Source organism: Mobula hypostoma, chromosome 2 (genome assembly GCF_963921235.1).
Source record: "Mobula hypostoma chromosome 2, sMobHyp1.1, whole genome shotgun sequence".
Lineage (NCBI taxonomy): Eukaryota > Metazoa > Chordata > Chondrichthyes > Myliobatiformes > Myliobatidae > Mobula > Mobula hypostoma.
Window position 1 is genome coordinate 160,855,911 of NC_086098.1, and position 288,358 is coordinate 161,144,268.

A 288,358-nucleotide genomic window follows, 5' to 3' on the forward strand; every position below is an offset into this window, starting at 1 on the left:
ATAAGCCTACAAGAGGAGAGGCTGTACTTGATCTGGTATTGGAAATGAACCTGGTCGGGTGTCAGGTCTCTCAGTGGGAGAGCATTTTGGAGATAGTGATCTCAATTCTATCTCCTTTTCCATAGCTTTGGAGAGGGATAGGAACAGACAAGTTAGGAAAGCATTTAATTGGAGTAAGGGGAAATATGAGGCTATCAGGCAGGAACTTGGAAGCATAAATTGGAAACAGATGTTCTCAGGGAAATGTATGGCAGAAATGCGGCAAATGTTCAGGGGATATTTGAGTGGCGTTCTTCATTGTTATGTTCCAATGAGACAGGAAAAGGATGGTAGGGTACAAGAGCCATGGTGTACAAAGAATGTTGTAAATCTAGTCAAGAAGAAAACCATATAATACAATTACATCACGGAAACAGGCCATCTCGGCCCTTCTAGTCCATGCTGAACTCTTACTCTCACCAGAAGAAGAGCTTACGAAAGGTTCAAAACACTAGGTAATGATAGAGATCCAGAAGATCATAAGGTTAGCAGGAAGGAGCTTAAGAATGAAATTAGGAGAGCCAGAAAGGGTCATGCAAAGGGCTTGGCGAGCAGGATTAAGGAAAATTACAAGGCATTCTATAAGTATGTGACAAGCAAGAGGATAAGACGTCAGAGAATAGGACCAATCAAGTGTGACAGTGGAAAAGTGTGTATGGAACCGGAGGAGATAGCAGAGGTACTTAGTGAATACTTTACTTCAGTATTCACTATGGAAAAGGATCTTGGCAATTGTAGGGATGAATTACAGCAGACCGAAAAGCTTGAGCATGTAGATATTAAGGAAGATGATGTGATAGAGCTTTTGGAAAGCATCAAGCTGTCGTGGTCTGGTCCGTGGAGTCAGGACTCTGGGTCTTCCAGCTGTCCCTCGTTTGATTGAGTTAAGCATAGGCACCTGATTCCCACCTTGGAGCTTGGAATATAAGTAGCCTTGGGGTTGAGTGTGGGCTGCTGGTTTGTCTCGTCAGTTCCCCTGGGAGCAACCTGCTGGTGGAAGGCTAAAGTGGCTACTTGTCATCATTAGGCTGTGTTGGAGAACCATCGCTTCATGGAGCCTGGCTGTCGGTAGTTGGAGCTGCCTTTGTGGTATGGATTTGGCTGTTTCCTGGGCCAGCTGAGTGGCTGCCAGCCATTCTGAGCAAGGTAGGGATACGGCTGTTTCTGAAGCCAGCTGAGGTTCCTGGCCAAACTGAGACTCGGAACTTCCCCGGTGCAGAGATGGAACTGTCTGTTGTTCTTTGGTGTTTGTCTCTTCTTCTCCTTGCCTCCATGGGGTAAGTCAGGCCATCTTGTCATTGCCCTGCAGAGGGATCTGTCTTGTCTTGTCCTCGCCGCTGTTGGGTAAGTCTGGCCATTCTGCCGTTACCTGCAGAGGGACCTGTCCCATTTTGGTGTGGAGATGAAGTTGAGTCCCGGCCTGTCTTAGGATAAGTCCCGGCTCTGTGTCTGTGTTCTGTCCTGTCTCATGTTAGTGTCATGTTAAAGATGAGTCCCGGCTTGTCGAAGGATAAGTCCCGGCTCTATGTTAATGTTCAGTTCCCAGTCTGTCTCTGAGCTCCAAGAACCCCAGCCTCGAGGATCCCGCAGCCAAGCTCCAAGAACCCCAGCCTCGAGGATCCCGCAGCCAAGCTCCAAGAACCCCAGCCTCGAGGATCCCGCAGCCAAGCTCCAAGAACCCCAGCCTCGAGGATCCCGCAGCCAAGCTCCAAGAACCCCAGCCTCGAGGATCCCGCAGCCAAGCTCCAAGAACCCCAGCCTCGAGGATCCCAAGCCAAGATGAAGTCCCAAGACCCCAGCCTGCAGCCAAGCTCAAGACCCAAGACCACAGCCTTCAGCCAAGACCCCAGCCAGCCTCAAACCTCAAGAGCAAAGACCCCAGCCTGTCTCCAAGCTCAGGCCTCTAGACCCTAGCCACGATCTGTCTTGAAGCCATGTCATGTCCTTACCTGGTTCTGGGGTCCAAGCCCGAGGCAAGACCCAGATTCTGGGTCCTTGTCCAGTCTCGGGCTCAGAGTCCAAGCCTTGTCTCCTAGTTCATGGTTCCTAGTCCAGGGCCTGCTTTCCCTAGCCCAAGTCTGCGTTCTTGTCCCTGCTCCTTTCCTGTATCCTGTCACGTCCCTTCTCCAGTCAAGTCCTGTTCCTTGTACTTCAGTGTGTGTATCTCGCATTTGGATCCGTTCCCAGCACCCCATTGTGACACAAGCTGGATAAGTCTCCGGGACCAGATGAGATGTACCCTAGGCTACTGTGGGAGGCGAGGGAGGAAATTGCTGAACCTCTGGCAATGATCTTGGCATCATCAATGGGGACAAGAGAGGTTCCGGAAGATTGGAGGGTTGCAGATGTTGTTCCCTTATTTAAGAAAGGGAGTAGAGATAACCCAGGAAATTATAGACCAGTGAGTCTGACTTTAGTGGTTGGTATGTTGATGGAGAAGATCCTAAGAGGCAGGATTTGTGAACATTTGGAGAGGGATAATATGATTAGGAATAGTCAGCAAGGCTTTGTCAAAGGCAGGTCGTGCTTTATGAACCTGATTGAATTTTTTGAGGATGTGACTAAACACATTGATGAAGGTAGAGCAGTAGATGTAGTACACTACATTTGGATTTCAGCAAGGCATTTGATAACATACCCATGCCAGGCTTATTGAGAAAGTAAAGAGGCTTGGGATCCAAGGGGACATTGCTTTGTGAATCCAGAACTGGCTTGCCCACAGAAGGCAAAGAGTGGTTGTAGATGGACCATATTTTGCATGGAGGTTGGTGATCAGTGGTGTGCCTCAGGGATCTGTTCTGGGACCCCCTTCTCTCCGTGATTTTTATAAATGACCTGGATGAGGAAGTGGAGGGATTTGTTAGTGAATTTGCCGATGACACAAAGGTTGGGGGTGTTGTGGATAGTGTGGACGGCTGTCAGAGGTTACTGCGAGACATTGATAGGATGCAAAACTGGGCTGAGAAGTGGCAGATGGAGTTCAACCCAGATAAGTGTGAGGTGTTCATTTTGGTAGGTCAAATATGATGGCAGAATGTAGCATAAATGGTAAGACTCTTGGCAGTGTGGAGGATCAGGAGGATCAGCGGGATCTTGGGGTCCAAGTCCATAGGACACTCAAAGCTGCTACGCTGGTCGACTCTGTGGTTAAGAAGGCATATAGTGCATTGGCTTTCATTAACCATGGGATTGAGTTTAAGAGCTGAGAGGTAATGTTATAGCTTTATAGGACCCTGGTTGGACTCCACTTGGAGTACTGTGCTCAGTTCTGGTCACCTCACTACAGGAAGGATGTGGAAACTATAGAAAGGGTGCAGAGGAGATTTACAAGGATGTTGCCTGGATTGGAGAGCATGCTTTATGAGAATAGGTTGAGTGAACTTGGCCTTTTCTCCTTGGAGTGGTGAAGGATGAGAGGTGACCCGACAGAGCTGTACAAGATGATGAGAGGCATTGATCATGTGGATAGTCAGAGGCTGAAATGGCTAACATGAGTGGGGACAGTTTTAAGGTGCTCGGAAGTAGCTACAGAGGAGACGTCAGGGGTAAGTTTTTTTAAACGCAGAGAATTGTGAGTGCATGGAATGGGCTGCCTCCAACTGTGGTGGAGGCGGATACAATAGGGTCTTTTAAGAAGCTCCTCGATAGGTACATGGAGCTTAGGAAAATAGAGGGCTATGGATAACCCTAGGTAATTTCTAAAGTAAGTACGTGTTCAGCACAGCATTGTGGGCCAAAGGACCTCTATTGTGCTGTAGGTTTTCTATGTTACTCTATTCTAGTCCTCTCGAAATGTTGCATGTTAACATCGCATTTGCCTTTCTCACCACAGACTCAACCTGCAAATTAACCTTTAGGAAATCCTGCACAGTGACCTAAACCCCTTTGCACCACAGATTTTAAAATTTTCTCTCCATTTAATAAAATAGTCTACACTTTTATTTCCTCTACCAAAGTGCATGACCATACAGTTCCTTTCACTGTATTCCATCTGCCATTTCTTTGCCCATTCTTTTCTATCCTTCTGCGGCCTCCCTATTCCTCAAAGCTATCTGCCCCTCCATCTATCTTCGCACCGTCTGCAAACTTTGCAACAAAGTCATCAATTCCATCATCCAAATCATTGACAGAAAACATAAAACGAATCAGTCCCAACACGGATACCTGTGGAAATGTACTAGTCACCAGCAGTCACCCACAAAAGGCTTCCTTTATTTCCACTCTTTGCCTCCAGCCTATTAGCCACTACTTATCCATGCGTTTATCTTTCCTGTAATACCATGGGCTCTTAATTAACCTTGTCAAAGGCCTTCTGAAAATTAAAGTACAGTACACGACATCAACAAATTCTCCTTGGTCTATCCTGCTTGTTATTTCTTCAAAGATTTCTAACAGCTTTTTCAGGCAAGATTTTCCTTTGAGGAAGCCATGCCTCAAAATAAATATGGCCTATTTTATAATGTGCCTCCAAGTACCCTGAGACCTCATCCTTGATAATTGACTCCAACATCTTCCCAACCACTGAGGTCAGGCTAACTGGCCTATAGTTTCCTTTCTTCTGCCTCTCTCCCTCCTTGAAGAGTAGTGTGATATTTGCTATTTTCCAGACCTCTGGAACCATTCCAGAATCTAGTGATTCTTGAAAGGTCATTACTAATGCCTCCACAATCTCTTCAGCCACCTCTTTCAGAACCCTAGGGAGTAGATAATCTGGTACAGGTGACTTATCTACCTTCAGACCTTTCAGTTTTCCGAGAACCTTCTCCCTAGAAATAGCAACTCCACACACTTCCACCCCCTGACATTCTCGGACTTCCACCATACTGCTAGTGTTGTCTATAGTGAAGACTGATGCAAACCTATCAAATGTTGAAAGGACTAGATAGGGTGGATGTGAAGAGGATGTTTCCTCTGGTGAGGGTATCCAGAACTAGAAGGCACAGTCTCAAAATTGAGGGGTGATCTTTTACAACGCAGTTAAGGAGGATTTTTTTAGCCAGAGAGTCGTGAATCTACTCTCTGCCACAGACTGCAGTGGAGGCCAAGTCCGTGGGTATACTTAATGCAGAAGCTGATAGTTTCCTGATCGGTCAGGGCATCAAAGGTTAGGCCAAGAAGGCAGGCGTATGGAGTTGAGTGGGATCAAGATCAACCATTATGGAATGACGGAGCAGACTCGATGGGCTGAATAGCCTAATTCAGTTCCTATGTCTTATGGTCTAAAATACTTGTTGAGTTTGTCTGCCATTTCCTTGCACCCTATTACTACATCTCCGGCATCTACTCTCACCTCTCTTTTATACTTTATGTACCTGAAGAAACTTCTGGTGTCCTCTTTAATATTATTGGCTAGCTTATTGAGGCACGACTGCACAAGGATTGGGGCACGACTGTGCAAGTGCGTGGACGTAAGCCAGGTAGAACAACCAGAAGAGTTTAAAAGGAGACAGCTTTTTAGAGTGGGCGTTATAGTAGAGCGAGGCATAGTAGGAAGGCTTTGGCTCAATGGGGCTTCAGTGATAAAGGGTCGAGGCGAAGTACATTACATATGTAGAATACAGACAGAAAATATGTATATGAGGCTGGTGTTTTGTTCTCGGTGTCAGACGTGGGAAGTCCTGGAGACTCCCGAACAGCCACATCTGTGCCAGGTGCATCGAGCAGCAGCTCCTTACGGACTGCGTTAGGGAACTGGAGATGCAGCTTGATGACCTTCATCTGGTCAGGAAATTACAGACCAGTGAGTCTTACTTCAGCGGTTGGTAAGTTGATGGAGAAGATCCTGAGAGGCAGGATTTATGAACATTTGGAGAGGCATAATATGATTAGGAATAGTCAGCATGGCTTTGTCAAAGGCAGGTCGTGCCTTATGAGCCTGATTGAATTTTTTGAAGATGTGACTAAACACATTGATGAAGGTAGAGCAGTAGATGTAGTGTATATGGATTTCAGCAAGGCATTTGATAAGGTACCCCATGCAAGGCTTATTGAGAAAGTAAGGAGGCATGGGATCCAAGAGGACATTGCTTTGTGGATCCAGAACTGGCTTGCCCACAGAGGCAAAGAGTGGTTGTAGACAGGTCATATTCTGCATGGAGGTCTGTGACCAGTGGTGTGCCTCAGGGATCTGTTCTGGGACCCTTATTCTTCGTGAATTTTATAAATGACCTGGATGAGGAAGTGGGGGTGGGGGTGGAATAGGTTAGTAAGTTTGCTGATGACACAAAGGTTGGGGGTGTTGTGGATAGTGTGGAGGGCTGTCAGAGGTTACAACGGAACAATGATAGGATGCAAATGGGGCTGTGAAGTGGCAGATGGATGTTCATTTTGGTAGGTCAAATATGATGGCAGAATATAGCATTAATAGTAAGACTCTTGGCAGTGTGGAGGATCAGAGGAATCTTGGGGTCCAAGTCCATAGGACACTCAAGGCTGCTGCACAGGTTGACTCTGTGGTTAAGAAGGCATACGGTGCATTGGCCTTCATCAATTGTGGAATTGAGTTTAGGAGCCAAGAGGTAATGTTGCAGCTATATAGGACCCCGGTCAGACCCCATTTGGAGTACTGTGCTCAGTTCTGGTCGCCTCACTACTGGAAGGATGTGGAAACCATAGAAAGGGTGCAGAGGAGATTTACAAGGACGTTGCCTGGATTGGGGAGCATGCCTTATGAGAATAGGTTGAGTGAACTCGGCCTTTTCTCCTTGGAGTGACAGAGGATGAGAGGTGACCTGATAGAGGTGTACAAGATGATGAGAGGCATTGATCGTGCAGATTGTAAGAGGCTTTTTCCCAAGGCTGAAATGGCTAGCATGAGAAGGCACAGTTTTAAGGTGCTTGGAAGTAGGTACAGAGGAGATGTCAGGGGTAAGTATTTTTACACAGGGAGTGGTGACTGCGTGGAATGGGATGCCGGCAACGGTAGTGGAGGTGAATACGATAGAGTCTTTCAAGAGACTTAAAAAAGAATCTTAGAAAAATAGAGGGCTATGGGTAACCCTAGGTAATTTCTAATTTAAGGACATGTTCAGCACAGTTTTGGGGCCGAAGGGCCTGTTTTCTATGTTTCTACCTTCATATCCATCTTTTCCTTCTTTATGACTTTTTCAGCTGCCTTCTGTTAGTTTTTAAAAGCTTCCCAATCCTCTAACTTCTAACTAATATTTGCACTATTATTTAACCTCCCTTTGGCTTTTATGTTGGCTTTGACTTCTTGTCAGCCACAGTTGTGTCATTTTGCCTGTAGAATACTTCATCCTCTTTGTGAAGTACAAGTCCTGTGCCTTCAGAATTGCTCCCAGAAATTCCAGCCATTGCTGCTGTGCTGTCATCCCTGCCAGTGTTCTCGTCCAATCAGTTTTGGCCAACTCCTCTTTCATGTTTCTGTAATTCCCTTTACTCCACTGTAATACTAATGCTTCTGACTTTAGCTTCTTCTCAAATTACAGGGTGAATTCTACCATATTGTGATCACTGGCCCTTAAGCTCTAAAGAGTTCCAGTTCATTGCACAATACCCAATCCAGAATAGCTGATCTCCCAGAGGGCTCAAACACAAGCTCCTCTTTAAAAAAAACCCGTCATATCAGCATTCTAGAAGTTCCTGCTCATGGGATCCAGCACCAACATGATTTTCCCAATCTACCTGCATATTGAAATCCTCCATGACTATTGTAGCCTGCCCTTTTGACATGCATTTTCTATCTCCCTTTGTTACATGTAGACTAATCTTTACTGCTGTTTGGGAGTCTCTAAATAATTCCCACCAGGGTCATTTTCCCTGTGCATTTCCTTAACTCTACCCACAATGATTCTACACTTACTGACCCTGTGTCATCTCTTTGTGATGATTTGATTTCATTTTTATGAACACATAAAAATGTGTGGCCACCCCTCTGCCCACCTGCCTGTCCTTGGAAGTTAAGCTCCCAGCTATAATCTTCTATCAGCCATGATTCAGTAATGCCTACAACATCATACATGCCAATCTGTAACTGTGCATCAACCTTGTTGAATTGAATTGATTTTATTTCTTACATCCTTCACACACATGGAATAAAAATCTTTATGTTACTGTATGTACAATGTACAATTTATAGTAAATTGTAATAAATAATATGTACAGTAAGATGTACAACAGAACAATCAATATAACTTAGAAATACAATTGTGTCAGCGTGAATTAATGAGGAATATAATCAGGATGGCCTGGTGGAAGAAGCTGTCCCGGAGTCTGTTGGTCCTGGCTTTTATGCTGCAGTACCATTTCCCAGGTGGTAGCAACTGGAACAGTTTGTAGTTAGGGTGACTCGGGACCCAGTGATCCTTTGGGCCCTTTTTACACACCTGTCTTTGTAAACGTCCTGAATCATGGGAAGTTCACATCTACAGATGAGCTGGGCTGTCCGCACGACTCTCTGCAGAGTCCTGTGATTAAGGGACGTACAGTTTCCACACCATGCAGTGATGCAGCCAGTCAGGATGCTCTCAATTGTACCTCTATAGAAAGTTCTTCAGATCTGGGGGCCCACACCAAACTTCTTCAACCGTCTGAGATGAAAGAGGCACTGTTGTGCCTTTTTCACCACACAGCCAGTATGTGCAGACCAAGTGAGGTCCTCGGTGATGTGTATGCAAAGGAACTTAAAGCTGTTCATCCTCTCAACCCCAGATCCATTGATGTCAATAAGGGTGAGCCTGTCTCCATTCCTCCTGTAGTCCACAACCAGCTCCTTTGTTTTTGCGACATTGAGGGAGAGGTTGTTTTCTTGACACCACTGTATCAGGGTGATGACTTCTTCTCTGTTGGCTGTCTCATTATTATTTGAGATGAGGCCCATCTGCAAATTATAATTGTAGTATATCTGCAAATTTAATTAGCAGATTGGAGTTGTGGATGGCAACAGTCAGGGGTATACAGAGAGTAAAGGAGGGGGCATAGGGCACAGCCTGGAGGGGCACCTGTGATGAGGGCCAGAGGGGCGGAGGTGAGGGAGCCCACTCTTACCACCTCCAGCAATCTGACAGGAAGTCCAGGATCCAGCTACACAAGGCAGGGTGAAGGCTAAGGTCTCTGAGCTTCTCGTCGATCCTGGAGGGAATTATGGTGTTGAATGCTGTACTGTAGTCCAAGAACAGCATTCTCACATAAGCATACCCCCTCTCCAGGTGTGTAGAGCTGTGGCTATTGCGCCATCTGTTGATTGGTTGTGTTGGCAGGTGAATTGTAGGGGGTCCTTATTCATATATTGCGCGCATTCAAAAATAATATCTTCAGTCCTCTATTCACCCTTTTTGATTTTGTCTGCCTTTTACATTGCAACTCATCCTGTTGACTGCAATTTTGCCCAATCATCAGCCTCTCCTTACTAGGAGCCTTACTGCACATTGCCTCTGTTTGTAATCCAAATGCCACTCCGGTTCTCATCTCCCTGCCAAATTAGTACAAATCCTCCCGAGCAGCCCTTATCTCTCTTTGTATCTATGATTTTAGTACCAATGTGCACTACTCTAGCAATTCCCTCACCCCCTCTCCTTTCAAAATGTTCCATTCCTAATCTGAGTCATCCCTGAGCCTTCTACCTGTAGGCCAAGACCAGTCTGGGATTTTGTTTTGACAGAAGTGCCTCTCAGTTTCTCTCAAAGAATCCCCCTGCATTACTACTCCCCTTGCCACCTTCAGCTGTGTCATCCAGATACTGATTAGACGTGCGAGCAAATGACAAACTACCTTGATGTTGCTTAAAATGTCCATTCCATTGGTCAATGTGAAGGGGCTTTGAAACTTGCTGAGTACATGTTTCTGTGACCTCTGCCATAATCCGTCTGTACAGTGGCTTCAGAGGATCAGTGGTAAGCCCAGGTGTATTTGTTTGTGGACAGTGAAAGGGGACGAGATGACCGCTCCTGCCAGTAAGTCACTGACAGATGGGATCTGTGCATTTTATGTATAATCATTGCCTCAGTGATCAGTCTGTGAGGGGTGAGTTTTGGGGGCTGCTTTAGATTTAGTCCTTTTTCCCAGTCCCAAGTCCTGCACACTGAAAGGGCATCACCCCTCTCCCAGTCAGAAGGAATAATTCTGGATCTCATTCCCTTCAGCCCAGATCAGTGTTGCTTCACTCGGAGACTTCTGAAGGAAGGCAGGACATGGATTTTGCCGCCTCAGTTCATGTTGTGCATAGAATTGTATCGCATGGAGATGGGCCCTCAGCCCAACTGACCACCTTTCAGTAATAATCTTCTCACCCGGCACGCAGTCCTTTCGTTCTAAATGATTCAAGTGCTCAATCTAGAAATTAAATACTGTCAGTGAGCTAGCTTCAACCACTCTCTCTGGCAGTACATACCAAATACTTCACTCTCTCTCAGCTAAAGTCCATCTCATATCCCCTTTAAATGTCTTCTTATTACCTTAATTTATGTCCTCTCATTTTATCTACGTCTATGGGGAAAATTTCCTCCAGTCTACCCATCTGATCCCCTCATCACTTTATGTCTCTCAATCATGTTCTCTCTTAAAAACCTCCACTCCAGGAGATTGAGAGAACTCTTAAAAGTTTCTACTTATTACTGATGTCAAGGCAAACCTCTCCATCATGATCACACCCTTCCTATTATTTCGGTGACCAGAACTGCATACAGTATTCCAGCTGATATCTGACTGATGTTTTCTAAAGCTGGAACAAGACCTCAACTCTGTGGTCATTGTCCTGATCAAGGAAAGTGTGGATCCCATTTACCTTCCTAAACGTGCTTTCCACCTGTGCTACCTCCTTCCACAATCTATGCACCTGTTTTCCAATGCTCCTTTGCTCCTCCGTACTCCCCAAATCATTTCTGGTCTATGTCCAAGTCTCTCGTGCTCCCAAAATGCAACATCTCATGTTGATCTGAATTAAATTCCATCTGTTTTTTTCAGCCCATCTCAGCAACATATCAATACCTCTCTGCACCTTCAGACTACTTTCTACACTGTCCACAACTCTGCCAACCAGTGAATTTACTGATCATGTTTCTTACACCCACATACAGTATATGGTAAACAGCTGGCGATGAGGAGCATCTGTCAGAAGAAACAAACTGTTGAAGTTTCTGATTCAGAAACGTCAAAGATTCCTTTCCTCCTGTAGATTGTCTGATAATGCTCAGCCTTTCCAAGTGATTATTAATCCTCTTCCTCAGAATAATTCTCCAGCATCTTGTGCTCAAAGGTCCATAGTTGCCAGGCTTCTCTCTTAAAGGAGTGCCATGTTTGCGATCATCCCGTCATCTGATTTCTACCATCTGCAAAATCTCTTATGATACCTCATCTGTTTCCAGTGAAGATTTAAGATTCTCAGCCAGAGCCCCAGCAATCTCTCCCTTGCCTTCCTTGGCAGCCTGGGATATATCCCATCTGTCAAAGAATTTATCCACCTTAAAATCCACCAAGGCATTAATTACCTCTGTTATTAATGGAGATAGTCTCCAGCCTCTTCACCTCTTTACCAGCTTGCTGTCCTGGTATTTCAGTTTTGACCTGAAGGTTAGTACTTAAATCTAACCATTTGAGATATGTACCACAGTTTGTATACAAAAGCCTACCATTCAAAAAGATCAGTCCCAAGATAGAGCTGTATCATTATTTGCTTTATTCACACAGGATTTGCTGCACTAAAACTACACAGAAACAGAAAGCAGAAGGGCGCTGTGTCAGATAATTCTTGCAGTCTGAACTTCATTCTTCATGCTGAATGGGGCAGGGGTGGATGAAGAGAGAAGAAAATACATTAGAGAACACTAAATCTGATAGGATCAGTGGCCTCTCTTCAGAGCTGTGAGGGTCAGACAGGTGTGCTGATGGTGTTGTAGCAGTTCCTACAATGCATGTCGGCTGACTTCAGAACAATAGAGTTCTAACGCTCTATTTTTCTGACCTCTGGACTTTAAATCAAGGCACCTAGTAGGTGACAACTAGAAGTTTGTATATGGAGTTATTTTTTAATGTCTGTGGGGCTTTGAGCCTTTACCATACTATACTTTGAGTACAGCCAGTGCTCAGGAAAGGAGTAGTGACACAATACAACTATTGTCCACATATGCAGTATTGCATTCATAGTTATCCTCCTGCTGTTGATGTATGTATAGATTTTCTTTAATTGGACTTGTGAAGGATGTTTCCTGGCCCCTCCTGTCTCTCCTAATTCATTCCCTTTCTCCTGTTCCCTTTCCACCATCCAGGGACTGGAGTTTGGCAAAAGTCTTCCCCCTTTTCAAGCAAGGCAGCAGAGAAAATCCTGATAACTACAGACCTGTGAACCTAACAACAGTGGTAGGGAAGAGGATGTATGATCATTGGAAGGGCAGGAACTAACCAAAGACACTAAATAGTTTGTCAAGAACAGATCCTGTCCGACCAAATTGTCTGAATTCTTTGACGAGAACCAAAATGTAACAATGAGAGCTGGGTGGTAGATGTGATTTATGTGATTTTAGTAAAGGTTTAGTCAAGATCCACACAAGAGACTGGGTCATTAGGGCAAAGGGATACAGGACAAGGCCATAAACTGGATCAAAGATTGGCTTGGCACAATAACAGACAGTGGGTGATGGTAGAAGACTATTTTTATGATTGGAAGTCTGTGATTAGTGTTGTCCCATGTGCATTGGTGCTGGAACCGTTGTTCTTTGTAATATTTATGAGTGATTTGGAAGAGAAGATCTGTAAGTTTGTGATAAAATCATAAGACACAGGAGTAGAATTAGGCCATTTGACTCACCGTGTCTTCTCCACCATCGTGACTGATTTATTTTCCTTCGCAACTCCATTTTCCTGCCTTCTCCCCTTAACCTTTCATGCCCTGACTAACTGGATCTTTAGCGTAATTGGGGTAAAGCTGCCTGTTTCCTTTCATACCTTGATGTCCCTGGATTTAACTCTGAGCTTGTTGACCTGGGTCTCTGCTATCTCAGCACGTTCCTCAGCATCATCCAGTTCACGCTGCAGTGTTCTGAACTTGGCGAAGTTGGTGCTGGCATTTCCCTCCTGTAATAAGATCACAGTGCTGTTATCTAGCTGATCGAACAGTGCATGAATGTGGAAAACTTGCAATGTACAGGCCAACTCACAGCTTCTTCAGCCTGACGCTTGTAGCTCTTCACTTTCAGCTGCAGTTTGTCAATGAGATCTTGCATACAAATAATGTTCTTCTTATCCTCTTCACCCTGGGCAAAAATTGTCAGGTTAAAACCAAATCTCAAATTTCATGGATGAATGTTTAAAACTTTCCATCCAATGCTGAAAATAGCATGGACGATAGACTAAAGCGTGACTGCTGACAAACTGTATAACCTGCAGTAACTGATGGAGTGATTCTGTTTTCCTGAATAGAGCTGTTACAAGTTGTAGGTTTCAGAGGCCAGAAAAACGTGACAGTATAAAACTGTGCAGATGCTAGAATTCCAAAATAAAAAATGGAAAATGTTGGAAACCTTCATAAAGTCAACAATGACTGTGGAGGGTAAGTTCAGGTTCCAGATAAACAGCCTTTGACCCTGACTTCTAACACTCAGATAACTGATAACCTGAAAAATGTCAAACTGCTAAATGCCAGAGCAGTGATGAGATTTCTGATCTTCAAACCAGAACTATTATTCCTTTTGGTCTATCAAACACTACCAGAACTCAACCTTGGGTTACTAAGGAATAATTATATTAACCAGAGTTGAGGTAATTATGGAAGGGGAATATATTTCCCCTAGAAGGACATCATGGCAGACTTTTTACCAGCCGATGTTAGAGGTTCCAGGAGGACTAAGTGTGTTCATGTCTGTGAAGTGAACACTGGAAAACCTATTCCAAAAGATGTATTCCAACCACCCGACCCCCGTCTCTATACGCATTCTAATCACACTCTCTCTATATGCAGTCAGGAGCGGACAGGTCAAAAACCTGTAAAGGAAGGGGAGTAAGCTTCACCGTCAACAATGTTTGCTGTGACCCTCGGAATGTGCATGCCCTCAAATCCTTTTGTTCCCCAGACCTGGAATACCTGGTGCTGCTGTGCAGACCCTAATGGCTGCCTATGGAGTTCATGGCTGTTATCATCACAGCGGTGTACATTCCACCACAGGCTGATACTGACCTGACTCTCAAGAAATTGTACAAGACCATCCAGGTGAGCACTCATGAAGCTAACACACTCGAACACTGCTATACTCCCTTGTGCAACGCTTGCAAAGCTCTCCTTCACTCAGCTTTTGGAAAATCAGACCACTCATTGATCCTGCTTTTGCCGAAGCTGAAACAAGAGGCAACCATAGTTAAAACCGTCCACTGTTGGTCCAACCAATTGGTCTCCACGCTGCAGGACTGCTTCGATGACATCGATGGGAATGTCTCCCATGATGAGGATGTCTCCAAGTTCACTGATGGAGTCACGTGCTTCATTCAGAAGTGCATCAATGATGTTGTCCCCCAGAAGTCGGTCAGAGCCTTCCCGAACCAGAAACCCTAGTTCCGTGCGAGCAGCACTTCCCATGTGACACAGAGCTTACGCTGCTGGCTACCAGCAGGAGCTCAAGAAAATCAGTTACCATCTGCGCAAAGCTATCAAGGCTGTGAAACAACAATACAGGGACAATATTGAGTCGAGATTCACAACGAATAGCACACGTGGCTTGTGGCGAGGGCTGTATACCATCACAGGCTTCAAAGCCAAACGTTGTGGTGCTGCCAATATCGCGGCCTCTCTCCCAGGTGAGCTCAATCACTTTTACACTCGGTTCGATGTCGCTAACTCTGAGCCTCCGAGGAAAGCCACCACTACAACCTGCAACCTGGTCATCTCTGAGGCTGAGGTACGCAGATGTTTCCAACGAGTGGACAGTCGCAAGGCTGTAGGACCGGACGGTATCCCAGGGCGAGTACTCAGGATGTGCACAGCACAACTGACAAGTGTGTTTACAGATATTTTCAATCTCTCCCTCTCCCAGTGTGGAGTGCCCTCCTGCTTTAAATTATCCACCATTGTCCCTGTACCAAAAAAGACCAAGGTAATGTACCTGAACAACTGGTGTCCTGTCGCACTCACCTCAATGATAAACAAATGCTTTGAGAGGCTGGTCAAGGATTACATGTGCAGCACGCTACCACCCAAACTGGACCCCCTACAATTCACCCACCAACACAACCGATCGACAGACGATGCAATAGCCACTGCTCTACATACCGTCCTTACACATCTGGAGAAGAAAGATGGTTATGTGAGAATGCTGTTCTTGGACTACAGTTCAGCATTCAACACCATAAATCCCTCCAGGCTCGACAAGAAGCTCAGAGACCTCGGCCTTCACCCTGCCTTGTGCAGCTGGATCCTGGACTTCCTGTCAGATTGCTGACAGGTTGTAAGAGTGAGCTCCCTCACCTCCAACCCTCTGACTTTCAATACAGGAGCCCTTCAGAGCTGTGTACTGAGTCCCCTCCTTTACTCCCTGTATATCCATGACTGTATCACCACCCACATCTCCAATCTGCTAATTAAATTTGACGATGACACTAAATTGATTGACCTTATCTCAAACAATAACGAGGTGGCCTGCAGGGAAGAAGTCATCTCTCTGACATAGTGGTGTCAAGAAAACAACCTCTCCCTCAATGTCGCAAAAACAAAGGAGCTGGATGTGGACTACAGGAGGAATGGAGAATGGCTATCCCCTATTGACATCAATGGATCTGGGGTTGTGAGGTCCCCCAGCTTTAAGTCCCCCGGCATCCACATCACTGAGGACCTCACGTGGTCTGTACACACCAGCTGGGTGGTGAAAAAGGCACAACAGTGCGTCTTTCTCCACAGACGGTTGAAGAAGTTTGGTACGGCCCCCCAAATCCTAAGAGCTTTCTACAGGGGCACAACTGAGAGTATCCTGACTGGCTGCATCAATGCCTGGTATGGGAACTGTACCTCCCTCAATCGTCAGACTCTGCAGAGAGTGGTGTGGACAGCCCAGCGCATCTGTAGTTGTGAACTTCCCATGATTGAGGACATTTTCAAAGACAGGTGTGAAAAAAGGGCCCGAAGGGACATTGGGGACCCAAATCACCCCAACCACAAACTGTTCCAGCTGCTACCATCTGGGAAATGGTACTGCAGCATAAAAGCCAGGACCAACAGGCTCCAGGACAGCTTCTTCCACCAGGCCATCAGGCTGATGAACTCACGCTGATTTGAGTGTACTCTATATTACATTGACTGTTCTATTCATTATCAATTACTATGATTGCACATTGGGACATTTAGATGGAGATGTACCATAAAGATTTTTTACTCCTCATGTATGCGAAAGATGTAAGAAATAAAGTCAATTCAATTCAATTCTAACCACCCACTCTCTATATACATGTACAGCCAGGAAGCATTCTAATCACACTCAGTGTGAAAGGCGGAAGAAGCTTGTGCTAATTAGCCAGTCTAGTTCTTCTGTGAGGCAGGAACTATGGCAAAAGATGGGATAGGTTGGTGAATGTTTTGCATTATACAGCAGCATGTCACCAGCTCCTCTCCTACTGTACCTGGTAGGTCAGTTCTTTGATCCTTCTCTCGTACTTTCGCAGGCCTTTCAATGACTCTGCATTTTTCCTCTGCTCGGACTCCAGCTCAGATTCCAGCTCCCTCACCTGGGAAATAAAGAAAATGAGTAATATGTCACTGAAATGGCTGTACTCACATTAGCAGTTTTAATCATCTTTCCAGCGAGTTTAGACATCAGCGGAACCAGCTTCTGTCTACATTTGTTGCCTCAGCAAAGCAGCCAGCATCATCAAAGGCCCCCACCCACCCCAGACACTCTCTCCTCTCCCCTCTCCCATCAGGCGCAGATACAAAAGCTCGAAAGCCTGTCCCATCAGGCTCATGGACAGCTTCTATCCCGCTGTTAGCGACTGACTGGTCCACTAGTATGATAAGATGGACTCCTAGCCTCCCATTCTACCTCGTTACAGTTTTGCACCCTTATTCTCTGCTTGCACTGCACTTTCCCATGACTGCAACATTTTATTTTGCATTCTGTTACTGTTTTACCTTGCACTATCTCAGTGCACTGTTGTAATGAAATGATGTGTACAGATGCATATAAAGCAGTTTTCACTGTACCTCAGTACATGTGACAGTAATAAACACATTAATCAACTTAACATTTATCGAAACAAGCTGTATTCTTCTTTTTTAATATAAAAGGCACCAAGATGAGGAATGAGTAATTAAAATTTTCTTCAATTTGGACAAGTATGTGGATGGGAGTACGGAGGGCTGTGGTCCAGGTGCAGGTTGGTGGGACTAGGCAGAGAGACAGTTCAGCACAGACTTGATGGGCTGAAGGGCCTGTTTCTGTGCTGTAGTGTCCTACGACTCTACGAAAAAATGGAACAACCAATTTTGTGCAAGTAATTGGAAAATAATTGTTTACATTTGTGTTCAGAAAATGGGGAGCAATGAACAGACTTGGCCTTTATTATCTAGAGTCTAAAAGGATGAGGATCATTGGTTTACAGGACTCGGCAGTGTGGATGCAGCAGAAATCCTTCCTCTCATTCAGGAGTTTACGACCAGAACAAGTAGGAAAAAATTCTTCATGCAGAGGTGATGGAGCCTTAGTGACAGGAGAAAGTGAAAGGATTGGAGGATTGTTCCGCAGTTTAAGCAAGGCTCTAAACATAAACCAGGAAATTGTAGCTGGTGAGTTTGATATCAGTTGTGGGAAAGTTATTGGGTAGATTTGGATAGACATGGACTGATTAGGGATAGTCAGCATAGCTTTGTGTGTGTTAGGTTGTGTCTAACCAATTTTATAGTTTTTCGAGGAAGTTACCAGGAAAGTGGATGAAGACATGGCAATGGATGTTGTCTAAATGGACTTTAGCAAGGAACTTGATAAGGTCCCACATGAAAGGTTAGTTAAGAAGGTTTAGTTGCTCAGCTTTCAAGGTGCGGTAGTAAATTGGATTAGACATTGGCTTTCTGGGAGAAGTGAGAGAGTTATAGTAGATGGTTGCCTCTCTGATGGGAGGCCTGTGACTAGTGGAGTGCCGCAGGTATCGGTGTTCGTCTTCTATGTCAATGATCTGGATGATAATGTGGTTAACCAGATGAGCAAATTTGTGGATGACACCAAGATTAGGGGTGTAGTCGACAGTGAGGAAGACTATTATGGCTTGCTCAAGGATTTGGACCAGCTGGAAAGATGGGCTGCAAAATAGCAGATGGAATTTACTGCAGGCAAGTGTGGGCTGTTGCAATTTGCTAAGACCAACCAGAGTAGGTCTAACAGAGTGAACAGTAGGGCACTGAGGAGTGCGGTGTTACAAGGGGATCTGGAAATACAGGTCCACAGTTCATTGAAAGTGGCATCACAGGATAAGGTCATAAAGAAAGCTGTTGGCACATTGGCCTTCATAAATCAGAGCATTGAGTACGGGAAATAGGATGTTATGTTGAAGTTGTATAGATATTGGTGAGGTGTAATTTTGAGTACTGTGTGCAGTTTTGGTTATCTACCCACAGGAAAGATGTAAATAAAACCATAAGACAATAAGATATAGCAGCAGAATTAGGCCATCTGGCCCATTGCGACTGCTCCGGCTTTTCTCTCAGCCCCAATATCCTGCCTTCACCCCATTTCCCTTCATGCACTGACCAATCAAGAATTGAGCAGCCTCTGCCTTAAATATACTGTACATATAGACATGGCCTCCACAGCTGCCTGTGGCAAAGAATTCCACATATTCACCACTCACAGGCTAAATAAATTCCTCCTCATCTTCATTCTAAAAGGACACCCCTCTATTCTGAGGCTGTGTTCTCTGGTCTTGGACTCTCCCACCATAGGAAGCATCCTCTCCACATCCACCCTATCGAGTCCTTTCACCATTCGATAAGTTTCAATGAGCTCACCTGCTTTCTTCTGAATTTCAGTGAATAAAGGCCCAGAGCCATCAAATTCTCTTCATATGACAAGCCATTCAATCCTGGAATCATTTTTATGAACCTCCTCTGAACCTTCTCCTGTTTCAGCATATCCTTTCTAAGATAAGGGGCCCAAATTTGTTCACAATACTCCAACTGGGGCTTCACCAGTGCTTTATAAAGTCTCAACATTACATCCTTGCTTTTATATTCTAGTCCTCTTGAAACGAATGCTAACATTGCATATGCTTCCTCACCACAAACTCAACTTGCAAATTAACCTTTAGGGAATTCTGCACAAGGACTCCCAAATTCCTTTGTACCTCAGTTTTTTGTATTTTCTCTCCATTCAGAAAATAGTCAACCCTTTAATTTCTTCCACCAAAGTGCATGACCAAACACTTCCCAATACTACATTTCATCTGTTATTTCTTTTCCCATACTCCTAATCTGTCTAAAGCCTTCTGTAGCCTCTCTACTTCCTCAAACCTGCCTACCACTCCACCTACCTTCATATCATCTGCAAACTTTGCAACAAAGCCATCAATTCCATCATCCAAATCATTAACATTTAACGTAAAAAGAATCGGTCCCAACACAGACCCCTGTGGAACACCACTAGTCACCGGCAGCCGGTCAGAAAAGGTTCCATTTATTCCCACTCTTTGTCTCCTGCCAATCAGCCACTGCTTAATCCATGCAAGAATCTTTCCTGTAATATCACGGGCTTGTAGCTTGTTAAGTAGTGGCACCTTGTCAAAAGCCTTCTAAAAATCCAAGTGCACAACATCAGCTGATTCTCCTTTGTCTATATTGCTTATTTCTTCAAAGAATTCCAACAGGTTTTTCAAGCAAGATTTTCCCTTGAGGAAACCATGCTGACTATGGTCTATCTTATCATATGCCTTCAACTACCCCGAGACCTCATCATTAATAATCGACTCCAACATCTTCCCAACCACTAAGTTCAGACTAACAAGACTGCTGAAGGGTATGAGCCCAAAGCATTGTACTCTTTTAAGTACTCAAAGTACTCAAAGTACTCTTTTCCATAGACTGCTGAGCTCCTCCAGCATTGTGTGTGTTCCTATGAAGAGCATATCTCCTTTGGACCACAATGGGAGGGATGTTACATCTGAACAAATCTAACTGAATCATCAACAGGGTATCTGCATTGGATAATAACAAGCTCTCAGATGTACTTCTGCTACTGCCTTTAAGGCAAATTTCTTCTGTGTTAGACTCAATGCTAGGTACCTTACTGGTAGGTGAATGGATACCAAGTAATTCACTGGTTTCAGAAAATCCCTAGCATTGTTCCATGTTAGACCATAAGACATAGGAGCCGAATTAGGCCATTCAGCCTTTGCCATTCCATCAAGTCTGCTCTGCTATTCCATCATGTCTGATCCTAGATCCCATATATTTAAAGTGGAAATTGATAGTTTCCTGATTGGTCAGGACATCAAAGGGTATTGCAAAAAGGCAGGTGTATGGGGTTTGTGGTATCTGGGATCAGCCATGAAGAAACAGTGAAGCATGCTCAATGGGCTAAATGGCCTAATTTTGCTCCTATATCTTATGTTATTATCAGGACATACATTCACCTAGATGACTCCTCTCAAAGGGCCCAAAGGATCATTGGGGATCCAAGTAACCCCAACCACAAACTGTTCCAGTTGCTGCCATCCGGGAAACGCTACCTCAGCAAAAAAGCCAGGACCAACAGGCTCTGGGACAGCTCTTCCACCAGGCCGTCAGACTGCTTAACTCATGCTGACACAACTGTATTTCTATGTTATATTGATTGTCCCGTTGTACATTCTGTTTATTATAAATTTACTATGAATTGCACATTGCACATTTAGACAGAGATGTAATGTAAAGGTTTTTACTCTTCATGTATGTGAAGGATGTAAGTAATAAAGTCAATTCAATTCAAAGTTGGGGGCATGGAACACACTGCCAGATGTAGTGGGAGAGGCAGAAACATTAGGGACATTTAAGAAATTATTAGATAGGATGAAATGGATGAAAGAAATATGGAGGGCTCTGTGGGAGGGGAAGGTCAGAGTGGGTTAAAAGTTGGCACAACATTGTGTACTGTGCTCTAATGTTTGATGTTCTAGTGCCACTTACCCTGGATTCAAGTTTTTGTATTTGTTTCTTGCCTCCTTTCAATGCAATCTGTTCAGCTTCATTCAGCCGTAGCTGCAAATCTTTGGTTGTCTGCTCCATGTTCTTCTTCATCCTTTCCAGATGTGCACTTGTGTCCTGCTCTTTCTTCAGTTCCTCGGCCATCATCGCAGCCTGCAAACCGTGACAACTCATCAATTGTAATCCTCAAACCTGCTGAAGTTCTGACACCCTGGTTGTTCTGGAGGTTGTGTCTGTACTGTGTGTACATGGCTGTTAATACCATGTGTATACATTAGTAAATAGAACCTTTGAAATGCAGATTTTGTAAGTCAGCTCACATAATCTAAGTTCTAATGAACAATTTGGTGACTTGAGCTGAACTGTAAATAGGCAGCTGGCTTTGCAGCTTTTGTCTCTGCTCTATGGATCCTGTTGTCAAAATTCAAATTGCACTCATCAGCATTTGAAAAACTGGGATAGTACCTGAACATCAGGAACGTTCTGGGATGGTTCTGGAACATCACTGCAGGAACATTTTGGGATAGTTCCAGAATATCACTCCAGGAGTGTCCTGGGATAGTACCGGAACATCACTCCAGGAGCATTCTGGGATAGTTCCTACATCGAACTGTCTTCAACTACTTACGACCTTCCTTTTTATCTAAGTGGAATAGTTACAGATGACTTCACAGAACCTGAATTAATTTCCCCTTTGGTGTGATTGGTAGCAAGAAATCCTAATGCCACAAGAGTGCCTGGCAGTTAACATCCCTAACCTCTGCTTGGTAATAAATGGTATCCTCATCTTCAAATCCTGGGGTCTACCACTGCCCGTAAATTCAACTGGACCAGCTACCAACATCATGCAATGTATTCCTGTAAATTGCAACTGCCATAGGCAATCTAGGATAAGGTGATCGAGGAATCAGAGCTAGTATTTATAGTTTTCATGCCACCTCTCATCTCTTTCTACTGGGACTTTGGCAGCATCTTCTTTTTTGGTAAAGATCAATACAATTGAGTGCATCTGCTTCTGTGCAGATTGCTGACTTTATGCCAAACTGGTGTTACCCCTCACACACAACCTGTATTCTAGTACGTGCTCACAGTATTTGAATCCTTTTAGGTAATTGCCATCTGCTTCTTATCCTCCCTCTGCCCATTTTAATTTCCCTCTAACATCTCCGGTCCATTTATTATACTCAGCCTGCTTCTCACTGCCATGCAATATGCACCCTATTTTCTTATATTTTCATTGGTCGTCCAAGGGCCTCTGGCTTTTTGAGTAGACGATCACTGATGTAAGTAGGCATAAGAACATATTTACTCCACCATTCGTGGCTGACTTTACTGGTGTTCACATTCCAAACAGATTGCCATATCTACTAAATCACTCGGTTCCAAAAGTCTTGCATCTAAGCTTTGAATATTCTCGATGACTGAGCATCAAGCACTGCCTAGGGCAGAGAAGTTTAGAGATTTACAGCCCAGAACATTAAAAAAGTTCTCCTCCTATCAGGGCAGATCAACCAACTCCTTTATCTTGAGACCATGGTCCTTCTCTGGGCCCTTCAGTTTAAGAAAGCCATCTTTCAGTTCAGCTTGTCAAATGTTTGAGTATATCTCAGTGAATTCAGCTCCTGATATGTTAATCTCCAATGAGTGATGGGCAGAGGATATCATTGTTATTACTATTCAAACATTCTAACATTATGGTACTGATCACTAAACAGCCTGAGCCACTGAGCCTCACTACTTACATCGGTTATTGCCTTCTTAGCTTTATCTTCTGCATTCCGGCATTCTTGTACTGCTTCTTCCACTTCAGTGCTCAGGTAGTTAATGTCACTCTCCAGCTTCTTCTTCTGGTTTATCAGACTTGTGTTCTGCATACACACACACACACAAAGGGAAAACTTGTTACCTATTCACTCTCTTGCAGCCCATTTACCATCCTCACTTTTTAAATGCACGACTGCACAAGACCATAAGAAAGACAGGAGCAGAATGAGGCCATTCGGCCCATCAAGTTTGGTCTGCCATTTCATAAGACTATAATATATAGGGCAAGAATTAGGCCATTTTGTCCATTTCACCATGGCTGATCCATTTCTCTTCAGCCCCAATCTCCAGCCTTCCCCCCGTATCCCTTCATGCCCTGACCAATCAACAATCTATCAACCTCTGCCTTAAATATACATAAAGGTTGGTCTCCAAAGCTGCCTGTGGCAATGAATTCCACAGATTCACCACACTCTGGCTAAAGAAATTTTTCCTCATCTCCATTCTAAAAGAACTCCCCTCTATTCTGAGGCTGTGTCCCCTGGTCTTAGACTCTCCCACCATAGGAAACACCCTCTCCACATCCACTCTATCAAGACCTTTCACCATTTAATAGGTTTCAATGAGGTTACCCCTCATTCTTCTGAATTCCAGTGAATACAGGCCCAGAGCCATCAGACGCTTTTCATATGACAAACCATTCAATTTTGGAATCATTTTCGTGAACCTTCTTTGAACTCTCTCCAGTCTTATCATATCCTTTCTAAGTTAAGGGGCCTAAAACTGCTCACAATGCTCCAAGTGAGGCCTCACCAGTGCTTCATAAAATCTCAACATTACATCTTTGTTTTTATATTCTAGTCCTCTTGAAATGAATGGTAACACTGCGCTTGCCTTCCTCAGCACAAACTCAACCCGGAAATTAACCTTTAGGGAATAGACCATAAGACCATAATATAGGAGCAGAATTAGGCTATCTGGCCCATTGAATCTGCTCTGCTATTTCATCATGGCTGATTTAATTTTCTTCTCAGCTCCAATCTTCTGCCTTCTCCTTGTATCCCTTCATGCCCTGTCCAGTCAAGAACCTAGCAACCTCTGCTTCAAATATACTCAATAACTTGGTCTCCAAAGCTGTCCGTGGCAAAGAATTTCACAGATTTACCACCCTCTGGCTAAAGAAATTCCTCTTCATCTTGGTTCTAAATGGACATCTTTCAATTCTGAGGCTGTACCCTCTGGTTCTAGACTCATCCACTATAGGAACATCCTCTCCACATCTACTCCATCTCAGCCTAGGTTTTAATGTGATGTCCTGTTATTTTTCAAAGCTCCAGCAGTACAGGCCCTGAGCCATCAAACACTCCTCAAAAGTTAACCCTTTCATTCATGGAATCATTCTCGTGAACCACCTCTGGACCCTGTCCAATGCCAGCACATCCTGATGTAAGGCACCCAAAACTGCATGTGCTGCTCCGAGTGCTCTATAAAGCCTCAGCATTAAGCCAGGCTTTTAAATTCTAGTCCTCTTGAAAGGAATGCTAATATTGAATTTGCTTTCCTTACCACTGGCTCATTCTGCAAATTATGGAATCCTGCACTAGACCTCTTAAGTCCCTTTGCATCCCTGATTTCTGAATTTGCTCCCTGCTTAGGAACGGTCTATGCTTTATTCCATCATAATGTACCTGTGAATGCAGCAGGTTCACGCGCTCCGTTGCCTCCAGTAACTCCTGCTCTGCTAGTTTCCTACTTCTGTCGGACTGTTCAAGAGCTGAACGCAGTTCGCCAACCTCTGACATCAGCAGGTTACTGTGACGTTCTGCTGCTGCAATCTGTTCTTTATAATCATCGTTCTGTCGAATTGTTTCATCCAGTTCCAGTTGCACATCCTGTAGGAATCATATATTTCATTTAACTTCCACTGATGACAGCTCTGCATCAAGCCTCTTCATTAACTGAACCAACTGGCAATAAATGAAACTTCCTCCTGACTGATGGCTAGCAAAACCTTCCCACCTTACGCTTTCTCCGTTGCCTTTATCTTACCTTGATCTGAGACTGAACACTTCGCAGCATTTTCAGGGATTCAGCTGCCTGCCTGTTGGCATGGCTCAGCTGGATTTCCATCTCATTCAGATCTCCTTCCATTTTCTTCTTCAGCCTAATTGCTTCATTTCTGGCCTTGGCCTCAGCATCTAAAGCTGACTGCATCGATTCCATGGCTCGCTGATGGTTACGTCTGAAATAAACATCACAGGTTCAAAATACACCCTAGTTATGTCATCCTTCACTTGTATTCTAAGAGGAAGGCAGAACCTGTGTGTATGCACAAGCAGAAATTCCTGACAAATGGGATCAACATTGGAAACTTGGTGGAGACACAGAACAAAATTACCACTGTTCTTTTTGAAACAGCCACCCTCACATCTTGGTTACAAGTATTTCTACTCACCTTCACGCTCTGAAACTGGGCCTCAGAATCAGATTTAATATCACCGGTATATGTCATGAAATGTGTTAACCTTCCTTGAAGAATCTAGTGATTTTTGAAAGATCATTACTAATGCCTCCACAATCTCTTGAGCCCCCTCTTTCAGAACTCTGGGTGTATACCATCTGGTCCAGGTGACTCATCTACCTTCAGATCTTTCAGTTTCCCAAGAACCTCCCTTTATGTAATTGTAACTTCACACACTTCATGCCCCCTGATACCTGGAGCTTTCACCATACCACTAGTGTCTTTCACAGTGAAGACTGATGTAAAATACTTATTCAGTCTGTTTGCCATTTCATTGTCCACCATTGCTACCTCTCCAGCATTGTTCTCCAGTGTTGCCTCTCTTTTACATTTTGTGTATCTGAAGAAACTTTTGATATCCTCTTTAATATTATTGGCTAGCTTACTTTCGTATTCCATCTTTACCTTCTTAATTACTTTTTTAGTTTTAGAATGTCTTATGAGGAAAGGTTGAATGAGCTAGGACTTTTCTCTTTGGACTGAAAGAGGATGAGATGTGATTTATAGAGATGTACAAGATGGTAAGATGCATAGATTGAGTGGACAGCCAGAGACTTTCTCCTGGAGTAGAAATTGCTAATGTGAGAGGGCATAATTTAAAGTGATTGGAGGAAAATATAGAGTGAATGTCCAAAGTAGGTTTTTTACACTGAGTGATGGGCGCGTGGAACGTGCTGCCAGGGCAATGTGTAGGTAAAGTCATTATTGGCATTTAAGAAACTCTTAGACCCTTTCTTCTGTTCAATTGATCGTTTCTTCCCAGACATAGTCTGGTATTCAGCATGCAAACGATGTAGTGTGGCTGATGTTGGCAACTGAGTGGAACGAAGTCAGCAAAATGATGAATGTGTCTGGGGGAGGAGACTGATACAGCTTTGCATGTCCTGGAGAATTTTTGCAGGATTTTGTGGATACTGTACAGTTGATGCTCATTAGAGACAGTCCAGGTCTCAAAGCCACAGAGGAAGACAGGCATCACTGCTATGTTTAAAACTGCGAGCTTTGTGATGGGTCAACAGTCCTGAACTCCAAATACCCTGTTCCTGTTGAATGGTTAATCGCAAAGACACAGGAGACTGCAGGCGCTGTAACTTGGGGCACAAAAATTAACCGCTGGAGGAAATGAGTTGAACTGGTAGCAAAGCAATAGATGATACTGCAGGTCCGGGCCATGCATCAGGACTGATAGTGTGGAAGAGAGAAAGCCAGTAGAAAGATGTGAGGGAATGGGGAGGTAATGTTGGCAGGTGATAGATGGGTGCAACCAGATGGGAAGGGCCATGATCAGCAGGTGATGCCAGGTACGGAGAGGGAGAGGTGTTTTGGGAGAAAAAGATAGTAAAGGAAAGAGTACAAAGTGACAGATTAAGTTGGTGAGGTAGGAAGGTGGAGGTGGAGACTGCAGGGTGGTAAACCAATATATGGAGAGTTGCAGATGGAGAAATTTGGTAAGTGAGGAAGGTGATTACAGAGAGCAGATAAGGGACTGTTAATAGGCAATGGAACAGTTTGGGGGAAATGTTAGGAGACCCAGTAGCTACAGTATGGGGATGACAGGGAGATGGAACCCATGAATGCTACCTTTTTTTGTCAATATTATCATGTATTGCATTGTACTGCAATGTTAACATCGGGTGCAAAGGGACTTGGGAGTCCTTGTGCAGGATTCCCTAAAGGTTAATCTCCAGGTTGAGTCTGTGGTGAGGAAAGGAAATGCAATGTTAGCATTCAATTCAAAAGGAATAGAATATAAAAGCAAGAATGTAATGTTGAACCGTTATAAAGTACTGTTGAGGCCCCACAGCGTATTCTGAGCAAGTTTGGGCCCTTTATCTTAGAAAGAATGTGCTAAAACTGGAGAGGGTTCAAAGGAGTTCACAAAAATGATTCCAGGATTCAATAGCTTGTCATATGAAGAGCCTTTGATGGGTCTGGGCCTGAATTTGCTGGAATTCAGAAGAATGAGGGAGGACCTCATTGAAACTGATAGTATGGTGAAAGGTCTTGATAGAGTGGATGTGGAGAGGATGTTAACTATGGTGGGAGAGTCTAACACCAAACAACACATCCTCAAAATAGAAGGGCGTCCTTTTAGAGTGGAGATGAGGAGAAATTTCTTTGGCCAGAGAGTGGTGAGTCTGTGGAATTTTTTGTCACAGCCAGATGTGGTGGCTAAGTCTTTATGTATACTTAAGGCAGAGGTTGATAGATTCTTGATTGGTCAGGGCATGAAGAGATACAGGGATAAGGCAGGAGGTTGAGGCTGAGAGGAAAATTGGATCACCCATGATGAAATGGCAGAGCAGACTTGATGGGCCAAATGGCCTAATTCTGCTCTGATATCTTATGGTCTTCATACATTAGGAAGGAGAATTTGGGGTGGTTGAGGGTGGGGCAGTTTTGAGAACATCAAGGTGATGCAGAAGCAGAAGAGCAACTCAAAATGTTTACCTGTAGAAGGGTCTAAGATCCCACACTGGCATTCTTAGATCCCTCACAACCCACAAAACTAAGACCAGAAGATACAGGAGCAGGATTCGGCCATTTTGACTATCGAGTCTGCTCCGCTATTTCATCATGACTGATCCAATTTTCCATCTGCCTTCTCCTTGTACATAAAGACACATAACGACTTGGCCTCTACAGCTGCCTGTGACAAAGAATTCCACAGATTCACCGCTCTCTGGTTAAAGAAATTCCTCCTCATCTCCGTTTGAAAAGGATGCCCCTCTATTCTGAGGCTGTGTCCTCCGGTCTTCGACTCTCCCACCAGAGGAAACATCCTCTCCACATCCACTCTATCAAGGCCTTTCACCATTTGATAGGTTTCAATGAGGTCACTTCTCATTCTTCTGAATTCCAGTGAATACAGGCCAGAGCCATCAAACACTCTTCATATGACAAACGGTTCAATCTTGGAATCATTTTTGTGAATCTACTTTGGACTCTGTCCAGTTTTAGCACATTCTTCCTAAGATAAGAGACCCAAAACTGCTCACAATACTCCATGTTGCCTCACCAATGCTTTATAAAGTCTCAGCATAACATCCTTGCTGTTATATTCTTGAATGCTAACATTGGGAAACACTCTGGTTCCATCGACAGCATAAATCTAGGGAAGACAGTCTCCGGCCCCGCCAAACATGGGAGATGAAGCGCAAGCCCCCCCAAGACCCCTGTTTGTATGGATGCTGCGTGATTCGTTACCCTGTTACAAATAAGTACCACGAAATAACAGGCAGTACACCGCATACAATTAAATGGTTTAGCTTTATAATTCTTAATTTGACAAAATGGTTACTAAAGAAAAAGGAAAAACAGAAAAGGGCTCATTTTACTGAAACAGCTTAAGTTGGAGCTCACGGCTTCCCCTTTGCTGATCCTCCTTCAATCTCCCTGGGCTTCGTCAGATCACGGCCCACCCCCCCAGGTCGGCTCTGCGACCTCTTCTCTCCAGCATCTTCTCTCTTCTCGTCTCACAAAAGCCCCAAGTCCAGCCCTATTGTCCCTCACCAGAGAAGCCTCCCCTAAATCCGGCCATCCTAATTGGATGCACACAATTCTCCTATCTCTTATCTTCAACAGTAACCCAAGCAAGCAGCTTGCACAAAACAGAACAGTATTACAGAGAAAAAGTATGAACTATATGAACCAGGGCATTATAATTGCATTTACCTTCCTCACCACAGACTTGACCTGCAAATTAACCTTTAGAGAATCCTGCACAAGGACTCCCAATACCCTTTGCACCTAGGTTTTTTGTATCTTCTCTCCAGTTAGAAAATAGTCAACCCTTTCATTACTTCTACCAAAGTGCATGACCATACACTTCCTGACACTATATTCCATCTGCCATTCCTTTGCCCATTCTCCTAATCTCTCTAAGTCCTTCTGTAGCCTCTCTACTTCCTCAAAACCACCTGCCCTTCCACCTATCTTCATATAGTCTGCAGCTTTGCAACAAAGCCATCAATTCATTCATCCAAATCATTGCTATATAATGTAAAAAGAAAAAACATAACGTAAAGAGGGGCCAAGGTAGAAGCGTTCACGTCGCGGCCCTGTTTCAGCCAATTCTACCACCACCACGTGCAACAAGTAGTGTATTCAATATTTTTGTACCATTGATTTGATCATGCCTGAAGACAAAGGTCGTCGATGTCAGGAACACGGGTCTTTTTCAAGACTGGCATTGACTGTTATATCTGCAGCTAAACAAAACATCCTCGCTACATTATGCAACGAGTTGCAGTGTGATGTCCTCTGCCTGCAGGAGACACACAGAGGAAGCGAAAACAACTGCCCAAAAGTACCAGGAACGTTCCTGGTTATTGAAAGACCTTATCAACAATATGGCAGTGCGGTATTTGTTAGAGCTGGTTCAGTCATAGAAGCCACTTCTGAAACAGAGGAGGACAACATTGAAATTCTAACTGTAGAGCTGAGCAAGGTAGTAGTGACCTCAGCGTACAAGCCACTGGGCACAGTTTTCAGCTTCTCTGACTCTGTATCCAACCTGCACAGTAAACCTCAGATCATCATTGGAGACTTTAATAGCCACAGTACCCAGTGGGGGTACAAGGAGTCTAACAACGATGGAGAAACAGTCGAAGAATGGATGGACGCTAAGCAGCTTAGTCTCATCCATGATCCTAAATTGCCAGCCTCCTTCCACAGTGCCCGCTGGAAGTGCGGTTATAACCCAGATCTTGCCATTGTCAGCAACGACATCACTGTCCTCTGCAAGAAGCCTGTCACAGGCCCAATACCACAGACACAGCACCGTCCTATTGGTATTCAGATAAACGCAGCAGTGTTACCAACTGTCGTACCATTCGAAAGGGGCGCTTCAAATTCAAGAAGGCTGACTGGAACGGGTTCACAGGAGCACTTGACTATAAGGTTAAATGTATTAAACCACTACCTGAGCACGACAACCTGTTTGCAAAAGCTGTCCAGAAAACAGCCAAAAGGAAGATCCCCCGAGGTTGCAGAGCACACTACATCTCTGGTCTCACCAAAGAGAATGCTGAACTATACAGGGAGCATGTCTCAACGTTTGAATTTGACCCCTTCTCAGAGGAAACAATAACTACTGGTGAGAGGGTGATGTTAAGTATCTCTCAAGAGTGTCGAAACACATGGAACACCTTGACAGAGACAACAGATCTTACAAAAAACAGCAAGAAGGTATGGATTCTCATATGCAAACTTGGAAGCGACCCCAAGAAAGCTGCCCAACATCCCATTGTGTCTGCTGACCAAGTTGCACACCAGTTGCTCCGAAATGGAAAAGCCAACAATATACAACCAAGAGCATAACTAGACAGGAAGAAGTACAGCGATGCCCCTGAGTTCACCATGGAAGAGCTGGAAATTGGTATACCTAGTCTAAAATACGGGAAAGCAATTGGTCTTGACAACACAGCATCGGAGCAGATAAAGCATTTTGGACCGTAAGCAAAGAAATGGCTCCTACAATTGTTCAACCGCTGTCTGGTAACACACAAGCTACCTAATATTTGGCAGAAGTCACATGTAATAGCACCATTAAAGCCCGGAAAAGATCCCTCAGATCCTAAGAGTTTTCGGCCCAACTCACTGCTTTGCCACACCATTAAGCTGTTTGAACGCCTGATACACAATAGGATAGCACCAACTGTAGATGAGAAGATCATTCCAGAGCAAACAAGTTTCCGCCCCGGCAAATCAACAACAAGCCAACTGCCCAACCTCACAAACACAAAATAATCTGCAGATGCTGGGGTCAAAGCAACACTCACAACACACTGGATGAACTACCCTAACCCTAACCTTCAACCTCACACAATATATCGAAGGTGGTTTTGAGCAAGGGATGGTAACAGGTTATGACACAGTGAGCCATAGATGTCTCCTCTGCAAGATCCTAGAGATGACAAAAGATATTCACTTAACAGAGCTGTTAGAAAGCGTGCTTCATAATCGCTGGTTCTATGTTGATCTAGGTGGGAAGTGCAGCGGGTGGCGTATTCAGAAGAATGGTTTTCCTCAGGGAAGTGTGCTTTCACCACAGCTGTACAACATCTCTACGAATGACCAGCCTATAGACGATGTCACATGCCGTGTTATATATGCTGATGACATATGCCTCACTGCCCAAAGCGCAGATTTTAACACCGTGGAGAAAACGCTTTCTGAGGCCTTGGAGGGACTAACATCCTACTATGAAGAAAACCACCTCCACGCAAACCCATCAAAGACGCAAGTTTGTGCATTCCACCTCAGGAACCGTGAAGCCAAATGACAGCTTAAAGTAACCTGGTGTGGAGCACCACTGACACATTGTAAGCACCCTATCTACTTAGGAGTCACCCTTGACAGATGCCTCACTTTCAAGAACCACATCAATAAAACAAAGGCAAAAGTGAGCGCACTTAACAACATCCTGAATAAGCTCACTGACACAAAATGGGGAGCAAGCTCGAAAACATTGCGAACCAGTGCACTTGCTCTTTGCTATTCCACTGCCGAATACACCTGCCCTACATGGAAAAGATCTACTCATGCTAAGAAGGTGGATGCCATTCTGAATGCAAGCTGCCGACTTATCACAGGTTGTTTAAAACCAACAGCCTATAAATCCTGGTGGGTATCGCTCCCCTGATATAAGAAGAATGGTAGCCAGCAAGAAAGAACGACTCTGTCAAACATCAGATGAGAGGCACCCTCTACATAGTCCTACACCTACACCGAGCCTGCCTAAAGTCAAGGAAGAGCTTCATGAACAGTGTTGTTCCATTACAATCAATCCCATCTGAAGCCCAGATCGCCTTGTGGAAAGACCAGCTCGCCAGTCTCAGACAACCCCCGAACAATGGGAATTCCACCCAATGAAAGCCTTCCCCAGGAGCTAGTTGCAACTGGGCATCCTGGAAGTGCCGTAACAGACTTAGGACTGGCATAGGTCGTTCAAAGGCGTCACTAAGCAAATGGGGATATGCAACCAGCCCGACAACTTGTGAATGTGGAACTGAGCCACAAACTATGCAACATCTCTTGCAATGTCCATCGCTAGAGGAAACCTGTACTGTTGCAGATCTTGCCAAATTCAACAAGGTGCAAAAGTGTGTCCAGTTCTGGCTAGGCCATGTATAGACTGTCCGTGGACACGAAAAGAAGAAGATAACGTAAAGAAAAAATGCCATCTGAAAATCCAAGTAAATAATTTCACTGTCTCTCCTTCATCTACTCTGCTTGTTACTTCCTCAAAGAACTCTAACAGAGTTTCCCTTTACAGGAACCATGCTGACTTTGACTTATTTTATCATTAGTCTCCAAGTACCCCAAAATCATCCTTAATAATAGGCTCCAACACTTTCCCAACCACTGAGGTTAGGCTAACTGGCCTATAATTTCCTTTCTTTTACCTTCCTCCCTTCTTAAAGAGTGGAGTGCCATTTGCAATCTTCCAGTCCTCCGGGACCATGCCAGAATCAAGTGATTCTTGAAAGATCATGAACAATGCATCCGTTATCTCTTCAGCAACTTCTCTCAGGACTCTGGGAGACTCAGGTGACTTAGCCATATTAAGACCTTTCAGTTTTTCTTGCTTTGTAATAGCAACGGCACTCATTCCTGCTCCCTAACACTCACGGACCTCTAGCACACTGCTAGTGTCTTCCACAGTGAAGACTAATGCAAAGTACCCATAAAGTTCTTCTGCCAGTTCTTTGTTCCCCATTACGACCTCACCAGCATTATTTTCCAGTGGTTCAATATCACCTCTCACCTCCCTTTCACTCTTTATATAACAGAAAAGACTTTCAGCATCCTGCCTTATATTATTGACTAGTCTGACTTCATATTTCATCGTTTCCCATCTTATAGCCTTTTTTAGTTGCCTTTTGTTGGATTTTAGAAACTTCAAATCATCCAATTTCCCTTTGCTACCTTATATGCCCTTCCTTGGCTTTTATGCAGTCCTTAACTTCCCTTGTCAGCCATGGTGCCTACACCTGCCATTCGAGGACTACTTCTTCTGTGGGACATGTCTAACCTGTGCCTTGTGAATTATTCCCAGAAACTTCTGCTACCTCTGCTCTGCCATCATCCCCACCAGTATCGTCCTCCAATCCACCTGGGCAAGCGGCTCTCTCCTGCCTCTGTAGTTCCTTTTATTCCATTGTGAGACTGATACATGTGTCTTATGCTTCTCCTTCTCAAATTGCAGTATGAATTCAATCACATTATGATCACTGTCTCCTAAGGGTTCCTTTACATTAAGCTCCCTAATAAGATCTGGGTTGTTACACAACACCCAATCTAAGATAGCCTTTCCCAAAGAAGGCTGAAGCACAAACTGCTCTAAAAAGCCATCTCGTAGGCATTCAACAAATTCCCTCTCTTGTACTCTGACATCAACCTGATTTCCCCAATCCACTTGCATTTTGATGTCCCCCCCCCGCCCCATTACAAATGTGTCGTTACCCTTACTACATGGCTTTTCCAGCTCCCTTGGAAATCTCGACCCCACATCCTGGCCACTATTTGGATGCCTATATATGACTTCCATAATGGTTTTTTTACCATTGCAGTTTCATATCTCCTCCCTCAAAGATGCAACATTCTCTGACCCTCTGTCACCTCTATCTAAAGATGTAATCTATCTCTTACCAATGTCAAAGGTTACAGGGAGATGGAAGGAGAATGGGGTTGCAAGATCATAAATAGAATGACGGAGCAGACTCGATGGGCTGAAAGGAGCAGAATCAGACCAATGCCTAGGAAGCAGTTGTGTAAAGCATGAAGGGTAATGAGTGGTACACCGTGAAGGAACTCATGCCCAGTAAAATTCGAGATTTTGGGAGCTTATCTGATTTGCTTTAACACACCAATTAATAACATGGCAATGAAAACATCCTGCTCACCGTAGATTTTCAAGTTCTTCATCCTTTTCTGACAGTTTTCGCTCAATTTCAGCTTTGGTCTGTGACAATTCAAGTTGGATCCTCAGAGTTTTACTTTCCTCATGTTCAAGGGCACCCTTGAAGCAAATAAAAACAGATATTTATGATTCATATTTACCGGTGGCTCCATAAGTTCCCATTCTCCTGGCATGTTTCAGTGTGGTACCAGGCCAGACCCAAAAAATGCAGTCACGATGTGGTGTCACTTTGATTACATATTTAAAAATGGTTTATTGAGTTTTTAATAAGTGACTGAATGCATATTAAATTTTGACCATTAAAGCATTTCTTGCCAGTTGAAGTTTGTGCTGTTTGGAATTTGGATCTGAAATTCCTCTAAACTTGCACACATTTCGGGAGAGGCCCACCCATTTCACTGTGATAAATTCACACCAGAGCAGGCAATGCCCATGTGTCCTCTCTCAACCACCATTCCTTCATCACTGCCAGCTCTCAGTCCTGCAGTTTCCAATCCGTGGGATACCTTTACTAGAATCGCAGTAGCAATTCTCAAAGGTAGCTCACCACCTTGTCAGAGGCAGCTCTGAATAAGCCTTGCTCAATGATACCAACATCCTGAAAACAGAAAAGTCTGTGACACAGATATCTGTTATCCTCAGTCTCCAGAAGAGCACTGCTTTAGGGAGGATCTTTCAAATTGTCTTCAGGCAATGTTGTACAGTATATGCTCAACTCTATCTAATTTCTTACAACTGGCCATGCATTTATCCTATACAGGGGTTCCCAACCTTTTTAATGCCATGGACCAACACCATTAAGCAAAGGCTCTGTGGACCCCAGTGTGGGAACCCCTGCTCTCTTCATTGCTCCTGGTATTGCCATGACAGGGAGCAAGAGTGAGACAAGATTGTCTCCAATCTTTGCCATCTACCTGCCCTTGCTTTAAGCTTTGCCACGTACCTCGGCCTCAGCCAGTGCTCCCTGGACCTCGCTTTTCTCCTGGTCCAGAGCCTTCTTCATCTTCTCCAGCTCGTGTATGGTCTTGCTGCCTTCACTTATCTGGTCTGTTAGATCTGAGATCTCATCTGTTATCACAAGAAGTAGAATCTGTTTTCCAGTAAACATCCATCTGAGCTCCAAGCGAGCAACAGTATCTTTGTAAGTTTGAGCCCTTCAACAATGTAATCAAAGCTGACAGGGGTGTGCTGCTCTGTTAGCTCTCAGGTAGAATATTAACAGGTTTGCATTTTTGTAAGACTTCTCAAAATTCTAAATAAACATTAGAAAAAATTGACAATGTTGAAATCTGGGAAACGTAACAGTCCATTTGCACTGTGATGGGGTCCTGAATTACCCCTATGAACTGTGCTTTTGAAAAGAGAGAGATAGAGTTATTTAACACCGACATCTTGTGTTTTAAGAGAGAGAGAGGCGAGGACTGCTCACAGTATGTTTACATTTCTACAAGGACGCTGTCTGCTTGGAAATTCTTACAGACAGAGAAGGGAGGAGCTGTTTGAGTGACAGTTAGTCTTCGGCATGGTGAGATAAATAGAAGGTCAGATGATAAACGGACAGACACATGGTTTTGGACACTGAATGAGCTTTGTTGTGCCCACAGAAAAAGTGGGTTTTGGTGGATCGATTAGGCAGATCAATCAGTGGCTCTCGCAGTGTGAAAAGGGAGTGACCGGTGGGGAGTTGTTTGTGTGTCCGACCCTCGCCTGGGTTGATAATTCCACCACAGAAGAACGGTCCACTTGTTGTGGTCACAGTCGGTGACTTTTAAAGGATTTCGGAGGACAACGGGAAGATCGACGGCATCAGCTCACCTGAAGACTCAAATCTCTCCCTCTCTCTCTCTCCATCGCTACTCAACTCAATACCACGAACTGAACTGAACTTTACTCATTATCGTAAGACTATCTATTTACCCCTAGACTTGAAGCAGCTTGGTTTTCATATATTTCCACACTTACTTATATATAGTCATTGCTAACCTGATTGATATATCTGCATTTATATTATTGTATTGCGTAGTTACTAATAAATTCCATTAGTTAATAACAATACTGGACTCCAAAGTGTTTGCCATCTCTGTTGGTTCTTTAACCCATCACGGGGTATATGATAGTACACAGCAAGTGTTCACAATCAGAAGCAGATAATTTGTTTTAATAGTGTCAGCTGAGAGATAAATTTTCCTGGATACCAGTGATAACTCCCTTATTCTTCTTCAAAATAGTACTTCTTGCATCCATCTGAGGACTACTTGGGCCTGAATTTAAAGTCTCTTGCCAATGACTGCTCTCCTGACACTGCAGCAGCCTGCTGGGTCTGCAATGAAGTGTAAACCTAGCTTCATTTGCAAAGACAGAAATGTGATGTTCCAGATTTTGTGACACTATTTTAGTGAGGAATTATTCCAAATTCTCACCTAAGTTTCCCTCTCAGCAACACCTTTAAACATCAATCATTGCTCTCTGTGTGATGTTGGTGCTTGCAAAACTGGGATTAGCGAAGAACGGTATCACGTTTGACATGAACAAGGTGAGCCATAAAGGCCTATTTCTGTACTGTACAATTCTGTGATCTCTGAGACTATGTCATACATAAATTATAGGAATGAGCTTACATTGATCCCTCTCAAATATTGTGGCCTATCATTCAGGCATTTAACAGCAGTAAATGTGAATTCAATTTATTTTTAAAAATTAGAAGCATTTCCCATTTTTCTTTTTAGATCATTACTTCTTTCACATTGTCACGTTTTGTGTAATTCACCCATTATAAATTTCTATATGTAACTCTCCCATTATAAATTCCTGTAGAAATTCTCCCGTTATAAATTTCTGTATATAACTCTCCCATTATAAATTTCTGTATATAACTCTTGCATTTTAAATTTCTGCATACAGTTCTCCCATGATAAATTTCTGTATATACACTGCCTATAAAAAGTATTCACCCCTCCTTCGAAGTTTTCATGTTTTATTCTTTTAAAACATTAAATCTCAGTGGATTTAATTTGACTTTTTTGACACTGATCAACAGAAATAGACTCTTGTGTCAAAGTGAAAAAAGATCACTACAAAGTGATCTAAATTAATTACAAATATTCAGCTTGTTTGGGAAAGTGAAGCAGTGACAGACAGGAGCTACAGGGAGGTAGTCACCCCGAGGCTACAGGAGACAGATAAATGGGTGAGTGTCAGGAGAGGGAAGGGAGAACGTCAGAGAGTGGAGAGCACCCCTGTGGCTGTCCCCCTCAACAATAAGTAATCCATTTTGAGTACTGTTGGTGGGGGGAATGATCTACCTGGGGAAGCAACAGTGACCGTGCCTCTGGCACTGAGTCCGGCTCTGTGGCTCAGAAGGGTAAGGAAATGAAGAGGATGGCAGCAGTGATAGGGGACTCATTAATCAGGGGGACAGACAGACGATTCCGTAGATGCAAAAAGGAAACACGGATGGTATTTGCCTCCCAGATTTCAGGGTCCGAGATGTTTCTGGATGTGGCCACAATACCCTGAAAAGGAAGGGTGAGCAGCTAGAAGTCACGGTACATATTGGTACCAATGACATTGGAAGAAAAAGGGATGAGGTGCTGAATAAAGAACATGGGGAGTTAGGAAGGAAGCTGAGAAGCAGGTCTTCAGTGGTAGTAATTTCGGGATTGCTGCCTGTTCCACGCGACATTGCGGATAGGAAAAGAATGAGGTGGCAGGTAAATGTGTGGCTGAAGAATTGGAACAGGGGGCAGGGATTCAGATTTGTGGATAATTGGGACCTCTTCTGGGGCAGGTGGGACCTGTACAAAAGGGACAAGTTGCACTTGAATCCGAGGGTGACCAATATTCTTGCAGGGAGATTTATTAGAGCTGTTGGGAGTGGTTTAAACTAATGTGGCAGAGGGGTGGGAGCAGGATGATAGAGCTGAGGATGACAAACCAATAATTGGGTACAAATGCAGACAGCAAAGAGTTAAATTGTACCACAGAGGCAAAATTCAAAAGGGCAAAGAATTCAGGGCTGAAGGTGCTGTATTTAAATTCACATAGCATTCGAAATAAGGTGGATGATCTTGATGTGCAATTAGAGATGGTCGGTATGACATTGTGGGCATCACAGAGTCATGGCTGAAAGAAGGCCAATGTTGGGAGCTTAACATCAAAGAATATATCTTGTATCGAAAGGACAGCCAGGAAGGCAAAGGCAGTGCTTGGCCCTGTTGATAAGAGATTAGAATTACATCTTTAGGAAGAGATGACATAAGGTCAGAGAATGTTGAATCTTTGTGAGTGGAGTTAAGAGATTGCAAGGGTAAAAAAACCATTATGGGAATCATATATTGCATAGGCCTCCAAATAGCAGCCAGGATGTGGGAATGAGATTGCAAAGAGAACTGGAAAAGGCATGTAATAAAGGTAATGTCACAATTGTAATGAGGGACTTCAATGCGCAAGGGGATTGGAAAAATTGGGTTGGTGTCAGATTGCAAGGGAGGGAACTTGTTGAATGCTACGAGATGGCTTTTTAGAGCAGCTTGTGCTTCAGCCTACTTGGGGAGAGGCTATCTTAGATTGGGTGTTGTGTAATAACCCAGATCTTATTAGGGAGCTTAATGTAAAGGAACCGTTAGGAGGCAGTGATCATAATATGATCGAATTCATACAGCAATTTGAGAGGGAGAAGCATGGCTCACATGTATCAATATCGCAATGGAATGAAGAGAATTACAGAGGTATGACAGAGGAGCTTGTCCAAGTGGATTGGAGGAGGATATAGGCAGGGATGATGGCAGAGCAGAGATAGCTGAAGTTTCTGGGATTAGTTCAGATATGTCCCACAGAGGAAGAAGTTCTCAAATGGCAGGGGTAGGCAACCTTGGCTAATAATGGAAATTAAGGACTGCATAAAAGCATACAAGGGCATACAAGTAACAAAAGTGAGTGGGAAGTTGGATGATTGTGAAGCTTTTAAAATTAAAAAAGGCGATTAAAAAAGCTGTAATGGAAAAGATGAAATATGAGGGGAGACTAGCCAATAATAAAAAGTGGGATATCAATGACCATCAGACTGAACTCTATGTTTAGCATAAGCCAAACACCACACAGCACCAAGAACACACCATCCCTACCATGAAGCATGGTGGTGACTGCATCATGCTATGTGGACGCTTCACTGCAGCAGGCCCTGGAAGTCTTGTGAAGGTGGAGGGTAAAATGAAATCCTGGAGGAAAACCCGAAGCAGTCTGCAAGAGTAACTTGGGAGAAGATTTGTTTCCAAGCATAAAGCCAAAGCTACACAGGAATGGTTTAAAAACAACAAAGTTAATATCCTGGAGTGGCCAAGTCAGAGTCCAGACCTCTATTCAACTGAGAATTTGTGGCTGGACTTGATAAAGGCTATTCACTAACATTCCCCATGCAATCTGACAGCTTGTGCAGTTTTATATAGAAGAATAGGGAAAAATTGCAGTGTCCAGATGTGCAAAGCTGATAGAGACCTATCCACATGGACTCAAGGCTGTAGTTGCTGCCAAAGGTGCATCTACTAAATACTGACTTAAAGGGGTGAATAATTATGTAATCAATTAATTTGTGTTTAATAATTGTAATAAATTTAGACCAATTTGTAGAAATTTGTTTTCACTGACATGAAACAGACTTTTCTGTTGATCAGTGTCAAAAAATCCTAATTAAATCCACTGTGATTCAAATTTGTAAAAACAACAAAACATGAAAACTTCCAAGGGGGCAGTGAATACTTTTTATAGACACTGTAACTCTCCCATTGTAAATTTCTGTATATAACTCTCCCATTATAACATTCTCTGCATTCAAACTGGAAATCCTTACCTACACTTACAATCTCATTCTCCTAGCTCAAACCAGCTTCTTCCCCTCCTCATCCAAAATGCCAGAGATCTGGAAATACAGTAATATTATTCACCCAAGACACAGAAGCTGCATCCCAGATTAGAACCTGTAGTTTTAAGATACCTTGAAGGTTCTTGTTCTCCCTTTTGAGGGTCTCCAAATGATCCAGGGATTCCTCGTAGGCATTCTTGAGTTTGAAGAGCTCAGTACTCAGACTACGAGACTCCTTTTGTGACATCTCTAGCTCCGCCTGTGCCTCCTCAAACTTCTGCTTCCAGTCAGCAATCATTTTATCAAAGTTGCGTTGCTTCTTGTCAAAAGCAATGGCTGCCGAATTTGCCCTCTCCAAATCAATTGTCAAGTCCTCCATTTCTGTCTGCAGACGATGCTTGGTCTTGTCTAGTGAGGAGCACTTGGCATTTGCTGCTTCCACTGCCTCCTCGGCTTCTTGTAGTCGGATGGCCAACTTCTTCCTGTGATCAGCAGGCAGAGGAAATCCCATCACAGAGAGTTATACAGCATGGAAATAGGCCATTTGGCCTGACTCATCTACACTGACTGTGGTGCCCATCTAACCCAATCCCATTTTTCTCATCTGACCCATATCCCTCTACTCTCTTCCTATCCATGTCTCAGTCCTAATGCTTTTTAAGTAGTGCCATTGTACCTGCCTTTACCGCTTCCTCCGGTACCTCACTCCATTTACCCACACCCCCCACCCACCCACCCACTGGTCTGCATTTCCATCTAACTGCAGTAAACCTTTGTTCTTTCTGATGTTTGACACACATCAAACACTGTGGAACTGGACAACATCCTGGCTGCAGTACTGAAGGCCTGTGCCCCAGAATTAACTGTGCATTTGGCCAAAGCCTGACCTAATACTTATCCAGTGGAAAATTGTGCGGGCATGTCCCATTCAAAAAGGTCTGACAGGTTACTTCCCAATCAGTCTACTCTCCACTGATGAGGTGACAGAAAGTGTCATCCAGACTGCCATCAAGTAGCACTTAACTCTTTCGGCTCACCAATCCCCAATTTAGCTTTCATCAAGCCTGGCCAACTCTGAACCAAGTATTGTGGAGTATCGTGAGCAGTTTTGGGCCCCTTTTCTAAGAAAAGAAATACTAGTATTGGAGAAGATTCAAAGGAGCTTCATGAGAATGATCCCATGAAAGAAAGGGTTAACATACGAAGAGCGTTTGATGACTCTAGGTATGTACTCGCCGGAGTTTAGAAGAATGAGGGGGGATCTCATTGAAACTTATCGAATGTTGAAAGGCCCAGATCGAGTGGATGTGGAGAGGATGCTTCCTATAGTGGGGGCACCTAGGACAAAAGAGCAGATCCTCAGAATACAAGGACGTCCCTTTAGAACAGAGATAAGGAGGGATTGCTTTAGTCAGAGGGGGTTGAATCTGTGTTATTCATTGCTACAGATGACACTGGAGGCCAAGTCACTGGGTATACTTAGAGTGGAGTTTGCTTGGTTCTTGATTTGTCAAAGGTTATGGGGATAAGGCAAGAGAATGGGGTTGAACAGGACAGGATAATAAATGAGCCATGAGGAAGTGATGGAGCAGACTCGGTGGGCCAATTGACCCATTGCTGCATCTATGTCTCATGGTCTCAAACAGCTGAATTCCGGAGCTGAGTTGAGAGCAACAGCTCTTGACATCAAAGCAACATTTAACTGAGTTTGGTATCAAGAAGCCCTAGTAAAACTGACAGAGGGAATACAATCCAATGACTAGAGTTACATGTTGCAAAATAAAGATGGGCATCATTGGCAAAGGTCAATCCTAGATTCATCCTATGATGAAAGACTGGATCGACTAGGCATATACTCATTGGAATTTAGAAGATTGAGGGGGGATCTGATTGAAACCTATAAAATCCTAAAGGGATTGGACAGGCTAGATGCAGGAAGATTGTTCCCGATGTTGGGGAAGTCCAGAACGAGGGGTCACAGTTTGAGGATAGAGGGGAAGCCTTTTAGGACCGAGATTAGGAAAAACTTCTTCACATAGAGAGTGGTGAATCTGTGGAATTCTCTGCCTCAGGAAACAGTTGAGGCCAGTTCATTGGCTATATTTAAGAGGGAGTTAGATATGGCCCTTGTGGCTAAAGGGATCGGGGGTATGGAGGGAAGGCTGGTGCAGGGTTCTGAGTTGGATGATCAGCCATGATCATACTGAATGGCGGTGCAGGCTTGAAGGGCCGAATGGCCTACTCCTGCACCTATTTTCTATGTTTCTATGCAATGGTTTCCAGCTTCCTCTGGGGCCAGTGAGTTTGTGGTTTTGTTTTCAGCTCAAACATTATGGCTCTAACAGTAATGGAATAAAATCACATGAAAAACTATATTATGAAGTGTAAAGTTGTCCTTAAGTATTTAATCTTACACCCTTAACCCATGACCTCTGGTTGTAGTCTCACCGAACCTCAGTGGAACAAGCTTGCTTGCATTTACCCTATCTATACCCCTCATAATTTTGTACATCTCTATCAAATCTCCCCTTGTTCTCCTAACTCTTCAGGGAATAAATTCCAAACTCACTCAACCTGTCCCTGTAACTTGGGCCCTTAAATCCTTCTCTTGAATATCACAGTCAAACCTGCAACCTTCACTTCTGCTGGCATTCCATACTTTTACCACCCTCTGAGTGAAGAGGCATCCCTTTAGGCTCCCTTTAAGTACTTCACCTTTCATCCTTAACCTAAGACCTCTAGTTGCAGTCTCACCCAGCCTGCTTTTATTTACCCTGTCTGTACCCTTCATAATTTTGTATACCCCTATCAAATTTCCCCTCATTCTCCTGCACTCTAGTGGAAAAGTCCTATCCTATAGAATCTCTGTCGATAATTCAGGACCTGAAGTCCCACTGACCCCCTTGTAAATTTTCTCTGGACTCTTTCAATCTTATTGATATCTTTCCTGTAGGTAGGTGATAAATCTTAAAATTAGGCCTCAATGCAACTTCAACATAACATCCCAACTCCTGCACTAAATACATTGAGTTATGAAAGCCAATGTGCTAAAAGTTCTCTTTATGACCCTAGCTACTTGTGACACATTTCAATTAATTATGGCTCTGTATTCCCAGATCCGTCGGTTCTACCACATTCCTCAGTGCCCTATCGTCCACTGTGTTTGTGGTTAAGATTGAACTGGATCACTAAAACTATATGGTGGCAGCACTAACTGTACCTGCCTTCAGAGACATGAAGATCAGAGAAATTACTCAGGGGAAACGAAGTACATTCCCACCAGTTTCTGGAGGAAATGTAAAGCCTGTACGTACTTTGCTTCCTCCAGTTCCTCTGTTCTCTGGATCGCATCAGTTTCATATTTGTTTCTCCACTGAGCCACCTCGGTATTGGCCTTGGACAATGCTCGCTGGAGCTCAGCCTTAGCTTCCTGCTCCTCCTCGTACTGTTCTCTCAGCAGGTCACAGTCATGTCTGGAAGCGTGCAGGGCGTGAGCCAGGGCGTTCTTGCTCTTTAATGAAAGCACAAAAAGAAATCTTGTGGGCCCTGCTGGCAATTACATTTATCCATTAAGTCATGACTATCCTACATTGAAGCCAAGTGAGGGGACGGTCAACAGCAATTAGCCTTCTAGACAGCTTGGGTCTAAAGACATTGCTCAATATTATACTGAATTGTACAGACTGGGTCCAGATACAATGCTATTGATGTTCAGCAGCTACATCAGCAGTGAACCACAAGGAGAGGAATAATTGACGGGAGCTCCTGATCCTACCACATCAGATTTCCCAGATGATGCGCGGTTGTGAGCTTGGCTGGTGACAGAATGGGCCTCAGACACTAGAAACTAATCATTTCTAATTCCAGATGAAGCATTGTCAGTGATGACCAGATTTCCAGTTGGTCTCTGAACTTCAGTTCAAAATTACCAATTGTTCACCTGCTCAGCAGGATATTCAGCTTCTTTCACATTTCCTCCCTCTAAAGCCCATATATTCTGACCATTCCTCGACATTTCCTAACCATTATTTTCTTAAATATATGTGCTGCAGGTTAGGTTTAACGCTAGATTATTAGGGTTATACAGCCGAGAAACAGGCCCGTTGGCTAACTCATCTATGCTGACCAAGGTACCGAACTTCCCCATTTGACTACATTTGGCTCATATCCTCTAAACCTTTCCAATCCATTAACCTGTCTTTTCAACGTCATAATTGTACCTACCTTTAACACTTCATCTGGCAGCTTTCTCCATAAACAAACTTTTTGTACAGCTGTTACATGACATCACAATTCTTGTACACAACACCCTGTCCAATGAAGACAAGCTTACCGAAGGCCTTCTTCACCACTGTGGCCACGGTCAGGGAACAATGTACATGCCCCTGGGTCTCTCCCCACATAACAACCACACAGAGTTTGACTGCGACAGTGCCTTGTCCTGGGATAACTTCCCAAAATGCATGACTTTGTACTTGTCTGCTTTTAGGGAGTTAAAACAACTGCCATTCCTGTGCCCGTATTCCCAGTTGATCCAGATATGGTCCTAACCTTCTTCGCTATCCATCAGTTGCCAGTGATTCTCCTCTGCAGTCCAATGGGTAGCAACCACAGCTGGACACATTATAAAACAATGGTCAAACCACAGCTGGAGTATAGTTGTACCATAACCTCCTTTGCTTCCTTACACACCAGCTATTGTTTCCAGCATTTCAGATCTGTAGTGTCTGTAGTACTTCATTCATTCCCTTCCCACTCCTACGATGTTATCTTAGGTGATCGCTAGAATTTATTCTTGGTATCTTCATCTCATCTAACTGCTGCCGTTCCCAACACCAGCTCAAAGTACTATACCCTCATCGCTGATACTGCAACACCAAATCTTCCAATCCCTTTCCTTTGCACAACATTCAATCCTAGACAAGCAATAAATTCTTCCCATTAAGCAATGAGAATACCAGCACTGGTTCCTATATCTCTCGCCACTAGATACATTCCCTAGCCATTCCCGTTCCTCTCCATAGTAACTGTCTGATGAGAAACCAGTACAGTCACCTGTGTTTCAGAATTAGACTCAGAACCAGGTTTATTATCACCAACATGTGTCATGAAATTTGATAACTTAGCAGCAGCAGTTCAATGAAATACATGATATAGAAGAATAAATAAACCATGGCTGATCATCCAACTCAGAACCCAGCCTTCCCTCCATACCCCCTGACCCCTGTAGCCACAAGGGCCATATCTAACTTCCTTTTAAACATAGCTAATGAACTGGCCTCAACAGTTTGCTGTGGCAGAGAATTCCACAGATTCACCACTCTCTGTGTGAAGAAGTTTTTCCTAACCTCGGTCCTAAAAGGCTTCCCCTCTATCCTCAAACTGTGACCCCTCGTTCTAGACCTCCCCAACATCGGGAACAATCTTCCCGCATCTAGCCTGTCCAATCCCTTTAGGATCTTATACGTTTCAATCAGATCCCCCCTCAATCTTCTAAATTCCAACGAGTACAAGCCCAGTTCATCCAGTCTTTCTTCATATGAAAGACCTGCCATCCCAGGAATCAATCTGGTGAACCTTCTTTGTACTCCCTCTATGGCAAAGATGTCTTTCCTCAGATTAGGGGACCAAAACTGCACACAATACTCCAGGTGTGGTCTCACCAAGGCCTTGTACAACTGCAGTAGTACCTCCCTGCTCCTGTACTCGAATCCTCTCGCTATAAATGCCAGCATACCGTTCGCCTTTTTCACCGCCTGCTGTACCTGCATGCCCACTTTCAATGACTGGTGTATAATGACACCCAGGTCTCGTTGCACCTCCCCTTTTCCTAATCGGCCACCATTCAGATAATAATCTGTTTTCCTATTTTTGCCACCAAAGTGGATAACTTCACATTTATCCACATTAAATTGCATCTGCCATGAGTTTGCCCACTCACCCAACCTATCCAAGTCACCCTGCATCCTCTTAGCATCCTCCTCAAATTTTTTTTTTTTCTCTATCCGGGACAGTATACATATATTGGAGTTTAAAAATTGTGCAAAAAACAGAACATAGAACATAGAACATAGAATAGTACAGTACAGTACAGGCCCTTCAGCCCACAATGTTGTGCCGACCCTCAAACCCTGCCTCCCATATAAGCCCCCACCTTACATTCCTCCATATACCTGCCTAGTTGTCTCTTAAACTTCATTAGTGTATCTGCCTCCACCACTGACTCAGGCAGTGCATTCCACACACCAGCCACTCTCTGAGTAAAAAACCTTCCTCTAATATCCCCCTTGAACTTCCCGCCCCTTACCTTAAAGCTATGTCCTCTTGTATTGAGCAGTGGTGCCCTGGGGAAGAGGCGCTGGCTATCCACTCTATCTATTCCTCTTATTATCTTGTACACCTCTATCATGTCTCCTCTCATCCTCCTTCTCGCCAAAGAGTAAAGCCATAGCTCCCTTAATCTCTGATCATACAGTATACTTTCTAAACCAGGCAGCATCGTGGTAGATCTCCTCTGTACCCTTTCCAATGCTTCCACATCCTTCCTATAGTGAGGTGACCAGAACTGGACACAGTACTCCAAGTGTGGCCTAACCAGAGTTTTATAGAGCTGCATCATTACATCGCGATTCTTAAACTCTATCCCTCGACTTATGAAAGCTAACACCCCATAAGCTTTCTTAACTACCCTATCCACCTGTGAGGCAACTTTCAGGGATCTGTGGACACGTACCCCGAGATCCCTCTGCTCCTCCACACTACCAAGTATCCTGCCATTTACTTTGTACTCTGCCTTGGAGTTTGTCCTTCCAATGTGTACCACCTCACACTTCTCCGGGTTGAACTCCATCTGCCACTTCTCAGCCCACTTCTGCATCCTATCAATGTCTCTCTGCAATCTTTGACAATCCTCTACACTATCTACAACACCACCAAGCTTTGTGTCATCTGCAAACTTGCCAACCCACCTTTCTACCCCCACATCCAGGTCGTTAATAAAAATCATGAAAAGTAGAGGTCCCAAAACAGATCTTGTGGGACACCACTAGTCACAATCCTCCAATCTGAATGTACTCCCTCCACCACCACCCTCTGCCTTCTACAGGCAAGCCAATTCTGAATCCCCCTGGCCAAACTTCCCTGGATCCCATGCCTTCTAACTTTCTGAATAAGCCTACCGTGTGGAACCTTGTCAAGAGCCTTACTAAAATCCATATAGATCACATCCACTGCACTACCCTCATCTATATGCCTGGTCACCTCCTCAAAGAACTCTATCAGGCTTGTTAGACACGATCTGCCCTTCACAAAGCCGTGCTGACTGTCCCTGATCAGACCATGATTCTCTAAATGCCTATAGATCCTATCTCTAAGAATCTTTTCCAACAGCTTTCCCACCACAGACGTAAGGCTCACTGGTCTATATATTGAAAAAGTGAGGTAGTGTTCATGGGTTCAATGTCCATTTAGGAATGGTATAGCAGAGGGGAAGAAGCTGTTCCTGAATCGCTGAGTGTGTGCCTTCAGGCTTCTGTACCTCCTACCTGATGGTAACAGTGAGGAAAGGGCATGCCCTGGGTGCTGGAGGTCCTTAATAATGGACGCTGCCTTTCTGAGACACCGCTCCGTAAAGGGGTCCTGGGTACTTTGTAGGCTAGTGCCCAGGATGGAGCTGACTAGATTTACAACCTTCTATAGCTTCCTTCTGTTCTGTGCGGTAGCCCCACCCCCCATACTAGACAGTGATGCAGCCTGTCAGAATGCTCTCCATGGTACACCTATAGAAGTTTCTGACTGTTTTTGTTGACATACCAAATCTCTTCAAACTCCTAATGAAGTATAGTCACTGTCTTGCCTTCTTTATGACTACATCGATATGTTGGGACCAGGTTAGGTACTCAGAGATCTTGGGATGAGCTTCAGAACTCATATCAGCACCATCACGTTGGATTCTCTGTGAGATAGTCTGATTCTATTCTGTCTCATCTCATCAGCAACGGCAATCCTAATGCCTGGCTTTGTTAACTTGTGAGTAAATCACTTCCAACACTTCATAACTGGTCTCTCTCGCACTGCAGGCTATAAAACTCCCACTGCAAATTGTCTCTGGATACTGTTCACCCTTCTGATTAGCATTTACTTCTGGTCTACAATCCATTTTTAAATACTCAAATGACAAAATAGTACAACCATGGCTGATAAGGGATGTCAAAGCTATTGTAAAAGCAAAGAGAGGGCAGACAACAAAGCAAAGTGGGAAGACAGAGGATTGGGAAGCTTTTAAAACCCTACAGAGAACAACTAGAAGAATCATTAGGAAGGAAAAGATGAAATATGAAAGCAAACAATATCAAAGTGGATAGTAAAAGCTTTTTCAAATACATTAAAAAATAAAAGAGAGCTGAGAATGGACAGAGGACCACTAGAAAATGAGGTTGGAGAAATAATATCAGGGACCAAGGAGATATCAGGGAGATGAACTAAATGAGTATTTTACATCAGTCTTCACTGTGGAAGACACTAGCAGTGTGCCAGATGTTGAAGATGTAAAGGAAGAGAAGTGAGTGCAGTTACTGTTAAAAGGGAGAAGATGTTCAGAAAGCTTAAGGGTACTTAAGTCACTTGGACCAGATGAATTGCATCTCAGGGTTTTGAAAGAGGTAGTGGTAGAAATTGTGAAGGCATTAGTAAAGATTTTTCAAAAATCATTGGACTCTGGCATGGTCCCGGGGGACTGGAAAATTGCAAATGTCACTCCACTCTTTAAGAAGGGAGGAAGGCAGCAGAAAGGAAATTATAGACAAGTTAGCCTGACCTCAGTGGTTGGGAAGATGTTGGTGCCAATTGTTAAGGATGAGATTATGGAGTACTTGGTGACACAGGACAAGATAGGACAAATTTAGCATGGTTTCCTGCAGACAGTTTTCTAAACGGAGAGAAAATCCAAAAATCTGATACACAAAGGGACTTGGGAGTCCTTGTGCAGAACACCCTGAAGGTTAACTTGTAGGTTGAACTGGTGGTGAGGAAGGCAAATGCAATGTTAGCATTCATTTCAAGAAGTCTAGAATACAAGAGCAGGGATGTGATACTGAGGCTTTATAAGGCACTGGTGAGGCCTGACCCTGAGTATTGGGCTCCACATCTTAGAAAAGATGTGCTGGCATTGGAGGGAGTCCAGAGGAGGTTCACAATGATGATTTCAGGAATGAAAGGGTTATCATACGAGGAATATTTAAATTAGTTCTGGGTCTGTACTCATTGGAATTTAAAAGGATGGGTGGGGGGGGGGGGAATCTCATTGAAACCTTTTGAACATTGAAAGGCCCAGACAGAGTAGATGTGGAAAGGATGTTTCCCGTGGTGGGTGAGTCTAGGACAGGAGGGCACAGTCTCAGGATAGAGGGGCATCCATTTAAAACAGATGCAGAGTCATTTCTTCAGCCAGAGGGTGGTGAATTTGTGGAATTTATTACCACAGGCAGCTGTGGAGGCCAGGTCATTGGGTGCATTTAAGGCAGAGATTGATAGTTTCTTGATTGGGCACGGTATCAATGGTTATGGGGAGAAAGCTGGAGAGTGGAGCTGAGGACAGGGAAAAGGATCAGCCATGACTGAATGGCAAATCAGACTTGATGGATCAGATGGCCTAATTCTGCTCCTATATCTTATGGTCTTTATACCCTTTTTCTTCGGTTCTACCCATTCCATGGTTCTTATCTTTTCTGTTTTAATGGCTCACAGAAACTGAACAGTTGTTCAGCCCCAGTCCTTTGACCATTAATTTGTCACCAGGATTTAAGCTATCGAATTCCTACTCTAAACCTCTCTTTCCTTCTTTAATCCCTTTAAATCTAAGTGTTTGACCAAACACTGGATCATGTGCCCTGATGTATGGCACAGTGTTTGATAACAGGGGTTTTGTTGAACCTACTTTGTTCTCTTCTTCCAGCTGCCTTTTCAACTCTTCGATACTTTGTGTGAATGACAATTTCCCCCGGCTTAGTTGGCTAATCAAAGCCTCCTTTTCTTCCATTTGTCTGCTGAATTCTCCTGTTGATAACAATCAAAGAACAAATTTACAAGTTCATGAATGATCATAAGTAGATTCCTCACCGTGCCTCCCCCTGAACCCGAACAATTCTTGATGCTTTGTCACGCTGCTACTCCAATTTCCAGTGTCACCAGTGTTTATCAAGTAGATATCCTTCATGTTCATTCATGTTGAATTACAGTGCTCATTTACATGGAATCACAGATCCCTGCCTAACCAATCCCACCCCAATATTGTAAGGCCGAGATAGAGTGGATGTGGAGAGAATGTTTCCTATAGTGGGTAAGTCCAGACCAGAGGGCACTGCCTCAAAGTACAGGGACACCAATTCGCAATAGAGATGAGAAGGAATTTCTTTGGCCAGGGGGTGAGAAATCTGGAATTCATTGCCACAGATGGCTGTGGAGGCCGTCATAAAGATGAGATTGATAGGGTCTTGATTAGAGTCTTGAAGGGTGTCAAAGTTAGGAAAATGGGGTTGAGAAGGACAATAAAACTGCCATGATGCACCAAGTAGCCTAATTTTGCTCCTATTTCTTGTGATCTTATGGTCACCCGTATGTATTGGCTCTTGGTGTGTCTGGATTAGGCATTTAGGCAGTTAAAACTGCTGACAGCGCTCTCTCCTTGGCTCACAAGCAAAAGGAACCACAAAGGGCACATCATCTTGATTATTGATCCCTGGTTCATTGTGGCCAGAACTGGCTGTCTGAATTAAAATCAGGACAGAAACACAAAATGATGGAAACGTTCAGCAAACTAAGGAACGGCTGTGGAAAGGGAAACAGTCGACATTTCAGGTAAATTGTTGTGGTCACCCATCCATCTGTGAAAACCAACATAACTACAGATGCAGAAAACTGAAATACAAAACAAAATGCTGGAAGTGTTCAGCAGATCAGACCTTATCTGCAGGAAGCGGAACAGTGCTAATATTTCAGAATGAAGACCCTTAACCAGATCTGGGAAGGAGACACAAATAAAAACTTGAAAGCTGGGGAAGGAGTGACAGGGTAAAACTAGGGGAGGTGTGAATAGCAGCATTTAGAGAGTGAGAATGGAGAGAAAAGAAAACCTACATATCAGAGAACAGACCAGCCAAGATTTTTATAAAGTCCCTGCACCCATCCCTGTGGAACACCAGTGATTTCATGTTTCCTCTATCTGCAGTTTTTGATTTTCATACAGTTATCTTTAAAGTTTGCTCCTCCTGCAACTTCCACAGCATCCTCATTGAGGGGAAGTATTTATGCAGGTATATCCAAGGGGAGGTAATGATCTCTTCCTCCAACCCTGTCCATCCCCCATACATTATTTTGCAGTTTCTTACCGTTTTGACTCTCTAGCTTGGCCTTGTGTGAAGCAAGATCAGACACCTGCCGCTGCAGTTCTCCCACTTTATTATTTGCTTCGCTCAGTTGATCCTCATACGTTCTGCACAGCTTCTCGGCATTGGCCTAAGATACCCAGAGTGAGGGAATATATTTGTTACACACCCATCAAAATACTGATGACACCCTTGTATTCCCCCACCCCCAGTTATGTCAGCAAGTGAAGAGTCAGCGAGGGGTCCAAATGGTATGCTGCTATGGAAAGTTTGATTGATTGAGATCCAGGAAGAGCTGGCTAATTGGAACACAACTGGCTTCAATGTATGAAGCAAAGGCTGATGATGGGAGGTTATTTCTTAAGCTGGAGCATGGGAGAATGAGGTTGTATAGAGCTGTGTAAAATCATACTGACATTGTACAGAGTCAATCCCAGGGTGCAATGGGGTGTGATTGGGTGGGGTGGGGTGGGGTGGAATAGGTTGGGATGGAGTGCAGTGTGCTGAAGAGGGGTTTAGTGGGGTGAGCTGAATGGGGTGGGGTGAGGTGAATTGGGATGGAGAAAGGTTCAGTGGGATGGCGTGAGTTGGGGTGGAAAGAGGTTCACTGGGATGGGGTGAGCTGGGGTGGAGAGAGGTTCAGTGAGATGGGGTGAGTTGGGGTGGAGAGAGGTTCAGTGGGATGGCGTGAGTTGGGGTGGAAAGAGGTTCACTGGGATGGGGTGAGTTGGGGTGGAGAGAGGTTCAGTGGGCTGGGGTGAGTTGGGGTGGAGAGAGGTTCAGTGGGATGGGGTGAGTTGTGGTGAATTGGGGTGGAGAGAGGTTCAGTGGGATGGGGTGAGTTGTGGTGAATTGGGGTGGAGAGAGATTGGTGGGATGGGGTGAGTTGGGGTGGAAAGAGGTTCAGTGGGATGGGGTGATTTGGGGTGGAGAGAGGTTCAGTGGGATGGGGTGAGTTGGGGTGGAGAGGGGTTCAGTGGGATGGGGTGAGTTGGGGTGGAGAGAAGTTCAGTGGGCTGGGGTGAGTTGGGGTGAATTGGGGTGAGTTGGGGTGGAGAGGGGTTCAGTGGGATGGGGTGAGTTGGGGTGGAGAGAGGTTCAGTGGGATGGGGTGAGTTGTGGTGAATTGGGGTGGAGAGAGGTTCAGTGGGATGGGGTGAGTTGTGGTGAATTGGGGTGGAGAGAGGTTCAGGGGGATGGGGTGAGTTGGGGTGGAGAGAGGTTCAGTGGGATGGGGTGAGTTGGGGTGGAGAGGGGTTCAGTGGGATGGGGTGAGTTGGGGTAGAGAGGGGTTCAGTGGGCTGGGGTGAGTTGGGGTGAATTGGAGTGGAGGGAGGTTCAGTGGGATGGTGTGAATTGGGGTGGAGAGAGGTTCAGTGGGATGGGCTGAGTTGGGGTGGAGAGAGGTTCAGTGGGATGGGGTGAGTTGGGGTGGAGAGAGGTGCAGTGGGATGGGGTGAGTTGGGGTGGAGAGGGGTTTAGTGGGATGGGGTGAGTTTGGGTGGAGAGAGGTTCAGTGGGATGGGGTGAGTTGTGGTGAATTGGGGCGGAGAGAGGTTAGGTGGGATGGGGTGAGTTGTGGTGAATTGGGGTGGAGAGAGGTTCAGTGGAATGGGGTGAGTTGGGGTGGAGAGAGGTTCAGTGGGATGGGGTGAGTTGGGGTGGAGAGGGGTTCAGTGGGATGGGGTGAGTTGGGGTGGAGAGGGGTTCAGTGGGATGGGGTGAGTTGTGGTGAATTGGGGCGGAGAGAGGTTAGGTGGGATGGGGTGAGTTGTGGTGAATTGGGGTGGAGAGAGGTTCAGTGGAATGGGCTGAGTTGGGGTGGAGAGAGGTTCAGTGGGATGGGGTGAGTTGGGGTGGAGAGGGGTTCAGTGGGATGGGGTGAGTTGGGGTGGAGAGGGGTTCAGTGGGATGGGGTGAGTTGTGGTGAATTGGGGTGGAGAGAGGTTAGGTGGGATGGGGTGAGTTGTGGTGATTGGGGTGGAGAGAGGTTCAGTGAGATGGGGTGAGTTGGGGTGGAGAGAGGTTCAGTGGGATGGGGTGAGTTGGGGTGGAGAGAGGTTCAGTGGAATGGGGTGAGTTGGGGTGGAGAGGGGTTCAGTGGGATGGGGTGAGTTGGGGTGGAGAGGGGTTCAGTGGGATGGGGTGAGTTGTGGTGAATTGGGGTGGAGAGAGGTTCAGTGAGATGGGGTGAGTTGGGGTGGAGAGGGGTTCAGTGGGATGGGGTGAGTTGGGGTGGAGAGGGGTTCAGTGGGATGTGGTGAGTTGGGGTGAATTGGAGTGGAGGGAGGTTCAGTGGGATGGTGTGAATTGGGGTGGAGAGAGGTTCAGTGGGATGTGGTGAGTTGGGGTGAATTGGGGTGGAGAGAGGTTCAGTGGGATGGGGTGAGTTGGGGTGGAGAGAGGTTCAGTGGGATGGGGTGAGTTGGGGTGGAGAGAGGTTCAGTGGGATGGGGTGAGTTGGGGTGGAGAGGGGTTCAGTGGGATGGGGTGAGTTGGGGTAGAGAGGGGGTCAGTGGGCTGGGGTGAGTTGGGGTGAATTGGAGTGGAGGGAGGTTCAGTGGGATGGTGTGAATTGGGGTGGAGAGAGGTTCAGTGGGATGGGGTGAGTTGGGGTGGAGAGAGATTCAGTGGGATGGGGTGATTTGGGGTGGAGAGAGGTTAGGTGGGATGGGGTGAGTTGGGGTGAGTTGGGGTGGAAAAAGGTTCAGTGGGATGGGGTGATTTGGGATGGAGAGAGGTTCAGTGGGATGGGGTGAGTTGGGGTGGAGAGGGGTTCAGTGGGATGGGGTGAGTTGGGGTGGAGAGGGGTTCAGTGGGATGGGGTGAGTTGGGGTGGTGAGAAGTTCAGTGGGCTGGGGTGAGTTGGGGTGAATTGGGGTGGAGGGAGGTTCAGTGGGATGGGGTGAGTTGGGGTGGAGAGAGATTCAGTGGGATGGGGTGGAGAGAGGTTCGGTGGGATGGTGTGAGTTGGGGTGAGTTGGGGTGGATAGAGGTTCAGAGGGATGGGGTGTGATGGGGTGGAGAGAGGTTCAGTGGAACGGGGTGAGTTGGGGTGAGTTGGGGTGAGTTGGGGTGGAGAGGGGTTCAGTGGGATGGTGTGAATTGGGGTGGAGGGAGGTTCAGTGGGATGGGGTGAGTTGGGGTGGAGAGGGGTTCAGTGGGATGGGGTGAGTTGGGGTGGAGAGGGGTTTAGTGGGATGGGGTGAGTTTGGGTGGAGAGAGGTTCAGTGGGATGGGGTGAGTTGTGGTGAATTGGGGTGGAGAGAGGTTCGGTGGGATGGGGTGAATTGGGGTGGAGAGAGGTTAGGTGGGATGGGGTGAGTTGTGGTGAATTGGGGTGGAGAGAGGTTCAGTGGAATGGGCTGAGTTGGGGTGGAGAGAGGTTGAGTTGGGGTGGAGAGAAGTTCAGTGGGATGGGGTGAGTTGGGGTGGAGAGGGGTTCAGTGGGATGGGGTGAGTTGGGGTGGAGAGGGGTTCAGTGGGATGGGGTGAGTTGTGGTGAATTGGGGTGGAGAGAGGTTCGGTGGGATGGGGTGAGTTGTGGTGAATTGGGGTGGAGAGAGGTTCAGTGGGATGGGGTGAGTTGGGGTGGAGAGAGGTTCAGTGGGATGGGGTGAGTTGGGGTGGAGAGGGGTTCAGTGGGATGGGGTGAGTTGGGGTAGAGAGGGGTTCAGTGGGCTGGGGTTAGTTGGGGTGAATTGGAGTGGAGGGAGGTTCAGTGGGATGGGGTGAGTTGGGGTGGAGAGAGGTTCAGTGGGATGGGGTGAGTTGGGGTGGAGAGAGGTTCAGTGGAATGGGGTGATTTGGGGTGGAGAGGGGTTCAGTGGGATGGGGTGAGTTGGGGTGGAGAGGGGTTCAGTGGGATGGGGTGAGTTGTGGTGAATTGGGGTGGAGAGAGGTTCAGTGAGATGGGGTGAGTTGGGGTGGAGAGGGGTTCAGTGGGATGGGGTGAGTTGGGGTGGAGAGGGGTTCAGTGGGATGTGGTGAGTTGGGGTGAATTGGAGTGGAGGGAGGTTCAGTGGGATGGTGTGAATTGGGGTGGAGAGAGGTTCAGTGGGATGTGGTGAGTTGGGGTGAATTGGGGTGGAGAGAGGTTCAGTGGGATGGGGTGAGTTGGGGTGGAGAGAGGTTCAGTGGGATGGGGTGAGTTGGGGTGGAGAGAGGTTCAGTGGGATGGGGTGAGTTGGGGTGGAGAGGGGTTCAGTGGGATGGGGTGAGTTGGGGTAGAGAGGGGGTCAGTGGGCTGGGGTGAGTTGGGGTGAATTGGAGTGGAGGGAGGTTCAGTGGGATGGTGTGAATTGGGGTGGAGAGAGGTTCAGTGGGATGGGCTGAGTTGGGGTGGAGAGAGATTCAGTGGGATGGGGTGAATTGGGGTGGAGAGAGGTTAGGTGGGATGGGGTGAGTTGGGGTGGAAAAAGGTTCAGTGGGATGGGGTGATTTGGGATGGAGAGAGGTTCAGTGGGATGGGGTGAGTTGGGGTGGAGAGGGGTTCAGTGGGATGGGGTGAGTTGGGGTGGAGAGGGGTTCAGTGGGTTGGGGTGAGTTGGGGTGGTGAGAAGTTCAGTGGGCTGGGGTGAGTTGGGGTGAATTGGGGTGGAGGGAGGTTCAGTGGGATGGGGTGAGTTGGGGTGGAGAGAGATTCAGTGGGATGGGGTGGAGAGAGGTTCGGTGGGATGGTGTGAGTTGGGGTGAGTTGGGGTGGATAGAGGTTCAGAGGGATGGGGTGTGATGGGGTGGAGAGAGGTTCAGTGGAACGGGGTGAGTTGGGGTGAGTTGGGGTGAGTTGGGGTGGAGAGGGGTTCAGTGGGATGGTGTGAATTGGGGTGGAGGGAGGTTCAGTGGGATGGGGTGAGTTGGGGTGGAGAGGGGTTCAGTGGGATGGGGTGAGTTGGGGTGGAGAGGGTTTTAGTGGGATGGGGTGAGTTTGGGTGGAGAGAGGTTCAGTGGGATGGGGTGAGTTGTGGTGAATTGGGGTGGAGAGAGGTTCGGTGGGATGGGGTGAATTGGGGTGGAGAGAGGTTCGGTGGGATGGGGTGAGTTGTGGTGAATTGGGGTGGAGAGAGGTTCAGTGGGATGGGGTGAGTTGTGGTGAATTGGGGTGGAGAGAGATTGGTGGGATGGGGGGAGTTGGGGTGATTTGGGGTGGAGAGAGGTTCAGTGGGATGGGGTGAGTTGGGGTGGAGAGGGGTTCAGTGGGGTGGGGTGAGTTGGGGTGGAGAGAAGTTCAGTGGGCTGGGGTGAGTTGGGGTGAATTGGGGTGGAGGGAGGTTCAGTGGGATGGTGTGAATTGGGGTGGAGGGAGGTTCAGTGGGATGGGGTGAGTTGGGGTGGAGTGGGGTTCAGTGGGATGGGGTGAGTTGGGGTGGAGAGAGGTTCAGTGGGATGGGGTGAGTTGTGGTGAATTGGGGTGGAGAGAGGTTCGGTGGGATGGGGTGAGTTGTGGTGAATTGGGGTGGAGAGAGGTTCAGTGGGATGGGGTGAGTTGGGGTGGAGAGAGGTTCAGTGGGATGGGGTGAGTTGGGGTGGAGAGGGGTTCAGTGGAATGGGGTGAGTTGGGGTAGAGAGGGGTTCAGTGGGCTGGGGTTAGTTGGGGTGAATTGGAGTGGAGGGAGGTTCAGTGGGATGGGGTGAGTTGGGGTGGAGAGAGGTTCAGTGGGATGGGGTGAGTTGGGGTGAATTGGGGTGGAGAGAGGTTCAGTGGGATGGGGTGAGTTGGGGTGAATTGGGGTGGAGAGAGGTTCAGTGGGATGGGGTGTGTTGGGGTGGAGAGACGTTCAGTGGGATGGGGTGAGTTGGGGTGAATTGGGGTGGAAAGAGGTTCAGTGGGATGGGATGAGTTGGGGTGGAGAGAAGTTCAGTGGGATGGGGTGAGTAGGGGTGGAGAGGGGTTCAGTGGGATGGGGTGTGTTGGGGTAGAGAGAGGTTCAGTGGGATGGGGTGAGTTGGGATGGAGAGGTGTTCAGTGGGGTGGGGTGAGTTGGGGTGGAGAGAGGTTCAGTGGGATGGGGTGGAGAGAGTTTCGGTGGGATGGTGTGAGTTGGGGTGAGTTGGGGTGGAGAGAGGTTCAGTGGGATGGGGTGTGATGGGGTGGAGAGAGGTTCAGTGGGACGGGGTGAGTTGGGGTGAGTTGGGGTGGAGAGGGTTTCAGTGGGATGGTGTGAATTGGGGTGGAGAGAGGTTCAGTGGGATGGGGTGAGTTGTGGTGAATTGGGGTGGAGAGAGGTTAGGTGGGATGGGGTGAGTTGTGGTGAATTGGGGTGGAGAGAGGTTCAGTGAGATGGGGTGAGTTGGGGTGGAGAGAGGTTCAGTGGGATGGGGTGAGTTGGGGTGGAGAGAGGTTCAGTGGAATGGGGTGAGTTGGGGTGGAGAGGGGTTCAGTGGGATGGGGTGAGTTGGGGTGGAGAGGGGTTCAGTGGGATGGGGTGAGTTGTGGTGAATTGGGGTGGAGAGAGGTTCAGTGGAATGGGGTGAGTTGGGGTGGAGAGAGGTTCAGTGGGATGGGGTGAGTTGGGGTGGAGAGGGGTTCAGTGGGATGGGGTGAGTTGGGGTGGAGAGGGGTTCAGTGGGATGGGGTGAGTTGTGGTGAATTGGGGTGGAGAGAGGTTAGGTGGGATGGGGTGAGTTGTGGTGAATTGGGGTGGAGAGAGGTTCAGTGAGATGGGGTGAGTTGGGGTGGAGAGAGGTTCAGTGGGATGGGGTGAGTTGGGGTGGAGAGAGGTTCAGTGGAATGGGGTGAGTTGGGGTGGAGAGGGGTTCAGTGGGATGGGGTGAGTTGGGGTGGAGAGGGGTTCAGTGGGATGGGGTGAGTTGTGGTGAATTGGGGTGGAGAGAGGTTAGGTGGGATGGGGTGAGTTGTGGTGAATTGGGGTGGAGAGAGGTTCAGTGAGATGGGGTGTGTTGGGGTGGAGAGGGGTTCAGTGGGATGTGGTGAGTTGGGGTGGAGAGGGGTTCAGTGGGCTGGGGTGAGTTGGGGTGAATTGGAGTGGAGGGAGGTTCAGTGGGATGGTGTGAATTGGGGTGGAGAGAGGTTCAGTGGGATGTGGTGAGTTGGGGTGAATTGGGGTGGAGAGAGGTTCAGTGGGATGGGGTGAGTTGGGGTGGAGAGAGGTTCAGTGGGATGGGGAGAGTTGGGGTGGAGAGAGGTTCAGTGGGATGGGGTGAGTTGGGGTGGAGAGGGGTTCAGTGGGATGGGGTGAGTTGGGGTGGAGAGGGGGTCAGTGGGCTGGGGTGAGTTGGGGTGAATTGGAGTGGAGGGAGGTTCAGTGGGATGGTGTGAATTGGGGTGGAGAGAGGTTCAGTGGGATGTGGTGAGTTGGGGTGAATTGGGGTGGAGAGAGGTTCAGTGGGATGGGCTGAGTTGGGGTGGAGAGAGATTCAGTGGGATGGGGTGAATTGGGGTGGAGAGAGGTTAGGTGGGATGGGGTGAGTTGGGGTGAGTTGGGGTGGAAAGAGTTTCAGTGGGATGGGGTGATTTGGGATGGAGAGAGGTTCAGTGGGATGGGGTGAGTTGGGGTGGAGAGGGGTTCAGTGGGATGGGGTGAGTTGGGGTGGAGAGGGGTTCAGTGGGATGGGGTGAGTTGGGGTGGTGAGAAGTTCAGTGGGCTGGGGTGAGTTGGGGTGAATTGGGGTGGAGGGAGGTTCAGTGGGATGGTGTGAATTGGGGTTGAGGGAGGTTCAGTGGGATGGGGTGAGTTGGGGTGGGGAGGGGTTCAGTGGGATGGGGTGAGTTGGGGTGGAGAGGGGTTTAGTGGGATGGGGTGAGTGTGGGTGGAGATAGGTTCAGTGGGATGGGGTGAGTTGTGGTGAATTGGGGTGGAGAGAGGTTCGGTGGGATGGGGTGAGTTGTGGTGAATTGGGGTGGAGAGAGGTTCGGTGGGATGGGGTGAGTTGTGGTGAATTGGGGTGGAGAGAGGTTCAGTGGGATGGGGTGAATTGTGGTGAATTGGGGTGGAGAGAGATTGGTGGGATGGGGTGAGTTGGGGTGATTTGGGGTGGAGAGAGGTTCAGTGGGATGGGGTGAGTTGGGGTGGAGAGGGGTTCAGTGGGGTGGGGTGAGTTGGGGTGGAGAGAAGTTCAGTGGGCTGGGGTGAGTTGGGGTGAATTGGGGTGGAGGGAGTTTCAGTGAGATGGGGTGAGTTGGGGTGGAGTGAGGTTCAGTGGGATGGGGTGAGTTGGGGTGGAGAGAGGTTCAGTGGAATGGGGTGAGTTGGGGTGGAGAGGGGTTCAGTGGGATGGGGTGAGTTGGGGTGGAGAGGGGTTCTGTGGGATGGGGTGATTTGTGGTGAATTGGGGTGGAGAGAGGTTCAGTGAGATGGGGTGAGTTGGGGTGGAGAGGGGTTCTGTGGGATGGGGTGAGTTGGGGTGGAGAGGGGTTCAGTGGGATGTGGTGAGTTGGGGTGAATTGGAGTGGAGGGAGGTTCAGTGGGATGGTGTGAATTGGGGTGGAGAGAGGTTCAGTGGGATGGGGTGAGTTGGGGTGGAGAGAGGTTCAGTGGGATGGGGTGAGTTGGGGTGGAGAGAGGTTCAGTGGGATGGGGTGAGTTGGGGTGGAGAGGGGTTCAGTGGGTGGGGGTGTGTTGGGGTGGATCGGGGGTCAGTGGGCTGGGGTGAGTTGGGGTGAATTAGAGTGGAGGGAGGTTCAGTGGGATGGTGTGAATTGGGGTGGAGAGAGGTTCAGTGGGATGGGCTGAGTTGGGGTGGAGAGAGATTCAGTGGGATGGGGTGAATTGGGGTGGAGAGAGGTTAGGTGGGATGGGGTGAGTTGGGGTGGAAAAAGGTTCAGTGGGATGGGGTGATTTGGGATGGAGAGAGGTTCAGTGGGATGGGGTGAGTTGGGGTGGAGAGGGGTACAGTGGGATGAGAGGGGTTCAGTGGGATGGGGTGAGTTGGGGTGGAGAGAAGTTCAGTGGGCTGGGGTGAGTTGGGGTGAATTGGGGTGGAGGGAGGTTCAGTGGGATGGGGTGAGTTGGGGTGGAGAGAGATTCAGTGGGATGGGGTGGATAGAGGTTCAGAGGGATGGGGTGTGATGGGGTGGAGAGAGGTTCAGTGGAACGGGGTGAGTTGGGGTGAGTTGGGGTGAGTTGGGGTGGAGAGGGGTTCAGTGGGATGGGGTGAATTGGGGTGGAGGGAGGTTCAGTGGGATGGGGTGAGTTGGGGTGGTGAGGGGTGCCGTGGGCTGGGGTGAGTTGGGGTGGAGAGGGGTTTAGTGGGATGGGGTGAGTTTGGGTGGAGAGAGGTTCAGTGGGATGGGGTGAGTTGTGGTGAATTGGGGTGGAGAGAGGTTCGGTGGGATGGGGTGAATTGGGGTGGAGAGAGATTGGTGGGATGGGGGGAGTTGGGGTGATTTGGGGTGGAGAGAGGTTCAGTGGGATGGGGTGAGTTGGGGTGGAGAGGGGTTCAGTGGGGTGGGGTGAGTTGGGGTGGAGAGAAGTTCAGTGGGCTGGGGTGAGTTGGGGTGAATTGGGGTGGAGGGAGGTTCAGTGGGATGGTGTGAATTGGGGTGGAGGGAGGTTCAGTGGGATGGGGTGAGTTGGGGTGGAGTGGGGTTCAGTGGGATGGGGTGAGTTGGGGTGGAGAGAGGTTCAGTGGGATGGGGTGAGTTGTGGTGAATTGGGGTGGAGAGAGGTTCGGTGGGATGGGGTGAGTTGTGCTGAATTGGGGTGGAGAGAGGTTCAGTGGGATGGGGTGAGTTGGGGTGGAGAGAGGTTCAGTGGGATGGGGTGAGTTGGGGTGGAGAGGGGTTCAGTGGGTTGGGGTGAGTTGGGGTAGAGAGGGGTTCAGTGGGCTGGGGTTAGTTGGGGTGAATTGGAGTGGAGGGAGGTTCAGTGGGATGGGGTGAGTTGGGGTGGAGAGAGGTTCAGTGGGATGGGTTGAGTTGGGGTGAATTGGGGTGGAGAGAGGTTCAGTGGGATGGGGTGAGTTGGGGTGAATTTGGGTGGAGAGAGGTTCAGTGGGATGGGGTGTGATGGGGTGGAGAGACGTTCAGTGGGATGGGGTGAGTTGGGGTGAATTGGGGTGGAAAGAGGTTCAGTGGGATGGGATGAGTTGGGGTGGAGAGAAGTTCAGTTGGATGGGGTGAGTAGGGGTGGAGAGGGGTTCAGTGGGATGGGGTGTGTTGGGGTAGAGAGAGGTTCAGTGGGATGGGGTGAGTTGGGATGGAGAGGTGTTCAGTGGGGTGGGGTGAGTTGGGGTGGAGAGAGGTTCAGTGGGATGGGGTGGAGAGAGTTTCGGTGGGATGGTGTGAGTTGGGGTGAGTTGGGGTGGAGAGAGGTTCAGTGGGATGGGGTGTGATGGGGTGGAGAGAGGTTCAGTGGGACGGGGTGAGTTGGGGTGAGTTGGGGTGGAGAGGGTTTCAGTGGGATGGTGTGATTTGGGGTGGAGAGAGGTTCAGTGGGATGGGGTGAGTTGTGGTGAATTGGGGTGGAGAGAGGTTAGGTGGGATGGGGTGAGTTGTCGTGAATTGGGGTGGAGAGAGGTTCAGTGAGATGGGGTGAGTTGGGGTGGAGAGAGGTTCAGTGGGATGGGGTGAGTTGGGGTGGAGAGAGGTTCAGTGGAATGGGGTGAGTTGGGGTGGAGAGGGGTTCAGTGGGATGGGGTGAGTTGGGGTGGAGAGGGGTTCAGTGGGATGGGGTGAGTTGTGGTGAATTGGGGTGGAGAGAGGTTCAGTGGAATGGGGTGAGTTGGGGTGGAGAGAGGTTCAGTGGGATGGGGTGAGTTGGGGTGGAGAGGGGTTCAGTGGGATGGGGTGAGTTGGGGTGGAGCGGGGTTCAGTGGGATGGGGTGAGTTGTGGTGAATTGGGGTGGAGAGAGGTTACGTGGGATGGGGTGAGTTGTGGTGAATTGGGGTGGAGAGAGGTTCAGTGAGATGGGGTGAGTTGGGGTGGAGAGAGGTTCAGTGGGATGGGGTGAGTTGGGGTGGAGAGAGGTTCAGTGGAATGGGGTGAGTTGGGGTGGAGAGGGGTTCAGTGGGATGGGGTGAGTTGGGGTGGAGAGGGGTTCAGTGGGATGGGGTGAGTTGTGGTGAATTGGGGTGGAGAGAGGTTAGGTGGGATGGGGTGAGTTGTGGTGAATTGGGGTGGAGAGAGGTTCAGTGAGATGGGGTGAGTTGGGGTGGAGAGGGGTTCAGTGGGATGTGGTGAGTTGGGGTGGAGAGGGGTTCAGTGGGCTGGGGTGAGTTGGGGTGAATTGGAGTGGAGGGAGGTTCAGTGGGATGGTGTGAATTGGGGTGGAGAGAGGTTCAGTGGGATGTGGTGAGTTGGGGTGAATTGGGGTGGAGAGAGGTTCAGTGGGATGGGGTGAGTTGGGGTGGAGAGAGGTTCAGTGGGATGGGGAGAGTTGGGGTGGAGAGAGGTTCAGTGGGATGGGGTGAGTTGGGGTGGAGAGGGGTTCAGTGGGATGGGGTGAGTTGGGGTGGAGAGGGGGTCAGTGGGCTGGGGTGAGTTGGGGTGAATTGGAGTGGAGGGAGGTTCAGTGGGATGGTGTGAATTGGGGTGGAGAGAGGTTCAGTGGGATGTGGTGAGTTGGGGTGAATTGGGGTGGAGAGAGGTTCAGTGGGATGGGCTGAGTTGGGGTGGAGAGAGATTCAGTGGGATGGGGTGAATTGGGGTGGAGAGAGGTTAGGTGGGATGGGGTGAGTTGGGGTGAGTTGGGGTGGAAAGAGTTTCAGTGGGATGGGGTGATTTGGGATGGAGAGAGGTTCAGTGGGATGGGGTGAGTTGGGGTGGAGAGGGGTTCAGTGGGATGGGGTGAGTTGGGGTGGAGAGGGGTTCAGTGGGATGGGGTGAGTTGGGGTGGTGAGAAGTTCAGTGGGCTGGGGTGAGTTGGGGTGAATTGGGGTGGAGGGAGGTTCAGTGGGATGGTGTGAATTGGGGTTGAGGGAGGTTCAGTGGGATGGGGTGAGTTGGGGTGGGGAGGGGTTCAGTGGGATGGGGTGAGTTGGGGTGGAGAGGGGTTTAGTGGGATGGGGTGAGTGTGGGTGGAGAGAGGTTCAGTGGGATGGGGTGAGTTGTGGTGAATTGGGGTGGAGAGAGGTTCTGTGGGATGGGGTGAGTTGTGGTGAATTGGGGTGGAGAGAGGTTCGGTGGGATGGGGTGAGTTGTGGTGAATTGGGGTGGAGAGAGGTTCAGTGGGATGGGGTGAATTGTGGTGAATTGGGGTGGAGAGAGATTGGTGGGATGGGGTGAGTTGGGGTGATTTGGGGTGGAGAGAGGTTCAGTGGGATGGGGTGAGTTGGGGTGGAGAGGGGTTCAGTGGGGTGGGGTGAGTTGGGGTGGAGAGAAGTTCAGTGGGCTGGGGTGAGTTGGGGTAAATTGGGGTGGAGGGAGTTTCAGTGGGATGGTGTGAATTGGGGTGGAGGGAGGTTCAGTGGGATGGGGTGAGTTGGGGTGGAGAGGGGTTCAGTGGGATGGGGTGAGTTGGGGTGGAGAGAGGTTCAGTGGGATGGGGTGAGTTGTGGTGAATTGGGGTGGAGAGAGGTTCGGTGGGATGGGGTGAGTTGTGGTGAATTGGGGTGGAGAGAGGTTCAGTGGGATGGGGTGAGTTGGGGTGGAGAGAGGTTCAGTGGGATGGGGTGAGTTGGGGTGGAGAGGGGTTCAGTGGGATGGGGTGAGTTGGGGTGGAGAGGGGTTCAGTGGGCTGGGGTTAGTTGGGGTGAATTGGAGTGGAGGGAGGTTCAGTGGGATGGTGTGAATTGGAGTGGAGGGAGGTTCAGTGGGATGGTGTGAATTGGGGTGGAGAGGGGTTCAGTGGGATGGGGTGAGTTGGGGTGGAGAGGGGTTCAGTGGGATGGGGTGAGTTGGGGTGGAGAGAGGTTCAGTGGGATGGGGTGAGTTGGGGTGGAGAGAGGTTCAGTGGAATGGGGTGAGTTGGGGTGGAGAGGGGTACAGTGGGATGGGGTGAGTTGGGGTGGAGTGGGGTTCAGTGGGTTGGGGTGAGTTGTGGTGAATTGGGGTGGAGAGAGGTTAGGTGGGATGGGGTGAGTTGTGGTGAATTGGGGTGGAGAGAGGTTCAGTGAGATGGGGTGAGTTGGGGTGGAGAGAGGTTCAGTGGGATGGGGTGAGTTGGGGTGGAGAGAGGTTCAGTGGAATGGGGTGAGTTGGGGTGGAGAGGGGTTCAGTGGGATGGGGTGAGTTGGGGTGGAGAGGGGTTCAGTGGGATGGGGTGAGTTGTGGTGAATTGGGGTGGAGAGAGGTTAGGTGGGATGGGGTGAGTTGTGGTGAATTGGGGTGGAGAGAGGTTCAGTGAGATGGGGTGAGTAGGGGTGGAGAGGGGTTCAGTGGGATGTGGTGAGTTGGGGTGGAGAGGGTTCAGTGGGCTGGGGTGAGTTGGGGTGAATTGGAGTGGAGGGAGGTTCAGTGGGATGGTGTGAATTGGGGTGGAGAGAGGTTCAGTGGGATGTGGTGAGTTGGGGTGAATTGGGGTGGAGAGAGGTTCAGTGGGATGGGGTGAGTTGGGGTGGAGAGAGGTTCAGTGGGATGGGGAGAGTTGGGGTGGAGAGAGGTTCAGTGGGATGGGGTGAGTTGGGGTGGAGAGGAGTTCAGTGGGATGGGGTGAGTTGGGGTGGAGAGGGGGTCAGTGGGCTGGGGTAAGTTGGGGTGAATTGGAGTGGAGGGAGGTTCAGTGGGATGGTGTGAATTGGGGTGGAGAGAGGTTCAGTGGGATGTGGTGAGTTGGGGTGAATTGGGGTGGAGAGAGGTTCAGTGGGATGGGCTGAGTTGGGGTGGAGAGAGATTCAGTGGGATGGGGTGAATTGGGGTGGAGAGAGGTTAGGTGGGATGGGGTGAGTTGGGGTGAGTTGGGGTGGAAAGAGTTTCAGTGGGATGGGGTGATTTGGGATGGAGAGAGGTTCAGTGGGATGGGGTGAGTTGGGGTGGAGAGGGGTTCAGTGGGATGGGGTGAGTTGGGGTGGAGAGGGGTTCAGTGGGATGGGGTGAGTTGGGGTGGTGAGAAGTTCAGTGGGCTGGGGTGAGTTGGGGTGAATTGGGGTGGAGGGAGGTTCAGTGGGATGGTGTGAATTGGGGTGGAGGGAGGTTCAGTGGGATGGGGTGAGTTGGGGTGGGGAGGGGTTCAGTGGGATGGGGTGAGTTGGGGTGGAGAGGGGTTTAGTGGGATTGGGTGAGTTTGGGTGGAGAGAGGTTCAGTGTGATGGGGTGAGTTGTGGTGAATTGGGGTGGAGAGAGGTTCGGTGGGATGGGGTGAGTTGTGGTGAATTGGGGTGGAGAGAGGTTCGGTGGGATGGGGTGAGTTGTGGTGAATTGGGGTGGAGAGAGGTTCAGTGGGATGGGGTGAATTGTGGTGAATTGGGGTGGAGAGAGATTGGTGGGATGGGGTGAGTTGGGGTGATTTGGGGTGGAGAGAGGTTCAGTGGGATGGGGTGAGTTGGGGTGGAGAGGGGTTCAGTGGGGTGGGGTGAGTTGGGGTGGAGAGAAGTTCAGTGGGCTGGGGTGAGTTGGGGTGAATTGGGGTGGAGGGAGTTTCAGTGGGATGGTGTGAATTGGGGTGGAGAGCGGTTAAGTGGGATGGGGTGAGTTGGGGTGGAGAGGGGTTCAGTGGGATGGGGTGAGTTGGGGTGGAGAGAGGTTCAGTGGGATGGGTTGAGTTGTGGTGAATTGGGGTGGAGAGAGGTTCGGTGGGATGGGGTGAGTTGTGGTGAATTGGGGTGGAGAGAGGTTCAGTGGGATGGGGTGAGTTGGGGTGGAGAGAGGTTCAGTGGGATGGGGTGAGTTGGGGTGGAGAGGGGTTCAGTGGGATGGGGTGAGTTGGGGTGGAGAGGGGTTCAGTGGGCTGGGGTTAGTTGGGGTGAATTGGAGTGGAGGGAGGTTCAGTGGGATGGTGTGAATTGGAGTGGAGGGAGGTTCAGTGGGATGGTGTGAATTGGGGTGGAGGGAGGTTCGGTGGGATGGGCTGAGTTGGAGTGGAGAGAGGTTCAGTGGGATGGGGGGAGTTGGGGTGGAGAGAGGTGCAGTGGGATGGTGTGAGTGGGGTGGAGAGGGGTTCAGTGGGATGGGGTGAGTTGGGGTGGAGAGGGGTTTAGTGGGATGGGGTGAGTTTGGGTGGAGAGAGGTTCAGTGGGATGGGGTGAGTTGTGGTGAATTGGGGTGGAGAGAGGTTAGGTGGGATGTGGTGAGTTGTGGTGAATTGGGGTGGAGAGAGGTTCAGTGGGATGGGCTGAGTTGGGGTGGAGCGAGGTTCAGTGGGATGGGGTGAGTTGGAGTGAAGAGAGGTTCAGTGGGATGGGGTGAGTTGGGGTGGAGAGGGGTTCAGTGGGATGGGGTGTGTTGGGGTAGAGAGAGGTTCAGTGGGATGGGGTGAGTTGGGATGGAGAGGTGTTCAGTGGGATGGGGTGAGTTTGGGTGGAGAGAGGTTCAGTGGGATGGGGTGAGATGGGGTGGAGAGAGATTCAGTGGGATGGGGTGGAGAGAGGTTCGGTGGGATGGTGTGAGTTGGGGTGAGTTGGGGTGGAGAGAGGTTCAGTGGGATGGGGTGTGATGGGGTGGAGAGAGGTTCAGCGGAACGGGGTGAGTTGGGGTGAGTTGGGGTGAGTTGGGGTGGAGAGGGGTTCAGTGGGATGGTGTGAATTGGGGTGGAGAGAGGTTGGGTGGGATGGGGTTAGTTGGGGTGGAGAGAGGTTCAGTGGGATGGGGTGAGTTGGGGTGAATTGGGGTGGAGAGAGGTTCAGTGGGATGGGGTGAGTTGAGGTGGAGAGAGGATCAGTGGGATGTGGTGAGCTGGGGTGAATTGGGGTGGAAAGAGGTTCAGTGGGATGGGGTGAGTTGGGGTGCAGAAAGGTTCAGTGAGATGGGGTGAGATGGGGTGAGTTAGGGTGGAGAGAGGTTCAGTGGGATGGGGTGAGTTGGGGTGGAGAGAGGTTCAGTGGGATGGGGTGAGTTGGGGTGAATTGGGGTGGAGAGAGGTTCAGTGGGATGGGGTGAGTTGGGGTGAATTTGAGTGGAGAGAGATTGGTGGGATGGGGTGAGTTGGGGTGAATTGGGGTGGAGAGAGGTTCAGTGGGATGGGCTGAGTTGGGGTGGAGAGAGGTTCAGTGGGATGGGGTGAGTTGGAGTGAAGAGAGGTTCAGTGGGATGGGGTGAGTTGGGGTGGAGAGGGGTTCAGTGGGATGGTGTGTGTTGGGGTAGTGAGAGGTTCAGTGGGATGGAGTGAGTTGGGATGGAGAGGTGTTCAGTGGGATGGGGTGAGTTTGGGTGGAGAGAGGTTCAGTGGGATGGGGTGAGTTGGGGTGGAGAGAGATTCAGTGGGATGGGGTGGAGAGAGGTTCGGTGGGATGGTGTGAGTTGGGGTGAGTTGGGGTGGAGAGAGGTTCAGTGGGATGGGGTGTGATGGGGTGGAGAGAGGTTCAGTGGAACGGGGTGAGTTGGGGTGAGTTGGGGTGAGTTGGGGTGGAGAGAGGTTCAGTGGGATGGGGTGAGTTGGGGTGGAGAGAGGTTCAGTGGGATGTGGTGAGCTGGGGTGAATTGGGGTGGAAAGAGGTTCAGTGGGATGGGGTGAGTTGGGGTGCAGAAAGGTTCAGTGAGATGGGGTGAGATGGGGTGAGTTAGGGTGGAGAGAGGTTCAGTGGGATGGGGTGAGTTGGGGTGGAGTGAGGTTCAGTGGGATGGGGTGTGTTGGGGTGAATTGGGGTGGAGAGAGGTTCAGTGGGATGGGGTGAGTTGGGGTGAATTTGAGTGGAGAGAGGTTCAGTGGGATGGGGTGTGATGGGGTGGAGAGACGTTCAGTGGGATGGGGTGAGTTGGGGTGAATTGGGGTGGAAAGAGGTTCAGTGGGATGGGATGAGTTGGGGTGGAGAGAAGTTCAGTGGGATGGGGTGAGTTGGGATGGAGAGGTGTTCAGTGGCATGGGGTGAGTTTGGGTGGAGAGAGGTTCAGTGGGGTGGGGTGAGTTGGGGTGGAGAGAGGTTCAGTGGGATGGGGTGTGATGGGGTGGAGAGAGGTTCAGTGGGACGGGGTGAGTTGGGGTGAGTTGGGTTGGAGAGGGTTTCAGTGGGATGGTGTTGATTGGGGTGGAGAGATGTTCAGTGGGATGGGGTGAGTTGGGGTGGAGAGAGGAACAGTGGGATGTGGTGAGTTGGGGTGAATTGGGATGGAGAGAGGTTCAGTGGGATGGGGTGAGTTGGGGTGAATTGGGGGGAGAGAGGTTCAGTGGGATAGGGTTAGTTGGGGTGGAGAGAGGTTCAGTGGGATGGGGTGAGTTGGGGTGAATTGGGGTGGAGAGAGGTTCAGTGTGATGGGGTGAGTTGGGGTGCAGAAAGGTTCAGTGGGATGTGGTGAGTTGGGGTGAATTCGGGTGGAGAGAGGTTCAGTGGGATGGGCTGAGTTGGGGTGGAGAGAGGTTCAGTGGGATGGGGTGAGTTGGGGTGGAGAGAGGTTCAGTGGGATGGGATGAGTTGGGGTGGAGAGGGGTTCAGTGGGATGGGGTGGTTTGGGGTAGAGAAGGTTCAGTGGGATGGAGTGGTTGGGATGGAGAGGGGTTCAGTGGGATGGGGTGAGTTTGGGTGGAGAGAGGTTCAGTGGGATGGGGTGAGTTGGGGTGGAGAGAGATTCAGTGGGATGGGGTGGATAGAGGTTCGGTGGGATGGTGTGAGTTGGGGTGAGTTGGGGTGGAGAGAGGTTCAGTGGGATGGGGTGTGATGGGGTGGAGAGAGGTTCAGTGGAACGGGGTGAGTTGGGGTGAGTTGGGGTGAGTTGGGGTGGAGAGGGGTTCAGTGGGATGGTGTGAATTGGGGTGGAGAGAGGTTCAGTGGGATGGGGTTAGTTGGGGTGGAGAGAGGTTCAGTGGGATGGGGTGAGTTGGGGTGAATTGGGGTGGAGAGAGGTTCAGTGAGATGGGGTGAGTTGAGGTGGAGAGAGGATCAGTGGGATGTGGTGAGTTGGGGTGAATTGGGGTGGAAAGAGGTTCAGTGGGATGGGGTGAGTTGGGGTGCAGAAAGGTTCAGTGAGATGGGGTGAGATGGGGTGAGTTAGGGTGGAGAGAGGTTCAGTGGGATGGGGTGAGTTGGGGAGGAGAGAGGTTCAGTGGGATGGGGTGAGTTGGGGTGAATTGGGGTGGAGAGAGGTTCAGTGGGATGGGGTGAGTTGGGGTGAATTTGGGTGGAGAGAGGTTCAGTGGGATGGGGTGTGATGGGGTGGAGAGACGTTCAGTGGGATGGGGTGAGTTGGGGTGAATTGGGGTGGAAAGAGGTTCAGTGGGATGGGATGAGTTGGGGTGAATTGGGGTGGAGAGGGGTTCAGTGGGATGGGGTGAGTTGGGGTGCAGAAAGGTTCAGTGAGATGGGGTGAGATGGGGTGAGTTAGGGTGGAGAGAGGTTCAGTGGGATGGGGTGAGTTGGGGAGGAGAGAGGTTCAGTGGGATGGGGTGAGTTGGGGTGAATTGGGGTGGAGAGAGGTTCAGTGGGATGGGGTGAGTTGGGGTGAATTTGGGTGGAGAGAGGTTCAGTGGGATGGGGTGTGATGGGGTGGAGAGACGTTCAGTGGGATGGGGTGAGTTCGGGTGAATTGGGGTGGAAAGAGGTTCAGTGGGATGGGATGAGTTGGGGTGAATTGGGGTGGAGAGGGGTTCAGTGGGATGGGGTGAGTTGGGGTGGAGAGAGGTTCAGTGGGTTGGGGTGAGTTGGGGTGAATTTGGGTGGAGAGAGGTTCAGTGAGATGGGGTGTGATGGGGTGGAGAGACGTTCAGTTGGATGGGGTGAGTTGGGGTGAATTGGGGTGGAAACAGGTTCAGTGGGATGGGATGAGTTGGGGTGGAGAGAGGTTCAGTGGGATGAGGTGAGTAGGGGTGGAGAGAGGTTCAGTGGGATGGGGTGATTTGGGGTGTATAAGGGTGGAGAGAGGTTCAGTGGGATGGTGTGAGTTGGGATGGAGAGGGGTTCAGTGGGATGGGGTGAATTGGGTGGAGAGAGGTTCAGTGGGATGGGGTGAGTTGGGGTGAATTGGGGTGGTGAGAGGTTCAGTGGGATGGGGTGTGATGGGCTGGAGAGAAACATTCCAAATGTTGAAAGGTCTGAACAGATTAGATATGGCAAAGTTATTTCCCATGGTAGGGGAGTCTAGGACAAGAGCGAATGACTTCAGGATTGAAGGCCATCCATTTAGAACAGATATGCAGAGAAATTACTTTAGTCAGAGGCTGGTAAATCTATGGAATTTGTTACCACGAGCAGCTGTGGAGGCCTAGTCATTGGGTGCATTTAAGGCAGAGATAGATAAGTTCTTGATTAGACAGAGCATCAAAGAATATGGGGAGAAGGCAAGGGAGTTGGGATGACTGGAAGAATTGGATCAGCTATGATTGAATGGTGAAGCAGACTCGATGGGCTGAGTGGCCTACTTCTGCTCCCATATCTTATGATCTTATCTCCTCTGTACCTACTTCCATCACCTTAAAACTGTGCCCTATTTAGCTAGCCATTTCAGTCCTGGGAAAAAGCCTCTGACTATCCACACAATCAATGCCTCTCTTCATCTTATACACCTCTATCAGGTCGCCTCTCATCCTCTGTTGCTCCAAGGAGAAAAGGCCAGTTCACTTAAGCTATTCTCATAAGGCATGCTCTCCAATCCAGGCAACATCATTGTAAATCTCCTCTGCATCCTTCCTATAGTTTCCACATCCTTCCCGTAGTGAGGTGACCAGAACTGATTACAGGACTCCAAGTGGGGTCTGACCAGGGTCCTACCTAACTGTAACATTACCTCTCTGCTCTTAAACTCAATCCCATGACTGATTAAGGCCAATATACCATATGCCATCTTAACCACTCAGTCAACCTGCGCAGCAGCTTTGAGCATCCTATGGACTCGGACCCCAAGATCCCTCTGATCCTCCACATTGCCAAGAGTCTTACCATTAATACTATATTCTGCCATTATATTTGACCTACCAAAATGAACCACCTCACACTTATCTGGGTTGAACTCCACCTGCCACTTCTCAGCCCAGTCAATGTCCAGCTGTAACATCTGACAGCTCTCCACACTATCCACAATAAACCTCCAACCTTTGTGTCAGCAGCAAATTTACTAGACCATCTCTCCACTTCCTCATCCAGTCATTTATAAAAATCAGGAAGAGAAGGGGTCCCAAAACAGGTCCCTGAGGCACACCACTAGTCACCGGCCTCCATGCAGAATATGACCCGTCTACAACCACTTCTGTGATCAAGCCAATTCTGGATCCACAAAGTAATGTCCCCTTGGATCCCATGCTTCCTTACTTTCTCAATAAGCCTTTCATGGGGCACCTTAACAAATGCCTTGTTGAAATCCATATGCACTACATCTACTGCTCTACCTTCATCACTGTGTTTAGTCACATCCCCAAAAAATTCAGTTAGGCTCGTAAGGCATGACCTGCCTTTGACAAAGCCATACTGATTATTCCTAATCATAGTGGGGTGGGGTGGAGAGGGGTTTGGTGGGGTGGGGTGAACTGGGGTGGAGAGGAGTTTGGTGGGGTGGGGTGAGTTGGGGTGGAGAGAGATTTGGTGGAGTGGGGTGGGATGAGTTGGGGTCTGTTGAGCTGGGGTGTGGTGAAGTTTATCCAGCTCTTGAAACCATGAAGAGACTTTAAGAAGCTCAGTGAAACAATCCCCAGGTTCATAACTTCAGCTGTGAGGTGAGAAGTACCAGTAAGAGCTGAGCTGCAGAATTGCCTTGGCCATCAATAAGATGAAGTTTTGGATCAAAGGAATGGCTGGAAAGGTCAGGAAAGTCACAGTGTCAAGGACTGTTTCACATGATGCGGAACCTGGTAGAGTATTTGATTGACTTGAATAAATACTTAAAAGAAACCCAATATTATCTTTAGCAAAATTAAATTTATTGCTATTCCACTATATTTTGAGTGCAAATAATAATATCTCGTGTAACTAGCCAATCATAGCCCAGGTTCATCCAAAGTGCTTACCTTAGCTTTTGTGACATGTTCAATGTTGGAAACTAGATCATCTGTCTCCATTTTCAGTTCACTCTTCTCTTTCTCCAACTTTTGTTTAACCCTTTGTAGATTATCTATCTGCTCAGTCAGTTCTGCCACTGTATCAGAGTGCTTCTTTCGAAGGGCAGAGCTAGTTGCCTCATGATGCAACGTTGCCTCCTCCAGGTCCCGCCGCAGTTTCATAAATGCAGCTTCACGTTTTTTGTTCATCTCCACCTGTGCTGCAGTCGCACCTCCTGCTTCTTCCAGCCTTTCACTCAACTCTTCCAGCTCCCGGGACACATCCGATCTCTGTTTCTCCACCTTGGCTCTTGCAGCTCGCTCTGCCTCCAACTCTTCCTCCAGTTCCTCAATTCGAGCCTAGTCGAAAAAGTAAGAAATTGAGAACTGGGCTGACGTACTGAGAATTTCTCAATAAGTTGTGTCTGGTTTATAGCTCATACAAAGGACCTGCTATTTACGAAAGAGATTCCGCAGATTGAACTGACTTTATTTGTTACATCCTTCAAATACATGAGGAGTAAAAATTTTTATGTTACGTCTCCATCTAAATGTGCAATTTATCGTAATTTATAATAAATAGTATATACAACAGGTCCGTCAATATAACATAGAAATACAATTGTTTCAGCATGAATTAATCAGTCTGATGGCCTGGTGGAAGAAGCTGCCCCAGAGCCTGTTGGTCCTGGCTCTTATGCTGAAGTACCGTTTCCCAGATGGCAGAGCTGGCAGTTTGTGGTTGGGGTGACTCGGGTCCCCGGTGATATATGGGCCCTTTTTACATGCTCGTCTTTGTAAATGTCCTGATAGTGGGAAGTTCACATCTACAGATGCGCTGGGCTGTCTGCACCACTCTCTGCAGAGTCCTGCGATTGACGGAAGTACAGATCCCATTCCAGGCAGTGATGCAGCCAGTCAGGGTGCTCTCAATTGTGCCTCTGTAGAAAGCTCTTAGGATTTGGGGGCCCACACCAAATTTCTTCAACCATCCAACCATGTGTGGTGAAAAAAGCACAACAGCACCTCTTTCACCACACAGCTGGTATGTACAGAGCACGTGAGATCCTCGGTGATGATTATGCCGAGAGACTTAAAGCTGTTCACCCTCTCATCCCATATCCATTGATGTCAATAGGGGTGAGCCTGTCTCCATTTCTCCTGTAGTCCACAACCAGCTACTTTGTTTTTGCGATATTGAATGAGAAGTTGTTTTCTTGACACCACTGTGTCAGGGTGATGACTTCTCTGTAGGCTGCCACTTTAATATTTGAGATTAGGCCAATCAATGTAGTGTCGTCAGCAGGTACTGGAAAACAGTTGACATTTCAGGCTAAGACCCTTCATTAGCCTGAAACGTCGACTATTTATTCCTTTCTACAGATGCTGTCTGACCTGCTGAGTTCCTCCACCAATTTGTACTGTATGTGTTACACTGTTAACAGTTCCATGTTAGGAATCAGTTTCATTCTCAACACTATCTGAGCTATAAAGGAAATCTCTCTTCACTCTAGTGCATGGGATAATGTTCACAAAGGTAGATAGAAAGAATTCAAACTATCTTTCACAGAAGTCTTGAAAAACTACAAGATGGAGGACTCAGTGCACAATAGGCAGGATGGCAATGGATGCACAGTGAGCCATGTGAGTTAAACTGAAAGGAACTGAACTGAAGAGACTGGGGAAGAGGAGGTTGGCTCACAAATAGAGAAAGCTTGTAGACAGTGCAAGAGGGAGGATAGGCAGGTGATAGGGAAGGGACGCACTCAGACGGAAGGTTTGAGATGTGTCTATTTTAACTCAAGGAGTGTTGTGAACAAAGCGGATGAGCTTAGAGCGTGGATCAGTACTTGGAGATATGATGTAGTGGCCATTTCAGAGACTTGGATGACTCAGGGACAGGAATGGTTACTTCAAGTGCTGTGTTTTAAGATGTTTCAGAAAGGACAGGGAGGGAGGCAAAAGAGCTGGGGGCATAGCACTGTTGATCAGAGATAGTGTCACGGCTGCAGAAAAGGTGGACGCTATGGAGGGATTGTCAACGGAGTCTCTGTGGGTGGAGGTTAGGGACAAGAAGGGGTCAATAACTTTACTGGGCGTTTTTTATAGGCCGCCCAGTAGTAACAGGGACATCGAGGAGCAGATAGGGAAACAGATCCTGGAAAGGTGTAATAATAACAGAGTTGTCATGATGGGAGATTTTAATTTCCAAAATATCGATTGTCATCTCCCTAGAGCAAGGGGTTTAGATGGGGTGGAGTTTGTTAGGTGTGTTCAGGAAGGTTTCTTGACACAATATGTAGATAAGCCTACAAAAGGAGAGGCTGCAGTTGATTTGGTATTGGGAAATGAACCTGGTCAGGTGTCAGATCTCTCAGTGGGAGAGCATTTTGGAGATAATGATCATAATTCTATCTCCTTTACAATAGCACTGGAGAGAGATAGGAACAGACAAGTTAGAAAAGCGTTTAATTGGAGTAAGGGGAATTATGAGGCTATCAGGCACGAAATTGGAGGCTTAAATTGGAAAAAGATGTTCTCAGGGAAAAGTATGGAAGAAATGTGGCACATATTCAGGAGATATTTGTGTGGAGTCCTGCATAGGTACATTCCAATGAGACAGGGAAGTTATTGGAGGGTACAGGAACCGTGGTGTACAAAGTGTATAAATCTAGTCAAGATGAAAAGAAAAGCTTACAAAAGGTTCAGAGAGCTAGGTAATGTTAGAGATCTAGAAGATTATAAGGCTAATAGGAAGGAGCTTAAGAAGGAAATTATGAGAGCCAGAAGGGGCCATGAGAAGGCCTTGGCAGGCAGGATTAAGGAAAACCCCAAGGCATTCTACAAGTATGTGAAGAGCAAGAAGATAAGATGTGAAAGAATAGGATCTATCAAGTGTGACAGTGGGAAAGTGTGTATGGAACTGGAGGAAATAGCAGAGGTACTTAATGAATACTTTACTTCAGTATTCACTATCGAAAAGGATCTTGGTGATTATAGTGCTGACTTGCAGCAGACTGAAAAGCTCGAGCATATAGATACTAAGAGGATGTGCTGGAGCTTTTGGAAAGCATAAAGTTGGAAAAGTTGCCGGGACCGGATGAGATGTACCCCAGGCTACTGTGGGAGGCGAGGGAGGAGATTGCTGAGCCTCTGGCGATGATCTTTGCATCATCAATGGGGACAGGAGAGGTTCCGGAGGATTGGAGAGTTGCGGATATTGTTCCTTTATTCAAGAAATGGAGTAGAGATAGTCCAGAAAATTATAGACCAGTGAGTCTTACCTCAGTGGTTGGTAAGTTGATGGAGAAGATCCTAAGAGGCATAATTTATGAACATTTAGAGAGGTATGATATGATTAGGAGTAGTCAGCATGGCTTTGTCAAGGGCAAGTCATGCCTTACGAGCCAGATTGAATTTTCTGAGGATGTGATTAAACACATTGATGAAGGAAGAGCAGTAGATGTAGTATATTTGGATTTCAGCAAGGCATTTGATAAGGTACCCCATGCAAGGCTTATTGAGAAAGTAAGGAGGCATGGGATCCAAGGGGAGATTGCTTTGTGGATCCAGAACTGGCTTGCCCACAGAAGACAAAGAGTGGTTGTAGATGGGTCATAATCTGCATGGAGGTCGGTCACCAGTGGTGTGCCTCAGGGAACTGTTCTGGGACCCTTACTCTTTGTGATTTTTATAAATGACCTGGATGAGGAAGTGGATGGATGGGTTAGTAAGTTTGCTGATGGCACAAAGGTTGGAGGTGTTGTGGATAGTTTGGAGGGCTGACAGAGGTTACAGCGAGACATTAATAGGATGCAAAACTGGGCTGAGAAGTGGCAGATGGAGTTCAACCCAGATAAGTGTGAAGTGGTTCATTTTGGTAGGTCAAATATGATGGCAGAATATAGTATTAATGGCAAGACTCTTGGCAGTGTGGAGGATCAGAGGGATCTTGGGGTCCGAGTCCATAGGGCGTTCAAAGCTGCTGAGCAGGTTGACTCTGTAGTTAAGAAGGCGTACGGCGTATTGGCCTTCATCAATCATGGAATTGAATTTGGGAGCTGAGAGGTAATGTTGCAGCTATATAGGACCCTGGTCAGACCACACTTGGAGTACTGTGCTCAGTTCTGGTCGCCTCACTAAAGGAAGGATGTGGAAACCATAGAAAGGGTGCAGAGGAGATTTACAAGGATGTTGCCTGGATTGGGGAGCATGCTTTATGAGAACAGGTTGAGTGAACTTGGCCTTTCCTCCTTGGAGCGACGGAGGATGAGAGGTGACCTGACAGAGGTGTATAAGATGATGAGAGACATAGACCGTGTGGATGGTCAGAGGCTTTTCCCCAGGATTGAAATGGTTGCCACAAGAGGACACAGGCTTAAGGTGCTTAGGAGTAGGTACAGAGGAGATGTCAGGGGTAAGTTTTTTATGCAGAGAGTGGTGAGTGCGTGGAATGGGCTGCTGTCAACGGTGGTGGAGGCGGATACAATAGGGTCTTTTAAGATAATTTTAGATAGGTACATGGATCTTAGTAAAATAGAGGGCTATAGGTAAGCCTAGTAATTTCTAAGGTAAGGACATGTTTGGCACAACTTTATGGGCCGAAGGGCCTGTATTGTGCTGTAGGTTTTCAATGTTTCTATGTAAAAGGGCAACTTCTGTCAACTGTGGACATGCACAGTGACTGGTTTAACATCACTATTCCATGTATATTCATTGTTTCTTGGGGCATCACCCAGCTTGATTCTGTTCATTTTAACTTCATCAATTTCCCATTTACCTGCAGTTCTTTAATTTTCTTTTGGAGTTGCACAACAAGAGCTCCTTCATCTTCAATCTTTGAGTTCAGCTGATTTATTTCAAAATCCTTCCTGTGAAGCACAAACAAACATGTTGCAATGATAATAAATCTATATCCAATATCACAAACAGTTGTGCTCCCCGATTGTGTGTAGGATCTGGCTAATTGTTACTGATTAGGGAACAAGAAACCCCCTGATAGTGGGTCGTCTTGCCCTTGTTAAAAGAATATCTGTGCCTAAAATGCGAGAGAGGCGGAAGTGCCACTGGGCTTCACTAGGAAGAACACAGTCACAGCATCACACTCACTTCTTCAGCCGTTCCTCAAGCTGCTGTTTATCGTTCTCCAGATCCATGACACACTCGTGTGTTAGTTTCAGGTCTCCCTCTAGCTTCCGTTTTGCTCTCTCAAGGTCCATCCTGACTTTTTTCTCTTGCTCTAATGATCCTTCAAGCTGGAGAGAAAATTAAATATTGTCAGAGGTTATAAACAGCCAACAACTGGATCATCGAGAGGGTAAACCAGCAGAGAATAGGATGTACAACCTACCAAATCCATCTCAAACATCAAGCATAACCAACAGTAACATTACCCTAAACTCGTCCATCCTTCTGCCCCACAGACGTTACTTGACCTGCTGAGTTCCTCCAGCATTTTGTTTTGGGTCTGTTTATATCCTGCCCACATTTCCCTCAATTCCATCTTGCTAAGAGTCTACCATTCACATTCTAATAATAATAAGTACTTTATTGATCTCGACTGGGAAATTATTTTGGTACAGCAGCAACATTTAAAAACACTCTTAGCAATAATAAATAATAGTATTAGCTAATAATGTTTCTATGTTTCTATTTCATTGGCTATATTTAAGAGGGAGTTAGATGTGGCCCCTGTGGCTAAAGGGATCAGGGGTATGGAGAGAAGGCAGGTACAGGGTTCTGAGTTGGATAATCAGCCATGATCATAATAAATGGCGGTGCAGGCTCAAAGGGCCGAATGGCCTACTCCTGCACCTATTTTCTATGTTTCTATGTTTCTAATACAGTACAGAATAGTAATATACACAATAATAATTTACCAGTGTGCATCACTGTGCAATAATAATGTATGAAATAATAAAATAGAGGCTATTGTCTCTGTGCATTCTCCTGTCACACAGAGATGAACTGTTGTATATGTGTATTGCATTTGGTAGGAAAGATCTTCTGTAACAAACGGTGACTAGTAGGGTACGCAGTGACTAGTGGGGTACCGCAAGGCTCAGTGCTGGGACCCCAGTTGTTTACAATATATATTAATGACTTGGATGAGGGAATTGAATGCAGCATCTCCAAGTTTGCGGATGACACGAAGCTGGGTGGCAGTGTTAGCTGTGAGGAGGATGCTAAGAGGATGCAGGGTGACTTGGATAGGTTGGGTGAGTGGGCAAATTCATGGCAGATGCAATTTAATGTGGATAAATGTGAAATTATCCACTTTGGTGGCAAAAATAGGAAAACAGATTATTATCTGAATGGTGGCCGATTAGGAAAAGGGGAGGTGCAACGAGACCTGGGTGTCATTATACACCAGTCATTGAAAGTGGGCATGCAGGTACAGCAGGCGGTGAAAAAGGCGAATGGTATGCTGGCATTTATAGCGAGAGGATTCGAGTACAGGAGCAGGGAGGTACTACTGCAGTTGTACAAGGCCTTGGTGAGACCACACCTGGAGTATTGTGTGCAGTTTTGGTCCCCTAATCTGAGGAAAGACATCCTTGCCATAGAGGGAGTACAAAGAAGGTTCACCAGATTGATTCCTGGGATGGCAGGACTTTCATATGAAGAAAGACTGGATGAACTGGGCTTGTACTCGTTGGAATTTAGAAGATTGAGGGGGGATCTGATTGAAACATATAAAATCCTAAAGGGATTGGACAGGCTAGATGCAGGAAGATTGTTCCCGATGTTGGGGAAGTCCAGAACGAGGGGTCACAGTTTGAGGATAGAGGGGAAGCCTTTTAGGACCGAGATTAGGAAAAACTTCTTCACACAGAGAGTGGTGAATCTGTGGAATTCTCTGCCACAGGAAACAGTTGAGGCCAGTTCATTGGCTATGTTTAAGAGGGAGTTAGATATGGCCCTTGTGGCTAAAGGGATCAGGGGGTATGGAGGGAAGGCTGGGGCAGGGTTCTGAGTTGGATGATCAGCCATGATCATAATAAATGGCGGTGCAGGCTCGAAGGGCCGAATGGCCTACTCCTGCACCTATTTTCTATGTTTCTATGTTTTCTAAACCTTGCAACAGCAGAGCTGAATGAGTCTGTTCGAAAGGGTGCCCCGCTGCTTTTTCAGTAATTCATGAGGGATAACAGTTTGTTTAGTTACCTCCTCTCCACCACTATTTCAAAAGAGCCTGGGTTGTAGCCATGGATGGATCCGGCCTTTTTGATGAGTTTATTTAGCCTTTTGCTTCACCAGCACCAATGCTGCTCCCCCAACATAAAAGCTCAACATTCAACAAGGGAGATGAGGAAGGTTCTAGAAACTATAGGCTGGTGAGGATCAAGTCAATGATAAGGAAGTTACTGGAGAGGATGCTTAGGGTTAGGACTTATGAGAAATTGGGAAAACCATGGCCTAATTAGAGACAGTCAGCATGGCTATGTGCCAGGCAATTCATGTTTTACAATTTGATTGAGTTTTTCAAGAAACTGACAAAGGGTGATAGATGTAGGTAGAGCTGTGGATATTGTCCACATCGATTTTAGTAAGGCATTTGGCAATGTCCCTCATGGTAGGCTTATCCAGAAGAATAAGATGCAAAAAATTCATGGTGAATTGGCCATTTGGATTCAGAATTGACTTGTCCATCCGTAGCGGACAGAGGGCAGTGGTCAATGGTAATTATTCTGGCTGGAGGTCTGTGACTACTGGTGTTCCACAGGGATCCATACCAGGACCTCTGCTGTGTTTGACATTCAGTACATAAATGATCAGAATGAAAACATAAATGGGAGGGTTCGTAAGCTAGAGCATAATACAAAAATTGGTAGCGTTGTATATAGCATTGAAGACTGGCAAAGGATTAACACTTCGTGGCCAAGTTTGTGTTCGATACAAAGATAGATGGAGAGGCTGTAGTGCTGAGGAAGCTGGGGGTCTGGAGAGGACTTAGACAGGTTAGGAGAAATATTAGGATAATTTATTAGACTGTGTAACACACAAAAATGTGAATTAAAAGTGTGTTGGTCTATTCATTGGAATAATATCTAATAGTCTAGAAAGTTTGCAAGACCACCAAAATCCCAAAGTAGTGCAAAAAGAAAGGGGGAAAAATACAGACAACATACATCAAAGTTGCTGGTGAATGCAGCAGGCCAGGCAGCATCTCTAGGAAGAGGTACAGTCGAAGTTTCAGGCCAAGACCCTTCGTCAGGACTGAGACAGAGATAGTTTTCATGGCTTTGTTCTTTGTCCATTCAGAAATCTGAAGGTGGAGGTCAGGAAGCTGTTCCTGAAATGTTGAGTGTGTGTCTTCAGGCTCCTGTACCTCCTTCCAGATGGTAGCAATGAGAAGAGGGCATGTCTTGGGTGATGGGAGTCCCTAATGATGGACGCTGCATTTTCTGGGAAGGCTGGTACCCATGATGGAGCCAGATTATTAGAGTTTTACTGTAACCAGTACTAAAATTTATAAAAATATAATTCCAATGTGGCATCATCAGACTGATGCTAAATCAAATCAGATTTTTATCTAGTTTTATTGCCATCTCTGAATTTTAAGCTGTGGTCCTTAATCATTCAGGAGAAACTTTAGGAAACTACATCTAACTATAATAGGGTGAAGGTTAATGAAACGAGTAGTGGGCTGTCATTTTAACTGCATTGTTTTGCAATACACGAAATGATCGTGGCAGAGGCAATTGGGATTACAGTTTTGCTCAGAAGTTGGGCTCCAGTGTTATTGTTTGCACCCAGATGCAAGTTTAACCCCAGGATGTTTAGCTAGTAGTGCCAAAATATCTCAATGATAACCAGCAGAATATAATTTAAATTTATTTTTTAACTATTTAGAATCTGGGGTTGGGGAGGGTCATTGGTTGCCACAGAGGATGGGTGCATACTAGGAGATTAAGCCTTCTTGTTTTTGTCTCTCAGACCACACAAGGGAATGGACAAAAATCGGAACAATCTGGGCTTCGAGCATTAGCAAGGAGCAAGGGGGATGAATGAACACAACTCAAGAAGCCCTCCTTCTGACTAAAAGTAATAGGAGTCTTGCAACTGACTATGGTCACAAAACATATTCCTGACCAGCCAATGCCACCACAATTCTGTGTAAAGTATGACAGACTTTCCAGGCTCTTTAGCCTTCCGACTGCACAACAACAATCAGCTATCCATTTCTAAAAGTTTTGTCCGAAGCTTCCAGTTTACATTAAGTGTTGGAGATTTTGCATAAAAGCTAGGAACACAAGTTGAAAAGGAGCAAGCAAAAGAAACCTTCTATTAGACGAAATTTGAAAGCTATCTCTGCACTCTCACTATTATCATCTTATGATCAAACTTAGTTTCTCTATTGTCCTAGGAAGTCTCTCAAAAAAGTAACAAAGTATTTCAGATTCACTCTAATTAATAGTGAGGGTGCAGAGATAGTGTCCAAAGGTCAAGTCTAATATGAGGTCTCTTCTGTAGCATCAGCTTTATCAACCAGTTTTGTGAATGGGTCAATATTCAACTAGATTTGTAAGAATGATTTGTAAGTACAGAGACCAAATTAAGAACCTGGTGGCACGGTGCGAAGACAATAACCTATCCCTCAACGTCAGCAAGACGAAGGAATTGGTTGTTGACTTCAGAAGGAGCAGCGGACCGCACAAACCAATCTACATTGGTGGTGCCCAAGTGGAACAGGTCAAAAGTTTCTCGGGGTCAATATCACAAATGACCTGACTTGGTCCAACCAAGCAGAGTCCACTGCCAAGAAGGCTCACCTGCACCTTTACTTCCTGAGAAAACTAAAGAAATTTGGCCTGTCCCCTAAAACCCTCACTAATTTTTATAGATACACTGTAGAAAGCATTCTTCTCGGGTGCATCACAACCTGGTATAGAAGTTGTCCTGTCCAAGACCGGAAGAAGCTGCAGAAGATCGTGAACACGGTGCAGCACATCACACAAACCACTCTTCCGTCCTTGGATTCACTTTACACCGCACGCTGTCGGAGCAGTGCTGCAAGGATAATCAAGGACACGACCCACCCAGCCAACACACTTTTCGTCCCTCTGCCCTCTGGGAGAAGGTTCAGGAGCTTGAAGATTCATATGGCCAGATTTGGGAACAGCTTCTTTCCAACTGTGATAAGACTGCTGAACGGATCCTGACCCGGATCTAGGCCGTACCCTCCAAATATCTGGACCTGCCTCTCGGTTTTTTTGCACTACATTACTTTCCATTTTTCTACTTTCTATTTCTGATTTATAATTTAAATTTTTAATAATTACTATTGATTTGTAATCCAGGGAGCGGGAAGCACAGAATCAAATATCACTATGATGATTATATGTTCTAGTATCAATTGTTTGGCGACAATAAAGTATAAAGTAAGTAAGTAAGTAAACAATTTGACTTACATCATCAACTTGTTGCTCAAGTTTCGACTTGAGTTTAGTCAGGGTGTTGACTTTATCCTCCTCGGCCTGCAGGTCCTCCAGGGTTTGCTGATGAGCCTCCTGAAGAGCCTTCTTCTCCTTCGTCAGTTTAACAATAGTTTCATCCAGATTGGCCATTTCTTCTGTAAGATTCTTAACCTATAAATTTTATCATGATGATGAGAATAATAAATTATCAATTATTTGGCCACTCAATGAATGGAAGGCATTATGTTATTATATCATTCAGATTTTTCCAAAACACATTCAAATTACATTAAAGACTTAAGTACTGACGGGGACAGGTCTATTCTTGGATTATACTGAAGTACAGTACTAGTGTGGACAAATCTGGTCCTGTATAACAATACTGGTTAGGACATGACTTTGCTGCATGTTAGTGGGGAACAATACTAGTGGATACAATACTGGCATTCGTTTGGACTGATCAGTCCCTGTACAATTGTGGTTTATTCATGCTCATCTAACAAATGTAATGCACCACTGGTGGGGAAAGGTCTGTCTCTGCATGGCACTGAGGTGCTATACCATTAGGGATATCTCTCCCTGTACAACACAAGAACAGTAATTGTGGAGACAGGTTTACAACGGTACCCTGTCACTATATAGCACTGGAATACATAATGCAAGTGTCTGTCCATCACATTGTGTATATACTGCATCATTACAGTATAATACAATGGTGATACATGACTAGCAGTTACAAGTCCGTCACTGTATGAATACACTAGTAGTGACAGTTGTGAAATATATAACACACAGATACAGGTCTGTGTAAAAACCTGGAGAATCAGTATTGATGGGTTGAGTTTGATGCTGGGTATTGTATTTCTAAGTTACAACAGCAAGGTAAGGTGGAGACAATGAAGTATCTGAAGGAAAATATGGAGTGGTGCGTGGGAGCAGGAAAGGTTAGAGGGAGGGAAGTGGAGGATAAGGAACTGAAAATTGAGAGCAGGGTAGCTGCGTTTGAGAACCAATGAATAGAAGTGGAAATTGGTACAGAATGAGAGAGCGGAGGTAGGGAGGATAGAAGAGGAGCCAGGTAGGGGTAGTGGAGTGGGAGAGAGGGATGTCAAGGTGTTGGGGAGGTGGCATGAATAGATGTAGAATACTTTCCCCCTAAGTAGTTGACAGGTGCACTATTTCACCTTCACTGGGCAGTCTCTAGAAACATCCTCAAACTGTTACAACTAAATGAGAGGAGAGAGTGCTGAGTGGTAATTTACTAAAACCATACCTTGTTTTCAGTTGCATGTTTCTCCTTCTCAACCTTGGCCAGGGTGATTTCGAGATCATCAATATCTTTCTTTAATTCTGCACATTCATCCTCTAATTTCCGTTTCTTTGCAGTAATCTCTGCATTCATCTCCTCTTCATCGTCCAGTCTTTCAGTCAGCTCCTTCACTTTAGCTTCCAACTGGATTTTTGCTTTGATCAGCAGATCACATCGTTCTGCTGCATCTGCAAGGGTATCTTGTTCCTGGAGAGATAAATCAAATACTTGTTCACACCTCTGCTCTCCAACTAACCACAACTGGAGAGAAGGTTCTTGGGAAACTGAAAGGTCTGAAGGTAGATAATCACCAGGACCAGATGGTATACACCCAGAGTTCTGAAAGAGGTGGCTGAAGAGATTGTGGAGACATCAGTAATGATCGTTCAAGAATCACTAGACTCTAGAATGGTTCTGGAAGACTGGAAAATTGCCAATGTCACTCCACTCTTCAAGAAGTGAGGGAGGCAGAAGAAAGGAAATTATAGGCCAGTTAGTCTGACCTCAGTGGTTGGGAAGATGTTGGAGTTAATTGTTAAGGATGTGGTTTCTTGGAGGGGTACTTGGAGGCATATGATAAATCAGGCTGTAGTCAACATGGTTTCAAAGGAAATCTTGCCTGATAAATCTGTTGGAATTCTTTGAAGAAATTACAAGAGGAGAGATAAAGGAGAATCAGTGGATGTTATGTACTAGGATTTTCAGAAGGCCTTTGACAAGGTGCCACCCATAAGACCATATGACATAGGAGCAGAATTAGGCATTCAGCCCATCAAGTCTGCTCCGGCATTTCATTATGCTTGATCCTGGATTCCAGTCCACCCCATATATGCCTTCTCGCCATATCTTTTGATGCCCTGAACGATCAAGAAATAATCAACATCTGCCTTAAATATACCCACAGACCAGACCTCCACCGTGCCCATGGTATTACAGGAAAGATTCTAGTATGGATAAAGCAGTGGCTGATTGGCAGGAGGCAAAGAGCGGAAATAAAGGGAGTCTTTTCTCATTGGCCACTGGTGACTACTGTTCACATGGGTCTGTGTTGGCATCACTACTCTTTACGTTGTATATCCATGATTTGGATGACGCAATTGCTGGTTTAGTTGCCAAGTTTGCCGAAGATACAAAGATAGGTGGAGGGACAGGTAGTGTTGAGGAAACAGGGAGGCTGTAGAAGGACTCGGACGGATTGGGAGAACGAGCAAAGAAGAGGCAGATGGAATACAGTGTCCGGAAGTTTATGGTCATGTACTTTGGTAGAAGGAATAAAAACAGACTATTTTCTATTTATTATCAAGGAATATAAAAGTAAGGATGTAATGTAGAGATTTTATAAAGGACAGTTGAGGCCTCATGGAATGTTGTGAGCAATTTGGGCCCCTTATCTTCGAAAGGATGTGCTGAAACTGGAGAGGGTTGAAAGGAGATTCACCAAAAAGATTCCAGGATTGAATGGCTTGTCATATGAAGAGTGTCTGATGGCTCTGGGTCAGTATTCGCTGGAAATCAGAAGAATGAGGGGTGACCTATGGTCTTGATAGAGTGGATGTGGAGAGGATGTTTCCTATGGTGGGACAGTCTAAGACCACAGGAGACAGCCTCAAAATAGAGGGCAGTCTTTTTAGGACAGAGATTAGGAGGAACTTCTTTAGCCAGAGAGTAGTGAATCTGTGGAATTCATTGCCACATGCAGCTGTGGGGGGCCAAGTCATTGGGTATATTTAAGGCAGAGATTGATAGATTCCTGGTTAGCCAGGGCATGAAGGGATACAGGGAGCAGATTGGGGCTGAGAGGAAATGGGGGAGTTATCTCAATGGGCCAAATGGCCTAATTCTGCTCCTATATCTTATGGTTTCCTGAAATGTGTGTGAACAAGACTCAACATGGAGTGTTTAGAGATGTCTACGTTACATAGATTGTTTACTGGGCTTCCTGCAGAAGGTGATCAAGAACATACTTAGGGCAAATCAAACAAGGTCTCTCAGACTGAGAAACCAGCAGCAACAGGCCTAAATCATCTGGTTAATCTTTTGCACATTGACCAACAGAAAGAATCCCTGTTAATCAATACTAATTGTAAATACACCAGTCTTGAAGAAGGACCAAGCTGTTGTCAATTTCATTATCTTGGATACTGGTACATAATGATAAATCAGCTGATGGCATTTTTTAATCAATGAAAACTGAGGGCCTTTGTAATTCACCATCAGTCTGTACCTTATGACTAAAGTTAAAATGGATTCTCTTTACATCAGTAAACCAGATCAAAGTGTCACCATTATCAAAGGGTCAAGTCTCCTGATGACGGGACCAAAGTCGAATCATTTCTGGTAATGGGAACTAGAAGCTCTGCTGTACAGGACGATGTACCATGTCTACAGGAACAATACTAAGCAATGACTCGATAGCAGAGCAAACCAGCTCTGAGGAAGACTCCAGGATAGCGTGTCGCCTCCTAGTGCCAGGGTCAAGGATGTCTTTAAGCTGGTGCAGAACATTCAGAAAAGGGACTGTGAACAATCAGAGATTATCCATATTGTACTAATGATGAAGAGAGGTCCTGTAAATAGAGTTTAATGAGTTAGGTAAAAAGGTAAAAGGCAGGACCTCCAGGATTGAAAATCAGGATTTCTCGCTGTGCCACATGCTAGTGAGTAGAGGAACAGGAGAATAGAATGTAAATGTCGCTGCAGGTGGGAGGTCTTTGGGTATTTGGATCATTGTGTTGCATCTAAATTGCATGGTTAATATCCTTGCAGGGAGCTTCACTCATTCTTTTCAGGTGAATTAAAGAGTGAGAGAGGGATGACTCAGAATAATACTACAGCAGGTAGGGAGACAAGAATCATACACATTAAGTAGAAGAGATAATTCCAGTGGGCAGAACATATGGAGAGAGGTGGGGAAAACCAAGATGAGTGAGCTGTGTCTGTTGCAGTGGGACAAGCGGTTGGGTGCATGGTAAGATGGGGCCAGGGGATAGGCACTCTCTTAGCCGTACCGCCTGCAGTTGAAGTGCCAGGTCATTCTTTTCCTGTATCAAGGTAACTTGTTTTTCTTCCAGCTCCTTGCGTTTAGCCTCCGACTTCATCAGAGCCTCCTTCAGTTTCAGGAATTCATCCTTTAATGTTGCCATTTCCTTCTCAGTCTCAGCACTCTTCAGCAGAGGTTTGATCTTGAAGAAGAGTTTCATCCAGGACCAATTCTTGACGGCATTGAAAGCACGGATGTTCCACTGGATGACCAGCAATGCATCCCTAGGGAAAGATGTTATTTTAGATACAATTTAATGTTGTGCGAGCTTGAGTTTACTCTATGGTCCTTTAATCCAGGACATGGCCATCTTTAAGATACTTGAATACAAGTACTCCTCGCAAAGCTGGTGGTTTGATACAACTGAGTACATGATCAGCATTGATGGTGAAGTTATAGGATAAAAGAGAGGTAGAGTCATGGACACAGAAACAGGCCCTTTGGCCCATCCAGTCCATTCCAAACTATTACTCTGCCTAGGTCACCAACCCACACCGGGGCCTTACCCTTCAGACCCCTCCCATCCATGGACTTACTGAACTCTTAAATATTGAAACCAAACCTGCATCCATCACTTCTGCTGGTAGCTCGTTCCACACTCTCACTACCCTCTGAGTGAAGATGTTTCCACTCATGTTCCCCTTAAACATTTCATCTTTCACCCTTCACCTGTGACCTCTACTTTTCGTTTCACCCAACCTCAATGGAAAAAGCCTATCCTTCATAAAAAGTCCATCTATACCCTTCATAATTTTATATCCCTCTTATTAAATCTCCCCTCATTCTCTTACGCTCTAGAGAATGAAGTTGTAACCTATTCAACCTTTCCCAGTAACTTGGGTCCTCAAGTCCCAGCAATATCCTTCTAAATTTCCTCTGCACACTTTCAACCCTACTTACATCTTCAACATAACATCCCATCTCCTGTACTCAGTACATTGATTTATAAAGGCCAAAGTACCAACAGCTTTCTTTACAACCCTATCTACCTGTGACACCACTCCAAATAATTATGGATCTATATTCCCACATCTCATTCTATAAGGTACATTGAAAAACCCAGTAGTTTTTCATGATAATCCAACAGCTTTCTGGTCATTTTGAAAAGAAAATTTATTCTCAAATGCTATGTGATGGAAATGAATATGGAATCCTAGCTTCAGGACTCTTAACACATTTACATAGTCACAACATGACCATATATCCCTAATAACTAAAGGGGCCAGTAAACAGCAATCAGTTAAGGTCTCAAGGATAAGGATAGAGGAACATGAAGGTTGCCAAAGAGAATCAGTTATCAGCTTTGGCAACAGGGTGAGGTGAAGATCCAGATATTCACTGCCATTTTTGTGATGTGGCCAATCTGCAGTTTCAACCAATTGCTCGAAGCTTGAGACTGTTAGAAAGTATCATGAATTAACAGTATGGTTGTTTCATTTTCATTGCAAGATGATATTTACCGCCTCTCAATGATCTTCTGATATTCAATCCTCATCAGTCTGCCGCGGCTCCGAGCCTGAATCATGGTCAGGATCTTTGCCAATCGTTCATCTCGCATTTCCTCCAAATGACCCAGCAAGCCAGCCTTGAAGAACACCTTGTGCATAAAAGAAGGATCACATTAACCAAACCACTAAATCACTGCTGCTCATTTCTCATTCTGGATTGTGATCAAAAACATTAATCCATTCATCATGCAGGCTTCTCCCACAGCTTGGCTTTGGGTTAATTTATATTGTTCTGCTATATTGTGAGAGATGAGCAGGGGTATGGATCAGGGGAAGGGAGAGATGAGCAGGAACATGGATCAGGGGAAGGGAGAGATGAGCAGGAACATGGATCAGGGGAAGGGAGAGATGAGCAGGAACATGGATCAGGGGAAGGGAGAGATGAGCAGGAACATGGATCAGGGGAAGGGAGAGATGAGCAGAGGAATGGATCAGGAGAAGGGAGAGATGAGCAGGAACATGGATCAGGGGAAGGGAGAGATGAGCAGGAACACGGATCAGGGGAAGGGAGAGATGAGCAGGAACATGGATCAGGAGAAGGGAGAGATGAGCAGGGGTATGGATCAGGGGAAGGGAGAGAATAGCTGGGGTATGGATCAGGGGAAGGGAGAGATGAGCAGGAACACGGATCAGGGGAAGGGAGAGATGAGCAGGGGTATGGATCAGGGGAAGGGAGAGATGAGCAGAGGAATGGATCAGGGGAAGGGAGAGATGAGCAGGAACATGGATCAGGGGAAGGGAGAGATGAGCAGAGGAATGGATCAGGGGAAGGGAGAGATGAGCAGGAACATGGATCAGGGGAAGGGAGAGATGAGCAGGAACATGGATCAGGGGAAGGGAGAGATGAGCAGGAACATGGATCAGGGGAAGGGAGAGATGAGCAGGGGTATGGATCAGGGGAAGGGAGAGATGAGCAGAGGAATGGATCAGGAGAAGGGAGAGATGAGCAGGGGCATGGATCAGGGGAAGGGAGAGATGAGCAGGAACATGGATCAGGGGAAGGGAGAGATGAGCAGGAACATGGATCAGGGGAAGGGAGAGATGAGCAGGGGTATGGATCAGGGGAAGGGAGAGATGAGCAGAGGAATGGATCAGGAGAAGGGAGAGATGAGCAGGAACATGGATCAGGGGAAGGGAGAGATGAGCAGAGGAATGGATCAGGGGAAGGGAGAGATGAGCAGGAACATGGATCAGGAGAAGGGAGAGATGAGCAGGAACATGGATCAGGGGAAGGGAGAGATGAGCAGGGGTATGGATCAGGGGAAGGGAGAGAATAGCTGGGGTATGGATCAGGGGAAGGGAGAGATGAGCAGAGGAATGGATCAGGAGAAGGGAGAGATGAGCAGGGGCATGGATCAGGGGAAGGGAGAGATGAGCAGGAACATGGATCAGGGGAAGGGAGAGATGAGCAGGAACATGGATCAGGGGAAGGGAGAGATGAGCAGGAACATGGATCAGGGGAAGGGAGAGATGAGCAGGGGTATGGATCAGGGGAAGGGAGAGAATAGCTGGGGTATGGATCAGGGGAAGGGAGAGATGAGCAGGGGCATGGATCAGGGGAAGGGAGAGAATAGCTGGGGTATGGATCAGGGGAAGGGAGAGATGAGCAGGGGTATGGATCAGGGGAAGGGAGAGAATAGCTGGGGTATGGATCAGGGGAAGGGAGAGATGAGCAGGGGCATGGATCAGGGGAAGGGAGAGAATAGCTGGGGTATGGATCAGGGGAAGGGAGAGATGAGCAGAGGAATGGATCAGGAGAAGGGAGAGATGAGCAGGGGTATGGATCAGGGGAAGGGAGAGAATAGCTGGGGTATGGATCAGGGGAAGGGAGAGATGAGCAGGGGCATGGATCAGGGGAAGGGAGAGATGAGCAGAGGAATGGATCAGGAGAAGGGAGAGATGAGCAGGAACATGGATCAGGGGAAGGGAGAGAATAGCTGGGGTATGGATCAGGGGAAGGGAGAGATGAGCAGAGGAATGGATCAGGAGAAGGGAGAGATGAGCAGGGGTATGGATCAGGGGAAGGGAGAGAATAGCTGGGGTATGGATCAGGGGAAGGGAGAGATGAGCAGGGGCATGGATCAGGGGAAGGGAGAGATGAGCAGAGGAATGGATCAGGAGAAGGGAGAGATGAGCAGGAACATGGATCAGGGGAAGGGAGAGATGAGCAGGGGTATGGATCAGGGGAAGGGAGAGAATAGCTGGGGTATGGATCAGGGGAAGGGAGAGATGAGCAGAGGAATGGATCAGGAGAAGGGAGAGATGAGCAGGGGCATGGATCAGGGGAAGGGAGAGATGAGCAGGAACATGGATCAGGGGAAGGGAGAGATGAGCAGGAACATGGATCAGGGGAAGGGAGAGATGAGCAGGAACATGGATCAGGGGAAGGGAGAGAATAGCTGGGGTATGGATCAGGGGAAGGGAGAGATGAGCAGGGGCATGGATCAGGGGAAGGGAGAGAATAGCTGGGGTATGGATCAGGGGAAGGGAGAGATGAGCAGGGGTATGGATCAGGGGAAGGGAGAGAATAGCTGGGGTATGGATCAGGGGAAGGGAGAGATGAGCAGGGGCATGGATCAGGGGAAGGGAGAGAATAGCTGGGGTATGGATCAGGGGAAGGGAGAGATGAGCAGAGGAATGGATCAGGAGAAGGGAGAGATGATCAGGGGTATGGATCAGGGGAAGGGAGAGATGAGCAGGGGCATGGATCAGGGGAAGGGAGAGGTGAGCAGAGGCATGGATCGGGGAAGGGAGAGATGAGCAGGGGAATGGATCAGGGGAAGGGAGAGATGAGTAGGGGCGTGGATCAGGGAAAGGAAGAGAATAGCAGGGGTATGGATCAGGGGAAGGGAGAGAATAGCTGGGGTATGGATCAGGGGAAGGGAGAGATGAGCAGAGGAATGGATCAGGGGAAGGGAGAGAATGCGGTAGGGTGAGGTGGATGAGAGAGGTGAAAGGGTGCTGGAACAGTCGATGAGAGCAAAGGGATTAGTGGTGAGAGGCGGTAGGGATGAGGAGGAAGGGAAAGAGATTTGGGGTAAGTAGATGAGAGAGGAGAACTGCATTCAAATGGAGTGGGGAAGTGGGTTTTAGTAACTCCTTGGATAGGCAACAAAGCAGCAAAGGGCAGAAGGCAGAGGAGGAAATCGGGGGAATTACTTCATTTGAAATAAACTAGAATAAAATTAAAATTAGAAAAATTTAAGAGAACACAAGAGGAGAGAGACCAATAATCATAAATAAATGATTAACTGAACTAGTTAAGAATTAATATTCCAGTATTGAAGCTGTATGTAATTCCTGAGCCAATAATTTGAGTGAATATTCTAAGCCAGTGCTAGGTCAGTCAACAGCAGTTCTTCAAGCCTCTGTCTTACCTTTGTGTGGCCAAACTTATACTGAGTGTGATCAATGTCAAGGGAGCCCAACAATTTCTCTGTTGCTTTTCTGCTGTCGACAAACTTGTCTTCAGGAACAGCACTTGGGTTGAGAATACGGTAGCTGCAATTCGACAAAAACAAAGTGATATTGTTGTTGATGGTGTCGAGTGAGGGAAGTCCCCTCCCCTGACAGCAATTTAACCCTTTAAGTTTTTACTGAGCAAGAGCTCAAAAGAGCCATCCAAGAAATCTGATCTTAAACATTTGTAAAATGCTTTTGGTTGATTCTAGCAGTTAATGACAGTTCGTAGAATTATGAAGCACCTGACAGGCTCGGTGGCCCAACTTGTCCAGGTCAGGACGACGAGGTCAGAGAATGTTTTGAAGTATTATCCTTTTGCTGATAGCCCACAAGGTTTCAAGGATACATATCTTGGACCCGCCAGTCCTATATTTGTTTTATCCTTTCATAGAATGTGGGTCTTATTGTCCTCGAGGTGGCGGTTTTGAGCTGTTGCCGTGAAGCACCGGAATTATTCTATTGGAAGTACTCCTTCAACGCTGGGGTAAGCAGTTCCAGGACATGGGTCTGGTGAGAATGGGAAGTCAGTGATATCTTTTCAAATCAGGGTGGTGTGAGACTTGGAGAACAACTTGTAGGTGCTCACGTTTCCAACCACTTGATGCAATTTTTCTTGACTGCATTAGTCATGAATTTGGGAAGTGCTTCAGGAAAGTACTTTGGTCCAACGAGTCCATGCCTACTAAGATGCCTATCCTAGCTAGTCCCATTTGCCACCATTAGGGTTCCCACCCTGGGGTCCATGGCATGAAAAACATTGGGAACCCCTGGATCGTTTCAATCCATGTACCTGACAAACTGTCTTTTGAAGGCTGTTATCGCTCCTGCCTCAACCATTTCCTCTGACAGCTCATTTCACATATCTGGAGTAGGCTGAAGTATATTCAGGAGAATGGTGAGTGAAGGTGCAAGTAGCGATAATGAGTCAATACAATCTGGGCCATGATCTCCTAGGTTTTGCTAAAGTTCTCATTGACAATTAAGGTCAGAGTAGAAATGGGGAAATCAGGTGAGTGATGAGGGTTCTTCGATAATGTACTCCCCACAGCCAAATAACGTCTCACAGAATGTCTCTATGGTGACCTAATATTTACATGAGAAGGGGAGATAGCTAACTTTCAGGCAGCTTACCATGATCAGTATGATTATAAAGTAAAAGGTGAGAGGGTGCTGATGTAACATTGATAAAGTGTCCTCACTCAGGACTGAAGAGTTTGCTCCAAGTAATACTCATGTCAACGGGACAGTGACGGAGACATCAGTTGGCCTATATTTTGTCATTCCTGAAGGGGTCAAAACTGAAGACAACGTGCTATTAATTGGCGCCAGTCCTTACCGCTGCTTGAAGTCGGCGTATAGTACTCTGTTTGGAAACCCTTTGCGGCAAATGCGGATTCCTTCGAGCACACCATTACAACGCAGCTGGTGTAGGACCAAGAATGGGTCCATTGCACCTGCAAATTGGACAACAGCCAGTTAACAGCAGCGAGCATTGGTCAACCATCTAAATGGAAATGCCCTCTTTCAGAGGAGTCTCATTTAGCATCCTTTAATTTAGGCCTTTTTGAAGAGTCACGTGTAATTAGAGGCTTGCTATCAGCAAAAGGCATCTCAGACAGAGTGGATCTTTAGATCTGGCTACCCAAGAACGTGGTGGAGGCTCAGTCACTGTATATAGTTGAGGTCAATATATTTTGATTATTAGATTTTAAGGAAATCATGGGATATGGAGCTTGTTTTCATACAGTGACACTGAGATCAAAGATCAGCTGTGATCCTAATGTATCACTCACACAGATCCTAACAAAGTTCTCACCCTCTCCCTTAAGGTTTCTGCTGAGAGCCATCAGTGGTATCAAAGATCAGTGCTGGGACCTCTGTTGTTTGTTAGAAGTATAGGGAGACTGAATAGTCAGTCTGCAGATGACACAAGAAGTGCCAGAGTTACGATATTCAGGAAGATCCAGCAAGATATATAAAGATCATTTGCAGAAAAATGGCAGATAGAGTTTCATCTGTACAAATGTGAGGTCTTGCACTTTGGCAAGTAAAATGCAAGAGGAGAGTATACGGTTAGGTCTTTATTCGTTGGAACGTAGAAGATTGAGGAGAGATTTGATCGAAGTAAGTATACAAAATTATGAGGGTATAAATAGGGTAAATGCACTGAGGTTGGGTGGGACTACAACCAGAGGTTAAGGGTGAAAGTTGAAAAGTTTATGGGGAACATGAGAAGAAACCTCTTCACTCAAAGGGTCATGAGAGTGTGGATTGAGCTACCAGCACAGATAATGCATGCAAGCTCGATTTCAATGTTTAAGCCAAGTTTGGATAGATACATGAATGGTAGAGGTATGGTCCCGGTGCAGGTCAATGAGAGTTAGACAGTTTAAATGGTTTGGCATGGACTAGATGGGCCGAAGGGCCTGTTTCTGTGCTGCACTCTTCTATGACTCTATTACACTAAGTTGACAGGCGAACTTTAATTCAAGTCTTCATTCAGGACTTGCACAGTGAAAGACAGGGCCTATGGAGTGTTGTAGAACAAAGATAGCTTAGACCTTAGAAAATGGCAGCACAGATAGGCAACATAGTGAAGAAGACATATGTTTGCTTCGCTTCATCAGATGAGACCATGAGTTGGGACATCATGTTGCAGTGGTATAGGGGATTGGTCAGACTGAAACTGGAGTGTTCTGCTCACCGCACTATTGAAAGAGTCAATCATTACAAAGACATTTCCGGGATGCAAGGCCTTAAATTATGGGGAGAGACTTGATAGGCTGGGAATGTCTTCCTTGAGTTAAGGAGGTTGAGGGGTGATCTTACAGAGGGTTATAATAAGATGGATCATAACAGTCTTTTTCCCAGGGTATGACACTTTAAAATTAGATCTCCCCCAACAAAACCATGCCAACAATCTTTGACTATCCTTTCCCTTTCCAAGTGCAGATTAATCCTGTCTCTCAAATTCTTGTATAATAACTTCATATTAGGTTCACAGGCCTGTAAAGACTGGCTTATCCGCAGCATCCCTCTTCAATTTTTGCTGTTCTCCGATCATTTGGCACCTCTCCTGTGGCCAGCAAAGATTTAACAACCTGTCAAGGCCCCATTAATGTCTTCCCTTACCTCCCATAACAGCCTGGGATACATCCCATCAAGGCCTGTGGAGTTACTCACTTTCAAGATGACCGAAACATCCAATTATAACACAGCATATAACGAACAAATGAAAATATCCAATATTTCCTTTTATTTATTTAAGACTCAGTACTTTTGAAAGACCACCTTTCCTTCTGTAAGCTTTCTTTCACCCTTTATCCAGCCCTTGATATCCATTTACATCCATGGTTTCTTGAATTTGTTGCCCTTACCGTTCACCATGAGCTCTCATCAATTTAATATGTCTCCCACTGTTGGATGTAATGTTCCCTGTCTAGTTTTGCCAGCTGCTGTCTTATGATATTGAAATCAATCTGCTCCCAGTTCATGACCTAAATTCCAACCATCCTTATCCCTTTCATTACCTTAGATAGAATTGTGTGTGTATGTGTGTGTGTGGGTGTGTCTGTGTGCTTGAGTCTGTGTGTGTGTGTGTGTGTGTGTGTGTGTGTCTGCCTGTCTGTGTGTGTCTGCGTCTGTGTGTGCGCATCTGTGTGTCTGTGTCTGTGCGTGTGCGTGTGTGTGTGTGTGTGTGTGCGTGCGTGTGTGTGTATAAACCTGACCAAGTAAAACGGGGAACAATCAAAATACAGAGAGCAGGGAAGCACAGATGGGAGTAAGGAAACACAAGAGAAATCTGCAGATGCTGGAAATCCAGAGCAACACACAAAATGTTGAAGAAACTCAGCAATTCAGGCAGCATCTGTGGAAGGCAATAAACAGTTCACGTTTTGGGCTGAGACCCTTGATCAGGAGCCCTGTTGCAATAAGAGTTTTGGCCTGTAACCACCTTCTATAGTCACACATTCACCAATGTATCTGGAAGATAGTTGGAGAGTAATTTCCCTAACATGGGCTTGGATTCGGTTTTGATATTGTACATCAACAGCATCAAGCTTGGAATGCAACAATGGTGCTTGAAACATGTTGCCTACCCGGTGTCTTGGTTTCATTGGGAATAATACAGCGCACAAAATGAGGCTGTGTTGATCTCAAGTTAGTCATCAGCTTGTTGAGGTTCTCCTGAGGCAATAAAAAAAATCTTATTAATCCAATCTGTTCTATATCAGTAGATATTGACTGATTCCATTTCCAATAATCAGCCTTTCTCACAAGTAATTCAAGTACAGCTTCCCCAAACTTACTCACATGCTAACCCCGACGTTGACATTAAATCATGCTAAGGTTGTGGTGTCTCTAGTATGAGTACTGGACATACTTCCCTCTGGTTACCAGGGGAATTCTAACAGTTGTATTCATCTTTCATATCCTCAAATATTGTGAACAAAGAGGTTTGGCCATTTCAGGACCAAGCCCATTGGTGGGTCTGGAGTCACATAATCTAGACCGAAAAAGGGCACCAGAGTTCCTCGTCATTTATGAACAAGCTGGGTTTTCCTTATAATCTGGTAACCTGTTCCTCATCACGTCCAGACTAACCTTTTTTTTAAATTATAAATTAGTAAGGGAATTTAAATTTCACATCAGTAATGATGAGATTTGAAGTGAATCCTCTGGATTGTTAGTCCCAGTGGCTGGTTAACGCTCTGGTAAATTAATCACTGCGTTACCACCACACCCTCTGGTTAAACACCTATTCTCTTCAGTCATGTGGGACATCACTCTGGTTACTGCCAGTCAGTAAGGGATGTCTGGTTATTATGGACTTACATCTGGTTAAAGGTGATTCCCTCTGTTTAACAGGAGATAAATGAATATTCCTGAAGGAATAAAGCTCTGCTTGATCAGCACTCTCTGGGTGTTTGGGGAAGTCAGATCAGGGATGAGACTCGGGATTTTCCTCAATAGCTCTTTCCATACTTACCACATTCTACTCTTCAGCAGATTGTGAGTAGAAAGATAGCACAGACTTAAAGTGATGTTCATTCATCAATCAGCTAAACATCACTGCAAGTCTTAACCACCTTGATCTCGACAGCTCAGAAAGATATCGCGTAATCAGTTGAGACATAGGAAGCTATTGGGCTATTTCATCTCAGCCATCCAGAAACCTGACGTTCCCAATATTCTTATATTCCCTGTCAGCCAAGCTCCCTCCTAGAAGCCTAAACGAGAGGGTAATGTTGATCCCAATTAGTAAAGTGCTCAACCCATCTTCTTTCCCTTGGAATCTTCAGTATGGTTCCAAGGTGATTATATGCTGACTAAGATAGGGTTTGGGGCTCTGAATTCAGATGGTTCCAAGGTGATTATATGCTGACTAAGATAGGGTTTGGGGCTCTGAATTCAGAAATAGCCCACCGGCAGCTGTCCGTAGATACAAACAATGTGATAACTCTAGCACCTGAAGAACTGTTCTTTAATTGTATAGAGACCAATTTACAATAAAGGAATCATTGATAGAAACTCACCATTTCTATTCTTTTAGGGATACTGTAATCTAAGTTCAGACTTAATATTGTGAAGATCTCCTGGGTCTTGCACTGCAATAATGGTTACACTTTAAACCAGGGGGTTCATGGTATGAAAAAAGGTTGGGAATCCCTGCTTCAAACAAACTTCATTGGCTGTAAAGTTCTGAGGTCATAAAAGGTGTGTAGTTAACAGTTCTTTCTTTCTTTCTTTCTCAGTCCAGTGAGTGGATGGAAATAATAAAGAAGCCTGAACCAACCCCAAACCAGTATTTGATTACTTGAATATAGGATTGAGAATGACTACAGCTAAGCAAAATTTACATGAAATCTCACTTGGAGAGCAATGGTGTGGGTAAAGGAACAGATGATTCCAGTGTAGTGAGGTGTGATGGCCATTAGGTGGTGGGATTATGAACCATTATTTAGTAAGTTTAAAGGAGTTTACTTCATGTCTAACTATAGTGACTGACAATGTTTGACACACTTTCCAGTGACAATTGCCTCTGCTTGATGTAAACTAAAATTTGATCAAAAGTAAGTCTTCAGATGTGGAAAGCAGAATGTCAAACCTAGATCTCATTTCAGACTCATCAGGAAAAACCTGAATTCTGTACCCTTTACTATGTTGAGAATAGAGACCAGCTGTAAGATCAGGGTTCAATTCCTGCCGCAGTTTGTACGTTCTCCCCATGATCATGTGTGTTTTCTCCCGCGTACAGGTGAGAATTAGTAAGTCGTAGGCAGGCCATGTTGCTGCCGGAAGTGTGGTGATGCTTGCAGGCTGCCAAGCACACCCTTGATGCAAACAACACATTTCACTGTATGTTTCATATGACAAATAAAGCTAATCTATTATCTCTTGCTTTGTCTAGATGTCTCCATAATATAACTACATTTGTTAAGAAATACAGATTAAACAGAAACCTTGACAGACTCCTCAAGAATCAGAGTTGTCAGTTTCTGATTCATCCTCAAACGTTAATAAATTTAGAGAATTTGAGAAGCTTTTAGATAATGCCTTTTCAATAATTCAACAATCTAACAAAGCAAATATCATAATGACCTGGGAACCCAAAACTAAAAGAACTGAAGCAAAAAATTCTGTCATATGGTGCAAGGTTCCTTTACACAAAGTGAAAGGATGTTATAAAAACCCAACTATATTACTTTATCCACAAGCATTGCACTTCCAGACCATTGGTATTGTTCCCTGATATATGTGTGCATGGACGATACAGGGCATACACAGTGAAATCAAAATTTGATTGACATCACCTAAGCAATATTTTACACAGTATATGCGGCTCAGAAATGTGTGGACTCCAAACACTAAAACAGCATGACTGAAGCCTGATCAGGCATTAGGTAAAGGCCTGCATCAACATAGGCTGCTACAGGGTATTCAAGCATCCATCTCCCACCACAATCTCTATTAATTTATCAGTACGGTTGATTAACACTTTATCCCACCCCACCGATGTCCTCATATTTAATTGCATCTCTTTCTACATGAGTTTCTTGGCCTCTCTCTTTCCATCTACTTGACCTCCCTAATCATCTCCACAGTCTCTTTAAATTATAGGAAAGATACTAGCATGAATAGAGCATTGAAAGAGTGGATATGAAGGGATCCTTTTCAGACTGGCTGCTGGTGACTAGTGGTGGCTGCAGGAGTTTGTGTTGGGGCCGCTTCTTTTTACGTTATATGTCAATGATTTGGATGATAAAATTGATGGCTTTGTGGCCAGGTTTAGGGACGATATGAAAATAGCTGGAAGGGCAGGTAGTATTGACGAAGTAGAAGGACTTAGACGATTAGGAGAATGGGCAAAGAGGTGCAGACGGAATACAATTTCAGGAAGTGTGTCATCATGCACTCTGGTAGAAGGAATAAAAGCATAGACTATTTTCTAAACGGGGAGAAAATTCAAAAATCCGGAGTACAAAGAGATTTGGGAGTCCTTATGCTGAATTCCCTATAGGTTAATTTGGAGGTGGAATCACTGGTGAGGAAGGTAAATGTGATGCTAGGTTCATTTCAAGAGGACAAGAATATAAAAGCAAGGATGTATTGTTGAGGCTGTATAAGGCACGGGTGAGGCCTCACTTGGAGTATTGTGAGCAGATTTGAACCCCTTACTTAAAGAAAGAATGTGCTGACATTGGAGATGGTTCAGAGGAGATTCACAAAACTTATTCTGGGAATGAAAGGGTTAAAGTATGAGCTGTGATTGAAGGCTCTGAGCCTGTACGTGCTGGAATTTAGAAGAATGAGGGGGATCTTATTGAAACCTATCAAATGTTGAAAGGCCTAGATAGAGTGGATGTGAAGTGGATATTTACTTTGGTGGATGAGTCTTGGCATAAGACCATAAGACAAAGGAGCAGAAGTAGACTATTCGGCCCATCGAGTCTGCTCCACCATTTTATCATGAGCTGATCCATTCTCCTATTTAGTCCCACTCCCCCGCCTTCTCACCATAACCTTTGATGCCCTGGCTACTCAGATACCAATCAATCTCTGCCTTAAATACACCCAATGACTTGGCCTCCACTGTTGCCTGTGGCAACAAATTCCATAGATTCACCACCCTCTGACTAAAAAAATTTCTTTGCATTTCTGTTCTGAATGGGCACCCTTCAATTCTTAAGTCATGCCCTCTCGTACTAGACTCCCCCATCATGGGAAACAACTTTGCCACATCCACTCTGTCCATGCCTTTTAACATTCGAAATGTTTCTATGAGGTCTCTCCTCATTCTTCTAAACTCCAAGGAATACAGTCCAAGAGCGGACAAACGTTCCTCATATGTTAACCCTCTCATTCCCGGAATCATTCTAGTGAATCTTCTCTGTACCCTCTCCAACGTCAGCACATCCTTTCTTAAATAAGGAGACCAAAACTGCCCACAGTACTCCAAGTGAGGTCTCACCAGTGCCTTATAGAGCCTCAACATCACATCCCTGCTCCTATACTCTATTCCTTTAGAAATGAATGCCAACATTGCATTCGCCTTCTTCTCTACTGACTCAACCTGGAGGTTAACTCTAAGGGTATCCTGTACGAGGACTCCCAAGTCCCGTTGCATCTCAGAACTTTGAATTCTTTCCCCATTTAAATAATAGTCTGCCCATTTATTTTTTCTGCCAAAGTGCATAACCATACACTTTCTAACATTGTACTTCATTTGCCACTTCTCTGCCCATTCTTCCAATCTATCCAAGTTTCTCTGCAGACTCTCCGTTTCCTCAGCACTACCGACCCCTCCACCTATCATTGTATCGTCAGCAAACTTAGCCACAAAGCCATCTATTCCATAATCCAAATCATTGATGTACAATGTAAAAAGAAGTGGCCCCAACACTGACCCCTGTGGAGCATAGCCTCAGAATAGAGGGATGTCCATTTAGAATGGAGATGAGGAGGAATTTGCCACAGTAAGCTGTGGAGGCCCGGTTACTGGGAGTATTTAAGGTGGAGGTTGACGTGATGTGAAAGATTATAAAGCAGGAGAATGGGGTTGAGAGGGAACTGGATCAGCCATGGTGAACTGGCAGAGCAGGTTCGATGGCCTAATTCTGCTCCTATGTCTTAGGGTCTAAATGATCTTCCCAGCAGCTCCCTCACTGAACATCTCCCAGCTCAGAGACTCTTGCCACATTCCACCCAGACCTTTTTTTCCCTCTGTCCCTGGGATTCTCTACGCCATCTTCTGTACTAATTCTCCAACCCCCATCCTTATTCTGCTCCGCAACGTATTGAAGTTTGTAACTTCACAAAAGTGCTTTCAATCCTGTTTTACATCTTGAGGAATTTATAACTTATGAAATGTTGAATTGTTAGATGTAAGAGACTTTATATTGAGAAGCTGTACAAATTAAACACTCAAAGTGTTAACTGTTCCTAGACAATCTGCATTCTTTTTATGTGAACACTGAGGGTGCTTCACAATTTCAGTCAATTATCTCTGTAGATACTGAAATTTAATTTGACTTTGTCACTGGGTCTGTGCCACTGATGACTGGATCATTCTCAGTTTTAAATCTAAAATGGCATATAATCAAGCACTTGCAGATTGTTCATATTAGCGAAGGAATGTATTGACACACTCTGGGAAGAGGTCTACGTGCTAGCAGTGACATAAGAGATTACAACCGACCGCATTTGAGGAGAACAGCACGTTTTCAAAAGGCCACTTTGAAACCAGATGGTAGGTAGAGATGAATCTTACCTTATGTAACTGGGAGACAGTCTGGAAAGAGGCAGCTTTCTTCCGCTTTTCTTTTGCTCCTGTCTTGCCCTGCTCCATGGCTAGAATAAAAAGAGAAAATCTAAAATATTCAGCGGATGAGAATCAGAAAGCCCCATTTATATTCCAGAATCAGTTATAGTCACAGAGGAATTTGCTGATGTGAGCAAAATGTGTAGCTGGTGGCTCAAGAGTAAACTTGGCTATTGTGCGGTGTTATCAAAGAAACTTACCACAGCTAGACCACACAAATGGACCCACCTTCTTGTCCCATCTCAGCCATGCTGACCTGGATTATCATGATGCTAATTGCAGTTGCCCACATTTTCCTACCCAAATACCTGTACCAATGCTCTTTAGATGTTGTAATTTTATTCGTCCAGATATTCGCCACAGAATTTCCTAAAGATTAACTTGCAGCTTGAGTTGGTGGTCATAATTCTCTGGAACCTCTGCCATCTCCAGTGGGATCCCACCACCAAGCACATCTTTCCCCACCTCTGCCCCCCCCCCACCACTTTCTGCAGGGATCACTCCCTATGCAAATACCCTGTCCATTCATCCCTCCTGGCACTTACCCTTATAGGCAGAGCAAATGCTACACCTGCCCCTATACTTCTTCCCTCACTACCATCCAGGGCCCTAAACAGTCCTTCCAGGTGAGGAGACACTTCACTTGTGAGTCTGTTGGGGTCATCTACTGTGTCTAGTGCTCCTGGTGTGGCCCCCTGTATCAGTGAGACCCGACATAGAGTGGGAGATCGCTTCACCGAGCACCCAAGCTCCGTCCACCAGAAGTAGTGGGATCTCCCAGTGGCCACCCATTTTAATTCCACTTCCCATTCCCATTCCAATATGTCAATCCATGGCCTCCTCTACTGTTGTGATGAGGCCACACTCAGGTTGGAGAATCAACTCCTTATATTCCGTCTGGGTAGCCTCCAACCTGATGGCATGAACATCAATTTCTCCAACTTTCAGTAATGGCCCACTCCCCTCTCCTTCACCATTCCCCATCTCCTCAATAGGTTTCAATACATACGTTTAACATCCATTTTCCCTCTCTCACCTCCTCTCCTTGCCTGCCCATCGCCTCCCTCTGGTGATCCTCCCACCTTTTCTTTCTTCCTTAGTCTTGTTTCCTCCTATCAGACTCCCCATTCTCCAGCCCTGTATCTCTTTCACCAAACAACTTCCCAGCTCTCTACTTCACCCCTTCCCCCTTCACCCATCACCCTGTGTTTCTCTCTCCCCTCCCCCTCCTTTTAAATCTACTCATCTTTTTTTCTCCAGTCCTGCCAAAGCATCTCAGCCTGAAATGTCAACTGTACTTTTTTTCCATAGATGCTGCCTGGCCTGCTGAATTATTCCAGCATTTTGCGTGTGTTACCACCATCTTCAAAATCTGATTTTGAAGGGTAATGGAATACTTTCCACTCAGTAGAAAACTGGGGCTTCAACACGTTTCAGAAATTCAATGCCATTCCTGACATAGCACATTGGAGTAGGATTAGTCCATTTGATCAAACCCACTCCCTTTTAAACCTATTATGGTAAATTATTCTGTTCATCCTGATCACCACCCCACCCCCCAAAGCAGTCCACTTTACTGGCACTTAATCCACTATCAGAAACACTCATCTCCCTCCAGCATTTCCACCTTATGGCTATATTTCATACTATCCATGAAATAAACTGCAGTTATTTGTTAAAGGTGTGCATACAACCTTTCCCCAATTCACAGTCACTACGACCAAAGAAGGAAGGATAAGGAAATACTACACCTGTCACTTCTACCTGACTTTGAAACCAGGGTTGAGGGTAAGGACTGAAATTTGGGATGGGCGTCAGGTACATGGTAGGAATAATTTTATAGAAAAGACCAGAATTTGAAGCCAGGATTCTATTATGAGAACAAAGTATTGAAAAGTTTCCTGCAATGGGCAGTACAAACATCGATTTAGATAACAGCAAGTTAAGAATAATTTACCTGCTTCAGCACTGATGTAGTTTTCATACAATGATGCTAACAGCTTGTTGGAGGATTTCTGAAACACTACCACCACAGTTTCATTCAGTGGGTCCTTGTTTTTATCAAGCCATCCAATAATATTGTAGGGAACCTACAGGAAATCCAAATTAATTGTTGCCTTTAACACCCGTGGAGAGAGATGTACATCAACAATGAAGATTAGCAGAGCAGAGGAAGAAACTTAAAGTAACAGGCATAGAATCTCATTTTACTATGCTTAAGAGCTAGTTGGGCAGGCAGAGAAATTTACGGACCTAATGCAGGTAAGTAGGTTTAGTGTGGATGACCAAAAAAATGGGCACCACGGTAGCATAGAGGTTAATGTGAGGCTATTACAGCTCAGGATGTCTGAGGGTGGAATTCAATTCCAATGTCATCTGTAAGGAGTTTGTACATTCTCCCTGTGGAATGCGTGGGTCTTCTCTGAGTGCTCTGGTTTCCTCCCACAGTCCAAAGACATAGAGTTTAGTAGGTTAATTGTTCATTGAGAGTTGTCCTGTGATTAGGCTAGGGTTAAATTGGGGATTGTTGGGCGGTGCAGCTCGAATGGCCTATTCTGTGTTCTTTCTCTAAATAGATAAATATATATAAAAGGCTGGCATGCTGTGTCGGGCTGAAGGACCCATTTCTGTGCTGCACAACTCTATTGCCATGCATCCAATTTGCAAGCTCGCTTTGGATTCATATGCTCTAACATCTTGTTTCAGATTCCTATATAGCCTTGTCAAGACCCTACTGAATTCCATGTCAACTACACCAATACATCTCCAAAAAATGTGATCAAACAGGATCTCCCTCTAACAGTACCATGTTGACTACATTTGATTAATTCCATCTGCCAGACTGGCTAACAGCTTCTTCCCTCAGGCTGTGAGACTAATGAATACCCTGCTAACACTGAGGTCTCGTCAAAAGGACAGCCAGCTGTTTACTGTTCATCCATGCTGCACACTTCACAGGCATTTGAATTATATTTTATTAACTTATTTGTGATAATATTTTGTTTTATGTGCTGTATGTGATATACAGTGGTATGCAAAAGTTTGAGCACCCCTGGTCAAAATTTCTGTTACTGTGAATAGTTAAGTGAGTAGAAGATGAACTGATCTCCAAAAGTCATAAAGTTAAAGATGAAACATTCTTTTCAACACGTTAAGCAAGATTAGTGTATTATTTTTGTTTTGTACAACTTTAGAGTGAAAAAAAAGGAAATGAGCACCATGCAAAAGTTTGGGCACCCAAAGAGATTTGAGCTCTCAGATAACTCTTACCAAGGTCTCAGACCTTAATTAGATTGTTAGGGCTATGGCTTGTTCACAGTCATTGTTAGGAAAGGCCAGGTGATGCAAATTTCAAAGCTTTATAAATACCCTGACTCCTCAAACCTTGTCCCAATAATCAGCAACCATGAGCTCTTCTAAGCAGCTACCTAGCACTCTGAAAATTAAAATAAATGATGCCCACAAAGCAGGAGAAGGCTATAAGAAGATAGCAAAGCGTTTTCAGGTAGCCGTTTCCTCAGTTCGTAATGTAATTAAGAAATGGCAGTTAACAGGAACGGTGGAGGTCAAGTTGAGGTCTGGAAGATCAAGAAAACTTTCCGAGAGAACTGCTCGTAGGATTGCTAGAAAGGCAAATCAAAACCCCCATTTGACTGCAAAAGGCCTTGAGGAAGATTTAGCAGACTCTAGAGTGGTGGTGCACTGTTCTACTGTGCAGTGACACCTGCACAAATATGACCTTCATGGAAGAGTCATCAGAAGAAAACATTTCCTGTGTCCTCACCATAAAATTCAGCATCAGAAGTTTGCAAAGGAACATTTAAACAAATCTGATGCATTTTGGAAACAAGTCCTGTGGACTGATGAGGTTAAAATAGAACTTATTGGCCGCAATGAGCAAAGGTACGTTTGGAGAGAAAAGGGTGCAGAATTTCATAAAAAGAACACCTCTCCAACTGTTAAGCATGGGAGTGGATCAATCATGCTTTGGGCTTGTGTTGTAGCCAGTGGCATGGGGAACATTTACTGGTAGAGGGAAGAATGAGTTCAATTAAATACCGGCAAATTCTGGAAGCAAACATCACACCATCTGTAAAAAAGCTGAAGATGAAAAGAGGATGGCTTCTACAACGGATAATGATCATAAACACACCTCAAAATCCACAATGGACTACCTCAAGAGGCACAAGCTGAAGGTTTTGCCATGGCCCTCACAGTCCCCTGACCTAAACATCATCGAAAATCTGTGGATAGACCTCAAAAGAGCAGTGCATACAAGACAGCCCAAGAACCTTGCAGAACTAGAAGCCTTTTGCAAAGAAGAATGGGCAAAAATCCCCCAAACAAGAATTGAAAGACTCTTAACGTATACAAGCTGTGATACTTGTCAAAGGGAGTGTTACTAAGTACTGACCATGCAAGGTGCCCAAACTTTTGCTTCGGGCCCTTTTCCTTTTTTGTTATTTTGAAACTGTAAAAGATGGAAATTAAAAAGTAATCTTGCTTAAAATATTAAAGAAATGTGTCATCTTTAACTTTATGCCTTTTAGAAATCAGGTCTTCTTTTACTTGCTTAGCTATTCACCGCAACAGAAATTTTGACCAGAGTGCCCAAACGTTTGCATGCCACAATATGTTTTGTGGATCCACCGTGGTCCAGAGAAACGTTGTTTCATTTGGTTGAATATATGTACAGTCAGATGACAATAAACTTGAACTTGAACCATAGATTAATTCTGTCCCTTTCAGCCAAAACCTTGGACCAGTTTATATCATTATAATATTCTATACTCTACACCTGTAATATGCTTCCATTATCTTTATCCAACCCTCAATATCCATTGACATTCTAGGTTTCTTGCTCATTTGACCTTTCATATTTAAAGAAACATGTGGCCCTGAACCTTCTTGAACTCATGCATTTCCTCTCAGATACTGTTACATCAGTGTAGTGCTTGGCAGTATAATGTTTTCACACATGTAATCATGCTTTTGTACAAACTGACTAACTTACCACACCGGCATAATGAACCAGCTCAAAGTGAGCTTCATATTTGCGTTTTTTGTCTGGCCGTGGTTTCTGCAGATTGGGAGATTTGCCAAGGTGATTGTCATATAGCTTGGCTTTGAACGACATGTCTGTGGCTTTTGGGAACATGCATTCCTCTTCCAGGATTGACAGGATACCTAGAGGCTGGATCAAACATGAAAATACTTAATTACAAATGAGCATTCTTGGTACTAGATCTAGTCTGTAGATAATGTTCTATAGTATGAGCACCAGAGGCACAAAGACTACAAGCTCTAATTTCCAAATGCCTTGGTAATTATTCCAAGATTTTTATTTAAATGTTAATTCCAAGAATTTCAAAGTTAATTGTATTCTGCATAATCATTAATGTAACCTAATTATATAGCATAAACAGAATACTTAATCAAAATACGGTTCTCAAGGTGTTGTATCTAAATGCACATAGTATAAGAAATAAAGTGGATGATCTTGTTGCGCTATTACAGATTGCCAGGTATGATGTTGTGACCATCAATGAATCATGGCTGAAGAATGGTTGTAGCTGGGAGCTGAACGTCCCATTGTATCGGAGGGATAGGAAAGTAGGCAGAGGGGGTGGTGTGGTTCTACTGGTAAAGAATGGCATCAAATCAATAGGAAGATGTGACTTAGGATCGGTAGATGTTGAATCCTTGTGGGTTGAGTTAAGAAAAAGTTAAGGGTAAAAGGACGTTGATAGCAGTTATATAGAGGCCTCCCAACAGTGGCTGGGAGGTGGACCACAGGTTACAACAGGAAATAGAACAGGCGAGTCAAAAGGGCAATGTTATGGCAGCCATGAGAGATTTTAATATGCAGGTCAATTGGGAGGATCAGGCTGGTAATGGATCTCAAGAGAGTGAGTTTGTTGACTACCTAAGAGATGAATTTTTAGAGCAGTTCGTCATTGAGCCTACTCAGTGATCAGCTATACTGGATTGGGTGTTATGTAATGAACCGGAGGCAGTTAGGGAGCTTAAGGACCAATTAGCCTGACAGTAGTTGGGAAGAAGTTAGAGTCAATTGTTAAGGATGAGGTGATGGAGTACTTGGTGACACAAGACAAGAGAGTACAAATTCAGCATGGTTTCCTTCAGGGAAAATCCTACCTGAAGAACCTGTAGAAATTCTTTGAGGAGATTACAAGTAGGATAGATAAAGGGGATGTAGTGGATGTTGTATATTTAGACTTTCAGAAGACCTTTGACAAGGTGCCACACATGAGGCTGCTTACCAAGTTAACAACCTATGGTATTACAGGAAAGTTACCCTCAATCTTTTATGTTGCAATGAATAAAGTCCTAACTTATTCAATCTTTCCTCATAACTCAGTTCCTCCAGGCTCAGCAACGTCCTTGTATATTTTCTCTGCACTCTTTCAACCTTTTTTAAATCTAACCTGTATGTTGGTGGCCAAAACTGCACACAATACTGCAAATTAGGCCTCACAATTGTCTTATACAACTTAAACATAATCTCCTGTATTCAATACTTAATTTATGAAAGCCTACCTGTTCTTCTGATGTGTGTTCTTTGACGTTAAGTTCCTAACTATGATTTTCTTTCAGCCACTATTCAGTGATGCCCACCTGCCGATACTCAGCTGCGCTAGAAGTTTATCTACCTTATTTTGTATATTGCAACCATTCAATTATAACACCTTACAGAGTCTTCATTAGAACATTAGTATGGTTACAAGACAACAAATAAAATTGACAAAGAATAGATGGATCAGACGTTGATGAGCTGTGAATTACAGGGAGATGGGTTGTGAATTGCACATTGATGAGCTGTGAATTGCACATTAATGAGCATGAATTACAAATTGATCAGCTGTGACTCACAGGTATATAGGTTGTGAGCTATGGCCACTTTATATGTGGAATGAGGGAACTAGGTATCATTGAAATAATAGTGGTGGGATAGAATGGACTTGTCTTAAACCTACAAGCAGAAGAGTAGGATGTATCAAATAGTCACCTCTCCACTGAAAGGAATTATTCGTATCCTGTTTGTCAATCTTTGTTTGCTTCTGACCGTAAAAATATCAAACAACTCAAAGCCTCAATGAAAACCTTATCAGAGTTGTCTCTGAAATTTTATAGTTAGATCACAAGGCACAGGAACAGAAAAAGGCCATTCAGCCCATTCATTGATTGAATGAAAGCTCTTTGCATCTACAAATGTTATTTTTAAAAATCATCGCTACCTTGACAACCTTAATCTGCCCCAGTTATGGGCGTCCCCTCTACACACTCCATCCCACACTCTCTCAACAAGTTTCCATTTCTGACGAAGGCTCCTTGACCCAAAACATTGATTATTCTATAAGAAATAGGAGCAGGAGACGGCCATCCGGCCCATCGAGCCTGCCACGCCATTCAATAAGATCATGGCTGATCTGGCCATGGACTCATCTTCACCTACCTGCCTTTTCCCCATAACCCTTAATTCCCCTACTATGCAAAAATCTATTCAACCTTGTCTTAAATACATTTACGGAAGTAGCCTCCACTGCTTTATTGGTTAGAGAATTCCACAGATTTACCACTCTCTAGGAATGGCAGTTCCTCCTCATTTCCGTCCTAAATCCACTCCCCTGAATGTTGAGGCTATGTCCCCTAGTTCTAGTCTCACCTACCCTTCCATATTTGTATATGCTTTAATAAGGTCTCCTCTCATTCTTTTGAATTCCAGCAAGTACATTCCCAGGCAACTCAATCTTCTCATAGTCTAACCCCCTCATCTCTGGAATCAACCTGGTGAACCTTCTCTGTACTGTCTCCAAAGCCAGTATTATCCTTCCTCAAGGAAGGAGACCAGGACTGCACACGATACTCCAGGTGCGGCCTCACCAGTACCCTGTATAGTTGCAGCATGACCTCTCTGCTCTTGAATTCAATCCCTCTAGCAATGAAGGCCAATGTTCCAGTTGCCTTCTTGATAGCTGGCTGCACCTGTAAACCAACCTTTCGTGATTCATGCACAAGCACTCCCAACTCCCTCTGCACAGCAGCATGCTGCAATTATTTACCATTTAAATAATAATCTGCTCTTTGAGTTTTCCTTCCAAATGGATGACCTTACATTTACCAAAATCGTACTCCATCTGCCAGACCCTTGCCCACTCACTTAACCTATCTATATCTCTCTGCAGACTCTCTGTATCTTCTGTACAATTTGCTTTTCCATTCAATTTAGTATCATCAGCAATCTTGGATACACTACACTCAGTCCCCTCTTCCTGATCATTACTGAATAGTTGCAGGCCCAGCAGCGCACCGCTCATCATTGATTGGCATCCAGAGTAACACCCATGTATCACAACTCTCTGCTTTCTATTAGCTAACCAATCCTCTATCCCATGCTAATACATCTCCCCCAACTGTATGCGTGCTTATCTTATGGCTAAGTCTTTTATGTGGCACCTTATCAAAGACCTTCTGGAAATCCAAGTAAATAACATCCATCAGTTCCCCTCTATCCACTGCACTTATTATATCCTCAAAGAACTCCAGTAAGTTTGTCAAACAGGGCCTGCCTTTGCTGAATCCATGCTGTGTCTGCCTGATGGATCCATTTCTTTCCACATGCCACACTATTTCTTTATTTAATGATAGCTTCAAGCATTTTCCCAACTACAGCTGTTAAACTAACTGACCTGCCTTTTGCCGACATCCTTTTTTGAACTGTGGTGTGACACTCACCATCTTCCAATCTGCCAGGACCTGTCCAGTGTCCAGAGAATTTTGGTAAATCATCACCAAAGCCTCTCTATAACTTCTGCCATTTCTTTCAGTACGCTAGGATGCATTCCATCAGGACCAGGAGACGTGTCTATCTTCAGGTCCACAAGTTTGTTCAGCACTACCTCTTTAGTGACAGCTATTGTATCGAGGTCCACACCACCCATCGCATCCATAACATCTCTGTTTGGCATGTTAGCTGGGTCCTCCACCATGAAGACTGACACAATATAGTCATTCAAAGCCTCTGCCATTAACTCATTACTCAATATCAATTCCCCCTTCTCGTTGCACTCCCTCTGTCATTAACGTATCTTCCATTATGTATGGAGAACAGACATAGACCAATAATCCTAATGAGGTCCCACTAGGGCTCCCTAAAATTGCAACAAGATATCTGTATTCCTCCACTCAAACCCTCTTGTAGACAGCTGTAGATTTCAGAGAGAAGGTGGGCCACAACCTTGGAGGTTGCCCCTAATGGAAAGATAAAGTTTAGTATAGGTTAGGGTACAAGGATGAAGTAAATTAGAACATATTGTCAAACATTACAAAGATCGGAATGTCTAATTATCTGTTCCCTAAGATCAAGTACATATTTTAGAATTAAAAGAAATATAGTTTAAGCAAAGTTTTTACCTTTTCAATCAGATCAATACAAGCCTGCAGATCCAGACCAAAGTCAATGAAGACCCATTCGATACCTTCCTTCTTATACTCCTCTTGCTCCAGCACAAACATATGGTGATTGAAAAACTGTTGCAGCTTTTCATTAGTGAAGTTGATGCAGAGTTGCTCGAAGCTGTTATACTGGAGTCCAGAGAAAGAGGGAGGAGGATGAAAAAGATGCAAAAAAAACAGATGAAGAAAGAGAGAGGGAAATGGGATATGGAGAGACAAATAGAAAGAATAAGGAAGAAGGGAAGAATTAGCAGGTGAAGGAGCGAAAATAGTTTGGAGGAGGGGTGAGGGATTTAGAGAGAAAAAGGGAGGGAAATCCAGAAGAGAGTAGGAAGGGGAGAGGCAGGAAGAGGAAAGGAAAGGGGAAGTGGGAAAGGAAAGGGGAAGTGGGAAAGGAAAGGGGAAGTGGGAAAGAACAGAGGAGATAGAAGGGATAGAGATGAAAAAACAGACAGTTGGAAGGAAGAGGAGCACAGACAAAGGGGAGAGCAGGTGAGAAGGACAGACAGCAAGAAAAAAGAAACAGAGAAAGAGAAGAAGAGAGGAAGGGAAGGTGGGTAAAGAGAGAACATTATGTTAATTAAGAATGTGGTCTGTATGATTGATGAACCAGTACAGTAATTATGAGCATTATTTCATGATGTAAATATCATTCTGCAATTTACAACACACTTAGATTCTGTGTCTTGTAGAGTGGGTGCATTCTCAGAGTGAGAACTCCAACCCCCTCCTCAATCCAGGGTCATCAGGGGAAGGAGGCCAATGGAGTTATCCGTTGTTTCTTTCCTGGGCATTTCCTCCCCCTACCCATATCTGATACATTCAGCACTAGGTTCCCTTGTGATTCGTTCCTTCAAGATGGTTCTCTCCCACCCCGCCGGCAACCGATTACCACCTGGTTTGCAACATAGTTGTCTCTCCAGTATAGTGTCTGTGCTGATAACCTACTACTTTACCACACTCGAGAGCAGCTTCAGCAAGGCCACTCAAACACTTTCTTCAGCCTACGAACTACACTTGCAGTGAATCAGATTGTCATAAATTACAATCTGTGGTCCTTGCGCCTGGTGCTCTGAGACTTTCTATCAGGTTAGTTTTGAAGTGGTTGTATACTGAAAATCTTACATCAAATATTTCAAAGCCTGCAATGTCCAGGACTCCGATGAAGAACTGTCTCGCAAGCTTTGTATCCAAAGTTTTATTGATGCGTATAACTAGCCACTTAAACATACGATCGTAAGTGGCCTTTGCCAGTGCCCCTACGGCATAGATGACCTGGAAGAGATAAAATAGCGTCTTACATTTGCTGAATAATTTTCTACAGGAGATCAATAATAATCATTGATGTGTTCCATTGCTGCCTCTTTGACAACGAATGACTTTTATGTAATTTAGCACAACACTCATCAAGTAAAAAACAGTGAGCACCAAGAGTTGCTGATCTCTGTCCCTCCAGAGCAACACTCACAAAATGCTGGAGGAACTCAGCAGAGCAGACAGTCTCCCTCCAGTCTCACTCACTTTGTCTCTAATAGCTTTTGAAGCATTCAGAGATTTTGTCTCAGATCTCAGATCTCAGGGTCAGGTCACAGATCTCTCAGTGGGTGAGCATCTGGGGGACAGTGACCACTGCTCCCTGGCCTTTAGCATTATCATGGAAAAGGATAGAATCAGAGAGGACAGGAGAATTTTTAATTGGGGAAAGGCAAATTATGAGGCTGTAAGGCTAGAACTTGCAGGTGTGAATTGGGATGATGTTTTTGCAGGGAAATGTACTATGGACATGTGGTCGATGTTTAGATATCTCTTGCAGGATGTTAGGGATAAATTTGTCCCAGTCAGGAAGATACAGAATGGTAGAATGAAGGAACCATGGGTGACAAGTGAGGTGGAAAATCTAGTCAGGTGGAAGAAGGCAGCATACATGAGGTTTAGGAAGCAAGGATCAGATGGGTCTATTGAGGAATATAGGGAAGCAAGAAAGGAGCTTAGGAAGGGGCTGAGGAGAGCAAGAAGGGGGCATGTGAAGGCCTTGGCAAGTAGGGTAAAGGAAAACCCAAGGCATTCTTCAATTATGTGAAGAACAAAAGGATGACAGGAGTGAAGGTAGGACCGATTAGAAATAAAGGTGGAAAGATGTGCCTGGAGGCTGTGGAAGTGAGCAAGGGCCTCAATGAATAATTCTCTTCGTTATTCAGCAATGAGAGGGAACTTGATGACGGTGAGGACAATATGAGTGAGGTTGATGTTCTGGAGCATGTTGATATTAGGGGAGAGGAGGTGTTGGAGTTATGAAAATACATTAGGACGAATAAGTCCCCGGGGCCTGACGGAATATTCCCCAGGCTGCTCCATGAGGTGAGGGAAGAGACTACTGAGCCTTTGGCTAGGATCTTTATGTCATCGTTGTCTAGGGGAATGGTACCGGAGGATCGGAGGGAGGCGAATGTTGTCCCCTTGTTCAAAAAAGGTAGTAGGGATAGTCCGTGTAATTATAGACCAGTGAGCCTTACGTCTGTGGTGAGAAAGCTGTTGGAAAAGATTCTTAGAGATAGGGTCTATGGGCATTTAAAGAATCATGGTCTGATCAGGGACAGTCAGTATGGCTTTGTGAAGGGCAGATCATGTCTAACAAGCCTGATAGAGTGGGCAGCCAGCGCCTCTTCCCCAGGGCACCACGGCTCAATACAAGAGGACATGGCTTTAAGGTAAGGGGTGGGAAGTTCAAGGGGGATATTAGAGGAAGGTTTTTTACTCAGAGAGTGGTTGGTGTGTTGAATGCACTGCCTGAGTCAGTGGTGGGGGCTGATATACTAGTGAAATTTAAGAGACTACTAGATAGGTACATGTAGGACTTTAAAGTGGGGTGTTATATGGGAGGCAGGGTTTGAGGGTCAGCACAACAATGTGGGCCAAAGGGCCTGTACTGTGCTGTGCTATTATATTCTATTCTATTTGCTGTACAAGTTGGTCAGGAATCAAAATTTGGAGTGTAATCTGTGTTAGGATCCAGAAACTTAAAAACCTTACTGTGCTGCAGAAGTATTTGTATCAAGGAATGCAAGGATTTCTGGGAAATGTCCTTTACCAATTAGTTCGGTAAAACATTCAGCATGGACATGGTGGACTAAAAAGCCAGCCCAAACTCAAGAAGGTTTAATTGAAATGATTCTCACATGCCAAGAAATAAGAAAATGAAACGATGGCCCCTGAACTCCGAGTGAACGGCAGGCAGGGAAATTTCCAATATTGCAAGTTCTTATCTTGGTCTGTCTTCTGCCAAGTCTCTAGTATGATAAGTCAGGTTGAGGGGCTTGGCAGTGGCTCTCTTGGTGATAAGTCAGTTTGAGGGGCTTGGCAGTGGCTCTCTTGGTGAGTCCTGGCCAACCTCACAAACATTTTTCATTATGGTATGAAGGGGAATCGCCCTCCTGTCATATTCAAAATCTCAGCAATTCAAGACCTCTGCCAGATACTCCAACCTCACGGCCAGGTGCCCAGTCATCCGTGGAGTCTGGAACAGAGGCCAGAGAGATGCCAGGAAGTGCTTAAGCAGTGTTAGGGCTCCTGAAAGAGCACTTAATTGGTACAAATTGTTAGATCTGATATTCAGGCCAAGTACAGGTCTGTAACAGTCCAGATGGAGAAACAGGAGTGGAGAATTCAGGCTGACGTGATCACGTTGTAGTGTGGTCAGCATTAAAAATGCCTGCAGGAAGCATAGAGTCCAGGCTTTGCAAGACCATGGGTTAAACACCTATATTCTAAGTTCTTGGCCATACAAATGCCAGTTCCTCACCGTGAGATTTTCTTACAGTTATTTTGCTGATCATAAATATTGTTGAGCCAAAGACATGGATCAGATTGACCTTCAATCAGTCATTATTACCGGGTGCACGTGATGGGAAATTGATGAGATAGAACTGTTCAGGTTCACACCTTCATTATTCACACCACGTATTCCACACATCACACACACTTCACCAATGCGAGGATCCCCACCAGTAATATTGAACCCAATGCATCCTGCTGTATTACCTGAGCAACAGTCTGTCCCTTGGTCACGTATTCATTTCCTACTTTGACCCGTGGGTGGACGAGACCTTTCAGCAGGTCAGCAGAACTGATACCCATCAGGTATGCAGCTTTGTCTGCATCTACAATATGAAGAACCAAGATTGAGCAAACCCTGAGACTGACACCAAAATGTTTATTATAGGTTTATGGGGTCTAAAGATCCCCTAGCAGCAGCAAACTGAGGAGCAGATCAGCAGGCAGATTCTGGAAAGGTGCAAAAATAATGGGATTGTTGCCATGGGTGACTTTAACTTCCCTAATATTTATTTGTACCTTCTTAGTGAAGTAGAGTTTGTTAGGAAAGATTCCTGATGCATAGGTTGAGAGAGCTAAGGCTTTTCTCCTTAGAGCAAAGGAGGTGAGAGGCAAATTGACAGAGGTGTACAAGATGATAGCAGTTCGAGTGGACAGCCAGAGACTTTTGCCCAGAGCAGATTTTTTTCCACACAGTGAAGATAAAACCTCTATTTTTTATGTTCTCAGTGTTTGTCTTCTTGTCCCTTGGAATGCAAATGAGTATTGTGCAGGGAATGGTAAAATGCAATGTGTGTCAGTGGTCTGTGTTCTAAATTGATTCTGTTGGGCAACACATTGCAAAAGGGTATACAACTGTGCATTCAGACAGGTACAAATTGATTCTGTTGGAACTGTGCCTAACGTGTCCTTACCTTAGAAATTACCTAGGGTTACCCATAGCCCTCTATTTTTCTGAGCTCCATGTACCTATCCAGGAGTCTCTTAAAAGACCCTATCGTATCCGCCTCCACCGCCGCCGCCGGCAGCCCATTCCACCACTCACCACTCTCTGCGTAAAAATCTTACCCCTGACATCTCTGTACCTACTTCAAAACACCTTAAAACTGTGCCCTCTCGTGCTAGCCATTTCATCCTGGGAAAAAGCCTCTGATTATCCACATGATCAATGATCACACGATCAATGCCTCTCATCACCTTGTACACCTCTATCAGGTCACCCCTCATCCTCTGTCACTCCAAGGAAAAAGGGCCGAGTTCACTCAACCTATTCTCATAATAGGTTCTGAATTGTTTGATCCTGACTTCCAAAGATTTACATACTGTTCTTTTTTCTTCTTGACTAAATTCGTCACCTCTCTGGACATCCAGGGTTCTCTTATCTTTCATCCCCATCCTTCCTTCTAACAGGAATATATCTTTCCTGTACCCTGTGCAATTGATCTTTAAGTACCCTCCACATGTCTGATGTGGATTTGCCAGAGAAGAGGCATTCCCATTTAACACTTGTTAGTTCCTGCCTAATGCCCTTGTAATTTGCCCTACTCCAATTTACCTATTCTTACCTATAGCTATCCTGAAACATAGGGAGTTGTAATCACTGTTCCCTAATTAAGACCGTAAGATATAGGAGCTGAACTAGGCCATTCAGCCCATTGAGTCTGCTCCCCCATTCAATCATGGCTGATCCAATTCTTCCAGTCATTCCCACTCCCCTGTCTTCTCCCCATATCTTTTGATGCCCTGATTAATCAAGAACCTATCTATCTCTGCCTTAAATGCACCCGATGGATTGGTCCTCCACAGCCACTCGTGGCAACAAATTCCACAGATTTACCACCCTTTGACTAAAGCAATTCCTCCGCATCTCTGTTCTAAACAGACATCCTTCAATCCTGAAGTCGTGCCCTCCTGTCCTAGACTCCCCTACCATGGGAAATAATTTTGCCATATCTAATTTTTTCAGGCCTTTTAACATTCTGAATGTTTCTATGAGATTCCCCCTCATTCTCCTGAACTCCAGGGAATACAGCCCAAGAGCTGCCAGACGTTCCTCATATGGTAACCCTTTCATTCCTGGAATTATTTTCGTGTATCTTCTCTGAACCCTCTCCATTGTCCACAACCCCTTATCCAAAATTCTGAGATCTGAAAAGCTCCGAAAACTGAAGTTTCTGGCGCGCCAACAGCTGATGTCACTCAGGTGTGATGTGGCAGCCACTAGCAGAGGCCGCCAGACGTCAGTTGTGGCTCAGCGCTCGTACTGGTTACACATGCATTTGCTGTTCGCTGATATTTTGTGTTCACTGTTGACTTTGTGTTTAAGTTCACTGTGAAAATGTCAAAAAGAGCTGGAGATACCCCTATGGGTAAGAATTAGAAATTAGAGAGAAGAAAGCATCTATCATTATCAATAACGCAGAAAATGGAGATATTGCAGAAGCTTGATTGTGGTGTGTCTGTGCGGTGTCTTACATTGACGAATTTGCCAAGATAATATCTGATGAAAACCTTAGCCCTGAACAAATTTACAATGCTGATGAAACACTTAACTATACGTTTTGCATTCACTGTTGACTTTGTGTTTAATTTCACTGTGAAAATGTTAAAAAGAGTGCGGGTCGGGAAAACCCAGAAGTTCTCTCTCCAGCACTTGTTGTTTGAGCATATACATTTTCTTGTCATTATTCCCTAAACAATACATTTTAACAACTATTTACATAGCAGTTACATTGTATTAGGTATTATAAGTAATCTAGAGATGATTTAAAGTATACAGAAGGATGTGCATAGGTCCAGGGCTCCCCCGGGTCCTAAAGTCTACCCACACTGAGACAGGTTAAATAAGGAGGGATTCTGAAATCCGAAAAATTCTGAATTCCGAAATGCAACTGGCCTCAAGGATTTCAAATAAGGAATTATGGACCTGTATATCCTTTCTAAAATAAGGAGCCCAAAACTGCACACAATACTCCAAGTGTGGTTGCAACATCACATCCCTGCTCTTATATTCTATACCTCTAGAAATGAATGCCAACATTGCATTCGCTTTCTTCACTACCGACTCAACTTGGAGGTTAACCTTTAGGGTATCCTGCACAAGGACTCCCAAGTCCCTTTGCATCCCTACATTTTGAATTCTCTCCCCCTCTAAATAATAGTCCGCCCGTTTATTTCTTCCATCAAAGTGCATGATCATACACTTTCCAAAATTGTATTTCATTTGCCACTTCTTTGCCCATTCCCATAAACTATCTCAAGCATGAGGACATCTGCAGATGCTGGAATTTCAAGCAACACACATAAAAATTGTTGGTGAACGCAACAGGTCAGGCAGCATCTCTAGGAAGAGGTACAGTCAACGTTTCGGGCCGAGACCCTTTGTCAGGACTGATGAAGGGTCTCGGCCTGAAACGTCGACTGTACCTCTTCCTAGAGATGCTGCCTGACCTGCTGCGCTCACCAGCAATTTTTATGTGTTTCTCCTGAACTATCTGTTTCTCTGTTCAATTGGCCAGGCTCATTACGCAGCACCAGGTATAGTATGGCCTCCTCTCGTCGACATATTGATTTTAGGAACTTTCCTGGATACACTTAACAAATTCAGTCCCATCTAAACCTCTTACACTAAGAAGGTCCCAGTTTATATTAGAGAAGTTGAAATCCCCCATGACAACAACCCTATATAAAGAATGTAAAAAGAATCTTAAGAAAGAAATTAGAAAAGCTAAAAGAAGATATGAGGTTGCTTTGGCAAGTAAGGTGAAAATAAATCCTAAGGGTTTCTACCATTATATAAATAGCAAAAGGATAGAGGGGGATAAAATTAGTCCCTTGGAGAATCAGAGTGGATGGCTATGTGTGAAGCCAAAAGAGATGGGGGAGATTCTTAACGATTTCTTTTCTTTGATATTCACTAAGGAGAAGGATATTGAATTGTGTAAGATAAGGGAAACAGGTAGAGAAGTTATGGAAACTATGTTAATTAAAGAAGAAATAGTACTGGAGCTTTTAAGGAATATAAGAGTGGATAAGTCTCCGGGTCCTGACAGGATATTCCCTAGCAACACTCACAACACGCTGTAGGAACACAGCAGGTCGGGCAGCATCTGTGGAAACGTTGACTGTACCTCTTCCTAGAGATGCTGCCTGGCCTGCTGCGTTCACCAGCAACTTTGATGTGTGTTGCTTGAATTTCCAGCATCTGCAGAATTCCTTGTGTTTACTAGAATGTTACCTGGGTTTCATCACCTAAGTTACAGAGACAGGTTGAACAAGTTGGGTCTTTATTCTTTGGAACGTAAAAGGTTGAGGGGGGACTTGATAGAGGTATTTAAAATTATCAGAGGGATAGATAGAGTTGATATGGATAGACTTTTTCCATTCAGAGTGGGGGAGATTCAAGCAAGAGGACATGAGTTGAGAGTTAAAGGGCAAAAGTTTAGGGGTAACATGTGGGGGAACTTCTTTACTCAGAGAGTGGTAGCTGTGTGGAACGAGCTTCCAGCAGAAGTGGTTGAGGCAGGTTCGATGTTGTCGTTTAAAGTTAAATTGGATAGATATATGGACAGGAAAGGAATGGAGGGTTATGGGCTGAGTGCAGGTCGGTGGGACTAGGTGAGAGTAAGAGTTCGGCAGGGACTAGAAGGGCCAAGATGGCCTGTTTCCGTGCTGTAATTGCTATATGGTTATATAGTTATTATTTTTATACTTTTCCTTAATCTGATTACATACCTGTTTCTCAATTTCTGGTGGCTATTAGGGGGTCTGTAGTACCATCCCAACATACAAAGGTGTGATTGCTCCCTTCCTATTCCTGAGTTTCACCCAAATGGACTCAGTCTGACTCCTCTGAGTGCAGCTGTAATATTGTCCCTGATAAGAAGTGCAACTCCATCCCCTCTTTTGCTTCCTCCGCTATCTTTTCTAATTGCCCATTCCTGCTCCCCTCTCAACCAAGCTTTCAGTAATGGCCACAACCCACAACTTAGAAGTTCCATGTACTGATCCGTGCTCTGAGTATATCTGAGGAGCAAACCCTTCGGGTACTCGGTGAGGCACTGCAGCCTCTTGCATTCTACATACATATGGCACACAGAATCATTTAGGCTCCAGGAATGATGGTCAGCTTGCAATTCCATGAACCAGCCTAAAATATGTTGCACAAGACTGCTCTAAACAATACCCTCCGCCCCAGGACTGCAATGTGCAATGGTAGTTTGCTTAGCATTTAGGATTAGGATCCCAGGACTAAGATTGCTAATTAAATCAAAGTTAAAGGAGCCATTATGCACATAATGGTGTATTACTGACAATGCTGCTGTACTGGAAAACTGGCATTAACACATGCCGTCCCTGTTGCTGCACTCTGCTGGGCAGGCAACCTTGGTGTCAGGAACTAGATGCGACTCACTGCCAGTATCCCTGCAGCCATGGATTGCTCACAGCTTGGTGTGGAGAATGCCTGGGAGATGGGTGTTGGCTAGTGCAGGGCGATATCCTGACCGACACAGCAAATGCATTGGTCAGGGGCAGCTGGTTAGATAGCAGCTTCTGCCAATTCCAACAGGAGGTGATGACAGAGGCTCCAACATCTGGGAAGTCTCATCTACCAGACCCAGCAACAGCACGTGCTTACTGTGCTGCCAGGCTACACTCATCCCGACCCACAACGAACCAAGAACAATTCATTCTACAGAAGTACCAGCAGACAGGGTATGAGATTGTGATCGATGCTTGAGGGAAAGTTACTCTGTACCCGTGAGCCAAGCCATTGACCTTACTTTCAGTTCCATCTGGCTCTGCCTGCTCTTCCCGTTGCTTCTGCTTGAACTTCAAATTTCCAAAGTGCATGATCGCTCCCACTATCTTGTAGCAGCCGTACTTCTCATCTGAGCTGAAGCCCAATATGTCCATGGCATGCTATTCAAAAAAAAACAAATATAAATAATTCTCCATGTTTATACCTATTTCCATGTCAGTCTCTGAAAATGCATTATTGTTCTCTAGACCATGAATTGACTACCTCTAGACCCTGCAGAATTACTTCGACCAGCACTGGGGGCACATCCTGAGATAGTACCCTATGCCCAACCACAACCAGAGTGGATGTGGAGAGGATGCTTCTTACGTAGGAGTATCCAGAACTAGAGGACATAGCCTCAAAATTAAGGGGTGACCTTTTAGAACAGAGGTAAGGAGGAATTTTTTTGGCCAGAGAGTAGTGAATCTGTGGAATGCTCTGCCACAGACTGCAGTGGAGGCCAAGTCTGTGAGTATATTTAAGGCAGAGGTTAATAGTTTCCTGATTGGTCAGAGCATCGAACGATATGGTGAGAAGGCGGGTGTGTGGGGTTGAGTGGGATCCAGGATCAGTCATGATGGAATGGTGGGGCAGACTTGATGGGCTGAATGGCCTAATTCTGCTCCTGTCTCTCATGGTCTTGTGGTCTTCTGGCATAATTTGTATCATTCCACATCAATCAACTCATGTACTGCTATAGGAAGAGAGTGAGATGAGGGAGACTACCAAATTTCACTTTCAAAGAGCAGACGTAGGACATTTAGTCCAGCTGCCAGCCGAATTTAAACCATGCCCAATAGTTCCAACAAATCAGAAAGAGGATGATATTGGTCTATGAGCAGAAATGCTCCCCAACCTGTGGAATGTCCAAGAACTATTGCTCTTGAATATTCTCTTCTCTTCTTGTACAACTGAGTTACAGATGATAGCTATGTGGCTGTTCAGAGAAGCCCTCTGTACTCTGCCAAAATACTCTCGGGGATCTACTGAACTACCTTCCTGCTCGAGTTTGTGTTCCTGCCAGCTATGTGGTCCATCTGTCTCCAAGGACCTGAGTTATAGGGGAAGGTTGAATAGGTTAGGACTTTAGAAGAATGGGGGGAAATCTTATAGATGTATACAAAATTATGAGAGGCATAGATAGGATAAATACATGTATCCTTCCCCGCCCCCCACACACTCTCCAAGGATATGTGAGACTGGAACTAGAAATCATAGGTTTAAGGTTAAAGGTTTAAGGGGAACCTGAGGAGGAATTTCTTCACTCAGAGGATGGTGAAAGTGTGGAATGAGCTGCCAGCAGAGGTGCCGGATAAGAGTTCATCTGCAATATTTAAGAAAAGTTTCGATAGGTACCGTACATAGATAAACAGAGTGTGGAGGGCTATATTCCTAATGCAGGCAGATGGGACGAGGCAGAGAAATAGGCAGGCGTGCACCAAATGGGCTGTAGGATCTGTTCTGTGTCTGTGCTGTGGTGCTCTATATCTATATGACTGTTTTGGAACGGGATCTACATTCTCTTCAGCTACCTCTTTTAGAATCCTGGGTGTAGTCCATCCAGTCCAGATAACTTATCCACCTTCAGACCTTTCAGTTTCCTAAGCACCTCCACGTTAGCCTTGCTGTAATTTTCATTAAGGAATTTCAATACTGAGGTTGGAAGAGAAGCCTGAATGGAGAAATTCTAACATGGAATTCTGAGGAAGGTTTGAGAGTGGCTGAATAATCAGATTTTTGTGGTAAATGGAAGACTGGAGGTGGAAGACGTTATAAAGAATTTATTGTGACAGATGGTAATCATGGCTAAACATTGCAACACACGTATGCAAGAACATAGGAGTAGGCAGAGTGTGTCCTGCTGTAGAATATGTTCATGGATGATCTGCTCCAGGATTCTACTTCTCTGTTGTGCTAGTTCCATTTTGCCCTCAGTTCCTTGATCCTTCAAACATTTATCTAACTCTTCCTCAAATACCTCTAGTCATACTGTTTCAACAATCCTCCAAAGTTGAGAACTCAAGAGAATTACCATCTTCTATGTCAAGAAATTCCAAGGAACCTCTTTTAACAGACCACCCTCATAGCTTGAAACAATATTCCCTTGTTCAAGACTGACCTAATAATGGAAACCTCTGAACATCTACCTTTCAATGCTCCTTTGAGATCTTGTATGTTTCAATAAGTTACCACCTTATTCTTCTAAATTTAAAATAAAATGATATTTTTTAGCTTGCTGTTGAAGGACAATTCTATTATCATTGGGATGATACATAAATCATTTCTGGATTTCTTCCATGGCTAGTCTATCTTTTCTAAGGTAAAGGGATTCGGGTTGTCCAAAGAACTACAGGTGCAGCCTCACCAACATCCTGCAGAATTGTACAATGCCTCTATTACTAAACTCTTACCCTCTTTCAGTAATATAATACCCGAGGGCATACTTTTAAGATGATTGGATGAAAGAATGGGGGAGGGGGATGTCAGAGGTAGTTTTATTTTACACAGAGAATGGTGGCTGAATTGGACATGCTGCCAGGGGTAGTGGTAGGGGCAGATACATTAGGGGCATTTAATAAAACTCATAGATAGGCACATAGATAATAGAAAAATAGAGGGTTAAGTAGGAGGGAAGGGTTAGATTGATCTTAGGTTAAGACGATAAGACCATAAGATACAGAGCAGAATTAAGCCTTTTGGCACATCGACTTTGCTTTGCCATTTTGTCATAGCTGATCCATTTTTCTCTCAGCCCCAACCTCCTGTCTTCCCCCGCCCTCGTATTGCTTCATGCCCTGACCAATGAAAAATCTATGAACCTCTGCATTAAATATACATTAAGACAGCTGCCCCGGGCAACAAATTCCACAAATTCACTACCCTCTGGCTAAAGAAATTCCCCCTCATCTCTATTCTAAAAGGACACCCTCTATTCTGAGGTCATGTTCTCCAGTCTTGGACTCTCCCACCATAGGAAACACCCTCTCCACATCCACTCTATCAAGGCCTTTCACCATTTGATAGGTTTCAATTCGGTCACCCCTCATTCTTCTGAATTCCAGTGAATACAGGCCAAGAGCCACCAAATGTCCTTCATATTTCAAGCCGTTCAATCCCAGAATGATATTCGTGAATCTTCTTTGAACTCTCTCCAGTTTCAGTACCTTGTTTCTAAGATAAGGCACCAAAATTGTTTTCTATACTCCAAGTGAGGCCTCACCAGTGCTTTATAAAGTTACAACATGACATCCTTGCTTTTATATTCTAGTCCTCTTTAAATGAATGCTAACATTGTATTTGCCTTCCTCACTACAGACTCAATCTGCAAACTAACCTTTAGGGACTCCTGCACAAGGACTCCTAAGTCCCTTCGCACCTCAGTTTTTGTATTTCCTCTCCATTTAGAAAATAGCCAACCCTTTTATTTCTTCTACCAAAGTACATGACCATATACTTCCTGACACTATTCCATCTGCCACTTCTTTGCCCATTCTCTTAATCTGCCTCAGTCCTTCTGTAGCCTCTCTACTTCCTCAAAACTACCTGCCCCTCCACCTACCTTCCTATTGTCTGCAAAATTTGCAATAAAGCCATCAATTCCATCATCCAACTCATTGATATATAATGTAAAAAGAATTGGTCCCAACACAGACCCCTGTGGAACACCACTAGTCACCGGTAGCCAGTCAGAAAAGGCTTCCTTTATTCCCACGGTTTGCCTCCTGCCAATCTGCCACTACTTTATCCATGCTAGAATCACACCTGTGATACTATGGGCTCGTAACTTGTTAAGCAGCCTCATGTGTGGCACCTTGTCAAAGGCTTTCTGAAAATCTCAGACATAACATCAACCGATTCTCCTTTGTCTATCGTGCTTGTTATATCTTCAAAGAATTTCAATAGATTTGTCAGACAAGATTTTCCCTTGAGGAAATCACACTGACTATGGCCTATTTTATCATGTGCCTCCAAATACCCTGAAATTACATCCTTCCCAATATTTTCCCAATCACTGAGGTTTGATTAACTGGCCTAGTTTCCTTTCTTCTGCCTCTCTCCCTTTTTGAAGGAGTGACAATTGCAGTTTTCCAGTCTTCTGAAACCATTCCAGAATCCAGTGATTCTTGAAAAATCATTACTAGTGCTTCCACAATCTCTTCAGCCACCATTTTTAGAACCCTGGGGTGTACACCATCTGATCCAGGTAACTTATCTACCTTCAGACCTTTCAGTTTCCCAAGAACCTTCTCCCTATTAATGGTAACTTCACAGATTTCATGACCCCTGACACCTCTAATTTTCATGATACTAGAATAGGTTATAAGGTTGGCACAATATTGTGGGCCAAAGGTCCTGCACTGTGTTGTAGTGTTCTATGTTCTCATAAAGGCCAATAAGCCATTAGCTGCCCTAGCAACATGCCGCACCTGCACAGTAACATGTAGGTTCCTCTGCTTTCCACTCATTCACATTTCCTCTCCACTTAAACAACAGCTTGTTTTTGGTTTCTTCTGCCAAAGTGGATGAGCTCACATATTCCTAAATCAAACTCCACTGGCCAAGATTGTCCTCTACTCACTCAACCTATCTATAGCCTGTTGCAAAGTCCAAATGTTATCACTGCATCATGCCCTCCCACCTACTGTTGTGTCAGACACTCTGCCCCATCCTCTAAGACAATAAATAATTGATGGTGAAGAACTGATTGATTCTTGAACACCCCACTTGAACATCCTAAGAACACACACACAAATGCTGGAGGAACTCAGCAGGTCAAGCAGCATCTATGGAAATCAAAAAAACAGTTGATGTTTCAGGGCAAGACCCTTCTTCAGGACTGAAATGGAAGGGAATTAAAGGGTTGGATAAGGAGGAATCTGATAGGAAAGGAGAATGGACCATAGGAGAAAGGGCAGGAGGAGGGGACTGAGGGGTAAGTTATAGGCAGGCTGCAGAGATCACAGAGGGGAAAGAGGGTTGCTCCACTACAAAGTCTCTATGTGGAACGCCTACCCTGAAGAAGTTTAAGCCTTCTCTTCGATGGGAGTTCAGTGAAACTATCTCTCACTGCTCCCTCACTGAAATTTTTGCTGTCTGCCTATCACTTCCCCCTGGATCCCCTCTTCCCTCCCTTTCCCCTATGCTCTAGTCTCCTCTCCTATCAGATTCCTTCTTATCTAGCCGTTTACTTTTTCCGCCCATTTGGCTTCACCTATCACCTTCCAGCTAGCCTTCTTTTACGCAGCAACATATATAAAACGCTACTTCTGTTTTCCCTTTCCCCTCACGACTGATTAATATCACGATACACTTACATCTGTTGCCTGGAGCTCTTCCCCATCATCCAGGTTATCCACTAAAACGACTCCTTGAGAGCAGAAGTGGTAATCGAACGGATTGCTGCTTACCAGTAACATATCTGGAAAAGAGGAACATCATCAGTGTCACAGGGGACATTCTAAAACTGAGAAGAGGGCATTTCCCCAACCCAATCCTTTCAGGATCAAAGCAGTCATAGAACACTACAACACATACTATTTATTTGCCTAATCCCATCAACCTGCACCCAAACCAAAGACCTCCATGTACCTATCCAAATTTCCCTCAAAAGTTGAAAATCGAACCCACATCCACCACTGCACCTGGCAGCTCATTCCACACTCATGCCACCCTCTGAGTGAAGAAATTCTCGCTCATCTTCCCTTTGAAAGGGTGCAGAGAAGGCTTACAAGGATGTTGCCGGGACTTGAGAAACTGAGTTACAGAGAAAGGTTGAATAAGTTAGGACTTTATTCCCTGGAGCGTAGAAGAATGAGGGAAGATTTGATAGAGGTATATAAAATTATGATGGGTATGGATAGAGTGAATGCAAGCAGGCTTTTTCCACTGAGGCAAGGGGAGAAAAAAACCAGAGGACATGGGTTAAGGGTGAGGGGGGAAAAGTTTAAAGGGAACATTGGGGGGGCTTCTTCACACAGAGAGTGGTGGGAGTGTGGAATGAGCTGCCAGATGAGGTGGTAAATGGGGGTTCTTTTTTAACTTTTAAGAATAAATTGGACAGATACATGGATGGGAGGTGTATGGAGGGATACGGTCCGTGTGCAGGTCAGTGGGACTAGGCAGAAAATGGTTTGGCACAGCCAAGAAGGGCCAAAAGGTCTGTTTCTGTGCTGTAGTTTTTCTATGGTTTCTATTCGAAACAAGGACTTTTGTTTCGACGTTTTGCTGATCTGAAGAATGGATTTTTGGATCCTGATTAAATTAGGTTCTAGATATCTCATTTACCTGTCACCAAAGATCCATACTGTAGATCCAGCATGAATCATAATAATCCATAAAACCCCCAGTGGAGTTCTGACTAGACAGCAACTCTATGGGGGAGTTGATAAACTGGGGAAGAATTAAATTTATTGGAAAACTGCAGCGAAATGACCCTCTTACAGAAAGACTATTTGCCTAAACGATAATGGATAAGGAATGTTGGCAAACCTGAGGTGATATTATTCAAGATACATTGCAAATGGCAGCCCCTCCTTTACACAGTTTCCTGTTGGCAGTACGAGGGGTGATTGATAAGTTCATGGCCCAAGGTAGAAGGAATCAATTTTAGAAAACCTAGCACATTTATTTTTCAGCAAAGTCCCCTCCTACATTTACACACATAGCCCAGTGGTCATGGAGCATACGGATCCCTTCTTTGTAGAAGTCGGTGTCTTGGACCTCCAGGTGGTCCACAGCAGGGGTGATTGATAAGTTCATGGCCTAAGGTAGAAGGAGATGAGTTATGCAGCTCTCATTACATTCACGTGCATTTCCACTCTGAGTGATTATGCAGAAAGTTTGAAGTTAATAACTTATCTCCTTCTACCTTAGGCCACAAACCTATCAATCACCCCTGCTGTGGACCACCTGGAGGTCCAAGACGCTGACTTCTACAAAGAAGGGATCCGTATGCTCCACAACCACTGGACTAAGCGTGTAAATGTAGGAGGGGACTATGTTGAAGAATAAATGTGCTAGGTTTTCTAAAATTGACTCCTTTTATTTTATGCCACGAACTTATCAATCCGCGCCCCCCCCCCACCCCCACCCCGTATAAGGTGAAGAATGAGCAACTGCCTCTTTGGTAGTTTCCTGATCATGAACAAGGCAGCAATCCCAAGGAAAGGAAAGAGAGGCACATTATCTTTATTCTTTGGAGCGTAGAAGGTTGAGGGGGGATTTGATGGAGGTATTTAAGATTATGAGAGGGATAGATAGAGTTGATGTGGATAGGCTTTTTCCGTTGAGAGTGGGAGAGATTCAAACAAGAGGACATGAGTTGAGAGTTAAAGGGCAAAAGTTTAGGGGTAACATGAGGGGGAACTTCTTTACTCAGAAAGTGGTAGCTGTGTGGAATGAGCTTCCAGCAGAAGTGGTTGAGGCAGGTTCGATGTTGTTGTTTAAAGTTAAATTGGATAGATATACGGATAGGAAAGGAATGGAGGGTTATGGGCTGAGTGCAGGTCGGTGGGACTAGGTGAGAGTAAGAGTTCGGCAGGGACCAGAAGGGCCGAGATGGCCTGTTTCCATGCTGTAATTGTTATATGGTTATATCTATACTGTGCTAGTGTTGTAGGATCGTGTTGATCTCCCACCTGCATTATTTTCTTTTCAAATCTTTTTATTGTTATATTATACAAAAGAAATAACACAAGTACATTGAAGTAACAACACTTACAATGTCTCAAAAAAGACATTACCTTAAAGATTGAAAAAAAATTTGTGATAACAAAAAAAAATCTACTAAGCAGAAAAAGTGAGAAAAAAGAACCCATTAGGTGTACAACCCCGGAGCCACGCGTCATACAAAAAGCTTCTAAAAATAAACATCAAACCGCCAGCGAGAAAAGAAACTATACGAAAAAATTTACAATTAGATCGTGGAAAAGATCTATCAATTAGCTCAAATGATAATAACAAGCAAATGAGCCCCATCTTTTCTCAAAATCAAACATAGGCTCAAAAGCTCTACTTCTAATTTTCTCCAAACTAAGGCAAAGCATCACTTGAGAGAACCATTGTGACAAAGTGGGAGCTGATGTACCCTTCCACTTCAGCAAAATGGCCCTCCTAGCTATCAATGTAACAAATGCAATAACATGTTGCAAATAATGCAGCTGCATTATTTTGATTCTGAATGTACAGAGTTTCTAAGAGGAATCCAGATGTGATCACCTCAAGGCTTTGTTGGGTGTACCATCCTTCTTTGGACAAATCTGATTTGCCATGTATTTTTTTTTTACAATTTTCTTTGAAAACAGAAATATACCAAAATGCCCGGAGTGATCTGTTTTTATGATCAGGATGGGCCATTACAAGGACACTTGGTACAATCTCTTCTGAGAAAGAGGAGCCACCTAAGAATGAGTCTATATAGATAAAGTCTATGCAGAAGCAAATAAATCTACAATACTGAAATAGAAGTAGACTATGATGAGACAATCAGCATGTCATTGATACCTGTGGAACAAGAAACAAATCTAATATTTGGCAAAGCTAACTCATTACTCTTTCCACAGACACTGCCTTACTTTCCTACATTTTCTGTTCCAGCTTCTGCTGATTTTTTTATTTACAATAGTTACTAGCTGTATAATATTCTCTGTGTACATTTCCAGCAGAGCTAGATCAAAATTGCAGGCACTATAATACTGGAGACAAATGTTTCCTTTCATCACCAGGAAATAATGTGGATGTTGAAGTCTTCCCTCTTCTAAAAATCAAATGTTCTTCAATTTCCTTCATTTTGCTGCCAGAGTTCACTAAATGTCTGAATGAGGCCTGCCATCAGCAATGGGCAAATTGACCAGCATCATTGAGCAAGGAAGGGGTATCAGTGAATAATCTCAACATCCTTCATAATAAATTTTGTGCTGCTTTTACCCATCACACAGTTTTCCAAAATATTGATTGTCAATTAAACCCTGTATAGAAACAATTCTAAGAATTACTATCACAAGGATCACAGTAACAAATGAACTGACTTCAACGCCTCTCCAGCCCAGTGGGAAGCCCCATTTTCGGCAGGCTACTTCTTTCAGGAGACTTTTTAAGATATCTGATCTTGTTTCTGTCTATCCTTATTTTTCTTCTTTCCTCTTTAATTTCCTGTGTGGATTCAAATAATTCTAGTTTCCTCTCCTTCCCAGCCCTTCCACTGCTCATTTCCCAATCCCTTCAGACAACTGGTTTAGACCATAGTGTCCATTCATTTTTCTGATGTGCTGCTGTCTTCGTTCAAACATCCTCAGTGCACTCCTAGACAAGAACATGTAAAAACTTAAATTTTTAATTGTAAGTTTAACTAACTTACATAATTCTACAGATGTACGGAGAAGATTCTGATTGGTTGCATCATGGCCTGGTGGGGAGGCTCCAATGCAGAGGGTTGCAAACATTTGTGTAATGTTGCTCAGCTAGCTCCATCACGGATACATCCTCCCCATTACTGAGGACATCTTCAAGAAACTGTCCCTCAAGAAGGTGACATTCATCATCAAGGACCCTCACCAACCTGGGACATGCCCTTTTCTCATTACTATCCTCGAGGAGGTAGAGAGGCCTGAGACCCACACTCAACAATTTAGGAAAAGTTTCTTCCCCACCACCATCAGATTTCTTAACAACCTATGAACTCATGAACAATAACTCATTATTCATGAGTTATTTCTGCACTACTTATTTATTTCTGTTAAGGCATCAGTTAGTCTTGCGAGACCATGGATCTGCACCTGGAAAGTCTTCACTCTCCAGGGCGCAAGCCTGGGCAAGGTTGTATGGAAGACCGGCAGTTGCTCATGCTGTAAGTCTCCCCTCTCCACGACACCGAAGTTATCCAAGGGAAGGGCACTAGGGCCAATACAGCTTGGCACCGGTGTCGTCGCAGAGCAATGTGTGATTAAGTGCCTTGCTCAAGGACACAACACGCTGCCTCAGCTGGGGATTGAACTCACGACCTTCAGATCACTAGTCCAATGCCTTAACCACTTGGCCACGTGCCCACATATTTCTGTAATTTATAGTAAATTTTATGCCTTTGCACAGTACAGCTGAAGGAAAAAAAAACACATTTTCACATCATATAAATCAGTGATAATAAACCTGATTCTAATTCTAAAAGGATTTGGCTCAGTCCCCCATTTCAGCCAAATCAGGCCCACGGATTTTGCAGTGTAGCTGCTTAAAGTTCAGTAATAGGGCAAACATCTTCACCAAGTGGTCATTTCCCAACATGAGGCTGGACAGTGATATTTTACCCAGCCTAATCCAGATCCTTGATGTTCATGCAGACAGGATCCACTGGATCTTGAATAGAAGAATAAAATTGGTTGGCATTATTCTGTGATAACACAAACAACTGTGTTTGTTTGGACTATTTCTACAATCCTCATCTACATATATACCTCAAGGATGCTTTAAACTCATAGAGGTTGGTTACGTTGTCAAGTTATTAGACTTGAGAGCATTTTACCATTTGGGAATGAAGCTTGCACTCACCGAAAAGCTCTGGTTTTCTGCCAGAGAATATCTGGTAATAAATGTGGTAACTCCTTTCACCAGGCTGCTGGAATATCACTCTTGATTTTTCAAGAAGATCTAAAAGTCAAAGGTTAGATATTATGACCGTTCCACAGATGTTTCCCTTGTTACCAAATGGAATGGTGCAGCACAACTAAACTGACTATGAAGAAACAATATTATAGGACCTGAAGTTACTTCTGAGACTGGGCCCTGTCTGGACGTGGAAGACAAAGTTTCACCAAATAACCACGAGTTACAATACAGCTCTTCAAGTCCTTCATAATTGTTGGAAATTATGTTTTATCCTCCTTGCTCTGTTCTTCTTCACAAGTTGAAATAACTTGTCAGTATTTATTCTGTCAGCCCCTTCCATAAGGAGGATAATTTGCAGAGAAGGGTTCTAATTTTCATATATAGAGTTGGAATAGGTAAGTCCTTTCCAGGCCAGAGGGATGAAGCTAGTGAGGTCTCTTGGTTCTTAATTATTTTACTATTTACATTAATGACCTGGAGGATAGGTTTTCCAGTTTGCTGATGAGATGAAAATAGGTGGAAGGATATTAAGATTCTACAACGGGACATCAATAGATTGAATGGAAACCTAGGCACACAATTTAATATGGGAAAGTGTGAGGTAAAACACTTCACTGCTGTTTGGACGATTTGTTCTTTTTTTCACACGTTGGGTGTTTGATGTTTTCTTTGAACGAACTCCATAAATAGTTCTTTGTTTTGTAGCTACCTGCAGCAAGATGAATCTCAGGGTTGTACAATTTACTGTGTACATATTTTGACAATAAATGTACTTTGAATCTTTGAATTATTATCTAACTAGAGAGAAACTGCAAATCCATAAATTTCAGAGGGATCTGGTTGTTCCAGCCTATAAAATTTAGCAAGCAGGTTCAACAAGTAGCAGAAAACAGATTGCTGGAAGAATTCAATGGGTCAAGCAGTGTTTGTGAAGGCAAAAGGTGTGTGTTGATATTTGGGGTCCACACCTTTTACTAAGGCCAAGAAAGAGGAAAGATTGCCATTATATAGAATTATGAGGGACAGATGGAACAGAGGGTGGTAGCTGAAAGGTGGAGCCAGATGAGCAGATGAAACCAGGTGGGGAAGGGGAATGGATGGGAAAGAGACACAAAAGGAGAAGAAACCCATGTGGACAGGTGGGAAGAGAATACCAGGGGTGTGAGTTCCCTGATATTCTGCAAGGTGGTTGCCTAGTCTATACTTAACTTTGTCAGTGTAGATGAATACTACATTGTGATTACCAATTGCAGAAGACCAGATTGAAAAGGGGTAGGGGTAAATATGAAGGATTGTTTAGGTAATGGGGGAGGAGGTGAAGAGACAGTGCTACGTGGCCTACACTTGTAGAGAAAATGTCAAGAACAAGAAGCTGTGGGCAACAAAGGATGAGCAGACCAGGGCATCATGAAGAGAATACTTTATGAATACTTTTCCCCAATGCAGATCCAGATACAGCCCAATTGATCAAGTAAGCTCCCTCTATTGCCCAACCTAACGTATCTTACCCCTAACCCAGATAACTGCCCCATTTACTCAATATGTTTTACCTCTATGTCTTACTTATTTGCGTCATTTTTAAGTAACGGGGCTTATGAATATATTTGGGTACTCAGCATGGGCACCATTTTCTAGGGAACATTTTGCTAACTGGCTGCAGTACTCAGTCCCTGTGTGAATTTTGCGGCAAAGTGTCCTCGGTACTTACAGATGTCGATGTCAGCTGAAGCGAGCTTTCCTGTGGGACCGAAGTGGATCCGGATAAATTTCCCCTGCACAACAAAAATATTCATCATTGAATTATTATTTACGGCCTGATCTATTTGTTGTGTTACAAGTGAAGGTGGGCGATACTTGCCCAACCAAATATACTCACAAAACGGGAGGAGTTGTCATTCCTCAGCGTCTTGGCATTACCGAACGCTTCCATGGCAGGGTTTGCTTCAATGATCTGGTCTTCTAGAGTCCCCTAGGGTGTGAAGGAGGCTGGTGTCAGGCCCAATGGCTGGCATGTAGCCGCGGGAAACCATGCAGCCTCAGCCCTCCTCCTTCCTCCAGCCAGCTGCCCCCTTCCTCCCAAACACTTCGATCTCCCGCTTCCTGACAGAAACTTGTAACCAGAGGGTAGAACCGGTTTACGGTTCCGCCAGCTTCATTCACAAGGAGGTTGTGCTTGGGTTCCGAGCAACCGTGGAGATGAGGGAGAGAAGGATGGAGCTTGAGCTGCCTTCCCTCCACCACCAGCGATGGTTACCCATGGCTGCAAAGTGGTCACTTAACTACCTCAACCATCCCAAAGAAAACCATATTCTGACTACCTAGTCCCTTCATGACTTCATAAACCTCCACAAGATCACCTTTCATCCTCCTTCACTCCACCGAGAACAACCTGAGGGCGTGGGAAACCTTCCATGGAGGTAGGTTAAACACTTAAGTTTAGGAACTTGGAAACACAAGCACTGAATCGGGGTCAGTGCAAAAACAGAATAATCTTTAACAAGAATTGATTGAGTGAATGAGTAATGTTTAAAGCGCTAGTGGGCCCAGGCAGGTGCTGAAGCCTGCCTCTTTTTCTTGGTAAGTCTCCTCCCTTGACTGAGGGTGTGAGGGGTGGCAGTATTCCTTTGGTGTCTGACCCTCACGGTGCATCATGCAGTGGTTCCCTCAGCTCCAGTTAGAGTTCCCTCATGGCAAGTCATTTTCAACCGGACTGCTTTATGGAGGAATGAGGTAGGAGCAGAGAAGGCAGAAGAATTCAGCAGGACATTGCCTGGGATGTGCTGGATCTGTAGTCATGAGGATCGATTGAATAGACTGGGTTTATTTTCAGTGGAACTGAGGGGACTAGATAGGCAGAAACCTGGACAGGGATGAATAAAACTGGAGGGCACAGGTTTAAGGTGAGAAGAAAAAAATAAAAATGATATTTGAGGTAAGTTTTCAAACTGAGTGTTAGTTCCATGAAACAAGCTTCCTTAGGATGTAGTGAAGGCAGACAAAATGTCAACATGTAAAAGGTATCTGGTTAGAAAAGGCCTAATACAGGCAAATGGGATTGGCCTAGGTGGGTATCACGGCTGGCATGAGTGAGGTGACTCAAATGAGGTTCTGATTCTTCTAATATATTACAAATTGTGTTCATATTGAAAATATTTTTGAGTGGTAATTGGGGAAGGCGTTTGACCTTTGGTTAGCAAAATGTCTTCAGTTTATTAATCCAACTAGATGTTAATTCAGAGATTTCTGGGTTATTGAGAGTGCAGAGTTCAATTAAATGGGAATTGACAACAGAGAAAAGGATATGGACCATAGCAAGAATAGTGGGCTGGACACCCTTCCCTCTCTCACCCCTCCCCAACTCAAATATATACACAAAACATTTGCAATATTAACAGAACAGATCAAATGTGTTTGCCCAGTGCTGAAGGAGAATTAGTTCACTGCTTTGTAGAGATAACAATTTACACACAAAAATGATAAGACTACTGTGGCTGCCCAAGCCATCTTACCCCAGTCTTGGTGGCTGGTTGGGACTTGAAGAAAACAGAAAAAGAGAGAAATAAATAAGAGGCACAGGAGAGATAATTAAATTGTTTAAAACTTTAAACAATTTCTTTTACTCAAAACTGCTTTGAAAAATGACAAAAGCTATTATTTAAAAAGTTTTGTTTTAAAGACATAAAAGAAGAAAAAGAAACTTTAGGGCAAAAATATTAACTTTGTAAAGTATAAATTACTGCACATTAAAGCAAATTGGAGAGAAAAATTGCTTTTAAAGAAAAAGGCAAAAATGGAGCATGAAAAAGTGAAAAGGTTTGAAAGAATTGATCTTACGCCCTTCTTTCCACTTCCATCGCCCAAGGCAGCAACAATAGCAAAGTACTGAATAACACGTTTAGTGTTGACAGTTTTCCCAGCTCCAGACTCCCCGCTGGGCACCACCATAACCCAGAAAGGAAAAAAGTGAAAAAGTTAAACCCCCAAAAAATCAAAATTGTGCATTAAAATATTCATATAACCAATAAAAATGTCAAATACAAAAAAAGATCCAGTTGGAAAGAAGTTTCATTTTCAGAAATTTGTGTTTTTGCACAGAACATAAGAAATAAGAGCAGGAGTCGGCCATCTGACCTGTCGAGCCTGCTCCGCCATTCAATAAGATCATGGCTGATCTGGCCATGGACTCATCTCCACCTTCCTGCCTTTTCCCCGTAACCCCTACTTCCCCTACTATGCAAAAATTTATCCAACCTGGTCTTAAATATATTTTCTGCGGTAGTCTTCAGTGCTTCATTGGGCAGAGAATTCCACAGATTCACCACTCTCTGGGATAAATTGAGTCTTTACAGTCTGAATGCTGTTGTAATGGTATATATTCATAATTTTGTGTGTAAGTAATTGACTGAAGATTGGACAGTATCTGTTTTTCTGACTGTTTCATTCTCTAATGTTTTGTGTCAGTCTTTCTTCCTCTGTCTTTAGGGATGTTTTCAAAAAGGGAATCTGTACTGTGGTGTTTGAGAATCACTGCCATTCTTTTTCACTATACTGCACTTGAGAGAATCACGTCAATATGGCTGGCTCCACTTTCTGTTGGCAAGTACATCTGAGCTGGTTTGTTGGAGATTTTTTTCAAGACCATGTCGATCTAATTTTATGATTGGAAGCAGCTTGGTGCTGACCGTGCTTCGAAGAGACCCTCACTTTATACCAACCTTGGGTTGTCTTTCTGACCCCAGAATATATACGTTAATAGAGATTGCGTTTCATATCATCAATAACTAACATTAAACCTGTGGATCATTTGCAGTGAGAAAGGTAAACTTATTAGAAATGTATAGTGGTTGGTGTTTTGAGGCACTCGTACCAGAATCAACATTGAATGCAGTTTTCCTTTGAAAATGGGGTAGAGAGCTATGCCCAATTCAATTCAAATTGGATCAGTTTTTATATATAATATAATGTATTTTTAAACACAAGAGATTCTGCAGGTGCTGGAAATATGTACTCCTTCTCCCATCCCACACCTTATTATTCTGGCTTCCCCCTTCCTTTCCAGTCCTGATGAAGGGCCTCCACCTGAAACTGTATAATCCTTTCCGTAGAAACTGCCTGACTTGCTGAGTTCCTGCAGAATTTTATGTTTGTGATTTTTTCCTGTTCCTTATAGATATATAATTAGGGAGCAGCTACACTGCCACCTCTGGTAGTGGTGTGTAATGAGAGGTTCAAGTCTTTTTCTCCGCTCCTGCTGAAGGGTCTCAGCCCAAACGTCGACTGTACTCTTTTCCCTAGATACTGTCTGGCCTGCTGAATTCCTCCAACATTTTGTGTGTGTTGCTTGGATTTCCACCATCTGCAGATTTTTTTCTTGTTTGGGTTTAAGTTGGAGTTTTCCCATTCTGAATGTGGACAGAATTTTATAAAGCAAAATATTGCAAAGTATAATATAACAATGGGAAATGAAGTTGCACAACCAGACAGTCTGTACAGATATAAGGATTTCCACATCAGGACATGAAGACATATGAAGAGGTAGCAGATGATTGGGGCTGAGAAGGAAAATGAATCAGCCATGAGGAAATGGTGGAGCAGACTTGATGGGCCAAATGGCCTAATTTTTATAGTAAAATTATACAAGAGTATTATTCACAGTGATACATTCTTTATTATATAAATATATACAGGATAATTACACCAAGTAATTCATGGTGTGTAAATATTTAATATTTTGGGACTATATGCCCAAAAACACACAGTGTACAATTATACAATATATACAGTTACAACTAATAATACACAATGTGGTCTTAATGCAATTTATGCAGTGTTAAACTCTATAATAGAATATATTATTTTCTGATTCACATAATGTTACATCCACAACCAGAGGTGCATGGGATTAACATGGGAGTTTAACACCCACTGATATTGACACAAGTGTCACCCGCTGATGTTAAATATTGCGTAGTCATGCATTCTGAAACAGCAACGTCTTTACATAGTCAGGATTAGCCTAGCAGCCCAGGTGTTAAACTATGGGGCACAAACCAATCAGTGACTGGGTGAGTCTTAATTAAAGTTAATATTTGACGAAGCATGAAGAGTGATTGCTCCTACTTAGATCAGATTATTGTTGAAATGATATAACGGATTGTCTAATAAGCAGTGGAATCAACAAATAAATGTAAGGACTCACGTAATCAACATTGATTGGTTCTCTCGATCTGAAAAATTAATCAGAATTTATTAACTCTCCTACTTTGCGTCTCTCTCTCAGTTTGTAATATACATTTTGCTTGATACAGCATAAAGTGCAATTCATTGCATGCTTTTTCAGTCCATCTGGATGCCACTGGAAAGGCCGATGTTTGTTACCCATACCTAAACTAACTTTCAAATGAATGACTTTCTTGGCCATTTGGAGGACAACTAAAAATCAATCAGATTGATTATTGTGGAGTTACATGTAGGCCAAACCAGGTAAAAATGATAGAGACAGTTGGGGGGCATGGGGGGTGGGGGAGAGGGGATGCTGCTAGGCTTATATGTACTTTATTACAAAGAGCCTCGCAGTTAAAATGGATGAGCTGAAGAGTGTGGATCAGCACATGAAATTATAATATTGTTGCAAGCACAGAAATGTGATTGAAGGAAAAACAGGACTATAAACTCAATGTTCTGGAAATAATTAAAAAGGGGAAGAGTTGTTTGAAGATTAAAGATTAGCTTTATTTGTCACATGACATCAAAACGTCAAAACATAAAGTGAAATGTGTCATTTGTGTCACCAACCAACACAGTCCCAGTACGTGCTGAGAGCATCCCGCAAGTATCGCCATCTCTTTGGAATGTGGGAGGAAACCGGAGCATCTGGAGGAAGCCACATGGTGATGGGGAGAATGTACAGACTCTGCAGACAGCGGCAGGAACTGAACCGTGATTTCTGCCACTGTAAAGCATTACGCTATCTGCCTACATTACCATGCCACCCTTTCACCATTGATCAGGGAGATCCCAGGGAGGGCATCCTAGGAGGTTTGGCTAATTAGACTACTATATGGATAGAACATAGACATTTGATGCTGTTATACTACAGATCTCAGAATAGCGGGAAGTTGAAGAGCAAATATGTAGGCAGATTTTAGTAAGGTGAGAAAATATTAGGGGATTTTAACTTCCCCAGTATTGACAGGGATTGCCTTAGTGTGAGGTTTTTAAGGTAAGGGGACCAAAACTAAACAGTATTCCAGGTAAGGCTTCAACAGTACCTTATACTCTATAAAAGCCTCTCTGTTCTTATATTCAGACTCTTTACAATAATGCTCAATACTTTGTTTTCCTTCCTAATTACTTGATGGACCTGCCTGCTAACTTGTGATTCATGCACTAGAATACCTAGACCCACCAAACTTCACTCATTTACAGTCACTCCATTTAAATAATAATGCATCTTTTGATTTTATTTATCAAAGTGCATGAACGAACACTTCCCCACATTCAACTCCATTTGCCAGATTTTCACACAGTTGTTTAGTCTATCTAGTTCCATTGCAGAATTACAATATTTTCATAACAACCTGCCCTAGCCTCATTGGCAAACTTGGAAACCTTATTTCTTATTCCCTCCACTGGGTTGTTAATATAAATAGTAAACAGATCTGAGGATACTGTGTCAATTATGGAGTCATAGGGTTGTACAGCACAGAAAATGGATCTTCAACCCACTGTGTCATGGCTGACCATCACACTTCTCTTTACTGGTCCCACTTGCCTGCACTAATTCCACATTGCTCTATGTGCTACTCATTCAAGTACCTTTCCAGGTGCCTCTTAAATATTGTTACTGTTCCAGCCTCCACCATTGTATCTGGCAGCTCATTCCAGCGCAAACTAGACCCTGAGTGAACAATGTACCTTTTTAAATCTTCTTTCTTGCACCTTAAAACTTTGTCCTCTAGTTTTAGACAGTCCTGCCATGGGCACAGACTATGCCTGTCAGAATTTCACATATCTCTCCCATGACACCTCCCAGTCTCCTCTTCCAGGGAAAACTGGCCCACTCTTTGCAAATTCTTATAACTCAAGCCCTCTAACCCAGGAAGCATCCTTGTGATTCTTTTCTGCTCCCTCTCCACCTTAGTCATATCCTTCCAGTAATATCTCTCTTCAACCACCCATTTATTCTACACTTAATGATAGCAAGGTCTTAATGCTTGCTAGTACACATCCACTAATACCAGGGCTCTTAATTTATTCACCAGCATAAATGTGGCATCTTGTCAGATGTCTTGGAAATCTAAATACTCAACACCACCGGTTGTCCTCAATCAACCCTCGCTGTGACATCTTCAAAGAATTAGAGAAAATGTGTTAAACCTGATATGCCTTTCACAAACTATGTTGACTAGATTTGATTATATTCACTTTTCCTAAATGATGAATTAATTCCTCTTTGATTATTGATTCTATCATCTTGCCGACAATAGATTTTAAAATAACTGGCCTACAGCTCCCCACATTTTTGAGCAAGTGTATCACGTTGGCTGTTGTCCAATTTTCTGATACATGTATTTAGAGCATGTTCTGAATATTTTCAATAAAACAGGTCCACCATCTCTGCAACCAGTTCATTTAAAATCCTTGGATACAGGTCATCAGCCCTGTTGATATCGGTCACCTGCATCCCTGTGAGTTTCTCCAATACTTTATGTAGATTGATTGAGATTTTTACAGGGTCCACCCTATTATTTGAAATGAGCCAGTCTGTTGTTTTGGGATACTTACAGTGTCCTCCACAGTGAAGATTGATGCAAAGAGTTGATTTAACAGAATTGCTATCTCTTTGTTCCTTTAGTGAGACTAATGATGATATTAAGTTCAAATATACTTAATTTAAATGCCACAGCAGTCATTGCAATATGAACTTGTATCTCTAGGTCAAAGATCAGCTGTTAGATCCCATTTGGATAACTTGGCCATTAATATTCCATGCCCCTAATAGTATAGTGGGGCAGAATTCCACACATTTTGTAGCTTGGTACAAAACTTGCTGCTCGATCTACTTACTCCGGACCATGTCATTGTAGGCATTGTCTGCAATCGAGTAGATGTGAGGTGGAGCCTCAGACCGTCTCTTGCCCTTGTAGGCAGCAACCACAGGAGCACTGTACACTGGAAGCCATTTGTATGGATTCACAGTTACACAGAACAGCCCAGAGTAGGTCTGCCAAGAGGAAAAGGTAGAATTAGACAACATTCCAAATCCAGGTTACCTGTAAGATGTGGGCATCATGCAGGCTGATTTATTTCTCAGGTCAGGGACTTTACATTCCAGTTCTGACCAAATAGTCCATGTTGATCAGTGAAATCTGAGATACCAGGGAGAACTGGCACCTTGAAAAATTCATGGGCCGTTTACAGCTGAATTGACTCCCTCATGATGACCATGACTGGGACTGAAGCAATAAAGCAATGAGAGGTGTTCTCGACCTGATTTCCTGCTATGAGAGCTGATTCATGTGAGGAAACTTAAAAAAAAGGCAGTCAGACCTCCACACCTACTTGAAGAAGAAGCCAAAGTTAGACCTCAGCTTAGTCCCTCCTCTAAGATGTAACCACTACCCGCTACCCTTCACTGATGCACTGATTTTCTTTATTCAATCCCTGCCTTTCCAGGTGTAGATAAATCTTCCCCCTTAGAATTCTTCCAGTAATTTCCCTGCTCTCCACCAGAACTTAACATTGATGTGGTTAGTCCATGTTTCTCAAATAAGGTAGTCCTCTCACCCACCTCAGTCACTTAGTTTGATTAGTGACTCTTTCCAATACATTTGATGGTTAATTTCACCTCATAATTTTTATGGGCAGTGATAGCTGGCCGAGCCAAGGATGCTCTCATTCCAGGATTAAGTTTTAAAAAAGTCAGGTTTTTTTTTATTCAGATACTTTGTCACTTTCCTCTTTTATCTTGGAGTATTACCCCGTGTTCACCTGCTCACTGGAAGGTCAGAGATGGAGACGAGTCTTTGACCTTGGCTGTCATTACTGAGGGGCTTTTCATCTGCTTAGTACAATGTGGCTCTGAGAGCCAGCTGAGAAATTCTCACCATGAGATCAGTACTCATCATACAAATAGTGTGAATTATTGAATTGCTGCCATTCAGTATGTGGGCTTCCTTACATAGATCATCCAGCTACTGTAACGTCGACGCAGATTGTGCAAGACAGAGGCCTCATTCAAGTTTGTTAGCATGGCCATGTCTTCAATCATGTCAAACTTTGGTGGGTTCATCTGCTGGATATCATCCTCTTTAATGGTCAATGTCTGAAAGAAGAGCCAGAGAAACACAAAGTTAAATGTTTATCAGAAAGACTGCAAATTAAGCTGGTTACACAATAAAACTTTCTCTCTTATTGAAGGCAGGAGCAAGCTGCAAGCAGACCACAGACCACAAGGGATTTGGAATGTACTTTCCATGTGACCTTTTAGAGGGGATTGGATAAAAACATGAAAGAATATTTGCTAAGGCTAGGCAGAAGGAGGAGCAGGATGAATGGAACTAGTGAGATATTCTAGTGGAGAGCCAACATGGGCATGATGCACTCAATGGCTTCCTCCTGTGCCGTAATATTCACTCATTGAATTTACATCTTGCTTTCACTTTCACATGATCCATATCTGATTCTTCCCTATCTGTTTGTAATGCCCTGGTTAAGATTTCTACTGCTATGCTGTGAGGTAGTTTTTATTAGCAGTGTCCCATGCTGGAAAGTTGGTTTTGGCTTCTCCTAAGATAAGGACACATGTTGTCCAACTTAGGAATGTGAGTCTGACAATCAGGTTTGTGGGTTGTGAGAGTAGGTTCTAGGGCTGTGGGAAAGAGTTTTCTGAAGGAAAGTAGTCTGGTTTGTGGGGCTTTTGGTGGGAATGCCGTTGGAAGGCAAGTCCTCGTTGCGCGAAGCGCTTTGTGCAAGTGAATAGCTCCAAAGCGGAAGGGCCAATACTCCTGAGAGACAGCCTGTTGATTCGAGATGGATTTCGAGCGAAGTTCAGAATGTGGTGCGTGCTTTCGCACAGACCGTGGGTCCAGCGCATGAGTAAAGACAACTCCAGGATGAGTCCAACGTTATGTGCACATTGGACTGGTTTAACTGTAATGGGCACTTTTATTTATTTTTTCTTTTCTCTTTCCTACTAACCGTTTGATAAAGCCAAAATTTGTAAATATGCTTTCTTTATAACTTAATGCAGTGTACAATCTGTTATTCCTCACTGAAAGACAAATGTGCATGGGCAGTATTTACACAGCGTTCGCTCAAATTGAGGTTTCTTTAATCAGAACATTACAGCGTTCCCGTTTCGTTGAACCCCATATCATGCTGACCCTAGACATATATTTGTGAAAGGTGGCCGTCTCACCAATGAGGAGCCCGCTAATGAGCCAAGTTTGCATACCAGCCCAGTGAGATGTTGTTGACACTTTTCTCTCCATCTCCCACTGCCTCCCCACATCAGAAGTTCATTTCATTCTCCTCTGGCTTTGCTGTACCAATCTGATGATGAAACTTTCCACAACACTCATTCTGAAATATCTTACATTTATCGTGACTGTGATTTCCCTTCACCCCTAGCAGACTGGGCTCTCAGTTGTGTGCCTTCCTAAACCTCAAACCATAAGTCATCAGATCGGCATTCTACCATTTTTCAGATCCATTAATTTCCCCAATAATTAATAATCAGGTGAGGTGTGGATCAGCTCATTAATCAGTAGGTTAGAAAGAGACAGTGCACTGTTCAAGGATTACATGGAAAATGTGAAGGCAAGCGGAATTAGATTAGATTGACTTTGCTCTTCTATGAGTAAATTTAATTAAATAATGTATAAAATCTAAAATGAAATTTAATATTAAACCTGATTCAGAGTGTGCAGATGGTGTTTGGAAGGAATTACTGATTGAGGTCCGTGTTGAAGGAATTCAGTGCTGAGAGGGTCTGTGAAAAGGCTCATTGATCAGTGCACATGTGAATGAGCTCATTGTGAGAGTGGGTCAATGATCCACGTGTGTGTGGAAGGATTCAGTAAGAAAGAATGTTGATAGGCCTACACAGTAGGGTAATCCTGAGGCAATGGTACCAACCTGTGGCTATAGGAAAATCCATCAATAGTAGGGTGGACACAGGATTGACAGATAATCCTTAAACAGGAAACTGGACAGTAAACCAGACCTGGGAGACTGGAATAATCTCTGGACAATAGAATCTATCAGGAATAGTAGGATAATCCCTAAATTTGAACAGTTTGAACGGGGCACGGCTGAGCAAGCACGTGAAGGTCAGCCTGTGAGAACAGCGGGAGAGTTTAAAAAGCGAGCAGATTAACGGAGTGGACATCATAGGAGCGGGCAGTGGAGTAGTGGGAGACAGGCTTTGGCTCGACAGGCTGAGGACGAGCTTGCTCCCAGTGAGGTAAGGCTGGGTAAGTTCCTTTAATTAATCTAATTAACTTAGAAGTAGGTAATGCAGGCAGCAGTTAGGGCAGTTGAGTGCTCTGTTTGCAGTATGTGGGAAGTCAGGGCGAGCACAATTGTCCCTGATGACTACACCTGTAAAAGGTGCATCCAGCTGCAGCTCCTGACAAATTGTGTTAGAGAACTGGAGCTGGAGCTGGATGAACTTCGGATCATTTCTGAGGCAGAAGCAGAAATAGTCAGGAGTTACAGGGAGATAGTCACCTATAAGAGTCAGGAGACATATAGCTGGGTGACTGTCAGAAGAGGGAAGGGGAATAGACAGAATGAGCAAAGCACCCCTGTGGCCGTTCCCATCAACAATAAGTATACCGTTTTGGATACTGTTGATGGGGACGACCTACCAGGGATAAGTTGCAGTGGTTGTGTCTCTGGCACCGAGACTGGATCCTCAGCTCAGAAGGGAAGGAGGGAAAAGAGGAGAGCAGTAGTGATAGGGGATTCGATGGTTAGGGAGACAGATAGAGGTTCTGTGGAAGAGATCGAGAATCTCGGATGGTTTGTTGCCTCCCTGGTGCCAGGGTCCGTGATATCTTGGATCGAGTCCTCGGTATTCTGAAGAGGGAGGGTGAGCAGCCAGATGTCGTGGTCCATGTAGGGACCAATGACGTGGATAGGAAGGAGAAGAAGGTCCTGCAAAGAAAGTTTAGGGAGTTAGGTGCAAAGTTGAAGGACAGGACCTCCAGGGTTGCAGTCTCAGGATTGTTACCTGTGCCATGTGCTAGTGAGGCTAGAAACAGGAAGATAATGCAGCTAAATACGTGGCTAAGGAGTTGGTGCAGGAGGGAGGGCTTCATGTTTCTGGACAATTGGGCCTTGTTCCAGGGAAGGTGGGACCAGTTCCGACGGGACGGGTTGCACCTGAACTGGAGGGGGACAAACATCCTTGTGGGAAGGTTTGCTAGTGCTGCTCTGGGGGGGTTTAAACTAGGTTTGCAGTGGGAGGGGAAACAGAGTGTTAGAGCAGGTAGTGAGGTGGAGGAGGATAAATGTCATGCGAGAACTGCAAGTATAGTGCACAAAGTAAAGTCAGATCTAACATAGAAAGAGGCTTTGAGGAAAGAGATGCTGAATAAAGGGTGTAAAGTTAGTAAGGTAGAAGGGATAAAGTGCGTGTACTTCAGTAAGAAGCAAAGGTGATGAACTGAGAGCTTGGATACATACATGGAATTATGATGTAGTGGCCTTAACAGAGAACTGGCTGGCACCAGGGCAGGAATGGATTCTCAATATTCCTGGATGTCAGTGCTTTAAAAGGGATGGGGGGGGGAAGGGAAGGAGGGGTAGCATTACTGGTCAAGGATACTATTACAGCTACAGAAAGGGTGAGTAATGTAGCAGGATCTTCTTTTGAGTCAGTATGGGTGGAAGTCAGGAACAGGAAGGAGGCAGTTACTCTATTGGGAGTATTCTATAGGCCCCCTGGTAGCAGCAGAGATATCGAGGAGCAGATTGGGAGGCAGATTTTGGAAAGGTGCAAAAATAACAGGGTTGTTATCATGGGTGACTTTAACTTCCCTAATATTGATTGGCACCTGCAGGGAAATGTACTATGGATATGTGGTCGATGTTTAGAGATCTCTTGCAGGATGTTAGGGATAAATTTGTCCCAATGAGGAAGATAAAGAATGGTAGGGTGAAGGAACCATGGGTGACAAGTGAGGTGGAAAATCTATTCAGGAGGAAGAAGGCAGCATACATGAGGTTTAGGAAGTAAGGATCAGATGGGTCTATTGAGGAATATAGGGAAGCAAGAAAGGAGCTTAAGAAGGGGCTGAGAAGAGCAAGAAGGGAGCATGAGAAGGCCTTGGCAAGTAGGGTAAAGGAAAACCCCAAGGCATTCTTCAATTATGTGAAGAAAAAAAGGATGGCAGGAGTGAAGGTAGGACCGATTAGAGCTAAAGGTGGGAAGATGTGCCTGGAGGCTGTGAAAGTGAGCGAGGTTCTCAATGAATACTTCTCTTCGGTATTCACCAATGAGAGGGAACTTGATGATGGCGAGGACAATATGAGTGAGGCTAATGTTCTGGAGCATGTTGATACTAAGGGAGAGGAGGTGTTGGAGTTGCTAAAATACATGAGGATGGATAAGTCCCTGGGGCCTGATGGAATATTCCCCAGGCTGCTCCATGAGGTGAGGGAAGAGATTGCTGAGCCTCTGGCTAGAATCTTTATGTCCCCGTTTTCCACAGGAATGGTACTGGAGGATTGGAGGGAGGTGAATGTTGTCCCCTTATTCAAAAAAGGTAGTAGGGATAGTCCGGGTAATTATAGACCAGTGAGCCTTACGTCTGTGGTGGGAAAGCTGATGAAAAGATTCTTAGAGATAGGATCTATAGGCATTTAGAGAATCACGGTCTGATCAGGGACAGTCAGCATGGCTTTGTGAAGGGCAGATCATTTCTAACAAGCCTGATAGAGTTCTTTGAGGAGGTGACCAGGCATATAGATGAGGGTAGTGCAGTGGATGTGATCTATATGGATTTTAGTAAGGCACTTGACAAGGTTCCACACGGTAGGCTTATTCAGAAAGTCAGAAGGCATGGGATTCAGGGAAGTTTGGCTAGGTGGATTCAGAACTGGCTTGCCTGCAGAAAGCAGAGGGTCGTGGTGGAGGGAGTACATTCAGATTGGAGGGTTGTGTTCTGGGACCTCTACTTTTCATGGTTTTTATTAATGACCTGGATGTGGGGGTAGAAGGGTGGGTTGGCAAGTTTTCAGATGACACAAAGGTTGGTGGTGTTGTGGATAGTGTAGAGGATTGTCAAAGATTGCAGAGAGACATTCATAGGATGCAGAAGTGGGCTGAGAAGTGGCAGATGGAGTTCAATCCGGAGAAGTGTGAGGTGGTACACTTTGGAAGGACAAACTTCAAGGCAGAGGACAAAGTAAATGGCAGGATACTTGGTAGTGTGGAGGAGCAGAGTAGAACAAGTAGAGCATAATTGTTAGACACGATCTGCCCTTCACAAGGCCATGCTAACTGCGCCTGATCAGATCATGATTCTTTGAATGCCCAGAGATCCTATCTCTAAGAATCTTTTCCAACAGCTTTCCCACCACAGACGTAAGGCTCACTGGTCTATAATTACCCAGACTATCCCTACTACCTTTTTTGAACAAGGGGACAACATTTGCCTCCCTCCAATCCTCCAGTACCATTCCCATGGACAACGAGGACATAAAAATCCTAGCCAGAGGCTCAGCAATCTGTTCCCTCACCTCATGGAGCAGCTTGGGGAATATTCCGTCAGGCCCCGGGGACTTATCCGTCCTAATGTATTTTAACAACTCCAACACCTTCTCTCCCTTAATATCAACATGCTCCAGAACATCTGGGGGCACATGTCCACAGATCCCTGAAAATTGCCTCACAGGTAGATAGGGTAGACAGAGGAGATTTACCAGGAATGTGCCTGATTTACAGAGTATGCATTATGATCAGAGATTAAGGGAGCTGGGGGTTTACTCTTTGGAGAGAAGGAGGATGAGAGGAGACATGATAGAGGTATACAAGATGTTAAGAGGAATAGATAGAGTGGGCAGCCAGCGCCTCTTCCCCAGGGCACCACTGCTCAATACAAGAGGACATGGCTTTAAGGTGAGGGGTGGGAAGTTCAAGGGGAAAATTCGAGGAAAGTTTTTTACTCAGAGAGTGGTTGGTGCGTGGAATACACTGCCTGAGTCAGTGGTGGAGGCAGATACACTAGTGAAATTTAAGAGACAAGTAGACAGGTATATGGAGGAATTTAAGGTGGGGGAGTTATATGGAAGGCAGGGTTTAAGGGTTGGCACAACATTGTGGGCCAGAGGGCTGTGCTGTGCTGTACTATTCTATGTTCTATGTTCTAAATGGTTTGTCATTTGTCCCCTGTTGTATATTTAATATTTCAGTAATATTTGAGTGATATTATAAATGTATTGTTTAATTAATGATTCTCTGCTGTTTAAATAATTCATTGCGGGTTATATGTAAAAGTATGTAAATAGCATGCAGCGTTACACTGCCTGATAATATGCGTGCATCTTGCTAAAAATTAAAACGAACGTACACGAGTTACTCCCAGCTCTACTTTCCTTTCAATTATTCTTGTGTTTTGAAGTTACGAAATATAAGAGCCCCCTGCAAGGAGTACACTTTACTAAGCAATTTTTCACTTACTTTGCCACCCTTGGTTTCCACAGTGACTTTAGGACCATTTCTTTCAAGAATCTCAGCCTCCAAATAAGCCTCCTTCTCATCAGGAACCCAGCACCTTTTCTTGCCTAAAGACCAAAGGTGAAAAGTTGAATTTGTATGGTATCTTATGTCCTGAAAACTATTAAAATTTCTGCCTAAAGTGTGTCAAGGACCGGAGGGGCCTGACTGTGGGTGACAATAAATTCTTAACCAGACAGGTTGATAACCTGTTACAAAACATACAAAATCATTGACTTAGGTTGAGTGGTCAGAGGCGAGGACAATGCTGGAACCTTTGGAATTCACAGGTTTGGTGTCAATCAGACTATTTTGCCCATTTCTGGGCAACATACTCTGGAAAGGATGTCAAGATCTTGGTGAGTGTGCAAGGAAAATTTACTCAAATTATTTCCGAGTTGCTACTATCAGGAAAGCACTGTCTGAAGAAGCTTGTGGAAACAAATTTAGGAAGGAACTTTCAAAAGAGAACTGGGCAAATACTAAATGGGAAATCAATGGTGGGGGTGAGAACAAGCCAATGGAATTTATTGGGAGGCCCTTTCCCACTGAGCATAGCGACAATAGATGTGCTTGTGTGCACATTTTTAATGATTCTGAGAGGAAAGGCACAGGAACGGAGCAGAAACTCTCTTTACATTGACAAGTGAAGCCCCTGAGCATTGTAGCCCTGCTTTGGCAGCTGGACGAAATATGAACGGCCTCTCGTGTTTTGCCAGACTGCTGGCGACTGGCCATGGGAGGATTTGCAGCTACCTCCAAACAATAAGACATGGTGATGGTGCTGAAAGTGTAAACTCATCCAACACCAAACCAGTTCACTTTGCCAGGAATTACACCTGGATCCTTCTCCTCTGTTCTCTGCCCAGAGGATGACTCACATTATACACATCGCAGCATTGTGTGAAGAATTGAAGACATTCCTTAGGTAACACGAATGTAGTTGGCAGCTTACCGTCAAAGGCGATGGTTTGAAGAACCATTAATTCCTTTTCACTTTTCCTTAGGAAAGATGCAGCCTCACCAAATTCTGACATATCCTGCATGGCTGCGTTTGTATGTTAATCAGGCAGCTCAAGAAACAGCCGGGTACAGACACACAGTGATCAGAACTGTGGATGGAGAAGCACAAATCAATGAGAGCAGTGATGCTTGTGTGCTAATTGGCTGGTCTGGATCTCTAAAGGCCAGTCAGGTAGCTTCGGATTTCACATCTCTGTGTCTCTAATTTCCATTTCGTGTTGATTATTCCCACATTCACTCAGCGTGAATAGAGTTCTTATCTGCTCACCCCTCTCATTCTGCAATCTGTCTTTGCATCCACCAAGCAAGTTTAGAAACAATTATATCCAGTACAATCTAATAATGATTAGACAGTACTCTCGGGCTTATCATCAATACAGACACAATACAATATCACCATGGCTATCTTTAAGTTCTGACATTGAGGTCAGTAGGTGGGTATGAAACGCTCTGGGAATCTTGTCTGCCACTCTCACCATGGAGAGGTGGTCATTCGCTCCAGCACACTGGAGAGAATTCCTGCCCAAGGACAAACGCTGCTTGAATAAACAGGGTGAAAAATCCTTGGCCAGGACTTGTCTCCTGGCTGTAGTCCAAGGAATAGCAGGGATCTGGTCACAGGATCTCCAAGATCTCATTTCAGTCCGCTCTCCAAGATCTTAACCAGTTGCTGCAACTGAAAGGGAATTGTTTTGAGGCAGATTTCAAGGACTTCTCAAGATCAGCACAGACAAGCTAAGTCAAATAGGCTCACCCCACAATGAAATATTTAATTATTCTGCAAAAAAAAACAAGCTAGACCTCAGGAGAGTGAGAGGTCAATTCTCCACTCTATGAGCTTCTAGAGAATCTCAATGTTTAATAGCACCTTGAAGTCCAATGCAATACAATAAATCAAATGGATATCTCTTGAAGATTTTTCAATGGTTAAACCTCAAAAAAAAACAAGAGGGCAAGTTTTTCCAAGTAGTGTAATCCTGGTCTTGATTAGTAGAAAATTAAATAAAACAGCAATAAGCATTATTATACACTTCTCATAACCAAAATGTGAGTGTATATATATACATATATATATATATATATATACATACACACACACACAATATTGGAAAACCATGAGTGCTGTTACTAAACACCTCGACAACTGCATTGTAAACATTTTCATCTTTATCTTTATCCCCATTGGTCTCCAGTCCTTGAACTTCCCTCACATATCCTTCCTCTTTACTTCCATTGTATCTTCCATTATGTGTATGTCCAGTCTCTTTACCCTAATACGCAAGTTCTGCGGAACTCCTGCCCACAATCATCCTTGCTCTGGTCAAAAGCCTTGGTTTCTTTTATCACTATTCATTGATCAGCTGTGTACACTCCCCGTACTTTGACAAATGAATAACATTGAAAAACCTTTAAGAAATTTTGAAAGGAAAACTACATAAGCAGAAAACAACTTTGCTGAAAAAGCTTGCATAAAACTCCCTTAAAAACAAAATAAAACAAAACACATTTTTTGAGTTTTAAGTTATTCAATATTACAGTTTATAATAGGATGGTTGCATTTTTAAACTGCAGTTCTTGGGTTAGTGGGCATAAAAAATAGAACATAGAACATAGACTAGTACAGCACAGTACAGGCCCTTCAGCTCACAATGTTGTGCTGACCCTCAAACCCTGCCTCCCATATAACCCCCCACCTTAAATTCCTCCATATACCTGTCTGGCAGTCTTTTAAACTTCACTACTGTATCTGCCTCCACCACTGACTCAGGCAGTGCATTCCACGCACCAACCACTCTCTGAGTGAAAAACCTTCCTCTAATATCCCCCTTGAACTTTCCACCCCTTACCTTAAAGCCATGTCCTCTTGTATTGAGCAGTGGTGCCCTGGGGAAGAGGCACTGGCTATCCACTCTATCTATTCCTCTTATTATCTTGTACACCTCTATCATGTCTCCTCTTATCCTCCTTCTCTCCACTAATTCCAGTCAAGTCCAAACTCCAATAACACTTTCACAGCACATATTAGGCTCAAAATATAATGCATTGACGTAACATAAATCACTGAGATTCTCCAGCAGAGGCAGCCACAACCTGACTGTGAAAGGAAATGACTTTGCCTTGTCACTGACTACTACTGTTGTGAACTCTGAACACAAAGCTCTGCAGTTTGTCACTTTCTACACTCACAGGAATCACAGAAACTGTTCAGCTTCCAGCTTTACAATACTTCAATAAGAATCTGGGTCACCATGTACATGAGCTACGCAAACCACCTGCCCTCTCCTGCCAATCTGTGCACTGATCAAAAGCAATGTCTTTAACCACACTCAATCATCACTGCAAATACTCTTTTTATCAAAATATGCAAATAAAAATAAGACATCCTTTTCATGATTTGCAGTATTTTCAAATCCATTTGTCCATGCATTCTCGCTCTGTACAGACAGTTAGATTGTTACTGAATGCTGTGAGGAAACATGCCATACTGACCTCCACTAAGCAGCACTGATTGAGGTGAAGAGAATTTCAGCCTCTTTTATTCTCCTCTCAAGGTCAGTTTGACAGCAGAATGTGAGAAATCCCTTGTGTCCCTGGCCCACAAGCCCATTGGATCCGACAGTGTCCCAGCCTTACAGAAAAGGCAATGCCCCTCAACCATCCCCACAGGTTCTATTTTTATTGTCGAATGCCAGCCATCTGAACAAAGATGGATCATCCATTATTTTCACAACAGTTTGTTTGCTCCCTTCAATCTACCAAACTGAAAACTCACACATTATTCATGGCAGTAAGCTTAGTTTTACATTGAATTTATTCTATTTAGCTGTCACCACAATGAATTCCTGCTTTTATATTTTGAGACAATGCATGTGTTCTTATAATTGTCATCATCCTGGGGATGATATTCTGGCCTGTATGGACTGAGTAGCAGAGTGTTCCAGGAATGTTGGGGTGATTTGAATATTCTTAGAGATCCATATTTCACTAAGCAGAATCCCTCAGAGAGTTCGCTACCAAAGATAGCTTCATTTAAACGGGGTATTATATTTAGTGAGCATAGATTAATTTTCTGTCTGTTTAAAGTGGGGTTGCACTTCACCTACTTTTCATGTGTGGAGCAGACATTGAATAAGACAAGGGAATGTTAAGGCTCCACGGGTGCACCATTTTCCCTTCACTTCCCAGGCCGGAATCAGCAAAGTCTCATGCATTCCATTTGTTATTTCTACATTATGTCAGCATATGAGCATCACTGGCAAGGGCAGCACATATTGCCCAAGAGATGTTGGAGGCAAGCTACCTTTTTGAATCATAGCAAATCATCCAGTGAAGGTTCCTGCAAAGTTACAGAATTTAGACCCAACAATAATGATGGAATCCCAGTGGAATCCCTTTCCAAGTGAAATGTTTAGTGGGATCTGCAGGAGATTGTGTTCCATACTCCTGCTACTCTTGACCTAGGATACGGAGGCTTCAGAATAAACCTTGTTAGGTTGCCAGGATGCTGTTCTGCAGAAGTGGCAAGGGAAGAGAATTTGAGGGAATTGGATAAGGCTCCAGCAAAGCATTTACTTTGACCTGGACAATGTCGATCTTCTTGAGGATTCTCTCTCCATGCCTGCTGAGCATTTCCAGCACTTCTAATTCCATGAACTATGTGCATCTTCATTTCTTAAGAAATATTTACAACTAATTGAAAGCTTTCACCCTGTTGCCCACTTACTTCCTGCTTCTTGATGTCATGCTGCTGATGTCGAGCACTGTCACTCTCACCTGATTTTTGAAATCCAATTCTTTGTACCAAAGTTGTGATGAACTGTAGAATCTAAACAGAGAATTGGAAAGCAGGTTGTTGGACAGTAGCAACAGGAGCAAGATTTTCAAGTCTCACAAACGATTCTGCTATTTAGTGATGATTCTGTATCATAACTCTATCCACCAAAATTGCCTTCATTTTCTTTGTGATCATGCCGAGCAAAACTCCATCAATTTAATATTTTGTTATGGTGAGGGGTTTGTTTTACATATCCCCCACCCAATTGTGTACAGGAGTAACTCCAATAGTGATATAAATCCAGCCCATAAATACTTTACAACATCTTAAAAATCTGATCATCTCTCTAAGAGCTATAAACCTCATACATCACACAAACACGAGGAAATCTGCAGATGCTGGGATTTCAAGCAACGCACACAAAAAATGCTGGTGAACGCAGCAGGCCAGGTCCTGATGAAGGGTCTCGGCCCGAAATATCGACTGTACCTCTTCCTATAGATGCTGCCTGGCCTGCTGCGTTCACCAGCATTTTTTGTGTGTGTAACCTCATACATCAGTTTACTTCATGATCAGACAATCACGCCAGGGCAATGTATGTAGAAAGAGGGGCAGGACAAAGGCACCCTTAGGGCTTTCTTGCACCTCTGTTGTTGTTGAGTCATCGTTGTCACGGCGATGCTATGTTAGTGTAGCTGTCCACAGGGGTTTTGTGGCAAGATATAGAAGTAGATTGCCAGGCCTTTCTTCCGCACAGATACTGTTGCTGCCCAGGTTGGGACCCGGCGGGTTTGAACTCAGGACCAGGACCATCTGCTTCAATGTCCAGTGCTGATGTCACTGTACTGCTTTACACCTTTACCCGAGTAAATTGTTTCTTAAACTCTTCATCTGCTTCACCAATAACTGATTTGTCCAGTTTGCAAAATTTTACCATCCATCAAGGTTATGTTCCACTAAAATCTGATACTTTAGGAAATGTTTTAAGCGCCTCCTTTGAAACCTAACTAGATTCTGATATCTGGTCCTCTTCTTGTTAGATAATTGACTTAGTTTGGCCCAAGGTCATTAGTGAGCCTGAGCTGTGTCAGTAGAGGCAAGGACTGCAAGCAAACTCGGAAGCATTGTGTCCCATTCTGGCCAACAGATTTTAAGAAGTGTGTGAGGGGAGCAGAATAATGTTTCCATAACTGATCAATCACAGGGATGAGGAAGCACAGTTGCACAGTTGGACTTGAAAATTAGGGATTGGCTTTTTTGGAGGAGAGAAGATTTGATAGAGGTTCACAAGGTCTGGACAGGTATAGTGAGGGCAATTAGAGGAAAACTGTTCCCAGTACTAAAGGATTCAAAATCAGAAGCCACATACTTAAAGAGATTAGCAAAATGTTGATGATGAGCATACAAGGTGTATGTTTTGTTTGGTACTCACTGTCTTTCTATCTGCCATGGCAGTATTTGATAGGCCTGTATAGTGATAAATTATTTTGAATGCAATCTGTGTTGGAAGTGTGTGGTAGGACAGTATAGAGGGAGCTGCATTCTGTATAAAACCCATTATTTTGGCATTTCTATTCACTGTTGCAAATTGCCCCCATGTAATGAGGAAAAGAATCTGGGGGAGTTGAGGGAAATGGGGGAAAGTAAACTGGGATTAGTGTAAGATTGGTGTAAGTGGGCGCTGTATGGTTGGTGCGGACTGATAGGTGAGCGGCCTGTTTCCATGCTGACATTTTCACCAAAGCTACTGTATCTAGTATGAGCTTTCCCTGCTCAGTGACAGCAACAATTTACTGTTTAAAAGTGCAGTGGAAGCATTTTCAACTGTTACTTTCAAAGAGTGAAGAATAATGAATGTAAGGCGTTTTCTGAGCTGTGCAGATAAACTGGGAAAAACAGAGTTACTGCGCAGCATTACACAGACCCAGCTGGTCTGGATTGTCTCTTTCTGTGCTGTAACAACTTTGTGCTTCTATTCTATAACACTGATCCCACTGGATATTGGAGGTCTTTCTCAATGACATCAGAGGACAAATTGCAGACAAGCAGTATATTTTCTGTTTGATATTTTTGTGGATCTGATGTGAGTTAATCTCAGCTCTGGCAGAACAAACAATGACCTTTGATTGAACAAAAGAGACAAATGTCCTTGCAGGAATCTTGTGTGCTTATAAATAGCTGAGTGAAGCAGCTGTACAAGCTGCTGTTGGCCTCACTGCAGGTTATGTCCAAAGCTTGTTTCAGTGACCCTGCTAAGGCACTTTATTTCAGAGCCTGCAGTAAGAATCCAGCTCTGGCCACATGAAGCCCAGCAATGCCCAGCAAAGACTAGTCTCTAAGTATTTATCAATCTCCTTTCACATCTGAGATAATATTCTGTGAACAGAAACCAAGAAACCAATCATTCCTTATTCAGCAATTCACCAACCTTTAATTTCCATGAGACCATAAGATGTAGGAACAGAATCAGCAGAATCTGCATCGAGTCTGCTCCACCATTTCATCATGGCTGATCCATTTTTCCTCAACCCCAATCTCCTGCCTTCTCCCCGTATCCCTTCATGCCCTCACCAATCAAGAATCTATCAACTTCGGCCTTAAATATACATACTGCCTGTGGCAATGAATTCCACAGATTCACCACTCTTTGGCTAAAGAAATTCCTCCTCATCTCCATTCTAAAATGACACCCCTCTATTCTGAGGCTGTGTCCTCTGGTCTTAGACTCTCCCACTGCAGGAAACAACCTCTCCACATCCACTCCATCAAGGCCTTTCACCATTCAATGGGTTTCAATGATGTCACCCTTCATTCTTCTGAATTCCAGTGAATACAGGCCCTGAGCCATCAAATGCTCTTCATATGATAAGCCATTCAATCCTGGAATCATTTTTGTGAACCTCCTTTGAACCCTCTCCAGTTTCGTCACATCCTTTCTAAGATTAGGGGTCCAAAACTGCTCACGGTACTGCAAGTGCGACCTCACCAGTGCTTCATAAAGCCTCAACATTACATCTTTGCTTTTATATTCTAATACTCTTGAAATTAATGCTAACATTGCATTTGCCTTCCTCACCACAGACTCAACCTGCAAATTAACATATAGGAAATCTTGCTCAAGGACTCCCAAATCCCTTTGCATCTCAGTGTTTTTATATTTTCTCTCCATTTAGAAAACAGTCGACCTTCCGTTTCTTCTACCAAAGTGCATGACCAAACACTTCCCGACATTGTATTCTATCTGCCACTTCTTTGTTCATTCTCTTAATCTGTTCTTCTATAGCCTCTCTACTTCCTCAAACCTGCTTGCCCCTCCACCTATTTTTCTATCATCAGCAACCTTTGCAAGGAAGCCTTCAATTCCATCATCCAAATCATTGACATATAACGTAAAAATAATCGGTCCCAACACAGAATACCACTAGTCACCAGTAGCCAACCAGAAAAGCGTCTCTTTGTTCCCATTGTTTGTCTCCTGCCAATTAGCCACTGCTTTATCCATGCTAGAATTGTTCCTGTAATACCATGAGCTCGTAGCTTGTTAAGCAGCCTCATGTGTGGCACCTTGTCAAAGGCCTTCTGAAAATCCCAGTACACAACATCAAACTATTCTCCTTTGTCTATCCTGCTTGTTATTTCTTCAAAGAAATCCAATAGATTTGTCAGGCTAGATTTTCCCTTGAGGATATCATGCTGACTACGACCTACTTATCATGTGCCTCCTAGTACCCCGAAACCACATCCTTAACCATTAACTCCAACACCTTCCCAACCACTGAGTTCAGAATAACTGGGTTGGCCTACAATTTCCTTTCTTCTGCCTCTCTCCCTTCTTGAAGAAAGGAGTAACATTTGCAATTTTTTAGTCTTCCTGAACAATTCTAGAATCTAGTGATTCTTGAAAGATCATTAATAATGCCTCCACAATCTCTTCGACCACCGTTTTCAGAACCCTGGGGTGTACACCCCGGTCCAAAAAAAAATCAGGCAACACTAGTTAGAAGTACACAGAAACATGGAAAATAAGAGCATAGAAAGCCAATCAGTCCTTTCAGTTTGCTCTAAATTCAATTCAATCATAGCTGATTATGTCTCAATACCAAATTGTCACTTTCTTCCAGTGTTTCAGCTGTGGATTAACCACTGTTTCATATCCCAAACACCCGAATCGCGCCTTCACTACAATCTGCCAACTTCAGCTACTTCATCAATGACTCTCTTTACAGTTAAGATCAGATATGGGCTTGTTCAATGATGATTGAATAATGTACAGATCCATTTGCAATCCCATTGAAAATGAGGTGGCCCATGCCTGCATGCAAAAAGACCTCAACAACATTCAGCAATGGCCTTAAAAGTGGCAAAAAACATTCATGCAACAGAAGTACAGATAGTAGCCATTAACAAGAGAGCAACTAAAAGCTGCCTTTCAGATTGGCATTATCTTTGCCAAATTCCTTGCCATCGTGGTCTTGAAACCCCATCTAGTCGATCACTAATGACTCATTGATGCTGATTAGCTCAAATCCTGACACAACCCAAAGACTCAGACACGAGGAAATCTGGAGATGCTGGAAATTCAAGCAACACGCACAAAAAGTGCTGGTGAACGCAGCAGGCCAGGCAGCATCTATAGGAAGGGGTACAGTCGATGTTTTGGCCGGGACCCTTCGTCAGGACTAACTGAAAGAAGAGATAGCAAGAGATTTGAAAGTGAGAGGGGGAGGGCGAGATCTGAAATGATAGGAGAAGACAGGAGGGGAGGGGTGGATCTAAGAGCTGGAAAGTTGATTGGCAAAAGGGATACCAGGCTGGAAAAGGGAGAGGATCATGGGATGGGAAGCAGGCAAAGAGTTGTAGTGAGAGGGACAGAGGGAGAAAAAAAAGAGAGGAAAAAAAGGGAAAAAAATAAAAAATATATTTAAAAAAATTAAATAAACAAATAAAGGATGGGGTGTGAAGGGGAGGAGGGGCATTAGCGGAAGTTTGAGAAGTCAATGTTTATGCCATCAGGTTGGAGGCTACCCAGACAGAATATGAGGCGTTGTTCCTCCAACCTGAGTGTGGCTTTATCTTGACAGTAGTGGAGGCCGTGGATAGACATATCAGAATGGGAATGGACGTGGAATTAAAATGTGTGGCCACTGGGAGATCTTGCTTTCTCTGGCGGACAGAGCGTAGGTGTTCAGCGAAACGGTCTCCAAGCCTGCGTTGGGTCTCGTCAATATACAGAAGGCCGCACCGGGAGCACCGGACACAGTATATCACCCCAGCCGACTCACAGGTGAAGTGTCGCCTCACCTGGAAGGACTGTCTGGGGCCCTGAATGGTGGTGAGGGAGGAAGTGTAAGGGCATGTGTAGCACTTGTTCCGCTTACAAGGATAAGTGTCGGGAGGGAGATCGGTGGGAAGGGATGGGGGGGATGAATGGACAAGGGAGTTGCGTAGGGAGCAATCCCTGCAGAAAGCAGAAAGGGGGGGAGGGAAAGATGTGCTTGGTGGTGGGATCCCGTTGGAGGTGGTGGAAGTTACGGACAATTATATGTTGGACACGGAAGCTGGTGGTATGATAGGTTAGGACAAAGGGAACGCTATTCCTAGTGGGGTGGCGGGAGGATGGGATGAGAGCAGATGTGCGTGAAATGGGAGAGATGCATTTGAGAGCAGAGTTAATGGTGGAGGAAGGGAAGTCTCTTTCTTTAATAAAGGAGGACATCTCCTTCGTCCTGGAATGAAAAGCCTCATCCTGAGAGCAGATGCGGCAGAGACGGAGGAATTGAGAGAAGGGGATGGCATTTTTGCAAGAGACAGGGTGGGAAGAGGAAAAGTCCAGGCAGCTGTGAGAGTCCGTAGGCTTATAGTAGACATCAGTAGTTAAGCTGTCTCCAGAGATAGAGACAGAAAGATCAAGAGAGGGGAGGGAGGTGTTGGAAATGGACCAGGTAAACTTGAGGGCATGGTGAAAGTTGGAGGCAAAGTTAATGAAGTCAACGAGCTCAGCATGCGTGCAGGAAGCAGCGCCAATGCAGTCATCGATGTAGCGAAGGAAAAGAGGGGGACAGATACCAATATAGGCTTGGAACATGGATTGTTCCACAAACCCAACAAAAAGGCAGGCATAGCTCGGACCCATAGGGGTGCCCATAGCTACACCTTTAGTTTGGAGGAAGTGGGAGGAGCCAAAGGAGAAATTGTTAAGAGTAAGGACTAATTCCGCTAGACGGAGGAGAGTGGTGGTAGAAGGGAACTGGTAAGGTCTGGAATCCAAAAAGAAGTGGAGAGCTTTGAAACCTTCCTGGTGGGGGATGGAGGTATATAGGGACTGGACATCCATGGTGAAAATAAAGTGGTGGGGGCCAGGGAACTTAAAATCATTGAAAAGATTCAGAGCGTGAGAAATGTCATGAACATAGGTGGGAAGAGATTGAACAAGGGGGGATAAAACAGTGTCGAGGTATGCAGAAGTGAGTTCGGTGGGACAGGAGCAAGCTGAGACAATGGGTCTACTTGGACAGGCAGCTTTGTGGATCTTGGGTAGGAGGTAGAAACAGGAAGTGAGAGGTGTGGGAACTATAAGTTTGGTAGCAGTGGATGGGAGATCCCCTGAGCTGATAAAGTTGGTGATGGTGTGGGAGACAATGGCCTGGTGCTCCTTAGTGGGGTCACGATCGAGGGGTAAATAAAAAGAGCTTTCCGTGAGTTGTTGCTCTGCCTCGGCAAGGTAGAGGTCAGTATGCCAGACTACAACAGCACCCCCTTTATCGACGGGTTTTATAGTAAGGTTAGGATTAGTGCGGAGGGAGTGGAGAGCAGAGAATTCAGAAGGAGTGGGGTTGGAACTGGAACAAGGTGCGGTGAAGTCGAGACGGTTGATTTCCTGTCGGCGGTTAGCAATAAAGAGATCCAGAGCAGGCAGAAGACCAGAGCGGGGTGCCCATGAAGAAGAGGAGGGTTGAAGATGGGAGAAGGGGTCATCGGTGGGGGTGGGAGAGTCCTTGCAGAAGAAGTGGGCTCGAAGATGGAGCCGGCGGAAGAAGAGTTCAGCATCATGGTGAACACGGAACTCGCTGAGGTGTGGGTGAAGGGGGACAAAGGTAAGGCCCTTACTGAGGACAGAACACGCTGCCTCAGAGGGTTGAAGGTCGGAGGGGATGGTAAAGACCCAGCGCGGATGAGATTTGGGATCAGAGGGGAGAGGGGGGAAGCTGGGGGTGTCAGTGGAGAGGGGAGGGTTGGGGTGAGAGGAAGATGGAGCCTCTGACGGCCCAGGAGCTGATGATGGAATGTGAGGGAGATGGGGTTGCAGAGTGGTGGTGGGGGAAGGGGAGATGAGAGTCACGATAGGAGCACGTAAAGACTTCCCATCTTCTGTAAGGCACAAGGCAGCATTATGGCAGAGCCTTCTACACTTGCTCCAACACTTAGAAAGCTTGACACCTTTTAGGGGTACAGCAGCCAGCTCAGTTCCATTCCACCACCACTAGCACACATTAGGTAAAGTATTACAGGCTATAAAATATGCAGCACCTTCCAAACCTTTGACTTCTACCAGCAGGAAAAGCTAGGCCAAATTGTCGAGTATCCTGACTTACAAATGTTCCTGCATCGTTACGGGTTTTGAATTCTGGAAATCCCTCCCTACCAGCATTCTGGGAGTAACTGCACCCAATAAGAATGTAATGTTTTCAAAAATAGCTCAGTGCTACTCTAAGGGTAAGAAGACCATGAGACACAGGAACCATTGGCCCATTGAGTTTACTCCACCATTTCATCATGGATGATTTATTCTCCCTCTTAATCCCAGTCCCACAGAGGCCCAGAGCCATCAGACGCTCCTCATATGGCAAGCCTTTCAATCCCAGAATTATTCTCGTGAACATCCTCTGAATTCTCTTCAATGCCAGCATACCTTTTCATAGATAAAGGGCCCCAAGCTGCTCACAATACTCCAAGTGCAGTACGGCCAATGCCTTATAAAGCCTCAGCATTTCATCTTTGCTCTTATATACTAGTCCTCTTGAAATGAATGCCAAATTTCCATTTTCTTCTCACCACCGCCTCAACCTGCAAGTTAACCTTTAGGGAATCCTGCACAAGGACTCCCAAGTCCCTGTGCACCTCTGGTTTTCAAATTTTCTTCCCATTGAGAAAGCAGTTTATGCCTTTATTCCTTCTACCAAAGTACATGACCATACATTTCCTTACATTATATTCCATATGCCATTTCTTTGTCCAAGTCTTTCTGTCTAATCTGTCTAAGTCTTTCTGCGGACATCCTGATTCTTCAACATTACCTGTCCCTCCACCTATCTTCATATCATCCATAAACTTGGCCACAAAGCCATCAATTCCATCATCCAAATCGTTGGTAGAAAGAACAGTCCCAATACCAACCCTGTGGAATACTACTAGTCACCAGTAACCAATAGTCCACCTTTTTTCCCACTCCTTGCCTTCTGCCAGTCAGCCAATCTTCTATCCATGCTCGTATCTTTCCTGTAATACCATTTGCTCTTAACTTGTTAAGCAGCCTCATGTGCAGTACTTTGTAAAAGGCTTTCTGAAAATCCAAGTAAACAATATCTACTGACTCTCCTTTATCTATCCTGCCTGTTATTTCCTCAAAGAATTCCAACAAATTTGTTAGGCAAGATTTCCCCTAAAGGAAACCATGCTGACTTTGGCTTATTTTATCGTAAGATCATAAGACCATAAGATATAGGGGCAGAATTAGGCCATTCAGCCCATCAAGTCTGCTCCGCCATTTCATCATGGCTGATCCAATTTTCTTCTCAGCTACAATCTCCTGCCTTCTCCCTATATCCCTTCATGCCCTGACCAATCAAGAATCTATCAACTTCTTCCTTAAATATACAAAATACAATTATACATATACATCCTATGCCTCCAAGTAGCCCAAAACCTAAATAATGGACTCCAACCACTGAAAAAAGACTAACTGACCTATAATTTCCTTTCTTCTGCTCCCCTCCCTTCTTAAAGAGTGGAGCGACATTTGCAATTTTTTAGTTCTCCAGAATCATTCCAGAATCTAATGATTCTTGAAAAGCCATTGCTGATGCATCCACAATCTCTTTAGCTACCTCCTTCAGAACCCTTGAGTGTAGATCATCTGGTCCTGGTGACTTATCTACCTTCAGTCTCTTCAAATTCTCAAGCACTTCTTACTAATAGCAACTACACTCACTTCTGCCCACTGACACTCTCGAATTTCTGACATACTGCTGGTGTCTTCTTCAGTGAAGATTGACACAAAATCCTTATTAACTTTGTCCGCCATTTCTTTGTCCCTCATTGCTACCTCTCCAGCATCTTTTTCCAGTGGTCCAATATCCACTTTCACCTCTCTTTTACTCTTTATATATCTGATAAAATATTTGTATCCACTTTTATATTATTGGCTGGTTTACCTTCATATATCATCTTTTCCCTTCTTATTGCTTTTTAGTTGCCTTCTGTTGGTTTTTAAAAGCTTCCCAATCCTCCAACTTTTCACTAATTTTTGCTCTATTACAATGACCTCTCTTTTCCTTTTATTCGGTCTTTAACTTCCCTTGTCAGCTACAGTTGCCTCATTCTCCCTTTAGAATGATTTTCTTGGATGAAGAAATCCTGCGCTTTCTGAATTGCCCCAGAAACTCCAGCCATTGCTGTTCTGCTGTCATCCCTGCTAGTATCTGCTATCAATCAACTTTAGCCAGTTCTCTCTCATGTAATTCCTTTTACTCCATTGTAATACTGATATATCTAACTTTATCTTCTCCCTCTTAAACTGCAGGGTGAATTCTACCAAATTATGATCACTGCTTCCCAAGGTCTCCTTTTTCTTAAGCCTCCTCATGAAATCTGATTCATTACACAACACCCAGTCCCGAATTACCTTTCCCCTCAGAGGCTCAATCATGTTAATCTAAAAAGCCATCTCTCAGGCATTTTACAAATTCCTTCTCTTGGGATCCAGTACCAACACGATTTTCCCAATCTACTTACATTTTGAAATCCCCCTATAACTATCGTAATATTGCCCTTATTATATGTGTTTTCTATTTCCCATTGAAATTTATATCCCAATCCTGACTACTATTAGGAGGCCTGTATATAACTGCTATCAGGGTCTTTTTACCTTAACTTCTAAGGATTTCATTTTACCAACTGAGACATGCCACGCCCTCTGCCAACCTGCCTGTTCTTTCAATACAACGTGCATCCTTGGATGGTCCTGAGTACATCCAGCTTCAGTCAGGAGCTGAAGTTGGGTGCACTTCCTGCAGACATTCATCATCATCATCCATTGGGTCCCCTGTAGTTCCACCGCTTACAGGAGGAAAGCTGCCTTAACTACCATCCTGCCTATACCTTTGGCTCTAACTTCTTAAACTTCAGTTCTGCAATCAACTCAATGACTCAGCTCCCGGAGCCTTTGTCTGTTCTCACCGAAGCCTGTTAAGTCAAAGCCTGACCACTGGCCGACTTCAACAATGGCTGTTCCATTTATACCTCCCTTCTTTTTATTGGCTCAAATAAGACTCACTCCCAATGATACTTTCCATTTTCAAATGGCTCCCACCTTGCAACATGTCACCTTCTCACTCGCTACTTCAAACAATGACTCACTCACGGCGACACTTGCTGTTTTCAAATTGCTCCTATCCTGCAAGATGTTGCTCTTTCATTCACTACTTCAAACAATTAAGCATGTGCAATAATTGCTGGTATTATGAATCACAGCCACATAAATAAATATTGAATAAACATAAACAAAAATTGAATGAACATGGGACGCTCCTTTAGCGGTACAGTGCCAGAGAGCCTGTGCGGGGAGTCACTACACTGTCGGGAGACTGGAAGTAATTAACTGTCAGAGGGCAGCACTGAGGGAGCCTACACTGTGGTACAGGCAACACAGAAAGAAAACAACACACACAGAATGCTGCAGGAACCGAGCAGGTCAAGCAGTATCTATGAAAAGAATAAACGTTTTGTGCCACGACCCTTCTCCAGGACTGAAATGGAAGGGGGAAGATGTCAGAATAAAAAGGGGGTGGGAGAGGAAGGACACTAGCTAGAAGAGGATAAGTGAAGCCAAGTAGATGAGAAAGGTAAATTGTTGGAGAGGAAGGAATCTGATAGGAGGGGAGAGTAGACCATAGGAGAAAAGGAGGGAGAAGGGGACCCAGTCGGAAGTGATAAGCAGGTAAGAAGAGGGTAAAAGGCCAGTGTGGGAAATAGAAGAAGAGTGGAAGGGGAGGAAAAACAACTACCGGTTGGAGAAATTCATATTCATACCATCAGGTTGGAGGCTACCCAGATTGAATAGAAGGTACTGCTCCTCCACCCTGAGAGTGGCCTCATCTTGGCACAAGAAGAGGCCATGGACCGACATGTTGGAATGTGAATGTGAATTGGAATTAAAACGTTTGGCCACTGGGAAGTTCTGCTTTTGGTGGATAGTGGAAGGGGTCACCCAATTTACAATGGGTTTCACCAATGTAGAGGAGGCTACACCAGGAGCACCAAACACAATAGATGACTCCAGCAGAGTTGCAGGTGAAGTGTTGCCTCAGCTGGAAGGACTGTTTGGGGAGGTGAGGGAGGAAGGGACTGAGCTGCTGCACTGTTAGAGGGTCAGTGCTAATGGAGTTCTGCACTTCTAGGAAAGCACCACAGTTTCAGAGCTGTGTAATTGAAAGGACTGTAATAACGGAGATGGACAATGTTGGAGGGATAAACAGTGGTATGGGATGGAGGAACTGGAGATAATAAGGTCAAGGGCTTGCTGTGTTGGAGGAGGATGGAGAGGAGTGGTGGACTGAGTGTGATCGAATGTTGGTTTGAGTGGAAGTGATATAGCAGTGTCCAATTGAATGCACCTTCAAGGAGACCACAACCTTGTCATGGTTTGGAGGCTTGCATGCCTCATTGACATGGAGAGCTATGCTGGCTGGAGTCAGGGCTTTGTGCTTTGGCTCTTCACAGGGTCACGCATGCCAAACAGGTCGAAGGGTAGAGGCCAAAAGTCCACTAGTCCTCCAGGTTTGGGGATTCAGCTCAGGGCTAACAACCCTGACTGGTAAAACAAAACTGTTACAGAAGCATCAATAAAGAATCCTTCTACATCTGAGTGGCTAAGAACAGGCAGGTGGAGGACCTTCATTGCTGCCCTAAACATCAGCAGGCCTACCAGGCAGAAAGTAAGTAAGTAAGGTGAATGCAGATTTAGAGACTGGAAAGAACAGAGTGAGTTAGAGGAGAGTTAGTGCATGAGATGATTTGAGCTGTGGAGGGGATTGAAAAAGGTAGAAGGGAGACTAGAGCAATGCAATGAGTTGATTGTTGGTTGGGATAATGTCATATAGAGGGTAGAGGAGAATTAGTGGTTGGAAGTTTCCAATGAATGCCTGGGAATTGCCACAGTGATATTTCCATTCCTGAAGCATGAAGATAAATTGAATCAGTTGAAATGAATGTCTCCCAAGACTAGAAGGAGGCCTACCTGCCACTTGGGTAAACCTGCCTGTTTGAGCTCCTTTATAATGTATAGGCTGATACCAGCTTTTATTTTGATTGACAGAACAATTGGTGAGGAACTGCAGCTTTGAGATGGTGGGGGGTGTACGAGATAGCACCTGGAACTTGTTGCTGCTCTTTGAAGTATGGAAGCTTTCCAAGTGCCTGCACATAGATAAGATAGACTATGAACATGTTTCTATTCCTAGACTCTTTCCATTCAGTGGGCTGGATAGTGTGGATTGTCACACAATAAGGTGCTGCATCCTGGATCACAGAAACTTTCTCGTGCAAACAAATTTCTACCCGCTCTCTTCAGATGCTGCAATTTCAGGAAAGAATAAGACTGAACCAAGAAAGTTAACTGCCAAACACATCAGACTCCTGTTATGGAGTGCAACACAACTTCTTTTGCTTCTCATACTTAGAGAGATCTTAAATCCATCTTCCACATGCTTCTATATTATTTAAAATATCGTTGCATAATAAAACTTGGAGAGAATTGTTAGTGACATGATTTACAAACATCTGGAGAAGTATAGTCTGATTAGGGATAGTCAACATGGCTTTGTGAGAGGCAGGTCATGCCTTGTTAAGCAGATTAAGTGCTTTGAGAAAGTTACAAAACAAATTCATGATGGAATAGCAGTGGATGTAATGTACATAGGGATTTTTATAAGCAATTTGATAAAGTTTCCCATGTTAAGGATGAGCTTATGGAGTATTTGGTAACATAAGAGAAGAAAGTCAGCATCGTTTCCTGAAGGGAAATTTTTACCTGATGAACCTGTTGGAATTCTTTGAGGAGATTACAAGTATGATATATAAAGGGGATGCAGTGGATGTTGGGCATTTGGACTTTCAGAAGGCCTTTGACAAGGTGCTGCACATGAGGCTGCTACCAAGTTAAGAGCCTATGGTATTACAGGAAAGTTACTAAAGTTTTTAGATCATTGGCTGATTGGTAGGCGGCAGCGAGTGGGAATAAAAGGATCCTTTTCTGGTTAGCTGCCGATGTTTCGCAGGGGTCAGTGTTGAGACCACTTCTTTTTATGCTATATATAAATGAATTAGTTGATGGAATAGATGGCTTTGATGCCAAGTTTGCAGATGATACGAAGATTGGTGGAAGGGCAGGTAGTGTTGAGGAAACAGGTAAGCTGCAGAAGGAATTAGACAGATTAGGAGAATGGGCAAGAAAGCAGTAAATGAAATACAAAGTTGGAAAATGCATGGTCATGCACTTTGGTAGTAGAAATAAACGTGCAGACTATGCCCTAAATGGGAGAAAATCAAAAAATCTGAGATACAAAAGACTTGGGAGTCCTTGTGTAGAACACTCTAAAGGTTAATAGACAATAGACAATAGACAATAGGTGCAGAAGTAGACCATTTGGCCCTTCGAGCCTGCACCGCCATTCTGAGATCATGGCTGATCATCTACTATCAATACCCGGTTCTTGCCTTGTCCCCATAACCCTTGATTACCCTATCCATAAGATACCTATCTAGCTCCTTCATGAAAGCATCCAGAGAATTGGCCTCCTCTGCCTTCTGAGGCAGCGTGTTCCACACCTCCACAACTCTCTGGGAGAAGAAGTTCCTCCTCAACTCTGTCCTAAATGACCTACCCCTTATTCTTAAACATGCCCTCTGGTACTGGACTTTCCCAGCATCTGGAACATATTTCCTGCCTCTATCTTGTCCAATCCCTTAATAATCTTATATGTCTCAATCAGATCCCCCTCAATCTCCTTAGTTCCAGCGTGTACAAGCCCAGTCTCTCTAACCTCTCTGCGTAAAACAGTCCAGACATCCCAGGAATTAACCTAGTGAACCTACGCTGCACCTCCTCCACAGCCAGGATGTCCTTCCTTAACCCTGGAGACCAAAACTGCACACAATACTCCAGGTGTGGTCTCACCAGGGCCCTGTACAAATGCAAAAGGATTTCCTTGCTCTTGTACTCAATTCCCTTTGTAATAAAGGCCAGCATTCCATTAGCCTTCTTCACTGCCTGCTGCACTTGCTCATTCACCTTCAGAGACTGATGAACAAGTACTCCTAGATCTCTTTGTATTTCACCCTTACCTAACTCCACACCGTTCAGATAATAATCTGCCTTCCTGTTCTTGCTCCCAAAGTGAATAACCTCACACTTATTCACATTAAACGCCATCTGCCAAGTTTCTGCCCACTCACCCAGCCTAACCAAGTCACCTTGAATTCTCCTAACATCCTCATCACATGTCACACTGCCACCCAGCTTAGTATCATCAGCAAACTTGCTGATGTTATTCACAGTGCCTTCCTCTAAATCATTGACGTAAATCGTAAACAGCTGTGGTCCCAATACCGAGCCCTGTGGCACCCCACTAGTCACCACCTGCCATTCCGAGAAACACCCATTCACTGCCACCCTTTGCTTTCTATCTGCCAACCAGTTTTCTATCCATGTCAATATCCTCCCCCCAATGCCATGAGCTCTGATTTTACCCACCAATCTCCTATGTTGTACCTTATCAAATGCCTTCTGAAAGTCAAGGTACACCACATCCACTGGATCTCCCGCGTCTATCTTCCTGGTTACATCCTCGAAAAACTCCAAAAGATTAGTCAAGCATGATTTGCCCTTGGTAAATCCATGCTGGCTCAGTCCAATCCTATCACTGCTATCAAGATATGCCGCTATTTCATCTTTAATAATGGACTCTAGCATCTTCCCCACTACTGATGTTAGGCTAACAGGGCGATAGTTCTCTGTTTTCTCCCTCCCTCCTTTCTTAAAAAATGGGATAACATTAGCCATTCGCCAATCCTCAGGAACTGATCCTGAATCTAAGGAACATTGGAAAATGATCACCAATGCATCTGCAATTTCCAGAGCCACCTCCTTTAGTACCCTAGGATGCAGACCATCTGGACCTGGGGATTTGTTAGCCTTCAGTCCCATCAGTCTACTCATCACCGTTTCCTTCCTAACGTCAATCTGTTTCAGTTCCTCTGTTACCCTATGTCCTTAGCCCATCCATACATCTGGGAGATTGCTTGCGTCTTCCCTAGTGAAGACAGGTCCAAAGTACTTATTAAATTCGTCTGCCATTTCTCTGTTTCCCATAACAATTTCTCCCAATTCATTCTTCAAGGGCCCAACATTGGTCTTAACTATCTTCCTTCTCTTCACATACCTAAAAAAACTTTTGCTATCCTCATTTATATTCCTAGCTAGCTTGCGTTCATACCTCATTTTTTCTCCCCGTATTGCCTTTTTGGTTAAGTTCTGTTACTCCTTAAAAATTTCCCAATCATCCGTCTTCCCACTCTCCTTAGCTCTGTTATACTTCTTTTTTAATGCTATGCTATCTCTGACTTCCTTTGTCAACCACTGTAGCCACTTTCCCCCCTTTGAATCCTTCCTTCTCCGGGGGATGAACTGATTTTGCACCTTGTGCATTATTCCCAAGAATACCTGCCATTGCTGTTCCACTGTCTTTTCTGCTAGGATATCCGACCAGTCAACTTTGGCCAGCTCCTCCCTCATGGCTCCATAGTCTCCTTTGTTCAACTGCAATACTGACACTTCTGATCTGCCCTTATCCCTCTCAACTTGCAGATAAAAACTTATCATATTATGGTCAATACCTCCTAATGGCTCCTTTACTTCAAGATCACTTATCAAATCCTGTTCATTGCACAACACTAAATCCAGAATAGCCTTATCCCTGGTCGGCTCTCGTACAAGCTGCCCCAAAAATGCATCCCATAGGCACTCTACAAACTCCCTATCCTGGGGTCCAGTACCAACCTGATTTTCCCAGTTCACCTGCATGTTGAAATCCCCCATAACTACTGCGACACTTCCTTTGCTTCATGCCATTGTTAACTCCCTATTCAACTTACACCCAATATCCATGCTACTGTTTGGGGGCCTGTAGATAACACCTATTAGGGTCTTTTTGCCCTTACTGTTCCTCAGTTCTATCCACACTGACTCTACTTCTCCTGATTCTATGTCCCCCCTTGCAAGGGACTGAATCTTGTTCCTCACCAACAGGGCCACCCTACCCCCTCTGCCCACCTTTCTGTCCCTTCGATAGCACGTATACCCTTGTACATTCAATTCCCAGGTCTGAATCGCTGCAGCCATGTCTCCGTTATCCCAACAACATCATAGTTACCCATTCGTACCTGAGCTTCAAGCTCATCCACCTTATTTCTGACACTTCGTGCATTCAGATATAGAATTTTTAACCCATTTCTCCTCTTTCTGTTTAAATTGCTGCCTATTGTGCATAACCCAGCTCCCCGAACTCTCACTGGGCTAAACGCCCCTTGAATTTTGTTGTCCTTCTTAATTTACTTACTCTTTCTGCACATTTAACTCCATGCTCCGTCAGACCATCCCTCTGCACATGTATCCTCCTTATCACTCGTTCCACCTCACCTTTCTGTACTTCACACTTAATATTCCGGAACCGTGTAATCCCCACCTGTCCTTTATACTTCATCTCGCGATCCTCTCTCACATTCTGGATCCCTGCCCCCTGCAAGTTTATAGTTTAAACCCCCCCAAGCAACACTAGCAAACTTTCCTGCAAGAATGTTAGTACCCCTCCAGTTCAGGTGTAAACCGTCCCATAAACTTGCAGGTAGAGTTGGTGGTGAGGAAGGCAAATGCAATGTTAGCATTCATTTCAAGAGGCCCAGAATACAAGAGCAGGGATGTATTGCTGAGGCTTTATAAGGCACCGGTGAGTTCTTTCCTTGAGTACTGTGAACAGTTTTGAGTTCCTCATCTAAGAAAAGATGTGCTGGCATTGGAGAGGGTCCAGAGACGGTTCACATGGATGATGCTGGGAATGAAAGGTTTAAGCAAGGAACGTTTGGTGGCTCTGGATCTGTACTAATAGGAATTTAGAAGGATGAAGGGGGAATCTCATTGAAACCTTTCAAATGTTGAAAGGCCTGTACAAAGTAGATGTGGAAAGGATGTTTCCCATGGTGGGATAGTCTGGGACAAGAGGGCACCACCTCAGGATAGAGGGGCATCCATTTAAAACAGAGATGCAGAGAAATTTCTTTAGCTAGAAGGGTGGTGAATTTGTGGAATCTGTTACCACAGGCAGCTGTGGGGGCCAGGTCGTTGGGTTGGCAGAACTTGATAGGCTCTTGATTGGACATGGCATCAAAGGTTACGGGGAGAAGGCTGGGAAATAGGGTTGAATGTCAGAGCAGATTTGTTGGGTCAAATGGCCTAATTCTGCTCCTATGTCTTATGGTCTAAGCTTATACAGAAAGTTAGGAGGCCTGGTATCCAGGGAAACTTGGCCATGTGGATTCAGAATTGGCTTGCCTACAGAGGCAGAGGGTGGTAGTAGATGGAGTGTATTCTGCTGAGAGATAGGTGGAGAGTGGTGTTCTGCAGGGATTGGGTCTGAAACTCCTGCTCTTTGTGATTTTTATAAATGATTTAAATGAGGAAGAGGAAGGTAGGGTTAGTAAATTTGCAGATGACACAAAGGTTGCTGGTGTTGTGGATTGTGTAGAAGGTTGTTGTCAGTTACAGTGGGATGCAGAGCTGGGCTAAGAGGTGGCAGCTGGAATTCAATTTGGAAAAGTGTGAAATGATATATTTTAGAATGTCAAACTTGAAGGCAGAGTACAAGGTTAATGACAGGATTCTTGGCAATGTGGAGGAAGAGAGGGATCTTGGGGCCCACATCCATAGATCACTCAACATTGCCACACGAGTTGATAAGAAGGCATATGGCGTGTTGGCTGTCATTAGTTGGGGGTTGGGGTCAAGAGCTGCAGGGTAGTGTTGTAGCTCTATAAAACTCTGGTTAGACCACACTTGGAGTATTGTGTTCATCCCGAGTCGCCTCTAGAAAGCACATACAATCCTTAGAGAGGATACAGAGGAGATTTACCAGGATCTTTTTCCTGGATTAGAGAGCATGTCTTATGAGGAAAGGCTGAACAAGCTAGGGCTTTTCCCTTTGGAGTGAAGGAGGATGAGTGTTGACTTGATAGAGGTGTACAAGATGATAAGCATGGACAATCAGAGATCTTTCCCTAAGATGGAACTGCCTAATATAGGGCATAATTTTAAGATGATTGGAGGAAACTATGGAGGGGAGATGTCTGAGGCAGGTTTTTTTACACAGAGTGCTGGGTGCTGTCAGGGATGATGGCAGAGGCAGATATATTAGGGATATTTAAGAGACTCTTAGATAGGAACACAGGTGAAAGAAAAATGGAGGGCTTTCTAGGAGGAAAGCTTACGTTGATCTTAGAGTCAGCCACAAGGTGGGCACAACATAAAGGGACTGTACCATGCTGTGATCTACTATGTTCTGTGAATGAGAGAATAAGTTATAGGAAAATATGCCGGGGGATGGGGTTGAAGGGATTACTGAGAGCTAGTATAGACTTGATGGACCACATGGCCTTCTTCCCTGTAACAGAGAAATAGGAGCAAACTTGCGCGATGAATCATGTTGGTTATAGACTAATCTTTGTAATAATGGAATCCTCTGACGATGAATACCGTCACTACCAAGGTCTCGTCACTAGGACAACAAGCTGCTTACTATTTACCTGTGCTGCACACTACATGCATTTGAATTATATTTTATTAATCTATTTGTGGTAATATTTTATGTGCTGTGTGTGATATATGTATTGTGGGTGCACCATGGCCTGGAGAAATGTTGTTTCTTTTGGTCATATATGTATGTGTACAGTCAGATGACAATAAATTTAAACATGAACTTAGGAAGAAGCCCGGATAAAGCATTTATTTGAATTTTTGGCTGAACATTATTGTGATTGCTCAGCCTCCTTTCTTGTGCTCGCATGCTATTTCCCATCATCTTTCAGGATGAGTTTGTCTGTGCCCACCCTCCTGTTAGCTATTTAATTGTCCACCACCATTCACTGCAGTGATTTGAGGTCAGTGTCACATACAACATGGAATCAGGCCCTTTTGCCTGTCTGGTCCATGCCAACCAAACTTCACATTTAACAAAGTCTCATTTGCCTTCATTTGACTGATATCCCCCTTAAGCCTTATCAATGTAGCTGTCCGGGTACCTTTGTTAATGTACCTGTGTTAGCCACTTCCTCTGACAGTTCATTCCATATACTGACTACCTTCTGGGTGACCAGCTTTGATCTTATCTATGCCCCTCATTCTCCTTTGCTTCAGTGAGAAAAGTTCTGAACAGCTCAACTGTTCTTCATAACCCAGTCCCAGCAACATCCTCATAAATCTTCTCTGCACTGTTTCTAGCTTAATGTAATCAAACTGAACACAATATTCCAAATGCAGTCCCACCAACAACTGTAACATAACTGCCTAACTCTACGTTCAGTGCCCTGACTGATAAAGGCCAGTGTGTCAAGACACTTCTTCACCACCCTGTCTACTTACAATGTCACTTTTGGAGAAGCGTTTACCAATACTCCTAGATCCCTTTGTTGTTCAACACACTCCAGATACTTTCATTCACCGTGAAAGTCTTATCCTGATTTGTCTTCCCAAAATGCAAAACTTTGCACATCTGAAATTTGACTCCATTTACCATCTTTCTGCCCACTTATCCAGCTGATTAAGATTCCTCTGACAGCCATCTTCACTGTCTGCCAAACTTACTAATCATGCCTTTGATATTCTCATCCAAACCATTGATAAGGGAGGCAACTAGCAATGGGTCTCACACCAACCCCCAAAGCACATCACTAGTCACAGCCCTCCATTTGAAATAACAATCTTCCACCATCATTCTCTTTTTCCTACCTTCAATCCAATTGTGTATTCAATTAGCCAGCTCTCCCTGGATCCTGCGCAATCTAATTCTGCTCCTATATCTTATGGCCTTATGGTCTAACTTTCCATAGCAGCCCACCATATAGAACTTTATCATAGACCTTAGTGAAGTCTGTATTGGCTACGTCTACTGTCCTATCCTCATTGACATCCATGATTATTTAAAAATACTCAATCAAATTTATGGCACATGATCTTCCAGGCATAAGGCCATATTGACTATACCTAATCAATCTCTGTCTTTCCAAATGCAGGTATATATTTGCCTTTAGAATTCCCTTTTCATAGTTTCCCTACCACAAATGTTAGGCTTACTGGTCTATAGTTTGCAGGTTTTTCTTTACAGCTGAACCATCTCTTTGGCATTTCTGCCTAAGCATGGTTGTGAATGTTTTAGCAAGAAGTCAGATATGATCAAAAGGTTATGAGATTGTCTGGGTCTGTCTATTGCATGCTGTCTTTAACTGTTTAACAAACGTGTATTGAGTTGATAGGCGAATTGGAGCTGTAAATTACGCTGGTATCTAGATGACTGGTAAAATCTAGGGGGAGTTCTTAGGAATGTGAGGAGAATTAAATGGATCCAAATATTACTATTGCGAAGATAGGTGTATCAGGGTGTCTTGTGTATTAATAACTACATAACTGTAGAATCTGGAAAGTTTTGGTCAGAGTTAAATAATCTGCAATTTCTTTGGCTATATCTCTTGAGACCCTGGGTGGAAGCTATCATGTCATAGAATTTGTTTATCTTTAACTGTATTTATTTTTCCAATTTTAAAACTTGTAATAAGCTTATCCTCAGATATTTTATCCTCCCTCTCTGTGAATTCCAATTCAAAGTGGCAAATTTCCTATTTTCCTGATTTTTGACACTCAGTATTGCCATCTGAGCCCAAATTAATCTGTCTCATCTCTTTATATGTGTCTTTGTAAAGTCTTTTGGCATTGCCCTTGACGTTCCCTCATCAGTCTTATGTCACTGTATCCTTGGACAAGCTACGAAATACCTTACGGTGCAATGATTAGAATAGAATGGTGGGAATGAGAGCCAGAGGCTGTCAGAGGTACACATGCACATTGTTGGAAAATGAAGCAGTAACTATGTTGGGAAATTATTGTACAGTGCTGTAGTAGCCGTGGCTGTTGTGGCTTTGTTCAGCTCCCTGGAATGTGCCTTGCAACAGCCTGTCCTTTTCAAACAGCCAAGTATGCTATCATAGTTAATGATGTGTATGAATACTCTCTGCCAGCCCACATTTATCATTCCTGGGATTGCAACCTTAATAGGAGTCAGACTTGGATCAGGCCCACTTTTAAACATAAGCTAAATGCTGCAAACTCCATCCCTCAAGTTCAGCTATGGCCTCCTCTGGCAAACCCTCCACGGGAATCTGCATTTTGATTGTGTAAAAGTCTCCTCTTCAGCAACTGAATATTAATGAGTTTAGTTCATCTTCATGTGAATCACAGGACTGAAACTTTGCAGTCAGTCAAGGATTAGATGGATGATTGAAGGGAAATTTGGATGGTGGTGGGTATGGTCTGCTCAGGGTGGGCACTGTAGGCTGAGTAACTGAGCCTCCAACCATCTCTGGGATTATTCCACTATGTGGGTTTTGGCCTGAAACGCCGACTGTGCTCTTTTCCATAGCCACTTCCTGGCCTGCTGAGTTTCTCCAGCATTGTATGCATGTTGCTCAGATTTCCAGCGTCTGCAGGTTTCTCTTGTTTACTATTGGGTCTATGTGGTCAGTCCTTTTGTCGAGATGGTTCCCGCCACCCCTTCCCTTCACCCCGCACCAGCCACTAGAATTTCTAACAGTTTTGTTTTTATCAATTATGGTACGAGGCCATCACTGACATTCCTGCTGAGTCCTTGATTCACTGAACTCCTTCTGTTGAAGAAGGTTGCTGGTAAATAGGGAGCTCCATTGATGAAGCAGTGGCAAGCTATTTGCCAGTCTGGATGGTGAGTGACCTGGAGGGAGACTGAATATTTGCCTGCTACCTTTGTCCTTAATGGATGAAGTTATGGGTTTGGCAGGTGCCCAAAGTGAGTAACCACAATGCATCTTGTAGATAGTACACTGTGCAGCTAGAGTGCATCAATGTTGGGATGGTGGAGTGACAATGATGTGAACTGTATTATACTGGATGAAGTCAAATATCTTGAATGTTATTAGAGTTGAATTCATCCTGGTAAAGTGGAGAAAATTCCCTCACATGTGTCGGCTATGTTGGGATACATAGCCTCTGTTATTTACAGATCTGGACTAATTAAGTCAATGGTTAATTGTGATCCACGGTATATTTAGGACTTAGTGATGATAATGTTATTGAATGTCAATGTTAGATTGGTCTTGGCCCGGAACGGCAACTGTTTACTCTTTTCCGTAGATGCTGCCTGGCCTGCTGAGTTCCTCCAGCAGTTTATGTGAGTTACTTTGGATTTCCAGCATCTGCAGATTTTCTCGTCTTTGTGGTAGTACTTTTGGTGGACGTTCATGCTGCTAACATGAGGAAATCAGCAGATGCTGGAGTTTCAAGCAACACACATAAAAATTGCTGGTGAACACAGCAGGCCAGGCAGCATCTATAGGAAGAGCTACATTTGACGTTTCGGGCTGAGACTCTTCGTCAGGACTAACTGAAAGAAGAGAGAGGATCATGGCTGAGCCTTTTTCCCCTCCTCAGCCCCACTCCACGGCCTTCACCCCATAACCTTTGATGCTGTGTCCAATCAAAAACCTATCAATCTTTGCCTTAAATACAGCCAACGACCTGGGTAATAAATTCCACAAATTCATCACCCTCTGGCTAAAGAAATTTCTCTACATCTCTGTTTTAAGTGGACTCCCCTCTATCCTGAGACTGTGCTCTCTTGTCTTAGATTCACCACCATGGGAAACATCCTTTCCATATCTAGTGTATCTAGGCCTTTCAACATTCGTAAGGTTTCAATGAGATCCCCCCTCATCCTTTCAAATTCCAGCAAGTACAGACCCAGAGCCATTAAACGTTCCTTCTATGATAACCCTTTCATTCCTGGAATCATACTTGTGAACCTCCTCTGAACCTTCTCTGATACCAACACATCTTTTCTAAGATGAAGGGCCCAAAATGGTTCACAATAATCAAGGTGAGGCCTCACCAGTGCCTTATAAAACCTCAGCATCACATCCCTGTTCTTGTATCCTCGACCTCTTGAAATGAATGCTAACATGGCATTTGCCTTCCTCACTGAAGGCACCGACTCAACCTGCAAGTTAGCCTTTAGGATGTCCTGTACAAGGACTCCCAAATCCCTTTGCATCTCAGATCTTTGGATTTTCTCCCCATTTAGAAAATAGTCCACACATTTATTTCTACGACCAAAGTGCATGACCATGGATTATCCAACATTGCGTTTCATTTGCCATTTTCTTGCCCATTCTCCTAATCTGCCAGAGTCCTTCTGCAGCCTACCAGTTTCCTCAAAACTACCTTCCCCTCCACCAATCTTCATATCATCTACAAACTTTGCAACAAAGCCACCTATTCCATCATCTAAATCCTTGATATACAGCATAAAAGAAGTGGTCCCGACACCACTAGTCACTGGCAGCCAACCAGAAAAGGATCCTTTCTTTCCCACTTGCTGCCTAACAATCAGCCGAAGGTGTGACATGGTGTTGTAAGCAAAGAGGTTCTGAAAAGAGAATTTAGAGAGTTAGGTATAAAGCTGAGAAGCAGGACCTCCTGGGTAGTAATTTCTGGATTATAGTCATAGTAGTCATAGTCATAGTCATACTTTATTGATCTCGAGGGAAATTTGGTTTCGCTACAGTTGCACCAACCAAGAACAGAGTATAAATATAGCCATATAAAACCATAAATAATTAAATAATAATATGTAAATTATGGCAGGAAATAAGTCCAGGACCAGCCTATTGGCTCAGGGTGTCTGACCCTCCAAGGGAGGAGTTGTAAAGTTTGATGGTCACAGGCAGGAATGACTTCCTATGACGCTCAGTGTTGCATCTCAGTGGAATGAGTTTCTGTTCCATGGTTCATTGAGGGTAGAAACAGGATGATTTGGCAGATAAATGCGTGGCTGAGAAGCGGGTGCAGGGGGCAGGGCTTCAGGTTCCTGGATCATTGGGATCTCTTCTGGGGGAGGTATGACCCGTTCAAAAGTAACGGGTTGCATCTGAACCCGAGGGGGACCAATATTCTCGTGAGCAGGTTTGTTAGAGCTGTCGGGGAGGGTTTAAGCTAACTTGGCAGGGGGGTGGGAACTAGAGTGAAGGGACTTAGGAAAGGACGATGGTAAAAAGTAAAGATGGTGTGCAGTCAGATTGTCAGGAAGGGCAGGCAGGTGATGGGACTTAGTTGCAGCCAACAGGCTGAGAATCAAATCATTAGGGATGCAGAATCAGAAAGGACAGCAAATACTGTACTCAAGGTGCTGTATCTAAATGTGCGTAGTATAAGATATAAGGTGGATGGTCTTGTTGCACTATTACAGATTGCCAGGTACGATGATGTGGCTAAAACTGAAACGTAGCTGAAGGGTGGTTGTAGTTGGAAGTTGAATGTCCAAGGTTACACGTTATATCAGAGGGATAGGAAGGTAGGCAGAGAGGGTGGAGTAGCTCTACTGATAAAGGATAGCCTCAAATCAGTAGAAAGATGTGACATAGGATCGTAAGATGTTGAACCCTTGTGGGTTGAGTTAAGAAACTGCAAGGGTAAAAGGACTTTGATGGCAGTTATATACAGGCCTCTCAACAGTGGCTGGGAGGTGGACCACAGGAAATAGAAAAGGCGAGTCAAAAGGGCAATGTTATGGTAGACATGGGAGATTTTAACATGCAGGTCAATTGGGAAAATCAGGTTGGTAATGGATCTCAAGAGAGTGAGTTTGTTGAATGCCTACAAGATAGCTTTTGAGAGCAGTTTCTCATTGAGTCTACTAGGGGATCAGCTATACTGGATTGGATGTTATGTAATGAATCAGAGGCGATTAGGGAGCTTAAGGTAAAAGAACCCTTAGGACCCAGTGATCACAATATGATTGAGTTCAACTTGAAATTCGGTAGGGAGAAAGTAAAGTCTGATGTAGCAATATTTCAGTGGAGTGAGGGAAATTACAGTGGTATGAGAGAGGAGTTGGCCAAAGTAAATTGGAAGGAGCTGCTGGTAGGGATGTCAGCAGAGCAGCAATGGCTTGTGTTTCTGGGAATTGTAAAATAATATAACCATGGCTAACAAGGGAAGTCAAAGCTATTGTAAAAGCAAAAGAAAGGGCATACAACAAAGCAAAAATTAGTGGGAAGGTAGATGATTGGGAAGTTTTTAAAAACCTACAGACAGCAACTAAAAAAATCATTGGAAGGGAAAAGATGAAATATGAAAGCAAGCTAGCAAATAATATTAAAGTGGATAGTAAAAGTTTTTTCAATCATGTTAAAAATAAAAGAGAAATGAGAGTGGATATAGGACCGCTAGAAAATGAGGCAGGAGAAATAATAACAGGGGACAAGGAGATGGCAGATGAACTAAATGAGTATTTTGCATCAGTCTTCACTGTGGAAGACACCAGCAGTGTGCCTGATGTTGTAGTGTGTGAAGGAAGAGAAGTGGGTGCAATTACTATTACAAGAGAGAAGGTGCTCAAAAAGCTGAAAGACCTAAAGGTACATAAATCACCTGGACCGAGTAACTGCATCCTAGGGTTCTGAAAGACCTAAAGGTACATAAGTCACCTGGACCGAGTAACTGCATCCTAGGGTTCTGAAAGACCTAAAGGTACATAAGTCACCTGGACCGAGTAACTGCATCCTAGGGTTCTGAAAGACCTAAAGGTACATAAGTCACCTGGACCGAGTAACTGCATCCTAGGGTTCTGAAAGACCTAAAGGTACATAAGTCACCTGGACCGAGTAACTGCATCCTAGGGTTCTGAAAGACCTAAAGGTACATAAGTCACCTGGACCGAGTAACTGCATCCTAGGGTTCTGAAAGACCTAAAGGTACATAAGTCACCTGGACCGAGTAACTGCATCCTAGGGTTCTGAAAGACCTAAAGGTACATAAGTCACCTGGACCGAGTAACTGCATCCTAGGGTTCTGAAAGACCAAAAGGTACATAAGTCACCTGGACAGAGTAACTGCATCCTAGGGTGCTGAAAGACCTAAAGGTACATAAATCACCTGGACCGAGTAACTGCATCCTAGGGTTCTGAAAGACCTAAAGGTACATAAGTCACCTGGACCGAGTAACTGCATCCTAGGGTTCTGAAAGACCAAAAGGTACATAAGTCACCTGGACAGAGTAACTGCATCCTAGGGTGCTGAAAGACCTAAAGGTACATAAATCACCTGGACCGAGTAACTGCATCCTAGGGTTCTGAAAGACCTAAAGGTACATAAGTCACCTGGACCGAGTAACTGCATCCTAGGGTTCTGAAAGACCTAAAGGTACATAAGTCACCTGGACCGAGTAACTGCATCCTAGGGTTCTGAAAGACCTAAAGGTACATAAGTCACCTGGACCGAGTAACTGCATCCTAGGGTTCTGAAAGACCTAAAGGTACATAAGTCACCTGGACAGAGTAACTGCATCCTAGGGTTCTGAAAGACCTAAAGGTACATAAGTCACCTGGACAGAGTAACTGCATCCTAGGGTTCTGAAAGACCTAAAGGTACATAAATCACCTGGACCGAGTAACTGCATCCTAGGGTTCTGAAAGACCTAAAAGTACATAAATCACCTGGACCGAGTAACTGCATCCTAGGGTTCTGAAAGACCTAAAGGTACTTAAATCACCTGGACCGAGTAACTGCATCCTAGGGTTCTGAAAGACCTAAAGGTACATAAATCACCTGGACCGAGTAACTGCATCCTAGGGTTCTGAAAGACCTAAAGGTACATAAGTCACCTGGACCGAGTAACTGCATCCTAGGGTTCTGAAAGACCTAAAGGTACATAAGACACTTGGAACAGAGGAACTGCACCCTAGGTATCAAAAAGAGGTAGCAGTGGAGAAACTGGAGCATTAGAAATAATCTTGCAAACTCTGGCATGGTGCCAGAGGACTGGAAAATTGCAAATGTCACTCCACTCTAAGAAAGGAGGAAGGCAGCAGGAAGGAAATTATAGACCAGTTAGCCTGACCTCAGTAGTTGGGAAGATGTTAGAGTCAATTGTTAAGGATGAGCTGATGCAGTACTTGGTGACACAGGGCAAGATAGTACAAAGTCAACATGGTTTCCTTCAGGGTAAATCCTGCCTGACAAAACTGTTGGAATTCTTTGAGGAGATTACAAGTAGGATAGGTAAAGATTATGCAGTGGATGTTGTATATTTGGACTTTTAGAAGGCCTTTGACAAGATGCCACACATGAGGCTGCTTACCAAGTTAAGAGCCGATGGTATTACAGAAAAGTTACTAATGTGGTTTCTTCTTTCTTCCTTGGCTGATTGGTAGGAGGCTGCAAGTGGGAATAAAAGGATCCTTTTCTGGTTTGCTGCCAGTGACTGGTGGTGTTCTGCAGGGGTCTGTGTTGGGTCCACTTCTTTTTATGCTGTATATGAATTATTTAGATGATGGAATAGATGGCTTTGTTGGAAAATTTGCAGATGATACGAAGATTGGTGGAGGGGCAAGTAGTGTTGAGGAAGCAGGGAGGATGCAGAAGGACTTAGACAGATTAGGAGAATGGGCAAGAAAATGGCAAATGAAATACAATGTTGGAAAATGCATGGCCATACACTTTTGTAGTAAAAATAATTGTGCGGAATATTTTCTAAACGGGGAGTAAGTCCAGCAATCTGAGATGCAGAGGGACTTGGGAGTCCTTGTGCAGAACACTCTAAAGGTTAACTTGCAGATAGATTTAGTGGTGAGGAAGGCAAATGCCACGTAAGCATTCATTTCAAGAGGTTGAGAATACAAGAGCAAGAAGATGATGCCAAGGTTTTTTAAGGCGCTGGTGAGGTCACACTGAGTAGTGTGAACAGTTTTGGGCCCCTCATTTTAGAAAAGATGTGCTGGCATTGGAGAGGGTCCAGAGGCTTTATGGCTCTGGGTCTGGACTCGCTGGAATTCAGAAGGATGAGAGTGAATCTTATTGAAACCTTTCGAATGTTGAAAGGCCTGGACAGAGTAGATGTGGAAAAGATGTTTTCCATGATGGGAGAGTCTAGACAAGAGGGCTCAGCTTCAGGATAGAGGGGCACCCATTCAAAACAGAGATGCGGAGAAATTTCTTCAGCCAAAGAATGATGAACTTGTGGAATTTGTTGCCACATGCAGCAGCGAAGGCCAGTTCGTTGGGTGTATTTAAGGCAGAGTTTGATAGGTTCTTGATTAGACATGGCATCAAGAGTTATGGGAAGAAGGTCAGGAACTGGTGTTGAGGAGGAGATAGAGAAAAGGATCATCCATGGTTGAATGGCGGAGCAGACTCGATGAGCCAGATGGCCTAATTCTGATCCTATATCTTATGGTCTTATGTCTTATGGTGTGACAATTGATACAACATAATGTGTCCTGTTGCTTTTCCAGAAAATACTGGAAACGTTCAGCAGGTCAGGCCTCATCTGTGGGAAACAAAATGAACCTAACATTTCAAATTGAAGACCTTTCATCTGAACTGGGAGGAAGACCATGTTAAACTGCAGGGTGACTGTGCGGGGCCTATCAGTGGTGGCAACTGAGCTCGATGAAGGAGTGCTTCTCGCAGTTCAGAGGTGGTGATTTAAAACAAGAGCTTCGCTGGCGTTAGTCCATTGTATGGGGCCTATCAGCGGCAGCAACTGAGCTCAATGGACTAAATAAAAGTACAGAAGGGATAAGCTAAATGACCATTGTCAAGAGTAGGCCAGTGGTGAGAGTAGAAGCAACAGGCTTCAGTGAAAGTAGGTTTCAGTGAGGTAAGTGGGTATAACCATATAACCATATAACAATTACAGCATGGAAACAGGTCATCTTGGCCCTTCTACTCTGTGCTGAACTCTTACTCTCACTTAGTCCCACTGACCTGCACTCTGCCCATAACCCTCCATTCCTTTCCTGTGCATATATCTATCCAATTTAACTTTAAACAACAACATCGAACCTGCCTCAACCACTTCTGCTGGAAGCTCGTTCCACACAGATACCACTCTCTGAGTAAAGAAGTTCCCCCTCATGTTACCCCTAAACTTTTGTCCTTTAACTCTCAACTCATGTCCTCTTGTTTGAATCTTCCCCACTCTCAATGGAAAAAGTCTATCCATGTCAACTCTATCAATCCCCCTCATAATTTTAAACACCTCTATCAAGTCCCCCCTCAACCTTCTATGCTCCAAAGCATAAAGACCTAACTTCTTCAACCTTTTTCTGTAACGTAGGAGATGAAACCCAGGCAACATTTTAGTAAATCTCCTCTGTACTCTCAATTTTATTGACATCCTTCCTATAATTCGGTGACCAGAACTGTACACAATTCTCCAAATTTGGCCTTACCAATGCCTTATACAATTTCAACATTGCATCCCAACTCCTATGCTCAATGCTCTGATTAATAAAGGCCAGCGTACCAAAAGCTTTCTTCACCACCCTATCCACATGAGATTCCACCTTCAGGGAACTATACACCATTATTCCTAGATCCCTCTGTTCTACAGCATTCTTCAATGCCCTACCATTTACCATGTATGTCCTATTTTGATTAGTCCTACCAAAATGTAGCACCTCACATTTTTCAGCATTAAACACCATCTGCCATCTTTCAGCCCACTCTTCTAACTGTCCTAAATCTCTCTGCAAGCTTTGAAAACCTACCTCATCATCCACAACACCGCCTATCTTACTTACTAATCCAATTTACCACCCCATCATCCAGATCATTAATATATATGACAAACAACATTGGACCCAGTACAGATCCCTGAGGCACACGGCTACACACCGTCCTCCAATCTGACACACAGTTAACCACCACTACTCTCTGGCGTCTCCCATCTAGCCACTGCTGAATCCATTTTACTACTTCCATATTAATGCCTAATGATTGAACCTTCCTAACTAACCTTCTGTATGGAACCTTGTCAAAGACCTTACTGAAGTCCATATAGACAACATCCACTGCTTTACCCTTGTCAACTTTCTTAGTAACGCTATCAAAAAATTCGATAAGATTTGTCAAACATGACCTTCCACATACAAATCCATGTTGACTGTTCCTAATCAGACCCTGTCTATCCAGATAATTATATATACCATTTCTAAGAATACTTTCCATCAATTTACCCACCACTGATGTCAAACTCACAGGCCGATAATTGCCAGGTTTACTCTTAGAACCCTTTTTAAACAATGGAACCACATGAACAATATGCAAATCTTCCGGTAAGTGGATTGTGGACTTCATTTTTGGTTTTCCTTTGCACACTTTTTGAGGAATAGCGAGCATGTTAATAGGGTTAGTATTTTGCTCTGGGTGTCAGATGTGAGAATCCTAGGAATCTTCCAATCTCCCAGATGGCCACATCTGCACCAGGTGCACCGAGATGCACATCCTGAGAGACTGCGTTGGGGATCAGGAGCTGCGGCTTGATGACCTACAGCTTATTAGGAAAAGTGAGTAGAATATAGATAGGAGCTACAGGGAGTTAGTCACCCTGAGGCTGCAGGGGTTAGATAAGTGGGTGACTGTCAGGAAAGGGAAGGGAAGAGCTCAGATAGTAGAGAGCACTCCCTGTGGCCTTCCCCCTCAGGAATCATTATCTCATTTTGGATCTGTCAAGGGGGGGTGACCTGACAGAGGGCGAACATGGGGATCGGGGCTCTGGCACTGAGCCTGGTTCCATGTGCAGAAAGGAAAGAGGAAGATAAGGAATGCTGTAGTATTGGGGAACAGACAGGAGATTCTGTCAGCCTGATAGAGATACCCGCATGGTGTGTTGCCTCCCAGGTGTCAGGGTACAGGATGTCTCAGATCGGGTACAGAGTATTCTGAAGGGAGAGGGTGAACAGCCAGAAGTCTTGATGCACGTTGGTACCAATGACATAGGTAGAAAAAGGGAGGAAACCCTGGAGATGAACTTAAGAAGTTGGATCGGAAGCTGAAAAGCAGGACCTCTAAGGTAGTAATCCCAGGATTGCTGCCTGTGTCACGTGCTAACGAGCACAAGAATAGCATGATCAGGTATATTAATGCATGGCTGAGAGATTGGTGTAGGGGGCTGGGCTTCAGGTTCCTGGATCACTGGGGCATCTTCTGGGGGAGGTATGTCCTGTACAAAAAGGATGGGTTACACCTGAACCCAAAGGGGTCCAATATCCTAGCAGGCAGGTTTAATAGAGCTGTTAGGGAGGGTTTAAACTAATTTGGCAGGAGGATGGGAACCGGAGTGATAGGATTGAGGAAGGCGAAAACATTTCTGTTTTCAAATCAAATCAAATTCAAATCAAAGATGGTGTCAACAGAGATGATGGAAAGGACAGGCAGGAAATGAGGTATAATCACAGCCAGTGGGAAGAGTTACAGGGCATAGAGGTGTGATGCAGTTAAAACAGAAAGCAACAAATACTGGACTGAAAGTGTTATATTTGAATACATGCAGCATGAGGAATAAAATGGACAATCTTGAAATTCAGCTACAGGTTGGCAAGTATGACATTGTGTCCATCTCTGAAACTTGGCTAAAGGATGGCTGCCATTGGGAGCTGAACATCCAAGGATATACGGTGTATTGGAAAGATAAGTTAGGAAAATCCTGCCTGACAAACCTATTGCAATTTTTTGAGGGAATTACAAGTAGGCTAGACAAGGGAGATGCAGTGGATGTTGTGTATTTGGATTTTCAGAAGGCCTTTAACAAGGTACCGCACATGAGGCTGCTAAACAAGATAAGAGCCCATGGAATTACAGGAAAGTTACATACATGGGTACAGCTTTGGCTGATTGGCAGGAAACGGAAAGTAGGAATAAAGGGATCCCATTCTGGTTGGCTGCCGGTTGGCTGGTGTTCCACAGGGGTCTGTGTTGGGGCCGCTTCTTTTTATGTTGTACATCAACGATTTGGATTATGGAATAGATGGCTTTGTGGCTAAGTTTGCTGATGATACAAAGACAGGTGGAGGGGCCGGTAGTGCTGAGGTGAGAGTCTGCAGAGAGACTTGGATAGATTGGGAGAATGGGCAAAGAATTGGCAAATGAAATACAATGTTGGAAAGTGTATGGTTATGCACTTTGGTAGAAGAAATAAATGGGCAGATTATTATTTAAATGGGGAAAGAATTCAAAGTTCTGTGATGCAACGGGACTTGGGAGTCCTCATGCAGGATACCCTTAAGGTTAATCTCCAGGTTGACTCAGTGGTGAAGAAGGCAAATGCAATGTTGGCATTCATTTCTAGAGGAATAGAGTATAGGAGCAGGGATGTGATGTTGAGGCTCTATAAGGCACTGGTGAGACCTCACTTGGAGTACTGTGGGCAGTTTTGGGTTCCTTATTCAACAAAGGATGTGCTGACGTTGGAGGGAGTTCAGAGAAGATTCACTAGAATGATTCCAGGAATGAGAGGGTTAACATATGAGGAACGTTTGTCTGCTCTTAGACTGTATTCCTTGGAGTTTAGAAGAATGAGGGGGGACCTCATAGAAACATTTCGAATGTTGAAAGGCATGGACAGAGTGGATGTGGCAAAGTTGTTTCCCATGATGGGGGAGTCTAGTACGAGAGGACATGACTTAAGGATTGAAGGGCACCCATTCAGAACAGAGATGCGAAGAAATTTTTTTAGTCAGAGGGTGGTGAAACTGCGGAATTTGTTGCCACGGGCAACATAGAGGCCAAGTAATTGGGTGTATTTAAGGCATAGATTGATAGGTATCTGAGTAGCCAGGGCATCAAAGGTTATGGTGAGAAGGTGGGGGAGTGGAACTAAATGGGAGAATGGATCAGCTCATGATAAAATGGCGGAGCAGACTCGATGGGCTGAATAGCCAACTTCTGTCCTTTGCCTTATGGTCTTATAATTTATCTTTTCTTTCCAAATGACCTTCTTAGTTTCCTTCTGCAGGTTTTTAAAAGCTCCCTAATCCACTATCTTCCCACTAGCTTTGGCTTCCTTGTATGCCCTGTCTTTTGCTTTTACTTTGGCTCTGACCACTTGTCAGCCACGGTAGTGTCCCTCTTCCCTTTGAAAATTTCTTCTTATTTGGAATATATCTATCTTGCATTTCCCTCATTTTTCGCAGAAACTCCAGCCATTGCTGCTCTGCTGTCCTTCCTGCTAGTGTCCCTTTCTAATCAACTTTGGCCAGTTCGTCTCTCATGCCATTGTACTTTGTAATTTCCTTTATCCCACTGAAGTACCGACACATTGGCTTTTATTTTTTCCCTCGCAAATTTCAATGTGAACTCGATCATATTGTGATCACTGTTTCCTATCTCATTATCTCCTATTACAATTTCTCCAGCATCATTTTCTATCAGTCCTATATCTACTGTCACCTGTCTTTCACTCTTTATATACTTGAAAAAGCTTTATGTATCCTATTTGATATTATTTGCTAGCTTCTGTTCATAGTTCATCTTTTCCCTCTTAATGACCTTCTTAGTTTCCTTTTGTAAGGTTTTAAAAACTTCCCAATCCTCTGTTTTCCCACTAATTTTTGCTTCCTTGTATGCCCTCTCCTTTGCTTTAACTTTGGCTTTGACTTCTCTTGTCAGCCACGGTTGCATCTTTTTTCCATTCAAAAATTTCTTCTTTTTTGGAATATACCTGTCTTGCACCTTCCTCACTTCTCGCATAAACTCCAGCCACTGCTGCTCTGCCGTCCTTCCTGCCAGTGTCCCTTTCCAGTCAACTTTGGCCAGTTCCTCTCTCATGCCACTGTAATTTCCTTTACTCCACTGAAATACCGACACATCAGATTTCGGCTTCTCTTTCTCAAATTTCACAGTGAACTCAATCATGTTATGATCACAGCCTCCAAAGGGTTCCTTCACCTCGATCTCTGTAATCACCTCTGGTTCATTACACAATACCCAATCCAGTACAGCCAATCCCCTAGTGGGCTCAACAACAAGCTGTTCTAAAAAGCCATCTCGCAGACATTCTACAAATTCTCTCTGTTGAGATCCAGTGCCGCCCTGATTTTTCCAATCTACTCGCATGTTAAAATCCCCCACAATTATCATAACACTGCCCTTCTGACAAGCTTTTTCTATTTCCTGTTGTAATTTGTAGTCCACATCACTGCGGCTGTTTGGAGGCCTGTTTATAACTGTCATCAGGGTCCTTTTACCTCTGCGATTTCTTAGCTCAACCCATAAAGATTCTGCACCTTCCGATCCTATGTCACCTCCTTCTAATGATTTAATATCATTTCTTACCAATAAAGCCACGCCTCCCCCTCTGCCTACCTTCCTATCCTTCCGATACACCGTGTATCCTTGTTCAGCTCCCAGAGACATGCATCCTTTAGCCACATCTCAGTGATGGCCACAATATCATACCTGCCAATCTGTAGCTGTATGACAAGATCATCCACCTTATTCCTTATGCTGTGTGCATTTAAGTATAACACCTTAAGTCCAGTATTATGAGAGGAAGCTGGTGACTAATATTAAAGAAGATACTAAAAGCTTTTTTAAGTCTATAAAGGGTAAAAGAGAGTCAAGGATAGATGTAAGACCAATACAAGATGACGCTGGAGATATTGTAAAGCGAGATACAGAGATGGCAGAGGAAATGAATGCGTATTTTACATCAGTCTTTGCAGTATACCGGACATTCAAGAATGTCAAGGAAGTGGAGTTTGTGCAGTGAAAATTATGACTGAGAAGGTGCTCAGGAAGCTTAATGGTCTGAGGGTGGATAAACTTCCTGGGCCTGATGTAATACACTCTTGGGTTCTGAAGGAAGTAGCTGGAGAGATTGCGGAGGCATTAACAATGATCTTTCAAGAATCGATAGATTCTGGCATTGTACCGGATGACTGGAAAATTGCAAATGTTACTCCGCTATTTAAGAAGGGTGGGAGCCAACAGAAAGGAAATTATAGATCTGTTAGCCTGACATCAATGGTTGGGAAGTTGTTGGAATCAATTGTTAGGGATGAGATTACGGAGTATCTGGAGGCACCTGACAAGATAGGCCAAAGCCAGCATGGTTTCCTGAAAGGAAAATCCTGCCTGACAAACCTACTGCAATTATTTGAGGAAATTACAAGCAGGGTAGACAAAGGAGATGCAGTAGATGTGGTGTACTACTGTACTTGGATTTTCAGAAAGCGTTTGACAAGGTGTTGCACATGAGGCTGCTTAGCAAGATAAGAGCCCATGGAATTACAGGGAAGTTACTCGCGTGGGTGGAGTATTAGGTGGTTGTCAGAAAACAGAGAGTGGGAATAAAGGGATCCTTTTCTGGCTGGCTGCCAGTTACCAGTGGAGTTCCACAGGGGTCGGTGTTGGGGCCACTGCTTTTTACGATGTATGTCAATGATCTGGACTATGGGATTAATGGATTTGTGGCTAAATTTGCCGATGATACAAAGATAGGTGGAGGAGCGGGTAGTGTTGAGGAAACAGAGAGCCTGCAGAAAGACTTAGATAGTTTAGGGGAATGGACAAAGAAGTGGCAAATGAAATACAATGTTGGAAAGTGTATAGTCATGCACTTTGGTGGAAGAAATAAATGGGCAGACAATTATTTAGATGGGGAGAGATATCAAAATGAAGAGATGCAAAGGGACTTGGGAGTCCTTGTGCAAGATAACCTAAAGGTTAACCTCAAGGTTGAATCGGTGGTGAAGAAGGCAAATGCAATGTTGACATTCACTTCTAGAGGTATAGAATATAAGGGCAGGATGTGATGTTGATGCTCTGTAAGGCACTTGTGAGACCACACTGAGTATTGCGTGCAGTTTTGGGCTCCTTATTTTAGAAAGGACATACTGACAATAGGGAGGGTTCAGAGAAGATTCACAAGAATGATTCCAGGAGTGAAAGGGTTACCGTATGAGGAACATCTGGCAGCTCTTGGGCTATATTCACTGGAGTTCAGGAGAATGAGGGGGATCTCATAGAAGCATTCCGAATGTTAAAAGATCTGAGCAGATTAGATATGGCAAAGTTATTTCCCATGGTAGGGGATTCTAGGACAAGAGGGTACGACTTCAGGATTGAAGGACGTCCTTTTAGAACTGAGATGTGGAGAAATTACTTTAGTCAGAGGGTGGTAAATCTGTGGAATTTTTTGCCATGAACATTTGTGGAGGCCAAGTCATTGGGTGTATTTAAGGCAGAGATAAGTAGGTTCTTGATTAGCCAGGGCATCAAAGGGTATGGGGTGAAAGAAGGGGAGTGGGGATAACTGGAAGAATTGGATCAGCCCATGATTGAATAGCGGAGCAGACTCGATGGGCCGAATAGCCTACCTCTGCTCCTATATCTTATGGTTTTATGGACTGGGCCAGGGGATATCTCTGATTGGATAAAACAAGGATGACCATGGGGATAAATTGTAAACAATGTTGTCTGCTCGCGAGTGAATGGAACAAGTTAGAGTGAGAACATAGACAATAGAATATTGATGTTGCAAAATAGAAAGCAGGTAGACAGGTCTGGCAGGGCAAGCTGAGTATGTCTTCCACTCACAGAATAAAAAAAGAAATAATACAAATATACCATCACAGAATTGCCCTGCTTTCACGCCTGGGCAATTTTCTACAGTGTCGAGTATGTGCCAGTATTGTCATTGCCCAGAATAACTTCACTAAAGACAAGTTATTTGTTCAAGCCTTCCAGCTTGGATGCTCCTGATGAAGGGTTGCAGCCCGAAACATCAACTGTACCTCTTCCTATGGATGCTGCCTGGCCTGCTGCATTCACCAGCAATTTTTTGTGTGTGCTGCCTGGTCCATATCCTTTGCTGTCCAGTGCTCTTGGTCATTTTTGATACAACATGTTGTGTACCAAATTAGCTAAAAGGTTGTCTTCTGAGAGAGTGGCACCGCTGGAGTACGCTACTCCTCTTGGATCGTTAACTATTCTTCTAACTCTCAGTGCATACTGATACATTATCCAATGTATTCATTGAAGAACTCCATCTCCAGGGAATGTATCCTCCACTATTTTCCTCATAGAAACACAGCCCATAATGCTGTGCCGAACATGTACTTACTTTAGAAATTACCTAGGGCTACTCATAGTCCTCTATTTTTCCAAGCCCCAGGTAACCATCCAGAAGTCTCCCAACAGACCCCATCGCATCCGCCTCCACCACCATCGCTAGCAGTCCACTCCACGCACCCACCATCCCCCAAGCAAAAATCCCACCATTGACATCTCCCCTGCACCCGCCTCCAACACCCCAAATCCATACCCTCCCGTGCCAGCCACCCCAGCCCCGGGAAAAAGCCTCTGACCATCCACATGATCAACGCCTCCCATCATCCCACACACCTCCACCAGGCCACCTCCCATCGTTCGCCGCTCCAAGGAGAAAAGGCCAAGCCCACTCAACCCATTTTCACAGGGCATACTCCCCGAGCCAGGCAACTTCCTTGTAAAGCTCTTATGAATGAGGACTAGCCAGCATCCTGTGGTCTCAAGCCCTGTACAATTACAGCAAGTCTCTTAAGCACTTGTTCTCTAATTACATCACAATGAAGACTAACATTACAGATGTACCTAAATTGTGTGCTTGTAGAAAGGGAAACGGATAATCTTTCAGGTCAGAGACAAAGGGTCTTGTTTACTTCTGTACTGCTGCTTGTCATGGGTCTGTCCTGCCTGTTGGATTGAGCAAACACATGGATCAGTTCTCTCAGTAGCTTATATATGTAATGATACGATCACCCAGTGATCCCTGTTGTCATTCTCTGACCACTGAATATTTACCCCTTTCCCCATCCCAGTGTGTTCCAGCCTTAGCTTGTGCTGAGGTTTCTGGCATTGCTGAGGCACCCACTTCCATCTGAAGGTCATCCTTGCATCTGCTGGCAGCAGTTGTAAGCCTGCAGGAGTGATGGGTTTGCAACTCGCTCCTCACTGTCTGTAATCTATGTCCATGAATCATAAGACAATTAAGCACTAACTGTGCATCACTTGACTACAATTGTTCTGTGAACTAAATTTAGCACAAATATGATGAGGCTATAAAAGTAGAATCACTTCTTTCCTCATGGTTAAATTTGGCACGGCTGATATCACAACCCTTTCATACATTTCATGAGCAGAGGACATGAAGGGGAATGTATGTGAATTGGGCAGCTATATATAAATAGTTTCTACTCTACAAGTCCCACATATAGAGAGGATAAACATTATTGGGTATTGATATGCATGATGTTACTAGCAACAGGAAGATGGGAATAAGAGCGTGAGTTGGCCAACAAGACTCAGGAACAAAAGAAATAGGCCACTCGGCCTATCAAGTCTGTGCTGATATTCCATCATTGCTGTTTCATTATCCCTTTCGACCCCATTCTCCTGCCTTCTCCCCGTAACCTTTGATGCCCTGACTAATCAAGAACATGTCAACCTCCACTTTGAATATACTCAATGACTTGGCCTCCACAGCTGTCTGCAGCAATGAATTTCACAGATTCATCACCCTCTGGCTGAAGAAGTTCCTTCTCATCTGTGTTTTAAATGGACCGCCCTCTATTCTGAGGCTGTGCCCTCTGATCCAGGACTTCCCAACTATAAGAAACATGGAGTAAAATTGATTCAGCAGTGGCTGGATGGGAGACGCCAGAGAGTAGTGGTGGATAACTGTTTGTCAGGTTGGAGGCCGGTGACTAGTGGTGTGCCTCAGGGATCTGTACTGGGTCCAATATTGTTTGTCATATACTTTAATGATCTGGATGATGGGGTGGTAAATTGGATGAGTAAGTATGCAGATGATACTAAGATAGATGGCGTTGTGGATAATGAAGTAGGTTTTCAAAGCTTGCAGAGAGATTTAGGCAAGTTAGAAGAGTGGGCTGAAAGATGGCAGATAGAGTTTAATGCTGATAAATGTGAGGTGCTACATTTTGGTAGGACTAATCAAAATAGGACACACATGGTAAATGGTAGGGCATTGAGGAATGCAGTAGAACAGAGGGATCTAGGAATAATGGTGCATAGTTCCCTGAAGGTGGAATCTCATGTGGATAGGGTGGTAAAGGAATCTTTTGGTATGCTGGCCTTTATTAATCAGAGCATTTAGTATAGGAGTTGGGATGTAATGTTGAAATTGTACAAGGCATTGGTAAGGCCAAATTTGGAGTATTGTGTACAGTTCTGGTCACCGAATTATAGGAAAGATGTCAGCAAAATAGAGAGAGTACAGAGAAGATTTACTAGAATGTTACCTGGGTTTCATCTCCTAAGTTACAGAGAAAGGTTGAACAAGTTGGGTCTTTATTCTTTGGAGTGTAGAAGGTTGAGGGGGGACTTGATAGAGGTACAGTATTTAAAATTATGAGGGGGATAGATAGAGTTGACGTGGATAGGCTTTTTCCATTGAGAATGGGAGAGATACAAACAAGAGGACATGAGTTGAGAGTTAAAGGGCAAAAGTTTAGGGGTTACATGAGGGGGAACTTCCTTACTCAGAGAGTGGTGGCTGTGTGGAACGAGCTTCCAGCAGAAGTTGTTGCGGCAGGTTCGATGTTGTCATTTAAAGTTGAATTGGATAGATATATGGACAGGAAAGGAATGGAGGGTTATAGGCTGAGTGCAGGTCGATGGGACAAGGTGAGACTAAGACTTCGGCATGGACTAGAAGGGCCGAGATGGCCTGTTTCCGTGCTGTAATTGTTATATGGTTATCCTGTCCATATCCACTCTGTCAAAGGTTTTCAATATTTGATAAGTTTCAGTGAGATCCCCCCTCATTCTTCTGAATTCCAGCCAGCGAAAGCCCAAAGCCATCAAATGCTCCTCCCATACGATAACCCTTTCAATCCTGAAATTATTCTCATGAACTCCCTCTAGACTCTCTCCAACGGCAGCACATCTTTTCTTAGATAAGGGGCATAAATTGCTCACAATACTCCAAGTGCGGCCTCACCAGTGCCTTAAACCAGTGGTCCCCAACCTCCGGGCTGCGGACCAATACCGGGATACATAGAACGCAGCGGTGCAGCGGTAGCTAGAAAGCACCCAGCACATCTTTAAGAAAAAAGCCAAAATAAACAAGCTAATTAATTTGGGGCTGACATTTACATGCAATGTATGGTCCACGGCCCGGAGGTTGGGGACCACTGAATTATAAGGTCTCGGCATCACATGGCAGCTTTGGGCCTGTACTCACTGGAATTTAGAAGAATGTGGAGGTATCTCACTGAAACCTATGAATGTTGAAAGTACTAGATAGGGTAGATGTGGAGAGGATGTTTCCTGTGGTGGGGGTATCTAGAACTAGAGGATATAGTCTCAAAGTTGAGGGGTGACCCTTAGAACAGAGGTAAGGAGGATTTCTTTTTTTAGCCAGAGCATAGTAAATTCTAGTCCTCTCAAAATGAATGCTAACATTGCATTTGCCTTCCTTTCCACCAACTCAACCACTAGTTAACCTTTAAGGAATCCTGCACAAGGACTCCCAAGTCCCTTTGCACCCCTGATTTATGAATTTTCTTGCCATTTAGAAAATAGTCCATGCCTTTATTCCTTCTAACAATGTGTATGACCATACTCTTCCTGTACCTATATTCTAGCTGCCACTTCTTTGCCCATTCTCCTAATCTGTTTAAGTCCTTCTGTAGACTCTCTGCTTCCTCAACACTACCTTCACCTCCCCTCCACCTTTCTTTGCATTGTCTGCAAACTTGGCCACAAAACATCAATTCCATAATACAAGTCATTGACATACGAGGTGAAAAGAAGCAGTCCCAGTACTGACCCCTGTGGAATATGACTAGTCACTGGCAGCCTATCAGAAAAAGCCTCCTTTATTCCAAAACTGCCTCCTGTCAGTCAGCCAATCTTCTACAACACAACAGGAATTCTGCAGATGCTGGAAATTCAAGCAACACACATCAAAGTTGCTGGTGAACGCAGCAGGCCAGGCAGCATCTCTAGGAAGAGGTACGGTCGATGTTTCAGCCTGAGACCCTTCGTTAGGACTAACTGAAGGAAGGGTTAGTAAGAGATTTGAAAGTGGGAGTGGGAGGGGAAGATCCAAAATGATAGGAGAAGACAGGAGGGGGAGGGATGGAGCCAAGAGCTGGACAGGTGATTGGCAAGGGGGATATGAGAGGATCATGGGACAGGAGGCCTAGGGAGAAAGATGGGGGGAGGGAACCCAGAGGATGGGCAAGGGGCATAGTCAGAGGGACAGAGGGAGAAAAAGGAGAGTGAGAGAAAGAATGTGTGTATAAAAATAAATAACGGATGGGGTACGAGGGGGAGGTGGGGCATTAGTGGAAGTTAGAGAAGTCGATGTTCATGCCATCAGGTTGGAGGCTACCCAGATGGAATATAAGGTGTTGTTCCTCCAACCTGAGTGTGGCTTCATCTTTACAGTAGAGGAGGCCGTGGATAGACATGTCAGAATGGGAATGGGATGTGGAATTAAAATGTGTGGCTACTGGGAGATCCTGCTTCCTCTGGCGGACAGAACATAGGTGTTCAGCAAAGCGGTCTCCCAGTCTGCGTCGGGTCTCACCAATATATAAAAGGCTACATCGGGAGCACCGGACGCAGTATGTCACCCCAGCCAACTCACAGGTGAAGTGTCGCCTCACCTGGAAGGACTGTCTGGGGCCCTGAATGGTGGTAAGGGAGGAAGTGTAAGGGCATGTGTAGCACTTGTTCCGCTTACAAGGATAAGTGCCAGGAGAGAGATCAATGGGGAGAGATGGGGGGGGACGAATAGACAAGGGAGTCGCGTAGGGAGCGATCCCTGCGGAAAGCAGAGGGGGGGGAGGGAAAGATGTGCTTAGTGGTTGGATCCCGTTGGAGGTGGCGGAAGTTACGGAGAATAATATGTTGGACCTGGAGGCTGGTGGGGTGGTAGGTGCGGACCAGGGGAACCCTATTCCTAGTGGGGTGGCGGGAGGATGGAGTGAGAGCAGATGTGCGTGAAATGGGGGAGATGTGTTTAAGAGCAGAGTTGATAGGGGAGGAAGGGAAGCCCCTTTCTTTAAAAAAGGAGGACATCTCCCTCGTCCTGGAATGAAAAGCCTCATCCTGAGAGCAGATGCGGCGGAGATGGAGGAATTGCGAGAAGGGGATGGCATTTTTGCAAGAGACAGGGTGAGAAGAGGAATAGTCCAGATAGCTGTGAGAGTCAGTAGGCTTATAGTAGACATCAGTAGATAAGCTGTCTCCAGAGACAGAGACAGAAAGATCTAGAAAGGAGAGGGAGGTGTCGGAAATGGACCAGGTAAACTTGAGGGCAGGGTGAAAGTTAGAGGCAAAATTAATAAAGTCAACGAGCTCAGCATGCGTGCAGGAAGCAGCGCCAATGCAGTTGTCGATGTAGCGAAGGAAAAGTGGGGGACAGATACCAGAATAGGTACGAAACATAGATTGTTCCATAAAGCCAACAAAAAGGCAGGCATAGCTAGGACTCATAGCCAATCTTCTATTCATTTTAGTATCTTTGCTGTAACACATGTTAAGCAGCCTCATGTGCAACACCTTGTCAAAGGCCATTCAAACATCCAAGTAAACAACATCCACCAATTCTCCTTTGTCTATCCTACCTGTTATTTCTTCAAAGAATTCCAACATATTTGTCAAGCAAGGCTTTCCCTTAAGGAAACCATGCTGACTTTGACCTCTAAACCGCATCCTTCCAAGATGGCGCCAGTGACCAATGGCAACATGTTGTAGACAGCTTACGAAACTACTAGATACCCTTCTTCTTCTTGATAAACTTCTTCTGAACTGCAGTCTGCAGCCTGTAGTTTCCTTTTTCAGGATGTACTTTTGAGCTAACTAAATGATCTGCACTTTTGCAATATTCTGAGGGATTCAGCGAACTAGACTCTTCAGTCTGCAGGTACAGCCATCACTGGCTATGGATGCTGCATAGTAACCTGATGGCAGAACACAACCCCATGTTCAGCTCCATTACTCCACGCCGATTAAAGCGTCGAGCAAGATTAGGGATGAGAGTGGAAAACGAACAGGTGTTGAGCACATCTGCCTGTGTTTGTTTGGTCTCCCTCTCTTCTCTCTGAACGGGCTCTGCAGCTGTAGACTCATTTTCTGGGACTCTGCAGTTCATGTTCCATGTGTTTCTCTTTTTTTTACTATTTGCGCGATTTGATCAAGGTGCTCAGTGCTGAATTCACTGTAACTGTGCCCTGAAACCATCAATATCCCCCTCAGTGCTGAACTGGCTGTGTGGCTATGCCCTGCAATCATTGGGCCCACTTCACTCACCTCAGCACTGAGTGGATGTAGGCTCACTTTGGGGACTCTGTAGTTCCTGTTTTGAGTGTTATTTCTTTACCTTTTTACTAAAAAGTTTGCACAATTTGTTCTTTATTTCACACATTGGGTATTTGATGGTCTTTGGTGTGTGATATTATTTTTAATTGTATTTCTTTGTTTTGTGACTGCCTGCAAGAAGACAATTCCCAAGGTTGTATACAGTACATATACTTTGATAATAAATGTACTTTGAACTGAAATATTAAATATACAACTCTCCTCAGAATCAGGATCAGGTTTAAAATCACTGGCATATTGTGGAATTCCCTGCTTAGCTGTCAACTCCAACTCAATAGAGAATGCATCTCAACAATAGACATAATACATTATATGATACAACTACGATAAGACCATGAGACTTAGGAGCAGAATTAGGCCATTCAGCCAATCGAGTCTACTCCACCATGGCTGATCTCGGATCCCACTCAACCCCATACTCCTGCCTTCTCACTATATCATTTGATGCCCTGACCAATCAGGAAATGATCAACTGATACCTTAAATATACCCACGAACTTGGCCTCCACCACAGTCTGTGGCAGAGCCTTCCACAAATTCACTACTCTCCGCCTAAAAAAATTCCTTACCTCTGTTCTGAAAAGTCACCCCTCAATTTTGAGGCTGTGCCCTCTAGTTCTGGATACCTCCACTATGGGAAACATCCTCTCCACATCCACCTTATCTAGTCCTTTCTACATTTGGTAGGTTTCAATGAGATCCACCTGCATTCTTCTAAATTCCAGTGAGTACAGGCCCAAAGCTGCCAAACTCTCATGTGTTAACCCCTTCACTCCCAGAATCATCCTCATGACCCTCCTCTGGACTCTCTCCAATGACAACACATCCTTTCTGAGATATGGGGCCCAAAACTGTTGACAATACTCCAAGTGCAGCCTGACTAGTGTCTTATAAAGGCTCAGCATTACCTCCTTGCTTTTAAATTCTATTCCTTTTGAAATAAAAGGCAATGTTGCAGGCATCCACAGCATAGTAAATTCTAAATTGCCCATTTAGGTCTAAAAATCTCATTGCTATGGATGCTTTCTTACTCTTGTAGGATAACTCATTTCCTGACAAGGGGGATCACTCTGCTTGGCAGGTGAGCCTTATGATAGTCTTGGGTTGTGGGACCTCCTTCGTGGTGGCTGTTGTAGTTGACTCCGAGACTGCAGGAAGTAGTTCTGACAGCGGTAGCCATCCTTCTCTAACCATTAACTCTTTTCTCCTCAACTGATTGATGTGTCGTCTCCGGATGATATCAGATGCACTCTCCACTCTGTAAGAGAGTGGTCCAGATCTATCCTTAATTTTTCCACGTACCCACTTTTGATCAGATCTGTCGTCCCTCACTAGGATTGCTTCTCCTTGTTTCGAGAGCCTTCAATTTGTCTCAGCTATTTGTTCTGCATGCTCCTTCTGAGATTGGGTTTGAGGAGATTCAAGTGTGATTGCAAGAGACCACCCAGGAACAGCATCTCTGATGAGTTGCTGGTTATGGAGTGTGCTGTGTTACGATATGCAAGGAGGAAATTGGCGAGTTTCTGGTTCAGTGTCAGTGTAGTGTGTTCTGCTGACGTTGCTCACAGTGCATTCTTCAGAATCTGGACAAACTTTTCCGCCAAGCCATTTGTAGCTGGGTGGTACAGTGCAGATGCAATTTGTCTTATTCCATTCATTTTTAGGAATAACTGGAAATGGTCTCTCACAAACTGTGGTCCATTGTCACTGACTAAGTGCTCTGGAAGACCATTCCTTGCGAGCGGTTTCCCAATTCATCAACGGTGTGTGAGGCTGTAGTGAAGTCAATTGGAAACTGTTCTGACCACTTGGTAGCCACATCCACTACTACCAATAAATTTGTGTCCAGCAAAATCCACATGAATCCTCTGCCAGGGCAATGCAGGCATTCTCAGGGATGGAGAGGTGCTGCTCTTGGCATCTTCTGAACATGTTGACATCCCGTACAGTGCACGGCAAGCCACTCGATCTGCTGATCAATCCCAGACCACCAGACAAATCTTTGAGCCAACACTTTCATTTTGACCACAGCTAGATGACTGGTATGTAACTCCTCCAAAACTTTAGCTCTCAGTTTGGATAGTACAATAACTCTCAATCCCCACATAAGGTAACCCTCTGTCAAGGGCAAGTTTATTGCAGAGCTGGTAACAATGGAGAACTGGAGTCTCTGCTGCACATTCTAGCCATTTTGGGTGGCCATGTAGACCTGAGACAGTGTGGGGTCTTTTCTGGTTTCCCTTGGGATCATCTCTGCTATTACAGGGAGACTTCTGATTTGCATTAGAGAGAATATGTCAAGAGGAGTGTCATTTTTTTGTAAATTTTCCCGGTACTTCATTTCCCAAGGGTGAACAGGACAATTCATCAGCATTTTCATAATTAGTCATCCTCACAAATTCAATCTTGTAATTGTGTCCTCCGAGAAATAGAGCCCCACCTCTGCATTCGCACTGCTGCTGTCAGTGGTTCTGTGGATTGAAAATGGACACTAGGGGATGATGATCAATAATGAGAGTAAACTCTCTCCCATACAGGGACTGGTTGAAACGTTTTACACTCCAAACCAGAGTCAAGGACTCTGTCAATCTGTGCATCATTTTTCTTGCAGCAACAAGGGAGCGTGATGCAAAGGTGTTCACTTCCATCACTCATAAAATGTGGTATTATTGCACTTATACCATAAGGTGAGGCATCACAGGCAAGCGTTACTGGATGATATGAATCATAATGTGCCAGTACAGTGTCTAACTTCACCATTTCCTTTACTTTTTTGAAAGCCATCTCACACTGCTTTGCCCATTGCCATTTCTTCCTACTCCGCGGTAATGACCTCAGGTTGGCCTCAGCTAATTCCACTCTGCTGAAGTTTTCCACCAGAAAGGTTTGTAAAGATATACTCTACCCTGGGCAGAGGATATTAATCGTACTGGGTTAATGGTAATGTTAAAATCACCATAGATCCTGACAGACCCATTCTTCTTGGCTGCTGGGACCAAAGGTGTTGCCCATGGGCTCTACTCAACCTTGGGAAGAATTGCTTCAACCTCCATGCGATCTAACTCACTGGCTGCTTTATCACAGATGGTGTAAGGAACTGGATTGGCTTTGCAAACATGGGTGTGCATTTTTATTTAACACTATTTTACCTTTGATATGTTTGTGTTTTCCATGGCATTATCAGAATCTTTCTTGATTCACATTCATACAACTTTATTGCAGGAGATGTGGCATGCAAATGGTGGCTGGATCTCCAATCAAGTTTCAGTTTTTCTCAGCCAATCACATCCCCACAATGCTGGCCCTCCTGTTTTGAACACATACAAGCTTATTGTGGCTTGTTGGTTGTTGTATTTTACTGTTACAGATGCCATTCCCACAGGAGTTATCTTTTCTCCAGTGTAAGTTCTTAGTTGCAGGATTCAGTTTAGTATCTTTGAAATGCCTCTCAATCTCATTTTTTGGAACAACTGATACAGCTGAACCAGTGTCTAATTCCATTTTAATTCATTGCCATTCACTTCTGGTATAAGCCTTCTTGCTTGTCTATTGCTAGTTTTCACAGTGTAAATCTTGGGGCTACACAGTCCTGTGTCACTCTCATCATTATCCGATTTGCATTAACAGCATGCAGAATAATACTCTTTTTTGAAATTGCAACTTGACTTTTTATCTTTTTCTCTTCCCAGTGCAGTCCAACTATTTTTATCTGCCAAATATGCTCTTTGATGTGTCCTACTTTATTGCATTTTCCACAAATTTCACTTTTAAATCTACATTGGTTTGGTGTATGGGAACCCCTGCCACAATGGTAACACAATTTTGTTAGGCCAGGTTGGCCTCCATCGAGACACTGAAATTTTGTTCACACTCACTTTCATTTCTGACTGCAATTCAATTGCATGTCTGTCTACGGTTTCCATTGAACCAGTAATTTCAACTGCTCTTTTAAGTATAAGCTGTGCTTCAGTTAGGAGCAGTTTTTGAATGTTTTCTTGTAAGATTCCACAAACTACATGATCTCTCAGTGCATCATTAAACCCTTTACTGAACTGACAATGCTCAGACAATCTCTTCAATTCAGCCACATTCGCTGAAATGAACTCCCTTTCTTTTTGATTCTACTTGTGAAACCTAAGATGTACTGTAAGCAACAATGGTTTTGGTTCTCAATGTGTCTGTATTACTTTGATGATATCGGCAAAGCTGGTTTGGTTGGAGTAGTCAAACTTCAAAGCAAACTGTGTGCTTTTAAATCGAAAGCACTCAACAAAATTGTTAGTTGTTTCTCAATGGCTATTTCATTTGTTTCAAAATACTGTCCAATTTGCTCAGTGATTTGTTGTGTTGTGGCAACCCACTTTCCAGCACACTCGAACCAGCTCATGAAACAGCGTGCGCCAGCAGAGAGGCAGGCCCCAAAAGGGCGCCAGGCCATCTTCACCAGCGGGGGAAAAATCCGCGTGCGGGAAGGGTCTGCGAATATGCATTCCCCACAGCAGTCCTGCCCTCCCTGGGTGGGAACGGGAAGGCTTTAAAGGAGGCCGCAAAGTTTGAATAAATCTCTTATATCGCAACACCAACTCTCCAACTACGTGTCATTACTCTAGTGCTGTTTGTAGCACACCGCTACATTTGGTGACCCCGACGGCCCAAATGATATTTGGACCAGAGATGACCGACGCCGCATCTGTTCACGTAGTTTTGTTAAAACTGCCAAGCTTCTGGACGCTGCGACTCCAATTATGGTTCGAACAAGCAGAATCCCATTTCCACATTCGATAGGTAACCTCGGATTCTACTCGTTACTACTAAGTGGTGAGCTCCCTCGACCAGGAGACAGCTGCACAAGTTGAGGAGTTTATACAGCTGCCCCTGAAGGACGGCAAATACACAGCATTCAAAGCCCTGCTCATAAGGACTTTTGGACTCTCACGGCGCGAACGAGCTGCCCGCTTACTGCACCTGGACGGTTTGGGAGACAGGCCGCCGTCAGCATTAATGAACGAAATGCTGGCCCTGGCTGAAGGACACAAACCCTGCCTTATGTTTGTGCAGGCGTTCCCAGAGCAACTGCCCGAGGACATACGCTTGCTGCTGTCCGACACAGATTTCAGCGACCCCTGGGAGGTGGTGGCCCGGGCAGACGTGCTGTGGAATGCCAAGAAGGAGAGAGGGGCATCCGTTGCACAGATCACCAAGCCGCGTGCCCAACGACAGACCAGACCAGGCCCGGCAGCAGAGCCCAACAAACAATAGTGTTTCTACCACCAGCGGTGGGGCACAGAGTCCCGCCGTTGTAGACCACCCTGCAAATTCCCGGGAAACGCCAAGGCCCAGCCGCCGCCGATCGCTATGGCGGCTGGCCATCAGGACAGCCTCCTGTACATCTGGGACAAGCAGTCGGGACGCCGATTTTTGGTCGACACCGGAGCGGAGATCAGCGTTTTACCTCCAACGAGTTACGACACCTGCAACAGAGAACCGGGACCTACCCTGAGGGCTGAAAATGGCAGCACAATACGAACCTACGGCACCCGCACGGTGCGGCTACAGTTCAGCTCCAGCCGGTTCACGTGGGACTTCACACTGGTCGCCGTGGCCCAACCACTGCTGGGGGCAGATTTTCTACGAGCCCACAGCCTGCTGGTCGACCTGCAAGGGAAGCGATTAGTCCACGCCAAGATTTTTCAAACGTTCTCCCTGGGTGAAGCACAGTTGCCAGCCCCACACCTGGACTCCATCACGCTGTCCGACGACGAATTCACCCGGGTCCTGGCGGATTTCCCATCAGTACTGACACCGCAGTTCACGGCAGCCATGCCCAGACACGGAGTACAGCACCACATCCCGACCCAGGGACCACCCCTCCACGCCCGTGCTCGAAGGCTTCCCCTGGACAAGCTCCGACTGGCGAAGGAGGAGTTCAAGAAGATGGAGGAATTGGAGATCATACGACGGTCCGACAGCCCATGGGCCTCCCCCCTGTACATGGTGCCCAAGGCAATGGGGGGCTGGAGACCATGCGGTGACTACCGCAGACTGAACGAGGCTACACCAGACCGCTACCCTGTGCCGCACATTCAAGACTTCGGAGCAAACCTACACGGCGCAAGGATATTTTCCAAGGTAGACCTCGTTCGGGGGTACCGTCAAATCCCGGTACACCCTGAAGACATCCCCAAAACAGCACCCATCATCCCGTTCGGACTTTTCGAATTCCTCCGAATACCGTTTGGTCTAAAGAATGCCGCACAGACGTTCCAGCGCCTAATGGACGCGGTGGGACGCGACCTGGACTTTGCATTCATCTATTTGGACGACATCCTCATAGCCAGCAGTAGTCGGCAGGAGCATCTGTCCCACCTCCACCAGCTCTACTCCCGCCTGAGTGAATTCGGCCTTACAATCAACCCGGCCAAATGCCAGTTCGGACTCGACGCCATCGACTTCCTGGGCCACAGGATTACTAAAGACGGAGCAACCCCGCTGCCCACCAAGGTAGACGCGGTCCGCCACTTCCCCCGACCCAACACAATCAAAGGCTTGCAGGAATTCGTGGGTATAGTGAATTTCTACCACCGTTTCCTCCCCTCAGCAGCCCGAACCATGCGCCCCCTGTTCACTCTGATGTCGGGTAAGGGCAAGGACATTACCTGGGACGAAGAGGCCGCAGCCGCTTTCGTTAAAACCAAAGAGGCCTTGGCAAACGCCGCGATGCTAGTGCACCCCAGAATGGACATTCCTACTGCCCTCACGGTGGATGCATCCAACACAGCAGTCGGTGGAGTGCTGGAACAACTCATCGAGGGTCGCTGGCAACCCCTGGCGTTCTTCAGCAAATACCTACGACCACCCGAACTCAAATACAGTGCTTTCGACCGGGAGCTATTGGCACTATACCTGGCAATCCGGCATTTCAGATACTTCTTAGAAGGTAGGCCCTTCACCGCGTTCACAGACCACAAACCGCTTACCTTTGCGTTCACGAAGGTGTCCGACCCCTGGTCATCCCGCCAGCAGCGACATCTGTCCTACATCTCCGAGGACACGACGGACATCCGGCATGTCTCTGGAAAGAACAATGTCGTGGCAGACGCACTTTCCAGACCTACCATACAGGCCCTGTCCCGGGGGTGGACTATGCAGCGCTGGCAGAGACACAGCAGGCAGACGCTGAGATCCCCAGTTACAGGACTGCAGTCTCCAGTTTGCAGCTCCAAGACCTCCCCGTAGGCCCAGGTGAGAGGACCCTACTGTGTGACGTAGCTACCGGCCAACCCCGCCCCGTCGTCCCAGCAGCCTGGCGCCGGCGGGTTTTCGAGTCCATTCACAACTTAGCGCACCCCTCCATCAGGACAACCATCCGCTGGTCGCCAACAGGTTCGTGTGGCATGGACTGTGTAAACAGGTCAGTGAATGGGCCAAAACGTGCATGCAGTGCCAAACGGCCAAGGTGCTGCGGCACACCAAGGCTCCGCCGCAGCAGTTCGAACCCACCCGCCGGAGGTTCGACCACATCCATGTGGATATCGTGGGGCCCCTGTCAGTGTCACGAGGAGCGCGGTATCTCCTAACTATGATGGACCGGTTCACCAGATGGCCAGAGGCAGTCCCACTCACCGACACCACCTCCGAATCCTGCGCCCGAGCACTGATCGCTACCTGGGTAGCCCGCTTCAGGGTACCGGCCCACATTACCTCCGACAGGGGCGCCCAGTTCACCTCCAGCCTGTGGTCAGCTATGGCCAGCCTTTTAGGAACACAGCTACACCACACAACTGCCTACCACCCACAGTCGAATGGACTAGTGGAGCGTTTCCACCGTCACCTGAAGTCGGCTCTCATGGCCCGCCTGGAAGGGCCTAACTGGGTGGACGAGCTTCCCCGGGTCCTGCTCGGAATCCGCACGGCGCCCAAGGAAGATCTGTACACCTCGTCGGCCGAGTTGATGTACAGCGCACCCCTGGTCGTCCCAGGAGAGTTCATACCAGCCCCAAGGGGGCAAGAGGAGGAACCTGCAGCAGTCCTGGACAGACTACGTGAGAGGCTCGGTAATCTGGCCCCCATACCCACTTCACAGCACGGACAGAGCCCGACCTGCGTACCCAAAGACCTGCAGAACTGTAAGTTTCTTTTTGTACGACGGGGTGGACACCAGGCACCGCTACAGTGGCCCTACGAGGGGCCGTTTAAGGTGATCAGGAACAATGGGTCCACGTTCGTGCTGGACATTGGGGGGAGAGAGGAGGTTTTCACGGTGGACCGACTCAAACCGGCCCATGTGGACTTGGCGCAGCCGGTCCAGGCTCAGGCACCGCGGCGCAGGGGCAGACCTCCCAAATAGAGGCCGTTCCAGACTGTGGACATTGGGGGAGGTATCCCCGGTTCTGCGGCGGGGTGGGGGTTATGTGGTGACCCACTTTCCAGCGCGCTCAAACCAGCACACAAAAACGGCGCACACCAGCACAGAGGCCGGCCCCAAAAGGGCGCCAGGCCATCTTCACCAGCAAGCGGAAAATCCCGTGCGCGGAAAGGGTCTGGGAATATGCATTCCCCACAGCAGTCCCGCCCGGCTTTAAAGGAGGCTGCAAAGTTTGAATAAATCTCTTTTATCGCAACTCCAACTCACTGACTACGTGTCTTTATTCTAGCGCTGTGTGTAGCACACCGTTACAGTGTAATAAAATGCCTATCTTTCTGATGTAACCAGCCATCTCTACTCTTCTATTTTAATGATGTCACAGTGCGGGGCATTGGGAACAGATCCAAATGCAAGACACAGACATTGAAGTACAAGGAACAGGACTTGACTAGAGAAGGGACGTGACAGGATACAGACAAGGAGCAGGGACAAGAACGCAGACTTGGGCTAGGACATGGACTAGACACAGGGAACCTGGACAAGGAACTATGAACTAGGAGCCTGGGATTGGACTCAGAGCCAGAGACTGGACAAGGACCCTGGACCTGGGTCTTCCCTTGGGCTCGGACCCCAGAACTAGGCAAGGACATGACATGACTACAGGACAGGACGTTGCTGGGGACTTGAGTCTTGAGTCTTGAGGCTTGAGGCTGGAGACAGGCTGGGAACTGTACATCAACATAGAGCCGGGACTTATCCTTCGAAAAGCCGGGACTCATCTTTAACACGACACCAACATGAGATAGGACAGTACATAGACATAGAGCCGGGACTTACACTTAGACAAGCCGGGACTTAACTTCTTCTCCACACCAAGGTGGGACAGGACCATCCATTGGGTAACGGCAGAACGGTCGGACTTACCTAACAGAGGCAAAGACAAGACAGGTCCCCTCCCCCTGCAGGGCAACAGCAGAACGATCTGACTTAACCCACAGAGGCAAGGACAAGATAAGACAGATCCCCCCGTAGGACAACGGCAGAACGGCCTGACTTACACCACGGAGGCAAGGACAAGAAAAGACAAACACCGAAGAACGACAGACAGTTCCATCTTTGCATCGAGGTTGCTCCGAGTCGCAGTTACAGCCAGATCCCTACCTAGCTTGGAGTGGCTGGCGGCCACTCAGCTGACCCAGGAAACGGCCGAATCCATACCTCAAAGACAGCTCTGACTACTGACAGCAAGGCTCCATGAGGGGATGGTTCCCCAACGCAGCCTAGAGATGGCAAGTGGCCACTCTAGCCTTCCACCGGCAGGTTGCTCCCAGGGGACCTTGACAAAACAAACTAGCAGCTCACACTCAACCCCAAGGCTACTTATTTTCCAAGCCCCAAGATGGGAATCAGGTGCCTATGATTAACTCAACCAAAACAAGGAACAGCTGGAAGGCCCGGAGTCCTGAGTCCACGGACCGGACTGTGAACCGGAATTTGGACTCCACGGACCAGACCATGACAAGTGATTATTATAACCTGGTACTCACTCTTTATGAACCCTTGAATTCTTCCATTTTCTGACTTTTTTGTCTTCCTTTCTGAAGACCACATGCTTGCCTACTTCTTTCCACTTGACCATCTTTCACATTAACGTCTCGCTATGCTTCAACAGGTGAGTTTAAAAATATATCATCACCACTGTTATGTTTTGTAACTTCAAAACATTAAGCAAATTCAAAGGAAGACATGGGAGTCCAAAATGTTGGTCTAACTTTATGTTTAAGCAAGGCATGTGGTAGCATGATGATTTATGCAATTCACATATTTATACATATTACTCATAATGAGTTATTTAAATGGCCAAGAATGCTTCATCAAACTATATATATATATGTGTGTGTGTGTGTGTGTGTGTGTGTGTGTGCGTGCATATATATCTACACACACAATATTTCTTAAATATTACTGAAATATTAAATACACAACATGGCCTATAGTTTCCTTTCTTCTGCCTCCCTCACTTCTTAAAGACTGGAGTAACAGTTATAATTTTCCAGACCTCCAGAACCATTCCAGAATCTAGTGATTCTTGAAAGATCATTACTATTTCCTCCACAATATAGTTAGAGCATTGGCTGATCGGTAGGAGGCAACAAGTGGGAATAAAAGGATTATTTTCTGGTTGGCTGCCAGTGACTAGTGGTATTCCACAGGGGTCAGTGTTGGGACCATTTCTTTTTATGCTGTATAACAATGATTTAGACGATGGAATAGGTGGCTTTGTTGCCAAGTTTGCAGATGATATGAAGATTGGTGGAGGGGCAGGTAGTGTTGAGGAAACAGGTAGGCTGCAGAAGGATTTAGACAGATTAGGAGAATGGGCAAGATTGGCAAATGAAATATAGTGTTGGAAAATGCATGGTAATGCACTTCGGTAGTAAAAATAATTGTGTGGAATATCTTTGAAATGGAGAGAAAATCCAGCAATCTGAGATGCAGTAGAACTTGGGAGTCCTTGTGCAGAACACCCTGAAAGCTAACTTGCAGGTAGATTCGGTGGTGAGGAAGGCAAATGCCATGTTAGCATTCATTTCAAGAGGTCTAAAATACAAGAGCAAGGATGTGATGCTGAGGCCTCACCTTGAGTATTGTGAACAGTTTTGGTCCCCTCATCTAGAAAAAATGTGCTCGCATTGGAGAGATTTCAGCGGAGGTTCATAAGGATGATTCCAGGAATGAAAAGGTTATCATTCCCATGGCTCTGGGTCTGTACTTGCTGGAATTCAGAAAGATCGGAGGGGGTGGGGGGGGTGTGATTTCATTGAAACCTTTCGAATGTTGAAAGACTTAGACAGAGTAGATGTGGAAAGGATGTCTTCCATGGCGGGAGAGTCTAGGACAAGAGGGCAAGCCTCAGAATAGGGGGCACCCTTTCAGAACAGAGAAGCAAAGTAATTTCTTTAGCCAAACGGTGGTGAATTTGTTGCCACATGCAGCTGTGGAGGCCAGGTCGTTGGGTGTATTTAAGGCAGAGCTTGAAAGTATTCTTGATTGGACATGGCATCAAAGATTACAAGGAGAAGGTCGGGAACTCGGGTTGAGGAGGAGATGAAGAAAAAGGATCAGCCATGATTGAATGGTGAAGCAACTTGATGGGCCAGATGGCCTAAATCTGCTCCTATATCTTATGGTCCAATATCTTCAGCCCCTCTTTCAGAAACTTAGGGTGTAGTCCACCTGGTCCAGTTGACTTTTCCACCTTCCAATCTTTCAGCTTCCCAAGGACCTCCTCCTTAGTAATAGTAACGACACTTACTTCTGCCCCCGGCATTCAAATTTCTGGCGTACTGCTAGTGTCTTCTCAGTGAGGCCTGATGCAAAATACTTATTTAGTTCGTACACTACTTCTTTGTCCCACATTACTACCTCTCCAGCATCATTTTCCAGCGGTCCGATAGCCACTCTCGCCTCTCTTTTACTCTTTATTTATCTGAAAAATACCTTCGGTTGGTTATTTCCCAATCCTTTAACTTCCCACAATTTTACTATATTATATGCCCTCTTTTTTGCTGTTATGTTGGCTTTGATTCCCTTGTCAGCCACAGTTGCCTCATCAATTCCCTTTACAACAACTCTTCATCTATGGAATATTTTGATCTTGCAGCTTCCAAACAACTTTGGCCAACTCCTCCCTACATCTCTGTAATTCCCCTTCCTCCATTGTAATACTGATACAACATCAGACTTTAACTTCTCCCTCTTAAACAGTAGGGTGAACTCAATCATATTATGATCACTGTCTCATAAGTGTTTCTTCACCTTAATCTTCCTAATCAAATCTGGTTCATTATATTATACACAATCCAGAATAGCCTTTCCCATAGTGGGCTCAATCACAAGCTGCTCTAAAAAGCCATCTCATAGGCATTCAACAGATTCCCTCTCTTGAGATCCAGCATCAACCTGATTCTCCCAATCTAGCTGAATATTGAAATCCCCCTTCACTATCATGACATTGCACTTATTACATGCCTTTTGTATCTCACGTTATGGAGCTTAGAAAAATAGAGGGCTATGGGTAAGCCTAGGTAGTTCTAAGGTAAGGACATGTTCGGCACAGGTTTGTGGGCCAAAGGACCTGCATTGTGCTGTAGGTTTTCTGCGTTTTTATGTTGTAATCTATATCTCACATCCCGGCTACTGTTCGGGGGCTTGTATAGAACTCCTCTCAGGGTCTTTGTCCATTTGCGGTTTCTCAACTCTGCCCACAAGGATTCTACATCTTCCAAAACTATATCTCCTATTTCTAAGAATTTGAATTCATTTTCACCAACAGAGCCACCCATCCCCTTTGCTTACATGCTTGTCCTTTTGATACAAGGTGTATCCTTGGATGTTAAGCTCCCAACTATGATTTTCTGTCAGCAATGACCCAGTGATGACCACAACACCATACCTGCCAAACTGACCTCGCTATAAGATCATCTACCTTATTCCATATACTGCATGCATTCAGTCCTGTATTAATGACCCATTTCGATTTTAACCCTGTGTTACACTTCAACTCATGCCACTAACTGCAATTTTGCCATATCATCTTACCTGTCCTTCCTCACTGGCTCACTACACACTGCCTTACTTGCATACCAGTTGCCCCATCCTCAACCCTATCACTCTGCCAAATTAGTTTAAACCGGCCTGCAAGGATATTTGCACTTTGGCCCTTAAAGCCTGTTAATGGAGCGAGATCACACCTGTCCTTCTATCTCAGGCACCATTTACCACAACCATTTCATACCTGCTTGATTAGTGTGGACAAATCACTCCATGGCTCTTTGCCACCATTCCTTTAGCCTCCTCTAACCTGTAAATAAAAGGAGGAGTAATCCATTTAGTTACCAGAACTTTCCTTTGGTTCAGTAGCTCGCAGTTTCCAAAGGATACGATGGAGTCGTAGAATCATACAGCCTGGAAACAGGCCTTTCAGCTTAACTGCTCTGTGCAAACCAAGATTCCCACCTAAGCCGGTCCCATTTGTCCATGTTTGTACCTACCTTTTGCCTTCACCCTCTACATGCTCCTCATGATTTTACACAGCTCTCTGATATTACCCCTCATTCTCCTGCGCTCCAATGAATAAAGTTCCCGCCTGCTGAACTTACTGCAGTGAACTGCTGCTAAACGACAACTTTCACGACATATGCCAGTGATATTAAACCTGATTCTGATTCTAAATATTTGACTTAACACAATTTAAAATACACTACTTATCCAATGACACGATCTGAAGCAAATATGTATTTACCCATACCAAAACAGACAACCAGCAGACTCGTTCTTTGATGTCCTTTCCTTCCACAGACTGCACATAATTGATTCTACCATGAAACTTTCACAGGAATGTTGACAATTTTTCTCTATTGAGCCCATCTGGTTTATGTACTGAAACGGTTTTGAAACATTAGCATAGCTGAAGATAGCATAAATTAAATGTATTCTGTAAAGACCAGTCATTCCCCTGAGCTTGCTCTGACAAATGACATTTCATACTTTATGGCCACTGCCATCCCATGAAACCTTCTTTGTTTTATAAACAGGATTTCCTAAACAAACTCTACTGATGAACAGCTTCCACATAGCTTTTCACAAACTCTCTTTATGAGCTGCAGTTTTGTTATCTTGTAGCAAGGAATTTACTTGTGAAGCACGGAACTAACTTCCCAGAGCTAAGGTATGATTATACAGTATAGAGTCATACAACAACATAGAATAAGACCATAAGACATAGGAGCAGAATTAGGCCATTCAGCCCATCGAGTCTGCTCCGCATTCCATAGAAACCATAGAAAAACTACAGCACAGAAACAGGCCTTTTGGCCCTTCTTGGCTGTGCCAAACCATTTTCTGCCTAGTCCCACTGACCTGCACACGGACCATATCCCTCCATACACCTCCCATCCATGTATCTGTCCAATTTATTCTTAAATGTTAAAAAAGAACCCGCATTTACCACCTCGTCTGGCAACTCATTCCACACTCCCCCCACTCTCTGTGTGAGGAAGCCCCACTAATGTTCCCTTTAAACTTTTCCCCCCTCACCCTTAACCTATGTCCTCTGTTTTTTCTCTCCCCTTGCCTCAGTGGACAAAGCCTGCTTGCATTCACTCTATCTATACCCATCATAATTTTATATACCTCTATCAAATCTCCCCTCATTCTTCTACGTTCCAGGGAATAAAGTCCTAACCTATTCAATCTTTCTCTGTAACTGAGTTTCTCAAGTCCCGGCAACATCCTTGTAAACCTTCTCTGCATTCTTTCAACCTTATTAATATCCTTCCTGTAATTTGATGACCAAAACTGAACACAATACTCCAGATTCGGCCTCACCAATGCCTTATACAACCTCATCATAACATTCCAGCTCTTATACTCAATACTTTGATTAATAAAGGCCAATGTACCAAAAGCTCTCTTTACGACCCTATCTACCTGTGACGCCACTTTTAGGGAATTTTGTATCTGTATTCCCAGATCCCTCTGTTCTACTGCACTCCTCAGTGCCTTACCATTAACCCTGTATGTTCTACGTTGGTTTGTCCTTCCAACGTGCAATACCTCACACTTGTCAGTATTAAACTCCATCTGCCATTTTTCAGCCCGTTTTTCCAGCTGGTCCAAGTCCCTCTGCAAGCTTTGAAAACCTTCCTCACTGTCTACTACACCTCCAATCTTTGTATCATCAGCAAATTTGCTGATCCAATTTACCACATTATCATCCAGATCATTGATATAGATGACAAATAACAATGGACCCAGCACTGATCCCTGTGGCACACCACTAGTCACAGGCCTCCACTCTGAGAAGCAATTCTCTACTACCACTCTCTGGCTTCTTCCACTGAGCCAATGTCTGATCCAATTTACCACCTCTCCATGTATACCTAGCGACTGAATTTTCCTAACTAACCTCCCATGCGGGACCTTGTCAAAGGCCTTACTGAAGTCCATGTAGACAACATCCACTGCCTTCCCTTCATCCACTTTCCTGATAACCTCCTCGAAAAACTCCAATAGATTGGTCAAACATGACCTACCACGCACAAAGCCATGTTGACTCTCCCTAGTAAGTCCCTGTCTATCCAAATACTTGTAGATTCTGTCTCTTAGTACTCCCTCCAATAACTTACCTACTACCGATGTTAAACTTACTGGCCTATAATTTCCCAGATTACTTTTCAAGCCTTTTTTAAACAACGGAACAACATGAGCCATTCTCCAATCCTCCGGCACCTCACCCGTAGACACCGACACTTTAATTTGCCTCAAGATAGCAAGCATCTCCTCCTTTTCAATCTGTACAGTTTCCATGATCTCACTACTTGTTTCCCTTGATTCCATAGACTTCATGCCAGTTTCCTCAGTAAATACAGATTCAAAAAACTCATTTAAGATCTCCCCCATTTCTTTTGGTTCCGCACATAGCCGACCACTCTGATCTTCAAGGGGACCAATTTTATCCCTTACAATCCTTTTACTCTTAATATAACTGTAAAAACTCTTCGGATTATCCTTCACTTTGACTGCCAAGGCAACCTCATGTCTTCTTTTAGCCCTCCTGATTTCCTTCTTAAGTATTTTCTTGCACTTTTTATACTCCTCAAGCACCCTATTTACTCCCTGTTTCCTATACATGTCATACAAATCTCTCTTCTTCTTTATCAGAGTTGAAATATCCCTTGAGAACCAAGGTTCCTTATTCCTATTCACTTTTTCTTTAATCCTGACAGGAACATACAAGCTCTGCACTCTCAAAATTTCTCCTTTGAAGGCTTCCCACTTACTGATTACATCCTTGCCAGAGAACAACCTGTCCCAATCCACACTTTCTAGATCCTTTCTCATTTCTTCAAATTTGGCCTTCTTCCAGTTCAGAACCTCAATCCTAGGACCAGATCAACATGATCAAGTTGAAACTAATGGTGTTATGATCATTGGAACCAAAGTGCTCCCCTGCACACACTTCCGTCACTTGTCCTAACTCGTTTCCTAACAGGAGATCCAATATTGCATCCCCTCTAGTTGCTACCTCTATATATTGATTTAGAAAACTTTCCTGAACACATTTTACAAACTATAAACCATCTAGACCCCTAACAGTATGGGAGTCCCAATCAATATATGGAAAATTAAAATCCCCTACCACCACAACTTTATGTTTCCTGCAGTTGCCTGCTATCTCTCTGCAGATTTGCTCCTCCAATTCTTGCTGACTATTGGGTGGTCTATAATACAACCCCACTAATGTGGCCATACCATTCCTGTTTCTCAGCTCCACCCATAAGGACTCAGTAGACAAACCCTCTAATCTGTCCTGCCTGAGCACTGCTGTAATATTTTCCCTAACAAGCAATGTTACTCCCCCACCTCTCATTCCTCTGCCTCGATCACATCTGAAACATCGGAACCCTGGAATATTAAGCTGCCAGTCCTGTCCCTCCTGTAGCCAAGTTTCACTAATTGCTATAACGTCATAATTCCACGTGTCAATCCATGCCCTCAACTCATCCGCCTTCCCTGCAATCCTCCTAGCATTGAAATATAGTCATAGTCATAGTCATACTTTATCGATCCTGGGGGAAATTGGTTTTTGTTACAGTTGCACCATAAATAATAAATAGTCATAGAACCATAAATAGTTAAATAGTAATATGCAAATTATGCCAGTAAATTATGTCATAAGTCCAGGACCAGCCTAATGGCTCAGGGTGTCTACCCTCCAAGGGAGGAGTTGTAAAGTTTGATGGCCACAGGCAGGAATGACTTCCTATGACGCTCTGTGCTACATCTCGGTGGAATGAGTCTCTGGCTGAATGTACTCCTGTGCCCACCTAGTACATTATGTAGTGGATGGGAGACATTGTCCAAGATGGCATGCAACTTAGACAGCATCCTCTTTTCAGACACCACCGTCAGAGAGTCCAGTTCCATCCCCACAACATCACCGGCCTTACGAATGAGTTTGTTGATTCTGTTGCTGTCTGCCACCCTCAGCCTGTTGCCCCAGCACACAACAGCAAACATGATAGCACTGGCCACCACAGACTCGTAGAACATCCTCAGCATCATCCGGCAGATATTAAAGGACCTCAGTCTCCTCAGACCCTACTTGTAGACAGCCTCAGTGTTCTTTGACCAGTCCAGTTTATTATCAATTCGTATCCCCAGGTATTTGTAATCCTCCACCATGTCCACACTGACCCCCTGGATGGAAACAGGGGTCACCGGTACCTTAGCTCTCCTCAGGTCTACTACCAGCTCCTTAGTCTTTTTCACATTAAGCTGCAGATAATTCTGCTCAGACCGTGTGACAAAGTTTCCTACCGTAGCCCTGTACTCAGCCTCATCTCCCTTGCTGATGCATCCAACTATGGCAGAGTCATCCGAAAACTTCTGAAGATGACAAGACTCTGAGCAGTATATACTCTTCAAATATGTACACCTCAGAAGATTTTTGCCACCACTCACAACCTTTCTATTTGCGGCTTTGCTTAAACTTTTAACATCATTTATTCTCACCCCAGCCACACTGTCAGCTGGGGTGCTTGTATGGGAGAGTGAGGGTATACAGTGGCATGCAAAAGTTTGGGCACCCCTGGTCAAAATTTCTGTTACTGTGAATAGTTAAGTGAGTAGACTAAGAACTGATCTCCAAAAGTCATAAAGCTAAAGATGAAACATTCTTTTCAACATGTTAAGCAAGATTAGTGTATTATTTTTGTTTTGTACAATTTTAGGTGAAAAAAAGGAGAGGAGCATCATGCAAAAGTTTGGGCACCCAAAGAGATTTGAGCTCTCAGATAACTCTTACCAAGGTCTCAGACCTTAAATAGCTTGTTAGGGCATGACTTGTTCACAGTCATCGTTAGGAAAGGCCAGGTGATGCAAATTTCAAAGCTTTTCAAACACGTTTACTCCTCAAACCTTGTCCCAACAATCAGCAGACATGGGCTCCTCTAAGCAGCTGCCTTAAGAAATGGCAGTTAACAGGAACGCTGGAGGTCAAGTCAATGTCTACAAGACCAAGAAAACTTTCCAAGAGAACTGCTCGTAGGATTGCTAGAAAGGCAAATAAACCCCCCATTTGACTGCAAAAGACCTTCAGGAAGATTTAGCAGACTCTGGAGTGGTGGTGCACTGTTCTACTGTGCAGTGACACCAGCACAAATAAGACCCTCATGGAAGAGTCATCAGAAAAAAACCTTTCCTGTGTCCTCACCGCAAAATTCAGCGCCAGAAGTTTGCGAAGGAACATCTAAACAAGACTGATGCATTCTGGAAACAAGTCCTGTGGAATGATGAAGTTAAAATTGAACTTTTTGGCCGTAATGAGCAAAGGTATATTTACAGAAAAAAGCGTGCAGAATTTCATGAAAAGAACACCTCTCCAACTGTTAAGCACAAGGGTGGATTGATCATGCTTTGGGCTTGTGTTGCAGCCAGTGGCACAGGGAAGATTTACTGGTAGAGGGAAGAATGAATTCAATTAAATACCAGCAAATTCTGGAAGCAAATATCACACCATCTGTAAAAAAGACGAAGATGAAAAGAGGATGGCTTCTACAACAGGATAATGATCCTAAACACACCTCAAAATCCACAATGGACTACCTCAAGAGACGCAAGCTGAAGGTTTTGCCATGGCCCTCACAGTCCCCTGGCCTAAACATCATCGAAAATATGTGGATAGACCTCAAAAGAGCAGTGCATGCAAGACGGCCCAAGAATCTCACAGAACTAGAAGGCTTTTGCAAGAAAGAATGGGCGAAAGTCCCCCAAATGAGAATTGAAAGACTCTTAGCTGGCTACAGAAAGCGTTTACAAGCTGTGATACTTGCCAAAGGGCGTGTTACTAAGTACTGACCATGCAGGGTGCCCAAACTTTTGCTTCGGGCCTTTTTCCTTTTTTGCTATTTTGAAACTGTAAAAGATGGAAATAAAAAAGTAATCTTGCTTAAAATATTAAAGAAACGTGTCATCTTTAACTTTATGCTTTTTGGAAATCAGTTCATCTTTTACTCGCTTAGCTATTCACAATAACAGAAATTTTGAGCAGGGGTGCCAAAACTTTTGCATGCCACTCTAATTGATCAAAGTTGCAAGGAAGTAGTCACCCCAAAATTGTAGGAGGTGAGTAGCTGGGTGACCGTCAGGAGAAATGGAAATAGGCAGTTAGGGCAGAACACCCCTCAAAAACAAGTATACCACTTTGGACACTTTTGTGGGGGTTGACCTCCCAGGAGAATGCTATGGCGACCAGGTTACAGGCACTGTCCATGGGTCCGTGGTGCAGAAGGGAAAGAGAGAGAAGAAGGGAGCTGTAGTGATAGGGGACTCGATAGTGAGGGGAACAGACAGGAGATTCTGTGGACGTGAATGAAACACCCGGATGGTATGTTGCCTCCCAGGTGCCAGGGTCAGGGATGTCTCAGATTGCATCCACAACATTTTGGAGAGGGAGGGGGAGCAGCCAGATGTCTTGGTACATACTGGTACCAATGACATAGGAAGGAAAAGCAATGAGGTCCTGAAAAGTGAATTTAGAGAGCTAGGGAGAAAGCTGAGAAGCAGGACCTCCCGGGTTGTAATTTCTGGATTGCTGCCTGTGCCATGTGCCAGTGAGAGTAGAAACAGGATGATCTGGCAGATAAATGCGTGGCTGAGAAGTTGGTGCAGGGGGCAGGGCTGCAGGTTCCTGGATCATTGGGATCTCTTCTGGGGGAGGTATGACCCGTTCAAAAGTGACGGGTTGCACCCGAACCCAAGGGGGACCAATATTCTCGTGAGCAGGTTTGTTAGAGCTGTTGGGGAGGGTTTAAACTAACTTGGCAGGGGGGTGGGAACTGGAGTGAAGGGACTCAGGAGAGGACGCTTGGTAAAAAGTAAAGATGGTGTGCAGTCAGATTGTCAGGAAGGGCGGGCAGGTGATGGGACTTAGTTGCAGCCAACAAGCTGAGAATCAAATCATTAGGGATACAGAATCAGAAAGGACAGCAAATATGGTACTCAAGGTGTTGTATCTAAATGCACATAGTATAAGAAATAAGGTGGATGATCTTGTTGCACTATTACAGATTGCCAGGTATGATAATGTGGTCATCGCTGAACCGTGGATGAAGAATAGTTGTAGTTGGGATCTGAATGTCCAAGGTTACACGTAATATCGGAGGGATAGGAATGTAGGCCGAGGGGATGGTGTGACTCTACTAGTAAAGAATGGCATCAAATCAGTAGAAAGATGTGACATAGGATCGAGAGATGTTGAATCTTTGTAAGTTGAGTTAAGGGTAAAAGGACGTTGATGGCAGTTATATACAGGCCTCCCTACTGTGGCTGGGAGGTGGACCACAGGTTACAACGGGAAATAGAAAAGACGTGTCAAAAGGGCAATGTTATGGTAGTCATGGGAAATTTTAACATGCAGGTCGATTGGGAAAGCCAGGTTGGTAATGGATCCCAAGAGAGTGAGTTTGTTGAATGCCTAAGAGATAGCTTTATACACCAGGAATTCTGCAGATGCTGGAAATTCAAGCAACACACATCAAAGTTGCTGGTGAACGCAGCAGGCCAGGCAGCATCTCTAGGAAGAGATACAGTCGATGTTTCGGGCCGAGACCCTTCGTCAGGACTAACTGAAGGAAGGGCTAGTAAGAGATTTGTAAGTGGGGGAGGGGGAGATCCAAAATGATAGAAGAAGACAGGAGGGAGAGGGATGGAACCAAGAGCTGGACAGGTGATTGGCAAAAGGGATATGAGAGGATCATGGGACAGGAGGCCCAGGGAGAAGGAAAGGGGGGAGGGGGGAAAAATAAGGATGGGCAAGGGGTATAGTCAGAGGGACAGAGGGAGAAAAAGGAGAGTGAGAGAAAGAATGTGTGTATATAAATAAATAATGGATGGGGTATGAGGGGGAGGTGGGGCATTAGCGGAAGTTAGAGAAGTCAATGTTCATGCCATCAGGCTGGAGGCTACCCAGACGGAATATAAGGTGTTGTTCCTCCAACCTGAGTGTGGCTTCATCTTTACAGTAGAGGAGGCTGTGGATAGACATGTCAGAATGGGAATGGGATGTGGAATTAAAATGTGTGGCCACTGGGAGATCCTGCTTTCTCTGGCGGACACAGAAAGGACCTCCCTCCCCTTTCTAGATCTTTCTGTCTCTATCTCTGGAGACAGCTTATCTACTGATGTCTACTATAAGCCTACTGACTCTCACAGCTATCTGGACTATTCCTCTTCTCACCCTGTCTCCTGCAAAAATGCCATCCCCTTCTCGCAATTCCTCCGTCTCCGCCGCATCTGCTCTCAGGATGAGGCTTTTCATTCCAGGACGAGGGAGATGTCCTCCTTTTTTAAAGAAAGGGGCTTCCCTTCCTCCACCATCAACTCTGCTCTCAAACGCATCTCCCCCTTTTCATGCACATCTGCTCTCACTCCATCCTCCCGTCACCCTACTAGGAATAGGGTTCCCCTGGTCCTCACCTACCACCCCACCAGCCTCCAGGTCCAACATCCAATGGGATCCCATCACTAAGCACATCATTCCCTCCACCCCCCGCCTCTGCTTTCCGCAGGGATCGCTCCCTACGCGACTCCCTTGTCCATTTGTCCCCCCCCCATCCCTCCCCACTGATCTCCCTCCTGGCACTTATCCTTGTAAGCGGAACAAGTGCTACACATGCCCTTACACTTCCTCCCTTACCACCATTCAGGGCCCCAAACAGTCCTTCCAGGTGAGGCAACACTTCACCTGTGAGTCGACTGGGGTGATATACTGCGTCCAGTGCTCCCGATGTGGCCTTCTATGTATTGGCAAGACCCGACGCAGACTGGGAGATCGTTTCACTGAACACCTACGTTCTGTCCGCCAGAGAAAGCAGGATCTTCCAGTGGCCACACATTTTAATTCCACATCCCATTCCCTTTCTGATGTGTCTATCTACGGCCTCCTCTACTGTAAAGATGAAGCCACACTCAGGTTGGAGGAACAACAGCTTATATTCCATCTGGGTAGCCTCCAACCTGATGGCATGAACATTGACTTCTCTAACTTCCGCTAATGCCCCACCTCCCCCTCGTACCCCATCCGTTATTTATTTATATACACACATTCTTTCTCTCTCTCTCTCTCTCCTTTTTCTCCCTCTGTCCCTCTGACTATACCCCTTGCCCATCCTCTGGGTTTTTCCCCCTTCCCCCTTTTCTTTCTCCCTGGGCCTCCTGTCCCATGATCCTCTCATATCCCTTTTGCCAATCATCTGTCCAGCTCTTGGCTTCATCCCTCCCCCTCCTGTCTTCTCCTATCATTTTGGATCTCCCCTTCCCCCTCCCACTTTCAAATCTTTTACTAGCTCTTCTTTCAGTTAGTCCTGACGAAGGGTCTCGGCCTGAAACATGGACTGTACCTCTTCCTAGAGATGCTGCCTGGCCTGCTGCGTTCACCAGCAACTTTGATGTGTGTTGCTTTATAGAGCAGTTTGTCAACGAGCCTACGAGGGATCAGCTGTACTGGATTGGGTGTTATGTAATGAACCGCAGGTGATTAGGGAGCTTAAGATAAAAGAACCCTTACGAAACAGTGATCACAATATGATTGTGTTTAACTTGAAATTTGATCGGGACAAAGTAAAGTATGATGTAGCATTATTTCTGTGGAGTAAGGGAAATTACAGTGGTATGAGAGAGGAATTGGCCAAAGTAAATTGGAAGGAGCTGCTGGCAGGGATGTCAGCAGAGCAGCAATGGGAAAAATGAGGAAAGTGCAGGACATGTGTATTCCAAAAATGAAGGAATACTTAAATGGTAAAATAGTACAACTGCGGCTGACAAGGATAGTCAAAGCTATTGTAAAAACAAAAGAAAGGGCATACAACAAAGCAAAAATTAGTGGGAAGATAGAAGATTGGGAAGTTTTTAAAAACCAACAGACAGCAACTAAAAAAATCATTAGAAGGGAAAAGATGAAATATGAAAGCAAGCTAGCAAATAATATCAAAGTGGATAGTAAAAGATTTTTTTAAAAATATGTTAAAAATAAAAGAGAATTGAGAGTGGATGTTGAACTGCTAGAAAATGAAGAAGGAGAAACAATAATGGGGGGACAAGGAGATGGCTGATGAACTAAATGAATATTTTGTGTCAGTCTTCACTGTGGAAGACACCAGCAGCATGCCTGATGTTGTAGCGTGTGAAGGAAGAGAAGTGAGTGTAGTTACTGTTACAAGAGAGAAGGTGCTCAAAAATTTGGAAGACCTAAAGGTACATAAGTCACCTGAACCAGAGTAACTGCATCCTAGGGTTCTGAAAGAGGTAGCATTAGAGATTGTGGTGGCATTAGAAATGATCGTTCAAAAATCATTGGACTCTGGCATGGTGCCAGAGGACTGGAAAATTGCAAATGTTACTCCACTCTTTAAGAAAGGAGGAAGGTAGCAAGAAAGGAAATTATAGATCAGTTAGTCTGATGTTGGGAAGATGTTGGAGTCAATTGTTAAGGATGAGGTGATGGAGTACTTGGTGACACAGGACAAGATAGGGCAAAGTCAGCATGGCTTCCTTCAAGGAAAATCCTGCTTGCAGAACCTGTTGGAATTCTTTGAGGAGATTACAAGTAGGATAGATAAAGGGGATGCAGTGGATGTTGTATATTTGGACTTTCAGAAGGCCTTTGACAAGGTGCCACACATGAGGCTGATTACCAAGTTAAGAGCCTATGGTATTACAGGAAAGTTACTAACATGGTTAGAGCATTGGTTGGTTGGTGGGAAGCAGCGAGTGGGAATAAAAGGATCCTTTTTTGGTTGGCTGCCAGTGACTAGTGGTGTTCCGCAGGGGTCTGTGTTGGGACCACTTCCTTTTATACTGTATATAAATGATGTAGATGATGGAATAGATGGCTTTGTTGCCAAGTTTGCAGATGATACAAAGATTGGTGGAGGGGCAGGTACTGTTGAGGAAACAGGTAGGATGCAGAAGGATATGACAGATTAGGAGAATCGACAAGAAAGTGGCAAATCAAAATAAACTGTTGGAAAATGCATGGTCATGCACTTTGGTAGTAGAAATAATCATGTGGAATATTTTCTAAACAGGAAGAAAATCCAGGAATCTGAGGTGCGGAGGGACTTGGGAGTCCTTGTGCAGAACACCCTGAAGGTTAACTTGCAGGTAGATTCGGTGGTGAGGAAGGCAAATACAATGTTAGCATTCATTTCAAGAGGTCTAAAATACAAGAACAAGGATGTGATGCTGAGGCTTTATAAGGCACTGGTGAGGCCTCACCTTGAGTATTGTGAGCAGTTTTGGGCTCCTCATCTAAGAAAAGATGTGCTGGCATTGGAGAGGGTCCAGAGGAGGTCCACAAGGATGATTCCAGCAATGAAAGTGTTATCATGCAAGGAACGTTTGATAGCTCTGGGTCTATAGTCGCTGGAATTCAGAAGGATGAGGGGGGATCTCATTGAAACCTTTCAAATGTTGGAAGGCCTAGACAGGGTACATGTGGAAAGGATGCTTCCCATGGTGGGAGAGTCTAGGACTAGACGGCACAGCATCAGGATAGAGGGACGCCCTTTCTAAACAGAGATGCGGAGAAATTTCTTTCGGCAAAGGTTGGTGAATTTGTGAAATTTGTTGCCACATGCAGCTGTGGAGGCAACTTACTGTGTGTGTTTAAGGCAGAGATTGATAGGTTCTTGATTGGACATGGCATCAAAGTTTATGGGAGGAGGCCAGGAACTGGGGTTGAGGAGGGCATAGGAAAAAAGGATCAGCCATGATTCAATGACGGAGCAGACTCGATGGGCCAGGTGGCCTAATTCTACTCCTATGTCTTCTGGTCTATTTTGAGGCTGTGCCCTCTAGTTTTGGGCACCTCCACATCCTCTCCACATCCACCCTATGGGAATAGAACAGTAACATGGTCCTGAGGTCAATGAGCAACTGACCTCAATGAATACTAATGCAGGTTTGAAGATCTACCCCTGCTCCTCTTCCTTGTCTTAGGTTCTAATGTTAATGTATTTGGGAGCCATCCCACCTACTCCTCATCCAGAACAAGAACACAGATATCCTCCCACTCCCTCCCCATTCCACCTGCTCCCTCCCCATCCCATTCACTCCCTTAACATTCCATCTGCTCCCTCCCCATCCCATCCATTCCCTTCCCATTCAATCCACTCTCTCCCCGGTCTATCCACTCTCTCCCCTCTCCCCGGCCCATGAACATTCTCCCCTCTCCCCGGCTCATTCACATTCTCCCCTCTCTCCGGCCCATCCACTCTCTCCCTTCTCCCCGGCCCATCCACATTCTCCCCTTCCCCCGGCCCATACACATTCGCCCCTCTCCCCGGCCCATCCACATTCTCCCCTCACCCCGGCCCATCCACTCTCTCCCCTCTCCCCGGCCCACCCACTCTCTCCCCTCTCCACGGCCCATCCACATTCTCTCCCCGACCCATCCATTCTCTCCCCTCTCCCCGGCTCATCCACATTCTCCCCTCTCCCATGCTCATCCACATTCTCCCCTCTCCCCGGCCCACCCACTCTCTCCCCTCTCCACGGCCCATCCACATTCTCTCCCCCGACCCATCCATTCTCTCCCCTCTCCCCGGCTCATCCACATTCTCCCCTCTCCCATGCTCATCCACATTCTCCCCTCTCCCCGGCCCATTCACATTCTCCCCTCTCCCCGTCCTAACCACTCCATCCACTCTCCCAAAGCGCAACTACTCCATCCCAGGCACATCCACTCTCTCCCCTCTCCCCGGCCTATCCACATTCTCCCCTCTCCCCAGCCCATCCACATTCTCCCCACACCCTGGCCCATCCACTCTCTCCACTCTCCCAGGCCCATCCACATTCTCCCCTCTCCTTGGCCCTTTCTCTCTCTCCCCTCTCCCCGGCTCATCCACTCTCTCCCCTCTCCTTGGCCCTTTCTCTCTCTACCCTCTCCCCGGCTCATTCACTCTCTCCCCTCTCTCCGGCCCATCCACTCTCTCCTCTCTACCCGGAATATCCACACTCTCCCCTCTCCCCGGCCTATCCACTCTCTCCCTTCTCCCCAGCCCATCCACATTCTCCCCTCTCCCCGGCCCATCCACATTCGCCCCTCTCCCCGGCCCATCCACATTCTCCCCTCTCCCCGGCCTATCCACTCTCTCCCCTCTCCCCGGCCCATCCACATTCTCCCCTCACCCCGGCCTATCCACCCTCTCCCTTCTCCCCGGCCTATCCACATTCTCCCCTCTACCCGGCCCATCCAAATTCTCCCCTCTCCCCGGCTCATCCACTCTCTCCCCTCTCCCCGGCCCATCCACTCCCTCCCCTCTCCCCGGCCCATCCACATTCTCCCCTCTCCCCGGCCCACCCACTCTCTCCCCTCTCCACGGCCCATCCACATTCTCTCCCCGACCCATCCATTCTCTCCCCTCTCCCCGGCTCATCCACATTCTCCCCTCTCCCCGGCCCATCCACTCTCTCTCCTCTCCCCGGCCCATTCACATTCTCCCCTCTCCCCGGCCCATCCACATTCGCCCCTCTCCCCGGCATATCCACATTCTCCCCACACCCTGGCCCATCCACTCTCTCCACTCTCCCAGGCCCATCCACATTCTCCCCTCTCCCCGGCCCATCCACATTCTCCCCTCTCCCCGGCTTATCCACTCTCTCCCTTCTCCCCAGCCATTCAACATTCTCCCCTCTCCCCGGCCCATCCACATTCGCCCCTCTCCCCGGCCTATCCACATTCTCCCCTCTCCCCGGCCCATCCAAATTCTCCCCTCTCCCCGGCTCATCCACTCTCTCCCCTCTCCCCAGCCCATCCACATTCTCCCCTCTACCCCAGCCCATCCACTCTCTCCCCTCTCCCCGGCCCATGCACATTCTCCCCTCTCCCCGGCCCATCCACATTCTCCCCTCTCCCCGGCCCATCCACATTCTCCCCTCTCCCCGGCCCATCCACTCTCTCCCCTCTCCCCGGCCCATCCACTCTCTCCCCTCTCCCCGGCCCAACCACTTTCTCGCCTCTCCCCGGCCTATCCACTCTCTCCCCTCTCCCCGGCTCATCCACTCTCTCCCCTCTCCCCGGCCCAACCACTCTTTCCCCTCTCCCCGGCTCATCCACACTCTCTCCTCTCCCCGGCTCATGCACTCTCGCCCCTCTCCCCGGCCCATCCACTCTCTCCCCTCTCCCCCGCCCATCCACATCTCCCTTCTCCCCGGCCTATCCACATTCTCCCCTTTCCCCGGCACATCCACTCTCTCCCCTCTCCCCGGCCCATCCACTCTCTCCGCTCTCCTCGGCTCATCCACATTCTCCCCTCTCCCCGGCCTATCCACTCTCTCCCCTCTCCCCGGCACATCCACATTCTCCCCTCTCCCCAGTCCATCCACATTCTCCCCTCTCTCCGGCCTATCCACTCACTCCCCTATCCCCGGCCCATCCTCTCGCTCCCCTCTCCCCGCCCACCCACTCTCTCCCCTCTCCCCGGCCCATCCACTTTCTCGCCTCTCCCCGGCCTATCCACTCTCTCCCCTCTCCCCGGCTCATCCACTCTCTCCCCTCTCCCCGGCCCATCCACTCTCTCCCCTCTCCCCGGCTCATCCACATTCTCCCCTCTCCCCGGCTCATCCACTCTCTCCCCTCTCCCCGGCCCATCCACTCTCTCCCCTCTCCCCGGCCCATCCACATTCTCCCCTCTCCCCGGCCTATCCACATTCTCCCCTCTCCCCGGCCCATCCACTCTCTCCCCTCTCCCCGGCCCATCCACTCTCTCCGCTCTCCTCGGCTCATCCACATTCTCCCCTCTCCCCGGCCTATCCACTCTCTCTCCTCTCCCCGGCCTACCCACTCTCTCCCCTCTCCCCGGCACATCCACATTCTCCCCTCTCCCCAGTCCATCCACATTCTCCCCTCTCCCCGGCCTATCCACTCTCTCCCCTCTCCCCGGCCCATCCACTCTCTCCCCTCTCCCCGGCCCATCCACTCTCTCCCCTCTCCCCGGCCCATCCACATTCTCCCCTCTCCCCGACCCATCCACATTCGCCCCTCTCCCCGGCCTATCCACATTCACCCCTCTCCCCGGCCCATCCACTCTCTCCCCTCTCACAGGCCCATCCAGATTCTCCCCTCTCCTCGACCCTTCCACATTCTCCCCTCTCCCCGGCCATCCACTCTCTCTCCTCACCCCGGCCCATCCACTCTCTCCCCTCTCCCCGGCCCATCCACTCTCTCCCCTCTCCCCGGCCTATCCACTCTCTCCCCTCTCCCCGGCTCATCCACTCTCTCCCCTCTCCCCGGCCCATCCACTCTCTCCCCTCTCCCCGGCCTATCCACTCTCTCCCCTCTCCCCGGCTCATCCACATTCTCCCCTCTCCCCGGCCCATCCACATTCTCCCCTCTCCCCGGCCCATCCACTCTCTCCCCTCTCCCCGGCCCATCCACATCTGCCTCCTCTCCCCGGCCTATCCACTCTCTCCCCTCTCCCCGGCCCATCCACATTCTCCCCTCTCCCCGGCCCATCCACTCTCTCCCCTCTCCCCGGCTCATCCACTCTCTCCCCTCTCCCCGGCCTATCCACATTCTCCCCTCTCCCTGGCCCTTCCATTCTCACTCCTCTCCCCGGCTCATCCATATTTTCCCGACTCCGTGGCCCATCCACATTCTCCCCTCTCCCTGGCCTATCCACTCTCTCCCCTCTCCTCGACCATCTACATTCTCCCATCTCCCCGGCCGATCCACTCTCTCCCCTCTCCCCGGCCCATCCACTCTCTCCCCTCTCCCCGGCTCATCCACTCTCTCCCCTCTCCCCGGCCTATCCACATTCTCCCCTCTCCCCGGCCCATCCACTCTCTCCCCTCTCCCCGGCCCATCCACATTCTCCCCTCTCCCCGGCCCATCCACTCTCTCCCCTCTCCCCGGCCCATCCACTCTCTCCCCTCTCCCCGGCCCATCCACATTCTCCCCTCTCCCCGGCTCATCCACATTCTCCCCTCTCCCCGGCCTATCCACTCTCTCCCCTCTCCCCAGCCCATCCACATTCTCCCCTCTCCCCGGCCCATCCACTCTCTCCCCTCTCCCCGGCCCATCCACATTCTCCCCTCTCCCCGGCCCATCCACATTCTCCCCTCTCCCCGGCCCATCCACATTCTCCCCTCTCCCCGGCCCATCCACTCTCTCCCCTCTCCCCGGCCTATCCACTCTCTCCCCTCTCCCCAGCCCATCCACATTCTCCCCTCTCCCCGGCCCATTCACATTCTCCCCACTCTCCAGCCTATCCACATTCTCCCATCTCCACAGCCGTCCACATTCTCCCCTCTCCCCGGCTCATCCACATTCTCCCCTCTCCCCGGCTCATCCACATTCTCCCCTCTCCCCGGCCCAACCACTCTCTCCCCTCTCCCCGGCCCATCCACATTCTCCCCTCTCCCCGGCCCATCCACATTCTCCCCTCTCCCCGGCCCATCCACATTCTCCCCTCTCCCCGGCCCATCCACTCTCTCCCCTCTCCCCGGCCCATCCACATTCTCCCCTCTCCCCGGCCCATCCACATTCTCCCCTCTCCCCGGCCCATCCACTCTCTCCCCTCTCCCCGGCCCATCCACTCTCTCCCCTCTCCCCGGCCCATCCACATTCTCCCCTCTCCCCGGCCCATCCACATTCTCCCCTCTCCCCGGCCCATCCACATTCTCCCCTCTCCCCGGCCCATCCACTCTCTCCCCTCTCCCCGGCCCATCCACTCTCTCCCCTCTCCCCGGTCCATCCACATTCTCCCTCTCTCCGGCCCATCCAATCTCTCCCCGTCCCCAACCCATCCTCTCCCTCCCCTCTGACCGGTCTATCCACATTCTCCTCTCTCCCGGGCTCATCCACATTCTCCTCTCTCCCCCGGCATTTTCCTCTCTCTCCCCTCTCCCCAGCTCATCAACATTCTCCCCTCTCCCCGGCCTATCCGCTCTCTCTTCTCTCCCAGGCCCAACCACATTCTCCCCTCTCCCTAGCCTACCCACTCTCTCTCCTCTCTCCGGCTCATCCACATTCTCCCTTCTCCCCAGCCTATCCACACTCTCCCCTCTCTCCGGCTCATCCACATTCTCACCTCTCCCCGGCTCCTTCACTCTCATCCCTCTCCCCGGCCCATCCACTCTCTCCCCTCTCCCCGGCCCATCCACTCTCTCCCCTCTCCCCGGCCCATCCACATTCTCCCCTCTCCCCGGCCCATCCACATTCTCCCCTCTCCCCGGCCCATCCACTCTCTCCCCTCTCCCCGGCCCATCCACATTCTCCCCTCTCCCCGGCCCATCCACTCTCTCCCCTCTCCCCGGCCCATCCACATTCTCCCCTCTCCCCGGCCCATCCACTCTCTCCCCTCTCCCCGGCCCATCCACATTCTCCCCTCTCCCCGGCCCATCCACTCTCTCCCCTCTCCCCGGCTCATCCACATTCTCCCCTCTCCCCGGCCCATCCACTCTCTCCCCTCTCCCCGGCCCATCCACATTCTCCCCTCTCCCCGGCCCATCCACTCTCTCCCCTCTCCCCGGCCCATCCACTCTCTCCCCTCTCCCCGGCCCATCCACTCTCTCCCCTCTCCCCGGCCCATCCACATTCGCCCCTCTCCCCGGCATATCCACATTCTCCCCTCTCCCCGGCCTATCCACATTCTCCCCTCTCCCCAGCCTATCCACTCTCTCCCCTCCCCAAGGCCTATCCGCTCTCTCCCCTCCCCCAGGCCTATCCACTCTCTCCCCTCTCCCCAGCCCATCCACATTCTCCCCTCTCCCCGGCCCATCCACTCTCTCCCCTCTCCCCGGCCCATCCACTCTCCCCCCTCTCCCCAGCCCATCCACATTCTCCCCTCTCCACGGCTCTTCCACTCTCCCGCCTCTCCCCAGCCCATCCACTCTCCCTCCTCTCCCCAGCCCATCCACTCTCTCCCCTCTCCCCGGCTCATCCACAATCACCACTCTCCCCGGCCAATCCACTCTCTCCCCTCTCCCCGGCCCATCCACTCTCTCTCCTCTCCCCGGCTCATCCACATTCTCCCCTCTCCCCGGCCTATCCACTCTCTCCCCTCTCCCCGGCCCATCCACATTCTCCCCTCTCCCCGGCTCATCCACTCTCTCCCCTCCCCCAGGCCTATCCACTCTCTCCCCTCTCCCCGGCCTATCCACTCTCTCCCCTCTCCCCGGCCCATCCACTCTCTCCCCTCTCCCCGGCCCATCCACTCTCTCCCCTCTCCCCGGCCCATCCACTCTCTCCCCTCTCCCCGGCCCATCCACATTCTCCCCTCTCCCCGGCCCATCCACTCTCTCCCCTCTCCCCGGCCCATCCACATTCTCCCCTCTCCCCGGCCCATCCACTCTCTCCCCTCTCCCCGGCCCATCCTCATTCTCCCCTCTCCCCGGCCCATCCACTCTCTCCCATCTCCCCGGACTATCCACACTCTCCCCTCTCTCCGGCCCATCCACTCTGTCCCCTTTCCCTGGCCCATCTACATGCGCCCCTTGCCCTGGTATATCCACATTCTCACTCTCCCCGGCCTATCCACTGCCACCCCTCTCCCTGGCCCATCCATCCTCTACCCTCTCCCCGGCCTATCCACTCTCTCCCCTCTCCCCGGCCCATCCACTCTCTCCCCTCTCCCCGGCCCATCCACTCTCTCCCCTCTCCCCGGCACATCCACATTCTCCCCTCTCCCCAGTCCATCCACATTCTCCCCTCTCTCCGGCCTATCCACTCACTCCCCTATCCCCAGCCCATCCTCTCGCTCCCCTCTCCCCGCCCACCCACTCTCTCCCCTCTCCCCGGCCCATCCACTCTCTTCCCTCTCCACGACCCATCCACATTCGCCCCTCTCCCCGGCCTATCCACATTCGCCCCTCTCCCCGGCCTATCCACTCTCACCCCTCTCCCAGGCCCATCCACATTCTCCGCAACTACCCGGCCTTCAACGTTCTCCACTCTCCCCAGGCCATCCACTCTCTTGCCTTTCCCCGGCTCATCCACTCTCTCCCCTCTCCCCGGTCCTTCCACTCTACCCCTCTCCCCGGCCTATCCACTCTCTCACCTCTTCCGAGCTCATCCACTCTCTCCCCTCTCCCCGGCCCATCCACTCTCTCCCCTCTCCCCGGCCTATCCACTCTCTCCCCTCTCCCCGGCTCATCCACATTCTCCCCTCTCCTCGGCCCATCCACATTCTCCCGTCTCTCCGACCCATCCACTCTCTCCCCTCTTCCCGGCCCATCCAATCTGCCTCCGCTCCCTGGCCTATTCACTCTCTCCCCTCTCCCCGCCCCATCCACATTCTCCCCTCTCCCCGGCCCATCTACTCTCTCCCCTCTCCCCGGCTCATTCACTCTCTCACCTCTCCCCGGCCTATCCAAATGATCCACTCTCCCTGGCCCTTCCATTCTCACTCCTCTCCCCGGCTCATCCATATTTTCCCGACTCCGTGGCCCATCCACATTCTCCCCTCTCCCCGGCCTATCCACTCTCTCCCCTCTCCCCGGCCATCCACATTCTCCCCTCTCCCCGGCCCATCCACTCTCTCCCCTCTCCCCGGCCCATCCACATTCTCCCCTCTCCCCGGCCCATCCACTCTCTCCCCTCTCCCCGGCCTATCCACATTCTCCCCTCTCCCTGGCCCATCCACTCTCTCCCCTCGCCCCTGTCCATCCACATTCTCCCTCTCTCCGGCCCATTCAATCTCTCCCCTGTCCCCAGCCCATCCTCTCCCTCCCCTCTGCCCGGCCCATCCACATTCTCCCCTCTCCCGGGCTCATCCACATTCTCCTCTCTCCCCGGCTTATCCTCTCTCTCCCCTCTCCCCAGCTCATCAACATTCTCCACTCTCCCCAGCCTATCTGCTCTCTCCTCTCTCCCAGGCCCATCTACATTCTCCCCTCTGCCTCAGCCATCCACATTCTCCCCTCTCCCCGGCTCATCCACATTCTCCCCTCTCCCCGGCTCATCCACTCTCTCCCCTCTCCCCGGCTCATCCACATTCTCCCCTCTCCCCGGCCCATCCACTCTCTCCCCTCTCCCCGGCTCATCCACATTCTCCCCTCTCCCCGGCCCATCCACTCTCTCCCCTCTCCCCGGCCTATCCACTCTCTCCCCTCTCCCCGGCCCATCCACATTCTCCCCTCTCCCCGGCCCATCCACATTCTCCCCTCTCTCCAGCCTATCCACATTCTCCCATCTCCACAGCCGTCCACATTCTCCCCTCTCCCTGGCTCATCCACATTCTCCCCTCTCCCTGGCTCATCCACATTCTCCCCTCTCCCCGGCTCCTTCACTCTCTTCCCTCTACCCAGCCTGTCCACATTCTTGCATCTCCACGGCCCATCCAGATTCTCCCCTCTACCCGGCCCATTCACATTCTCCCCACTTCCCAGCCCATCCACTCAGTCCCCTCTCCCCGGCCCATCCACATTCTCCCCTCTCCCCGGCCCATCCACATTCTCCCCTCTCCCCGGCACATCCACTCTCTCCCCTCTCCCCCGCCCATCCACTCTCTCCCCTCTCCCCGGCCCATCCACTCTCTCCCCTCTCCCCGGCCCATCCACATTCTCCCAACTCCCCGGCCCATCCACATTCTCCCCTCTCACCGGCCCATCCACTCTCTCCCTTCTCCCTGGCCCATCCACTCTCTACCCTCTCCCCGGTCCATCCACATTCTCCCTCTCTCCGGCCCATCCAATCTCTCCCCGTCCCCAACCCATCCTCTCCCTCCCCTCTGACCGGTCTATCCACATTCTCCTCTCTCCCGGGCTCATCCACATTCTCCTCTCTCCCCCGGCATTTTCCTCTCTCTCCCCTCTCCCCAGCTCATCCACATTCTCCCCTCTCCCCGGCCTATCCACTCTCTCCCTCTCCCCGGCCCATCCACATTCTCCCCTCTCCCCGGCCCATCCACTCTCTCTCCTCTCCCCGGCCCATCCACATTCTCCCCTCTCCCCGGCCTATCCACTCTCTCCCCTCTCCCCGGCTCATCCACATTCTCCCCTCTCCCCGGCCCATCCACTCTCTCCCCTCTCCCCGGCCCATCCACTCTCTCCCCTCTCCCCGGCCCATCCACTCTCTCCCCTCTCCCCGGCCCATCCACTCACTCCGCACTCCCCGGCCTTCAAAGTTCTCACCTCTCCCCAGCCCATCCACTCACTTGCCTCTCCCCGGCTCATCCACTCTCTCCCCTCTCCCCGGCCCATCCACATTCTCCCCTCTCCCCGGCCTATCCACTCTCTCCCCTCTCCCCGGCTCATCCACTCTCTCCCCTCTCCCCGGCCTATCCACTCTCTCCCCTCTCCCCGGCCCATCCACATTCTCCCCTCTCCCCGGCCTATCCACTCTCTCCCCTCTCCCTGGCATATCCACATTCTTCCCTCTCCCCGGCCTATCCACTCCTCTCCCTCTCCCGGGCCCATCCACATTCTCCCCTCTCCCCAGCCCATCCACATTCTCCCCTCTCCCCAGCCCATCCACTCTCTCCCCTCACCCTGGCCTATCCACTCTCTCCCCGCTCTCCCCGGCCAATCCAGATTCAACCCTCTCCCCGGCCCATCCACTCTCTCTCCTCTCCACGGCCTATCACACTCTCCCCTCGCCCAGGCCCATCCACTCTCTCCCCTCTCCCCGGCCCATCCACATTCTCCCCTCTCCCCGGCCCATCCACTCTCTCCCCTCTCCCCGGCCCATCCACTCTCTCCCCTCTCCCCGGCCCATCCACTCTCTCCCCTCTCCCCGGCCCATCCACATTCTCTCCCCCGGCCCATCCACTCTCTCCCCTCTCCCCGGCCCATCCACATTCTCCCCTCTCCCCGGCCCATCCACATTCTCCCCTCTCCCCGGCTCATCCACATTCTCCCCTCTCCCCAGCCCATCCACTCTCTGCCCTCTCCCCGGCCCATCCACATTCTCCCCTCTCCCCGGCTCATCCACTCTCTCCCCTCTCCCCGGCCCATCCACTCTCTCCCCTCTCCCCGGCCCATCCACTCTCTCCCCTCTCCCCGGCCCATCCACTCTCTCCCCTCTCCCCGGCCTATCCACTCTCTCCCCTCTCCCCGGCCCATCCACATTCTCCCCTCTCCCCGGCCCATCCACTCTCTCCCCTCTCCCCGGCCCATCCACTCTCTCCCCTCTCCCCGGCCCATCCACTCTCTCCCCTCTCCCCGGCCCATCCACATTCTCCCCTCTCCCCGGCCCATCCACTCTCTCCCCTCTCCCCGGCCCATCCACTCTCTCTCCCCTCTCCCCGGCCCATCCACATTCTCCCCTCTCCCCGGCCCATCCACTCTCTCCCCTCTCCCCGGCCCATCCACTCTCTCCCCTCTCCCCGGCCCATCCACTCTCTCCCCTCTCCCCGGCCCATCCACTCTCTCCCCTCTCCCCGGCTCATCCACTCTCTCCCCTCTCCCCGGCCCATCCACTCTCTCCCCTCTCCCCGGCTCATCCACATTCTCCCCTCTCCCCGGCCTATCCACTCTCTGCCCTCTCCCCGGCCCATCCACATTCTCCCCTCTCCCCGGCTCATCCACTCTCTCCCCTCTCCCCGGCCCATCCACTCTCTCCCCTCTCCCCGGCCTATCCACTCTCTCCCCTCTCCCCGGCCCATCCACTCTCTCCCCTCTCCCCGGCCAACCCACTCTCTCCCCTCTCCCCGGCCCATCCACTGTCTCCCCTCTCCCCAGCCTATCCACATTCGCTCTTCTCCCCGGCCCATCCACTCTCACTCCTCTCCCCCGCCCATCCACATTCTCACCTCTCCCCGGCCCATCCACTCTCTCCCCTCTCCCCGGCCCATCCACATTCTCCCCTCTCCCCGGCCCATCCACTCTCTCCCCTCTCCCCGGCCTATCCACATTCTCCCCTCTCCCCGGCCCATCCACTCTCTCCCCTCTCCCCGGCCCATCCACATTCTCCCCTCTCCCCGGCCTATCCACATTCTCCCCTCTCCCCGGCCCATCCACTCTCTCCCCTCTCCCCGGCCCATCCACATTCTCCCCTCTCCCCGGCCTATCCACTCTCTCCCCTCTCCCCAGCCCATCCACTCTCTCCACTTCCCTGGTCAAACCACTCACTCCCCTCTACCAGGCTCATCCACATTCTCCCCTCTCCCCGGCCCATCCACTCTCTCCCCTCTCCCCGGCCCATCCACTCTCTCCCCTCTCCCCGGCCCATCCACATTCTCCCCTCTCCCCGGCCCATCCACTCTCTCCCCTCTCCCCGGCCCATCCACATTCTCCCCTCTCCCCGGCCCATCCACTCTCTGCCCTCTCCCCGGCCCATCCACATTCTCCCCTCTCCCCGGCTCATCCACTCTCTCCCCTCTCCCCGGCCCATCCAACATTCTCCCCTCTCCCAGGCACATCCACATTCTCTCCTCTCCCCAGCCCATCCACTCTGTCCCCTTCCCCGGTAAATCCACTCACTCCACTCTACCTGGCTCATCTACATTCTCCCCTCTCCCCAGCCGATCCACTCTCTCCCCTCTCCCCGGCCAACCCACTCTCTCCTCTCTCCCCGGCCCATCCACTCTCTACCCTCTCCCCGGCCCATCCACATTCTCCCCTCTCCCCGGCCTATCCACTCTCTCCCCTCTCCCCGGCTCATCCACTCTCTCCCCTCTCCCCAGCCCATCCACAATCTCCCCTCTCCCCGGCCCATCCACTCTCTCCCCTCTCCCCGGCCCATCCACTCTCTCCCCTCTCCCCGGCCCATCCACTCTCTCCCCTCTCCCCGGCCCATCCACTCTCTCCCCTCTCCCCGGCCCATCCACATTCTCCCCTCTCCCCGGCCCATCCAGATTCTCCCCTCTCCCCGGCTCATCCACTCTCTCCCCTCTCCCCGGCCCATCCACTCTCTCCCCTCTCCCCGGCCCATCCACTCTCTCCCCTCTCCCCGGCCCATCCACTCTCTCGCCTCTCCCCGGCTCATCCACTCTCTCCCCTCTCCCCGGCCTATCCACTCTCTCCCCTCTCCCCGGCCCATCCACTCTCTCCCCTCTCCCCGGCCCATCCACTCTCTCCCCTCTCCCCGGCCCATCCACATTCTCCCCTCTCCCCGGCCCATCCACTCTCTCCCCTCTCCCCGGCCTATCCACTCTCTCCCCTCTCCCCGGCCCATCCACATTCTCCCCTCTCCCCGGCCTATCCACTCTCTCCCCTCTCCCCGGCTCATCCACAATCACCCCTCTCCCCGGCCAACCCACTCTCTCCCCTCTCCCCGGCCCATCCACTCTCTCTCCTCTCCACTGCTCATCCACATTCTCCCCTCTCCCCGGCCTATCCACTCTCTGCCCTCTCCCCGGCCCATCCACATTCTCCCCTCTCACAGGCTCATCCACTCTCTCCCCTCTCCCAGGCCTATCCACTCTCTCCCCTCTTCCCGGCCCATCCACTCTCTCCCCTCTCCCCGGCCCATCCACTCTCTCCCCTCTCCCCGGCCCATCCACTCTCTCCCCTCTCCCCGGCCAATCCACTCTCTCCCCTCTCCCCAGCCCATCCACTCTCTCCCCTCTCCCCGGCTCATCCACAATCTCCCCTCTCCCCGGCCAACCCACTCTCTCCCCTCTCCCTGGCCTCTCCACTGTCTCTCCTCTCCCCAGCCTATCCACATTCGCTCTTCTCCCCGGCCCATCCACTCTCACTCCTCTCCCCCGCCCATCCACATTCTCCCCTCTCCCCGGCCCATCCACTCTCTCCCCTCTCCCCGGCCCATCCACATTCTCCCCTCTCCCCGGCCCATCCACTCTCTCCCCTCTCCCCGGCCTATCCACACTCTCCCCTCTCCCCGGCCCATCCACTCTCTCCCCTCTCCCCGGCCCATCCACATTCTCCCCTCTCCCCTGGTATATCCACATTCTCCCCTCTCCCCGGCCTATCCACTCTCTCCCCTCTCCCGGGCCCATCCACATTCTCCCCTCTCCCCGGCCTATCCACATTCTCCCCTCTCCCCGGCCCATCCACTCTCTCTCCTCTCCCCAGCCCATCCACTCTCTCCCCTCTCCCCGGTCAAACCACTCACTCCCCTCTACCAGGCTCATCCACATTCTCCCCTCTCCCCGGTCCATCCACATTCTCCCCTCTCACCGGCTCATCCACTCTCTGCCCTCTCCCCGGCCTACCCACATTCTCCCCTCTCCCCGGCACATCCACATTCTCTCCTCTCCCCAGCCCATCCACTCTGTCCCCTCTCCCCGGTCAATCCACTCTCTCCCCTCTCCCCGGCTCATCCACATTCTCCCCTCTCCCCGGCCCATCCACTCTCTCCCCTCTCCCCGGCCCATCCACTCTCTCCCCTCTCCCCGGCTCATCCACATTCTCCCCTCTCCCCGGCTCATCCACTCTCTTCTCTCTCCCCGGCCCATCCACATTCTCCCCTCTCCCCGGCCATCCACTCTCTCCCCTCTCCCCGGCTCCTTCACTCCCTTCCCTCTCCCCGGCCCATCCACATTCTCCCCTCTCCCCGGCCATCCACTCTCTCCCCTCTCCCCGGCCATCCACTCTCTCCCCTCTCCCCGGCTCCTTCATTCCCTTCCCTCTCCACGGCCCATCCACATTCTCCCCTCTCCCCGGCCATCCACTCTCTCCCCTCTCCCCGGCCATCCACTCTCTCGCCTCTCCCCGGTTCATCCACTCTCTCCCATCTCCCCAGCCCATGCACTCTCTCCACTCTCCCCTGCCCATCCACTCTCGACCCTCTCCCCCGCCTATCCACTCTCTCCCCTCTCCACCGCCCATCCACTCATTCACTTCTCCCCGCGCCATCCATTCATTCACCTCTCCCCGGCCCATCCACTCTCTCCCCTCTCCCGGCCAATCCACTCTCTCCCTTCTGCCCAGCTCATCCACTCTCTCCCCTCTCACCGGCTCATCCACTCTCTCCCATCTCCCCGGCTCATCCACTCTCTCCCCTCTCCCCGGCCTATCCACATTCTCCCCTCTCCCTGACCCATCCACATTCTCCCCTCTCCCAGGCACATCCACATTTTCTGCTCTCCCCAGCCCTTCCACATTCACCCCTCTCCCCGGCCCATCCACTCTGACTCCTATCCCCGGCTCATCCACATTGTCCCTTCTCCCAGGCCTATCCACTCTGTCCCCTCTCCCCGGCCCATCCACTGTCACTCCTCTCCCCGGCCCAGCCACATTCTCCCCACTCCCCAGCCCATCCACTCTCTCCCATCACCCTGGCCTATCCACTCTCTCCCCTCTCCCCGGTTCATCCACTCTCTCCCATCTCCCCAGCCCATGCACTCTCTCCATTCTCCCCTGCCCATCCACTCTCTACCCTCTCCACTGCCCATCCACTCATTCACTTCTCCCCGCGCCATCCATTCATTCACCTCTCCCCGGCCCATCCACTCTCTCCACTCTCCCGGCAAATCCACTCTCTCCCTTCTACCCAGCTCATCCACTCTCTCCCCTCTCAGCGGCTCATCCACTCTCTCCCATCTCCCCGGCCCATCCACACTCTCCCATCTCCCCGGCCCATCCACACTCTCCCATCTCCCCGGCTCATCCACTTGCTCCCCTCTCCCCGGCCTATCCACTCTCTCCCCTCTCCCCGGCCTATCCACATTCTCCCCTCTCCCCGGCCTATCCACTCTCTCCCCTCTCCCCGGCCTATCCACTCTCTCCCCTCTCCCCGGCCTATCCACTCTCTCCCCTCTCCCTGGCCTATCCACTCTCTCCCCTCTCCCTGGCCTATCCACTCTCTTCCCTCTCCCCAGCTCACCCTTCTCTCCCCTCTTCCCGGCCTACCCTTCTCTCCCCTCTCCCTGGCCTATACACATTCTCCCCTCTCCCTGGCCCATCCACTCTCTCCCCTCTCCCCTGCTCATCCACTCTCACTCCTCTCCCCGGCCCATCCACTCTCTCCCCTCTCCCCAGCACATCCACATTCTCCCCTCTCCACGGCCCATCCACATTCTCCCTTTCCTCGGCCCTTCCACATTCTCCCCTCTCCCCGGCCCATCCACTCTCTCTCCTATCCCCGGATCATCCACATTGTCCCTTCTCCCCGGCCTATCCACTCCCTCCACTCTCGCCGGCTCATTCACTCTCTCCCCTCTCCCCGGCTCATCCACTCTCTCCCATCTCCCCAGCCCATGCACTCTCTCCCCTCCCCACCGCCCATCCACTCTCTACCCTCTCCCCGGCCCATCCACTCTCTCCGCTCTCCCCGGCAAATCCAGATTCAACCCTCTCCCCGGCCCATCCACTCTCTGCCCTCTCCCCGGTTCATCAACATTCTCCCCTCTCCGCGGCCCATCCACTCTCTCCCATCTCCCCGGCCCATCCACTCTCTCCCCTCTAACCGGCTCATACACTCTCTCCCATCTCCCCGGCCCATCCACTCTCTCCCCTCTTCCCGCCCATTCACATCCTCCCCTCTCCCCGGCCCATCCACTCTCTCCCCTCTCCCGGCCAAAGCTCTCTCTCCCTTCTACCCAGCTCATCCACTCTCTCCCCTCTCACCGGCTCATCCACTCTCTCCCATCTCCCCGGCCCATCGACTCTCTCCCCTCTCCCCGTTTCATCCACTCGCTGCCCTCTCCCCGGCCTATCCACTCTCTCCCCTCTCATCGGCCGATCCACATTCTCCCCTCTCCCCGGCCTATCCACTCTCTCCCCTCTCCCCGGCCTATCCACTCTCTCCCCTCTCCCCGGCTCATCCACATTCTCCCCTCTCCCCGGCCTATCCACATTCTCCCCTCTCCCTGACCCATCCACATTCTCCCCTCTCCCCGGCCCATCCACTCTGACTCCTATCTCCGGCTCATCCACATTGTCCCTTCTCCCAGGCCTATCCACTCTGTCCCCTCTCCCCGGCACATCCACTGTCACTCCTCTCCCCGGCCCAACCACATTCTCCCCACTCCCCAGCCCATCCACTCTCTCCCATCACCCTGGCCTATCCACTCTCTCCCCTCTCCCCGCCCGTTCACATTCTCCCCTCTCCCCGGCCCATCCACTCTCTCCCCTCTCCCGGCCAATCCACTCTCTCCCTTCTACCCAGCTCATCCATTCTCTCCCCTCTCACCGGCTCATCCACTCTCTCCCATCTCCCCGGCCTATCCACTCTCTCCCCTCTCGCCGGCTCATTCACTCTCTCCCCTCTCCCCGGCCCATCCACTGTCACTCCTCTACCCGGCCCATCAACATTCTCCCCTCTCCCCGGTTCATCCACTCTCTCCCATCTCCCCAGCCCATGCACTCTCTCCACTCTCCCCCGCCCATCCACTCTCTACCCTCTCCCCCGCCTATCCACTCATTCACTTCTCCCCGCGCCATCCAATCATTCACCTCTCCCCGGCCCATCCACTCTCTCCACTCTCCCGGCCAATCCACTCTCTCCCATCTCCCCGGCCCATCCACACTCTCCCATCTCACCGGCTCATCCACTCTCTCCCATCTCCCCGGCCCATCCACACTCTCCCATCTCCCCGGCTCATCCACTTGCTGCCTTCTCCCCGGCCTATCCACTCTCTCCATTCTCCCCTACCCATCCACTCTCTACCCTCTCCCCCGCCTATCCACACTCTCCCCTCTCTCCGGCCCATCCACTCTGTTCCCTTTCCCTGGCCCATCCACATGCGCCCCTTGCCCTGGTATATCCACATTCTCCCTCTCCCCGGCATATCCACTGCCACCCCTCTCCCTGGCCCAACCACTCTCTCTCCTCTCCCCAGCCCATCCACTCTCTCCCCTTCCCTGGTCAAACCACTCACTCCCCTCTACCAGGCTCATCCACATTCTCCCCTCTCCCCGGTCCATCCACATTCTCCCCTCTCACCGGCTCATCCACTCTCTCCCCTCTCCCCGGCCCATCCACTCTCTCCCCTCTCCCAGGCACATCCACATTCTCTGCTCTCCCCGGCCCTTCCACATTCTCCCCTCTCACCGGCTCATCCACTCTCTGCCCTCTCCCCGGCCTACCCACATTCTCCCCTCTCCCAGGCACATCCACATTCTCTCCTCTCCCCAGCCCATCCACTCTGTCCCCTTCCCCGGTCAATCCACTCACTCCCCTCTACCTGGCTCATCCACATTCTCCCCTCTCCCCAGCTGATCCACTCTCTCCCCTCTCCCCGGCCAACCCACTCTCTCCTCTCTCCCCGGACCATCCACTCTCTCCCCTCTCCCCGGCTCATCCACATTCTCCGCTCTCCGCGGCTCATCCACTCTCTTCTCTCTCCCCGGCCCATCCACATTCTCCCCTCTCCCCGGCCATCCACTCTCTCCCCTCTCCCCGGCTCCTTCACTCCCTTCCCTCTCCCCGGCCCATCCACATTCTTCCCTCTCCCCGGCCATCCACTCTCTCCCCTCTCCCCGGCTCCTTCACTCCCTTCCCTCTCCCCGGCCCATCCACATTCTCCCCTCTCCCCGGCCATCCACTCTCTCCCCTCTCCCCGGCCATCCACTCTATCCCCTCTCCCCGGCCCATCCACATTCACCCCTCTCCCAGGCACATCCACATTTTCTGCTCTCCCCGGCCCTTCCACATTCACCCCTCTCCCCGGCCCATCCACTCTGACTCCTATCCCCGGCTCATCCACATTGTCCCTTCTCCCAGGCCCATCCACTCTGACTCCTATCCCCGGCTCATCCACATTGTCCCTTCTCCCAGGCCTATCCACTCTGTCCCCTCTCCCCGGCCCATCCACTGTCACTCCTCTCCCCGGCCCAGCCACATTCTCCCCACTCCCCAGCCCATCCACTCTCTCCCATCACCCTGGCCTATCCACTCTCTCCACTCTCCCGGCCAATCCACTCTCTCCCTTCTACCCAGCTCATCCACTCTCTCCCCTCTCACCGGCTCATCCACTCTCTCCCATCTCCCCGGCCCATCCACACTCTCCCATCTCCCCGGCTCATCCACTTGCTGCCTTCTCCCCGGCCTATCCACTCTCTCCCCTCTCCCCGGCCTATCCACATTCTCCCCTCTCCCCGGCCTATCCACTCTCTCCCCTCTCCCTGGCCTATCCACTCTCTCCCCTCTCCCCAGCCTATCCACTCTCTCCCCTCTCCCCTGCTCACCCCTCTCTCCCCCCGGACCATCCACTCTCTCCCCTCTCCCTGGCCTATCCACTCTCTCCCCTCTCCCCAGCTCATCCTTCTCTCCCCTCTCCCCCGCCTACCCTTCTCTCCCCTCTCCCTGGCCTATACACATTCTCCCCTCTCCCTGGCCCATCCACTCTCTCCCCTCTCCCCGGCCCATCCACTCTCTCCCCTCTCCCCAGCACATCCTCATTCTCCCCTCTCCACGGCCCATCCACATTCTCCCCTTCCTCGGCCCTTTCACATTCTCCCCTCTCCCCGGCCCATCCACTCTCTCTCCTATCCCCGGATCATCCACATTGTCCCTTCTCCCCGGCCTATCCACTCTCTCCCCTCTCCCCGGCCCATCCACTGTCACTCCTCACTCCGTCCCAGCCACATTCTCCCCACTCCCCAGCCCATCTACTCTGTCCCCTCACCCTGGCCTATCCGCTCTCTCCCCTCTCGCCTCCCCATCCACTCTCTCCACTCTCCCCAGCCCATCCAATCTATGCCCTCTACCCGGCCCATCCACATTCTCCCGTCTCCCCGGCGCATCCACTCTCTCCCATCTCCCCAGCCCATGCACTCTCTCCCCTCCCCACCGCCCATCCACTCTCTACCCTCTCCCCAGCCCATCCACTCTCTCCGCTCTCCCCAGCAAATTAAGATTCAACCCTCTCCCCGGCCCATCCACTCTCTCCCCTCTCCCCGGTTCATCAACATTCTCCCCTCTCCGCGGCCCATCCACTCTCTCCCATCTCCCCGGCCCATCCACTCTCTCCCCTCTCACCGGCTCATACACTCTCTACCCTCTCCCCGGCCCATCCACTCTCTCCCCTCTTCCCGCCCATTCACATCCTCCCCTCTCCCCGGCCCATCCACTCTCTCCCCTCTCCCGGCCAAAGCTCTCTCTCCCTTCTACCCAGCTCTTCCACTCTCTCCCCTCTCACCGGCTCATCCACTCTCTCCCATCTCCCCGGCCCATCGACTCTCTCCCCTCTCCCCATTTCATCCACTTGCTGCCCTCTCCCCGGCCTATCCACTCTCTCCCCTCTCATCGGCCGATCCACATTCTCCCCTCTCCCCGGCCTATCCACTCTCTCCCTTCTCCCCGGCCTATCCACTCTCTCCCCTCTCCCCGGCTCATCCACATTCACCCCTCTCCCCGGCCTATCCACATTCTCCCCTCTCCCTGACCCATCCACATTCTCCCCTCTCCCAGGCACATCCACATTCTCTGCTCTCCCCGGCCCTTCCACATTCACCCCTCTCCCCGGCTCATCCAATCTCTCCTCTCTGCCCGGCCCATCCACACTCTCCCATCTCCCCGGCCCACCCACACTCTCCCATCTCCCCGGCTCATCCACTTGCTGCCTTCTCCCCGGCCTATCCACTCTCTCCCCTCTCCCCGGCCTATCCACATTCTCCCCTCTCCCCGGTCTATCCACTCTCTCCCCTCTCCCTGGCCTATCCACTCTCTCCCCTCTCCCCGGCCTATCCACTCTCTCCCCTCTCCCCTGCTCACCCCTCTCTCCCCGGCCCATCCACTCTCTCCCCTCTCCCCGGCCTATCCACTCTCTCCCCTCTCCCCGGCCCATCCACATTCTCCCCTCTCCCCGGCCCATCCACTCTCTCCCCTCTCCCCGGCCTATCCACTCTCTCCCCTCTCCCCGGCTCACCCCTGTCTCCCCTCTCCCCGGCCCATCCACTCTCTCCCCTCTCACCGGCTCATACACTCTCTCCCATCTCCCCGGCCCATCCACTCTCTCCCCTCTTCCCGCCCATTCACATCCTCCCCTCTCCCTAGCCCATCCACTCTCTCCCCTCTCCCGGCCAAACCTCTCTCTCCCTTCTACCCAGCTCATCCACTCTCTCCCCTCTCACCGGCTCATCCACACTCTCCCATCTCCCCGGCCCATCCACTCTCTCCCCTCTCCCCGTTTTATCCACTTGCTGCCCTCTCCCCGGCCTATCCACTCTCTCCCCTCTCCCCGGCCTATCCACTCTCTCCCCTCTCCCCGGCTCATCCACATTCACCCCTCTCATCGGCCTATCCACGTTCTCCCCTCTCCCTGACCCATCCACATTCTCCCCTCTCCCAGGCACATCCACATTTTCTGCTCTCCCCGGCCCTTCCACATTCACCCCTCTCCCCGGCCCATCCACTCTGACTCCTATCCCCGGCTCATCCACATTGTCCCTTCTCCCAGGCCTATCCACTCTGTCCCCTCTCCCCGGCCCATCCACTGTCACTCCTCTCCCCGGTCCAGCCGCATTCTCCCCAATCCCCAGCCCATCCACTCTCTCCCATCACCCTGTCCTATCCACTCTCTCCCCTCTCCCCGGTTCATCCACTCTCTCCCATCTCCCCAGCCCATGCACTCTCTCCCCTCTCCCGGCCAATCCACTCTCTCCCTTCTACCCAGCTCATCCACTCTCTCCCCTCTCCCCGGCCCATCCACTCTCTCCCCTCTCCCCGGCCTATCCACTCTCTCCCCTCTCCCCGGCCCATCCACTCTCTCTCCTCTCCCCGGCCCATCCAATCTCTGCCCTCTACCCGGCCCATCCACATTCTCCCCTCTCCCCGGCTCATCCACTCTCTCCCATCTCCCCGGCCCATCCACTCTCTCCCCTCTCCCCGGCCCATCCACTCTCTCCCCTCTCCCCGGCCCATCCACTCTCCCTCTCCCCGGCCTATCCAAATTCTCCCCTCTCCCCGGCCTATCCACTCTCTCCCCTCTCCCTGGCCTATCCACTCTCTCCCCTCTCCCCGGCCCATCCACTCTCTCCCCTCTCACCGGCTCATCCACTCTCTCCCCTCTCCCCGGCCCATCCACTCTCTCCCCTCTCCCCGGCTCATCCACTCTCTCACCTCTCCCCAGCTCACCCTTCTCTCCCCTCTCCCCGGCCCATCCACTCTCTCCCCTCTCCCCGGCCTATCCACTCTCTCCCCTCTCCCCGGCCCATCCACTCTCTCCCCTCTCCCCGGCTCATTCACTCTCTCTCCTCTCCCCGGCCTATCCACATTCGCTCTTCTCCCCGGCCCAACCACTCTCTCTCCTCTCCCCAGCCCATCCACTCTCTCCCCTTCCCTGGTCAAACCACTCACTCCCCTCTACCAGGCTCATTCACATTCTCCCCTCTCCCCGGTCCATCCACATTCTCCCCTCTCACCGGCTCATCCACTCTCTCCCCTCTCCCCGGCCCATCCACTTTCTCCCCTCTCCCAGGCACATCCACATTCTCTGCTCTCCCCGGCCCTTCCACATTCTCCCCTCTCACCGGCTCATCCACTCTCTGCCCTCTCCCCGGCCTACCCACATTCTCCCCTCTCCCAGGCACATCCACATTCTCTCCTCTCCCCAGCCCATCCACACTCTCCCCTCTCCCTCTTTCCATCCAATCTCTCCCCTCTCCTCCCTCCCATTCTCCCCTCCCCGGATCACCCTTCTCTCCCCTCTCCCTGGCCTATCCACTCTCTCTCTTCTCACTGGCTCATCCACATTCTTCCCTCTCCCTGGCCTATCCACTCTCTCCCCTCTCCCCTGCTCATTCACTCTCTCTCCTCTCCCCGGCCTATCCACATTCGCTCTTCTCCCCGGCACATACACTCTCACTCCTCTTCCCGGCCCATCCATATTCTCACCTCTCCCCGGCCCATTCACTCTCTCCCCTCTCCCCGGCCCATTGACATTCTCCCCTCTCCCCGGCCCATCCACATTCACCCTCTCCCAGGCACAACCCACATTCTCTGCTCTCCCCGGCCCTTCCACATTCTCCCCTCTCCCCGGTTCATCCACTCTCTCCCCTCTACCTCGCCCATCCACTCTCTCCCCTCTCCCCCGCCCACCCACTCATTCACTTCTCCCCGGCCCATCCACTCTCTCCCCTCTCCCCGCCCATTCACATTCTCCCCTCTCCCCGGCCTATCCACTCTCTCCCCTCTCACCGGCTCATCCACATTCACCCCTCACCCCGGCCTATCCACATTCTCCCCTCTCCCTGACCCACCCACTCTCTCCCATCTCCCCGGCACATCCTCATTCTCCCCTCTCCCCGGCCCATCCACATTCTCCCCTCTCCCCGGCCCATCCACATTCACCCTCTCCCAGGCACAACCCACATTCTCTGCTCTCCCCGGCCCTTCCACATTCTCCCCTCTATCCGGCCCATCCACTCTCTCCCCTCTCCCCGGCACATCCTCATTCTCCCCTCTCCCCGGCCCATCCACATTCTCCCCTTCCCCGGCCCTTCCACATTCTCCCCTCTCCCCGGCCCATCCACTCTCTCTCCTATCCACGGATCATCCACATTGTCCCTTCTCCCCGGCCTATCCACTCTCTCCCCTCTCGCCGGCTCATTCACTCTCTCCCCTCTCCCCGGCCCATCCACTGTCACTCCTCTACCCGGCCCATCCACATTCTCCCCTCTCCCCGGTTCATCCACTCTCTCCCATCTCCCCAGCCCATGCACTCTCTCCACTCTCCCCCGCCCATCCACTCTCTACCCTCTACCTCGCCCATCCACTCTCTCCCCTCTCCCCCGCCCACCCACTCATTCACTTCTCCCCGCGCCATCCATTCATTCACCTCTCCCCGGCCCATCCACTCTCTCCCCTCTCCCCGCCCATTCACATTCTCCCCTCTCCCCGGCCTATCCACTCTCTCCCCTCTCCCCGGCCTATCCACTCTCTCCCCTCTCACCGGCTCATCCACATTCACCCCTCTCCCCGGCCTATCCACATTCTCCCCTCTCCCTGACCCACCCACTCTCTCCCATCTCCCCGGCACATCCTCATTCTCCCCTTCCCCGGCCCTTCCACATTCTCCCCTCTCCCCGGCCCATCCACTCTCTCTCCTATCCACGGATCATCCACATTGTCCCTTCTCCCCGGCCTATCCACTCTCTCCCCTCTCACCGGCTCATTCACTCTCTCCCCTCTCCCCGGCCCATCCACTGTCACTCCTCTACCCGGCCCATCCACATTCTCCCCTCTCCCCGGTTCATCCACTCTCTCCCATCTCCCCAGCCCATGCACTCTATCCACTCTCCCCCGCCCATCCACTCTCTACCCTCTACCTCGCCCATCCACTCTCTCCCCTCTCCCCCGCCCACCCACTCATTCACTTCTCCCCGCGCCATCCATTCATTCACCTCTCCCCGGCCCATCCACTCTCTCCCCTCTCCCCGCCCATTCACATTCTCCCCTCTCCCCGGCCTATCCACTCTCTCCCCTCTCCCCGGCCTATCCACTCTCTCCCCTCTCCCCGGCTCATCCACATTCACCCCTCTCCCCGGCCTATCCACATTCTCCCCTCTCCCTGACCCATCCACATTCTCCCCTCTCCCAGGCACATCCACATTCTCTGCTCTCCCCGGCCCTTCCACATTCACCCCTCTCCCCGGCTCATCCAATCTCTCTTCTCTGCCCGGCCCATCCACACTCTCCCATCTCCCCGGCCCATCCACACTCTCCCATCTCCCCGGCTCATCCACTTGCTGCCTTCTCCCCGGCCTATCCACTCTCTCCCCTCTCCCCGGCCTATCCACATTCTCCCCTCTCCCCGGCCTATCCACTCTCTCCCCTCTCCCCGGCCTATCCACTCTCTCCCCTCTCCCCGGCCTATCCACTCTCTCCCCTCTCCCCTGCTCACCCCTCTCTCCCCGGCCCATCCACTCTCTCCCCTCTCCCCGGCCTATCCACTCTCTCCCCTCTCCCCTGCTCACCCCTCTCTCCCCGGCCCATCCACTCTCTCCCCTCTCCCCGGCCTATCCACTCTCTCCCCTCTCCCCGGCTCACCCCTGTCTCCCCTCTCCCCGGCCCATCCACTCTCTCCCCTCTCACCGGCTCATCCACTCTCTCCCATCTCCCCGGCCCATCCACTCTCTCCCCTCTTCCCGCCCATTCACATCCTCCCCTCTCCCCGGCCCATCCACTCTCTCCCCTCTCCCGGCCAAAGCTCTCTCTCCCTTCTACCCAGCTCATCCACTCTCTCCCCTCTCACCGGCTCATCCACACTCTCCCATCTCCCCGGCCAATCCACTCTCTCCCTTCTACCCAGCTCATCCACTCTCTCCCCTCTCACCGGCTCATCCACTCTCTCCCATCTCCCCGGCCCATCCACTCTCTCCCCTCTCCCCGGCTCATCCACATTCACCCCTCTCGCTGGCCTATCCACATTCTCCCCTCTCCCTGACCCATCCACATTCTCCCCTCTCCCAGGCACATCCACATTTTCTGCTCTCCCCAGCCCTTCGACATTCACCCCTCTCCCCGGCCCATCCACTCTGACTCCTATCCCCGGCTCATCCACATTGTCCCTTCTCCCAGGCCTATCCACTCTGTCCCCTCTCCCCGGCCCATCCACTGTCACTCCTCTCCCCGGCCCAGCCACATTCTCCCCAATCCCCAGCCCATCCACTCTCTCCCATCACCCTGGCCTATCCACTCTCTCCCCTCTCCCCGCCTATCCACTCTCTCCCCTCTCCACCGCCCATCCACTCATTCACTTCTCCCCGCGCCATCCATTCATTCACCTCTCCCCGGCCCATCCACTCTCTCCCTTCTACCCAGCTCATCCACTCTCTCTCCTCTCACCGGCTCATCCACTCTCTCCCCTCTCCCCGGCCCATCCACACTCTCCCATCTCCCACTGCTCACCCCTCTCTCCCCGGCCATCCACTCTCTCCCCTCTCCCCTCTCCCCGGCCTATCCACATTCTCCCCTCTCCCCGGCCTATCCACTCTCTCCCCTCTCCCTGGCCTATCCACTCTCTCCCCTCTCCCCGGCCTATCCACTCTCTCCCCTCTCCCCTGCTCACCCCTCTCTCCCCGGCCCATCCACTCTCTCCCCTCTCCCTGGCCTATCCACTCTCTCACCTCTCCCCAGCTCACCCTTCTCTCCCCTCTCCCCGGCCTACCCTTCTCTCCCCTCTCCCTGGCCTATCCACATTCTCCCCTCTCCCTGGCCCATCCACTCTCTCCCCTCTCCCCTGCTCATTCACTCTCTCTCCTCTCCCCGGCCTATCCACATTCGCTCTTCTCCCCGGCCCATCCACTCTCACTACTCTCCCCGGCCCATCCACTCTCTCCCCTCTCCCCAGCCCATCCACTCTCTCCCCTCTCCCCGGCCCATCCACTCTCTCCCCTCTCCCCGGCCCATCCACTCTCTCCCCTCTCCCGGCCATCCACTCTCTCCCTCTCCCCGGCCTATCCACTCTCTCCCCTCTCCCCAGGCCCATCCACTCTCTCCCTCTCCCCGCATCCATCTCCCTCGCCCACCATCCCACTCTCTCTCTCCCCTCTCCCCATCCACTCTCCTCTCCCCTCCCCTCTCCCGCATCACTCTCTCCCTCTCCCGCTCATCCATCCACTCTCTCCCCTCTCCCCGGCCCATCCACTCTCTCCCCTCTCCCCGGCCCATCCACATTCTCCCCTCTCCCCGGCCCATCCACATTCTCCCCTCTCCCCGGCCCATCCACATTCTCCCCTCTCCCCGGCCATCCACTCTCTCCCCTCTCCCGCCTATCCACTCTCTCCCCTCTCCCCTGCTCACCCCTCTCTCCTCCCCGGACCATCCACTCTCTCCCCTCTCCCTGGCCTATCCACTCTCTCCCCTCTCCCCAGCTCATCCTTCTCTCCCCTCTCCCCCTCCCTTCACCCCTCCCCGGCCTATCCACATTCTCCCCTCTCCCTGGCCCATACATCTCTCCTCTCCCCTCTCCCCGGCCCATCCACATTCTCCCCTCTCCCCGGCCCATCCACTCTCTCCCCTCTCCCCGGCCCATCCACATTCTCCCCTCTCCCCGGCCCATCCACATTCTCCCCTCTCCCCGGCCCATCCACTCTCTCCCCTCTCCCCGGCCCATCCTCATTCTCCCCTCTCCCCGGATCATCCACATTGTCCCTTCTCCCCGGCCTATCCACTCTCCCCTCTCCCCGGCCCATCCACTCTCACTCCTCATCCGTCCCAGCCACATTCTCCCCACTCCCCAGCCCATCTACTCTGTCCCCTCACCCTGGCCTATCCGCTCTCTCCCCTCTCGCCTCCCCATCCACTCTCACTCCTCTCCCGCCCATCCACATTCTCCCCTCTCCCCGCCCATCCACTCTCTGCCCTCTCCCCGGCCCATCCACTCTCTCCACTCTCCCCGGCCCATCCACTCTCTCCCATCTCCCCAGCCCATCCACTCTCTCCCCTCTCCCCCGCCCATCCACTTCTCTCCACCCTCTCCCCGGCCCATCCACTCTCTCCCCTCTCCCCAGCCCATTCACATTCTCCCCTCTCCCCGGCCCATCCACTCTCTCCCCTCTCCCCGGCCTTCCACTCTCTCCCTCTCCCGCACATTCTCCCCTCTCCCCGGCCCATCCACTCTCTCCCATCTCCCCGGCCCATCCACATTCTCCCCTCTCCCTCATCCACCGGCCATCCACTCTCTCCCCTCTCACCGGCTCATCACTCTCTCCCCTCTCCCCGGCCCATCCACTCTCTCCCCTCTACCCGGCCCATCCACATTCTCCCCTCTCCCCGGCCCATCCACTCTCTCCCCTCTCCCGGCCAAAGCTCTCTCTCCCTTCTACCCAGCTCTTCCACTCTCTCCCCTCTCACCGGCTCATCCACTCTCTCCCATCTCCCCGGCCCATCGACTCTCTCCCCTCTCCCCATTTCATCCACTTGCTGCCCTCTCCCCGGCCTATCCACTCTCTCCCCTCTCCCCGGCCCATCCACATTCTCCCCTCTCCCCGGCCTATCCACTCTCTCCCCTCTCCCCGGCCTATCCACTCTCTCCCCTCTCCCCGGCTCATCCACATTCACCCCTCTCCCCGGCCTATCCACATTCTCCCCTCTCCCTGACCCATCCACATTCTCCCCTCTCCCAGGCACATCCACATTCTCTGCTCTCCCCGGCCCTTCCACATTCACCCCTCTCCCCGGCTCATCCAATCTCTCCTCTCTGCCCGGCCCATCCACACTCTCCCATCTCCCCGGCCCACCCACACTCTCCCATCTCCCCGGCTCATCCACTTGCTGCCTTCTCCCCGGCCTATCCACTCTCTCCCCTCTCCCCGGCCTATCCACATTCTCCCCTCTCCCCGGCCTATCCACTCTCTCCCCTCTCCCTGGCCTATCCACTCTCTCCCCTCTCCCCGGCCTATCCACTCTCTCCCCTCTCCCCTGCTCACCCCTCTCTCCCCGGCCCATCCACTCTCTCCCCTCTCCCCGGCCTATCCACTCTCTCCCCTCTCCCCTGCTCACCCCTCTCTCCCCGGCCCATCCACTCTCTCCCCTCTCACCGGCCTGTCACCTCTCTCCCCTCTCCCCCGCCCATCCACTCATTCACCTCTCCCCGGCCCATCCACTCTCGCCCCTCTCCCCGGCCTATCCACTCTCTCCCCTCTCCCCGGCTCACCCCTGTCTCCCCTCTCCCCGGCCCATCCACTCTCTCCCCTCTCACCGGCTCATACACTCTCTCCCATCTCCCCGGCCCATCCACTCTCTCCCCTCTTCCCGCCCATTCACATCCTCCCCTCTCCCTAGCCCATCCACTCTCTCCCCTCTCCCGGCCAAACCTCTCTCTCCCTTCTACCCAGCTCATCCACTCTCTCCCCTCTCACCGGCTCATCCACACTCTCCCATCTCCCCGGCCCATCCACTCTCTCCCCTCTCCCCGGCTCATCCACTTGCTCCCCTCTCCCCGGCCTATCCACTCTCTCCCCTCTCCCCGGCCTATCCACTCTCTCCCCTCTCCCCGGCTCATCCACATTCACCCCTCTCATCGGCCTATCCACATTCTCCCCTCTCCCTGACCCATCCACATTCTCCCCTCTCCCAGGCACATCCACATTTTCTGCTCTCCCCGGCCCTTCCACATTCACCCCTCTCCCCGGCCCATCCACTCTGACTCCTATCCCCGGCTCATCCACATTGTCCCTTCTCCCAGGCCTATCCACTCTGTCCCCTCTCCCCGGCCCATCCACTGTCACTCCTCTCCCCGGCCCAGCCACATTCTCCCCAATCCCCAGCCCATCCACTCTCTCCCATCACCCTGTCCTATCCACTCTCTCCCCTCTCCCCGGTTCATCCACTCTCTCCCATCTCCCCAGCCCATGCACTCTCTCCACTCTCCCCTACCCATCCACTCTCTCCCCTCTCCCCGCCTATCCACTCTCTCCCCTCTCCACCGCCCATCCACTCATTCACGTCTCCCCGCGCCATCCATTCTCTCACCTCTCCCCGGCCCATCCACTCTCTCCCTTCTACCCAGCTCATCCACTCTCTCCCCTCTCACCGGCTCATCCACTCTCTCCCATCTCCCCGGCCCATCCACACTCTCCCATCTCCCCGGCTCATCCACTCTCTCCCTTCTCCCCGGCCTATCCACTCTCTCCCCTCTCCCCGGCCTATCCAAATTCTCCCCTCTCCCTGGCCTATCCACTCTCTCCCCTCTCCCCGGCCTATCCACTCTCTCCCCTCTCCCCTGCTCACCCCTCTCTCCCCGGCCCATCCACTCTCTCCCCTCTCCCTGGCCTATCCACTCTCTCACCTCTCCCCAGCTCACCCTTCTCTCCCCTCTCCCCGGCCTACCCTTCTCTCCCCTCTCCCTGGCCTATCCACATTCTCCCCTCTCCCTGGCCCATCCACTCTCTCCCCTCTCCCGTGCTCATTCACTCTCTCTCCTCTCCCCGGCCTATCCACATTCGCTCTTCTCCCCGGCCCATCCACTCTCACTACTCTCCCCGGCCCATCCACTCTCTCCCCTCTCCCCGGCCCATCCACTCTCTCCCCTCTCCCCGGCCCATTCACATTCTCCCCTCTCCCCAGCTCATCCATTCTCTCCCCTCTCCCCGGCTCATCCACTCTCTCCCATCTCCCCGGCCTATCCACTCTCTCCCCTCTCCCCGGCCCATCCACTCTCTCCCCTCTCCCCCGCCCATCCACTCTCTCCCCTCTCCCCGCCCATCCACTCTCTCCCCTCTTCCCGGCCCATCCAATCTGCCTCCGCTCCCCGGCCTATCCACTCTCTCCCCTCTCCCCGGCCTATCCACATCTCTCCCCTCTCCCCGGCCCATCCACTCTCTCCCCTCTCCCTGGCCTATCCACTCTCTCTCTTCTCACTGGCTCATCCACATTCTCTCCCTCTCCCCCGGCCTATCCACTCTCTCCCCTCTCCCCTGGCCTATTCACTCTCTCCCCTCTCCCCGGCCCATCCACATCTCCCCTCTCCCCGGCACATCCACTCTCACTCCTCTTCCCCAGCCCATCCTCATTCTCCCCTCTCCCCGGCCCATCCACTCTCTCCCCTCTCCCCGGCCCATCCACATTCTCCCCTCTCCCCGGCCCATCCACATTCTCCCCTCTCCCAGGCACATCCACATTCTCTGCTCTCCCCGGCCCTTCCACATTCTCCCCTCTCCCCGGCCTATCCACTCTCTCCCCTCTCCTCGACCATCCACTCTCTCCCCTCTCCCCGGCCCATCCACATTCTCCCCTCTCCCCGGCCTATCCACTCTCTCCCCTCTCCCCGGCCCATCCACATTCACCCCTCTCCCCGGCCTATCCACATTCTCCCCTCTCCCCGGCCCATCCACTCTCTCCCCTCTCCCCGGCACATCCTCATTCTCCCCTCTCCCCGGCCCATCCACATTCTCCCCTCTCCCCGGCCCATCCACATTCACCCTCTCCCCGGCCATCCACTCTCTCCCTCTCCCCGGTTCATCTCTCCCTCCCGGCCCATCCACTCTCTCCCATCTCCCCGGCCCATCCACTCTCTCCCCTCTCACCGGCTCATACACTCTCTACCCTCTCCCCGGCCCATCCACTCTCTCCCCTCTCCCCGCCCATTCACATCCTCCCCTCTCCCCGGCCCATCCACTCTCTCCCCTCTCCCGGCCAAAGCTCTCTCTCCCTTCTACCCAGCTCTTCCACTCTCTCCCCTCTCACCGGCTCATCCACTCTCTCCCATCTCCCCGGCCCATCGACTCTCTCCCCTCTCCCCATTTCATCCACTTGCTCCCTCTCCCCGGCCTATCCACTCTCTCCCCTCTCATCGGCCAGCCATCCACATTCTCCCCTCTCCCCGGCCTATCCACTCTCTCCCTTCTCCCCGGCCTATCCACTCTCTCCCCTCTCCCCGGCTCATCCACATTCACCCCTCTCCCCGGCCTATCCACATTCTCCCCTCTCCCTGACCCATCCACATTCTCCCCTCTCCCAGGCACATCCACATTCTCTGCTCTCCCCGGCCCTTCCACATTCACCCCTCTCCCCGGCTCATCCAATCTCTCCTCTCTGCCCGGCCCATCCACACTCTCCCATCTCCCCGGCCCACCCACACTCTCCCATCTCCCCGGCTCATCCACTTGCTGCCTTCTCCCCGGCCTATCCACTCTCTCCCCTCTCCCCGGCCTATCCACATTCTCCCCTCTCCCCGGCTATCCACTCTCTCCCCTCTCCCTGGCCTATCCACTCTCTCCCCTCTCCCCGGCCTATCCACTCTCTCCCCTCTCCCCTGCTCACCCCTCTCTCCCCGGCCCATCCACTCTCTCCCCTCTCCCCGGCCTATCCACTCTCTCCCCTCTCCCCTGCTCACCCCTCTCTCCCCGGCCCATCCACTCTCTCCCCTCTCACCGGCCTGTCACCTCTCTCCCCTCTCCCCCGCCCATCCACTCATTCACCTCTCCCCGGCCCATCCACTCTCGCCCCTCTCCCCGGCCTATCCACTCTCTCCCCTCTCCCCGGCTCACCCCTGTCTCCCCTCTCCCCGGCCCATCCACTCTCTCCCCTCTCACCGGCTCATACACTCTCTCCCATCTCCCCGGCCCATCCACTCTCTCCCCTCTTCCCGCCCATTCACATCCTCCCCTCTCCCTAGCCCATCCACTCTCTCCCCTCTCCCGGCCAAACCTCTCTCTCCCTTCTACCCAGCTCATCCACTCTCTCCCCTCTCACCGGCTCATCCACACTCTCCCATCTCCCCGGCCCATCCACTCTCTCCCCTCTCCCCGTTTTATCCACTTGCTCCCCTCTCCCCGGCCTATCCACTCTCTCCCCTCTCCCCGGCCTATCCACTCTCTCCCCTCTCCCCGGCTCATCCACATTCACCCCTCTCATCGGCCTATCCACGTTCTCCCCTCTCCCTGACCCATCCACATTCTCCCCTCTCCCAGGCACATCCACATTTTCTGCTCTCCCCGGCCCTTCCACATTCACCCCTCTCCCCGGCCCATCCACTCTCTCTCCTATCCCCGGCTCATCCACATTGTCCCTTCTCCCAGGCCTATCCACTCTGTCCCCTCTCCCCGGCCCATCCACTGTCACTCCTCTCCCCGGTCCAGCCGCATTCTCCCCAATCCCCAGCCCATCCACTCTCTCCCATCACCCTGTCCTATCCACTCTCTCCCCTCTCCCCGGTTCATCCACTCTCTCCCATCTCCCCAGCCCATGCACTCTCTCCACTCTCCCCTACCCATCCACTCTCTACCCTCTCCCCCGCCTATCCACTCTCTCCCCTCTCCACCGCCCATCCACTCATTCACTTCTCCCCGCGCCATCCATTCATTCACCTCTCCCCGGCCCATCCACTCTCTCCCTTCTACCCAGCTCATCCACTCTCTCCCCTCTCACCGGCTCATCCACTCTCTCCCATCTCCCCGGCCCATCCACACTCTCCCATCTCCCCGGCTCATCCACTTGCTGCCTTCTCCCCGGCCTATCCACTCTCTCCCCTCTCCCCGGCCTATCCAAATTCTCCCCTCTCCCTGGCCTATCCACTCTCTCCCCTCTCCCCGGCCTATCCACTCTCTCCCCTCTCCCCTGCTCACCCCTCTCTCCCCGGCCCATCCACTCTCTCCCCTCTCCCTGGCCTATCCACTCTCTCACCTCTCCCCAGCTCACCCTTCTCTCCCCTCTCCCCGGCCTACCCTTCTCTCCCCTCTCCCTGGCCTATCCACATTCTCCCCTCTCCCTGGCCCATCCACTCTCTCCCCTCTCCCGTGCTCATTCACTCTCTCTCCTCTCCCCGGCCTATCCACATTCGCTCTTCTCCCCGGCCCATCCACTCTCACTACTCTCCCCGGCCCATCCACTCTCTCCCCTCTCCCCAGCCAATCCACTCTCTCCCCTCTCCCCGCCCATTCACATTCTCCCCTCTCCCCAGCTCATCCATTCTCTCCCCTCTCACCGGCTCATCCACTCTCTCCCATCTCCCCGGCCTATCCACTCTCTCCCCTCTCCCCAGCCCATGCACTCTCTCCACTCTCCCCCGCCCATCCACTCCCTACCCTCTACCTCGCCCATCCACTCTCTCCCCTCTCCCCCGCCCGTCCACACTCTCTCCTCTCCCTGTTTCATCCAATCTCTCCCCTCTCCTCGGCCTATCCACATTCTCCCCACTCCCCGGCTCACCCTTCTCTCCCCTCTCCCTGGCCTATCCACTCTCTCTCTTCTCACTGGCTCATCCACATTCTTCCCTCTCCCTGGCCTATCCACTCTCTCCCCTCTCCCCTGCTCATTCACTCTCTCTCCTCTCCCCGGCCTATCCACATTCGCTCTTCTCCCCGGCACATACACTCTCACTCCTCTTCCCGGCCCATCCATATTCTCACCTCTCCCCGGCCCATTCACTCTCTCCCCTCTCCCCGGCCCATTGACATTCTCCCCTCTCCCCGGCCCATCCACATTCACCCTCTCCCAGGCACAACCCACATTCTCTGCTCTCCCCGGCCCTTCCACATTCTCCCCTCTCCCCGGTTCATCCACTCTCTCCCCTCTACCTCGCCCATCCACTCTCTCCCCTCTCCCCGCCCATTCACATTCTCCCCTCTCCCCGGCCTATCCACTCTCTCCCCTCTCACCGGCTCATCCACATTCACCCCTCTCCCCGGCCTATCCACATTCTCCCCTCTCCCTGACCCACCCACTCTCTCCCATCTCCCCGGCACATCCTCATTCTCCCCTCTCCCCGGCCCATCCACATTCTCCCCTCTCCCCGGCCCATCCACATTCACCCTCTCCCAGGCACAACCCACATTCTCTGCTCTCCCCGGCCCTTCCACATTCTCCCCTCTATCCGGCCCATCCACTCTCTCCCCTCTCCCCGGCACATCCTCATTCTCCCCTCTCCCCGGCCCATCCACATTCTCCCCTTCCCCGGCCCTTCCACATTCTCCCCTCTCCCCGGCCCATCCACTCTCTCTCCTATCCACGGATCATCCACATTGTCCCTTCTCCCCGGCCTATCCACTCTCTCCCCTCTCGCCGGCTCATTCACTCTCTCCCCTCTCCCCGGCCCATCCACTGTCACTCCTCTACCCGGCCCATCCACATTCTCCCCTCTCCCCGGTTCATCCACTCTCTCCCATCTCCCCAGCCCATGCACTCTCTCCACTCTCCCCCGCCCATCCACTCTCTACCCTCTACCTCGCCCATCCACTCTCTCCCCTCTCCCCCGCCCACCCACTCATTCACTTCTCCCCGCGCCATCCATTCATTCACCTCTCCCCGGCCCATCCACTCTCTCCCCTCTCCCCGCCCATTCACATTCTCCCCTCTCCCCGGCCTATCCACTCTCTCCCCTCTCCCCGGCCTATCCACTCTCTCCCCTCTCACCGGCTCATCCACATTCACCCCTCTCCCCGGCCTATCCACATTCTCCCCTCTCCCTGACCCACCCACTCTCTCCCATCTCCCCGGCACATCCTCATTCTCCCCTTCCCCGGCCCTTCCACATTCTCCCCTCTCCCCGGCCCATCCACTCTCTCTCCTATCCACGGATCATCCACATTGTCCCTTCTCCCCGGCCTATCCACTCTCTCCCCTCTCACCGGCTCATTCACTCTCTCCCCTCTCCCCGGCCCATCCACTGTCACTCCTCTACCCGGCCCATCCACATTCTCCCCTCTCCCCGGTTCATCCACTCTCTCCCATCTCCCCAGCCCATGCACTCTCTCCACTCTCCCCCGCCCATCCACTCTCTACCCTCTCCCCGGCCCATCCACTCTCTCCCTCTCCCCCGCCCACCCACTCATTCACTTCTCCCCGCGCCATCCATTCATTCACCTCTCCCCGGCCCATCCACTCTCTCCCCTCTCCCCGCCCATTCACATTCTCCCCTCTCCCCGGCCTATCCACTCTCTCCCCTCTCCCCGGCCTATCCACTCTCTCCCCTCTCCCCGGCTCATCCACATTCACCCCTCTCCCCGGCCTATCCACATTCTCCCCTCTCCCTGACCCATCCACATTCTCCCCTCTCCCAGGCACATCCACATTCTCTGCTCTCCCCGGCCCTTCCACATTCACCCCTCTCCCCGGCTCATCCAATCTCTCTTCTCTGCCCGGCCCATCCACACTCTCCCATCTCCCCGGCCCATCCACACTCTCCCATCTCCCCGGCTCATCCACTTGCTGCCTTCTCCCCGGCCTATCCACTCTCTCCCCTCTCCCCGGCCTATCCACATTCTCCCCTCTCCCCGGCCTATCCACTCTCTCCCCTCTCCCTGGCCTATCCACTCTCTCCCCTCTCCCCGGCCTATCCACTCTCTCCCCTCTCCCCTGCTCACCCCTCTCTCCCCGGCCCATCCACTCTCTCCCCTCTCCCCGGCCTATCCACTCTCTCCCCTCTCCGCTGCTCACCCCTCTCTCCCCGGCCCATCCACTCTCTCCCCTCTCACCGGCCTGTCACCTCTCTCCCCTCTCCCCCGCCCATCCACTCATTCACCTCTCCCCGGCCCATCCACTCTCGCCCCTCTCCCCGGCCTATCCACTCTCTCCCCTCTCCCCGGCTCACCCCTGTCTCCCCTCTCCCCGGCCCATCCACTCTCTCCCCTCTCACCGGCTCATACACTCTCTCCCATCTCCCCGGCCCATCCACTCTCTCCCCTCTTCCCGCCCATTCACATCCTCCCCTCTCCCCGGCCCATCCACTCTCTCCCCTCTCCCGGCCAAAGCTCTCTCTCCCTTCTACCCAGCTCATCCACTCTCTCCCCTCTCACCGGCTCATCCACACTCTCCCATCTCCCCGGCCAATCCACTCTCTCCCTTCTACCCAGCTCATCCACTCTCTCCCCTCTCACCGGCTCATCCACTCTCTCCCATCTCCCCGGCCCATCCACTCTCTCCCCTCTCCCCGGCTCATCCACATTCACCCCTCTCGCTGGCCTATCCACATTCTCCCCTCTCCCTGACCCATCCACATTCTCCCCTCTCCCAGGCACATCCACATTTTCTGCTCTCCCCAGCCCTTCGACATTCACCCCTCTCCCCGGCCCATCCACTCTGACTCCTATCCCCGGCTCATCCACATTGTCCCTTCTCCCAGGCCTATCCACTCTGTCCCCTCTCCCCGGCCCATCCACTGTCACTCCTCTCCCCGGCCCAGCCACATTCTCCCCAATCCCCAGCCCATCCACTCTCTCCCATCACCCTGGCCTATCCACTCTCTCCCCTCTCCCCGCCTATCCACTCTCTCCCCTCTCCACCGCCCATCCACTCATTCACTTCTCCCCGCGCCATCCATTCATTCACCTCTCCCCGGCCCATCCACTCTCTCCCTTCTACCCAGCTCATCCACTCTCTCTCCTCTCACCGGCTCATCCACTCTCTCCCATCTCCCCGGCCCATCCACACTCTCCCATCTCCCCGGCTCATCCACTTGCTGCCTTCTCCCCGGCCTATCCACTCTCTCCCCTCTCCCCTCTCCCCGGCCTATCCACATTCTCCCCTCTCCCCGGCCTATCCACTCTCTCCCCTCTCCCTGGCCTATCCACTCTCTCCCCTCTCCCCGGCCTATCCACTCTCTCCCCTCTCCCCTGCTCACCCCTCTCTCCCCGGCCCATCCACTCTCTCCCCTCTCCCTGGCCTATCCACTCTCTCACCTCTCCCCAGCTCCCCTTCTCTCCCCTCTCCCCCGCCCCTTCTCTCCCCTCTCCCTGGCCTATCCACATTCTCCCCTCTCCCTGGCCCATCCACTCTCTCCCCTCTCCCCTGCTCATTCACTCTCTCTCCTCTCCCCGGCCTATCCACATTCGCTCTTCTCCCCGGCCCATCCACTCTCACTACTCTCCCCGGCCCATCCACTCTCTCCCCTCTCCCCGTCCCATCCACATTCTCACCTCTCCCCGGCCCATTCACATTCTCCCCTCTCCCCGGCCCATCCACTCTCTCCCCTCTCCCGGCCAATCCACTCTCTCCCTTCTACTCAGCTCATCCACTCTCTCCCCTCTCCCTGGCCCATCCACTCTCTCCCCTCTCCCCAGCAATCCACTCTCTCCCCTCTCCCCGCCCATTCACATTCTGTCCCTCTCACACCCCCTTCCCTCCTTTCCCCCCTCCCGCTCCTCTCCCTTCCGCACTCTCTCTCCTTCATACTCTGCTCATCCACTCTCTCCCATCTCCCCGGCCTATCCACTCTCTCCCCTCTCGCCGGCTCATTCACTCTCTCCCCTCTCCCCGGCCCATCCACTGTCACTCCTCTACCCGGCCCATCCACATTCTCCCCTCTCCCCGGTTCATCCACTCTCTCCCATCTCCCCAGCCCATGCACTCTCTCCACTCTCCCCCGCCCATCCACTCTCTACCCTCTACCTCGCCCATCCACTCTCTCCCCTCTCCCCCGCCCGTCCACACTCTCTCCTCTCCCTGTTTCATCCAATCTCTCCCCTCTCCTCGGCCTATCCGCATTCTCCCCACTCCCCGGCTCACCCTTCTCTCCCCTCTCCCTGGCCTATCCACTCTCTCTCTTCTCACTGGCTCATCCACATTCTTCCCTCTCCCTGGCCTATCCACTCTCTCCCCTCTCCCCTGCTCATTCACTCTCTCTCCTCTCCCCGGCCTATCCACATTCGCTCTTCTCCCCGGCACATCCACTCTCACTCCTCTTCCCGGCCCATCCATATTCTCACCTCTCCCCGGCCCATTCACTCTCTCCCCTCTCCCCGGCACATCCTCATTCTCCCCTCTCCCCGGCCCATCCACATTCTCCCCTCTCCCCGGCCCATCCACATTCACCCTCTCCCAGGCACAACCCACATTCTCTGCTCTCCCCGGCCCTTCCACATTCTCCCCTCTATCCAGCCCATCCACTCTCTCCCCTCTCCCCGGCACATCCTCATTCTCCCCTCTCCCCAGCCCATCCACATTCTCCCCTTCCCCGGCCCTTCCACATTCTCCCCTCTCCCCGGCCCATCCACTCTCTCTCCTATCCACGGATCATCCACATTGTCCCTTCTCCCCGGCCTATCCACTCTCTCCCCTCTCGCCGGCTCATTCACTCTCTCCCCCCTCCCCGGCCCATCCACTGTCACTCCTCTACCCGGCTCATCCACATTCTCCCCTCTCCCCGGTTCATCCACTCTCTCCCATCTCCCCAGCCCATGCACTCTCTCCACTCTTCCCCGCCCATCCACTCTCTACCCTCTACCTCGCCCATCCACTCTCTCCCCTCTCCCCCGCCCACCCACTCACTCACTTCTCCCCGTGCCATCCATTCATTCACCTCTCCCCGGCCCATCCACTCTCTCCCCTCTCCCCACCCATTCACATTCTCCCCTCTCCCCGGCCCATCCACTCTCTCCCCTCTCCCGGCAAATCCACTCTCTCCCTTCTACCCAGCTCATCCACTCTCTCCCCTCTCACCGGCTCATCCACTCTCTCCCATCTCCCCGGCCCATCCACACTCTCCCCTCTCCCCGGCTCATCCACTCTCTCCCATCTCCCCGGCCCATCCACACTCTCTCCTATCTCCGGATCATCCACATTGTCCCTTCTCCCCGGCCTATCAACTCTCTCCCCTCTCCTCGGCCTATCCACATTCTCCCCTCTCCCCGGCCTATCCACTCTCTCCCCTCTCCCTGGCCTATCCACTCTCTCCCCTCTCCCTGACCTATCCACTCTCTCCCCTCTCCCCGGCTCACCCTTCTCTCCCCTCTCCCTGGCCTACCCTTCTCTCCCCTCTCCCTGGCCCATCCACTCTCTCCCCTCTCCCCTGCTCATTCACTCTCTCTCCTCTCCCCACCTATCCACATTCGCTGTTCTCCCCGGCCCATCCTCTCTCACTCCTCTCCCCGGCCCATCCACTCTCTTCCCTCTCCCCGTACCATCCACATTCTCACCTCTCCCCGGCCCATCCACTCTCTCCCCTCTCCCCAGCACATCCTCATTCTCCCCTTCCCCGGCCCTTCCACATTCTCCCCTCTCCCCGGCCCATCCACTCTCTCTCCTATCCCCGGATCATCCACATTGCACATTGTCCCTTCTCCCCGGCCTATCCACTCTCTCCACTCTCGCCGGCTCATTCACTGTAACTCTTCTCTCCGGCCCAGCCACATTCTCCCCACTCCCCAGCCCATCCAAACTATGCCCTCTACCCGGCTCATCCACATTCTCCCCTCTCCCCGGCTCATCCACTCTCTCCCCTCTCCCCGGCCTATCCACTCTCTCCCCTCTCCCCTGCTCACCCCTCTCTCCCCGGCCCATCCACTCTCTCCCCTCTCACCGGCCTGTCACCTCTCTCCCCTCTCCCCCGCCCATCCACTCATTCACCTCTCCCCGGCCCATCCACTCTCGCCCCTCTCCCCGGCCTATCCACTCTCTCCCCTCTCCCCGGCTCACCCCTGTCTCCCCTCTCCCCGGCCCATCCACTCTCTCCCCTTTCACCGGCACATACACTCTCTCCCATCTCCCCGGCCCATCCACTCTCTCCCCTCTTCCCGCCCATTCACATCCTCCCCTCTCCCCGGCCCATCCACTCTCTCCCCTCTCCCGGCCAAAGCTCTCTCTCCCTTCTACCCAGCTCATCCACTCTCTCCCCTCTCACCGGCTCATCCACACTCTCCCATCTCCCCGGCCCATCCACTCTCTCCCCTCTCCCCGTTTCATCCACTTGCTGCCCTCTCCCCGGCCTATCCACTCTCTCCCCTCTCATCGGCCGATCCACATTCTCCCCTCTCCCCGGCCTATCCACTCTCTCCCCTCTCCCCGGCTCATCCACATTCACCCCTCTCCCCGGCCTATCCACATTCTCCCCTCTCCCCGGCCTATCCACATTCTCCCCTCTCCCTGACCCATCCACATTCTCCCCTCTCCCAGGCACATCCACATTTTCTGCTCTCCCCGGCACTTCCACATTCACCCCTCTCCCCGGCCCATCCACTCTCTCTCCTATCCCTGGCTCATCCACATTGTCCCTTCTCCCAGGCCTATCCACTCTGTCCCCTCTCCCCGGCCTACCCTTCTCTCCCCTCTCCCTGGCCTATCCACATTCTCCCCTCTCCCCTGCTCATTCACTCTCTCTCCTCTCCCCGGCCTATCCACATTCGCTCTTCTCCCCGGCCCATCCACTCTCACTACTCTCCCCGGCCCATCCACTCTCTCCCCTCTCCCCGGCCCATCCACTCTCTCCCCTCTCCCCAGCCAATCCACTCTCTCCCCTCTCCCCGCCCATTCACATTCTCCCCTCTCCCCGGCCCATCCACTCTCTCCCCTCTCCCGGCCAATCCACTCTCTCCCTTCTACCCAGCTCATCCATTCTCTCCCCTCTCACCGGCTCATCCACTCTCTCCCATCTCCCCGGCCTATCCACTCTCTCCCCTCTCGCCGGCTCATTCACTCTCTCCCCTCTCCCCGGCCCATCCACTGTCACTCCTCTACCCGGCCCATCAACATTCTCCCCTCTCCCCGGTTCATCCACTCTCTCCCATCTCCCCAGCCCATGCACTCTCTCCACTCTCCCCCGCCCATCCACTCTCTACCCTCTACCTCGCCCATCCACTCTCTCCCCTCTCCCCCGCCCATCCAAACTCTCTCCTCTCCCTGTTTCATCCAATCTCTCCCCTCTCCTCGGCCTATCCACATTCTCCCCACTCCCCGGCTCACCCTTCTCTCCCCTCTCCCTGGCCTATCCACTCTCTCTCTTCTCACTGGCTCATCCACATTCTTCCCTCTCCCTGGCCAATCCACTCTCTCCCCTCTCCCCTGCTCATTCACTCTCTCTCCTCTCCCCGGCCTATCCACATTCGCTCTTCTCCCCGGCACATCCACTCTCACTCCTCTTCCCGGCCCATCCATATTCTCACCTCTCCCCGGCCCATTCACTCTCTCCCCTCTCCCCGGACCATTCACTCTCTCCCCTCTCCCCGGCACATCCTCATTCTCCCCTCTCCCTGGCCCATCCACATTCTCCCCTCTCCCCGGCCCATCCACATTCACCCTCTCCCAGGCACAACCCACATTCTCTGCTCTCCCCGGCCCTTCCACATTCTCCCCTCTATCCGGACCATCCACTCTCTCCCCTCTCCCCGGCACATCCTCATTCTCCCCTCTCCCCGGCCCATCCACATTCTCCCCTTCCCCGGCCCTTCCACATTCTCCCCTCTCCCCGGCCCATCCACTCTCTCTCCTATCCACGGATCATCCACATTGTCCCTTCTCCCCGGCCTATCCACTCTCTCCCCTCTCGCCGGCTCATTCACTCGCTCCCCTCTCCCCGGCCCATCCACTGTCACTCCTCTACCCAGCCCATCCACATTCTCCCCTCTCCCCGGTTCATCCACTCTCTCCCATCTCCCCAGCCCATGCACTCTCTCCACTCTCCCCCGCCCATCCACTCTCTACCCTCTACCTCGCCCATCCACTCTCTCCCCTCTCCCCCGCCCACCCACTCATTCACTTCTCCCCGCGCCATCCATTCATTCACCTCTCCCCGGCCCATCCACTCTCTCCCCTCTCCCCGCCCGTTCACATTCTCCCCTCTCCCCGGCCCATCCACTCTCTCCCCTCTCCCGGCTCATCCACTCTCTCCCTTCTACCCAGCTCATCCACTCTCTCCCCTCTCACCGGCTCATCCACTCTCTCCCCTCTCCCCGGCCCATCCACACTCTCCCCTCTCCCCGGCTCATCCACTCTCTCCCATCTCCCCGGCCCATCCACACTCTCTCCTATCTCCGGATCATCCACATTGTCCCTTCTCCCTGGCCTATCCACTCTCTCCCCTCTCCTCGGCCTATCCACATTCTCCCCTCTCCCCGGCCTATCCACTCTCTCCCCTCTCCCTGGCCTATCCACTCTCTCCCCTCTCCCTGACCTATCCACTCTCTCCCCTCTCCCCGGCTCACCCTTCTCTCCCCTCTCCCTGGCCTACCCTTCTCTCCCCTCTCCCTGGCCCATCCACTCTCTCCCCTCTCCCCTGCTCATTCACTCTCTCTCCTCTCCCCACCAATCCACATACGCTGTTCTCCCCGGCCCATCCACTCTCACTCCTCTCCCCGGCCCATCCACTCTCTTCCCTCTCCCCGTCCCATCCACATTCTCACCTCTCCCCGGCCCATCCACTCTCTCCCCTCTGCCCCCGCCTCCTGCTCTCCCCCCCTCTCCACTTCTCCCCCCAACCCCTTTCCCCCACCCACACTCCCTCTGTCCCTCTCACACCCCGCTTCCCTCCTTTTCCCCCTCCCGCTCCTCTCCCTTCCGCACTCTCTCTCCTTCATACTCTGCCCCCGCCTCCTGCTCTCCCCCCCTCTCCACTTCTCCCCCAACCCCTCTACCCGGCTCATCGATTCTCTCCCATCTCCCGGCCAAAGCTCTCTCTCCCTCCTACCCAGCTCATCCACTCTCTCCCCTCTCACCGGCTCATACACTCTCTCCCATCTCCCCGGCCCATCCACTCTCCCCCCTCTTCCCGACCATTCACATCCTCCCCTCTCCCCGGCCCATCCACTCTCTCCCCTCTCCCGGCCAAAGCTCTCTCTCCCTTCTACCCAGCTCATCCACTCTCTCCCCTCTCACCGGCTCATCCACACTCTCCCATCTCCCCGGCCCATCCACTCTCTCCCCTCTCCCCGTTTCATCCACTTGCTGCCCTCTCCCCGGCCTATCCACTCTCTCCCCTCTCATCGGCCGATCCACATTCTCCCCTCTCCCCGGCCTATCCACTCTCTCCCCTCTCCCCGGCCTATCCACTCTCTCCCCTCTCCCCGGCTCATCCACATTCACCCCTCTCCCCGGCCTATCCACACTCTCCACTTCTCCCCGGCCCATCCACTCTCTCCCCTCTGCCGGCCAATCCACTCTCTCCCTTCTACCCAGCTCATCCACTCTCTCCCCTCTCCCCGGCACATCCACTCTCTCCCCTCTCCCCAGCCAATCCACTCTCTCCCCTCTCCCCACCCATTCACATTCTCCCCTCTCCCCGGCCCATCCACTCTCTCCCCTCTCCCGGCCAATCCACTCTCTCCCTTCTTCCCAGCTCATCCATTCTCTCCCCTCTCACCGGCTCATCCACTCTCTCCCATCTCCCCGGCCCGTCCACACTCTCTCCTCTCCCTGTTTCATCCAATCTCTCCCCTCTCCTCGGCCTAACCACATTCTCCCCACTCCCCGGCTCACCCTTCTCTCCCCTCTCCCTGGCCTATCCACTCTCTCTCTTCTCACTGGCTCATCCACATTCTTCCCTCTCCCTGGCCTATCCACTCTCTCCCCTCTCCACGGCTCATCCACATTCTCCCCTCTCCCTGGCCTATCCACTCTCTCCCCTCTCCCCTGCTCATTCACTCTCTCTCCTCTCCCCGGCCTATCCACATTCGCTCTTCTCCCCGGCACATCCACTCTCACTCCTCTCCCCGGCCCATTCATATTCTCACCTCTCCCCGGCCCATTCACTCTCTCCCCTCTCCCCGGACCATTCACTCTCTCCCCTCTCCCCGGCACACTCCCCTTCTCCCCTCTCCCCGCCCCATCCACATTCTCCCCTCTCCCCGGCCCATCCACATTCACCCTCTCCCAGGCACAACCCACATTCTCTGCTCTCCCCGGCCCTTTCACATTCTCCCCTCTCCCCGGCCCATCCACTCTCTCCGCTCTCCCCGGCCCATCCACATTCTCCCCTCTATCCAGCCTATCCACATTCCCCCATCTCCCCGGCCTATCCACTCTCTCCCCTCTCCACCGCCTGTCCACTCTCTCGCCTCTCCCCGGCCGAACCACATTCTCCCCTCTCCGCGGCTCTTCCACTTTCTCCCCTCTCCACCGCCTGTCCACTCTCTCACCTCTCTACGGCTCATCCAGTCTCTCCCCTCTCCCTGGCCTATCCACTCCCACCCCTCTCCCGGGCCCATCCACATTCTCCCCACTCCCCGGCCTATCCACATTCTCCCCTTTCCCCAGCCTATCCACTCTCTACCCTCTCCCCGGCCCATCCACTCTCTCCCCTCTCCCCAGCCCATCAATTCTCTCCCCTCTCACCGGCCCGTCAACTCTCTCCCCACTCCCCGGCCCATCCACTCTCTCCCCTCTCCCCGTTTCATCTACTTGCTGCCCTATCCCTGGCCTATCCACTCTCTCCCCTCTCCACGGCTCATCCACATTCTCCCCTCTCCCCGGCCCATCCACTCTCTCTCCTATCCACGGATCATCCACATTGTCCCTTCTCCCCGGCCTATCCACCCTCTCCCCTCTCGCCGGCTCATTCACTCTCTCCCCTCTCCCCGGCCCATCCACTGTCACTCCTCTACCCGGCCCATCCACATTCTCCCCTCTCCCCGGTTCATCCACTCTCTCCCATCTCCCCAGCCCATGCACTCTCTCCACTCTCCCCCGCCCATCCACTCTCTACCCTCTACCTCGCCCATCCACTCTCTCCCCTCTCCCCCGCCCATCCACTCATTCACTTCTCCCCGCGCCATCCATTCATTCACCTCTCCCCGGCCCATCCACTCTCTCCCCTCTCCCCGCCCATTCACATTCTCCCCTCTCCCCGGCCCATCCACTCTCTCCCTTCTACCCAGCTCAACGACTCTCTCCCCTCTCACCGGCTCATCCACTCTCTCCCATCTCCCCGGCCCATCCACACTCTCCCCTCTCCCCGGCTCATCCACTCTCTCCCATCTCCCCGGCCCATCCACACTCTCTCCTATCTCCGGATCATCCACATTGTCCCTTCTCCCCGGCCTATCCACTCTCTCCCCTCTCCTCGGCCTATCCACATTCTCCCCTCTCCCCGGCCTATCCACTCTCTCCCCTCTCCCTGACCTATCCACTCTCTCCCCTCTCCCCGGCTCACCCTTCTCTCCCCTCTCCCTGGCCTACCCTTCTCTCCCCTCTCCCTGGCCCATCCACTCTCTCCCCTCTCCCCTGCTCATTCACTCTCTCTCCTCTCCCCACCTATCCACATTCGCTGTTCTCCCCGGCCCATCCACTCTCACTCCTCTCCCCGGCCCATCCACTCTCTTCCCTCTCCCCGTCCCATCCACATTCTCACCTCTCCCCGGCCCATCCACTCTCTCCCCTCTCCCCAGCACATCCTCATTCTCCCCTTCCCCGGCCCTTCCACATTCTCCCCTCTCCCCGGCCCATCCACTCTCTCTCCTATCCCCGGATCATCCACATTGTCCCTTCTCCCCGGCCTATCCACTCTCTCCACTCTCGCCGGCTCATTCACTGTAACTCCTCTCTCCGGCCCAGCCACATTCTCCCCACTCCCCAGCCCATCCAAACTATGCCCTCTACCCGGCTCCACATCTCCCCTCTCCCCGGCTCATCCACTCTCTCCCATCTCCCGGCCAAAGCTCTCTCTCCCTCCTACCCAGCTCATCCACTCTCTCCCCTCTCACCGGCTCATCCACTCTCTCCCATCTCCCCGGCCCATCCACTCTCTCCCCTCTCCCCGTTTCATCCACTTGCTGCCCTCTCCCCGGCCTATCCACTCTCTCCCCTCTCATCGGCCTATCCACATTCTCCCCTCTCCCCGGCCTATCCACTCTCTCCCCTCTCTCCGGCCTATCCACTCTCTCCCCTCTCCCCGGCTCATCCACATTCACCTCTCTCCCCGGCCTATCCACATTCTCCCCTCTCCCCGGCCCTTCCACATTCACCCCTCTCCCCGGCTCATCCAATCTCTCCTCTCTGCTCGGCCCATCCACTCTCTCTCCTATCCCCGGCTCATCCACATTGTCCCTTCTCCCAGGCCTATCCACTCTCTCCCCTCTCCCCGGCCCATCCACTGTCACTCCTCTCCACGGCCCAGCCACATTCTCCCCATTCCCCAGCCCATCCACTCTCTCCCATCACCCTGGCCTATCCACTCTCTCCCCTCTCCCCGGTTCATCCACTCTCTCCCAGCTCCCCAGCCCATGCACTCTCTCCACTCTCCCCCGCCCATCCACTCTCTACCCTCTCCCCCGCCTATCCACTCTCTCCCCTCTCCACCGCCCATCCACTCATTCACTTCTCCCCGCGCCATCCATTCATTCACCTCTCCCCGGCCCATCCACTCTCTCCCCTCTCCCGGCCAATGCACTCTCTCCCATCTCCCCGGCCCATCCACTCTCTCCCCTCTCCCCGGCCTATCCACTCTCTCCCCTCTCCCCTGCTCACCTCTCTCTCCCCGGCCCATCCACTCTCTCCCCTCTCCCCGGCCTATCCACTCTCTCCCCTCTCCCCGTCCTATCCACTCTCTCCCCTCTCCCCGGCTCATCAACATTCTCCCCTCTCCACGGCCCATCCACTCTCTCTCCTCTCCCCGGCCTATACAGTCTCTCCCCTCTCACCGGCCTGTCAACTCTCTCCCCTCTCCCCCGCCCATCCACTCATTCACCTCTCCCCGGCCCATCCACTCTCTCCCCTCTCCCCGGCCTATCCACTCTCTCCCCTCTCCCCGGCTCACCCCTGTCTCCCCTCTCCCCGGCCATCCACTCTCTCCCCTCTCCCCTCTCCCTGTCCTATCCACTTTCTCCCCTCTCCCCGCCCATTCACATTCTCCCCTCTCCCCGGCCCATCCACTCTCTCCCCTCTCCCCAGCTCATCCACTGGCTGACCTCTCCCCGGCCTATCCACTCTCTCCCCTCGCCCTGGCCTATCCACTCTCTCCCCTCTCCCTGGCCTATCCACTCTCTCCCCTCTCCCCGGCCTATCCACTCTCTCCCCTCTCCCCTGCTCACCCCTCTCTCCCCGGCCCATCCACTCTCTCCCCTCTCCCCGGCCTATCCACTTCTCCCCTCTCCCCTGCTCACCTCTCTCTCCCCGGCCCATCCACTCTCTCCCCTCTCCCCGGCCTATCCACTCTCTCCCCTCTCCCCGTCCTATCCACTCTCTCCCCTCTCCCCGGCTCATCAACATTCTCCCCTCTCCACGGCCCATCCACTCTCTCTCCTCTCCCCGGCCTATACAGTCTCTCCCCTCTCACCGGCCTGTCAACTCTCTCCCCTCTCCCCCGCCCATCCACTCATTCACCTCTCCCCGGCCCATCCACTCGCTCCCCTCTCCCCGGCCTATCCACTCTCTCCCCTCTCCCCGGCTCACCCCTGTCTCCCCTCTCCCCGGCCATCCACTCTCTCCCCTCTCCCCTCTCCCTGTCCTATCCACTTTCTCCCCTCTCCCCGCCCATTCACATTCTCCCCTCTCCCCGGCCCATCCACTCTCTCCCCTCGCCCTGGCCTATCCACTCTCTCCCCTCTCCCCGGCCTATCCACTCTCTACCCTCTCCCCGGCTCACCCCTCTCTCCCCTCTCCCCGGCACATCAACTCTCTCCCCTCTCACCGGCCCGTCAACTCCCTCCCCTCTCCCCCGCCCATCCACTCATTCACCTCTCCCCAGCCCATCCACTCATTCACCTCTCCCCGGCTCATCCACTCTCTCCGCTCTCCCCGGCCCATCCACATTCTCCCCTCTCCCCAGCCTATCCACATTCCCCACTCTCCCCGGCCTATCCACTCTCTCCCCTCTACCCGGCCCATCCAAGCTCTCACCTCTCCCCGGCCGAACCACATTCTCCCCTCTCCGCGGCTCATCCACTCTCTCACCTCTCGCCGGCTCATCCAGTCTCTCCCCTCTCCCTGGCCTATCCACTTCCACCCCTCTCCCGGCCAATCCACTCTCTCCCTTTTACCCAGCTCATCCACTTTCTCCCCTCTCACCGGCTCATCCACTCTCTCCCCTCTCCCTGGCCTATCCACTCTCTCTCTTCTCCCCGGCTCATCCACATTCTCCGCTCTCCCTGGCCTATCCACTCTCTCCCCTCTCCCCTGCTCATTCATTCTCTCTCCTCTCCCCGGCCTATCCACATTCGCTCTTCTCCCCGGCACATCCACTCTCAGTCCTCTCCCCGGCCCATCCATATTCTCACCTCTCCCCGCCCCATTCACTCTCTCCCCTCTCCCCGGCACATCCTCATTCTCCCCTCTCCCCGGCCCATCCACATTCTCCCCTCTCCCCAGCCCATCCACATTCACCCTCTCCCAGGCACATCCACATTCTCTGCTCTCCCCGGCCCTTCCACATTCTCCCCTCTCCCCGGCCCATCCACTCTCTCTCCTATCCCTGGTTCATCCACATTGTCCCTTCTCCCCGGCCTATCCACTCTCTCCCCTCTCGCCGGCTCATTCACTCTCACCCCTCTCCCCAGCCCATCCACTGTCACTCCTCTCCCTGGCCCAGCCACATTCTCCCCAGTCCCCAGTCCATCCACTCTCTCCCCTCACCCTGGCCTATCCACTTTCTCCCCTCTCGCCTTCCCTATCCACTCTCTCCCCTCTCCCCAGCCCATCCAATCTCTGCACTCTACCCGGCCCATCCACATTCTCCCCACTCCCCGGCTCATCCACTCTCTCCCATCTCCCCAGCCCATCCACTCTCTACCCTCTCCCCGGCCCATCCACTCTCTCCGCTCTCCCCGGCCCATCCACTCTCTACCCTCTCCCCGGCCCATCCACTCTCTCCGCTCTCCCCGGCTCATCAACATTCTCCCCTCTCCGTGGCCCATCCACTCTCTCCCATCTCCCCAGCCCATCCACACTCTCCCCTCTCACTGGCTCATGCAGTCTCTCCCATCTCCCCGGCCCATCCACTCTCTCCCCTCTTCCCGGCTCATCCACATGCTGCCCTCTCCCCTGCCTATCCACTCTCTCCCCTCTCCTCGGCCTATGCACATTCTCCCCTCTCCCCGGCCTATCCACATTCTCCCCTCTCCCCGGCCTATCCACTCTCTCCCCTCTCCCCGGCCTATCCACTCTCTCCCCTCTCGCCGGCTCATTCACTCTCTCCCCTCTCCCCAGCCCATCCACTGTCACTCCTCTCCCTGGCCCAGCCACATTCTCCCCACTCCCCAGCCCATCCACTCTCTCCCCTCACCCTGGCCTATCCACTTTCTCCCCTCTCGCCTCCCCATCCACTCTCTCCCCTCTCCCCAGCCCATCCAATCTCTCCCCTCTCCCCGGCCTATCCACTCTCTCCCCTCTCCCCGGCTCACACCTCTCTCCCCTCACCCCGGCCCATCCACTCTCTCCCCTTTCCCTGGTCTATCCACTCTCTCCCCTCTCCCCGTCCTATCCACTCTCTCCCCTCTCCCCGGCTCATCAACATTCTCCCCTCTCCCCGGCCCATCCACTCACTCTCCTCTCCCCGGCCTATACACTCTCTCCCCTCTCCTCGACTCATCAACATTCTCCCCTCTCCCCGGCCCATCCACTCTCCCTCCTCTCCCCGGCCTATACACTCTCTCCCCTCTCACCGGCCCGTGGACTCTCTCCCCTCTCCCCCGCCCATCCATTCATTCACCTCTCCCCAGCCCATCCACTCATTCACCTCTTCCCGGCCCATCCACTCTCTCCCCTCTCCCCGGCTCATCCACTCTCTCCCCTCCACCCGGCCCATCCACTCTCTCCTCTCTCCCCGGCCCATCCACATTCTCACCTCTCCCCGGCCTATCCACATTCCCCCCTCTCCCCGGCCTATCCACACTCTCCACTCTCGCCGGCTCATTCACTCTCTCCCCTCTCCCCGGCACATCCCCATTCTCCCCTCTCCCCGGCCCATCCACATTCTCCCCTCTCCCCGGCCCATCCACATTCACCCTCTCCCAGGCACATCCACATTCTCTGCTCTCCCCGGCCCTTCCACATTCTCCCCTCTCCCCGGCCATCCACTCTCTCTCCTATCTCTGGTTCATCCACATTGTCCCTTCTCCCTGGCCTATCCATTCTCTCCCCTCTCGCCTCCCCATCCACTCTCTCCACTCTCCCCAGCCCATCCAATCTATGCCCTCTACCTGGCCCATCCACATTCTCCCCTCTCCCCGGTTCATCCACTCTCTCCCATCTCCCCAGCCCATGCACTCTCTCCCCTCCCCACCGCCCATCCACTCTCTACCCTCTCCCCGGCCCATCCACTCTCTCCGCTCTCCCCGGCAAATCCAGATTCAACCCTCTCCCCGGCCCATCCACTCTCTCCCCTCTCCCCGGTTCATCAATATTCTCCCCTCTCCGCGGCCCATCCACTCTCTCCCATCTCCCCGGCCCATATACTCTCTCCCCTCTCACCGGTTCATACACTCTCTCCCATCTCCCCGGCCCATCCACTCTCTCCCCTCTTCCCGCCCATTCACATCCTCCCCTCTCCCCGGCCCATCCACTCTCTCCCCTCTCCCGGCCAAAGCTCTCTCTCCCTTCTACCCAGCTCATCCACTCTCTCCCCTCTCACCGGCTCATCCACTCTCTCCCATCTCCCCGGCCCATCGACTCTCTCCCCTCTCCCCGTTTCATCCACTTGCTGCCCTCTCCCCGGCCTATCCACTCTCTCCCCTCTCATCGGCCTATCCACATTCTCCCCTCTCCCCGGCCTATCCACTCTCTCCCCTCTCCCCGGCCTATCCACTCTCTCCCCTCTCCCCGGCTCATCCACATTCACCCCTCTCCCCGGCCTATCCACATTCTCCCCTCTCCCCGGCCCTTCCACATTCACCCCTCTCCCCGGCTCATCCAATCTCTCCCCTCTCACCGGCTCATCCACTCTCTCCCATCTCCCCGGCCCATCGACTCTCTCCCCTCTCCCCGTTTCATCCACTTGCTGCCCTCTCCCCGGCCTATCCACTCTCTCCCCTCTCATCGGCCTATCCACATTCTCCCCTCTCCCCGGCCTATCCACTCTCTCCCCTCTCCCCGGCCTATCCACTCTCTCCCCTCTCCCCGGCTCATCCACATTCACCCCTCTCCCCGGCCTATCCACATTCTCCCCTCTCCCCGGCCCTTCCACATTCACCCCTCTCCCCGGCTCATCCAATCTCTCCTCTCTGCCCGGCTCATCCACTCTCTCTCCTATCCCCGGCTCATCCACATTGTCCCATCTCCCCGGCCCATCCACTGTCACTCCTCTCCCCGGCCCAGCCACATTCTCCCCACTCCCCAGCCCATCCACTCTCTCCCATCACGCTGGCCTATCCACTCTCTCCCCTCTCCCCAGTTCATCCACTCTCTGCCATCTCCCCAGCCCATGCACTCTCTCCACTCTCCCCCGCCCATCCACTCTCTACCCTCTCCCCCGCCTATCCACTCTCTCCCCTCTCCACCGCCCATCCACTCATTCACTTCTCCCCGCGCTATCCATTCATTCACCTCTCCCCGGCCCATCCACTCTCTCCCCTCTCCCGGCCAATCCACTCTCTCCCTTCTACCCAGCTCACCCACTCTCTCCCCTCTCAGCGGCTCATCCACTCTCTCCCATCTCCCCGGCCCATCCACACTCTCCCATCTCCCCGGCTCATCCACTTGCTGCCTTCTCCCCAGCCTATCCACTCTCTCCCCTCTCCCCGGCCTATCCACATTCTCCCCTCTCCCCGGCCTATCCACTCTCTCCCCTCTCCCCTGCTCACCCCTCTCTCCCCGGCCCATCCACTCTCTCCCCTCTCCCTGGCCTATCCACTCTCTCCCCTCTCCCCTGCTCACCCCTCTCTCCCCGGCCCATCCACTCTCTCCCCTCTCCCCGGCCTATCCACTCTCTCCCCTCTCCCCGGCTCATCAACATTCTCCCCTCTCCACGGCCCATCCACTTTCTCTCCTCTCCCCGGCCTATACAGTCTCTCCCCTCTCACCGGCCTGTCAACTCTCTCCCGTCTCCCCCGCCCATCCACTCATTCACCTCTCCCCGGCCCATCCACTCTCTCCCCTCTCCCCGGCCTATCCACTCTCTCCCCTCTCCCCGGCTCACCCCTGTCTCCCCTCTCCCCGGCCCATCCACTCTCTCCCCTCTCCCCTCTCCCTGTCCTATCCACTTTCTCCCCTCTCCCCGCCCATTCACATTCTCCCCTCTCCGCGGCCCATCCACTCTCTCTCCTCTCCCCAGCTCATCCACTTGCTGACCTCTCCCCGGCCTATCCAATCTCTCCCCTCGCCCTGGCCTATCCACTCTCTCCCCTCTCCCCGGCCTATCCACTCTCTACCCTCTCCCCGGCTCACCCCTCTCTCCCCTCTCCCCGGCACATCAACTCTCTCCCCTCTCCCCGGCCTATACACTCTCTCCCCTCTCACCGGCCCGTCAACTCTCTCCCCTCTCCTCCGCCCATCCACTCATTCACCTCTCCCCAGCCCATCCACTCATTCACCTCTCCCCGGCTCATCCACTCTCTCCCCTCCAACCGGCCCATTCACTCTCTCCGCTCTCCCCGGCCCATCCACATTCTCCCCTCTCCCCAGCCTATCCACAGTCCCCCATCTCCCCGGCCTATCCACTCTCTCCCCTCTACCCGGCCCATCCAAGCTCTCACCTCTCCCCGGCCGAACCACATTCTCCCCTCTCCGCGGCTCATCCACTCTCTCACCTCTCCCCGGCTCATCCAGTCTCTCCCCTCTCCCTGGCCTATCCACTTCCACCCCTCTCCCGGCCAATCCACTCTCTCCCTTTTACCCAGCTCATCCACTCTCTCTCTTCTCCCCGGCTCATCCACATTCTCCCCTCTCCCTGGCCTATCCACTATCTCCCCTCTCCCCTGCTCATTCACTCTCTCTCCTCTCCCCGGCCTATCCACATTCGCTCTTCTCCCCGGCACATCCACTCTCAGTCCTCTCCCCGGCCCATCCATATTCTCACCTCTCCCCGCCCCATTCACTCTCTCCCCTCTCTCCGGCCCATCCACTCTCTCCCCTCTCCTCGGCACATCCTCATTCTCCCCTCTCCCCGGCCCATCCACATTCTCCCCTCTCCCCGGCCCATCCACATTCACCCTCTCCCAGGCACATCCACATTCTCTGCTCTCCCCGGCCCTTCCACATTCTCCCCTCTCCCCGGCCCATCCACTCTCTCTCCTATCCCCGGTTCATCCACATTGTCCCTTCTCCCCGGCCTATCCACTCTCTCCCCTCTCGCCAGCTCATTCACTCTCTCCCCCTCTCCCCAGCCCTCCACTCACTCTCTCCCTCCCCTCCTCTCTCCCCACTCTCCCAGCCCATCCCTCTCTCCCCTCCACTGGCACTATCCACTTTCTCCCCTCTCGCCTCCCTATCCACTCTCTCCCCTCTCCCCAGCCCATCCAATCTCTGCCCTCTACCCGGCCCATCCACATTCTCCCCACTCCCCGGCTCATCCACTCTCTCCCATCTCCCCAGCCCATCCACTCTCTACCCTCTCCCCGGCCCATCCACTCTCTCCGCTCTCCCCGGCCCATCCACTCTCTGCCCTCTCCCCTGCCTATCCACTCTCTCCCCTCTCCTCGGCCTATCCAAATTCTCCCCTCTCCCCGGCCTATCCACATTCTCCCCTCTCCCCGGCCTATCCACTCTCTCCCCTCTCCCCGGCCTATCCACTCTCTCCCCTCTTGCCGGCTCATTCACTCTCTCCCCTCTCCCCAGCCCATCCACTGTCACTCCTCTCCCCGGCCCAGCCACATTCTCCCCACTCCCCAGCCCATCCACTCTCTCCCCTCACCCTGGCCTATCCACTTTCTCCCCTCTCGCCTCCCCATCCACTCTTTCCCCTCTCCCCAGCCCATCCAATCTCTCCCCTCTCCCCGGCCTATCCACTCTCCCCCTCTCCCCGGCTCACCCCTCTCTCCCCTCTCCCCGGCCCATCCACTCTCTCCCCTTTCCTGCTCTATCCACTCTCTCCCCTCTACCCGTCCTATCCACTCTCTCCCCTCTCCCCGGCTCATCAACATTCTCCCCTCTCCCCAGCCCATCCACTCACTCTCCTCTCCCCGGCCTATACACTCTCTCCCCTCTCCTCAACTCATCAACATTCTCCCCTCTCCCCGGCCCATCCACTCTCTCTCCTCTCCCCAGCCTATACACTCTCTCCCCTCTCACCGGCCCGTCGACTCTCTCCCCTCTCCCCCGCCCATCCACTCATTCACCTCTCCCCAGCGCATCCACTCATTCACCTCTTCCCGGCCCATCCACTCTCTCCCCTCTCACCGGCTCATCCACTCTCTCCCCTCCACCCGGCCCATCCACTCTCTCCGCTCTCCCTGGCCCATCCACATTCTCACCTCTCCCCGGCCTATCCACATTCCCCCCTCTCCCCGGCCTATCCACTCTCTCCCCTCTCCCCAGCCCATCCATTCTCTCCCCTCTCACCGGCCGTCAACTCTCACCCCTCTCCCCCGCCCATCCACTTATTCACCTCTCCCCGGCCCATCCACTCTCTCCCCTCTCTGCGGCTCATCCACTCTCTCCCCTCTCCACCGCCTATCCACTCTCTCACCTCTCCCCGGCTCATCCAGTCTCTCCTCTCGCCCCGGCCTATCCACTCCCACCCCTCTCCCGGGCCCATCCACATTCTCCCCACTCCCCGGCCTATCCACATTCTCCCCTCTCCCCGGCCCATCCACTCTCTCCCGTCTCCCCAGCCCATCCATTCTCTGCCCTCTCACCGGCCGTCAACTCTCACCCCTCTCCCCCGCCCATCCACTCATTCACCTCTCCCCGGCCCATCCACTCTCTCCCATCTCCCCGGCCCATCCACTCTCTCCCCTCTCCCCGTTTCATCTACTTGCTGCCCTCTCCCCGGCCTATCCACTCTGTCCCCTATCCCCGGCCTATCCACTCTCTCCGCTCTCCTCGGCTCATCCACATTCTCCCCTCTCAATGGCCGATCCACTCTCTCTCCTCTCCCCGGCACATCCACTCTCACTCCTCTCCCCGGCCCATCCACTCTCTCTCCTATCCCCGGCTCATCCACTCTCTCCCATCTCCCCAGCCCATGCACTATCTCCCCTCTCCCGCCCCCCATCCACTCTCTACCCTCTCCCCGGCCCATCCACACTCTCCGCTCTCCCCGGCCAATCCAGATTCTCCCCTCTCCCCAGCCCATCCACTCTCTCCCCTCTCCCCGGCTCATCCACTCTCGCCCCTCTACCCGGACCATCCACTCTCTCCGCTCTCCCCGGCCCATCCACATTCTCCCCTCTCCCCGGCCTATCCACATTCCCCCCTCTCCCCCGCCCATCCACTCATTCACCTCTCCCCGGCCCATCCACTCTCTCCCCTCTCCCCAGCCCATCCACTCTCTCCCCTCTACCCGGCCCATCCAAGCTCTCGCCTCTCCCCGGCTCATCCACTCTCCCCTCTCCACCGCCTATCCACTCTCTCACCTCTCCCCGGCTGATCTAGTCTCTCCCCTCTCCCCGGCCTATCCACTCCTACCCCTCTCTTGGGCCCATCCACATTCTCCCCACTCCCCGGCCTATCTACATTCTCCCCTCTCCCCAGCCTATCCACTCTCTCCCCTCTCCCCACCCATTCACATTCTCCCCTCTCTCCGGTCCATCCACTCTCTCCCCTCTCCCAGCCAATCCACTCTCTTCCTTCTACCCAGCTCATCCACTCTCTCCCCTCTCACCGCCCATTCACATTCTGCCCTCTCCCCGGCCCATCCACTCTCTCCCCGCTCCCGGCTCATCCACACTCTCCCTTCTACCCAGCTCAACCACTCTCTCCCCTCTCACCGGCTCATCCACTCTCTCCCCTCTCCCCGGCCTATCTACATTCTCCCCTCTCCCCAGCCTATCCACTCTGTCCCCTCTCCCCGGCCTATCCACTCTCTCTCCTATCACCGGCTCATCCACATTCTCCCCTCTCGCCGGCTCATTCACTCTCTCCCCTCTCCCCGCCCGATCCACATTCTCCCCACTCCCCGGCCTATCTGCATTCTCCCCTCTCCCCAGCCTATCCACTCTCTCCCCTCTCGCCAGCCCATCCACTCTCTCTCCTCTCCCCGGCCGGTTAACTCTCTCCCCTCTCCCCGGCCCATCCACTCTCTCCGCTCTCCCCGGCCCATCCACATTCCCCCCCCTCCCCGGCCTATCCACTCTGTCCTCTCTCCCCAGCCCATCCACTCTCTCCCCTCTACCCGGCCCATCCAAGCTCTCGCCTCTCCCCGGCCGAACCACATTCTCCCCTCTCCGCGGCTCATCCACTCTCTCCCCTCTCCACCGCCTTTCCACTCTCTCACCTCTCCCCGGCTCATCCAGTCTCTCCCCTCTCGCCGGCCCATCCACTCTCTCCCCTCTCCCCGCCCATTCACATTCTCTCCCCTCTCCCCGGCTCATCCACATTCTCCCCTCTCCCCGGCCCATCCACATTCTCCCCTCTCCCCGGCCCATCCACATTCGCCCCTCTCCGCGGCTCATCCACTCTCTCCCCTCTCCCCGGCCCATCCACATTCTCCCCTCTCCCCGGCCCATCCACTCTCTCCCCTCTCCCTGGCCTATCCACATTCTCCCCTCTCCCCGGCCTATCCACTCTCTCCCCTCTGCCCGGCTCGTCCACATTCTCCCCTCTGCTCAGCCCATCCACATTCTCCCCTCTCTCCGGCCCATCCACTCTCTCCCCTCTCCCCGGCCGAACCACATTCTCCCCTCTCCGCGGCTCATCCAATCTCTCCCCTCTCCACCGCCTATCCACTCTCTCACCTCTCCCCGGCTCATCCAGTCTCTCCCCTCTCCCCGGCCTATCCACTCCCACCCCTCTCCCCAGCCCATCCACTCTCTCCCCTCTCCCCACCCATTCACATTCTCCCCTCTCCCCAGCCCATCCACTCTCTCCCCTCTCCCGGCCCATCCACTCTCTCCCATCTCCCCGGGCCATCCACTCTCTCCCCTCTCCCCATTTCATTCACTTGCTGCCCGCTCCCCGGCCTATCCACTCTCTCCCCTCTCCCCGGCCTATCCACATTCTCCCCTCTCCCCGGCCTATCCACTGTCTCCCCTCTCCCCGGCTCACCCCTCTCTCCCCTCACCCTGGCCCATCCACACTCTCCCCTCTCCCCAGCCCATCCACTCTCTCCCCTCTCCCCGTCCTATCCACACTCTCCCCTCTCCCCAGCAAATCCACTCTCTCCCCTCTCCCTGTCCTATCCACTCTCTCCCCTCTGCTCAGCCCATCCACATTCTCCCCTCTCCTCGGCCTATCCACTCTCTCCCCTCTCCCCGGCCTATCCACTCTCTCCCCTCTCCCCGGCTCACCCCTCTCTCCCCTCTCCCCGTCCTATCCACTCTCTCCCCTCTCCCCGGCTCATCAACATTCTCCCCTCTCCCCGGCCTATCCACTCTCTCCCCTCTCCCCGGCTCATCAACATTCTCCCCACTCCCAGGCCCATCCACTCTCTGCCCTCTCCCGGCCCATACACTCTCTCCCCTCTCCCCGGCCCATCCACTCTCTCCTCTCTCCCGGCCAATCCACTCTCTCCTTTCTACCCGGCCTATCCACATTCTCCCCTCTCCCCGGCCTATCCACTCTCTCCCCTCTCCCCGGCCTATCCACTCTCTCCCCTCTCCCCGGCCTATCCACTTTCTCCCCTCTCCCCGGCTCATCAACATTCTCCCCTCTCCCCGGCTCAACCTTCTCTCCCCTCTCCCCGGCCCATCCACTCTCTCCCCTCTCCCTGGCCTATCCACTCTCTCCCCTCTCCCCGTCCTATCCACTTTCTCCCCTCTCCCCGGCTCATCAACATTCTCCCCTCTCCCCGGCCCATCCACTCTCTCCCCTCCACCCGGCCCATCCACTCTCTCCCCTCTCCCTGGCCTATCCACATTCTCCCCTCTCCCCGGCCTATCCACTCTCTCCCCTCCGCCCAGCTCATCCACATTCTCACCTCTGCTCAGCCCATCCACATTCTCCCCTCTCTCCGGCCCATCCACTCTCTCCCCTCTCCGCGGCTCATCCACTCTCTCCCCTCTCCCCGGCCCATCCACATTCTCCCCTCTCCCCGGCCCATCCACTCTCTCCCCTCTCCCCGGCCTATCCACATTCTCCCCTCTCCCCGCCCTATCCACTCTCTCCCCTCTCCCCGGCTCATCAAGATTCTCCCCTCTCCCCAGCCTATCCACTCTCTCCCCTCTCCCTGGCCTATCCACACTCTCCCCTCTCCCCGTCCTATCCACTCTCTCCCCTCTCCCCGGCTCATCAAGATTCTCCCCTCTCCCCAGCCTATCCACTCTCTCCCCTCTCCCTGGCCTATCCACATTCTCCCCTCTCCCCGGCCTATCCACTCTCTCCCCTCCGCCCAGCTCATCCACATTCTCACCTCTGCTCAGCCCATCCACATTCTCACCTCTGCTCAGCACATCCACATTCTCACCTCTGCTCAGCCCATCCACATTCTCCCCTCTCTCCGGCCCATCCACTCTCTCCCCTCTCCGCGGCTCATCCACTCTCTCCCCTCTCCCCGGCCCATCCACATTCTCCCCTCTCCCCGGCCCATCCACTCTCTCCCCTCTCCCCGGCCTATACACATTCTCCCCTCTCCCCGGCCTATCCACTCTCTCCCCTCTGCCCGGCTCATCCACATTCTCCCCTCTGCTCAGCCCATCCACATTCTCCCCTCTCTCCGGCCCATCCACTCTCTCCCCTATCCCCGGCCGAACCACATTCTCCCCTCTCCGCGGCTCATCCAATCTCTCCCCTCTCCACCGCCTATCCACTCTCTCACCTCTCCCCGGCTCATCCAGTCTCTCCCCTCTCCCCGGCCTATCCACTCCCACCCCTCTCCCCAGCCCATCCACTCTCTCCCCTCTCCCCGCCCATTCACATTCTCCCCTCTCCCCAGCCCATCCACTCTCTCCCCTCTCCCGGCCCATCCACTCTCTCCCATCTCCCCGGGCCATCCACTCTCTCCCCTCTCCCCATTTCATCCACTTGCTGCCCGCTCCCCGGCCTATCCACTCTCTCCCATCTCCCCGGCCCATCCACTCTCTCCCCTCTCCCCATTTCATCCACTTGCTGCCCTCTCCCCGGACTATCCACTGTCTCCCCTCTCCCTGGCCTATCCACATTCTCACCTCTCCCCGGCCTATCCACTCTCTCCCCTCCGCCCAGCTCATCCACATTCTCCCCTCTGCTCAGCCCATCAACATTCTCCCCTCTCCGCGGCTCATCCACTCTCTCCCCTCTCCCGGCCAAAGCTCTCTCTCCCTTCTACCCAGCTCATCCACTCTCTCCCCTCTCACCGGCTCATCCACACTCTCCCATCTCCCCGGCCCATCCACTCTCTCCCCTCTCCCCGTTTCATCCACTTGCTGCCCTCTCCCCGGCCTATCCACTCTCTCCCCTCTCATCGGCCGATCCACATTCTCCCCTCTCCCCGGCCCATCCACTCTCTCCCCTCTCCCTGGCCTATCCACATTCTCCCCTCTCCCCGGCCTATCCACTCTCTCCCCTCTGCCCAGCTCATCCACATTCTCCCCTCTGCTCAGCCCATCCACATTCTCCCCTCTCCCCGGCCTATCCACTCTCTCCCCTCTCCCTGGCCTATCCACATTCTCCCCTCTCCCCGGCCTATCCACTCTCTCCCCTCCGCCCAGCTCATCCACATTCTCACCTCTGCTCAGCCCATCCACATTCTCCCCTCTCTCCGGCCCATCCACTCTCTCCCCTCTCTGCGGCTCATCCACTCTCTCCCCTCTCCCCGGCCCATCCACATTCTCCCCTCTCCCCGGCCCATCCACTCTCTCCCCTCTCCCCGGCCTATCCACATTCTCCCCTCTCCCCGCCCTATCCACTCTCTCCCCTCTCCCCGTCCTATCCACTCTCTCCCCTCTCCCCGGCTCATCAAGATTCTCCCCTCTCCCCAGCCTATCCACTCTCTCCCCTCTCCCTGGCCTATCCACATTCTCCCCTCTCCCCGGCCTATCCACTCTCTCCCCTCCGCCCAGCTCATCCACATTCTCTCCTCTGCTCAGCCCATCCACATTCTCACCTCTGCTCAGCCCATCCACATTCTCCCCTCTCTCCGGCCCATCCACTCTCTCCCCTCTCCGCGGCTCATCCACTCTCTCCCCTCTCCCCGGCCCATCCACATTCTCCCCTCTCCCCGGCCCATCCACTCTCTCCCCTCTCCCCGGCCTATACACATTCTCCCCTCTCCCCGGCCTATCCACTCTCTCCCCTCTGCCCGGCTCATCCACATTCTCCCCTCTGCTCAGCCCATCCACATTCTCCCCTCTCTCCGGCCCATCCACTCTCTCCCCTATCCCCGGCCGAACCACATTCTCCCCTCTCCGCGGCTCATCCAATCTCTCCCCTCTCCACCGCCTATCCACTCTCTCACCTCTCCCCGGCTCATCCAGTCTCTCCCCTCTCCCCGGCCTATCCACTCCCACCCCTCTCCCCAGCCCATCCACTCTCTCCCCTCTCCCCGCCCATTCACATTCTCCCCTCTCCCCAGCCCATCCACTCTCTCCCCTCTCCCGGCCCATCCACTCTCTCCCATCTCCCCGGGCCATCCACTCTCTCCCCTCTCCCCATTTCATCCACTTGCTGCCCGCTCCCCGGCCTATCCACTCTCTCCCATCTCCCCGGCCCATCCACTCTCTCCCCTCTCCCCATTTCATCCACTTGCTGCCCTCTCCCCGGACTATCCACTGTCTCCCCTCTCCCTGGCCTATCCACATTCTCCCCTCTCCCCGGCCTATCCACTCTCTCCCCTCCGCCCAGCTCATCCACATTCTCACCTCTGCTCAGCCCATCCACATTCTCCCCTCTCTCCGGCCCATCCACTCTCTCCCCTCTCCGCGGCTCATCCACTCTCTCCCCTCTACCCGGCCCATCCACATTCTCCCCTCTCCCCGGCCCATCCACTCTCTCCCCTCTCCCCGGCCTATCCACATTCTCCCCTCTCCCCGGCCTATCCACTCTCTCCCCTCTGCCCGGCTCATCCACATTCTCCCCTCTGCTCAGCCCGTCCACATTCTCCCCTCTCTCCGGCCCATCCACTCTCTCCCCTCTCCCCGGCCGAACCACATTCTCCCCTCTCCGCGGCTCATCCAATCTCTCCCCTCTCCACCGCCTATCCACTCTCTCACCTCTCCCCGGCTCATCCAGTCTCTCCCCTCTCCCCGGCCTATCCACTCCCACCCCTCTCCCCAGCCCATCCACTCTCTCCCCTCTCCCGGCCCATCCACTCTCTCCCATCTCCCCGGGCTATCCACTCTCTCCCCTCTCCCCATTTCATCCACTTGCTGCCCGCTCCCCGGCCTATCCACTCTCTCCCCTCTCCCCGGCCTATCCACATTCTCCCCTCTCCCCGGCCTATCCACTGTCTCCCCTCTCCCCGGCTCACCCCTCTCTCCCCTCACCCTGGCCCATCCACACTCTCCCCTCTCCCCAGCCCATCCACTCTCTCCCCTCTCCCCTTCCTATCCACACTCTCCCCTCTCCCCAGCAAATCCACTCTCTCCCCTCTCCCTGTCCTATCCACTCTCTCCCCTCTGCTCAGCCCATCCACATTCTCCCCTCTCCTCGGCCTATCCACTCTCTCCCCTCTCCCCGGCTCACCCCTCTCTCCCCTCTCCCCGTCCTATCCACTCTCTCCCCTCTCCCCGGCTCATCAACATTCTCCCCTCTCCCCGGCCTATCCACTATCTCCCCTCTCCCCGGCTCACCCCTCTCTCCCCTCTCCCCGGCACATCCACTCTCTCCCCTCTCCCCGGCCTATCCACTCTCTCCCCTCTCCCCGGCTCATCAACATTCTCCCCACTCCCCGGCCCATCCACTCTCTCCCCTCTCCCGGCCTATACACTCTCTCCCCTCTCCCCGGCCTATACACTCTCTCCCCTATCACCGGCCCGTCAACTCTCTCCCCTCTCCCCGGCCTATCCGCTCTCTCCCCTCTCCACCGCCTATCCACTCTCTCACCTCTCCCCGGCTCATCCAGTCTCTCCCCTCTCCCCGGCCTATCCACTCCCACCCCTCTCCCGGGTGCATCCGCATTCTCCCCACTCCCCGGCCTATCCAAATTCTCCCCTCTCCCCAGCCCATACACTCTCTTCCCTCTCTCCGCCCATTTACATTCTCCCCTCTCCCCGGCCCATCCACTCTCTCCTCTCTCCCGGCCAATCCACTCTCTCCTTTCTACCCGGCCTATCCACATTCTCCCCTCTCGCCGGCCTATCCACTCTCTCCCCTCTCCCCGGCCTATCCACTCTCTCCCCTCTCCCCGGCCTATCCACTTTCTCCCCTCTCCCCGGCTCATCAACATTCTCCCCTCTCCCCGGCTCAACCTTCTCTCCCCTCTCCCCGGCCCATCCACTCTCTCCCCTCCACCCGGCCCATCCACTCTCTCCGCTCTCCCCGGCCCATCCACATTCTCCCCTCTCCCCGCCCTATCCACTCTCTCCCCTCTCCCCGTCCTATCCACTCTCTCCCCTCTCCCCGGCTCATCAAGATTCTCCCCTCTCCCCAGCCTATCCACTCTCTCCCCTCTCCCTGGCCTATCCACATTCTCCCCTCTCCCCGGCCTATCCACTCTCTCCCCTCCGCACAGCTCATCCACATTCTCACCTCTGCTCAGCCCATCCACATTCTCACCTCTGCTCAGCCCATCCACATTCTCCCCTCTCTCCGGCCCATCCACTCTCTCCCCTCTCCGCGGCTCATCCACTCTCTCCCCTCTCCCCGGCCCATCCACATTCTCCCCTCTCCCCGGCCCATCCACTCTCTCCCCTCTCCCCGGCCTATACACATTCTCCCCTCTCCCCGGCCTATCCACTCTCTCCCCTCTGCCCGGCTCATCCACATTCTCCCCTCTGCTCAGCCCATCCACATTCTCCCCTCTCTCCGGCCCATCCACTCTCTCCCCTATCCCCGGCCGAACCACATTCTCCCCTCTCCGCGGCTCATCCAATCTCTCCCCTCTCCACCGCCTATCCACTCTCTCACCTCTCCCCGGCTCATCCAGTCTCTCCCCTCTCCCCGGCCTATCCACTCCCACCCCTCTCCCCAGCCCATCCACTCTCTCCCCTCTCCCCGCCTATTCACATTCTCCCCTCTCCCCAGCCCATCCACTCTCTCCCCTCTCCCGGCCCATCCACTCTCTCCCATCTCCCCGGGCCATCCACTCTCTCCCCTCTCCCCATTTCATCCACTTGCTGCCCGCTCCCCGGCCTATCCACTCTCTCCCATCTCCCCGGCCCATCCACTCTCTCCCCTCTCCCCATTTCATCCACTTGCTGCCCTCTCCCCGGACTATCCACTGTCTCCCCTCTCCCTGGCCTATCCACATTCTCCCCTCTCCCCGGCCTATCCACTCTCTCCCCTCCGCCCAGCTCATCCACATTCTCACCTCTGCTCAGCCCATCCACATTCTCCCCTCTCTCCGGCCCATCCACTCTCTCCCCTCTCCGCGGCTCATCCACTCTCTCCCCTCTACCCGGCCCATCCACATTCTCCCCTCTCCCCGGCCCATCCACTCTCTCCCCTCTCCCCGGCCTATCCACATTCTCCCCTCTCCCCGGCCTATCCACTCTCTCCCCTCTGCCCGGCTCATCCACATTCTCCCCTCTGCTCAGCCCATCCACATTCTCCCCTCTCTCCGGCCCATCCACTCTCTCCCCTCTCCCCGGCCGAACCACATTCTCCCCTCTCCGCGGCTCATCCAATCTCTCCCCTCTCCACCGCCTATCCACTCTCTCACCTCTCCCCGGCTCATCCAGTCTCTCCCCTCTCCCCGGCCTATCCACTCCCACCCCTCTCCCCAGCCCATCCACTCTCTCCCCTCTCCCGGCCCATCCACTCTCTCCCATCTCCCCGGGCTATCCACTCTCTCCCCTCTCCCCATTTCATCCACTTGCTGCCCGCTCCCCGGCCTATCCACTCTCTCCCCTCTCCCCGGCCTATCCACATTCTCCCCTCTCCCCGGCCTATCCACTGTCTCCCCTCTCCCCGGCTCACCCCTCTCTCCCCTCACCCTGGCCCATCCACACTCTCCCCTCTCCCCAGCCCATCCACTCTCTCCCCTCTCCCCTTCCTATCCACACTCTCCCCTCTCCCCAGCAAATCCACTCTCTCCCCTCTCCCTGTCCTATCCACTCTCTCCCCTCTGCTCAGCCCATCCACATTCTCCCCTCTCCTCGGCCTATCCACTCTCTCCCCTCTCCCCGGCCTATCCACTCTCTCACCTCTCCCCGGCTCACCCCTCTCTCCCCTCTCCCCGTCCTATCCACTCTCTCCCCTCTCCCCGGCTCATCAACATTCTCCCCTCTCCCCGGCCTATCCACTATCTCCCCTCTCCCCGGCTCACCCCTCTCTCCCCTCTCCCCGGCACATCCACTCTCTCCCCTCTCCCCGGCCTATCCACTCTCTCCCCTCTCCCCGGCTCATCAACATTCTCCCCACTCCCCGGCCCATCCACTCTCTCCCCTCTCCCGGCCTATACACTCTCTCCCCTCTCCCCGGCCTATACACTCTCTCCCCTATCACCGGCCCGTCAACTCTCTCCCCTCTCCCCGGCCTATCCGCTCTCTCCCCTCTCCACCGCCTATCCACTCTCTCACCTCTCCCCGGCTCATCCAGTCTCTCCCCTCTCCCCGGCCTATCCACTCCCACCCCTCTCCCGGGTGCATCCGCATTCTCCCCACTCCCCGGCCTATCCAAATTCTCCCCTCTCCCCAGCCCATACACTCTCTTCCCTCTCTCCGCCCATTTACATTCTCCCCTCTCCCCGGCCCATCCACTCTCTCCTCTCTCCCGGCCAATCCACTCTCTCCTTTCTACCCGGCCTATCCACATTCTCCCCTCTCCCCGGCCTATCCACTCTCTCCCCTCTCCCCGGCCTATCCACTCTCTCCCCTCTCCCCGGCCTATCCACTTTCTCCCCTCTCCCCGGCTCATCAACATTCTCCCCTCTCCCCGGCTCAACCTTCTCTCCCCTCTCCCCGGCCCATCCACTCTGTCCCCTCTCCCTGGCCTATCCACTCTCTCCCCTCTCCCCGTCCTATCCACTCTCTCCCCTCTCCCCGGCTCATCAACATTCTCCCCTCTCCCCGGCCCATCCACTCTCTCCCCTCCACCCGGCCCATCCACTCTCTCCGCTCTCCCCGGCCCATCCACATTCTCCCCTCTCCCCGCCCTATCCACTCTCTCCCCTCTCCCCGTCCTATCCACTCTCTCCCCTCTCCCCGGCTCATCAAGATTCTCCCCTCTCCCCGGCCTATCCACTCTCTCCCCTCTCCCCGGCCTATCCACTCTCTCCCCTCTCCCCGGCCGATCCACTCTCTCCGCTCTCCCCGTCCTATCCACTTTCTCCCCTCTCCCCGGCTCATCAACATTCTCCCCTCTCCCTGGCCCAACCACTCTCTCTCCTCTCCCCGGCCTATACACTTTCTCCCCTCTCACCGGCCCGTCGACTCTCTCCCCTCTCCACCGCCCATCCACTCATTCACCTCTCCCCAGCCCATCCACTCATTCACCTCTCCCCGGCCCATCCACTCTCTCCCCTCTCCCCGGCTCATCGACTCTCTCCCCTCCACCCGGCCCATCCACTCTCTCCGCTCTCCCCGGCCCATCCACATTCTCCCCTCTCCCCGTCCTATCCACTCTCTCCCCTCTCCCCGGCTCATCAAGATTCTCCCCTCTCCCCGGCCTATCCACTCTCTCCCCTCTCCCCGGCCGATCCACTCTCTCCCCTCTCCCCGGCTCATCAACATTCGTCCCTCTCCCCGGCCCATCCACTCTCTCCCCTCTCCCGGCCCATCCACTCTCTCCCCTCTACCGGCCCATCCACTCTCTCCCCTCTCCCCGGCCCATCCACTCTCTCCCCTCTCCCCCGCTCATCCACTCTCTCCCCTCCACCCTGCCCATCCACTCTCTCCGCTCTCCCCGGCCCATCCACATTCTCCCCTCTATTTAGCCTATCCACATTCCCCCCTCTCCCCGGCCTATCCACTCTCTCCCCTCTACCCGGCCCATCCAAGCTCTCGCCTCTCCCCGGCCGAACCACATTCTCCCCTCTCCGCGGCTCATCCACTCTCTCCCCTCTCCACCGCCTGTCCACTCTCTCACCTCTCCCCGGCTCATCCAGTCTCTCCCCTCTCCCCGGCCTATCCACACCCACCCCTCTCCCGGGCCCATCCACATTCTCCCCACTCCCCGGCCTATCCACATTCTCCCCTCTCCCCAGCCTATCCACTCTCTACCCTCTCCCCGGCCCATCCACTCTCTCCCCTCTCCCCAGCCCATCAATTCTCTCCCCTCTCACCGGCCCGTCAACTCTCTCCCCACTCCCCGGCCCATCCACTCTCTCCCCTCTCCCCGTTTCATCTACTTGCTGCCCTATCCCTGGCCTATCCACTCTCTCCCCTCTCCACGGCTCATCCACATTCTCCCCTCTCCCTGGCCTATCCACTCTGTACCCTATCCCCGGCCTATCCACTCTCTCCGCTCTCCCCGGCCTATCCACTCTCTCCCCTCTCCCCGGCCTATCCACATTCTCCCCTCTCCCCGGCCTATCCACTGTCTCCCCTCTCCCCGGCTCACCCCTCTCTCCCCTCACCCTGGCCCATCCACACTCTCCCCTCTCCCCAGCCCATCCACTCTGTCCCCTCTCCCCTTCCTATCCACACTCTCCCCTCTCCCCAGCAAATCCACTCTCTCCCCTCTCCCTGTCCTATCCACTCTCTCCCCTCTGCTCAGCCCATCCACATTCTCCCCTCTCCTCGGCCTATCCACTCTCTCCCCTCTCCCCGGCCTATCCACTCTCTCCCCTCTCCCCGGCTCACCCCTCTCTCCCCTCTCCCC

General features: G+C 49.3%; 1 protein-coding gene and 1 pseudogene across 1 annotated transcript; both read right to left on the reverse strand.

Moving 5' to 3' along the window:
• Positions 1-11,654: 11,654 nt before the first annotated feature.
• On the reverse strand, positions 11,655-149,645 carry LOC134342616 (myosin-7-like). The gene is made up of 42 exons (XM_063040949.1): positions 149,489-149,645; positions 148,498-148,601; positions 141,988-142,131; positions 140,874-141,030; positions 138,004-138,031; positions 135,639-135,735; positions 135,314-135,337; positions 133,681-133,773; positions 133,513-133,576; positions 131,748-131,846; positions 126,524-126,627; positions 121,189-121,327; positions 115,613-115,731; positions 112,700-112,849; positions 111,533-111,703; positions 107,112-107,291; positions 104,055-104,187; positions 102,047-102,126; positions 96,375-96,462; positions 93,611-93,728; positions 92,190-92,313; positions 88,765-88,901; positions 87,273-87,528; positions 84,229-84,471; positions 82,950-83,126; positions 77,644-77,789; positions 77,315-77,405; positions 72,505-72,894; positions 51,589-51,715; positions 50,139-50,257; positions 43,519-43,715; positions 40,337-40,686; positions 35,291-35,415; positions 34,331-34,446; positions 24,950-25,142; positions 24,589-24,792; positions 22,879-23,004; positions 21,119-21,289; positions 16,591-16,695; positions 13,149-13,244; positions 12,937-13,065; positions 11,655-11,769 (listed from the first exon to the last, which is right to left on the reverse strand). The coding sequence occupies exons 1-42, from the start codon at positions 149,577-149,579 to the stop codon at positions 11,758-11,760; spliced, it is 5,817 nt and encodes a 1,938-aa protein (XP_062897019.1). The 5' UTR covers positions 149,580-149,645; the 3' UTR covers positions 11,655-11,757.
• A 135,395-nt stretch (positions 149,646-285,040) lies between these two features.
• The window catches only part of LOC134357671 (collagen alpha chain-like), a 3,446-nt pseudogene continuing 128 nt past the window's right edge, over positions 285,041-288,358 (reverse strand).

What these genes read in the sequence shown, in the direction of transcription:
- LOC134342616 (XM_063040949.1), bottom strand. Translation starts at nt 149,579, where the DNA reads ATGCAGGATATGTCAGAATTTGGTGAGGCTGCATCTTTCCTAAGGAAA. An exon ending in CTTGAGGAACGGCTGAAGAA is followed by an intron (nt 77,406 to 77,643) that starts GTGAGTGTGATG and finishes TGTGCTTCACAG; the next exon opens with GAAGGATTTTGAAATAAATC. An exon ending in TACAAAAACTTGAATCCAGG is followed by an intron (nt 16,696 to 21,118) that starts GTAAGTGGCACT and finishes TTTATTTCCCAG; the next exon opens with GTGAGGGAGCTGGAATCTGA.